Source organism: Lissotriton vulgaris, chromosome 4_1, assembly GCF_964263255.1.
Source record: "Lissotriton vulgaris chromosome 4_1, aLisVul1.2, whole genome shotgun sequence".
In the NCBI taxonomy this organism is placed as follows: domain Eukaryota; kingdom Metazoa; phylum Chordata; class Amphibia; order Caudata; family Salamandridae; genus Lissotriton; species Lissotriton vulgaris.
In genome coordinates, this window is record NC_141691.1 from 806605607 (window position 1) to 806893964 (window position 288358).

The following is a 288358-nucleotide window of genomic DNA, read 5'->3' on the forward strand; positions in this document are numbered from 1 at the left end:
GGCGGACTCGGTACTGTGACCTTCCCTAAACCCATGTTGTGCTTTGTTCAAGCCCTGCGTAGATCCCAGAAATGCACATAGCTGAGAGTTCTTGGCCTTCTCTATGAGCTTGGCTGGCAGCGGTAGTCTGGCAATGGGCCGATAACTATTAGGATCGGCAATGTCCAGTGTGGGTTTCTGTAACAAAGGGGCAATTGAGGCCCGTTTCCAGCATGTTCGAAAATCCCCTGCTTCGAACGTCTGGTTGAAGAGATTGGCAAGGGTGCCCGCCATCGGGGCTGCCGCCAGCTTCGCCACTGACGCCGGGCCGTGGGGAGAGCCTGATTTTGTGGCATACAGCTGTTTTTTAATTTCTTCAGAGCTCACCGGGCCAAACACTGAAAGTTTTGCCTCCTGTGAGTTGGCTGCCCCATTCCTACGAGTGCCATCTAGTAGACTCTGCCTGACCTGGGGCTCAAGTGTGGTAAAAATATATTCCACCTTACTTGAGAAGAACTTGGCTAAGTTCTCGCGGAGTTCCTCACTGGGTGGAAGGATCACTGGCTTGGGAATGGCCAGGCTAAAGACCGTATTGAAGAGTTCCTTGGATGAGTTCCTAGCCCCCTCAATGCGGTCAGTGAAGGATGTACATTTGGCCTTTCATATCATGTCTTTATATACCATCTGGCTGGATTTGAGTTTTTGTCTATCGATCTCATAGTAGTTTTTACGCCAGATCCGTTCAAGTTTCTTGCATACCAGCTTGGCTTCCCTTAACTCGTCAGAGAACCAGGGAGCTGAAGGAGCGGCGCGGGTGGGGCGACAGTTTTTTGGCGGGGCTAGTGTGGTACACGCCCGATCAATCCAGTTGTTATATGCGGCCGCTGCTTTGTTCACGTCTGCTGGCAAAGTAATCATAGAGGCCACCAAAAGGTCCTCCAGCGCACTTCCATCAACCTTATTCCAGGTTCTGCAAGTCCTAGCTGTTTTCCTATCCTGCCTGCTCCTGTGCAGCGAGGTGCCCAAGATGTTAAACATCACTGCAGCATGATCAGTCCAGGCGATAGGATCAATCTTAACAAACTTCAGATCAGAATTGTTTGTGAAAAGGCTTCCTATAAAATACTACCTGCTGTTTCCAGAAACTGGGCCTTATTTCCCGGGGGTCTGTAAAGAAGGCAGCCCTTAAGGGACTGATGGTCAGACAAAATAAGCTTGAACCCCAAAGCTTCGCACGTCTCGGATGACTACCGGTTGGAAGGCCCCTTTAATGGAAGCATGGTAAATAACTGCCAGACCCCCTCCCCTTTTGTGGGGTCTGCCAAGGACGTAGCTGAGGTAATCTGGTGGGGTGGCTTTCACTATATCTGGCCCCGAAGCTACATCTATGCAGGTCTTAGTAATAAAGGCAATTTTTTTCTCTTTATCCTGGATCACCTCAGCACACTCCAGGCTGTGCTTTACCAGAGATCTTGCATTGATCAGGAGACAACTTATGTTGCACGTCGTGCCCTCCCTCTTAGACTTGTAAGTGCTGGTAACCGCCCAAACTGGTCTACTAAGGATAGCTGGGAGACTAGCATGACATGCAGGGCAGCGCGGAATCCCTGCCTGAATGCCCTCTTCCAGCCTCAAATTAACACAACTCCCATTCCTGCCACCAGCATCCATGCTCAGTAGAAAATCCCGCCCATATACCAGACTTTGCAGGGTTTCTGTTGGTTGTCGACCAGGGGTTCTGGTGCGAGGCGCGGGACCGGCGCGGACGGGTGCAGACGGGCTTGCCTTTGGCGCGCCAGCCCTGCTTTTGAAGTGCTGGGTCTGCGAAAGCCCACATGTACTAATATTTCCGTTTGTGATTTCCTAATAGCGAATTTTACCAATTCGCTATTAGGAAATCACAAACAGCTATGTACAATAGTGTCTTTTACACTGCTTGAGAATCCAACTTGGTGGAAATTGACCTACCTCATTAATATTCATGAGGTGGGTCGCAAAAACACAGGGATGGTGGCCTGCTGGGGCAGCAGAGCACCATGTCTGTGTCTGCTTTTACATAAAGCAATGTTTTATTTTTTTTGGAAATGCAGGCTTTTTTCCTTGAAGGAAAATGGGATAAAACTAAAACAAAAATTTTAAGTTTTCTTTTTATTTTTTAAGAGTAGGCAGTGGTCCGTTGAACCACTGCCTGCTCTTAAAATGTTCTTTTGCGTACATTCACAAAAATGAAGGGGTCCCGTTTGCGAATGGGTTACCCACATATTGGATTTGGAGGAAAAAAGTGAATGTTTTGCAACTGTATTTCTGTCACAAAGCAATCATACATACCACTGTGGGTCGCTTTTAGGAGTGACACCCTTAACACGCCCCTTCCAAACACCAAGGGCCAGATATACGACCCTTTTTTGCAGCTGCAAACGGGAGATCCTTCCATTTGCAACTGCAAAAAGGGGTAATGGCATGTACAAATACTATTTTGCGAGTGACTGACTTGCAAAATAGCATTTGCGACTCTCACTATTAGGAAGGGGCATCTCTTCCTAATAGCAGTCACCATGACATGTACTTTGGTTTTGCGACCGCATTTGCACCGCAAAACGCTCGCAGTTTACCACCTACTTCAAGTAGGCAGTAAACCACTCTCAAATGGGAAGGGGTCCCCAGGGGACACTTCCCCTTTGTGAGTATGTGTGAAAATATGTTTTAAGAGCAGGCAGTGGGCCCAGGGACCACTGCCTACCCTTAAAAAAATGAAACAGAAAAGTTTCATTTTACTTTTGTAAATGCATCCCGTTTTCCTTTAAGGGAAACGGGCTGCATTCAAAAAAAGAAAAAAATGCGCTATTAAAAAAGCAGTCCCAGACATGGTGGTCTGCTGACTCCAGCAGGCCACCATTCCTGAGAGTGTTAGCCATTCCAAATGGGGTCACAAATTGCGACAGCCTCATTAATATTCATGAGGCAAGCAATTTGCGACCCCATTAGGAATCGCTAACAGTGTCTGAGACACTGGTATACATCCCAATTTGCGAGTTGCAATTTGCAAGTCGCGAATGCGTTGAAATTTGCGAGTCTCAAATTGGTGGGTTGTACATCTGCCCCCAAATCTCTAACCTATTTTGCGATTCTCTGTAATAGGGTACTGAATCGCAAATTAGGGTTTGGTACATAGAAATAGCTTTTTCAGGCCGTTTGCAACCAAGAAAAAACTACATACATGTAGGCCCAGATGTGTCAATAGTTGGCTTCTATGCTATGTAGAGCAAGAGAAGAAACAAAAGTGACGGTGCACTTCATTCGAAAAATAGGTTGTTTGCTGGACTACAAGTCTGTCTCACATGAAACTGTGCCTGTGGCTGTACACTGTATGACACTATTCATGGAAAAATGAGTCAGAGCATGCGGCCTAACGTCCATAGCTACCGACTTTGACATAGGGGAGCCAAGATAGAGTCCCATCGTGAGCTCAACATCCTATGATTCGGAGCAAATCACTCAAATAAAAACCTAAAAACAATCTATGTGCAATGTAACCAGGTGTTCGCGGAAAAGATCTCCAGTTCCTTTGGGCCAAGATTGCGCTCTTAAAAATACTGATTAGTATTCCAGCTCACTCAAATTATGAACTTGTGAGTGATTATTTCAAAATTGGGAAACGCACATAAGAATCACCCGATAAGACAGACAAAATTCACAGTTTAGATGCGCCTAATAAAGGAAGTGTTTGGGCTTTTTTCTTTTAACTTTAATTTCAAATAAAAAGAAAGCAGATATATTCATTTTTAATATATGTTATGGGAGACTTCATATTTCTAAAACCTGGATGCGGGTGTCAGTATAGTAGATGAGAGAGTTAAAGTAAGTATACAGCCGGAGGGTCACAATTTAACCTTTTTCACAGAACAATTGATAACAAATAGGCTGAGACGGAAAAAAGCAAAACCGCTTCTGATAAGTCCATGCCTGCATGTATTTGGGTCTTGGATATGGAAGAGGATATGTTTGTTATGAACAAACACTGCGGGCACACTATAAGAATATTCATGTTCTCTTCCTATGAAATGCCACTATCTGTCTAGAAAGAAAGGAAAAGGACTGACAGGAACCTTTAGAGGAGAAAAGTGAAAAGGTTTGTCCTCTTACAAAGTACTACAACGTAAACAATTGCCGGCCGCAGCGGTTCTGGAATGTCCTTTATTTAATGTCCTCTTATATCCTCATTCACTAGATGAAGCTTTTAGTCAGACTTCTAGGATGCCTCCACTTTTCACATAAAGGTTTACTGGAATTAGAAAGTTGTAGACGCGCAGGGATATTAGTGGTGGGGATGGGTGCATAGAGTTGTCAGATGCAGGCTGCTGAGCACTTTTTAGCAGGTTAGTGGTACAGCGTGGGATATTATCTGGCTAGGACTCCATCAGATGGATATTGTTTGCCTTCTGACCTCTGTAGTTGTTAGATTTCGGGGTCTCTGGTTGGCACAGGTAGGTACTTGTGACAAATAGGGACCCTCTCCTCTAGTCAGGACAAGGGGATTACACACCTAAAATAACCCCTGCTCACCCTCTAGGTTGCGTGGCACGAGCAGTCAACTCTTATTTCAGAGGCGTTGAAAGTTAAGCAGTTGTGACCACATACAGTAACCCAGTGACAACACCACAAATGGACACTAAACAGGTTTTATATAAAAAATAAGTAGACTTCATATAGAGTTACCACAAGACCATAAACGACAAAAATACCCACTATGATTACTTTAAGATGGTAAATTTAAGCTTAGTTTAGTTCAGTTCTTAGATGCGACACTCTGCGTCAATGTACCTTAAGTTCTGTTGAGCTTCCACGACAAGCAATGTCGCAGCGATGGGAAATACGGCAAAGTCAGGTGCAAAGAAATAAAGACGTGAAGGTCTTGCATATGTGGCACGCTTCTCAGGAATGCGAGAAGTCCTCGGTTTGATGTGTGGACTACAGCGGTGACACCCTTATGATGCGACGGCAACAGCTCCAGCGCCGATGCTCTTCTCCACGATGTATGAAGCTTCCGCTCGATGCGACAACTACAGCGCCGACATCCAAGATGCGACGGCAGCAGCTCCGACGGCGGCGCACTTCTCGGGGATGCGAGGTGCTCTTGGTCGATGCGGTGCAATGCGACAGCTCCAGCGGCGACACCCTCCTGCTTCGGAGTTGCGACGGCAGGCACAGCGATGGCGACACGCTCCGACCTTATTGCGAGATTCTTCTCCTGATGGGGTGCAGTGCAACAACTACAGCGGCGACACCCTCCTTCTTCGGAGTTGCGACAGCAGCAGCAGCGACAGCGACATGCTTCGTCTTCGTTGCGGCACGCTTCTCTCTGATGCGGTGCAGTGCGACAGTTCCAGCGGCGACACCCTCCTTTCTCCGGAGTTGCGACTGCAGGCACAGCGACGGTGACACGCTTCTTCTTGTTGAGTCGCGCTTCCAGCTCCTTGCAACACGCAGTTCCTCAGAAGGCCCAAAACAGCAGCAGGCACTTATAAAACAACTCTGGGGAGCTGAGGGGTGAAGTTTGTTGTCCCTGAGACTTCAGCAGGAGGCAAGCTCTTTTCCAAACTTTTGGAGATCCTTCACAAGTTGAAAGCAAAGTACACAAAGTTCCTTTCTCCTTCCTTTGGCAATAAGGCAACCACTGCAGGCCAATCCCCCAAGCAGCACTTCAGCTTGGGAATAGTCTCTCCTCAGTTTCTTCAGGTTCCTCTCCTCAGTAAAGGTTTCTTCTTGTAGTCCAAAAGTGATCTAATTTCTTGGGAGGAGGGTCCCAATATTTATACCCCAAATCCTTTGTTCTCTGAGGGGAGAGGGGCCTTTGCCCAGTCCAAACCAGTTCTGAAGCACTCTGCTTAACAGACCTCTCCTTTCCTTTCAAAGTGCACAGCAGAAACATCAGACGCCCCACAGGAGGTGGAGCCAGCATTGTGGAAGGCAGTACAGTCCTGGAGCACTTTGTTGACAGGACTCCTTCTCTTCTTTCAGTGTGCAGGGCAGAGACATCAGCCGCTCCCCAGGGGGTGGAGCGAGCATTGTGGAAGGCAGGCACAGCCCTATTCAGAGTTCAGGTGCACTACTCCCTCCCATCTAGATGCAGATCTCTCTATTGCCCACTGGGTGACTCAGCGTGTCTCCTGGAATTCCCCAACCCTGTCACCCACAGAAACCAGACATAGGAATACACATCCTAGCAGAGGCAGGATTGAATGGTTAGACAAACAAATACATACTTTCTAAAAGTGGTATTTGCAAACACAGAATATTAAAATAAACTTTACTAAAAGATGTATTTTATTATTCTGAGTCCAGGCATGCTAAACTTGAATTTCCACCATATTCTCTGAGCCTGTTAGGATTATAAAATGTAACAATTCTACTGCCCATTCTGACCTATGGAGAACAGGTAGCCTTGCAATAGTGAAAAACGAAAATGGCTGTAATTCACTATTAGGACATGCCACACACACCAGGGCTTGTCCTACCTTATACTTCCAATGCACCCTGCCATAGGGCCGACTGATATGAAGAAAAGGGAAGGTTTAGGGACTGGGAAGTGGGTGCACTTGCCCAGTCAGCATTACAGTACCAGACTGTATGCAGGCTTTGCAATGGCAGACCTTAGACACATTTTACAAGGCTGCTTCTGTGGGTGGCACACCCAGTGCTGCAGGCTCACCAGCAGCATTTGGATTGCATGCCCTGGCACAATTAGTGCACAAGACTAGGGTCTGACAAGTAAAACAAAATAGCCAAACATGGAATCACTAATCCATACATCAATTTACAATAGGGAGCACTTGCACTGTGGCACTGAATAGCAGTGGCAAAAATGGAAGGGAGAGCCACGCCAATGGTGCCAGGTCTAACAGTAGCCAACTCCATCCGTATGAGTAGAACCTTGGATACAAAGGACCATATTTATGGCCAAGTCAAGCAGTGCGTAACAGGAAAAGGGCAGGACCACGCTGAATTAAAGTTATTATGGCATATTCCTGCCTTTTTGTCCTGTGCTGGCACGCTTTTGGCCATTAAAATAATGGGGTAACCCTATGTCCCTTTGAACCTGGGTATGAATAATACAGTCTACAATGAGTTCTGTTGGCTTTACAATTGCTTGCTTAGTCTAAAATTCAATCGACGTCAATGAATGTGTAGCGCAACCGTAGTTGGTCAATCTTTTTCTGAGCCATCAATGCAGATCCGAGCACACCACAGAGATGACACAAACAATATGCAATTCAAGTATATTACAATTAAATTGCTTTTACTGTAAATGGCTGTTACACAAATAACTCACAAGACAATCAAAAAGACTTGTTTAAGTGACTGGTGTGACAAAGTGCAGAAATGTACTATATACACTTACAAACAAACACAATTTCAATATAAAATAGACAGCGCAGGCAGCTAGAAATACGCCCTTTTTGTGTATATGGAGTTCCACAATCAACCTTTTTCAACAGTTAACATTGATTAAAGGTAAAGTGACTCAGGATGTAGATATTATAAAGCGTCAACGTTTCGACCCCAAGAGGTGTGTGTTAATGAATGAACATTACGTTGGGTCTTTCTCAGGACAGGTCTAAACAGTGTGGACAGCCTATGTAAAAAATAATTAAATGTAGAGTAAGTATGGTGTGCTTGGATAAACAGTTTCAACTCGTTCAAAACTTGTGGAGGGCCATATAGGCAACGAACCAGCAGAGTGATTGAAAGGAACTCCTCCGTGCCTGGATGAAGTCCACAAGTACATATGAGTCAGAGCCGGGAATGTATCAACATTTTCTTTGATCTATAAGTTAAGATACTTGCTGCCACAGAATTGATTGGCAAGCTTAATTACCAGAAGTGAACTAAGAAGGATCCATAAAGGGACTCACCCGTAGACTGTAGTTGAAAAAGCTGATGCTTTTTCAGAAGTGGACATTAATCCAATGTCCATCCTTCAAGTGAAAGTCTAAAATACCCAAAAGCACACACAAACATCATTTCTTGGAATGGGCATTTCTAAATATAAATTGCAAGAGATCCAATAGGGATAAGCAACTCACCCTTGACCCTCGAGCCGATGAATTCTTTTTTTTTTTTTAGGGCAACAAGTCCAATTTTTTAAAATATCTTTTACACTGCAACGAGTCCAATGTTAACCCTTTAATTTATTTTCTTTTAGGGCAACAAGTCCAATATCTTTGAATATATTTTATAGGGCAATGTGTCCACAGGAAAGCCTCAGATTATTCTACAACAAGGGAGGCAGAACTAAATGGAAAAAGCAATGCACGCACACATAAGCAGTGGAGTCAAGAAAAGCTTGCCATCGCGGAGTGCAGCACTGAATGTCAAGAAAACGCCGGACTAACAAGGATGAGCGCTGCTGGGAAACCGGCATATGAATATGGCGGCTGCTGCTGAAGCTTGCACGTCAGGATGGGAATCCTCTGTATGCCAAGACGAGACGTCAGCATTGAGACAGCCCACATGCGTGACCGAAGCCCTGCATTGCATGGATGTAGCTAGTTTCACCAGTATGATTCTGATGGGAGCCGGCATAGCCAGCCCCAGGTTGGAGCGTTACAGCCCCTCATTCTTAGGAGCTCAATACAACCACTTGGGTGCATTCAACGTGGGCTGAGTGTACATATAATATAATACAATGGTACATATTTGTTCATTCAAGATGGTGGAGAATCCTAATTATTAGGCTCAAAAGTACCTCTTCAAGTGTTAGAGGAAAAGAGTCAACATTATGATAGAGGTCCACATTTCATCTATAAGAATTAAGATAGTCATTATGCAACCGGACCAATGTTGGGAAGTGCAGTAAATAATCAATCCATTATTAAACAATAACACAATCCACAGTTAAGCATGTCAATATCAATAGAGCACCATTGTTGTCATTTGGCAGCAATTAGGTTAAGCATTAGCAGAAGACATTCTGTATTTAGAGACTATCTTGTCCGTTTTGTGGAATCCATTTTGTATTTCTGTCAGCCATTTTGTTTGCCATGTGCTCTGTCCTACCTTTCTGTTAACTGCTCTTGAAATCTGCCTAGAGACGAGATATATTTAGCATCTTCCACCTTCGCACATGCTCAGTTGAGCTTGCAGCTGCTGTAGTCTGTAACTGTCAGGATGTGTCCACCAGAATTAGCAAACTGTTAGCCACTCCCACTTGTTGCCTGTACACTTTGTGTATGACCTTCTATGTACCTAAAACCAGCATTTTGTACTTGTACCGCCTTCATTTGAGCCTCTGTTTGGGTATAAAAGGACCAAGCTCCTTCCATTCAGTGTGCTACTTCATACATACTGAAGGGTGCTGTGTGAATGTAGTTCCACCTCATGAAGTTTAATAAACTTTGTACTTTCTATTCCAGTGTCTGTGCCAACTTCTTTTCTATGGTCTGAGGACTCTGTGCAGGAAGGGAGAACCCCTAGCACTGGTAGGCCTTGCTGAGGCCCACCACCACACCATGGTATGTCATTTCAGAGCAGCATATCAAAGCAACACATTAATATGCAAGGAAATGGCAATATTGCTGGTTCCCAAATGAAACAAAGGCGGGCGCAAAGACTCATATCATGCTACATGTGTGAGCAAACCATCTTTAGGTATGACTCAACAGGCCGGTTTGTCTGTTGATCTCCTCAAACTTTTTTAATCCCTGTGCCACTATATCAAATGTAAGTATCCATTTACAAAACCTGATGTTTAATCTGGCTACGATATCCCCGCACCTAGGGTTGTGGGTTATCTTTTCCATATCCACAGTTTCAGGCTTTCGGCCCACTGTCCTGCGTTCTGGAAGTATTCAACTAGCAGGCCCCAAGTGTCTTACATCTAATCCTACTGCAATGTTGCAGGATTCTCGCTTTTGACATGTTAGGCCTACATAGATTTTCTTATATGGGCACCAAATGGCATAAATCACTTCAGAAGTGTTGCATTAAGTGTGCTGTTGTAATGTGTGCACCCAGCCTCGGTGTTTAAATTCCTTTCCTTTTATTGTGAGATCACAATCTTTACAGCAGCCACATTTAAAGTGGCCTAAAAGTGGTGGCAAATTCAATTGGGATCTGATGTCAGGAGTATGAGTACTCTTCAAAAAGGAACTCACCACAGTGTCCCTCACATTTTAGCCTCTTTTGAAGGCAAATAGTGGCTTACCAAGCATGTCAATCTCTGTGGCCACGAGGTTGAGATACTTATTAATTAACCTCTTAATGTTGTTTCTCCTGGTGTTGAATGTGGTTACACAACCGAATCTGTTCATGGTATCCTCCCTTAATTTAACCTCTGGGAGTGTCTCACAGTGGGCAATACCACTCTCTTTTCCTGTCCCTGTGAAGTAGGCCCCTGGGGTACTCATGTTCTTTAGTCGGTTCATTAGTACATCTGTTTCCTGAAAGAATTCCACTCTATGTGTACAATTCCATATCAACCTTAAGAATTGCCTGTAGGGGAGTTTGTCTCTAAGATTTCTAGGGTGGTGGGAATTGTATCTCAGGAATGTGTTGAGTGGTGTATATCTTAGCATCTTCTATTTTGAGAGACAGATCAAGGAACCTAATGGTCTCTCTGTCATGTGACAAGGTAAACTTTATTTCTGGGATCTACCATTGACCCAAAAGGTAAAGTCAATCAGACCCAGTTCATTGCCAGACCACATCATTAGTACATCATCAATGTAGTGCCAACGTAGGTACCCTTGCACCATTGAGCAAGGGTGCCTGCTTTGTAAAGAGGATTGTTTTTGTGCAGGAAGGGGCACCTTCCTGCACAAAAAACAATCCCTTGATGTGTTTCCCTCTTTTTATGTGTGCTGCAGAATGCAGCACACATAGAAAGAGGAAAAACTGAGGAGAAAGAAATATATTTCTCCTCGTTACACCTCCCCTGGTGAGGTGTAGGTTTTTGGTGCATTTCCACTTCACTTCAAATATGCTTTATTCGAGTTTTTCTCATAAAATATAAAAACATCGGTAAAAAGCACCACTACATTTAGAAGACATTAGTTCATAAGTAAAAATTGTGAATAAAATATGCAGGTAAAATAAAATATAGACAATCCCTGAGTACAATACAAACAATCAGCTGCTTAAAACCCTCTGTCTGATAGTCCATGCCCATCCAAGATATTTGGCTGTAGCTATAACTAGGGGCAAAAAAGTGCTAGTGCAAATAATTCTTAAAGCTACATCGCTAATGGTGGCGCCTAGGTTTTTGCACACTGGTGTTAACCAAATGCGCCTGGGTTCTGCATAGGTTCTACAAGCAAATAAGAAGTGACCAATTGTTTCCTTGTGTGCTCCACAGGCTGGACAGTTGCTATTGGATAAACCCCCCCCACCTGCCTCTTAGAGACCTAAGGGGGAGAGCACCAGCTCTAATTTGAAAAAGGAGCTTCCTATCCCTAGGCGAGGTAATAGCATCCCAATAGAGTTCTAAGCTGGGATACAGTTTAGCTTCTGAAAAGCCTCCAGCCATAGAACCAGCCTTGGTGTCTCTCCAATTCCGGATTGCCACATGTTCCCAATAAATTTCCTTCAGAGCTTTTTTGCTTGGGAATGGGGCACCTATCGGATCACCCCAGATCAGTTGGAGACCAAGATCACCCAGCAGAGTTCTAAGGACATTTAGCCAGCCTATTTTATGGAACACATCCGCTTTGATTATAGCGAGAAATCCCTCGGCATAATGGTCAAGCTCGGGAGTGGTCCAGAGCCTCCTCCAGTATAGAATCGGACGGAGCCTCGCTAGATCTACTACAGTCTTCCTGCCCAGATCGTACCTAAGTGGGAGCAAAGGAGTACTTTTGGGAAGACCGGTGATTGCCCTGAGAAACTTATTTTCTGATGTTTGTAATGACTCAAGCTTCTCAAAGCCCCACAACTCTGCACCATATACTGCAGAGCTGAGGGCCTTAGCCTCGTAGACCCACAGTGCTGGCTTAATCGGTTTAGTCCTAGATTTTCTATGCTCCGAACCAAGAGCACCAGCCAATTGTCTATGCCTTAGGACTGCAATATCTTTATGCTGGGACCATCTAAGATCATCTGTTACATAAATACCCAGATACATAAAAGCTTTGACTATCTCTAGAGGGCGATCATTCATACTCAGCTTGGATCTAAAACTTCGATGGGGGTTAAAGGCCATTAGCTTAGTTTTAGCCACATTGACTTCTAAGCCATGCTCCCCACAGAAATTGTCAAAGATAAGTAATGCTCGCTGTAGGCCGCTCGGAGTCTTAGATAAAATCAGGGTATCATCTGGCCATTGAACATCCTTGCTGGACTCCCCGCTCCACCGGGAAGTCTACGGTGACAACTCCTTGCCCCTCCCCCCCCACTGAATGTTGGCAAAATTCGCTTCATGCAGCCGCATTATCATTGTCAGTAATTCTTCTGGTAGACCCAGGTTCCTCAGTACCGACCACAGCTTAGTCCTTGGTACCAGGTCGAAGGCAGCCCGCAAATCGACAAAGGCTGTGTACAGGCTGCCCTCGCCCAGCAACACAGTTCACCACTGCAGTAAGGTAAATCGGAATACCTGGTCCATCGTACTGGTGGACTTCAGAAACCCAGCTTGGAATGGAGACAGGGCGTTGTTCTCCTCCACCCAGATCAGAGGCTTGTTGACAACCATCCTCCCCACCACCTTTTGGATGGTGTCAATTAAACGTATAGGTCTATAGTTCCCGGGTTTGGATCGATCTCCCTTCTTGAATACAGGTATTATAATTGCACCATGCCAGGATGTCGGTATAGGAGCACCCTGTTCCACTGCATTAACGAGAAGAAAAATATATTTACACCACAACTCTTTATCATTAATAAAGAGATCCGCCGGGACCCCGTCTAAGCCTGGGGCTCTACCGCTAGTCACTGAGCTGAGGGCCATCATTACTTCATTATTACTAAAGGAGTTATCTTTAAAGTAAACTGGCCTAAACCCAGCCATCTCTCTACCAAGTTGCATTTCGGCATACTGAGGCTTAAAGTAGTTAACCCAGTCCTCCTCCGATACGTTATTATCAGGAGAATCAGGAACACCACCCCTGCCCCATTTTACAATGTTCCAAAAGAGCCTGGAGTCTTTTTTCCCACTCGCATCCTTTAGCTCATTCCAATGGAGTTCATCCCACATTTTCTTGGCTGTGAATATACTATCCTTATAGGCCTTTCTAGCAATGCGAATGGCAGTCAGTTCTCTCCTCTTGTTTGCGGAGCCTAAAGCTAAGCGGGCGTTCCTACACTGTGTATTATACCACTTTGCTGGCTTAATAGTTACCCTACTGGTCCTCTTTATTGGTTTCAGAAAATGGTTCCTGATAATAGAAAAAAGATTATCGTGGATTTCTGTTAATGTGTTTGGGAATGATATGGTTGGATTGACCTGCTCCATGGCCGTTATCGCTTTAACCGCCTCAGCCTTAATGATATCCATAGACCATTGGTTGGACAAAACATGTGGCCATTTTAACCTACGCATATCATTTGTAGGAACAATCGAGGGGACACTACCCCTCCCTGAAGTCAGGGTCTCATTGTAGGGTGTCCACCATTTGTGCTCGACGCACAACGGGTTATGATCGCTTTCGATCCTCCATTTAACTGCCATGTCGCAGACTAATTTCCAGAGTTTCAAGCTATACAAAACATAGTCTATTCTACTCCTATATCGCCCATTGTCAAAGATGCATGCCCCCGCCTTGTCACTCTTGGTCCTCCCGCTTAGTGCCCTTAAGCCCCTTTCGAGGCAAATAGCATTTAAACAGACAATGGGCCAGATGTAGGTAAATGTCATTTACCGATTCTTAAATACCGAATTTTACCAATTCTGTATCCAAGAATCGGAAAATGAGATGTAGTGAAAAAATCGGTATTAATTACCGATTCGGTAAAAATCGGTATCGGACTTTCGGAATTTACTGAATCGGTATTTACCGAATCGGTAATTACCGAATCGGTAATTCCCATTCATCCCTATGGGCCAAAAGGCCCATAGGAATGCATTGGAAATACCGAATCGGTAAATACCGAATCGGTAAATACAGAATCGGTAAATTCCGAATCGGAAAGCAAGCAAAAGTGAAACTAATGAAAACTGCCAATCAGGTGCTACCACCCTCCCCCTCCCTACCAGGAAGTGGCTACCCAGGCAGCGGCAACTCATTAGAAGGTTCTGGAGAGGCAGTCAGAGCTGAGCAGAGACACAGAGCAACAGGGAGAGTTTTTGGGAGTTTTCAACTTGAAAAATGGCAAGCAGCAGTGAGAGCCAGAAGGCAGAGAGGAAAAGAAAAATTAAGTTCAGCAGCATGGAGCTGCAGGTACTGGTGGAGGAAGTTGTGAGAGTCCACAAGCAACTGTTTGGCAGACACTCCCTCACTGTACCTGAGTCTGCAAAAAGAAAAATGTGGCTTGCAATTGGAGAAAAGGTCAATGCAGTGGGAGTCACAAGCAGGAACATTGAGAACCTGAAGAAACGCTTCTATGACATCAGGAGCCTGACAAAAAAGAAGATGTCAGAAATACAGAAGCAGGCTGGTGTCACCGGTGGAGGCAGGAACCCAGCGCCCCCCCTGACTGACCTGGAGGAGTTGGTGGCCTCAACCATCGAGCCAGACAGTGTTGTGCGACTTGGAGATGTGGACAGCTCAGCCAGAGCTTCAAGAAAAGGTAAGACGCATGCGCAGCATGACACCCCATGCCAACCTGCTTCCCTTTAGCCCTTGTGTACAGGCCAACCCCAGTCCAGTACTGCTAGCACTATACAGGAGCAATGTATTATGGGAAATGTAATCAGCTAATGTAGGACCATGTGTAAGTGCACAGACATCAGCAAGGCACTGAAAGTAATTCAGATAAATGAAAGTTAAATGTGCAAATCATTTATTGTAGTGACTGTGACACAGTAGCACTCAGTTGACATACTCTTATTTATACCTAGGGGCAACATCAGGCAGTTGAGCCACAGCAACTGAATGGACTGCACCAGCAAGGGATGAGAGTCAGGATGCAGGGCCAAGCCATGTACAAGCCTCGCAGGATAAAGAAGACACGCCTGCCATCTCCAATGAAGATGACACAGTACACCCCCCCCCCCCCCCCGTTTTTCCGCACTCCCCACACCTTTCACAATCCCCTCCATTGGTTTTCTCACCAGAGAACTCCCCATCACGGTCCCTGTCTGCACCTGCAACCTCACCAGCCAGAAGGAGAGTTGTGACCCCAATGCCAGTATTGGAGGCAGCAGAGGGTGAGGCTCAAGCCACTGTACATGTGAGACCTGCTGCACTGCAATCCACCAATGAGTCTAACACCTCGTGCAGACGCCAACGCAGACCCAGCAGTGCAGGTGGACCTGGAGATGGCACTGTGTTCCGTGGGCTGGAGGGGAGCATGGTGCGCATACAACGTATGCAGGGTAAATCCATACAGGCCTGCCACCGCCAATTTAGAGTCCTAAATGCACAAATAGGAGACATGGGGAATGTCATCAGAGACATTGTAGATACTAATAGGGAGCTTGCAAAAACAAATGCAGACATGGCAGCAGGAATGCAGCAAATTAGCAACTCCATCACCCAGCTGTGCTCAAAACTGGACAGCCTGGAACACACAAGGCGCAGAGATACCTGAGTTCAAAATAGGGCCATGAATCGTCTGGCCACTGCCACATCTCAGCTATGCCGTAGAGGCATTAATATGCAGGAGAGCCTCACACAGAACATGGCAGAGGTCACCAGGGGCATGGACAGGATCACTAGTGCCCTAGAGGCTCTGATAATATCACACACTGCACTGAATCCTGCCCTGGATGTGGCAGAGGCAGATGACAGCAGTAGCCGCAGCAGCTTGGCAAGCGCTGTAGTTGAGCCACGTAGGAGTAGCAGGCGCCCAGCTGAGGCTGCAGGCCATGCGGAAAGCAGCGACCAACATCCCAGTGGCTCAGGGAAGCGCAGGCGAAAGTGACATTGCCGGTGTGGGTGAGGAAACCCGGGTCATACAGTCCCCACGTTTATTGAGTTTGTGTTGTTGCACTTCAGTGCATGAACGTTGTTGCAACATTAAATTATGTTCTTCTCATTCACAACCTGTCTGTGTCTCATTACTCACTCAGAAATAGTTGTGTGTTATCTCCTCACGTCTGTATCTGCCATCACTTAGTGTTGACACTCCAGCAGGTTGTGTTTCAGGCACTGCAATGTCGTCGTCATGATCCTCGTAGTCTGACAACTCCACCTCAGTACCCTTTACGCTGGAATCTGGGGATCACGGTTCGATCCCCGGCGCCGGCTGCAGATTAGTCCAGCACCATGTGACTCTGGGCAATAGCTTGCCTAATCTTCCCGACGGCCCCCAGCGCCTAGAGACCCTTACGGGTGATTGTTTGCGCTTTACAAATGTGGATTATTATTCTTCACCGCAAGGTTGTGCAACATGGCACAGGCAGCAATGATCTTATAGCAGGTGATGGGGGTATACTGCCTTGCACCTCCACTCTTGTGCAAGCATCTGAATCTGCTTTTCCATATGCCAAAGGTCCGTTCGACAACATTCTGTGTGCTTTTGTGGGCCCGGTTATACCTCCTTTGGCTGGGTGTTGAGGGGTTGAGGTATGGGGTGAGTATAAATGAGCGGAGGGCATATGCACTGTCTCCTACAAGGAAAAGGGAATACTTTACTCACATGCATACATGTACTTCTTACTGCAATAGGTATTATGGGGGTCAGACACTGTCTTACCTAGGAGGTATCCTTCACCAAATTCCCCTGCAGTCAGCCGTGCATAGATGCCGCTGTTTTGAAAAATATAGGAGTCGTGGGTACTTCCTGGGAATTTGGCCACAATGTCAGTGATGGCGCACTTTGCATTGCAAATCACCTGCACATTGATGGTGTGGGTGGACTTCCTATTTCTGTAGATATATTCTGTGGCAGCAGGAGGACAAATGGGAATGTGCGTCCCATCTATGCAGCCAATTATATTTGGAAATCTAGCCATCTGGTAAAAGTCAGATTTTGTTTGGACCAGTTCAGCATGGGTAGCAGGAAAAGATATGTAATGGTCCATCCTCTGTAACATGGCGTCAAGGAATTTGTGGAAAAACCTTGAGAGGCTGCTCTGGGTCACCCCACCCACCGCAGCAACCACGCTCTGGTAGCTCCCAGACGCAGAGCAGGTGGAGGCTGCACAGCACCTGCACATGGGGTGGAATAGCATGTGCCCTTGGGGTAGTGTACTGCAACAGTGGTTGGAGGTCCCTGATGAGCTCCAAGATGGTGTCTGGGGCCAACCTGTACCTCTGCAGTATCTCTGCCTCTGTGAGCATGAACAAGGTAACCCTCTGCCTGTAGACCTGCTCCTGTCTCTACCATTCCCTCTCTCCTTCCTCCTGTAGCCGTAGCCGTTTTGCAATGACATAAAATGCCACCATTGTGCAAACAGAATTGCATTTTGGGTCCATTTTTATAGGCTGCACCTGGTTACCACCTGATTTGAATCCATGGTAAATACCGACTCTTAAATACCGAATTTGAAGCAAATTCGGTATTTAAGAGCTTACCTACATCTCAATCTTCAGTTTTACTACTTCTTAATTACCGATTCGGTTTTTACCGAATCGGTAAAGTTAACGATTTGGTAACTTTACCGATTCGGTATATTTTCCGATTCGGTAAATTTACCGATTCTGAAACTTTTCCGATTCGGTAAATTTACTGATTCAGTATATTTTCCGATTTGGTAACTCTACCGATTCGGTAATTTTTCCGATTCGGTAAATATACCGATTTAACCAATTTTCAGTCACCTACATCCCGATTGCTCAATACCGGTCGGTAACGGCCGAAAATACCGATTTTCGGCCGTTACCGACCGGTAAAGGGCTACCTACATCTGGCACAATGTCTTACGACCATCGAGTGAAAGGATTCAGTTCTAATTTGGGGACCCCCCATTGCCTATCCTCTTCCTCCCCAGCAAAGTCGTCACAAATGGCCAAAGGTTCAAAAGTGCGGTTCAAGTCACCGGCTATGATAATGTTATTGTCCGGCGAATGGGTTTCAAGGAGGGAGGCCAAAGCCGCTAAAAATTCTGACCTCCCACCCTTATTGCCCCTGGCATAGACATTATAAATGTCAAGCCATCCTAGAGGACCCAAATCCTCTTTAATGTATTGGATATCTTTACTTCCAACTTCTACCACCTTGACAGTTAGCAACATGCTTTGCCGGACCCAGAAAGTCAGGCCACCCATAGGACGGCCCTTAGGACCTTTAGTTGCTGGAACCGAATAATTCAAATACCCCAGGGCAAAAGAGGATTCACACAGCCACGTCTCCTGAAAAATGCACACGTCGAAGCTGTTAACAAAGTTTAGCCAATCCTGTGATTCCTGTTTAAGGCGCATGCCAGCTATATTCCATGAAACTAGCTTTCCCACACCATCCCTCTCACCATAAGAAAGTCCTGGGGGGATGCCTACTGGGGGAGTAGAAGGGACAGTAGCGTTGCAGATGACTGCAACAGGATCAGTGTTTCCATTTATCATATCACCTCGACATAAAGGATAAACAGGAAGAGGGTTAGAGTCTTCCTGCAAGTGACATCTAGCTCGGTTACTACACAGTCAGTCACAGTCATTGAGGCCCGAAAGGACGTTAAATCTATTTGTAACCTCAACATCTGTTATATATCCTGGGTCTCCTCTGTGCTAAGCTCTATTTGTTTTCGTAGGTATTATAATCCACCCTCCTGTTCCCATTGGAAATCGAAAGTTATTTGCGGGCGTCTTATTCATGGGATTCCGGCGACTAAATTTGCCCTGAATACCTGGTCTGTAAAAAAAAACCTTAGGCAGTATTTCAATGCCCTGTCCATTTGTACTTTGCTCTGACTCCCTGAGGTTCCTAGCTACTGGTATCGGGCTATTAAAATTTATGACTATACAATCGCCCTCTCTATTTTTCCTAGAGCTTCCCAACCATGCAACTCGGCGGGCCATAATTATATTGTGACCTACCATATGCCCGCCTTCAATATTTTGTGAAAACCAGTGAGTAACCTTGTTCTTTAATTGAAAATAGTCCTCTCTTTCCCCTTGGCGGAGAGGAGGGACTTTGGCCAAAACCACCACTAAAGGAGTGCTTTGGGGGGTAAATCTAGGGTAGATCGGTTGCCTATACCTTGGACCGGCTTATTAGGATAGATAGGGCCCTTGGCCGGTTTAGATGGCTGAGCACCGACTTCCTGATGTAACTGCAGACCCCCTGTGAGGCACTGGCTTGCCTCAATGCCCAGATCTCTACCCTTCGGGTCAGTTACTCTATTGTCATTGTTTATCGCACGCCCTTTTGCTGTTTGGGATGCAAGTTTGCATGGAGATATTAATTGGGAATCGTTGTTAACTTCCCGTTTGCCTACTTGTGTAGAGTCAGCTCCCACCTTCTTGTTAGCGGATAAAGAGTGTGACATTTTAGAATTGTTGATAGTAACTTGTTCCAACTTGCCTGAATTAGCAGTGATTATTTTCAATCTCTCTATTAGGGTATCAGAGATCTAATTGTGTGTTCTAACTGCCCCAACAGAGCCCCATCTCCTTGTACAGCGGCTATTGGCTTAAACATTGGGTGAGGTTGTACTGAAGTAACAGGCAGAATATGCTTCAAAGTGCCCAGAGATTTGGCCCCTTTACACACTAACTTTGGGATTTTTGCTCTTTTACCTTTCTGTCCACCTCCCCCTCGCTTTCTTTGCCTGTAGGTAAATTACATGAAGATGGAGAATCAACTATATGGCAAACAGGGATGATCGGGGGAGGAGTTACACAGGGGACAGTTAACACCTGGATGGCGCTACCTATCTGTGAGTTCTGTGAGCTATTCCCCAAGGAGATATTACTGAGCGAATCTAACTCTATGCTAGTCTGTGGCAATCCCAAGTCACTTAAACGTTGGCTTATACGTTTCTCTGGAGTGGTGCAGTGCTGAATTAATCCCAAAGAGGACCGTTTGGAGAATAATGAAGTCGACAATCTTTTTTCAGCGTCAACTATTTCTTGATCCAGGGCGGCTGCAACCCGAGTAATATAGTTGTCTAGAGTTCCCATTAGACTTCCACTGGTCGCTTTAAGACTAGTCTTACCTCCTTTATCCGACTGAGCGGCCATGTTAAAGGAACAAGACTCCGGTGGATAGGTTGACTTATAGCCAAATAATATACACAAAACAAATTAGCCCTTGATAGTTATCAAAACGAGTAAGAGTAGTAACAGTATGTTAACCAGAATTTTTGTGGGGTGGCCAGCCCGGCCTTGTCCGGCCCCAGATGGCCCGCCCTTTGCCCGGGCTTAGCCCGGCGCCCGCCCGCGCGCGTCCCACGTGCGCGTGCAAAGTGATGGTTTAGTAATAGGAGGTTGGGGCGGGAAGAGGACCAGCTGCGGCAAATCAGCGCCGCTGTGCACGCTGGTCCTCGCAGTCCCGCGGACGATCTGGGGGTCGGTCTATCAGTTTGATGGCAGATACCTTCCTCATGCTCCACAGTGCGAGCAGCTCCCTCGCAGCGGGGGCTGCGAGAAGTTGTTTTTTCTCACAAGGAAGATCCGCAATATCCAGGTGTTCCCAGCAGCAACACCAGCTCTCCCTCCACAAATCAAAGGACAGGCAACACCAGGTAGGCACTCTCCACAGCAAAATTTAACCAGACAGGAGGTGGGGGTGGGAAGAGGACTAGCTGCGGAAAATCAGCGCCGCTGTGCACGCTGGTCCTCGCAGTCCCGCGGACGATCTGGGGGTCAGTCTCTCAGTTTGATGGCAGATACCTTCTTCACACTCCACAGTGCGAGCGGCTCCCGCGCAGCGGGGGACGCGAGAAGTTGTTTTTTCTCACAAGGAAGGTCCGGGATATCCAGGAGTTCCCAGCAGCAACACCAGCTCTCCCTCCACAAATCAAAGGGCAGGCAACAGATGCATTTCCAGTTCCATCACTTCTGGTAAATCTGGCAATGCATCAAAATCCATTAATTTTGTAAGGAAACGCCCATACAACACCCATGGAAATACCTCCCTGACAGACTAATGCAACACAGCAATTTGTGCTGCCCTATAATACTCAAGATTTATATAGGCACTCAGAGCCATGGAAACTGTCATTGCGTGGCTTCATAAATCACACTTTCAGTACTTAGGGCTAGATGTAGGAGCCCTAATACCGGTCGGTGACAGCCGAATTCGGCCGTTACCAACCGGTATTAGGGTTTTCAAATGTAGGGGGCCTCATTTTTACCGATTCGGTAAATTTACCGAATCAGTAAATGTAACGATTCGGTAAAATACCGAATCGGTATATTTACTGATTCGGTAAATCCAGATGTAGCTGGCACTTCAAAGAGTGTCACAGTCCCTTTAGGATTCGGTATCTACCACCCAAACCTATTGGGTGGTAAAATACCGAATTCCAGTGTACATGCACATCTGTGCATGTACACCTATGCCATGTGACACACAGACATGCCCTTAGGGCATGTATGTGTGCCACATGGCACACAAGCCTGCAATTGGGGTGCTACAGGGTGTCAAAGTGACACCCTGTTCCCCCTGCCAGGATTCGGTATTTACAGATTCGGTAAATACCGATTCGGTATTTCCCATTGATTCCTATAGGCTTCAAGGCCCATAGGAATCAATGGTAAATACTGATTCAGTATTTACCGAATCGGTAAATACCGATTCTTACAGAATCGGTAATTGTAAAAGAAAAATTACCTACATCTGCCTACTTCCAATTTACCTACTCTTAAATACCGAATCGGTATGATTCGGTATTTAAGAGTAGGTAAATCGGAATTATCTACATCGGGCCCTTAATTTGTAAAATATGAAGTCCAGGTGCTCAAATGTTTTTCCGAGGCCACACCCTCTTTCCCCGGCTCCACCACTTTCTCTATTGGCTCTACCCACATCCTCAACTGGCACTGCTGAATGCCAGATGTAATACCCAGTCTCAATTTAAACAAGGGAGCCTTTCTCAAGTAAGGTTTTGATAGGAGCTTCCTCCACCCTTTGAAAAGTTTGAAAAAGATTAAATCATAAATGCACGTAAAGCACAATTTAGGAATGCATTTTCTAAAACAACTAGTGCATCGTAAATGGTCACGTAAAATATTCCAGGGTTTTATGTGCCGATTTTGGGAAAGGACAATACTGGGGTATGTGCAAAGGTGCTTTGTGCTGTCATATACACACATATCCCTAATGCACCATAGGCGCCCCATATTTAAATATTACCTCTGGTATGCAAGGACCAGAATTTGACTTATGTGCCCCTATACTATGGGTGCCCTGTCCTATGCCAAAAAATACCTAAAATATGTCAAACCAACATTTTGCCAAGAGTTCCCCCAGCTATCAAAAGTATATATCCAATATGCCAGGATGAGTACCATATGTCAAGGGCGCGCTTGCCCATTAGCCAAGAATTATCTCCAGTATGCCAGGGCCAGAAATACAATTCCAAGCATAAAACTCCAACCCTGCTATACTCACATGAACACACACACATTCTGTGCACATACATTCACATATGCTCCACGTCTCATACACTCTCACATGCTCTCTCACTCTCAGATTGTCACAAACTCTCCCACTCTCATGCACATTCCCACTGGCGCTTCTCTTTTTTCAATCTGCGTGTGTTTTAAAAATACTTGCCCCTGCTGGAGCCCCTGCCATATCAATTCGTGAAGCTTGGTAAAAACTTTCTTCTATACACTAATCAAAACAAATGGCTTATTTGCTGGTTTTCATGCATGAAGAGAGTTGAATATTACACTTCCATCAAATACGTGAACCAGATTTTTATTTGGTTGTATATGGGGATCAAGAAGTAACAATGTGAATGGCCTAGACCATTTACTACATCACAAACACAGCTTTCAATTAATCTTATGTCAAGTGTGACTCCTTCAGACAGTGATTTTTAGCCAGCAAAATATTTTATTTTGAGATTAACAGTCGCTATGTACAAGGTTTAAAAAATCTACAACTCCCAGTGCATATCTCTTAGGTGCCTGAAAAGCCATGACTGGACTTAATGTGTCACACAAGACAATGGACGTGTCAACGAGTTTTAAAAAAATCAAGGGGGTGTGGCCAACATGGCGAGGGGGTAGGACGTGCTCTTCCCGTCTCCTCGCTCCCGATCGCCGAGTTCAGCCCAAAATAGAGGAATTGTCACTTCAAGAAGCACAGAAGGAGGGGGCAGCGGTGTCCTGTAGCAAGCAACACTGGTGGAAAGAGGAGGGGTAGCTCCAGGCTCCGTTTTAAGGAGGCGAATGAGTCCTGGGACGGAGCAACTCCGGTAAGGGAAATGGCGGCTGGGCCTGGTGAACACGAATAAGGCCGAGGCTGAGACACCGCACACTGGGGGCTACCTAGGGACCTGGCGAGGCTATATGAGGACCCCCCTGGGCATCAATGAAAGAACGGCGGGGGAGCAGACGAGGAGGGGTTGAAACTGCTGGCAGGGGAATGAGATCCAGGTGAGAGACAAGCAGTTACGGACTCCCTCTCCAAAGAGACGACACCAAGATACGAGGACTGAGGTCTTAAGGGACAGATAAGTGGGAATAGAGGGCTAGATGGGCGGCGGGACTTTCCGTAGGGAGCGGGGAGACCGACTTAAGTGTTTCTTTCCTCTTTGGCCACACAATGCCCCTGACACATTGGGCTACCAGGGACAAGCAATCTCGACCTCCGGGTCCCGGACACTATCGGGACTTGTTTAGAGCACAATTGGGGATAGGGAGGGAAGGGGGGAAACTGGTACTCACAAGGAATGGTATACAGGGATTTATGGAGTCTACTGGGAGCGCAAACATCCTAGGGTGAACATACCTCTGAGGGGAGGCTGATCCTTGGGGACATGGCAGGCTAATGCAACAACCACTCTTAAATCGTGATGCATGACACACTGAAGATCATTACACTAAATGTGAAGGGCCTCAATAATCCAGTAAAAAGAAAAGCTATCCTCTCCTACTTGGAGAACTCGGGCGCAGAAGTGTGCCTACGGAAAATCCTCTGCTTTGAAGGATAAAAATCTGATTTCCTCGTGCTTATGTATAAAATATAATATGCCCCTACTGTCGATATATATTGTATTAGCATGATGTATCAATAAGTATTTGCCTCTGAATTAACAGACTGTATCTCGCATTTATTCGTTCTTAAAGAAGTGTATCGATTGTTCTTGTACATAGGCTAGGCCCTCGCAAGACCAGAGCCATATTGATATGTTGTTGCTTAAGCTTCAGTGGTGATCACGTGTTATTCCTTGTACGAATATAATGAGTTATAGTGGACAGCTGAATGTGAGGTGTTCTCCTTTCTGTCCTGGGAACCAAGATCGCATCTGGCTGCTAGTGCGATAAGCGCATTCCTGAAGGTGCCATTCTTGCCCTCCCTAGCACCAAGACGAAAGAGAGTCACCCCTACTGACCTACACCCACAATAGCCGTGTCTAATAATGAAACCAATTATGTGTGCCATATATGGTCTTTCCTTGGAGCTTGAGGGCCAGCTGGTACTTTCCCTATGATAGTGTTTCATGTGTGTGATGAAAAGGTATATATGCCCTGCTTTTAATGTAAGCCAGCAGTCTTCTCTGCGGACCTCGAGGTGGATGTCGTGGGGAGGCTCCTCTGCGTAGAGTATTTTGCTAATAAACAATTTAACTTTCCTCACTGCCAAGTGTCTGATTATTGGTAATTGGTACAGGGGCTATTGGTAATTATAGCTCTATAGGTATATTTTATTTACATACAGCAGTTGGCGACTCCGAAGGGACTCCGTGCAGGGGTCGTCTTTCCGTAAACGGATTTGAAGAGGACGTTGAGGGGGTAGTCTTGTTCGCGGGGGTGGACCGACCAGAGACTTTTTGGGTTGCTCTGCTCCTGTGACCAGAGGGCCCCCAGCTGCTATTGGCCCCTCACCGGAGTCCTACGGGTGTAACCCGGGAAGGTGACCGTGTATGGGTCACAGGAGTTGGCAGTGCGGAAATCTGCAATCAGACATGCGTGCACCAGGTGAGTGGATTTGTTTGTTGATTTAGGATGGTACCTTTAAAAAAACTTTTGGAAACAGGTAACTGTATTTGTAATTAGCTGTCCGGAGGACCACAGAGAACTTGGAGATCCGACGGGCTGCAGAGTGGCTGCACAAGTGGATGCTCCACAATCTATTGGTGAATTGTTGAAACTTGCTCGGACGACTAGGTGTAGCACTTGTGGTGTACACCCGGCCGGACTGTCCTCGGAAAAGCCGGCGGATGAACCTGGGTAGCCTTCCTAGCACATATGAAGCGACGCTAAGGCAACGTGATCAGTCAGAATTGCTTTGAGGGTGAACCAGGAAGGTTGGAGGATGGTCCGTAGGCCGGTCTGTGCCTAAAAACCTGTCTGACGGTTTCTGGATAGTTTCTGAACTGCCTGTCTTGAGTATATTTTTGGCTTGGAATTTGCTTTGGTCAGTTCTCCATAACAAGAGTCGACTGGTTCCGTTTATTTGGAAAAACATGTCGATTTGATTTGATGAATGGATGTATGTTGTTATGTAATGATAAAAAGGGAATTTAGTAGTGAACGTATGATTATGTGAGACATGGCCATGTCGGTCTGATTGTTGTGTGATTAAAATAGAATCTTTGATATGGGAAAGATGCAGTGTTTTAGTAAATTATGTTTTGGATGTGGATGTCGACGAAAAGAAGAACGGTTGAGCGAAAGTCAACCAGCCCCACCGGAGGGCAGCCCAAGTCACGATATGTATGTAAAGCATGGTATTTCCCCTATTTTGTTTAATACTTTATGGCACCGATATACCAGAGAAAATGTGGAATTACAGTGGCCCCTAACTGGGTCCTTTGATGAGAAGAAAATCCATGTTCGATTCTTTAGGAATGTGGCAAAGAGAAGCGAAGCAAAGACGGCTGTCGCCCATGACAGAGAGCAGTTAGAGAAAGGCATTGGGGCTTCGAATAGACAGTTTAGATTGCAGGTAGATAAGAGTTATGCCACTCGTACAGAGCCTGAGGATGAAATAGAGGAGCTTTTGGATATATGCCCGCCACCTCCTTATGCACCGCAACGCGTATATCCTGCTGTCCCTGTGGCACCTCCGGCTGCCGTCGCAGCCCCTGTTGTCCCCGCTGTTGCAGCTGCCCCTCCTCGGGTGGCGGCTACTTTTAGATTACGTCCACCAGTAACGGAATTACGCACCTTGTTACCCACAACAACTATGGTGCCAGGATCAAACCCGATAATAATGCCTCCACAAGCTAGTACTTGGACTCCACGGCCATTGACAGCAGCCTCCACACCAAAAGGTGCCACCCCTATTTTGGAAGCCGGAAATGTAGAGCCCCGGAGATTGTTTACTAGATCATCGCCAGGGCAGGAAGAACGGGTAAGAATTGTGGACCAGGCATCCAAATGGATGCTGAATCCTATCTACACCATTCCTGATGTGTGGAGCACTCTTAATAATTATGAACCAATCATGCAACAGTTAGCGGTGGAACACATGGCAACTTGCCTAATTTCCCGGTGGGAATCTAGCTTCCCTGATGGGCATGCACCCCAGGTAATGTTTGACATCTTAGATAGTGTGTATAGGTATGATATGGGATTTAGAAGATGTATATAAAAAGGTGACCACTTTGATAAAATATTGAGACCAATTACACTTAAAATCCCCGTTGTTCGACTCCCAACATCCTATGAGAGAAGTGCACCCTATTTATCACCCTAAAGTCCCCGGAGGTGAGGGACGGTAATAATCAGGTGATCAGGGCTCGGGTGGAGTCCCGGTTCCAGGAGCAATGGGTATACACCCCATGGAATTGAAGTGAGGTTCTTTCTTCAAAAACACATCTTCCTGACCCCCGAAAGAATCCGACTGCATATTACAAAGAGCTCACTGAGGCTGCAGGATCAGCCGTAATGACTTTAGCAGATATCGAGTTAATCCTTGGATTATTAGTCCCTGTTGATGTGTGGCGTCAAGTGCATGACACTAATCATGTCGCTGAGTTAGGGGGAACTTGGGACCAGTTCAAAGATTGGACAAGGAATGGAAACCTGGAGACAAGCCTGGGGCAGAAGTCCTGGCTGTACCAGGACGAATAATTACTTATATGCACTCTTTAATCCCACCCGAAAGGTAGATTGGGATAAATTACCAGCATGCAAACAGAAGAAAAAGATGAAAGGGTTTCAGACTTTTTTACCAGGTTTGAGGGTGTATTTATTGATTTCAGTGGACAGGATTTGTCAGTAGAAAGTGGAGTAAGATTATTTGTGATTTGCTTTGTTACGAACCTGCTTCCGGAGGTCTCGGCTTGCTTACAAACAGCTGAGAGCACTTGGACCACTTCCACTCCCTCGATTATATTAAGTATGGCTCAGTATTATGAAGATAGGGAAAATTAGAGTAAGGATAGAGCAGAGAAAAAGACTAAAGATCTCCAAACACGAGTGTTGTTGCAGCAAGTTATTGTGGACGTGGAGCTGGGAGCGGCGGTAGAGGATCGTTCCAAAGAGGGGTGGGTCCGAGTAGAGGAGGATGCCCATTCGCCGTCCTAGGAATAAACCAGTGTTCTTATTGCAAACAGGAGGGGCATTGGCATGCTCAGTATCCTTTATTATTAGCCCGTAATGGGACAGAGAGGGGGAAGAGGACGAGGTTGAGGAGGTACGGGTCGAAGTAGCATGTATCGTGAGGACACTGCCCAGGGTGGGACGGGTAAGAACTACTTTGACAATCCGCAATGCAGACAGTACTCTAATGAGAGTTGTTTGTTCGAAGATGATGGTGGGCATGGATATGCATAGGACAGCCAAAGACAGAGAAGGGGCCAGGTGTTAGTACCCATTGATCAGCAAGGATCTTATGTGAAAGGGCGATTGATGGGAACTTCTGAGAATTTTCTAGTGGATACGGGTGCGATGAATAGTTCCATTGCTCATTCACTGGCCCCTGGGGCTACTCTGTCTGGCCATAATAACGTTTCAGTGGGATTCTCTGGAATCCCTGTGGTAAGCCCCATCTCTTCTCCTCTCCCAATAACCATAGGCCCTGTGACTGTGGATTCTCCATTTTTATTGACATCAAACTGTGGGGAAAATTTGTTGGGTTTGGATTTGTTAAAAAAGTTAAATGCTAAAATTCATTGTTCTCCAGATGGTGTGTATTTGACGATTCAATCTCCCGAAAATTGTACTAAACAATGTTTCACTAAAAATGACCCCCTTCCTCCCGAATTGGCAAGTATCCCTCCCACTTTGTGGGCTATAGGGGACACCGATGTAGGACTGTTGAAAATCAAGCCAGTGTCTATCACATTAAAACCTAACGTTCGTTTGCCCTGTATTCTGCAGTATAAAATTTCGCCAGCTGGCGAACAGGCTTTACTGGGCATTATACAGGATCTCATAGACAAGGGAGTGGTCGAAGAAACAGCAGCAAATATTTGTAACAGCCCCATATTGCCGATTTTGAAGAAGACCCTCTCAATAGTGATATTGATCACTTTAATGCCTATCGATTTGTGATTGATTTACGAGAGATCAATAAGATTGTGATCCCTCAGTACCCGGTGGTTTCAGATATTACCACCATTTTGACAATGATTCCCCCCACCGCAAAATATTTTTCGGTTATTGATTTGAAGAATGCTTTCTTTAGCATTCCAATACACCCCAAAAGCAGACATATTTTCGGCTTCTCGTTATCTGGACCCAGCTTCAGATTTTGTCGTGCTCCCCAAGGGTACACCGAAAGCCCACGTACATATAGTCAAGCTCTTAAAGCTATCTTGGATGAATTGACTCTCCCTGCTGGTAATGTACTTCTTCAATATGTAAATGATTTATTGGTGGCCTCAGATACTGAAGAAGGTTGCAAGGAGGCTACCGTAAAATTACTATCTCATTTGGCTGCAAATGGTAATAAGGTATCACTTTCGAAATCTCAATATTGTCGACAGGAGGGGGCTTATCTTGGTCATCTACTGTTGAAAGAGGGGAGGAGACTAACCCCTGAACGAGTGGCTACTATAGCTAATATGTCTGTACCTCGTACTCAACGTGATATTCGTGCATTTCTTGGCATAACCTCTTATTGTCGCCAATGGATCCTTAATTTTTCTTTGCTTACTGAACCTCTCCTATATTGAATCACTAAGGAGGTGCATGAACCTTTACCCTGGACGAATGAATGCCAGACCTCTTTTGATGCTTTGAAATCTGCGCTTTGTTCTGCACCCGTCTTGGGTGCAAACCTTTTGTACTTTATGTGCATGAGGTGGACGGTTGTTCGCTTTCTGTGTTGAGACAAGGATTTGATGGTAAGCAAAGGCCTTGTGCATATTTGTCAACAGTATTGGATAATGTCGCCAGAGCCCTCCTAAGCTGTCTGTGAGCAATGGCTGCTGTAGCGGTCGCCATCCGGCAGTCGGAAGGGCTCGTTTTGAATACTGATCTCACAGTTATGGTAGCGCATGCTGTGGACACATTCTTAAACAAAACCAAAACACAGCACCTGACGAGTGCACGATTAACTAATAAAGGATGTGCTACCTTGAATCCAGCCACGTTACTACCCCTCCCTTCGAATGCAACAAATATTGATGTACATGATTGTATATTTCAGACAGAAGAGGAAACGAACGGACGGATAGTCCTCACAGATTCTCCTCTATCTGACCCTGAAGGAGAATTGTATGTGGATGGCTCATGTTTCAAGTTACCAGATGGCACCACAACAGCTGCATATGCGATCACTACCCTCCGTAGTATAGTTGAAACTGCACGAGTGCCCTATTTATCAGCACAAGGAGCTGAGTTAATAGCGCTGCTTCGAGCTTGTGAACTAAGTGTAGGATTGGAAGTAAATATTTACACAGATAGTCAATGCGCCTTCAGCGTTGCGCATAGTTTTGGCCGCCTATGGGCAGAGAGAGGATTCCTCACATCCCATGGTCAGAGAATACAGCATGGTGCCTTAATTTTACGTTTACTAACAGCCCTAAACTGGCCCAAAAGGGTTGCAGTAATTAAATGTAGTGCGCACAAAGCAGTGGTGGATGAAGTAGGTGAAGGAAATGCGTTTGCAGATCAGGTTGAGAAGAAAAACTGCGACATCCAAAATGTCCTCTATGTTTGTGACAGCATCAGCTAGATGGGTAACAGAAACAGAAATGTTCGATAATAGGATGGAGAGTGTTCGGGTAATACAAAAGGAAGCAACTCCTGCAGAATTAGACCATTGAGAGAAAGAGATAGGGAGATTGAATGAGAATAATTGCTGGGTTGATTTGACAGGCAAACAGAGATGGTTATTACCAAATGCATTAGTTTATGCTGTAGTCACCATGGCCCATGGGACGGCTCACATTTGGGCGAAAGGAGTTTGTGCTTTGTTAGATCCTGTGTGGAATAATCCCAATATTACAAAAACAGTAGCCCATTTGGTTAAATATTGTATGGTTTGTTTGCAACACAATTCAGGAGGGAGGGAACCTGTGCTCACTGGAAGCTTTGCACCACCCTCCTTACCCTTCGAGGTGCTCCAAATGGATTACATTCAGTTGGAGCGAGTTAACAATCTGAAGTATGTTCTGGTACTAGTGTGTGCTTTTAGCAAATGGGTGGAGGCTTACCCCACCAAGGAGAATACTGCCCTGGCCACAGCAAAAGCCTTGATCAAAGAGTATTTCCCTAGATATGGAATTCCTCAAGTGATTTGGTCAGATAACGGAAAACATTTTAATGCAGAATTAGTGAAACATGTGTGTAATGGATTACATATCACACAGAAATTTCATGCAGCCCGAGACCCCCAGTCAGCAGGATTAGTTTAGAAATACAACGGAATTTTGAAAATGAAAATGACCAAAATACAAGAGGAAACTCGGTTAAAATGGCCAGATGCACTCCCCTTAACATTAATGTCTATACGAGTTACCCCACACTCTCGAGCTGGATTGTCCCCCTATGAAGTTATTTTTGGACAGCCAGCTAATGTATGGGGTGTCCCATGACCAAAATCTTTTCGCGATATTGAGTACCCTATGATGACAGATTATTTGTATACTTTGACTAAAGATTTGCGTTCCATTCATCAACAGGTGTCAGCAGTATTGCAGCCGCCTCCAGAGGGTCCTGGACATCGTTTGGACCTGGCGACTGGGTCTTAATCTGGAATTACCCGCGAAAGTCTAGTCTGAAGCCTCGCTGGACTAAACCTTATCAAGTCCTCCAGGCAACCCGAACAGCAGTAAAGGTGGACGGAAAGCGACATTGGAAGCATGTTTCGCACACAAAGAGGTTGCCTCTCCCGCTTCCGTATGATCAGCAGAGAAGTGGAGATATCCTGACCCAGGAAGGAGAGCGGGCAATAGGCTTTGTTCCTTTCTCTGACGCCCTTCAAATTGGCAAGGGGCAAGAGGAGGGAGTTGTGGAAACTTTGAGAGCTCCGATAACCGCACCAGCAGAGTTGAGTGCTGAAGCAGAAGCCCGTCCTAATCCTGTTGTAGGGAACGCTCCATTGCCTGTTTTGTTCTCTGATCAGGAGGAACCTGGTCATTTGCGGTACAACCTATGGCCCAGAAAACAACGTGATACCTCAGGTGAAGATGTTAGGAGATAGGAAAGAGTGTGAGTTATAGGATTTATCATAAGCTATCTGAGGTATTGAGCGAGACACTGGACTGAACTCGATGAGAGCTTGGAACATTTGATTTTGCTCGGTTCAGAAAGAAATACAATATTACATCATTAAGGCCCGGGTTGTAAATTCTTCAAGGGTTATATTGCTAAATTAACTGCAATGCCAGGATTGCTTTGAAATTCTTTTGATGAACGATAGGAGCCTGCCTGTGAGTCTCTAGATGGACACAGGGAAGAAGAACCCTCTGGCAGGCCGGACTGCGCAGCCCAATATTAGTATTGGACTTTTAGCTAGCATGTATCCCTTTGCTCATTTCGTTCTCGAGGAGGAACGCCCTTTTGTACCCCGTCGTCAACTTGATTATATACCTATCTTTTCCAGTTGGACGTCACGTGTAAAAATATGCTTTGTCGTCAGCATTACTGTTTTATTGATTATTTTAATGAGTGTATTTGTATACTTAGAATTTCAATATCCAGCATATAAGCTTATAGGGACTACCACCCCACCACCTAGGCATATGTTTTACACGATGGCCCCACATAAAGAGAGACATCGTCAGACTTATAGTAAAAATGTTTTCATTGAAATGTTACACCAAACTCATAATACTACCAACACTAGTAATTGTTGGGTTTGTGGTCTTTTACCTTCTGTTATGCATCGGCAGGATCAGTTTATTTCTCTACCTATCATATTTGGGAAGTTGCGAATCTTAGTTTAAATCGTGTTCTGTAATGTACATGCACTATGTGGTAGATCCGAAGCCATATTCTGAAAAGGATTGTAATATGATCCTTGCGTGTATAGAAGTTCATCAAGGATTTGACCCAAAGGGGAATGGAGGTCAGGGGTCCCTGGACCCCGAAGCTTGCATGAACATGTATACAGAGTAAGCAAATTCTACCTGGCTAAAAAATGAATTATTGGATTTTGAGGAATCCAACCATACCCAGTATTTTCGGCAGTTTAGGGAGCGGAACGTCACCAATGATGAAGCACTCCCAATACCTATATTAAATCACACCTCACCTTTTTGTGTTCAAGGAACTGGTCATATCCGGTAGGGAGGAGCTTATGCAATTACACTTATCGGATGTCAACTTATAGTTGCCTCCCCTTGCTCACTCCTCCCAATGTATATTTTGTGTGTGGGGAATCTGCGTATACTTGGCTCCCTCGAGGATGGCCTGGGGGTTGTTATCTATCTTTCTTGTACCCCCCAGTATATATAACCCTGTCTGATTATCAAATTGGAAAAACGGAGTTCATCCTTGCATAGGTCACCAAGAATGATAGACACTACTGACACTGATCAAACCGATACCCCTGAACAACATTTTGTTGACATTGTAAAAGGGGTATTCGGGGACCCATTATAACCAGTAAAGAAGTATGACGCCTATCAAGAGTAGTAGAGAGGGTGATCAATATTACAGCAGGTATATTGACTAATATAACGGTTGAGCTTCAAGCCACAAGGCTCGTTTCGCTCCAAAATTGGATGGTTTTGGACGTTATCCTAGACGATTGAGAGGGAGCATGCCGCGTGATCGGCAGCTCCTGCGGTGTATATATACCTGACTCCGCCCCTTCCGTTCACTTAGCTATTCAGAAACTATCCTGTTTGGTGTCAGAAGTTCATGCAGATACGGAACTTGGTCACTATCTGGCTGGTTTTGGAACCTCTTTTCCACTTGGGGATGGAAAATCCTGATGATTCTAGCAGGGATAGCTGCAGTCTTGTTTACCTGTTGTCTTTGCATACAGTGCGGACCAGCCTGTTGTTCATGCCTTGCTTCTAGACTTGCTTCCACCATAAAAACCCTTCGCCCTCAAAACACAAGGCCCAATTAGCTCAGCAGGAAATAAATTACCTAATGCCGATCGATGAAGGAATTTTCGAAGAATGAGGTGACTGTACTTATTAGATACACCAGGCTAAAAAGGGTGGACCTGAAGGATAAACATCTGATTTCCTTGTGCTTATGTATAAAATATAATAGGCCCGTACTGTTGATATATATTGTATTAGCATGATGTATCAATAAGTATTTGCCTCTGAATTAACAGACTGTATCTTGCATTTTTTCGTTCTTAAAGAAGTGTATCGATTGTTCTTGTACATAGGCTAGGCCCTCGCAAGACCAGCGCCATGTTGATATGTTGTTGCTTAATCTTCAGTGGTGATCACGTGTTATTCCTTGTACGAATATAATGAGTTATAGTGGACAGCTGAATGTGGGGTGTTTCTGTCCTGGGAACCAAGGCCGCATCTGGCTGCTAGTGCGATAAGCGCATTCCTGAAGGCGCCGTTCTTGCCCTCCCTAGCACCAAGACGAAAGGGAGTCACCCCTACTGACCTACACCCACAATAGTCATGTCTAATAATGAAACCAATTATGTGTGCCATATATGGTCTTTCCTTGGACCTCGAGGGTCGGCTGGTACTTTCCCTATTATAGTGTTTCACATGTGTGATGAAAAGGTATATATGCCCTGCTTTGAATGTAAGCCAGCAGTTTTCTCTGCGGTCCTCGAGGTGGAGGTCGTGGGGAGGCTCCTCTGCTTAGAGTACTTTGCTAATAAACGATTGAAGTTTCCTCACTGCCACCTGTCTGATTATTGGTAATTGGACAGGGGCTATCGGTAAGTATAGCTCCATAGGTATATTTTATTTACATACAACAGCTTTCAAAGGATTGGCATTGGCTAAAGTTGCGTGCATTTCCCCAACAGTTCTTCTCTTCCTCTTTGGCTAAAAACATGAGGTGGCAATCTTGATAGCTAGGCGCTTTCGGGGAGGTGAAGGATAAAATTGCTGAAATTAAAGGGCCTCTCCTGGCTTACACACTGCACATTGGCGGGCACACGTGGGTTCGGTGTACGCTCCTAAATCAGGACAAGAACGCTTTTTACGAGCAGCCCTCTCCGAGATCATGAACAGAGAAGAACACCTGACACTGGTGGGTGGAGATCTTAACACAGTGATGGATGTCACCAAAGACAGGTCAGGGAGCTAATATACCCAAGTGGGTGGATTGCTGCAAGAGGGGATCAGTTGGTTTCAAGTCATGGGGCTAGTGGATTGCTTGCAGGACAAGCATCCCCACACCTTGCAATACACATTTTATTCTCATGCCGCAGGATCTACAGGTGGATCCCCACTGAAACAAGAAGAACGGTCACCCAGGACCTCGTCAGCAGCAGGATGGACTACGGAAACGCCCTCTACGCAGGAGTCTCGGCCAAACTCCTGAAACGACTACAACATATTCAGAACGCCTCTGCACGCCTGGTCCTCGACATCCCCCGTCGCAGCCACATCACACCCCACCTGAAAGACCTGCACTGGCTCCCCGTCAACAAGAGGATCACCTTTAAGCTCCTCACCTATGCACACAAGGCACTCCACGACACCGGACCAGCATACCTCAACAGGCGTCTCACCTTCTACACCCCTAACCACCAGCACTGCTCTGCCGACCTCTCCCTCGCCACCGTCCCCCGCATCCAAAGAGTGACCTCCGATGGCAGATCATTCTCCCACCTCACCGCCAAGACCTGGAACACCCTCCCCACCCTCCTACAGCAGACCCAGGACCTGCTAACCTTCAGTAGACTACTCAAGACCTGGCTATTCGAGCAGTAGCAGCATTCCCCCCCAGCGCCTTGAGACCCGCACAGGTGAGTAGTGCGCTTTACAAATGTTCTGATTGATTGATTGATTGATGCTCGCGGCGCATACGCTCGGCTCAATCACTTAGTAGGTACAGTGGAAGTTAACAAACTGGTGGACGCCGTTATATTACCGACAAAGTGGGGACAACACTAACTGGACCCTACATTTAATAGATAAAGCCCACCGCATGAGCATGGATGCTCTACTCTTAACGGTGGACGCCAAAAAGGCGTTCGACCATGTCGATTGGGGATTCCTGGAATGGACATTGCTCCGATTTGGGGTGGGAAATCGATTCCGATCTTGGTTGGCTGGGTGTTACAGCTCCCCCACGGCTACAAACTGGGTTAACGGGGTCTCTTCACGCCCCTTTGCTGTTCAAAGGGGCACCAGGCAGGGGTGCCCATTGTCAACCCCCCTGATCGTCCTATATATAGAGCCGCTGGCCCAAAAAGTAAGAGACAACCCCGAAATCAAAGGTGTTCCATTTGGAGCAACATTTCATAAGCCTCTACGCTGATGACATCCTAGCTTTCCTGCACTCCCCCAAGAAATCGTTCCCAGCATTTTTTCAGGAATTGGACTGTTTCAGATGGGTTTCGGGTTTCAAAGTTAATGTGGGGAAATCCCAGATTCTTCCCTTGGCAGGGACAGTACTGGATCCGGAACGGGGGCATGGGGCTTCAATGATTCAGGTAGTGGAGTCTATTCCATGTCTGGGTCTCTTATTGGCTCTGATGGTGCCACAAACAGTTAACTTCAACTACGTGAAACTCTCCCAGCAAATCAAGAAAGACTTGAGCAGTTGTAGACATCACCACCTATCATTGCTAGGCAGGGTGGCGGCTGTCAAGATGTCAGTTCTGCCTAAAGCTTTATATTTATTTCAAACAATACCGTTTGCACCGCCTAAAGGCATCCTCGCTCAATTGCAGATGGACAATCATCCAGTTCGTCTAGACAGGAGCATGCCCCTGCATGCATGGAGAATTGGGATGCATGAAACTCAAAGAGGGAGGACTAGGGATCCAGACTCTCCTAGGTTACTATCGGGCAGCCCAGCTGAGATTCCTCGTAGAGTGGAGCCGGGGAGAGTCCGAAAAGCCATGGCTATTTCAAGATAGAGCACTAGCAGGGCAAGCATTACGGAAGATCCCATTTTTATGAAAGCAGATAGGCCGCAGAGTCTTTGGAGGTCACCCGTTATGAAGTCAGTTATGGAGGTGTGGGACAAAGGGGCTATTAAAACAAACCTCACAACGTTTCCTTTTCCGATGACTCCAATACTAGATAATAAGGAATTTACTCCAGGATTGGATAGTAAGGCTTTTGCAGAATGGCATAAAACACCTTGCCAAGCAGTGGGACACCGATTCGACCTAGATGGGATAATACCATTTACACAGTTGAGACTCGATTACGCAGTGCCCGAGACAGAGCGTTTTCGATATACACAGATAAGACATTGGGCACTCCAGCCTGATATTCACCCACACGTTAGCCGGAATTTAACAGGTTCAAAAAATGGCTGGTTACTAAAAGGGATGATAAGAAGCTAATTTCGGAACTCTACAAACATGATACGCCAACCCTTGCCCCCCCCCCATCACCCACTCAGGGCCAGGCATGCCAGGCAAAAGAATTGCGAGGGACTTTGTCGGAAAAAGGATTGGGGAGAAATCTACTATAGGTCTAAACACATGGCAAGAAACACAGCTAGTAAGGAAACGGCTATAAAGTAGCCACATATTGGTATCACACCCTGGTATGCCTTAACAAAGGGAATCCGAATCGCAGTCCCACTTGTTGGTGTGGATGTGGGGAGGAGGGCACCTTTGTACATCTGTTTTGAGATTGCCCCCTTTTAAAATCATGTTGGCCATCAATATTGGATGAGGTGGGCTTAAGATTTGACACACAGTTCCCGCGTTTCCCGTCCTATGTTATCCTGGGATTGCCTAATGCCTTAAAGTTCCCACTGAAATCTAGAAAGGGGAAACAGATGGGTCTGGCCCTTGGAGCACCGGTCCAGAATATCCTAACTTACTGGGGGATACAAAATATACCCACATTTCATGGTTGGCTCCACAGGCAGTGGTACATCATGGGGATGGAACGAATCCATGCATCCCTCACAAACTACGAAGACACATTCAAAGATGTGTGAAAACCGTTTATCGAGCTGTTGTCAGCGGAATTCCATGAAATTACGTGTCCGAAATACCTTTGCTTTCTCAGGCTGACAAACCCTTGAGAAATCTCTGAGACAGACCCAGTGCAGAATGAGTAGGCTGAAACCATGAGAACTGATTATACAATTAATGCTGTAAGAAGAGTACAAGTGGGGGGAAAGGGAGAGGGGAAGGGGCAGGGGCATGGTTTGAATGTTAAGCTTTGTTATACTCCTGTCTTGAGAAAAAGGTTGCGATATGATGCGATGGACATTACAATGCTTTAAGTTGCAGACGAAGTAGCCTATACCCACAGAACTATAGAACAATGCGATTTGTCAAATGTTGAATGTTGCAAATACTAGCATGGTTAACAAATAAAGAACATAGTTAAACTCAATAGAGGGGGGATGGGAGGGGGAGGGGGTTACTGTTTTATGTTTTGGGGTTACTGCTTACTGGGGTTGATCCTTGATATATGCGAGCCCTCCGGACGGGGAGTATAGTAGCAACTACAAAATGATGTCCAATTCTGTATGTTCTGTGCTTCTTGAAAATCAATAAAAACATTTAAACTTAAATAAATCAAGTTTCCGTTTGTGATTGTTTTTGAAGCAATCATAGATTAATCAACCGAGCAGTGAAATGTCAATGCCTGCATTTCATGCGCAGATGTTCAAATTCCAGAGTTAATCGGTAGACATTCACAGTTCCACAAAACAATAGAGCATTGTTAGACCTGGCATAGCTTGGCGTGATTACCCCTGACATTTTGCCTTTGCCTCATGTGAAGTTAGGTGCTGCAGGTACTTGCCACTGCTGATCAGTGTGCAAGTACAGATGTTCCCTGTATAAATTGTAGTGGTGTTTGGTTGTCTCTGATTGGTATGTTTGCCTTACTAGCAAAATCCCTAAGTGATGTGCACTGTGTGTGCCAGAGCTAGTACTAAAGAAAGGAGCAGAGAGGAAACACAGGTCTTCAGTGTAGGGCCTGCTCGCATTATGTTAAATTAGCATGTTGTCCTGACAAGTGCTACCACTTGTCAGGCCTCACTTTCCCTTTTACATACACATGGGGCACCTCTGTAGGACGTCATGAGTAACCCCTAGACAGGGTGCAGTGTAGGTAAAAGGCAGGTCCTGTGCCAGTGTGGGTGCTAGGCCCTGACAGTGGAAAATACTCCATTTAATTTCCTCTGGTGAAAGGCCATCCTGCCCATAGGACAGAATGGGGGAGGCTGGGTGTAGTATTGTTAGCCTAGTTTCACAAGAATTGGAAGTGGAACAGTGAAGTTTGGTATTACTGAACTCACAGCGTCCTAACGCACCTTTTTAGGTAGATGGTTTTGTCGCTGTGTGTCGAGAAACCGCTGTTTGAGAAAAGGACTGAGTTTGTGCTTTAGACCTTTTTTGTGTGTCTCAGCAGAATGTGAATTGCCTGCCTGGATGTGGGAGAGGTGAGAAAGGCTGAGGAAGGACGTGCCCCAGGGGAGGGGTGGAGACTGCACCAGGCTGCCCTGCACCTGGAGCGGGGAGAAAGATATGCTTTGCGAGGTGAAGAGGCCTGGTTCAGAGCCATAAAACAATAGACCCATCTTCCTCTGAGTGATTAAAGATCCAGGCCCCAGTACCAAAGAGGGAAGGGAGATATGCAAGACTGATTTAAGGAGGGGTTGGGAACCCCTGAGCACAAGGAACCTTCAAAGACAATGAGCGGTATAACTGGAAGAACTGTAACCCCAAGACTTTGGTTATGTTGATGATGTCGTCGAGAACGGTCTCGTTATCGTTCAGAGAAGTGCTGGGAGTGCTTTGAAAACGCCGTGGACTGGTCGAGTCTCTGGCAGCTTTGACCGGTCCACCGGGAAGAAAACCTCTGCCTCTGGAAGAGTTGCTGAATAGGCTGCGGAAGACAATTGACCCTTGCTTCGTGATCTGGGGCTTGTGGGCAGTTTGTAGCTCTTGACCGAGGAGAGACTGAGGGGGCACTGCAGTAGGTTGTGTCCCCCCTTCTTCCTGAGCAGGACTTTGCTGTGTGCTGCGTCCTGTACCCCAAGGGCCCGAGGTGAGCTAGCTCCCTGTTCGGAAACACAGGAACATAAACGTTTCCAGGAAGTCTCAAGTGGTGCAGTGTTGGGACAGTGTTGTGGCAGCCTGAGACCTCCGAAGGGGTGCCTAAGGTGATCGTAGGCAACCGGAGCGAATCAAGACTCTTACGTGCAGGGTGCATGTCTTGCTTTGGCTACAGGTGTTGGAGCGCCTGTGGATTGTGGGCATTGTGGAATAGAGACGAGATTCGGGACGCGTGTCGCAGTGCAGTCCAGGCACTAGTGAAGAGTGCCAGGACATCGTGGGCACTAAGAAAGAGTGAGTCTCCTACACGCTGGTCGGCGTGTGGAGATGCAGCCAGGGCGGTAATGGAGAGCATCTGGTACCTCGTGTGCACCAGGAGGAGAGGTGAGACTCAGACGCACATTGTGCGTGTCATGGTGCGACCCAGGCGTAAGTGGAGATCACTTGAAGACTGGGTGCACCAGGAGACGGAGAGAGTCTCGGAGGCACCGAGGGTGCGTGTCGAAGGTGCCACTGGAGGTGCTGGTGAGGAGTACCGGGGAGCGGTGAGCACCAGGGAGTGAAGAAGTCCTAACAGCGCTGGAGAGGAGGGCCAAGTGATCAGGCCCTTGAAGGCAACGTGAGGTAGCACCAGCGTCATGTGGAAGGCTTTGTGGAAGGAGTTTATGCTGAAAGTTGGCGGCCCGGACCGGCAGCCTCGCAGGAGATAAACTACCAGCCCGAGCGCGCCTTGCCAGTGGTGACAAGGTTCTGGAGTGAGGCCAAGCCGCTGCAGCAGGATAGGAGAGTGGGGTCATGCCCCCAAGGTAAAGTAGATCATCGCCTGGGGCGGGGTGCAGGCCCAGAGGGACACTCTCTCGTCCTCTAGCTGCTGGCAGCTGTGTGCGCCTGTTGCTTGGGCCCAGTTCTCGGACTGTGCTGGTCCCAGACGGAGCAGTACAGGGGCCAGGGACCGGAGTGGAACTTGGGTGTCATCTTTGATTCATGTTTGGGGCAACCGGTCGCACAACTTCTAAAAACAGTTGTATAACACTTTGCATATTTGCTGTTAACAAACTATCGAACTATTGGAGAAAGTCTTACACTAGAGCGGCTTAACAAACTCTGGGGTTAGTGCGCTACCCACAATGTTATGTTTCTCTTGCAGGTTACAGGATCATAGCATAGCACACTGCATTGGTTGTTTACTGCACTGTACTGAATTGCACTGTGACGCATAACCTCATTCCTTCCTTGCACAGGGCATGCTGGTGGTGATACTCATTGCACTGATTTCCTATCACACTTTACGTAATTGCAGCGTGACGCATTGCTATATTCCTTCCTGGAGCAGGGCATGCTGGTAGCGAACGGAGTTCCATTATCTTGTGTTGACTCAGTACTTGATCTTGATGTTACGCATTGCATTGTTTCACTGTGTCACTGTACAAGAACCCATCGTTAAGTAGTGCAGTATTCCTTGTATTTTGCAACGTGTGGGAATCTAGTGATACGACGTACCTAACCAGTTGAGAGCGGTTAAAAGTCAGCGTAACTGTTGGTTAGAGGCGGTGGTAGGGGATTAGGACTGCCCAACCCACAGGAAACAATATTACCCAGTGTATATATGTGGGAGTTGTATCGTGTGGTCATTTTGTATATCTTTTTAAAGAAAGTATACTCGATTTATACAAACTCGTGTGGAGTCCATTTGTGATGACATCATTGGGATTGCTGTGGGTGTGGTTGCACACACTGAACACTTGTGCCTTGGAGATGAAGCCTTTATAATCAATGGGGTAACCCTGTAGAGTTTAAGGACCTGGGTGTCGATTGGTATAGAAAACAGTGGTCCTAGACAATGGAATTCAAATCTATAACATTCAATGAGTATAGACGTAATATTAGGCACACAAAGAACAATATTGGCCACTTCAAAAGGACTTGTATTACTGTTCGTCAATTTATTCAGTCATGCTTAAAGTATTAAGACATGTCAACAGCTTCAAAGGCAAAAATATACAATTCGTAATGTCCAAACGGTTATCATCAACAGGAAAAAGGTGTGGAAATGAGTGCTCAAGTGAAAAATAGAAAGAAAAGAAAATGAGTTGTCATCAAGAGGATAATTCAAAATAGTTAATGTATAAGGGATCCAACTTAGAATCAGAAACACGGTCTCTCTTCAAAATTCCGGCCTACCCCTGTACACGGGGCGGTGAAGAGGCAAGTCCTACTGGAGCGAACCACCTTCGGAACAGTTGTGTTCTTAGGGTTTCTCCCTGCCCTCCGCCATTTCGAGTTCGCAAAATTGATAAACTCGTATTTGTATCATGTGTAAGGGGAACTGCCTCCACGCGCTTGTATCTCTTTAGGCTTTGAACCCCGGCAATTGACCAGACTAAGGTAATGGGGATAGCTTAACTCGGAGTGGTAGAAGTCCTGAGGAAGACCGACGTGACCCTCTATTGTGGGCATATCAACAGGGTCGAAACATGTTGACATTGGCAGTTTAAGGAGGGGTGTTGTGAGTACCTAGTCACCTCTATAACACGCCCATCCTTCACTATTTTAATCCTGGTCGGGGGGCCCTGGAATAAAGGTGAACTATAGGTTACCCACGAGCCAGTTTTAACCACTATCTTCACTGCACTTGTTCTATCACTGTTCCCAGTCGCTGGTTGTAGCACATATATACACCATTTTGATTTATTTTTATGTTGTTTGTCTTTCCCCCTGCCTATGCTCCATCCTGTGCGTGGCTACGCCAGGGTGTTTTGTAAGCAGACCCGATGATGAAGCATGTCACACACATTTGTGTGTTAGTGAGGGCAGTTTTCAATAACACAACTTGTGCCACTGCACATAAATCACTTCTGTTTCCTCTCTACTCCTCTTGGTGTTAGTATGTTGAATGAGGGGGTTTGGGGTAGATGAGCAGCTGACCCTCGCCCCTTTTTTGTGTAAAGTATGGATGTATTATTGGCTAAGCACTCTTCACCTGGGAGAGTGGAGACAGAATGCACTGTCATTATATTTTTGTGACATACGCTGTGCTGTCGTCGATGTGAGCTGGCATCTAGGTCTAGACCCAGCCCTGGTAAATAAATGCTGGTGCTAAGCATTGGAAACCACCAGCACAAATTAAGCACTGTTTTTAAGTTGCATCGCCCTTGCACCCTGTTCCATGGTGCAGGAGTGACTCAAAGAGGCTTGTAAATATGCCTCAAACTGTAGGAAATCTGTCTTCTCTGCATGGTCACTCGAGATTTGCTGTCTTTTGCTTGACCCTTTATGTCTGCTGGCTTTAGAACTCTGTGCACTTTACCCCTGCTAACCAGTTGTAAATTGCTTGTTCTCTCCCTTTAATCATTCTTAAATTTGCGTATTCCTAAATAACACATTTAACTTGCATGCATGTCCCTAGAATGTGATGTAAAAAGTCCACCCAGTGCCTAGAAGTTAACTGCCTCTTATGAACTGCAGTGCCTATTGTGCAATCCAAAACAGTGGTGACAGTTGCAGTGTAAGCCTGCAGTGCAAACTGCTAAAATAACCCTTTTTGACAGGTAAAAGCCTCCCCTGTAAATATAAGTATGTTACCCCTATGTAAACCTTTTAGCCCTCTAGGTAGGGTTAATGATATTTAAAAGTCGGACATGTATAAAATTCATGTTGCAATGTCTCCACAGTGACATGGCCCAAAAAGCTAATTCTACTGTGGCAGGCCTAGCTGTCCTTTGTAGAAAGCTAAAGGAAAAATTAAAATATTAATACTCTATCCCGAAAATGAGACTAGCTAGAAAAATACTTAAACAACTATTTTAATAGGTATTAAAATTCAATTAAATCATGATGCTTAATTAAAAAACCTCTGACACCTCTTAACATGTGCTTAGGCTCGATTAGGTTTGGGAAATGCCTCTCAGGAGCTACCAATAAGCTGACTTGAACAGGCAGAGATGAGTCCTCTGAACTCCGCAGAATATTTAGAAAGGGCCTGTGGGCATCTTGTGACACCACGCTGTCAACAGGTCTGTTGAGCCACATGTAACAATGGACACCCTTGCAAGTGATGGAATAGGATGCCAAGTCAATTGTTGTGTAATTCTTGTCTGGTTGCTAAAGAACCCTCCTTTTATCCTACCAGACCTTAGTCTGGGTTTGTTGTGGATATAGTGCCTGCTTCAAACTGGACTGTAGTGTTAGATGTGGGAGACCAGTGATTTCCCTATGACAATCGCGCACACACATCTCAGTCCTCACAGCCCATGTTTAGTGTGGCCGAAGACTTTCACCATCTTGTAAATTCCCTGACACATGGGATTTTGTTCCTGTTTGCAGTCAGGCAAAGAGGGACTACTAAAAGAAAAGAGGGTAGGTTTAGCCAGGGAACATTTACTCCATTGATTAAGGCATGCCCAGGAGTCACCCTCAATCACTATGTGTTGCCAAGCATAAATGTTTGACCCCCAGGTACCCACTTCAGAAAACTTTCTGGACCTGCAGAAGATCAGAAAAGGACTGGACCTGCTGTCTGTAACCCAAGAGGTGCCCTGAAGGACTGGACATGCTCCATCTTGTATCCAGGACAAAGAAGTGGGCTCCAAGAGTCAGTTGGCTGACCTCCTGTGTGGCTACAAGGAGAAAACCTGCTACAAGATGCCTTTTCCTGGAAGTACCCAGCTGATCAGTGGTAACAGAACCTGGACTGTACCCTGCTGTTGGCATCTGCCTGAAATCCTGTGAGTTTCTAAGTGCCCCCCATGAGGTCCTGGGGGCCTTAGAATATTACTACTGTGGTTGGTTGGGTCAGAAGGTAAGATCGTTTACCAGGACCAACCTGGTTGGTGTGTCCGACCCACACTCCATTGTGCTCAGCCAAAAATTGTACCTATGTCCCAGTCTACCTCAGTCAGTGACTATCATAGGCTGACTACCATAGGCACTTTATTGTTTTTGACACTATTTCTATTTAAAACTTTAAATATTAATATCTCTGGTTCCTCTTATTGGAATTGTATCATTTTCATTACACATTGTTTATTAATTTTTACTCTGTTTTTCTAATTTGGCTTTTTAATGTATTGGATTTTTCCTTATTATTGTTTTGGTACTGCATGAATAATTTACACATTGTCCTAAGGTAAGCCTGTCTGCTGTATGCCATAGCCACCAAGGGATTGATTTTAGATAAATCTTAAGACTTTGAGGATTCACTCTGACAATGGTTTGTGATTATCCCTTGATTTGGGTAGTCACTTACCCTAAATAATAATCCTATTTCTTACATAAACCTTGCTCTGAACCAATATATTTCTGCCACTTTCATCCTTTCAAGTTTGTTTATAATTGTAAGTGCCTTTCAAGAATGTCTTACTTTACTTTCTTGTCTCTTCACTTTGCCTTATAACTTTCTCCATCTTAGTCCGTCTTTGATTATCTGTATCACTGCTACCTCCCACCTTCTTCCTCGATTAACCATGTTGCTCACTGCAAATCACCTACCCTACACCATCTCTTTGCCCGCAGTTCTCTTCTATCCCCTTAACTCCTTTTGCGTCCTTTAGCCCAACCTACTTGTTCTTCACCTAATAATTTCACTAGCTTTGAAAAAATATTCTCCGACACACTATCTTTGTATTCCTTTCCCCTTTGCTTGCCCATGACATGGTCCCTCTCCCACACCTTTTCTGCTTCTTTGTCACTGGCACTTCGTTTGGTCTTACCCTTCAAACACACCTTTCCTGCCCCTTTAAACATCCCTGTCTTCTCATGAATATCACAGGAGAACAATCTGTTACAAGCCTCACACAGTTCACAAAGTCCTTTCTTATTTGTTCACCATTCCTTCTTCACTGCGCTCTTCAACTTAAACCCCTCTTGAGATAATATTTCAACGATTATACAAGTAAGGAACCCATTGGGTAATAAATATACTCACATATCTAACCTAGGAGAAGGGTGGACACATCCATGGGACTGTAATTATTAAAAGCTTAATATTAAGGATGTCTATTTTAGTCTGAGAATAAAAAATAAGATTTTATGAAAATGTTGTGAAATTAATTGAAATAAACCCCAAAGTCCTTCAAAGATAGTATCCTGTGCTGATGCAGACCAATTTCAAACAATATGCATGTGCCAAAACAAACATCATTGATTTATCTACATTTTTTTTATTATAAATTGTTATGAATTGTGAATTCATCAAACTTGACCCATTGTCATCATTTGAAATTTGCTCTATATCATCAGAGCTTTTCATTTCATGTCCAAGCTTTGTTCCATTTTCCTCTCACCTACTTTTGTTTAAGTTGAATACGTGTTTATTAAATGGTTCTTTGTAGCCCTTATAGGCAATATTTATTTGCTTATCAAAATGATTTGTATAGATGAAACACAGTAACTCAATATCTTTATACGTATTTGACTTATATTGTGGGAAAACGTACAAAAAATATTTTAAAATGGATCTTTGTGCTGTTATTTTTCATATATAACTGTAGTCCTAATTGCCACAAACGGGGATACGTTTAGACTACCTACTAAATTGTTATCAAATCAGTGTATTGCTCCCTCCTTTCTTTAAGGGGCTAGTCTAGAAAGCAGCATTTATGTATGTATGTATATTTGTTTGTTTGTAGCATTTCTGTAGGGCAAACATAGCCAATGGGGATTTGGGGGGGTGGCCGACCAGCGGGAGGCTCTCCCCCCCGGGGAAGTTTGGGGCACCAGGGGAGGGGGGGAGGAAGTTTGGCACTCGGGGCTATCCGTAGCTGGGGCTGCTTGGGCTGGTTGGGCTGGTTGGGCTGGTTGGGCTACTTGGGCTTGTCCCCTATTTATACGGCCATTTTGTGTCACTGCACACTGTTTGTGGTGCAGTGACACAGCAGCCAGGGGTCTGTAGGCAGTTTTGTGGTCGGACTTGTGGCGAGGCGGATTGTCGCTGTGGGCGTGCTGTCAGCGTGGTTGTGCGCATTTTTTTGGTGCCCAGGCGGTGGTTGCTTGTGCGGGATGGCGGCGTGTTCGGATCCACGGGTGGCCGAGGCTTTGCGGCTGTTGGGCGAGGCAGGCCGCATGGACGTCGTGCGGCCTGACCTCCAAGTAAGGCCGAGCGGTGCGCTGCCAATGGCGCCGCTCGGGCTGTGGTGGCGTGTGAGCCACCCCGGTCACGGCCGCGGCCGGCTCAGCGGGGCGGGGGGGGGCGGAGGAGCGAGGGCCGTGGGACAGCGCAAGGAGGCAGAGCCGCGTGTGAAGGCGAAGGGAGGTGCCAAGAGGGCCGGGCAGAGGGGAAAGAAGCGTGCGCTCTAGTTCGTTGAGGAGGTGGGGGGAGGGGGGAGGTGCCGGGGGCGGGGGGAGGGGCAGCCGGCGAGGCAGTGGCTGAGCTGTGAGGGCAGGGGGGGCTGGGGGTTGATGCGGGGGCTCAGGTGGTGGTGCCGGTGGAGGGTGGGGGTAGTGGGGTGGGGGGCCGGGGGGCTGAGGGTGGTGATGGGACCGTTGTGGAGGGGGGACGCGGTGTGGGAGGGGGAGCGGGGCAGAGGCCCGAAGAGCAAGGTGGGCGGCTGGGGGGAGGGGATGGGGGTGCGGGGGGGCTGTTTCCCTGCTATTGATTGAAGAGACTGATGTGGACGGGGGGAGAGGGGGGGCGGACACAGAGCTGGTTTGGAGTTCGTCTTCATCGGAGGAGGGAGGGGGCATGGGAGGCCCGAGTAGGCGGGTGTCGCCGGGGTGGCCGGGGGGGGTTGGGGGAGGGGGCCAGGCGGAACGGTGTGGAAGGCCAGAGGGGCTTGGGGGGGTGCGCGGAGGCGGAGGAGCAGCGGGCGGGAGGGGTGGGCCGGGGCTGGGGGGCCAGGGGGGAGTTACGGTGATGGGGAGGGGAGCGGGGGTGCAGCAGGGGAGGCCAGGGGACTGGGGCGTGGGGGGGTGCGGGCCGAGTTGGGGTTTCGGGGGGTGGGGAGGGCCAGGGCGCTGGGATTGGGAGGGGGTGGCGGGGCGATCCCAGCGTGGTGCAGAGGTCACTCGGCAGGATGGGGGCGGGGGCGGCACTGGGTTGGGGGAGCGGGGGAGGGGCGGCGCGTGGGGGGAGAAGGGGGGTGTTTTCACCCTGGCATGCTGGACTCCACCTTTTTTCCTTGGCAGGAGCTGTTTGCGAGGCGCTCGGGTGACCAGCATGCGGCTCCAACCCACCGAGAGGATGGGCCGGCTCTGTCTGGTGCGGGCGGCTGAGCTCCAGCGAGGGACCTGGCTCATGACCGCGGCAAATGGAGGCAGGATTCATCTCCGCCGGTCCCTCCCCGAAGGGTCGGTACGGCCGCCGGGGATAGGGGAGTGAGGTTGGATGCGCATACTTCTGATTGGACTGCAAGTGTGGCGGATGGGAGTGGAAGTGTGGACCTGGTGGATTTGATGCGGGTGTGTCGTGAGAGAGCGGGTTTGAGCCGGCTGGAACCCCAAGTGGGGGGCCGGGTTGGTGTGGAGCCGGCTGATGGAGAGTCAGAGGAGGAAGGAGAGATTCGAGAGGACGGGGGGTCTTGTAATGTTGTTAGCAGTGTATTACAGGTGCCAGCAAGGCGAGAAGTGCCCAGAGTGACGGCTCCCTCAGCTCCACTGGTTAGGCAGCGGGATCGGACAAGGACGCCGACCTTGACGCCAGGTAAGACGGGAGACAGAGCGGGGAGTGGCAAGCGGAGCTGTGTGCATGTTTCGGTGGGGACTGGGGGCGACGGGGAAGATGGATGGCGGCTGGTGCGAGTACGGTACGTGCAGGACGCTGGAGTGGTGACGGGTCAAGCGCGGGCGGCGGGTCGGCGGCGGTTGGTGAGAAGGAGCAGGCGGGCGGGGGGAAGGAGAATTGTGTGGTGCCGGTGCGTCAGTTACCGTACATGGGACTGACCAAGCCGCTGGGGGCGCACCTTTCGGCGGCGACAAAGGAAAAGATCTGGAAAGGGGAGTACACTGACATTTTGAAGCTTCTCCACAGGGAGTTGACGTCCAAGGAGGAGTCGAAGGAGGAAGAGCAGGAGAAAGTTAGGCGCCCAAAGGTGCCCCTGACTCTGGACAACTGGTCAGCGTCTTTCCTCATATACGCGAGCGTGTATTTTGCTAGAAGTTTCGGACCGGTCCGTCGCGCTTTTCAAATACATGGATGTGGTGCGGAGGGCGCAGGTGACTTACGGCAGGTTTGCGTGGTCACACTACGATGAGGAATTCTGGGCGCGCATGGCGGCGGACCCGGAAGCGCAATGGGGGGAGCTGGATTCGGATCTGTACCAGCAGACGATGGATGGGGCCAAGTTTGGCCGCACCATTTACACCGCAAGCGGTTTGCCGCTGGTGCCGCCCCCCTTTGCAGCCCGCCCCACCCATGGGGCCTGCTGGGACTTCAATAGAGGAGCCTGCGGGTGGGCGGCATGCCGTTTCCACAAGTGCTCGACATGCGGACGACGGCACCCAGTGCTGCGTTGTTGGGGGCTCGGGGGCCCACCGGGGCAGCAGCCCGCGCAGGGAGGTGATCCAGCCAGAGGGGGACAGGGTGGTGAGAGGGGGGGAGGCAGAGGGGGGGAGCCGGAGCTCTAGGCAAAGGCTCATACGCTGGTTAGGATCGAGCGGATGGGGCCCTGGCTGGCAGCGTATCCGCGGGCGGAGGATGCTGCGGTGCTGCGTTGTGGGTTCCGGGAGGGGTTTCGGCTGGGCTATGAGGGCCCTCAGATTGCTCGCTGGGCGGACAATCTGAAGTCAGTGAACGTGCATAAGGGCATTGTGAACGAGAAACTGTTCAAAGAGGTCAGAGAAGGTCGGGTGGCGGGCCCTTTCACAAAACCGCCGTTGCCGGGCTTGATCATCTCCCCCATCGGGGTGGTGCCCAAGAAGGAGGAGGGGCAGTTCCGACTGATACAGTCTTGGCCGGAAGGGGAGTCGGTCAATGCCTACATTTTGGCGGACTTGGCGTCGGTGACTTACTCGTCGGTGGACGTGGCCCGGAGGCTCGTCTCGGCAGCGGGAAGGGGCGCGCTGATGGCAAAATGCGATGTCAAGTCGGCGTTCCGACTCCTTCCGGTGCACCCGGCGGATCACCAGTTGTTGGGGATCCAGTTCCAGGGACTCATATTTGTGGACAAGGCGCTGCCGATGGGGTGCTCCATTTCGTGCGCGCTATTTGAGCGTTTCAGTTTATTCCTGCAGTGGGTTTTTTCCAGGCGCACAGGCTCGGAGTCAGTGACACACTATCTGGATGATTTCTTCCTGGTGGGGCGGCCCGGAGCGGCGGACTGTCAGCGGCAGCTGGATGGTTTGGCCAGATTGATGGGGGAATTTGGGGTTCCCCTGGCACCAGATAAGACGTGCGGTCCCAGTACGGTGTGTCCTTTCTCGGTATCGAGCTTGACTCGGCCTACCGGAAGACAAGAGGTCAGCGATGCTGGTTCTGGTGGATGGGATGTTGGCAAAGAGGAAGGTGACGGTGAGAGAGGTGCAGGTGCTGTTGGGGCATTTGAATTTAGCGTGGTGCGGGCGGGCCGAACGTTTTGCCGGCGTTTGGGTTTGGCGTTGTCCGGTTTGACCTTGCCTCATCACCATGTGCGCCTCTCGGCGGGAATGAAGGAGGATCTGCGCATGTGGCGGGCGTTCTTGGAACGGTTCAATGGAGTACCCATGGTGCCGGTGGAGGACTGGGAGTGGGACGTCACCATGTACTCGGATGCGGCGGGTGGCGGCGGTTTCGGTCTGTATTGGGAGGGGAAATGGTGTGCGGAGCAGTGGCGGGAGCACTGGCAGGCAGGAGGGAGGAGCATTGCGTTTTTGGAGTTGTTCCCGTTGGTGGTGGCGGTCATGGTGTGGTCGGGGGCGCTGGCGAACAAGTGCGTGCTGTTTCGAGTGGACAACATGGCCATCGTGCAGGTGGTGAACAGGCAGTCGGCATGGGACCCGCAGGTGCTGAAATTGATGAGGGTGTTTGTTTGGCGTTGCTTAGAGAATGACATCCTGTTTCAGGCGCGCCACGTTCCAGGAGTGGACAATGACATTGCGGATGCTTAGTCTCGTTCACAGTGGGAGAGGTTCCATGGGCTAGCCACGGCGGCGGTGGAAGTCAGGACGCCGATGCCAGAGGACCTGTGGTCGGTGGGCGAGGCTGGGTCTTTCAGTTGGTGAAGGCGTCGGCAGCGGTGTCAACGTGGAAGGCATACGAGCAAGCGTGGGAGGAGTTCATGCAGTCAGGTGCGGTGAGGCGAGAGGACCGGTGGCGGCACGAGGAACAGGTGGTAAGGTTCATGCTGGCGCTCATGGATAGAGGGCTGTCGTGGGTGTCGATTGCGGGCAAGTTGTCGGCAGTGGCGTTCATGTGAAAGTTGTGGTGGGGTTACCCTCCGTCGGCAGGGGAATTGGAGACCCGGCTGCTGGAGGGGTGGGCAAGAGAGAGGGGTGCGAAGGTGCGGCTGCGACGTCCCATCACGGTGGAATTGCTGGAAAGAGTCATTGGCGCGCTCCCGGCGGTGTGCAGGGATGAGGGCGAGGCGGTGCGTTTTTCTACCCTGATGTCCTGGCTGTTCTTTGGAGCGTTTCGGGTGTCGGAGTTGCTGGGCGCAAAGGGGAGGCGGGGGTGTTGTGGGAGGATGTAGAGTTGTGAGCACAGGAGGTGGCGATGTGTTTGCGTCACTCGAAGATGGACCAGCGGGGGGTCGGGACTTGGGTGGTACTGGGCCAAGGCGGCAGGGAGGGGGTGTGCCCGGCGGTGTGGGGGAGGAGGTTGATGGCAGGCCGCGGCGAGAAGGAGGCGGAGGTTTTTGGTCGAGGTGGGGGTGACGGAGTGACAGCAGCTCAGGCTTTGTGGGTTCTGCGGCGCACCCTGCGGGACATGGGTGAGGACCCGCTGGCTTGCGGGACGCATTCCTTCCGGATCGGGGAGGCAACGGAGGCGGCACGGAGGGGTTGGGGTAAGGAGGAGATACAGAGGCTGGGCCGGTGGAAGTCGGATTGTTACTGGACGTATGTGCGGTTGAGGGAGGCGGATGGGGTGTTGTAACAGTGAATCCCGATTTTGATATGTGTGTCTTTACAGGTGCTGTGGCGGGGCCGGAGGTGGCTGTTTTGAATGTATATATTGTGGGACACTCATTCGTCAAGAGGGCAGAACAGGCGGAGTGGGACAGGCATCGGACACCCAATTTGGGAATGGATGCAGGGCTGTACCGTTATCATTGGAGGGGGAAAGGGGGTAGGCGTTGGCATGAGTTGTTGCCCTTGTTGAACACGGTGGTGAGAGGGGGGGTGTGCCCGGATGTGGTGGTGATTCATCTCGGCGAAAACGATTTGGTGCAGTGCAAGGGGCTGGCGTTGCTCAAGCAAATGAAGAGGGACCTGAGGGAAATTAAGAAGCAATGGGTGGGCTGTCATGTTATCTGATTTATTCCCAGGCGCGGTTTGGAGGGGAGCGGAGCACCCAGGAGCCATAGACAGGGCACAGAGGAAGATTAATCGGGAGATGAGGGAATTTTGTGCCAAGGAGGGGGTGGGGAGGATGGAGCACCCAGAGTTGCGCTACGGCGCGGTCTATTTTTTCAGGTAGGATGGGTCGAAAGTCGTAAGCAATTTTCGAGTGGCGCTTTCCTAAGGAGATAGGGTGGATTTACTGGAGGCCTGGGACTGTATGGTAGGTGGGGGTGAGGTCATGGAGGTCACTGTGGCATTCAGTCGGGGGATAGGTTGCTGAGCGGATGTGTTGTATTTTCAGTTGCAATGTTGGGGTTAACTTTAGGGGTGGGGGGCTGTCAGGCAGTTGTTATTTAGTGAGCAGTAGTTTTGTTCGGCACAGGCCAGGTGGGACATTGTTGTAGGTGCACCTGATTCCAATAAAGCGGCCTTTATCACACTATTTTGGTGTCTGTGTCAGTGCTTCCCCCCCTCACCTACTGGTGTGCCCCAATGGGGATTTGGGGGGGTGGCCGACCAGCGGGAGTCTCTCCCCCCCGGGCAAGTTTGGGGCACCAGGGGAGGGGGGGAGGAAGTTTGGCACTCGGGGCTATCCGTAGCTGGGGCTGGTTGGGCTGGTTGGGCTACTTGGGCTTGTTTTGGGCTTGTCCCCTATTTATACGGCCATTTTGTGTCACTGCACACTGTTTGTGATGCAGTGACACAGCAGGCAGGGGTCCGTAGGCAGTTTTGTTGTCCCTCCCTCCCTCCCTGTAATTTTTCCTCTGGGTTTGTGTGGCAGGATGGGTCCTGGTTTTGAGGGGTTTTGTTGGTCGATGGTGCACTGGTTAGGGTGTTTAAAGTTGTGGTGTTGCTGGAACAGGTGCGGTTACTGGGGGCGCTTTCCTAAGGAGATAGGGTGGATTTGCTGGAGGCCTGGGACTGTATCGTAGGCGGGGGTGAGGTCATGGAGGTCACTGTGGCATTCAGTCGGGGGGTAGGTTGCTGAGCGGATGTGTTGTATTTTCAGTTGCAATGTTGGGGTTAACTTTAGGGGTGGGGGTGGGGGGCTGTCAGTCAGTTGTTATTTAGTGAGCAGTAGTTTTGTTCGGCACAGGCCAAGTGGGACATTGTTGTAGGTGCACCTGATTCCAATAAAGCGGCCTTTATCACACTATTTTGGTGTCTGTGTCAGTGCTTCCCCCTCCTCACTTACTGGTGTGCCCCAAAGGGTCGCGGAGCACTGTACAGGGTAAAAGGGAAGCATCAAATCAACGAGTGATAGGAGAGGTAGCTTGTTTGTGCATTGTGAAGTAACTTCTTTTAAGAGGAATATCTTCAACTCTTTACTAAATTGGTGTAGCATTGCAGCGGTTATGATGAATAAGAAGATGTTTCAGATCCTAGGTATATAGATAGATATGGCTTGCTGCCTTGTTTTTTTTTCTTTTTTACACTTCTTAGTTTGCAAGCTGACGGGGTCCTGGCACTGCATCTGCCGAGAACAATCAGAGAGGATGAGCTTATCTACAAGATAAATGGGTTGCAGGCCGTGAAGGCTTTGTAAATTATTCAAATGGTTTTAAAGATGGTGCGGACCGACCAAGGGGGCCAATGAAGTTTCATCAGGAAGTAGGTGATGTGATAATATTTCTTTACGCCTTGAAAGAGACGTGCTGTGCATGTAGGTTACACTTATGGGGTGACAGTGTGCATACCTGCCAACTTGAAGAACAAGTTCAACATGTAAGGAGGGGGTGGGGCCTTGAAGGGGGTGGGGCCTCGTGCCAAAAAGTATCTACCCTGCACTTTTGAATTCCTCCTGCCCCCAAGCCCCCCCCCCAAAAAAAAACCTTGTTGAGGCTGGTGCCGTGGTCCTGGGGTGTTTTCACACCCCGCAATGAATGTCAGCATTCAAAGCCTCGGAAAACAAATTGGAAAACCACTGTTTACAGTGGTTTTCAGCTCATTTTCCCTGCCACTATGTGATATCGGCTCCTCACTGGGAGACTCTGTAATGGGAGCCGATATTGTGTGTCTCACAGTGGCACCGTGTGAGTTGGCAGGTATAAGTGTGGAGTCTGCGACGCCAGGAAGCAGGGCTTTACCACCATCCAGTTGCACGAGTAGGACAGCATGAATAGAAGTTCTGAAGTTGCTTTCATGAAGAAATGGTTTCACTTTCTTTAGGGCAGAGGATGTGGTTTGCCGGCTAGATTGCCGACTTTGGTGCTGGAAGCCAAGGTTCGAGCCTCGGGGTCGCGTCCACATCCTGTGATTCTGGGCAAATCACTTAATGTAAATGTAAATGTAGTAGTATTTGTATTGCGCACCAAATCGACCCCCGAAGTGGTATCTCACTGGCGCTTGTACGCATACCACTGTGGAACCCTTCCTAGCTATTCCCTGTGAAGTGCCCACTCTTGGGCACCCCAAGGTGAAGCCAGGCATCCTAGCATTGTTGGGGCCGTTGTGGAGATTAAGTAAGCTATTGCCCAGGGTTGCAGAGTGGGACCCATGATCAAAATAGGCACCGAGGCGAGAATTATCAAGTTCGCGGAAATTGAGTCCAAGACCCGCCGAGGCGGGAATTGAACCCTGGTCCCAGGCTAGACCTCTGCATCAGGGTCTGCCGCTCTAACCATTGAGCCACACTTCCAACACTAATCTCCCCGTGCCTGAATTTGTAACGTGACCGGTGCTCATGTAAAGAGCACCAACACCTTCGGGTCCAGTTCGCGCTATATAAATCTGTTTTAAAAAAAGAAGAGAGAGCTGGTAGCCCTGGAAAGTGGCTCAAATATGTCCTTGGTGTTGTAGCAAGTGCAAGGCTGCAGCAAAGCATAGTTGACTACATTCCAAGAAAATATAAGAAAAGTCTTCCTTGCATCTAGAATTCCTGCATTCTATGCTTGCACGTTTTGCCCGATGGAATGAAACTTGTGAAATATTGAAGAGATACATTCTGAGCTGAAGTGCTGATTCAATATGTGCATGGAGTCACTTGCTCGCTACCTTTGTGAACCAGGACCTATTAGCATGAATTACACAGTCAGCTGCTCTTAAACTAAGAACTGGAGAAGGAAGGAAAATAGACTGGCTACATTTTGAAAACCAAATACTGAGACATTTTGAATAAATAGAACTAAAATGTTACATCAACCATGGGGCACGGGGGCGTGGCTAGCAGCCAACAGTAATGGCCGCCTTCTAACGCGGCTCGGAAGCCCAATCTGATTATCCTGTCTTAATCCGGCCAACATCCTGTCCCCCAATCTGAGAAAAAGTGGGATCCCGGCCCCAAAGCCCAGGGGAACGATGTGAGGCGAAAATCATGAACTGCAGTCGACCAACCTGCGGTAAACGGCTGCCGCCGCAAGAGCTCTATGGCACAGCATGGCAGTGCTCCCTCGCGCCGAGGCCTCCAGATGTATTAAATAGCGGGGCTCTCGTCGCCCAGGTGCTGCGGGAGGCAGATATAATCAACGGAGTACCTGGTGAGGAGGCGACTGACCTGTAAGCGCACCCAAATAAAACCGCGGCATCCCGAGAGGTAGGCGCGGAGAGTGCGGTACTCCACTGCTGGATGGGAGAGCTGCGAGCCAGCCCCTTGTAACAATAGAGGCCCTGGCTCAACAGGCCCTGGGGATCATTGGCGGTCCACAACGCCGCATGTAATAGAGGCGCCCCAGCAGTGAGTAAGTGTCCCTGCCCTCCAGTGCGCCCCTGCAGAAATAACACCGGCTGACGGCGGTATCGCGCATCGACCCCCTGTGTGCTGGAAACACTGGGCCTGAATAGTGTGCAAGGCTGGGCTCTCTGAGGTGGAACTTGCACCTTCGGTGCCCCGGGGAGATCAGACCTGGGTTCACAGTGGAATACCTACTGGCAATAGCGGCATCCTGGAGGGGCCTTGGATGCTTTCTCTGCGCTCCTGGGGGTCCGGAAGAACCTAGCTGCCGCCGTAGCTCATCTGCGGCTGGTGCAGAGAAGTGCAGGCTGGTGGCAAAGCCATGTGGCGTCCGCTGCATATTGTGTATGGAACTTTGCAGAGCGGGGTGCTGAGAAGTTGCAGGAGCCCTCCTACATCCCAAACTGAACTGTCAGCTACGGAGTACAGTACTTCATGTACCGGGGGAGCTGTCTGGGCCAATTTTTGCCTTGTGTGTCGTCTGAACTCTGTGGAACCCTGGACGGCTGTGAATAAGGAGATGCCATCCTACAACTGTCCGGACGGCCCATAGGGGCGAAGAAGGCTCTGCATATCTGACTCTGCGCCTGACTTCCCCCGCCACTTCTCCTCCAGGAGCTGCAGGGTCAGTGACCTGGGAAACCCGACAGGTTGGCAGGGAGTTCATCCTCCCTGAGCAGGCAGCGGCGAGTACTGGGGCTGCCCCTAAGTCTTTTCCCATATAAACTACACTAAACCATCACAATGGCAAGTGGAAAGGGATCCAAGACACCTGCACAAAACAAACTTGCTAGATTTGCCTGGCCTAACTCAAAGGACAGTAAAGACGCCGCCTCTCAAGAGGGTGCAGACAGCCAATAGTGCCCACCACAGCAGCAGGAACTGACGCTTCAGGATATTATGGCGGCCATTGCAGGAGTACGGACCTTCCTGGAGACTCACATAGACACCGTGAATATTGAGGTGTCCCTCATCAGAGCTGACCTCAGGAAAATGGATTCTAGGGTGAAGGAAATTGAGGAGGTCAAGACTGGACTAGGTAAAGACACTGCCCTGCTTAAGACACAAGTGAGCCAACTGCAGGAACGACAGATTAAAATGGAGGTGCTACTCGATGATTACGAAGGGAGGGCCCGAAGAAACAAAATACGAATCCTGGAAGTCCCAGAGGGAGTGGAGGGTCCTGCAGCTGAACTGTTTGTCGAAAACCTGCTTCTAAAGCAATTGCAACCCACACAACTCTCGAACTACTTTTCCATTGACTGTGCGCACCGAGTCCCCGGGGAAGGCCCAAAACAGCCCCCCCCTGAGGCCGATTATATCGCAAGTCTTCAATTTCCGAGATCAGGACCAGACGTCGCGCTCCAATCCGCCGCTTAAACTGGATGACAGTGTGATCTCCTTTTTTCCGGATTTTACCACAAAGGTTCAAGCTCAACGTCATAGCTTCATGGCGGTCAAACGGGTACTGAGAGAAAAAGAGATAAAATATGCTATGTCCTTCCCAGAAAAACTCCGTATTGAATCAGAGGGCAAGGCCTGGTTCTTCTCTTCCCCTGAAGATGCGAGGGGCTGGCTAGAGAGATGGCACCGGGTAGAGAAGCCACAAAAGGACTGCAGCGGAGGGCCTCGCTCTTCCCGGCTGGACAGCAGCGCCGCGCAGTGAGGGGACCTAGTTCGAAAATAAATGGTCCCAACAATGAGTGACTAAACAAACGGCATCTGTCGGGCTGGAACAGGCAATAGTGCTATAAACTGGGTCTACCAGGCCAGGTACTTGAACATACTGGGCCATATCCCCTGGACTACAACAAATGATTAATCCATCGCCACAAAATTAAGGTTTCTTGGGATATTCCTAATCAGCAGCCTTGGAATGGTGCTGGCGATGTGTCCGGAGACATCCCCCGTTATTTATTGAAATATGATTCCATCCTCATATGGGGTGGGTGGGTATGGCCGCAACCAAGCTCCTCTTTAATGAAGGGTGGGGCGACAGGTACTCTGCCTTGTTGGGGAGTGGGTAGTTTTAAATCCACTGGCAGGGGGGTCAGGGAGGAGGAGAGTTGGGGTGGGGGAAGAGTTTCTATGTTTTGCGTTTGGTTTTTAATCACAAAGTACCGACAGACAGGTCTAATTACCTCTGCATTCATTGCAATTGCACAGTATGCATTCATGTAGTTCTCTTGCCAAAGTGTACTTGATTGCCCTTGTGTGTCTCTCCACCTAGCAGTGGAGGTGTCAGAAGAGATGGTCGCCCCACCTTCTGTGCTCACAGGAGCTCACATTTTTTTATGCAGGGTTTATGGCTGGGACTATGGTAGAAACGTCACTGTCTATTCTGACGTGGAACGTGAACAGGTTGGGGGACAAAATAAAATGCGGGGCTGTTTTGCAATATCTAAAGAGCCCCAGATTTGGTCTTATTGCAAGAAACTCACTAGGTGAGTAATAAATGTAAGGCCCTCACACGGTGGGGATACAAGCTGATGGTTCATGCGGGGTTCACCTCGGGGTCGAGAGGTACTGGTATTCTAGTCCGGAAGAACATCTCACTTATTCCCACCCTCACATGGGCAGACCCACAGGGGAGGTTTGCAGTTCTAGAAGCCGGGTGGGAGGGAAAACCGCTTAATGTAGTCTTGGTGTATCTTCCCCCAGCATTGGGCAGGGAGGCACTCGCTTACTTAGGGAAAGTTTGGATAGATCTCCCCATAGGCACATTTATACTAGGGGGAGACTTTAATATGGCTATGGACAATCATAAGGACAGATATCCCCAGCGTCCCTTGGCACGGCCTAACACCCAAATGAAAGACTTTGCGCAGGCCATGGGCCTAGTAGAAATATGGCGCACCTTGCTCCTGGACTTGATTCACTACACCCACTACTCCAACACCGACAGGAGCATGTCCCGCATTGTCTATTTCCACACCCATGTAGCAGATATCGGACATTTTAGAAACCCACGTCGTCTGCCGTGGGGCATTTCAGAACACTCTCCAGTGTGGATTGAGCTTACTTATTACAATATAAGACACCGAAACATGATTGTCCTTTATCCCTGGCTGCTTAAAATTCCAGACATCAAAGAGACCCTGACTGCACAGACAGACCTTTACTTTAAGGAGAATGTCGGGTCCATAGATTTGGCTCAGGTAATCTGGGAAGCCTATAAGGCGGTGCTTAAAGGGCAAGTCTAAGCACTGAAAATGGGTTATGTCAGGCAGCAAAACCAGCAGCTCTCTCAGCTGGAGAATGAACTCCAGCGATTAAAGGCACAAACTGCTTCCCTAACCAATGAGGATACGGTGCATCAATTACTTGTTAAACAGCTAAAATACAAAGCCTTGGCGAGGGAGACGGCAGGGGCCCGATAACTCCAGTCGCAACATAGGGTGTATGAAGTGGGAGATAGAGCAGGACTCAGGGCGAGCGATGGGTTCCCAACTGACTGTCGGAGGGGCGGGACAAGTCTCAGACCCGCAAGATATTGCAGAAGCATTCGCGGACCACTTGGAGAAGGTTTATACCCTCTCAACTCGGTATACAGCTGAGGACTCCAGGCAACTGCGGGTTGACTTGCGCTTACCCACCCTATCGGAGGTAGATCGGGACTTCATGGACGAAGATCTGACTGATGATGAAATTTGCAAGGCCATACATAATATCGAAAAAACAACAGTTGATGGACAGAATGCAGAACAATGTCATACATTTACACCAGTACAGAGATCTGGTCCTAAATCCAGCGTTTTTTTGCTCACCATGCCATTCCAGTTTGAACCCAGCCATATGCAAATCAGTCTTGACCCTGTGCCTCATGGGAACAGTACAGCCCGAACTGCAAAGCCAGGTCCTCCCTGGACTGAAACCAAGCATCCTAGGACCGGTATTGGGGTTTCACCCCTCTTCAGCCAGGATAGCTTGATTCCAGTGGCATGGAGAGCATGGGACCCACATCTGGGCATACCCGTCCCACTCGGGATGGCGAATGCAAAAACAACAGTTGATGGACAGAATGCAGAACAATGTCATACATTCACCCCATTACAGAGATCTGGTCCTAAATCCATCGTTTTTTTGCTCACCATGCCATTCCAGTTTGAACCCAGCCATATGCAAATCAGTCTTGACCCTGTGCCCCATTGGAACAGTCCAGCCCGAACTGACAAGTCTCGGACCCGCAAGATATTGCAGAAGCATTCGCCGACCACTTGGAGAAGGTTTATACCCCCTCAACTCGGTATACAGCTGAGAACTCCTGGGAACTGCTGGTTGACTTGCGCTTCGGAGGTAGATCGGGACTTTATGAACCAAGATCTGACTGATGACGAAATTTGCAAGGCCATATATAGTATCCAGTCAGGGAAGGCAAAGTCCGTGGCCCAACGGGTCGCGCCCCATCTGAAAAACATTTATAACGAGAGCCTTGTGAAAGGGATTCTGCCTGAGGACCAGTGTCTGGCCTCTATTGTTGTCATTCAGAAACAGGGAAAGCCCACTGATAGCTGCAGATCCTATCAATCAATTTTGTTAATCAATGTTGAGGCAAAAGTACTGGCAAAACTCCTGGCTTCTCGCCAGGTGTCAATAATCCCTTCGTTGGTCCATATGTACCAATCAGGGTTTATGCCGGAGAGGAACACAGCTCTCAACATTCGCCGCGTTAACACCGTCCAAAGGCGCCAGACCTTTATCGAGGATGATACAGTGATACTCTCTTTGGATGCCTCCATGGGTTTTGACTCTATAGAATGGCACTATATTTTTGAGGTGCTACAGCGCCTGGGGTTTGGCCCAAGATTTCTGTGGTGGATCAAACTTCTCTATACGGACTTAAAAGGCCAGGTGAAAGTCAATATTCGCACGTCTAGGGTGTTCCCATTGGGTAGAGGTATCAGGCAGAGCTGCCCCCTTTTTCCCCCTGATCTTTTCCTTGGTTCTTGAGCCACTGGCAACCTGGATGAGAGGAGACGTCTCAATTAGAGGGCTGAAATGGGCAGAGGGACACGAAGATAGAATTCGTTGTATGCAGATGACATCCTGGCCTATCTCGCGTCCCCCTATACCTCAATATATGCACTGTTGAACATTTTCATCAACTTTGGCAAATATTCAGGATATGCCATTAATTGAACCAAATCAGGGGCTCTTTGTTCTTCAGGGCTCTGTCCCAGGGCTCCCTCGGGGATGTGAGATTGAAATAGCTCAAGAAGGATTCCGATACTTAGGGGTTTATATTTCACCGGACCCCCAACTCTTCTATGATAAGAATCTGGCCGTCTCCCTAGAAAGGTTATGAAGTGATGTCAAATACTTGAGAGCCTTGCCGCTCTCTCTGCTGGGCAGAGCTGCTCTGTTTAAAATGCTGGCTCTTCCGCGATTCCTCTATATTCTTCAAAATTGCCCCTAGAAAGTCCCTGACTCATATTTCAAAAGTACTGAGGGTGAGGTTCGATTGCTGCTATGGGGCGGGGGAGTGGCCTGTATAGCGCTTCACAAATTGACTTGGGCCTCGCAGCTAGTGGCCGTAAACTATTGGCTATACCGCTCTCCGGTAGACCCTGCGTATATGCTGATTAGATATCAAATGGGAAGGGAAGGGTGTCTAGGAGCTCTATATACCAAGGTCCGGAGAGGAAGATATGTGGGCCCTACCCTGCAGACAGCCGCCATCTGACATCAGGCAAATAAACGCCTAGGTTGGACCGGAGTGTTGACCAAGGCCACGCCCTTATGGTCTACTCAGAAACTCGGTCTCCTGTGCTTTCAACCGGGCTTTGATAAATGGGACATAATTGGTATATCTAACATTGGCCATCTAGTGAAGAAGGGCAAAATCCTCACATTTAACCCTTTCGATGCTCATGACGAGCTCAGCTCGTCATGATGCACAGTTGAGCTGTGCTGATGACGAGCTGAGCTCGTCATGAATGATGTACTAAAGCATTTTCCAGCACAGGGGGGGAAAACGCCTAGCAGCCAAGGTGTTAATGAACTACAACAGAAATATAAAATGGCCCAAGGGGGAATTTTCCGCTACCTACACATTCGCCATGCATCCATGACAGCACTTCCGGACCATAAACACCTTAATAGAATCGTCCCCGATGGAGGACCGGCTGCTATCTGACCCCATGCCAAACAAAGCTGTATCACTAACAAATCGAAAACTTTGCAACAATCTCCCGGATCCCTTTCAGGCTTTGTGAGACAGGTGGCAGGGAGTGAGGTTCCGTGATTCTGAACTCGTTCAATAAAGGTCGTCGTATCGTGACGATTTTGGTATCAGCAGACCGCAAATGACGAGTGCGGTATGTACGAGTGTTTTCGTCATGTTCGACTGATGGATTCACTGTGTATTCAGGGATTTCGTTCCGAACCTTCGGGTTCCATTTTGTGTACGGCAGCCATTTTGTGGTTGCCCTCACATGGGCCTATGACTATGGCCAAACGAGTCTTTGGGACACGTACACCTTTAGCTGACTTCTGTGTGACCTGAGCTAACTGACTCCATTGCCCGAAGCTAACCTTGCTGAAACAGTTCCTTGTTCGGCAGCTGGTCAAGATAGAGTTCAAAGAGCAGGACATTGCTGAGTTTATGGTACACGCACACACCCTTCTATCTTGCTTCTCATCTGTTTCTGTTCCTTCTTTTATGGCCTATTTATGGTTTGGGTTGAGGTCTTTTTATTATGGGTTTGTCCGGCCTGTCCGAGCAAGAATGTTGAGTTTTCCCTTGTAATTGATGATGGGCTGGACAACTGAAAAGTGGGCTTGTCGTTATGTGATACCTTCTGAAATGTCACTTTGTGATTGAACAGTTTGTAAGTAATTGATGCTAGTCAGGAATGTGATTTTTGGCATAAAAGATGATGTCTCGCAATACTAAAATTGTGCAGTCTCTGATGAACCACCCGTGTCGTGCTTCGTAGACTTCTGTTCCTGGTTGCAGCCAATACATTTGATCTTTGACGTCACCGAGAAGTATCCCGTGTCTCTGTATTCTAAGACAGGTGAACCCGAAGACATTGGGCGTGCCCCTGGCGCCGCTGGGTTCTAAAACCTGGTTCTTTAGTTGGCGCCCAACGTGGGGCGACTTCAGTGGTACCAGTCCAAGCCTGAAGATCGTGAGGAGCTTCGTGTGAAAATTCTGGAGGAAGGCCTGCCACTTCATCGACCCCTGTATGTCGTCGTGGTCTGAAAGTTTTTGCTGCGAGGTTCCCCGCTTTCCGACGGCTACGAAGGACTGCTGCCCTGACTGTCGCCCTGTCTTGGAGCCCTTTGATGATTTGTAGAGCGAGACGATAGACGGGTCTTCTGGCGACGTCATCGATACTTCAGTTAAGTATGAGTGGAGCGTCTCCCAGTCCTTAGTTTTTGGGTATCCCCTTGGGATCTTTGATTTGGAACTTGCAAGATCCAAAGCCAAGGGACTCATGTATTCGTGAGACTATCGTGTTCAATATTCCCTTGAAGTTTGAAGCTTGACTAGTGAGCGAAGATGCCTGGTCTTAGCAGACTTGGAAAGATATTTTGTTGTGGTTGTAATAGGGATTCCCGATTGGAGGATTCGTGTCCGGTGCCTCCGATTGGAACTCCAACATATGAGCTCTATTTGAAACATGGCGTGGGCCCCATCAAGTATAATGAAGTATAGATTAGATATACTAGGAAGGATGGTGTCCTAAAGTGGCCCCAATATGGTAGTTATGACACGGAGATTTTAGATAACCTAGAAGTTAAACTCTTTAAGAAGAAAGCTCGGCCGGCGATGTTTGACTCTTTCCACCTTTGGCGAAAGGAAGCCAAACAGAAAGAAATTAAATTAGCGAAGAAAAATAAAAGAGAGAAGGGTATCTCGATAATGCAGGCTGCTATACAGTTTAAAGATAACGAAGAAGAACAAGCGAGTGAGCAGTTGCATAGGCAATGTAAAATGGCGATTGATAAATGTTATCCAGCTTTGCCACCTCATCAGCAAGGTGCAACGAAGGACCTTGAGAAAGATCCTTTGATGTCACATTTGTTGAATTCGCCACCCCCTTATGTGCAGAGTGCTACAGCACCTCCGCAACCTTTAGTTGCGCAACATCCAGTTGTTTTTCCTCCTGCTATTGTACAACCGCCAGCTCCTCTTCAGTTGGCTCCTATTCCTCTGGTGCAGCCTTCTCAAGGGCCGCCGACTTTGCTACCTATTCCGTCTCCGATTCTTACGACTTTGTCTCCTGTATTGTCTACTTCTTCCGATACTCCTTCTGATACTACTTCTACGTATACTTTGTCTCATCCTGTTTTTCCTCCTGTTCTTATGTCAACTTCTCCTTATGTTCGACAGCGAATGACTGACACTGTTACTGGTCTTTTATCTCCTCTCTTAGGGTCATTGAGTATGACCCCTGTTTCAGCGCGTAAACAGTTGCGTAGCCAAATACCTGATCCCGATGAGCAGAAAGTATTGGATCATTTAGCTCGTAAATGGGTTACTCATCCTTTAAGATATAATTTAGAGTCTATTATGGATGTCTTCCGTCAATGGGAAGCACCGAAGCAGAGGTATGTTTTTGATATGATGTGTACTTTCCTTCGTGAAGAATGGGAAGAGGGTGATTTGGGACAGACTCCGTCTGAGTTGTTCCGTGTACAGTCCGAGTTTGCGAAGGGAACTATAGTGGGTTTCAACGTTGAAAGAGCAGTTGCGACATTGTTGTCTTTTAGGAGTGAGTCTCCTTCTCAGTCGTTGTTTGAGTCTGATCCTTCAGTTAGGAGAAAAGTGTGACAATATCCAATGAGAGAGGTTCCTCCAGTGTGGAAAGATGCAGTTCAGGGTGATGCCATTGCAGGTATTGTAGCTGTACCGGCTCACTTTCAGCGTGTTTGGGTACATGTTCCATGGAAGCGAGCTGAAGTTTTGGCCCTTAAGCAGACTTTGCCTGATCCACGTAAAAATCCTGCAGGGTACTATAAGGAATTATCACAGACTGCGGACTCATGTGTTATGAATCTAGCCGATATAGACATGTTGTTTGGAAATGTAGTTCCACAGCCTTTATGGGGATTGATTCGTCATACGGAGTGCGTTATGTACGAGTGTTTTCGTCATGTTTGACTGATGGATTCACTGTGTATTCAGGGATTTCGTTCCGAACCTTCGGGTTCCATTTTGTGTACGGCCGCCATTTTGTGGTTGCCCTCACATAGGCCTATGGCTATGGCCAAACGAGTCTTTGGGACACGTACACCTTTAGCTGACTTCTGTGTGACCTGAGCGAACTGACTCCATTGCCCGAAGCTAACCTTGCTGAGCCAGTTCCTTGTTCGGCAGCTGGTCAAGATAGAGATCAAAGAGCAGGACATTGCTGAGTTTATGGGACACGCACACACCCTTCTATCTTGCTTCTCATCTGTTTCTGTTCCTTCTTTTATGGCCTATTTATGGTTTGGGTTGAGTTTTTTTTATTATGGGTTTGTCCGGCCTGTCTGAGCAAGAATGTTGGGTTTTCCCTTGTAATTGATGATGGGCTGGACAACTGAAAAGTGGGCTTGTCGTTATGCGATACCTTCTGAAATGTCACTTTGTGATTGGACAGTTTGTAAGTAATTGATGCTAGTCAGGAATGTGATTTTTGGCATAAAAGATGACGTCTCGCAATACTAAAACTGTGCAGTCTCTGACGAACCACCCGTGTCGTGCTTCGTAGACTTCTGTTCCTGGTTGCAGCCAATAAATTTGATCTTTGACGTCACCGAGAAGTATCTTGTGTCTCTGTATTCTAAGACAGGTGAACCCGAAGACATTGGGCGTGCCCCTGGCGCCGCTGGGTTCTAAAACCCGGTTCTTCAGGAGACGTAGGCCATCTTGAAGATGAGGAATGTCAGACAGCACTGATGTTACCAAGGGAAGCAGCTATCACTCTCCGGTTTTGCTTGATCCAGCTAAAAGTCCTCCATAGAACTTACCTCATGGGAGGGTTCCTAGTAAAAATGGGAACCAGATAGAATGCTCTCTGCTTACGTGGCTGTAATCAAGAGGCAACCTTTTCTCACACTATATGGGATTTTCCCCTCCTGCGTCACATATGGAAACGGGCGACAACACAATTGCAAGACGCCACAGGGAAACAAATTGCACTCACACCATCACTGGGGTTTCTTAATATCTGGGATGCTACTGACCTTACAGAAATAGAACAGCAATTAGCCACGCTACAATACACACTGGTCAAAAGAGCGATAGCAATGAAGTGGGGGGCAGCGGTGCGACCGTCGATTGGGCACTGGGCAGCGGAAATTAACAAATGTATGGTTGCCGAAAAAGATGTGTATAAATCTAGAGGGTGCCCTAAAAAGTGGGACAAAAAATGGGAAGGGTGGAACACACACACAGGCGGTTTATGTGTATCTCCAATGGTCGAAATGGACATGTCAAGGCATACTAATCAGATATTCGGATTGTTAAACCAACCGACTGTAAAATGTTTTTTATAATGAAACCATGATATTGTGCTAAGTATGTCACTTGTGCAGACAAATGCTTTCTAATGTTTGAAATTAATAAAAATAATTATTTAAAAAAAAACATGGCGCACAGATTGTCGGTGCTCATCATCACAGAAAAGCAGACAACGAGGCAATGATGGTATACATTAAATGCAACTTTTAAGCCCAGAATCGCATGTTAGTTAAATTGGTCTCTGATTGGAGCTGCTAACAAGTTCTGCCTTGGAACATATACAAACGTGAACATTCGCTGCCTCCCTGTTTTCAGTTGAACTTCCGTGACAATCGAGATATGAGCTAAATTCACCGAAATCTCCCGGGGGCACCTGGTAAAACCGGGACCTTCCCGGCAAATCCGGACGCCTGGTCAGCCATGTAGAAGCACCACAAACTCTGCTTCGGCACCTGCGATCTGTTTTTCTCCAGACATGGAATAAATGTAGGTGCAGAAAAAGCGTCTGCCTGACTTTCTGCCACACTCACTCTTTAGCCCAGTCCGTAGGGTGAATAGTCTGTTGCTTAAGAATAATTTCCCTGTTAGAGCTCATTCTAACACTAGCAATCTGCTAACAATTGTCTATGCTACATTTTCTCAAGGCGAAGTTGAAGGCATTTTTCGGTGGAAGAGACACACATTCCATAAAAAACATAATTAAGAAGCTATCAAATTGTATAGCTTTTCAGAGGAAGTAAACGTGTGTACGTGTACGGCAGTGCATACCAGCGTGCGCGTGTGTGCGTGTTTTGTTCCCACACAGTCTATATAACATTTAAAAAATTGCAGCCCGTGAACTCGGACTTTGAGAGGTCAAGTGGTCAAGTGAAGGCCAAACAGAGGAAAAGGCACACAACTTAAACTTCTCATGCCTAACCCAATGGCCGCGTTTTGACCCATGACCTTGGGCTGAGAGAACTTGGACCCCTCCCACAAAAAGGGATGCTTTTGAGGGGATGCCTTTGTCTCCTTAAAAACAATGATTTTCAGATTCCTGAAGAAAATTCATGCATTAAAGTGGAAAAGAAGCGACCCTCTGTGTGCCAAGCAGTACTGCTTCTGTACGAGCATTCAAAAAGGAAACAATTTTCACAAAATTGGAGCTATAATTTATCAAATGAACGGCACAGCTGAACGTTTGACGTGATTGCCCTCGAGACACCTTGTTGTACACTGAAAAATGAGCGTCTTCACACCACTGCAATTTTAATATGTGCAACTTTGTTTTGATCTCCTTTTGTTAAAAAATAAATAAAAAAAATGTTGATGTACTGTAACACGAAAGCTGTGGTCATTTATTGTGATTAACTCACAATCCATGCAATCTACACAGTGCAGTGGTGTCGCAAGGGTGTAGTGGGCCATGGTGTAAGCAAGGCAATATCCCTGCTTACCCGAGGTGGCTAGTAAAAGACAGCCGTAATTCACATGTAGTAGAACCATCACACCCATGGGACCTTGTGCCACTGCACTTGCTGTACTAATCATCTCTTCTACCCTGAATTCACAGATAGTGTTCAAATCACTTCTGAATCAGCCAAGGCTGCTTAACAGAGCCCAGCGTTAATATGTACATTGTTGTGTCCTATGCAAGGCTGCTTTCATCTTGCATACACTTTTCAAGCTTGTTGTGGTGTATATTATTTTCACTTTCACAGGCACTTCTAAAAGAACTTTGGGTGGCCAGGAAGAGTCAGTTTAACCAGTGCAACTTTCAGGCTATTATCCATTATCCGAAGAAGTTTTTTGAGGTCGTGAGGAATTTTTTAACTCTGGTGAGAAAGTGTTTGTCAGTGTGTCCTCCCACCCTTCTTTGTGGTGGGTGGGCCCACTCCTCTGTACTAGTTAATTACTTACTCATGCAGTGGCTGTTTTTGCATGTGGAATTACAATGGTAAACAAAAGTCCAACGTGGTCCTCACCAAGGGTGCAACCGGCCCTTCAGTCACTTTATTCTCCAGCTGATGAATCCCTTCTTGGAAATCTAATATTTCGTCATGTTCCTCCCTTCTTCCCGTTTTTTATACCTCCCCTTTCACCTTACCAAGCCCCTCTCTTCTCCTTTGATGCTGGTGTAAAAGAGTTGACTATGGAGATACAGGTAAAGTGGCAGAAGGGCATAGAGACAGAACCTGACCTGTGTACACAAAATGACCGTCCAATAAAAACTCCAGCAGCAGGGAGGCAGACAGGGCAGGCAAGAGTGATCATTATGGAACTAGGCAAACAGAAAAGGTTGTGGGGAGTGAAGGACTGGGTTTTTCTAAGACCCAGCGGTGCCAGGGATAACACCTAAAACCTTCGTGGGTAACCTGTTCCGGCGTACAAATGACAGAGACACGGGACACTTCCTTCGGCGTCAAAGATTCGAGGTTTATTACTGCAGGGAACACAGAAGTCACAAGAAGTACAACACGTGTAGGTTCGAGGAGACTGCTTCGAATTGTATCTGTGGATCGCTCTTTTTATGCAGTTCTCCGTCATAAGATAACATGATGGACAAAAGATTACAACCCGGTTCCCACAGTAAATGTCATAGGGGGTCGCTTTCATGTATTCAGGGCCCGGAATATAATTACAGTAGCATTGGGCAGTTCCCAACTGTAAAAGTACATCTTCCCACCATTAGTACATTCCGTTCGGCTGTAAACGAATCAAGGAAGAGACAGAAACAGGTGCAGAGGAAGACAAGGATATCGAACAGATCGAAAAGGGTGTAAAAGGGGTGGTATCAGGAAACACGATTTGCAGGGATCAAAGGAGACGTGCCTAATGAATGCACAACTAAGACAATAGACCGGCACGGCAAGATGAGCCTTGAGCGGGGCCATCTGCCTTACAGTATCATTCCCCTCATCATAAAGACACCCTCAAAGGAACACGTGTCTTCCGCAAGAGTTTGGGAATCCCAGGGTCGCGAAGCGGACAGCGTCCGTTCGCTGGCTACTTGAGGGCAAGAAACAAAATGGATGCCGTATCTAAAATGGAACCCGTGGGGTCAGATGAAGAAACCCACGAAACAAATGAACGGTTTAGGCTAGCACAGCGAAAACGCGTACACCCACTGAACTCGTCATTTGCGGTTCATAGATACCAGACTCGACCATATTCGGGCAAGTCGAAAAACACCACTTACGATTGTCACAGAACCTCAGACGCTCCTTTTGCCCTCATGTAGGCAAGCACTAGTCGGAATCAGAATCGATTTCGATATTCATCAGACCATCCAGATGCTGTTGCAACATAATTCTATCCATCAGCGTTCCTTTGGTAACAGGCGGCCGCCTTATACACGTCGTAGCACAGAGGCCACATAAGGCAGGACCACACTGCACACAAAGACAACACATGAACAGGAATGCTACAACAACCCCAATGATCATCAGAATCTTCCAACCCCAAGTCGACATTAGGCCCCAAAACCACCCTAGTAGCGTCCAATCCCCTACGTCCACGTGTATGGACTCGCAGATCTTATGCAACTTCGAGATGGCTTGATAGACAGTCGGAGCGTTGTCAGGAATGAAAATGCAACAGCTCGAATGGATCACCTTACATACTCCACCTCGATCTGCTAAGACGACGTCTAAAACCATACGATTTTGTAACGTCATAAGCCTGTCCGCCTGAAGCTCTGCTGTGATGTTGCCAAGGGCACTTGCAGTGATATTAGCGGTCGATTCCACCACTCGAGTCAACTGTCTCAGGTTCCTACTATTGATCATAGGTCCCCAAAACGGCAAGAAACCCTTGAAAAAGTCTCCTGCTTCTTGACTGGCAGTGTCCTCTTTGCTAATCACGCCTCTCACAACTCTGGTCTTGTGATAATCTGAGGCAACTGTAAAGGTCGGTGGCAACAGGTTCGCAATATAACATGTGCCTGAGAAGTCACGAGGCAGCCATGTATATGCGCGGTCGTAACAAACAAAGTACGTACCCTTGGCAGTCAAAAGAACAGGGGAAGAGGCAGACGGCAAAACATACGTTTCGGTACAGGCACTCCTCCCGAGCTGAGCTCGTGGGCTTCGGCCTAGGCCTTTCAGACAGAAATTACCGAGATGGGGTATGATCCAGATCGGAGACGAGCTCTTAAGCTGCCGATCACCCACTGACATGCTATACTCAGCCTCACTCAGATCTCGGTATGCTCGCACCTCCTCCTCTGGGATAAGCGATGCGTCGAAGATATCCCTATCTAAATCGGCAGTTGCTCTTGCCAAAGGCTTATGGTACGGGCCAGGACCATGATCTGCAGTGCGTGGCTCTCGATGGGGGTAAGAATCTAGTGCGCTACGAAACATTGTTTGGAATGCTCGAGCTGAACCCTGGGAACTGTAAGGAAGGACCAAGTACGGAATTCCCTTATCGGTGGTATGTGGCATTAACCCACACACCCAACAATTGGTAGTGTTCATCACCAACTGATGCTGATGAAGGAGCTGAATGAAGGAATTGTTCATGAATTCCGCACGTCTAACCTGCTCGTGTTGGGGTAAGATGTGGAAGGAATGAGGAGAAACAGTGGAGGTAGGTTTAGGTTCAGAAGAAGGGGTAGGTGAGGCAGAAGGCAACAATGACTGTATCATGTAATACACCCCACCCACCAATAACGAAGAAACAGTTAGGAATAGAAGGAACACCTGAAACATGAAGCATTTAGTACGTGCAATTCTATGCAGTTCGAATCTTTGCGCTTGAGCCTTTTCCAATTCCGACAGCTTCGAGAAAGCCATCCTCTAAAACCGTCCGCAACGTTCTTGACGCACTTCGTTCTGTGTAGCAATAGTCAATCCCCAGGAGTTCCTAGGAATCGACGGTCTCCGACCTAGTGTCAGGACCTACTAACCAGAAGGAAGTACCCGCGCGGCCCTACTGTCTACCCGGATGTAAGGTACTTTAATCAGACAGTATATACAAAATCTCCTAGCTGTGGAAACAAAGACACATATGCAGAAAAAGACTCAAAATTTACAAAATCACAGTTATTCAAGAATGTTCAAAGTGGTAATGGGGTAACGTGAATGTCAGGGGAGAAAGCAAAAATATTTTTTATTTGTCTCTAGTGTTGGAACGGAGGAAATATCTGCTCCTCCCAGGACGTGTCTGATCTTCAAACAGTTGGTCCGATGATAAAACAGAATCCTGTCGACCAGACAATTGTTCAGATCTTGAGTTCTGTGATGACAAATGTTCAACAATATCGTCCGGCTGCACTGAGGTATCTCCGACAGGCTCAGCGTCGCTGAATGGGACAAAGTTCGGTACAACCTCAGCTTCAGACGAGGCGATGCCCTTCCTCACCCAAGAGTCCGCTGGCAAAGGTATAGGTACCTTCTTGGTGTGGGTGGCATGCACCCAGTGCTTGCGCCCCTCCAAACGAACAGCAGTCCTCGTGGCAAGGAGCACCTGATAGGGTCCGGTGAATCTTGGCTCAAGATTTCATTTTCGGCCAAAATTCCTCGTCACCACCCAGTCTCCGGGCTGGAGCTGGTGGCCTGGACCCTCCGTCTGCGTCGGTAGTGCTTCAAAGACCTGTTGGTGAATTAACCTCAGTTTAGCAGTCAGATCATGAAGATAATCGATCAACATTGGGTACTCAAGATCAGAAAACACACTGGGTCTAGGGACCCCCCAAACATTGGCAGGACGGCCGAATACAATCTCATATGGGCTGAGCCCTACTCGAGAGTGTACAGTCGCCCTGGTTGACAGAAGAGCTAAGGGCAAAGCGTCAGGCCACGAGAGACCAGTCGTAGCCTGAATCTTCGCGAGTTTTAATTTGAGAGTGCCATTGTACCCCTCAACCAAACCTGCTGACTGGGGATGATTGGCATTGTGGAATGTTTGTGTAATTCCAAGGCCCTTACACACACTCTTCATCACACTCCCCACAAACTCACTTCCGTTATCAGACCATACAATCCGTGGCATTCCATACCGAGGAAAGTATTCCTTCAGCAGGACTTTTGCAGTGGACAAGGCAGTATTGTCTTTAAGAGGGTAAGCTTCGATCCATCGTGAGAATGCGCAAACCACAACTAAAACGTATTTTAGGTTATTGCATCGCTCCATATGGATGAAGTCTAACTGGATCACCTCAAAGGGACATGAAGGGGGAGCAAAATGGCCAGGGGGTGTAGGAGTTCCCTTACCAGGATTGTACATCATACATATCATACAGTTCTTGACCAATCTCTCAGCACACTTAGCGATACCATCATTCTTCCATACAGGGGACAACAACTTACAGATACCTTTCGCACTAATATGTGACAAGCCGTGTGCCATCGTCACAACAGCTAGCACATACGCATCCGGCAACATCCACCTCTTATTCTCCGACAAATCAATCCAACAGCCATTCGCATCCAGCTTTCCCGTACTCTCTTTCCACTTGGTCTTTTCAGTCTCGGTGGCCTCATTCTAAATCGCTTTCACACTCTCGATAGTGTCTTCACACATACCAGTTTCTGCAGGCCACCTTACCGAACTCGTCACATACATTCTAGTTGTAAGATTCCTTGCAGTCTCCTTAGCAATCTCATCAGCGAACGCATTGCCACGACCAACATCATCCGTCACCTTAAGGTGTGCACTACATTTAATAATCGCCACCTGCTTGGGCAATGTAAGTGCATCCAAAAGATCATTCACAAGCTGTCCATGCTGAATCTTTGTACCATGCGATGTCATAAAACCTCTCTCTCTCCACAATCGTCCAAAACTGTGCGCAACACCAAACGCATACTGACTGTCTGTAAACACATTCACCCGTTTCCCTTTTGACAAAACACACGCTCTAGTCAAGGCAATCAGCTCTGCCGCCTGTGCAGAATTCTGATTTAATCTCGCAGTCTCCACAACCGTACTCAACGTCACCACAGCATACGCAGTCGTCACATCACCATTCAGCAACTTAAAACACGAACCATCCACATACAAGGTACCATCGGGATCTTCCAATGGAGTGTTTTTCAGGTCAACACGACCTTTTGTTTCCTCCTCAGTTCGTAAGTAGCAATCATGGGGTGCTACCTCATCTGATTCCATATTGATTGGCAACAAAGTCGCCGGGTTTAGGACATTACAGCGCTTTATTTGAATGTGACTTGCCAGAAGCGTCAACTCATACCCAGACAACCTTGCACTCGTCAGATGTTGGGTTTTCGTACGATTCAAGAGAGTGTCAACTGCATGCGGAACCATCACCGTAAGCATATTATTCATGACCAATCCTGCAGATTGTCGGATGGACACCGCAGCTGCCGCCATTGCTCTCAAACAACTCGGCAATGCTCTAGCTACTGGGTCCAAGGTCGAGGAAAAATATGCACATGGACGCTGCTTACCACCGAATTGTTGCATCAAGACACTCAACGCACAACCTTCCCTCTCGTGAACGTATAGTGTAAACGGCTTACTGTAGTCAGGAGTACCTAACACAGGGGCCGAACACAACGCATCACGCAGTTCAGAAAAACTTTTCTGACATTCTTCCGTCCATGGTAAAGGAGTTGGAACATCCTTACACGTAAGAGCCACCAATGGTTTTGCTAGCAATGAAAAATTTGGGATCCATTGCCTGCAGTATGACGTGATACCTAAAAAGGCACGCACATCTCTCTGAGTTGTTGGCACAGTCATTCTAGCAATCGCTGCAATTCTCTCTGGGGTCAACCTTCTTCCCTCCTTTGACAATAAGTGACCTAGATAGGTTACTTCTTGGCAACAATGTTGCAGTTTAGAAGGTGACACCTTGTGATGTAAGTCAAGGAGATGTTGCAACAACGATACCGTAGCAATTTTGCAAATGTCCTGAGTGTCCGCAGCCACCAATAAGTCGTCGACATATTGGATCAAGGCCGCACCGGCCGGCAACACAAACACGTCAAGTTGGCTCTTCAAGGCTTGGCTGTATATCGATGGGCTCTCACAGTAGCCCTGAGGAGCGCGTTTAAACCTAAAGCTGCGGCCACCTAGAGAGAAACCGAAAAGGTCCCTACTCTCCTCAGCAATCGGAATGCTAAAGAAAGCATTCTTCAGATCGATCACTGAGAACCAGGATGCAGAGGCTGGAATCAGAGTCAGTAAAGCCGTAATTTCGGGCACCACAGGGAACTGAGGAATCACAATTTTATTCACCTCCCGTAAGTCGATGACAAAACGATAAACAGGAGGCTTAGATGGATCAGTGCGTTTCAGAATGGGCAGCACAGGGCTATTACACACGTTTCCCCGAGTCTCCTCAATAACATCTTTTTCGATCAAATCGTAGATGATCGCTAACAGCGCTCGCTCACCATCAAGGGAGATACGATACTGGGGAATACGTGGTAAACGCACATTAGATTTCAAGTGAACAACATAAGGGGAGATGTCAAGCAGGCCCACGTCATTGGGACCTGTTGCCCACAAAGATGCAGGAAGAGAACTCAATTCCGGTGGAAGCTTATCAATGGACAAGTACATAGGAGAGATGACTCTCTCACCCAATGTAAGCTTTACTCCCGCAGGAGAACAATACAAAGTCGCATACAGACGTTTCAGCAAATCCAGACCCAAAAGATTTTCACCACAACCAGTAGTCAAAAACAAAGGAGCTTGCAGCTCACGAGGCCCAATTGTAAGGGGCAATGGGCGTGAAACCGGATTGCTAACAGGGGCGCCAGAGAATCCAACGGAAACATTTGTTAAGCCAGACAAAGGTGCGCCAGGGAGTTTCGAATGCATGATGGAACTTTTCGCTGCACCAGTGTCCAACAGAAAAGGCTCAACTACGCCCGAGGTGGCAACTGCGACGTAAGGACCTCTCTGATCAACCGGAACTGATACTACTCCCTCTCCTTGTCTATGGCTGTCCTAGTAATTACCGTCGTCAGTACCCTGATCGACGTAATAATCGTCCACATTGTACTGTGCGGATCTGCCTTGCGACGATCCATGCTGATCGAAACAATTATTAGAATCAGAAGAATTGTTAGAACAATCATTTTGAACACCACGACCTCTACCTCGTGAGGCCTGTTGAGGACCACTACGGCCTCCTCTAGATGAATTACCACTATTCCGATCAAGCAAAACTGGACAATCGAATTTCAAATGACCCTCACCCCTACAATAGGCACACTGATTGTATCCCAACATAGATCTCTGCGAAGAGGAGTCATTCCGTGATTGTGACCTATTGGACTGAGACTGCGATCGATTCCGCTGCTGCGAATCATTCTGATTCGAACGCGGAGGATACGCTTGCTGCAGCAGCACTTTCGTTTTGAGCTCTTTCGTCTTTTTGTCCGCACGATCACTTTCCTCTTTCTCTCTATTCTCATAATATTGGGCCGTAGCCCACGCACTCTCTGAATTCTTTAATTTGTTGCTTAGGTCCGGCAACAAATTCGACACAAATTTGTCCACAAACAATCTCTGACCTCCCTCAGTGCCCATATCTTGACCACTGTGATCGATGAATGCCTCCTCAAATCTCGTAAAGAAATCGGAGACACTCTCATCCTTCTTCTGCTTGCAAGCGGACAATTTGTCCCAATTAACCTTCATAGCTGGCATAAGCGTTTTCATAAGAGTAATTATTCTCTGAGGCAGATTGGCAATCAACTGTTCAGGCTTAGCCCCACCAACTTGCAAGGCATCCGCGGCACTAAGTGCAGCCCAGTCACCACCTAATTCTGCTGCATGATCTTCCTGACAAATCTTTGCCCATACCGGTTGTGGTACGACGTTGCCGAACAGCATATCGATGTCGGCAAGATTCATTATCGTAGCATCCACTAGCTGCGACAATTCTTTATAGTACCCTGCAGGATTTTTGCGAGGGTCAGGCAAAGATTGCTTCACCTGCAAGACTTCCGATCGTTTCCACGGAAGATGTATTCACACTCCCTGGAAGTGTGGCAGGACCGCAGGATTACCACCAGGATTACCTGGCATACATATTGGTGGAACTTCGCGCATGGGAAACTGACCAGGCGCTGCTGTCAGTTCCTCAATTTCGTCTTTAAACAATGCTCGAGGCATTATAGCAGGACGAAAAGATAGCAACTGCTCGACCGCACGTCGAACATTGCTACCCACCATTATTCCGCTCGCAAACTGAAGCTGAAGGTCAGTTAGAGCAGCCAATACATCATCAGCCGCATCAACTGATATCTGATCACGTAAGAGTTTGCACATTTCTTCAAACAAAAATCTTTGTGTCGGCTCATTGAATTGAGAAAACGTATCGACAACCACACGTGGAGGATTCCTAAGGGGATATCTAATCCAATTTGTCGCCATATTATATAGCGTGTCACGTTCCCTACCACCAGGAAGCTGACTTCGTCTTTGGGGAGCATCAGAACCAGCGGACCCAAGAATCGGTCCAAGAGAAGTGAAGAAGTTAGCAGCAACAGAAGGGACACGACGTCGAGCAGACGGGGTAGAAGAGTAGAGCAAAGGGGTAACAAGAGAAGCGTCAGAAACAGAAGGGACAGCAGGAGTAACCACAACAGTAGAAGTAGCGGGAACAGGAGTATGAGAAGGTATAGATGGAGGAGCAGTAGGAACAGGAGCAGGTAGAGGAACAGGAGCAGGTTGTGGAACAGGAACAGGCTGAGGAACAGGAGGAACCACAGGAACGGTGGTATCCTGTGCATACGGAGGTGGCGACTTCAATAGATAGGACAACAAAGGGTCCTCTACTGCTTCCTCTCCCTTCTTATCCGTACCCGTCGGTAAAGCGGGGTAACACTTATCGACTGTCATGCGCTGCAATCTATCGAAAACTTCCTTTTCCTTCTCCTCCTTATCTCGCTGAAATTGCTCTGCATTTCTCATCGTTGCAACGATCCCTTCTCTCTTATTACGTTTAAGCTGCTTGATTTCTTTCTGCTTGGCTTCTTTACGCCACAACCGAAAGGAATCAAACATGGCCGGCCTTGCTTTTCTTTGGAACAATTTAGCTTCAAGATTATCCAAAATCGGGGCCTCAAAACTACCATGAGGTGGCCAACTAAGGACACCGTCTTTTTTGGTGTAGCGAACCCAACACTCATTGAATGTAATTGGCCCAAACCATGTCGACTATATAATTCGTAAGTTAGAGTTCCAACCGGAGGTATCGGACACGAGTCCTCCAGCCGGGAATCCGCACCACAACCTCTGAAGCAACTGAACAAAGTACTACGGCCAGGCATCGTGCACACTAACCGAGTTTCACAAACGTCAAGGGTTATAGGATTACAATGTCCCTGCAAAAGTGCAAAAACCCTCGGTTTTTGGCGACTGCAGACGTCAAATAGCACACCAAAGAACAAAATACCAAGAACCACAAATGCAATGGAACCATGCAACAACTAAGCACCCACAACAACAAAGGACTCTGGGAGCGACCCACAAATACTTAACTCAAAGATCAGTGGCGTCACCAGGAAGGCCCGTCAATCGTCTCGCTATACCAAGGTCTACGCCAGGCGCCAAAACAGGTCTACAGTCAGGGCAGCAGTCCGTCGCAGCCGTCAGGAGGCGGGGATCTTCGTGGGAAAAGTCGTTGGGCCACTTGTTTCGACAACAGGATCGATGAAGCGGGGTGCACCTTCCCTCGGAGATTTCACACAAAGTTCCTCACGATCGTCGGGCTTTGGACCGGTACCGCTGATGCAGCCCCACGTTTGGGCGCCAACTGAAGGACTGGGTTTTTCTAAGACCCAGCGGTGCCAGGGATAACACCTAAAACCTTCGTGGGTAACCTGTTCCGGCGTACAAATGACAGAGACACGGGACACTTCCTTCGGCGTCAAAGATTCGAGGTTTATTGCTGCAGGGAACACAGAAGTCACAAGAAGTACAACACGTGTAGGTTCGAGGAGACTGCTTCGAATTGTATCTGTGGATCGCTCTTTTTATGCAGTTCTCCGTCATAAGATAACATGATGGACAAAAGATTACAACCCGGTTCCCACAGTAAATGTCATAGGGGGTCGCTTTCATGTATTCAGGGCCCGGAACATAATTACAGTAGCATTTGGCAGTTCCCAACTGTAAAAGTACATCTTCCCACCATTAGTACATTCCGTTCGGCTGTAAACGAATCAAGGAAGAGACAGAAACAGGTGCAGAGGAAGAGAAGGATAGCGAACAGATCGAAAAGGGTGTAAAAGGGGTGGTATCAGGAAACACGATTTGCAGGGATCAAAGGAGACGTGCCTAATGAATGCACAACTAAGACAATAGACCGGCACGGCAAGATGAGCCTCGAGCGGGGCCATCTGCCTTACAGTATCATTCCCCTCATCATAAAGACACCCTCAAAGGAACACGTGTCTCCCGCAAGAGTTTGGGAATCCCAGGGTCGCGAAGCGGACAGCGTCCGTTCGCTGGCTACTTGAGGGCAAGAAACAAAATGGATGCCGTATCTAAAATGGAACCCGTGGGGTCAGATGAAGAAACCCACGAAACAAACGAACGGTTTAGGCTAGCACAGCGAAAACGCGTACACCCACTAAACTCGTCATTTGCGGTTCATAGATACCAGACTCGACCATATTCGGGCAAGTCGAAAAACACCACTTACGATTGTCACGGAACCTCAGGAGCAGAGAACTCCCTACCTCCATTCAACAACTTTACATCTCCACCACTAAAAATTAGAGGCACAGACAGGGTCAGCAGGGGGGGTGTGGCCTAGGCCCAGTGTGAGGTCACAGATCCAATGCCACTGCAGACAGGTACTGATTTGCGTTATATGCTTGTCTTTCCATTCCGGAAGTTGCAGTGTTGCTTTTCTTCATTGTAAATACAGGACAACAGGTACCATGCAATGCTTACATATGGAAAAAGCGAAGCCCTGTAGCAGCAGAATAAGCATGATGAACCCGTACAAGGGCTCAATGAGTTCAATGCTTGCTAGAAATCACGTTAAGGTCACTAGTTCAAATCCTTGCAAAGCAGACTAAGGGGCATATTATCAAGGGATTTATCTCTGCTTTTTTGGCTTTAAAAGCCAAGAAAGCGGAGATAAAATTATCTCCCTATCAGCAACAGGGTGCTAACACACAAATTTGCATGTTAGCACCCTTTTTTCTCTACGCTTTCCCTTGCATCTCTAATGAGATGCAAAGGGGGCGTTCCAGAGAAAATAATAGGAGAAATGTTGTTAAGCGTCATTTCTCCTATTATCAAGGATATCGCTAACCCTGTTAGTGATAAAAATAAGCAGCGCTAACCATGGTTAGCGCTGCTTTTTTTACACCTGGTATTTTCCTGACTTAGCCATGATATCCTGTGGAAGGTGGATATCATGGCTAAGTTTGTGAGCCCCTATCATCAAGCTAACGCCAAACTTCGAGAGATTATCGTTGGTTTTCCAGCGATAATTTCTCATTTGGCAGCTAGCGCGAGGATTTTTATCACTTCTGAGATAAGCGTTGCTAATAGCATGCTATCTCAGTGATAAAAATCCACGCTACCCAGCGATAAGTATCCTAGCGCTAAGTGCGCTTAGCGATAATTATCGCTGGGGCTTGATAATATGGCCCTAAGTCCTTCAGCCTACTTAGGTCAGTAAGTTTTTTTTTGTTGTATATAAAGCGAGCTCGACACGAAGGTATCAGGGAGCTGTACATGAGCGTCAGTTGCGTTACGAAAGGACACATTCATTTAGTTAGGAGCGAGAGAATAAGTGATTTACCCAGGATCACAGGATGTTAAGCGTCGCTGCCGAGACTCGAACCGGTTCTCCAGCTTCAAGGTCGACCGTTCTAGACCACGTGTATGTTAACATCTGTGTTGACAGTGCTTAGAAACAGCGGGAATGCAGTGTGAAGCGCTATAAAAAAACAGTTATAATCACAACTGTAGAAGCATCAAGAGTGCATTCAGGGCCGGCGTTAGGGCAGTGTGACTGGTGCGGCCGCATAGGGCGCTGACCTGTGAGGGGGGTGCTGTGACCTCAGGGGCGCCCTGTGTTTAGCAATATCTTATGATAAGAAAGATGAGGGGTACTTTTTGCAGGTGGTAGTGGGAGAATCCAAGGAGGGGGGTCAGGGGACGTGAGGGCGCTAAAAGTGATAGTCGCACCGGCTCCACCAGCGCTAAAGCCAGCCCTGAGTGCATTCTTTCTCTCATACAGAACACACAGCAAAGACAGCAACAGTGTAGTTTCTCTTATAGTCAAGAAAGTACAACCAAGACAGCAGCAGTGCAGCAGTGCAGCAGTCACAGACCCAGATGACACAGCACAGGTAGCAGCTGTGTAATCATCCCTCACACGTAGGCCAGGCACAGCAATGGCAGGAATGTGCATGTTTTTTCTCATACACAGAACACACACTGGGCACAACATGCCACCGTGCAGGCTTCCCTCTGCCTCAGACTGCAATGGAACTCTATGGGTGGCTACATGCCAATCGCACACATGGAGTCTAGGATTTATAATGTAATGGTACAGTGATGTAGTGCCTCTTCTTCATGTGAATATGCACTCAATGCCTCAATGTAGTGAAAGTCTGCCAAAGAGGTGTACGTACAATGTGCGTTTCACAAGTCCTGCTCCTAACAGATTAGAAAAAGGACTTATAAATGCCCACTCCAAAGACCTGTGTGCACCCTACAGGCCACACAATAGCATTGTAATCCCGTCAGATAGTTTAGTGGTTTATTCTCCTACTGCAGAGGTCGATCTGTGTATAAATCTACATTTTTAATGCTCCTGGGGTCGAATCAGTCTCTTATCAATACAAGGCTGACACCAAAGACATTTAACAGTATACAAAAACGTGATGGATGTAATGCTTGAAGTAATCTTAGCCACTGGTACTAACTCATGGACGTATCCCAATCCATCATTATTTTGCACACCATGCCACCTCAGTTTGGATCCAGCCATATTCAAACCAGTCTCGACCTTGTTTCAATAGGAACAGTTTAGCCTGATCTGCCAGGCCAGGTCCTCCAGGAACTGGAATACAAGCAACCTAGGACCAGTTTCACCCTAGTTAGGGCTCTTCAGCCAGATATAGCTTGATTCCAATAACACACTGTACATGGGCCATGCCCGTCCCATTTGGGGCGACACACTAAAGTATACAAAAAAGTGATGGGTGAAATGCTTGAATTAATCTCAGCCACTGGCACTTACTTGGGGGCCGCATCCCAATCCATTGTTATTTTGCACTTCATAACACCTCAGTTGGACCCAGCAATATGTTACTAAGTCTTGATTGACCCGGCTCCAATAGGTGTCAAAAGATGTAAGGAGTGCTACATTTGTTTTTCCTGGGGCGCTGGCTGGGCAAATGCCGTAAAGTGAAATAGTGTAAAATTATCATTCCGCACTTGTCCTGGTGATAGGCAGGATAAGAAACACTGCCATCCTCTGCATTTGTGTGTCTGTGTGTTTGTGATTGAGTGAGAGTGAAAGTGCATATGAGAAACAGGAAAAGAGAAAAAGAACCGGCATGAAAAAGAGATTGTAGTGTGTTAGGAGCTGCCTCCTCGCCACAAAGGAAATCTAGCACTGAAACTGTCGCCAGCGAGAAAAGGGAATACTGATTTAATGCTGTAGCTATTTAGTGAGGAAGAGGAGGTTGTGCTATGACAAAGGGAAGGTTGTACTGCTGCTGCCTAATTTAGGGCTGTTCTGTGAGGTGACGAGTGTCGTGCTGCTGCCAAGCTACATATGGAGGGAATATTGAACTTTGTTGCATCTATAGAGAGTGGAAGCCTGTGCTGCTACTGCTTAATGTGAATCTGTTTGGTCAGGGATAGAAGCTTGTTCCAATGACTCCTACCTCTGGTGTGTGGGGGATAAGCTTGAACAGTTGGTAACTTGTTTATTTTGTGTGGGTTTGTGACTGCAGTATCGCTCCTATTGCATTGTGAATGCATGAGAAGAGAGATTCTCACAAAACACATATACAAGTTTGTTATGCATCAGTCACAGTTTAAAAAATGAAATACAACATTTAGAACAATGTGAAAACTGTGAAGCTGCTGTTAAACCTGACAGACTTAGGGTGGTCTACCCTCAAACCTTTTGCCCTCTCCCCTTCTGTTTTACTGAAATTCATTGTTGGCTTTAGGACGCTGTGCACTTTACCACTGCTACCCGGGCTAAAGTGCTTGTGCTCACTTCTTTAAGCATGTTAAAATTGGCTTACACCCAATTGCCATATTTAATTTATTTACAAGTCTCTAGTAAAGTGGTACAACATGTGCCCAGAGCCTGTTAATTAAAATGCTAATAGAGGGTCGGTCTACAGCACATATTGTGCCACCCACTTAAGTAGACCTTTCAAGGCACGCCCCAGGCCTGCAAGTGCAGCCTGTGTGCAGTTTTTTACTGCAATTTAGACCTAGTAAAATACACCTTTTGCCAGGTCTAAACCTTCCTTTATAATACATTTGTCACCCCTAGATTAGACCTTAAACAGCCCTTTTAGAAGGTGCAGTGTAATTAAAAAGTTGGACATGTAGTTTTAAGCTTTACATATCCTGCCAGGGAAAACCTCTTAAATTAATTTTTCAGTACTGCAAGACATAGCCTACCTCTCCTTTAGGATAACATTGGGTTACCCGATTATTTTTACTAAGTGATAACTTTTGTTTGAGAACAGGTTGAATTGTCAGCGACCACTGTGCCTGTGCCCAGGCCTGGTCGTCCCCACGCTCCTCCTGCTGCTTGCTCCCCTGAGCCTCCTCGCTGATTGCCGCTTCATTGCTGTCCTGCCCGGGCGACCCAGCCGCCGCTGAGCCGCCCGCCCGCACCAGACTTTCCCGCCGCTGCCTCCCTGTGGCACCACACCCCGCCAGCCCATTCGCCGCCCCGTCGCTGACCCTCCCTCCCGGCTCCCTACTTAAGGGAGCTGCGTCCACCATTTCGGGAGCAACCACTGTGCCTGTGCCAAGGCCTGGTCGCCCCCACGCTCCTCCTGCTGCTTGCTCCCCTGAGCCTCCCCGCTGATTGCTGCTTCATTGCTGTCCTGCCCGGGCGACCCAGCCGCCGCTGAGCTGCCCGCCCGCACCAGACTTTCCCGCCGCTGCCTCCCTGCGGCCCGCCCCCCGTCAGCCCATTCGCCGCCCTGTCGCTGACCATCCCTCCCGGCTCCCTACTTAAGGGAGCCGCGTCCACCATTTCGGGAGCGACCACTGTGCCTGTGCCCAGGCCTGGTCGCCCCCATGCTCCTCCTGCTGCTTCCTCCCCTGAGCCTCCTCGCTGATTGCCACTTCATTGCTGTCCTGCCGGGGCGACCCATCCCTCGCTGAGCCGCCCGGCCGCACCAGACTTTCCCGCCGCTGCCTCCCTGCGGCCCCACCCCCGCCAGCCCATTCGCCGCCCCGTCGCTGACCCTCCCTCCCGGCTCCCTACTTAAGGGAGCCACGTCAACCATTTCGGGAGCGACCACTGTGCCTGTGCCCAGGCCTGGTCGCCCCCACGCTCCTCCTGCTGCTTGCTCCCCTGAGCCTCCTCGCTGATTGCCGCTTCATTGCTGTCCTGCCCCGGCGACCCAGCCGCCGCTGAGCCGCCCGCCCGCACCAGACTTTCCCGCCGCTGCCTCCCTGGGGCCCCACCCCCCGCCAGCCCATTCGCCGCCCCGTCGCTGACCCTCCCTCGCGGCTCCCTACTTAAGGGAGCCACGTCCACCATTTCGGGAGCGACCACTGTGCCTGTGCCCAGGCCTGGTCGCCCCCACGCTCCTCCTGCTGCTTGCTCCCCTGAGCCTCCTCGCTGATTGGTGCTTCATTGCTGTCCTGCCCGGGCGACCGAGCCGCCGCTGAGCCGCCCGCACCAGACTTTCCCGCCGCTGCCTCCCTGCGGCCCCGCCCCCCACCAGCCCATTCGCCGCCCCGTCGCTGACCCTCCCTCCCGGCTCCCTACTTAAGGGAGCCACGTCCACCATTTCGGGAGCGACCGCTGTGCCTGTGCCCAGGCCTGGTCGCCCCCACGCTCCTCCTGCTGCTTGCTCCCCTGAGCCTCCTCGCTGATTGCCGCTTCATTGCTGTCCTGCCCGGGCGACCCAGCCGCCGCTGAGCCGCCAGCCCGCACCAGACTTTCCCGCCGCTGCCTCCCTGCGGCCCCGCCCCCGCCAGCCCATTCGCCGCCCGTCGCTGACCCTCCCTCCCGGCTCCCTACTTATGAAGCCCCCGCACAGTGTTCACGCACAGCGGATGCGCCGATTGTGCGCCGAAGGCACGCCAAAGGCAAGCCCATCTGCGCCCGTCCGCGCCTGGACCGCGCCCAGTGCCAGAACCCCTGGCCCCCGCAGACGCCAGCCCACCCGCCGGACATACGACGCCGCCACACTCAACGCACTCAACACCGGCCGGATCCCCGGATGCTACCGTGCCACCCCGAGATGCACCCACGGACCCTTCACCTGCCATTCCTGCAAGTTCTCCTGCATCCGGACCTGCACCGCACCCGCCAAGCCGAGCACCAGCAGCAACCACCTGAAGTGCATCCTGCTCAACACCCGCTCTGTCCACAGACAGGCCGTGGAACTCTGGAACCTGCTCGACATCACATCTCCAGACATCACCTTCCTCACAGAAACCTGGATGAACGCCTCCTCAGCGCCCGCCATCGCCATCCCGGACGAATACAAGATCACCCGGAGGGACCGCGTTAACCAGACAGGAGGAGGCATCGCCATCGTCCACAAGAACACCATCTGCATCACGACCAACTCCGACGACACCCTCACAGCCACCGAACATCTTCACTTCTAGATACACACCGACCCCAAGACCACCCTCAGAGGCACCCTCATCTACAGACCCCAAGGACCTCGCACACAATTCAGCGAAGACATTGCAGACTTCATCAGCCCGCATGCCCTCTCCGCCACTGACTACATCCTCCTAGGGGACCTCAACTTCCACCTGGAGAACAACAATGACAGCAACACCACCACATTGCTGAACAACCTCGCCAACCTCGGACTCAAGCAACTGGTGAACACCCCCACCCACTACGCCAGACACACGCTTGACCCCGTCTTCTCCTCCAGCAAGGAAATCGCCTTCAGCCACTCCACCGGACTCCACTGGACAGACCACAGCTGCGTCCACATCAGCTTCAGAAGGACCACGACACACCGCCACCCGCAACAGGTTCCCCGTAGGAACTGGAACAAGATCACCTCCGACCAGCTCTCCACATCCCTGAACCTGAATCCTCCCGCCAGATCAACGGACCCCAACCAAGCAGCCGACAGCCTCAACCAGTGGATCACCAACTGCGCTGACGACTTCGCACCCCTGAAAAACCATCCCAGCAGGCCCGGCAGCAAGAAGGCTTCCTGGTTCAACGACGATCTCAAGAACTCCAAGAAGAACTGCCGCACCCTCGAGAAAGCCTGGCGCAAAGACCCGACTACAGACAACATGACTGCCCTCAAGCACGCCACCCGCAAACACCACCAGCTGATCCACACCACCAAGAAGACAGCATTCAAGGAACGACTAGACAACAACTCACACAACAGCAAGGAACTCTTCAGCATCGTCAAAGAGCTCTCCAACCCCAGCGCAGGAACCAACGACATCACCCCCTCCCAAGAACTCTGCGACTCACTCGCCTCGTTCTTCCACAGCAAGATCACAGACATACACAACAGCTTCAGCGCACAGACCACGCACACAACCACAGAACCAATGCCCCCCACCACCACCCTCCGTGCCTGGACCCCGGTCAACACCGAAGACACCATCCACACAATGAACACCATCCACTCCGGATCACCAACCGACCCATGCCCCCACCACGTCTTCAACAAGGCCACCCCCGTCATCGCACCCCAACTCCGAGACGTCATCAACTGCTCCTTCAACACCGCCACCTTCCCGGAGAGCTGAAAGCATGCCGAACTCAGTGCCCTCCTGAAGAAACCATAAGCAGACCCCACCGACCTCAAGAACTACTGCCCCATCTCGCTCCTCCCTTTTCCTGCCAAAGTCATCGAGAAGACCGTCAACCGACAGCTTGCCGCCTTCCTCGAGACGAACGGATCCCTCGACCCCTCGCAGTCCGGCTTCCGAGCCAACCACAGCACCGAGACCGCACTCATCGCAGCCACTGACGACATCCGAGCCCTGCTCGACAACGGGGAAACAACGGCCCTCATCCTCCTGGACCTCTCCGCAGCGTTCAACACTGTCTGCCACTGCACCCTAGTACAACGCCTCAGCAACGTCGGAATCCAAGAGAAGGCTCTGGAGTGGATCATCTCGTTCCTCGCCGGAAGAACCCAGAAAGTCCGCCTCCCCCCGTTCAGATCCGAGGCCACCAAAGTCATCTGCCGCGTACCACAAGGATCTTCGCTCAGTCCCACCCTCTTCAACATCTACATGAGCCCCCTCGTGGCCATCGCACGCCAACACAACCTCAACATCATCTCCTACGCCGACGACACTCAGCTGATCCTCTCCCTCACCAACAACCCAGCCACTGCCAGAACCAACCTACACGAAGGGATGAAAGACGTTGCCGAGTGGATAACGAACAGTCGCCTGAAACTCAACTCAGACAAGACGGAAGTCCTTATCCTGGGACCATCTCCCTCCGCCTTGGACGACTCCTGATGGCCCCCTGCCCTGGGCAGCGCACCCAAACCAATGGACCACGCATGCAACCTGGGCTTCATCCTGGACTCCTCCCTCTCGATGACCAAACAAGTCAACGCCGTCTCATCTTCATGCTTCAACCTCCTACGCATGCTCCGTAAGATCTTCTGATGGATCCCCAACGATACCAGGAAGACGGTCACCCAGGCACTCGTCACCAGCCAACTGGACTACGGAAACACCCTCTACACCGGAACCACAGCCAAACTACAGAAAAGACTCCAACGCATCCAGAACGCCTCCGCACAACTCATCCTGGACATCCCCCGTCACAGCCACATCTCCGGACACCTGAGAGACCTGCACTGGCTCCCCGTCAACAAGAGAATCACGTTCCGACTCCTCACCCACGCACACAAGGCTCTCCCCGACCTGGGCCCCAGGTACCTCAACAACCGCCTGACCCTCTACACCCCCACCCGCCAGCTTCGATCGACCAGCCACGCCCTCGCCGCCGTTCCACGCATCCGAAGAGCCACCATGGGAGGAAGATCCTTCTCCTACCTGGCAGCCAAGACATGGAACTCCCTCCGCATCCACCTCCGCCAGACCCAAGACCACCTCTCCTTCAGGAAGCAATTCAAGACCTGGCTGTTCGAGCAGTAGCAGACCCTCTTCCCCAAGCACCTTGAGACCCTCCGGGTGAGTAGCGCGCTATATAAATTTCTTGATTGATGGATTGGTCATGTAATATTAGAAAGAAAGGGGCCCCTGCCTAATAGGATAAACCCTGTCAAGGAAACAATAATTGGGGTAAAAGAGAGCAAAATTGCACCGGGTTTTGTGCCTGTTGGACTAGAGAGAATGAAAACTTAACGCTAATGACTAAACTGACACTAATATTTTACTGATATATTCTAATATTTTATTGTTTTTTATATCAACTTTTTTATAGAAAATGTTTTTATCTTATTATAACTTAGTGCAAACAAAAATCCATTACATATAACACAATATATGTGAATAATGACAAACAATTCAATTAATTATTAAAATACAGAAGTGCATTCCCATTTCAACGCGTTTCGGCGTAAGCCTTCTTCAGGAAGTCTGTATTCATACACAATTATGTTAACTTCAATTGGGTGAGCAGGGTAGACGACTGCAATCCTTAATTTTCTCAATGATGGAAGTTATCAGGACTGTGGTGCATATAGCTTTAGGTTCACTGGTAAAAGGCCTGTCTTATTCCTGTAGATAACGAACACTGGAAGAAGAGAGTTGTGATAAAGAACAGTGGCGACGCCCACACCCGTTTGCTTAATAAGACATGATGTCTCAACCGAGCTGGAGGTTCTGGTATGGTTGAAGGTGACTTTGTTACGTCAATACTGCCAAATATGCTCCATTGTAGGGCAGATAGGTGGATACATGGAGCTGGCGTCTGTCTGCAAATCCCTCCAGGAGAGGAGGGAGGCGAGCGCGATTCACTCGCGGGAGCGATAATTGCTGCCAGATGATGGCGCGCACTTTCGCAAGTGAATCTCCTAACCTTCATGCGTTGCCATTGAAGGCAATGGAACGCGTGCACGTGCTTGGCTGAAAAGCCAAAGCGACGGCAAAAGGTAATTTGCCTTTGTAGCGCATGGGCGCTATGAAGAAAGGGCTAAAAAGGTATCAATTTGTGTATACCACTATAACCCAACAGAGTCAAGCAGTCTGTTGCTGTGCAACACACAAAAACATGTAACGTTTGTCAGTAGACTCATGACACAGTCTACTGCACAATAACTCGAATCTGGTTTGTCAGAACGAAGAAGTGAGATGCAGTTGTCACTTGGACACTGCAACAGGGACTTTCTATATCCATTGTGCAGCAATAGGATTTCCCTCCCTCAGTGATGTGAAGTGTATATATACTTCTAGGTCTTTTGTTGCCATAGGTTCATCTTGAGACAGGATTACCATAGTTTAGAGCTTCACCATAAAGGAAGCCTCTCCTCAAAGTTCAGCTTGCAATTAGAGACCTTTTGAGGACAAGGCTGGAAAGCGGTGCTTTCCTAGTAGAGGTTAGAGCTGTGGCACGCAGGCCATGCCTCTTTCCTCTTTCATTTTGTTTTTAAATCCCATTTAATGCTCATTACTAGCAAAAGGTTTTCTTGCCAGCCCATGAATCATTTTGATTTCGCCCTTCCGTAGGGACGCATTAAACCAGAACGAGGCAGGGGCGTAGCTTCAACAGAGCTTAATCTGTGCCGGGGCTTCCCGGTGCTTAGCACCGGCACTTATTTATAAGGGCTGTGTCTACACCATGCGTCTGCACGTCACATATCATTGTGGAAAAGCCAGTGATATAGTTACCTCACTCACTGATTTACCACTGCAGGCAGTGCTGTTTGTCTTCTGAGTCCCCGGCAGTCATGAAGAGAGACTGTGAGCTCCAATTATAAAAAGAAAGGATCAGTCATTCCAACCATTTATCCAAATTTGCCTCAGGCTGGTGGCGCATAGCGGCCGGGGCTCTTAGTTCAGTGTTGTCAGCGGGTGAGTCACTGATTGCGCTGGCCACTGGACTTGATTCTGTGGGGTAGGAGCTGTGCTGCGGCAGCGTGCATACTACGAAGATTGTTTTCAAAAATCCACTCCCCGGCACTACTGCACCCCACGAGTCATCCCCAGCAGTTGGAAGCAGTTGAGTCGCAGGCAGGTAGCAGCAGGCCTATTAATAAAGGCAGTGCCACCCGGCGCCCACTACCACCACGGCAGTAACCGTAAGTAGTCCAATCCAAGCTGCTTTTTCCTTCAGCGTGCCGTGGTGACGGCGGGTCACAGTGATAGTTGGCTATAATGACAGCTTTATAAGTTAATGGACCAACCGAGTGACGAGTTGGAGGCCTCAGGCCTGCCATGAGGCTGAGCAATCATGCCTCCTCCAGTGCTGGGCACCGTGTGAAAGGTTGCAAGCAAGTACAGTGAATGCCATGACATTTATACAGTGCAATGTTCGCACCAGCACGTCCTTGAAGTACGCAGCTTTGTCCACATTTTGTATAGTGGAGTAAGGCCTCAGGAAGGTTAGCCCCTACCTTTAACCCCTTCACTGCGGCGGCTATTCCGCCGCAGTGCTAAGGGGGTGGGGCAGAAATGCGGCGGGCGCATGCTGGTGACGGAACCGCTCCGTCACCAGTGTCGGTTGCGCTGTGCTTATGACGGAGCGGTTCCATCATGGCCCCGCCCGCTCAATAGAACGCTCAGCGCAGGCACGGAATTCTCGCCGCGCAGGAGCGTCAGGCGGGCCATGGTGGACCCGCTCCGTCATCAGCACAGCGCCACCGCAGCTGATGACAGAGCGGTTCCGTAATCAGCAGGGGAGGGGTTAAACTGCTTGCTAGTAAGGGTAACTATACCCTCCCCACACACACACATACACACAGCCGCTTACGTAGCAGCCTTGTGATAGTGACAAATAGTCCCCTTAATATGAGTTTTTTCTGCTCTAAGAATCGCTGCTTGAGAGTTCAAGAGAAATTCTTGTGGCAGTTTTAAAGAGGGGCTCTGGACTGCAGGCCCTGCACCCCCTTCCCACCCTGCACTAGCCAAGAGGAAGGGACCTGGCTCCCTTCCAGCAGGAACCCACCCTAGCAAGGGGGTGGGAGAGCTGGACTCTTGCAGGACTGAACACTAGCCAAGGAAAAGGGAGACCCTGTCCCCCCCACTCCCCATTAATCCACACCACCGGTGAGAAGAGAGACACCTCTCCCTGACAGGACCCCAAAATAGGCAGGAAAAGGGAGACCCTCGCTCCCTCCCAGAATTCCAGGCCACTGTAGGTGAGTGCAGATCCCCCTCCCAAGAGCCTACACTGCCCCCTCTTGTGAAAGAGCCCTCTTTCGATGCCTGGCGTGCAGAAGCAGAGCCCATGCTTGTGGACCAGAGAGCCGCCCCCCCATACCCCCTTGCGATTCAGCTCTCTTTAGAAGCTCTGCATGAACAAGCAGACCGGAGAGGTGCCCACTCTCGTGTTACAACCTAAGAGGAAGCTTACCATTCCCAGTGCCTAAGAAAGTGAAAGGGTTTGCAGTGCTCAGCTTCCACTGCCTTACAAGAAGTAGGTGTGTGTCTGGCCTGTCAGGCAGTTTAAGCACTCTCTCTGCAGAGTCCGCACCCACTCACCTCTTCTCAGCAGTGCCCGGCTAGCTCTTGTCCAGGAAAGCAGAGTCTGTCTGGAAGCTGCTTCACAGTTCTCTGCCACTTAGTGACAATCACAGAAGCATCTCTTACACTAAAGTGAGTGGCATGAATGCTTCTAGCAGGAGATTTCACTTTTCCGGTTTGAATGTGGTTACCTTGCGCTCTTATGTTTTCGTTAAGGGGTTGTTCAGAAGGATCCATCTTTTTAGCCCTAAGAAAGGCAGCCTGAGGTACTACATCAAGCCTCAAATCCAGGTACCCTTCACTCTTGTCCTCTGAGTGTGCTCTGGCTTAAATCCCACTACTACAAGTCACTGCACGTCTGCACCTCACATGGGCACTACCTGGACCCACGTCAAAGGCCCTACAACCCTAGACCCCTACATGTACTATGTGTTACATCACAGTGGTACAACCTGACACCGTGGCAAGACACTACATCAACCCATGTCAGAGGCCCTACAACCCTAGACCCCTACATGGACGCTGTGTTACATCCCAGTGCATTCTGCGAATTCACAACATTGTTTACTGCCTGGACAGCCTGCATGGGCATTACCTGCATTTAATTCATGCTAGGAGGTTGCCCCAGTGAATATTGATGCCTTGGAAATATGTTCACGTTGCTCAATGATGTATTTATAAATAACTAAAAACGATGTTTATTCACTCTCAGAATAGTTTGCATTTCTAAGAAGCTGTGCATGCTGTAAATCAAACAATTTAGTCTGATGTGGATTCCCTAATCTTAGGCGTGAGGGGTGATGGCCCAATTCATGGAATAATGTTGTGAAATACCCCTTGAAACTGTGCGCTGCCAGTTCCTAAGATCACTGACTGTATCACAATGAGTTACGCCTGCTAAGCCCTGAATCCAGCAACTCGTTTCTTGTGTTCGAAATGTCTAAAGTTCATTTCATACACATGTAACTCGTCTCGATATTTGCTCACTTGTTTACAGCTTGAGCAGAGTTAGTAGAGTGTGGCATTAATGTGGCGACCAGATACTTGATGTCGGCCTTTGAAAATCGTGGAGAAGTGGAGATAAAGGGGGTTGTCAGAGATAACAAAGCAGAAAGGAGCACAACGTACAGCACAATAAGCTCTTTCTTAAAGTGTCAAACAGAATTTCTTCCCAGAATTCATGTTGTAGATCACTGCAACTTACTGGGAGACTCAATCTGTAAGAGCAGTAAGGAATCAGGGCCTAGATTCACAAAATGTCATTCAGAGATGGGCTGCATCATAAAAAGTTGTACTGCACTATGCAACTTTTTTGCCTCATGGTCAGGCAGCGGCGCCTGTATGTGAGTGCAAGCGCGCCTGCTTTTACATGCTGCGCAGCGCACCCAAGCATAGTGGTGTGTGGAGCAGGCCAGAAATACCAGTGTGTGGTTCCCTAGGGTCGTCAATCTTGTAGCGCAGGGCATGCTTTTAGCCAGTCCCCGAGCGGTGCTTTATGCAGCAGCCAGTGAAGGTGAAAACGTCTCGCACGTCGCACCACCCTCTCAATCGGCGTGCGGGGGACGGACTGTTTGCGTCGGATGCTCAATAAAATAACCATGTCAGGTAATTTCATTTGTTTTTAAGCAATGCAAACAGGAGGCTAATAGCACGCCACTCCTAAAAAATATATGGTGCCAAGAGGCTTATTTTTTCCATCACATCAATCTGAAATTCGTTATTTGTTTTTTCACCCCAAAATACAGGTTCCGGTCTAAGTATGGTCTGGAAATAGTGAAAAAAAGACGAATAGCCATAATTTATTTTCTAACCTGCAATAAAAACAAGTTCACATTGTGCTCTGCCTCTTGCGCTTTAGCTTCTGGGGTTGTTTGTCACGATTTATGCGGCAAGACATATCAGCGGCGGCTAGATATGAAGCGTGTGATGCTTGACCGGTGTGAATAAAATCATACATATAGCGAGACTCTCCAATCCACCTGGTTCTAGAGTCAGTTTGGAAGCTCTATATGATTTTCAACTCCAATGTACCCAGGCTACTATTGTACCGCGCTGTGATGTTCTACAGCTACATTTGCACTCTATACGCCCACTTACAAAACATGCATCGCTAATTAAATTGTGCCTCGGTTCTTAGATAATAGGTCAATATTATTCAATGCAAAGGCACTCCTTTTTAACCTGGAAAGATAAAAGGCTGAGTAGACTGTGCAAATATTTCAATTTGTGACCAGCTAACACTGCAGATCTCTGCAGCAAGCGGTTAATCTACTCAGCTGTTTTGCCATGTGCTCTTTGATTGTCGGTGTTATTTATACGCAGAGCCACTTGAAAATAAGCCGAAGGGGGAACCAAATTATGCGGAGAGTTGGGTGAATTATGCGTCAAAAAATGCAAATTATGCGGCATACCGAGGCACATTTTGTGATCTAATGCATTCATTCTTCTAGTCTGGATGACAGGGGGAGAGAGTGATGGTAGTAAAAGGGAGGGGGCGGCATTTGTCACTTCTTGCCTAGGGCGGCAAAACACCTAGAAACGGCCCTGATGCCGGCAGTGCTATGGGCCTTCGGGGGGTGGTCGCAAGAGTTGGCAATGTGCATATTGTGCAGAAAGACATGCAATATCAATACCCTAAAAGGACATAAAGCCTGTAACTAGTTTGGTAGCCTGGTAAATGGATACCGTACCATTTTCATTAAGGCTCAAGCTCCCACCTCCAGATATTTGTTTTTCACATGTTTTTATAATTATTTTATCCACGTGCAGGTGGGTCTCTTTGGAAATCACCCAGTGGCACAATCTGGGAAGTTGTAGGCATAGTAAGGCAGGAAACGGGATGTGACATATTACTGACACGTCTCATGTCAGGAAGGTGGGAAAATGGCTGAACCTTCTGGTGACCATGCGTTCATGAAAGAAGATTACAGTGACTGTGACCAGGACATGGGTCAGCAGCTGCAGATCCAAAGTAATGAAGGAGGAGGGAGAAGGATAGGGGTTGCAGGTTTTCCACTTAATTTGGCTAAGAATCCATGCAGTGCTATCCAAACAGATCAATAGTTTTACCTCTAACTTACCGTACAGTTATCAGAAGGCGTAGGCTATTACATCTGACTTTTAGCAGTGCCAGTTGAGGATGTGGATGGAGTCAATAAAGTGGGTGGAGCCAGTGGAAGAAGTGGGTGGAGTCTGTGAAAAGTAGGTGTGGCGTCTGACAAACATTTGAGCACCTGGAATTCATATTTTACAAATGTATTATTTATTAAATAGTCGGGTACAGGAGCTTTCAGTCCGGTATATAAGATGCCTGTTCGATTTCACCTGGGATTCTTATATATCCACTCAGACAAATACAAACACATGCAGGTGTCTCTGTTTTGAGGGTCTTAAAACATGGTTATTTTACAAAATACTGTGTTTAAGTACCCCTCACAACGCGCACACCTTTTCCTTTCCACTGGCCCTTAAGCCCCTCTAATGCGCTGCTTCCCAAATGCCAGCATGTTTGTCGAAAAATCCTAAATTTATAGTCTTACTGACCAAGCTACGCCCATGGAAGAGGAGATATTTGCAAAATGGCAAGATATGTATCACATGGACTGTAATGAATACATATTTACTGGTGTGTGGGGTCCATTTTGACCCTGAAAAAAACAAATAATTGAACCAGGGATGCCAGCTCTCAGTAACTGTTTTCTCTCTCCCAATACACCTCTTTTCCAATTTAAGGCCTGACTCACTTAAATATTGCTTTTCATTTTGGAAGCCATTAATAGTAAAAGGAAAGAATAGCCCGCATAAGGCAACTGTGAATGAAACCAGGATGACAGTGACTGCAAGTGCGTCATCTCTGTTAAGGTCAAAATAGCCCACACTTCATCAAATAACATGACGTGCATTGATAGGCAAGTACTGATGAAAGCCCTACTCTACAAAGAGATTCCATTTATTGATTGGTATTGGTATTACAGTATACGGAAGTCTCCAATCTCGGTATTACGCTTTGTGTCTAGTTTTCCTATTACACGGTAGTTGTGACATCATCAGTCATTTGTAATGAGAAAAATACGTTACTACTCTACTGTAATACTTGCTGTCGAATGTACAATTTAAAGACACAGGGGATGTGATGGAAGAACGTCATTCTGAGGTGTCACCCACCCGATAAAACTCCATCACTCCCTATTGCCTCCTACTCTTTGTAACTGTATACGTAATACTATTGACCTGAATTAAACTAAAGGCTACCCACAGTGCTTTACAAAGCTCCTGAATAAATAAATCCCTGCTATTCAAATGTGAGATAAAAATGGCTCAGCCAGAACAATCTGGAAATGAGAAAAGCAGCTGTCTCAGCAGAACAAATACCTGCCACTAAACAAGTGAAGAAACACTAGTTTTTCAGACTCATTGCTTCCAAACCTTCAGTTCTGAACCAGCAAAATACAGCTGTTAATAGGGTCCAATGGGCCCTTCCGAGTTCAGGGCTCTGGTGTCGCTACACGAGCTGCACCAATGGTAGCTACTCCTCTGTCCAAAACATCCACTGTGATTAGCTGTAATCAGATATTTATTTAAGGCACTGCTAAGGTTTAGTGCAGAGGAGAAAGCTTCTAGCTGCATGTATCTACACATTAATGTATAGACGCAGGACTGATGCTGGCTTTCATTAAAGTGTTTTAAATGGTGGTTTTTAAAGCAATGATAGGATTAAATTGGCGTATTTATTTTTATACTTCATATTTCACATTAACCATACATTATCTGCACCCGGAAGATCTCTATGTTTAGAAAGAGTAAGAGACCAAGAGCGGATTATTTTGGTTGGTGCAGAAGAATAATGTCGTGATCATGTATTATATGCAATAAAATACCCACTGCTGTGTGTACTCTTGCTAATGCAATTCACCTCAGGCATCAGCGCCCTTATAAAGGAGCTGAGCCTTCGGCCTCATTCCCTTATTTGGACACAGAACTCCTCAGTGGCTTGTAATATCCTTCCATCATGTGACAGGGGGTGCATTATCCCATATTTTATGAAACAGCACAGGGCACAACAATAGGATTTTCAGTAATTAACACCTGGAAGCGAACCCAGGCGGGGAATCATGAGGCCTGCCACTCTTCGGTACCTGTCCCCGGGGCCTGAGCTTCACCACATACAAAAGGAGTCTGTCACCCAGTCAGCTCGGCATTGTAAATCAAACCTTTAGCAACCGCTGCTGTTTTCTCATTATTCAGCTGTGACCTGGAACTAAATCTCTGTCAACGTGCATCACTGAATCATTCACCCGCGGAAACCCCGACACTGAGTTATGAGCAGCCCATTTGCAGGAGCTGCAGTGCAAGGTGCGCAGTTTCACTGGAGAGGCGCGCGGCCGCCTTCGCACGTGACGCCATTAGCTGCAGCCTGCTTCTTAAAGTGCGCTTAGTCGATATTTCACCGGAAACAGAATATCATTTCCAGATAACGTCCGTGGAATGCATGTGATGTAATTTCCCGCCACTGTTAGATATATATATATTATATTTAATGGCTAGATGCTAGTAGAGAGAGAGAGAGAGAAAGAAGGGGTGGTGGGTGGAGGGATGTAGGTTGGGGGTGGGGGGATGAGGAGGCGAGCCTGAAATGGAGGGACTTAGTTCACATTTGATTGGGAATAGTGATGAGTGTGCGGGGGGGGGGGGGGGGGGAAGGTGGAAGCAGGCTGCACTTAATTTCATCTCTCAAAACAAAGCCTGGGGCGCCACATGAATATTGAATTTAATAATGGAAGCCCCGGCCCTGGTTTAGGGATGGTCAGTATAGGGGAAAAATAGTGTTTGCAGCATAATAAGCAGATGTCTGTGCATCGAACATGATTTTGCAGTTTATTTTATGACGTAATATCGCATAGAAAATTTGGTAAGATTGTGCTTATTTTGCACTGTTAAATACGGAAATAATATGTGGAAAAATTATTTCTACGTAGTATTCCCCAATTAGCGTGTCCCCAATGAATGGGCCAGTTATCAGTCTGGTGTTCACCCCCATGCCTAGACTATAGATATTGCAGGCATCTGTAATTCTTGGGGGACGGCAGATTACCTCTGGTTACAACTACAAGTCACTGGAAAATAACATGTGAGAATGACTGTTTTCTCAGCTTTCCCTGCATGTTTTCCTCTATTTGGGTCACTGTGTCACGCTGACGTTTTACCTGCTTATAGCAGGTAAAGTGTTCAGGTGAAACGCTCCTGGCCCACAGTGTTCCTATAACGAATCTTGCAATCCTGATGTGGCTGGAAACTGCCATTACCGACATTATTCAAAATGAGGCTTCATTCTAAACTTTCAGTAATATTACAGTTAACCTCTGCATTAATACAATCACTAAATCATGATGTTACTGCTGATATATAGACCCCCACCAAATGTAGGTCTCTTTATACTTTTTGATATACTTTCCCTGCATGATGTCTTAAAACACGTCTGCATATTTACTATGGAAGTTATGCATCAAAAAGTCAAAATCAGCCTGCCAGAATCACAGGGGTGGCCCAGGCAACCCTCTTCCGGGCTCTGACGGGCCTGCTCTTCACCCGGGCACGCGCCGTTTGTTTCCCGCTCTCCGGGAGAAGTCCAGCGTGTGTAAGTGCAATGTAGCCCAGCCTGTGCTCAAAGAAACGCTGGGGGAAGATGTCCAACCCGAGCTGTGAGACGCATCTGTACTCAGCAGCACTCCTCTGTAAGACTTGCTACATACCGAATGACCCTCTCCCCTCTTTTCCTGATTTGTTCTCCTGTTTCCCTAAGCGCCCTGTGTATCAACATTGTACACAGCGTTTTGCTGGCCATTTGGAACTTGGGGAGACTGTAATGTAAAATTGATACTTGCATAGCGCACTACTCACCCGCAAGGGTCTCAAGGCGCTTGTAGAAATAACGCTGCGGAACCCGTCCTGGCTTTCCCTGTGAGGCGTCCACTCCTGGGCACCCCCAAGGTGGAGGCCAGGCATCCTTAGCGTTGTGGGGGCCGTTGTGTAGATTAAGCAAGCTATTGCCCAGAGTTGCAGAGTGGGACTCCATGATTGAAATAGGCACGAGGCGAGAATTATCAGGTCTGTGGAATTCTTGAGCCCAAGACCCGCGGAAGGAAGGGAATTGAACCCTGGTTCCAGGCTAGACCTCTGCATCAGGGTCTGCCGCTCTTATCATTGAGCCACACTTCTCCACTTGCAGGTCGAGAACTGGTTCTGGTCTGTGTAACTCCTTGATGGGCTCTTGAAAGAGATGTAGGCAGTGCTTTAAATGGGCCGGTAGTGTTCGGTACTGAGTACCAGCACTTTTTTATTTTGAGAAGGAGAGTACCTACACTTCTCAAGATAAACGTAATACTTTTAATTAGAGAGTACCGGCACTTCTTAGAAACAAGAAGGTACTCTGGTACAGAGTACCTGCACTTCTATTTTTCCATTTCAACTACTGGGTGTAGGTCACAAAGTTTCCCAATGAGAAAACATATTGTCCCCACGGAGGAAAAAAGGAAAACAGAGAAAGGAAAACAGAGAAATTGCACGAAGTATTAAAGGCAAACTTGACAGCCAGTCCAATCCATCAGGCTTTCCCATTTACCTCAATGCCAATGCTGTAGACCATTGCACTCGCATTCGTTTCCAATTCTGTGTTTTGGTCTTACGTTATTTTGTTTTAGTAATGGTATAATCTGTTTATGTAAGATCATGGGCAGTGGGTCCTTCTAGTGTGCTCATTCTCCTGCCTGCAGCACGACAATTTACCCTACTTGGTGTGCATTGCAACCAGTGCTAGACCACAACAAGGAAGGATAACATGAGAACATTTAAACATTTTAAATTAGCATTTTGGTAATACACTGTTGTATACAGCACTTACTGACACAACGTTGCAGCTTCATGTCAATATCAATTGCATATGATAAACATAATTTGAACACAATTATCAAGTTTGGACAATACAACACAAAATGCAAACAAGGGTTTGATAATTCGGCAAAATGTACATATCTGTGATGTAGCTTCTTGTTATGCCTTTAAGGCATCTTGTTTGCATATGTTCTAGTTCCATGTTCTGTCCTTGGCTTCCCTGAGCGTGAATTCCACTTTTGACGGCTGCCCCTGCAAGCTCCGAATAAAGACAGTCTGTCATCAACAGATACGCGTACATTTTTTGAAAAACATTCTACAGACCATAAGCGCAAAAATGTCCTTTTACCTATGCACCAGCAGCCCATTTTTACCTGTTTCTCAATCAGATTAAGAGAAATAGGTTTTCAACATTTTCAACAAAAGAGTCAATGTTGGGTTTTAACAAAGATTATGCATTATTCCAAGTTACTTGATAATTGTTTCAATATATGTTGGTACATACAAAACCAAAATATAGACAAATACAAGACTAAACAAATTCTATCCTTTAAGTCTGATGCCTAATTATGATGACTTATACATCTTGTATGAAGACCCTCCATTATGCTTCATGGTGGATTGATTAAAAGTTCAGCCAACACCTGTTTTACCCCTTGAGGGCTCACAGGCCTAGGGCGTTTTCAAGGCACGTAGAGATTAGTTATGAAAATCTCAGAAAAGTAGTAATGTCACTATTCTCCCAGTATAATGATACCACGGAAACAAATATGTAATTTGGAACGATCTCATGTTGGATTTAAGCCACAAGGTTTTTGAAATATATATTTTAAAGTCTGCTGTAATTTTTGAAAGGATTTGGGGCAGGGTTGCACGAGAGTCATGGATGCTAGTCATAAGCTGTTGTCTGGATGCTGGGTCAAGTAGCATGGATATAGATACAATCCTGGCAGCACCATTCCCTTGTAGTTTTTTACGCTGTAGTAGTTTTGCTGATACTTTCAGCCTAGCCCCCCTTCCTTACAAAGTGGTATATAGATTGTTGTAATACCTCAAAATGTTGATTCCATATTCAGCAGGATCAACTGAAAGAGACATAAGACCCTTATAGGTATATTCATTTTATTTGCAGCATTCCTGCCTATCCAGTAGGCAAATGGTGAGGACATTCTTCAGGTCTCCATGGATTTCAGTAAGTTTAAGAGGACAATTAGCCTAACAAAGAGCAGAGATATTGGGCATTATCTCAGTACTTATATATAATCAAAATATTGTGTAGACCATTGGACGTGGAAAGTGTCTCTTGAGCAGAAAACAGTTTTATCAGGGAATATGAAATTCAGAATCTAAGGGTTTCCCCATGTTGATTTTCTAACCTGCGAATTTAGATTCTGGAAGATCTGTAAGTGATTAACGAGGGCTGCTAGGCATCTGTCAAGGTTGGTCAAAGTTAAATGGGTGTCATCACCAAAGAGAATCTGCTTGTGCTTATCTAGACCAAAAGGAATGCCCTGGATGTTTTCTGTCTGCATTTATAAAAGGCGAGGAGCTTACTGCTGGAAGGCAGAAAGAAGTGGGACGCAGGAGATTCCAGTCCGGTTCCTCCTGCACCTTAGCATTATTATAGCACTAGGGGTGCTATAATTGGTCATTTTGTTTTTTGTGAATCCATGCCCCAGGGCAGTCTCCTTCAGGACATGCCACAAAATCATGAGTGCATCCTTTTGAAGGTTTGCTCAGCATCTAACAGCACCAGAATTACTGGTACCTTCTTTGTGGACCTTCTCAATCAGGTGGAGTATGCATTTAACAATGCAATTGATCTAGTTGTCCTTGACAAATCGCAACTGATCTGACTGGATCAGATTTGGTATTAACTGTTCAAGTCTGGATGCAAACACATTTTTATAAATGTTTATATCAATGTTAAGGAGAGCGTCAGGCCGGGGGTGCGTGGCCTGCTGAGCAGCGGAATGGCCGCACTTTAAGCGTGCTCCGCCGGTCGAAACTAAATCCTGCTAAAATCCTGCACTGGGAGAGACCTTGCGAACCCTAAAACATCTGTGGAGGGGGCGGAAAGGGCCGAGACTGCCTGAGTTGATTCTCCAGTCCCAGAGAGTGGCAGATCCTGTACCGGAGGCGGGCAACTGCCGAGCCGAGCTTCGGGAGGACGAGAGTGGAGCTCCCGGCCCGGCTGCCCGAGAAAATTGAGCCCGCGGCTTTGTGGGCCTCGTTTTGCTTCCGCAGCGCGGCCGCGGACCAGGTATGACAGACGGAAGATCGGCCTCCCTCAGAAACACACGCTGAGCTTGCTGAGTGAACCTGGGCATCGGCCCCGACTAGGGTAGACACTGGAGCTGCGGGGAGATGCCCGAGAACACTGCTGGCCGCAACCGGAGAGTTGGCGGTGGGGGACCACTCCTTGGGGGCATCTAAGTGGTACCCGCCTGCTGCCATCGCTGAAGACACTCGCCATTGGACTGGGGGAGAGCTCGATATCGAGATCAGGTGAGGAGGCGCAGTCACATATCGGCACAGAGGGCCCCGAGCACCGCCATTTTGTGCAGCCCTGCCCTGAGCCTGGTATTGAGACGCACAGAGCTGGCGGCTAGGACAGACAAGGTACACTGACGTCGCAGCGGAGAAGTGACATTCGCGAACGTGTCCAGGACGCAATAACACGGGATGACCACACTCCAGACCCGGAGGGGTCCTCTGCAACCAACTACATTGAGCTGCCCGAGGGTGCCAAAGAGTGGCAGCCATTTTGTCAACTAGGGATCGGAGGCGCTAAACCCGGTTCCCTATGGCGCATAAATTGAACATTGCTCTGACACGTCTGTCCAATTGCACTCAACAAGGAAACTGATAGGATTGAGTGGAGGTCTGCCTAGGAAGCTCTGCTATCAACGGATGCATGAAGCAGTGAACCCCGGGCAAGACCAGGGCCCACAATTCGCTGATTAACACCGCATTGTCAATTGCGCACTTGCAGATCTGCCTACTATTGGGGTGGTGGATAGTAGGGCGACTCCCCCGGCCTGAAGTGCAGGTCTACGGTCAGTATGGGGCGAAACGATGCTTGTCAACCAAAAATCACGTTTGAAAACAAATGCGCCCCTAAGCCTGGCGAAGCAGACTCTGAGCTGCAGAGGGATGGGGCTGTACACCAAGAAATGGAAGACCAAAGCCCTGACCTCCAAACACTTATGCTGGATATGCGTTCCAGTCTGCGCAATATTGACGCCAAACTCGACAATCTAACGTCACAATTGGACACGGTGAAAGCACAAGTATCAGCCCACGAGACGCGATTAGACACCCTATAAAATCGCCACACGGAGTGCCACTGATTTCAAGTTGAGACCAAGGAGCAGCTGCTCCATATGGACAGGCTGCTTGGCATTATACGTGCCAAGAACGAGGATTTGGAAGAGTGGTCGAGGCGCAACAACTTGCGCGTCACAGGAATACCAGAAACAACGGCAATCGACAAGATGGAGAAGTACATCACGGACCTCCTACACAAGCTGTTCGACCCACGTCTTTCTGCTGTATTCGCGGTTGAGAGAGCGCACAGATCACTTGGCCCGAAACCTCCGGGGCCCATAATCTCCAAGATCCTGAACTATCAAGACCAGGACATTATATTACGGCTGGCAAGAGAAAAGGGCAAGATCATGCACAAAGGTAACAACTTTTCTTTCTATCCGGATTTTACAACAGCAGTACAGGCGGCGCGGAGAGAGTTCCTTCCTGGGAAGCGCATTTTGCAACAGGCACAGATACCATACTCTACTATATCCCGCAAAGTTGAAGGTATCGGTGGACGGGCAGCCACACTTCTTCACGAATGCCAAATCGGCCCTCAAATTCGCAAAACACTTGGGAGGGAAACAATCCAACAAGAAGCAGCTGGGAGCGGAAGCGGCAGGAGGTGCCTTAAGCGGCAATGACTGAACTGGTATTGTATGTTCTCTGTGTGATATGTATTGCTTTCCTTTTGTTTTTTTTGTTTTTTCTCTTACACCCTGAGGACATTGATGAAGTGTCTGAACTGTCTGGACTGACCCGAAGTCACTGACACACAATTTATTTGGTAATTGTTCTGTGTAGTCCTGCTGCGGGGGACGCTGAGGTCTCCCTCTAATTCCAACCACCTTGCATGATGCAAGGTAGTTAGCTGGAACTGCCACGCCTCCGAGGGAAAGTTCTCATTATTTGATGTTCTTTGCATTGCGGGGTGACCTGCGGAATACAGGGTGGGTTAAACTACAACCTGATTGGGGGGTTGGAGTGGGTGGTGGGAGGTGGGGGAGGGTTGTTTGGTTATGCATTGCCAGTCAATTAACGTTGAAGTGCGAGTTTCCTACATGTATTGCTCAAGTTGCGCCTGTCGTTGGGAATGCAGGTGGAGGTTCTGTTGTATTGATATATGGCTGCGTCCAATAAGATAAACTGTCTCACTTGGAATGTCCGCGGCCTTATTGATGGTAGAAAGGCCCGGCTGGTGCATACATATCTGAACAGGCACAACATAGATTTATGTATATTGCAGGAAACACATCTGAAAATTATGCCATCGCGCAGGTTGAGCAATAATAGATGGGGCAATGTCTACTCTGCGATCTACTCTAATTATGCTAGGGGGTGGCGGTACTGCTGCGCCGTGGCCTGGACTGGCGGGAGGGCATGATACAGACAGACCCGGAAGGACGCTATGTCTTGGTGCAGGGACTTCTCTGTGATACGGAAGTCCTTATTGTGAATGTCTATGGTCCGAACACGGACTCACCAGAATTCTTTCTTTCAATTTGGTCAAAAATTAAAGCCACTGGGTGTGACACTATAATTTTGGGCGGAGACTTTAATGCTATTCTTGATGACCAGTTAGACAGGCTGGGCACTGCTCGCCCTCTACACCCACTTGCAAGCGACGCCCTGAGGGAAATGATAGAAGAGGGCAACTTGGTGGACATTTGGAGACATAGACACACTGGGGTACGAGAAGGCACTTGCATCACAGATCATCGCAATGCCTGGTCTAGGATCGATTTCTGGCTGGTGTCCCGAGATGTGGAGGCATACACAGTAGATGTTAAACACCTTGCCCGCTCCCTGTCCGACCACGCCCCCCGTGCCTGCTGCAGCTGGCACTGCCCAAGATGCATAGCTGAGCCTTCACTTGGAAGCTACTGCCACACGACTTACTTGATGAGGCGTTTAAGACAGAGATTGGTAATGATATAGAGGATTACTTCCAAAACAATGACAGATCAGTTGATACAGAGGGAGGGCTGTGGGAGGCCTTTAAGGTGGTCATCCGGGGGCAGTGCATCGCCAGGCAGGTGGGGGTGCTTAAAGCAATTAGAGGCTCCCTGGCCTCCCTGGAGGCTGAAATAAAGGCGCTGGAGTCACAGTGTTACGACACCCAGACCCAGGAGACAGCAGGGCAACTTAAAGCTATACTGTTAGACTTTGCAGAGGAGGCGCAACGCGAGGTCAAATTCCTGGGAAAATACGCAGAGGCGAGGAGGTACGGGGAGGGAGACAGGCCAGGGGGTACTCTGGCGAACATGGTAAGGCCTTCTAGATCAGCGATTCACATACATGAGATGAAAGGCATGGAGGGGAAAGTAGTAAGAGGACAAGACGAGATATTGAAAACATTCTCTGACTTCTACACCTCCTTGTATACTGCCACCACTGCTGGCTGCCCGGAGGGACTAGGGTCCTTTCTGGAATCTATTAAGTTGGCCTGGTTCAATGACACATATCGAAAGTATATGGACCTCCCGATAACTGCGAAAGATATAGCAAGGTAATAAAGGGCATGACCCCGCACAAAGCACCAGGTCCCGATGGACTGACGACTGCCTTTTATAAAACCTACGTAGATGTGCTCGCTCCCAGGTTACTGGCAGTCTTCGAAGAGGTGTTGGAGGTAGGTAGACTGCCGGACTCAATGAGAGAGGCCTTGATCGTTACGTTACTGAAACCAGGTAAACCGGAGGACGAGCTCGACTCTTATAGACCCCTTTCGTTGATCAACGTCGACGCCAAAATCTTTGCCAAGTTATTGGCTGATCGCATGCAGCCCCTGATGCCCCTCATTGCCCGTCCCGGTCAATCGGGATTTATTCCTGGCCGAGCTACGTCACATAATTTGCGCACCATTTTCTCCACACTCCACTACTTACACCCAAGTGTGCATGCAGCGGTGGTGTTTCTAGATGCTACTAAAGCATTCGACACCTTGGAATGGCCGTATCTGTTCTCAATCCTGACTAACATGGGATTTAGTGCTTTATTTATTAGTAAAATTCGCCTGCTGTACACGGCCCCTTGTGCCAGGATCCAGGTCAACGGGGTGATATCGGAACCCGTCTCAATAACACGGGGCACGCGACAGGGCTGCCCCCTATCCCCACTGTTATTCGTCATAGCAATGGAGCCTTTGGCGGCCAGAGTAAGACAGCACCACACAGCGGGGGGGATTGGTTTCACCTCCCGCAGCTTGCTAATCTCCTTATACGCGGACGACGTGACGCTGTATTTGGTGGACCCTGGGGTCAACCTAGATCCGGTGCTGTGAGAATTTATCCGATTCGGCGGGCTGGCAGGTGTAGGCATAAATTGGTCAAAGTCGGTAATATTCCCTCTAACGGATGGCACTCCAGAGGTAAACTCTGAATTTCCTTTGCGGTGGGAGGATGAAGAGGTGAAGTACCTCGGTATCTGCATCAGTCGAAACCTCCAGGAGATATGGAATTTGAATTATGGACGAGCCATGATGTGGCTTGAGGGGAAGGTGAAATTGTGGGCGAAACTGCCACTGTCCCTTACTGGTCGGATCGCCCTGGTCAAGATGATACTGCTGCCGAAATTGTTGTACCTTCTTGTTAATATCCCAATCCCTCTGACGGCTCATTTCTTTGCCACACTAAAATCCCACCTCACCTCCCTGGTGTGGGCGGGAGGACAGGCAAGAGCAGCCTGGTACGTGCTGTCGCTGTCCGTGCAACAGGGCGGACTGGCAGCCCCAGACATGCGACTGTATGCACTATGCGCTAAGCCCAATTCTTACATTTTTGGGTGCACCCAACCCTGTTTAAACCGCATGTGGCCGTGGAGCGAGATAGCATGGCACCTACCCCACTAGAAGTGGCCATATGTGCAAAGACAAAACGACCTAGAGGAGAAATAGGCACTGCTGAGACGCTGAAGTGGGCCTTGGAGGAGTTGCGGAGGAAGGCAGGTGTTCCACTCCTGTATGCGCCGTCATTGTCCTTAGCCCAAAATCCCCTATTGCCTTGCATCGAAGGTGGACTTGGCAAGGAAGTACAGCAAAGGCTGACTCTCCATACGCTTGCAGACCTGTTTCCCAACGACAAGTTAATTGCCCCCCCTGTTGCTGAGGAGGGAACCGCGGTCCCCTTCTCAGACATGTTCTTGTATCATAGACTGAAGTCGGCCTGCCGGGCACTGTGCAGTGAGTTTTCACGAGCCCCCCCCCCGGTGTTTCATGTGCTGGAAGCGGTGGTAGGCTCCCCTTCTCCGCGCAAATTTATCACCAGGATATACCGGCAGATGCAGACAGCGGCGCCTCTGGTGCAGCTCACAACCTTGGAAAAATGGAATGCCGAGCTTGATCCCCGCTCACGGAGGAACAGTGGTCCTTCTGCTGCGGGCAACTAAATGAACTGTCCCCCAACTACAGGTTGCGATTGATCCATTTTAAATACCTGCATCAGTTCTATAGGACTCCGATCGGCTTGCATAGGATGGGGCTCCATGAGGAGGACCGTTGTTGGAGATGTAGATCCCTCCCAGCTTCATTTTTACACATGGCATGGTCATGTGAGCGGTTAGCCTATTATTGGTCATCGGTGTTTGACACCATTAACAGCGTGCTGGGTCGTGCTGATACTCCGTCCCCTGAATTAGCAATACTGGGCTATGTACAACAAACCCCGCCCAAGTGCCGAAAATTGCACGCTATGCTGCTGCTATACACCAAACGACAGGTGGCAGTAAACTGGGGAAGAAGGAGGGTGCCCTCAATCAAAAATTGGCTTGCTGATGTCACATATGGACACACACAACTGGGCACCTTTTGGGAGTTGATTCCTGCGGCCTCCAGACCACGAGACATATGGGAACCATTCCTACAGTGGCAGAGAGACAGTGTAGGGGAAGCCGACAATGCTAGTGAGATGGGCGAATAGTTGGGCGATCCTCAGACATGAGATACTGCTTAATATGTGATGTGCCGGGAGGGATTCCAGGAGGGTGGGCGTTGCTGGGTGGGCCCATGGGATTGTTGTGTAATTATATCGATTTTTCACCATGTATTAGCTACGGTCCTACTCCTATAACTTACAGGTAATCTGAGGAGCGGACTGTCAATCTCTACAACCATTGGAGGACGTAGGATATCTTTCCTGTTGACGGCGAAACACTCTGATGTAACTATTGTTTTACACTGTGGAATGTAACTGCACACTTTTTTGCCTTATTGCTAATATTTCTGTACTGGCAATTTAAGTTATTTTGTTTTGTTGTTATGTATGATTTTAAATGCCAATACATTTTTTTTTAAAAGGAGAGCGTCAGGCCTATATAAAGAGAATAGACGGGCCGATTCCCTTGTTTAAGGATACCCATTGTATTACCTTCACACATGGAAAGACTCATCTTCTCAGTTTCTATCACATGGTTGTACAGTGCTGTCAGTTTAGAGATCAATTGGGCCACATAGTTATTTATAAAAGTTCTCCTTATAGCCACTCGAACCTTGGACTTTGTTCCTTGGACTTTGTTCATATTTAGAGCTTGTAAACTGCAAATACTTCTTTAGCAGATACGGGGAATTTAATAATTCGACAAGAGTTTTTGAGTGTAGGAATCTTCACATGAGCAATGTATTTTCTATGGGCATTTGCCGGAAACATTTACTCTCCACAAAGGGTCATAAAAGTTCAAACTAATTCTAGTTTCATTTCTTCTCTTTTCAAACTTTTGCTGGAGTTTGTTAACATTTCCCTGACATAAGCCTTTTCTACCTCTTAACCGGCCATTTGGGAGTCCTCCTTTTTAGGTCTCGCCTGTCGATGCGCATGCGCATCGAGCAAGGCGAGAGTATTGCGAGTTATCCACTCTTTATCCACACTGCAAGGAATCGTGGCGATTCCTTGCAGTGCCCGTGACTTTTAAGGTCAATGCGCATGCGCATTAAGCTTATGCGCATGCGCATTGACCTTAAAAGTCACGGGCGCGTGCATGTCCGTCTTTGTTTACCCGCTCCGCCCCCTCCCGCCGTGTCGCCTTGCCTACTCTCTTCCACAGCCTCCCCCCAGCTCCGCCCCCTCACTACTTGATTGCACGGCCGCTAGGCCGTGCCTCCCCTACTCTCCTCCCCCCTCCTCCTCTCCTCCCCTGCCTGCCTGCCGTGTCGCACCTCTCCCCTCTCCGCCCCCGTTCCGCCCCCTCCCCTTCCCGCCGTGTCGCATTTCTCCTCCCCCCTCCCCTCTCTTCCCTCCGGCTTCTTTTTTTGTTTATTTTACCCGCCGTGTCTCCGATCCTTTCGCTTGTTTTTTTTAGATTGCATTCTTGATTGGTGCCAGCAGAGAGGTGTAATCTAATCTGGGCAACGTCCGGCTGTGGCACCGGCGTATTATCTCTGGCCTCACTTCCTAGCGTCCGTGTGTGCTCACTGTTCAGCTCTGGTATACGGGGGCCCGAGCAGCGGCCCGCACCACGTCCTCTGCTGTGCTCTGTTAGTAAGGGGATCCTCCCCAAAGTGTGTACTCGCTGCCTCTGCCCCTCCCCAAGTGTCGAGGCTGCTGAGTCCAGTCCAAAGGCGCCACGATTTCTCTCCGGCCTGTAAGCTCCCTCATGCAACTCAGGTGAGCCATGACCTTCGGTCATCTAGCCCGGTGGCCTCACATGCTGCCATTCGCTCCAAGATAGCAGAACGGGGATTAGACAGAGGCGGAGGTGCAACACAATAGGACTGCACTGCACCAGGCTACCATCCTGGGAGAGCCAGCCTGAAGCAGGACGTCGCCGCCAGTGCGCTCCTTCGTTGGATATGGCCACCGCTGGGTCTGCTCAGGCTGTTTTGCCGCTGCATAGAGTTTTCTCGCCAGATGCCAGCAGTCAGTCCCTCACCCTCAACCCCTCACCCTCAACCCCTCACCCTCAACCCCTCAACCCCAACCCCTCACCCTCAACCCCTCACCCTCAACCCCTCACCCTCAACCCCTCACCCTCAACCCCTCACCCTCAACCCCTCACCCTCAACCCCTCACCCTCAACCCCTCACCCTCAACCCCTCACCCCCTCAACCCCTCACCCTCAACCCCTCACCCTCAACCCCTCACCCTCAACCCCTCACCCCCTCACCCTCACCCTCACTCACCCTCACTCACCCTCACTCACCCTCACTCACCCTCAACCCCTCACCCTCACTCACCCTCACTCACCCTCACTCACCCTCACTCACCCTCAACCCCTCACCCTCACTCACCCTCAACCCCTCACCTCACTCACCCTCACTCACCCTCACTCACCCTCACTCACCCTCACTCACCCTCAGTCACCCTCAGTCACCCTCAGTCACCCTCACTCACCCTCACTCACCCTCACTCACCCTCACTCACCCTCACTCACCCTCACTCACCCTCACTCACCCCCACTCACCCTCACTCACCCTCACTCACCCCCACTCACCCACACTCACCCCCACTCACCCTCACTCACACTCACTCACCCACCCTCACTCACCCTCACTCACCCTCACTCACCCTCACTCACCCTCACTCACCCACCCTCACTCACCCTCACTCACCCCCACTCACCCTCACTCACCCACCCACCCTCACCCACCCTCACTCACCCTCACTCACCCTCACTCACCCTCAACCCCTCACTCACTCACCCTCAACCCCTCACTCACTCACCCTCACTCACCCTCACTCACCCTCACTCACCCTCAACCCCTCACTCACCCTCACTCACCCTCACTCACCCTCACTCACCCTCACTCACCCTCACTCACCCTCAACCCCTCACCTCACTCACCCTCACTCACCCTCACTCACCCTCACTCACCCTCAACCCCTCACCTCACTCACCCTCACTCACCCTCACTCACCTTCACTCACCCTCACTCACCCTCAACCCCTCACCTCACTCACCCTCACTCACCCTCACTCACCCTCACTCACCCTCACTCACCCTCACTCACCCTCAACCCCTCACCCTCACTCACCCTCACTCACCCTCACCCTCACTCACCCTCAACCCCTCACCTCACTCACCCTCAACCCCTCACCCACCCTCAACCCCTCACCCACCCTCAACCCCTCACCCTCACTCACCCTCAACCCCTCACCCTCACTCACCCTCAACCCCTCACCCTAACTCACCCTCACCCTCACTCACCCTCAACCCCTCACTCACCCTCTCACCCTCAACCCCTCAACATCAACCCCTCACCCTCACTCACCCTCACCCTCACTCACCCTCACTCACCCTCACCCTCACCCACCCTCACTCACCCTCACTCACCCTCACCCTCACTCACCCTCACCCACCCTCACCCTCACCCTCACTCACCCTCACTCACCCTCACCCTCACTCACCCTCACTCACTCTCACCCTCACTCACCCTCACTCTCACTCACCCTCACTCACCCTCACTCACCCTCACTCTCACTCACCCTCAACCCCTCACCCTCACTCACCCTCAACCCCTCACTCACCCTCACTCACCCTCACCCACCCTCACCCTCACTCACCCTCACTCACCCTCAACCCCTCACCCTCACACAGTGCAATAGGTCTCGGAGCATTTGAGTTAGAGCTTTTAGAAATGTTTATGGCTTTTTTTTTTAATTCTTTAGCATTGGCTACAGGAAACAAAAATGCTAAAGATTTACAAAAAAACCCATAAACAATTCTAAAAGCACTAACTCTAATGCTGCGAGACCTATTGCATTTCCAATGCTTGTTTTTCTTGCTTCACATATGTATCTTTTGTGGTGAACCAGCGCTGTTTCCACTCTATTGATATCTAAAGTTAGAGTTTGCCAGACATGGTCCTCCAGTTAAAAATAAGACAAAGTACTTGTCCTCCTCACTGAAGATCTGCTAGCCCAAAGGTCAGAAGAGCCTCCACCTTTTCTTTGACAAGCCCCTACTGGCTCTGTGCATGGGAAGCTTCCTCTGACAGCCTAACAGAGTAGGGGCCAACAGAAGAGGGCATTACACTGCCTGCTTTATTTAGGGTGGCTATAGTGAAATACAAATGTTTCTCTTTATGACCATAAGGTAAATCCTGGTGACGAGGGGAAGAAACAAAAAATAAAGACCATGTCCCCCCAAACCTGGGAAAAATCTTCCTAAGATTAACCAACTCCTACTTTGGGAGTTTGTATTTGAAAGACAAAAACTTTGCACATTTTTGGTGAGCTGCTGTCAAAACCAACAGCAGCCATCCACCAAACCTTTTGTACCTGGACAGGACCTGCCATTACAGCAGTTCCTATCAAGGTACATAGATCAGTGGTGGACTAGCGGTGATCTCTACATTTGGCAGATGGTAGCCCTTCAGGGTAGCAGAAGAAATGTCCCCAGCTACTCAACGGACTGATTACCAACCGCCAAACTTTACATCTGTCCCTATTGCTTTTTAAAGGCCTTTGACCACAGACATCTTGTGCAACACCCTGCATTGAGCCATAATCTTGCTCAATGCAGTTCAGTATCCATTCTATTTTTTGTGCCTGTATTGAGGGTGATCAATAGAGTCTCACCATCATGGCTATAATTGTCCCATAATGCAGCTTTAAAGGTATTCCATACCCTTTGTAGGGGCACTCACACCTCTCGTTCAGTACAAAGTATTCTCTTATGTTTGACTTAATTTCCTTTCTGAAGATTGTGCCTCTGAACAGTACTCCTCCTCATCTACCACGATCCTATATCTGGCTCTACTATCACAGGAGTATGATCAGACATTGCTTTTATGTGTGCTGGTTACTCCAGGGTTAAGAGGAAAGGGGTCCCAGTTACGGAGGAGAGTACAATATCAAAAACAATTAATTAAATCAAATGAACAAAAATGCATCTATAATGTTTTATTCACATTATAGGATAAACCAACAATTATAATTTCAAACATTGTGGTTGTATTAGTGCCCCAGGGGGTTAAGGAGGACGTGAAGTTGTGAAGGTGGTGTAGGTAGGGAATAGTGACAATAAAATCGCGTATATATCACACGTTTGTACAAATTCAATAGTAAATATATAACAAAACGGTCATAGTTCACATCAGTAATTTATAATACACATGCCCCTTTCCAGGATATACAAGAGTAATGGGTAAGGAGAGGCTGTGTCTTAAACCGGGGATTGTGTCGACGTTTCAACCCCAAGTAAGGCAGGAATCATTGTATAATTCATCCAGCGTCTCTATCATTCACCTCGAGGATTCCATAGAGACCCTGGATGAATTATACATCGGTTACGCATCCTGATTAAAGCGGACGTATACCATTAATACGGGGACAATTTGAAAATCTCCACGCTATTCGATATGTTGAGTGGTCTCCTATGCCCAAGTGTCCGGATCCATCTTTCTAAATAGATCGGGAACCTGATTTTATTCCATAAGAATTACCACTTCTTCTGTCGACTCATCCCGACCCATGTCCAGTAAGCACTGACCTATTCAGGTTGTCAGCCCCACCACCCTTCCTTCGTCCTGATGAAGACCCTCATGCAAGGACCTCAATGATTCCTGCCTTACTTGGGGTCGAAACGTCGACACAATCCCCGGTTTAAGACACAGCCTCTCCTTACCCATTACTCTTGTATATCCTGGAAAGGGGCATGTGTATTATAAATTACTGATGTGAACTATGACCGTTTTGTTATATATTTACTATTGAATTTGTACAAACGTGTGATATATACGCGATTTTATTGTCACTATTCCCTACCTACACCACCTTCACAACTTCACGTCCTCCTTACCCCCTGGGGCACTAATACAACCGCAATGTTTGAAATTATAATTGTTGGTTTATCCTATAATGTGAATAAAACATTATAGATGCATTTTTGTTCATTTGATTTAATTAATTGTTTTTGATATTGTACTCTCCTCCGTAACTGGGACCCCTTTCCTCTTAATGCTGATACTACCCAGGTCCCAGTGACTTTATTGGGTCAACCCCTCGTTTTGATACTATAGGTTACTCCAGGGAGCGCAGAAAGTTATTAATAAAAAATGTAGTCTAGCCTTTAAACTGAAAAAATGTAGTCTCTTGCCTGTTTGCTCTGTTCTCATCACATGGCTTAGGTATAGGGAACTTTAGTTTCTTAGGGAATTAATTATTAGTTATTTTCCCTGTCCCTGATGTATCTAGAGTATAATGACACACTAAGGTAAAGACATCTGTAAGAAGTATTTCACCTTCTGCAAAGTCTGTTAGTTGTGGAAGAAATTCAGTAAGGAAAACGTCCTGGTCCCATTTGTGGGATAGTCTGTTGCCAACACCACACAAGTGTTCTGCAGGGCAACCTTTATCAACAAGAATCCTCTATCATTATCTTTTTTACTGTTTAGGATGGAAAAATCAAGGCTTCTTTGAAGAAAGATATCATCCACAGTGACTTTGGAATCAGCAGAGGAACAAAAAACACCTGCGTAATGTCTACGTTTTCTCTTCAGTTGGTAGGTGTAAGAAATGGGGTTGCCAAATCCACAGGGGGGGTAGCATGGAGCAGAGCGGGCAGGCCAAAATTCGGAGGACATGGGAAGCATCCACGCAGTACCCACATATGACTCACCAGGCACACCACAAAAGAGCCACAACACCAGCTTGAGTTGGAAAAATAATAAGTTCTCTATTGTCTCCAACCTGCAAAGGTAAAGCACGTTAACAGGGGTAATCACCACAGGGCCCCAGCTGGCGCCAGAGCTAAGTATATCAAGGGGGATTATTTACAAGGAGATTGGGAACAAGGCTGAAACGGTAAATAAGTCCATAGTGTCCGGCTGAAATGTAAGAATGTTAGCACTTGGCTTGTAACATCAGCGACATCCATATGAGGGAAGAAAACACTAGGCGTGGGAGCCCATTATGCATAAATCAAACATTAGGGGAAATAACCCAAAATGGATGGCATTGGCGCCTCCTGCAAGAATATGAATCACCCTGCATTAACATCAGAGAGGAACACCTGTAATAAAACAGCAAGGCGTGCTCATCAGCATGGGGCTTAGGGGCCTGGAGTAACACGTCAGGCCAGCATAGGGGCCCACCAGGCCCAAACCTGTAAGAAAAGGCACAATCACCTGCACAGTGGGCACGGAAGCATACAATCAACCATCAGGTGTAAAACAACAGTATACCTTGGCATCAGTAACATTAGCCTCAGGACACCCAATCATGGGCAGGGGGCGCAGTAACCTAGGCCCCCAGCATTAACACAGGGCTTGGCCCTAACTCCTGGGGTATCAATAATTCCTTGGAGGACCCAGGGGCAGGTAACCGGTCAGGGCGAAAGTCAGGACCCTTCGTTGTAGGTGCCCGCTGCCACCGGGGCACCTGAAGAGTAACACTGTTCCTGGTACATGGACGATATTGGCCGCTAAAAAACCCTGGACAAGCTGGAGTCCTCTCTGGGCACCTCGAAATCCCTACTGCCCCCAAACATCGTAACACTGCAGGGCAATCGATACGGCAGGGACTCTTAGCTCCTGCGGGGGTCAATCTAAGAGGGGCGACCCTACTATCACAGGGCTATCTCTACTTATGCAAAACCGGCCTCCACTTCTCACTGTGGGCCCTTGCCGAGTCCGGGGGCTCCGGTGTACAATTAGGGCCAACAAGCTCGATTACAATGTCTCCCACGGGGCTCCCCCTACGCTCCCAGGGTGCCCCGCTCTTCCTTAAGGCAGTGCCCAATCCCGGCTTCCAAAAGAAGGGGAGGGGGCGAGCACCGAACCTGTGCCCCGACTCCAGCCCACAACCACCACACAGTTGAGCTCCCACTCATCAGGCTCCTTGGGATGTCTCCTCGTCTCCTGCAGAGGTTGCTGGGCTCTCCCCGGGCTGCTTCCTCGGGCACCGGCACTCTTCCTGCTTCACCTGAGCCCCTCCTCTCTCACGGGGACCCGGGATTCTAGAATGGCTGCAGGGCTCACTCACCACCAGGAGCCCTGCAGACGTCGGGCAGCTCTCTCCTCAGCGTCAGCAGCCGCCACTACCCGCGCGGGGCTCTCCCCTCCTCTCTCACGGCGACCTCCTCACTGCGGGGCGGGGGCACTCACCGGCAGTGTGGGCACCCGCTCCGGCTCACCAGCACCATCGGGGCTCCCTCTTCACCACGGGCGCCCCGCAACACCGCCGGCTGGCTTCTTCCGGCCCGACGGCAGGGCTCCCTCTCCACACGGAGCCCTGTAGATAGCACGCCGCTCCTCTCGCGGGGGCACAGACTGGCGGGGTGGGCTCCCGGTCCGGTCGCTCTCCACGGGGCTCCCTCTAGACCACAGGGGGGCCCGCAGCGGCGCCTCTCACCCTCGGCTTCACCGGGTTCCCTCTCCCTCACCGGGACCCGGGGCTTAGGGTCGGCTTCTCTTCCTCTGGCTACTCGGCCGGCAGCCAATCCTTGCGCGGCGGCTGGGGGCGTGGTTGGTGATGTCACCGGCGCCACAGCCACATGACGCTGGTACTCTTGGCTTCAGGGCCTGGCGCGGCCCACTCCTCACTCCGGCGGCCCTCTTTTGGTACCGGGGACTGCCGCAACAGCGATGGCAGCAGCAGGGGGCTCCTCCTTATCGCGCCGCAGTCTTCACGGCGCCCGGGCCGTGATGGTGATGATGATGGCAGCCACGAGGGGTAGGCTCCCTTTTATTAATTATTTACTTTGCCAACAGCGCTCCAAAACGAGGGGTAGGCTCCCGTGGCGCTATTCACTTCATAGTTCCATTTGGGGCCACACAATCCTCCCTCTCCAGCGCTCGGGGAAACAATAGTGCGTCACCACCAGCTCCTCACAGCACATCGCTTACAGTTACAGGGGGACGCTTGGCGATTTATAGTGCTCAGGGCCTCTCAGCACTTCGGGGCTCAGCACTACAAGTGGGCAGACAGGTCATCCAGGTACATTTCAGGAAGCCCTTCTTCCCAGCGCACAGCGCTTAGACCTCAGCTCCTCTTCTCTGGTGCTTCTTCCCTAGCCCTTTAATTATAGCGCTCCTCACCTCCTTCTTGGCGCAGTACTTGCGTAGGTGGGGTCCTCCTTTTCAGGGGCCCCGGGGACAGAGCAGTCGCACTACTGGGCCAGGTCAGCAGGCGTTGGGGGCATCATCAAAGCAGGGTGGTAGGCTTGCACCATCCCCCCTGCAGCGTGGCCCTCCTCCCACACAGCAGCCTTGAACTCCTGAAGTGGGGCTTACAAGCCCTGGGGGACAGTAGAGGGGGGGGATGGATGGGTGCAGGGCCAAGCACACAGGCCCAAGTGGCGGTAACACCCTGCAACAGGTCCCCTCGCGTTCCTGTCCCAGCTCTGTCTCTCCCTCTGGCGGCACATCCCCCTTACTTATACCCTCCTCCCAGTCAGTGCCAGAACCTTCTAGAATGTTCAGGGAAAACTGGCTCAAACCGGTTCAGGGGGAGGAGTGGAGCACCCGAGGTGCCAGGCTTTCCCTCCAAAAACAGGGATGGCTGGGTAATAATATCTAGACCGCTGACCTACGGCAATCAGGTGGCAAAACCCATGGCCATGGCATCCATTTTAAATACAGAACATTTCAGTCAGGTGCATTTCTAAAATGAGGGAATATTTACTGCACACCATTTCGTGACATTACATTTTAAAACAGGGTAACTCCTACCTCACATGGCCTATACCCTAATCTGCGCCATGGGGGAGACATCTCAAATTAGGGGGGCAAAAAGCGAAATATTTTGGGGGAAAGGGCCAAGTCCAACAGTAGGAGTTTCTCCTGAAGGCCTATAATATCCAGCTGAAGTCCAACCTGGGACTTCCAAAGAGGTAATCTTTTAGCTAGGGTCCTGAGACACCTCATATCCAAGGAGGCAATGTTAATCACGTTTTGTTAAAGAAAAGGGTTTAACAAGTCATTGTGCCTGTTGCAAGGGCTTTCTCCCCCGACTCCCTCAGATGAAAATGATTGTGTACAGATTTCTCTCTAATGTCTTGAAAGTACCTCAGAGCTAACGAAATCTTCTCCCTCCCTTCCCAACAAATTCTCGAAAACAACATTAAAGCCGTAACAGAAAAAAATGTATAGCCAAACCACTGGAACATTTTAACACCCCCTAAAGTAGAAAGGTACTCTATCTAATGCAAGACGATTAAATACCTTGATCTGGTTCTGCCTCTGTGGGATTCCTGAGATGGGTAGTTAAGCCAAATAGCTTAACCACCCATTAAATAAATAAAGTATAGGAGTGATTTAAGCTGGTATATATGCTTGTAAACAAAGAATCACTTTCACTGCCAAATGTTCCACTCAAAGCAGTTTTGCACCCCAAATCGTGACGGAAGATGCCTATTTCTTGAGTCCCATGGTTTCACAATATCAAGTTAAGTATATAATAGGCTTGAAACAAGGGACGCCCAGGTGCACTGCACAGGCCCAGGTTATAAAGATGGTTCTAAACTCAGCGGGAAAGATTTATGTATCCTCTCACTCACCCCCCTCCTTTTTCAGGAGCCCATGTGTCTGTCTTTCTCAGTAAAGGCAGGCCCCTATGCCACTCCTTCAATCAGACCATTTTCCTGTGCAGTGCCCAACTCATGTCCGGTTAAGAACACATCTCCACAGGCTAAGGTTTAGCTCAGGTTTATTGCCTAATATTGGCAAGAAAAGGGGCCCATTATTAATTCTGCACTGACCAGCACTGTTGGTTAACTCCTCTCAGTGTCTTTGTCGTTAGGATGTAGCTCCGGGTGCCATCTTGGATCAATGCAGCTGATGTGGGGGAGGGTAGGGGTGTGTGGGTTTTACTCCTGTTATTCCTCCTGGATATTTCTTCTGATCTCATCACCTCCTGTCTCAGTGTGACTTCCCACCACAGCTAAGATGATTTACTGCGGCCAACCCCGGCAAGAGACAGCGTGATATTGCACAAACTACAAGGCAGGAGGAGAGTACATACAACAGGCATCTTGCAGTTTCAGAGCCACTCCGCACCCCTATTGAATATTCCATCAAACAACTCGGTAGTACTTGATAAATTGATCTGAGGTTGATTACAATTGCAGGCAGCTTCTCCAGTACTCAAACTTGCAGTTTTCATGCCATTCTATGCAACAAAAAGACTAGACCCAACCCCTCTTCTTGGATCCATGCAAAAAAAACGAATTTCTTCTCCATACTATGTGTCAGAGTGCATTCATATTTATCTTCTCCCAAAAATAATAGATATTCATCCTTGAGATCAGTACATTTATCGGTTACCATCCAAAAAGAGATTATCACTGCCTGCAAGGTGCACACAATCTCTCCAATGGCACCTACACCTTTAAAAAGAGGGACAATGGATGGATGGCGGTACGAGGATTCAAAGTCTACTTTAAAGCCAGACTGATGCTCCCCAGCATCCATTTGTCTTTAGTCGCAGAGCCTTATAAAACAGAAGATTGTCAGTAATGTTTTTAATTTCCAAAATGTAAAGTTTCAATCTAATGGCTTATGGTGAAGGTGCTGCTTCTAACAGTGACTCTGTTGGTGTTGTGATTGATGTGAGTGACACGAATAATGATCCTTACCACCAGCATCTTCAGATGCTGGATCGATGGGTGAGAGGTTCCCCATTTCATTCTGTCTCCTTGGAGACAATCATTTGAAAGCCATTTTATTCTCCTTCCCATCTGTAATCTGTTGTGACATTTCAGCAAAAGGTTTGGCTAAGTAACTAAGTGATCCAGGTGTTAGTGGTGGGTTGTGCCAAAGAATGGTAAAGATTCAAGCAACGATCCAAATCAAAATCATCCAAGTTCTTCAAATGTAATTTAATCTTTGTAAGACAAGTGTACAGTGTTCCAACTGCATCTCAGGCCTTTCATGAAAGAAGAGCACCCAGCAAATGCAATATGATGCTTTTTAGGGCCTATTACAGATGTGTGTGAGTTCCACTTCAGTACTCCTGCATCCTGAAGTGGTGATACCAGACGTTTATGTACTTCTGGAATGAGGGGACACCATCCTATTAGGAATTGTTTATAAATGTGCAATAATAAAGGTAATCAGTATTTCTGTGATAATTCCTGCTTTTTTTTCACCTTACCAGGCCTATTTATACCTGTACTTTCTGCCTGCATAGAGTAGATGTCGGCCCATATTTGAAAACTTTTGCATCAGGTTTGCATTACTTTTTTAATGCAGACCCGACTCAAAAGCTTTTTAGTGATTTACAAATCAATGTACACTGGTATTTGCGTTAGTTTGTAAAAAAAAGTAACACAAACCAGCACGAAGCACTGCTTTGCATTACAATGTATCAAGGGGATGTTCCTTAGATGATACATTGATTTTACTGTTCTTTCACCCATAATATTTGACGCAAACCCTATCCATTACCAATAGCAGACAGGGTTTGCACCAAAAATTAACGCCACTTCAAATAGGCATCAAAAAGAGAAATGTTTTTATTTCTCCTTTCTTTCCTGACTTTCTATGTGTGCTGTGCTGCACAGCACACATACGAAGTAGGACAAGTTTAAGATTTTGTCTAAGCATAGTATTTTGTACTGGAAGTGTATCCTTAAAGTACAAAACCTTTGCTATACTCACAAAGATACCTTTGGGTTATGGCACAAAGGTGTGTGCCAGGCAAACTTCTGCACCTGCGCTAGGGTGAGAGCATCATGTCATGCAATGCAGCGCAGCAACTTTAAGTACTGCATTGCGTTGTCGGACAGGTACCTAGAACAAAATTGAAGTCATGGTTTTCACTCAGATTTGGCAATTCCAGATTTGAGCTGCAAAGGTTCTCACTGGCTGCTGCGTTTTGGCAAAATGATGACAAAATTGTCCCACCTAGGGTGAAAGCTTTGCCCTTTGATGATGATGATGATGATGATGATAATAATAGACAATGCATGAAAAATCCCATAGCAGGCGTGGTTGTATGCTTTCTGTCATGAGATATTCCACTATGCAGAATCTCCTCCACTCTAGAAAGCGGTGTAGTTGTTTCAAAGCTAAAGATAGGCTATCTGAGTCTTCCCCTGTGAAATACCTAGGAAGATCAATCAGCAGTATCCCAAGGTCTCTAGGAATTAACATATACCGCTGTTCTCTAGGCAAAAACACCCAGGCCAGTCAGGCCCATGCATTATGCCACTGAGTAACCAATGGGCAGATGTTATGTTATGTTGTTATGTTAATAACACTTTTATAGCGCACTGCTGCCCCAGCAAAGGGACGTCCCGGCACTTCTGGAAGGGAATCCAGACACAACAAAACAGAAAGATGGAGGGAGCACACTAAACAGAATTCTAAGGGGGATGGGGAAACAGAAGCGTTTTAATGGCTTTCCTGAATTTCAACAGCTCATCAATTTCGTGGATGTGGGACGGTAAAGAATTCCCCAGCTTTGCAGCCAGGACTCGAAAGGAATGTCCTTCCGCTCTACATATTCTAAATCGCGGAACCACAGCCAAGTTTTGGCCCATGGATCTCAGAGGGCGCAGGGGAACATAAGGCTTCAAGAGATTGTCAAGAATCGGGGGGAAGCCATCTTGAGAATCTTAAATGACAAGCATAGTGCCTTAAAATGAATCCTCTGTGCATGTTTTGTAACTCAAAATAGAGGCTATCTGGCTGCCATTGAGAAATGGAGCAGTATCATATAAAGCAAGCATTGAAAGTGCAAAGACAAGTATCTCCCACAGTTTTGGACTTACTTGTGTCTTATACAAAGAGCTCTAGCAACAGTATTTAACCACCTTAGACACTGTTGAATGGTTGATTGTTACTAGAACGTTAAAATAGTGTGATCATATTCACTCAAAATGTATCAACATTTACTAACATCTCTAAAGCTAAAATCAGAATACAAAAGAATAAAATAGTACAAAGAAAAATAGCAACACAACTAAAATATAAGAGGACACAACACAACAAAACAGCCAACACAACAACAATAATGCAACACAAAAACACCAACAGCCTAAAAAACACAACAAAACACATCCCTACCACAACATAATGCAGTACAACACGTACACACACTTATCCATACATCCACAAACTATTGTTCATGATATAGTGGTAAAGCTGCTTTCACCAAGCACCATCTTCTTACTACCAATTCCATGTAACAGGATCAGTCAAAATGTTTTGATGCACTTTCTATCTGTCTAATCCTTTTGCATCTCTGCTTTTCTAAATCAGTATATTGTTGCATTTTTTTAGTTTGATGATTTAATTAACCTTCTTTCTTCAAGGGTTAGGCATACGATGATCCATTATCCAAGCCAGGACATGTCACTTCAGCCACCCAGCTGACTAGACAAAATCTTTTTTTTTTCTCGTCTGTACCTATACCTTAAGCACCAATCCCGTCCCAGCGTGGCTTAATCTGCCACCAGAAACCTTCCAGCTACGAATTTAAATATATACAAACATTTTACCTTGAATCACAACCTTTCTGACCCCTTCTAGTCAGTTCACAGAACCATCAACGCAGGTGACCACCTGGACCTGCTCCAGCACGGTCGCTCCCTGACCCCAGCTCCTGCTCACGTTGTGGCTCGCTGGTGAGACCGAGACTGCTGCTTTGCATCTGATTGTTGCGTATTCATTTAATTTGAGTCGCGCTGTGTACTACTTATTCATCCAGACTCCCGCTGTGTATTTATTATTTAATTTGAGTCGCGCTGTGTACTAATTAGTCATCTAGACTCGCGCTGGGTATTATTATTTAACTTGAGTCACGCTGGCATTTATTTCTTTACCTGTACATCACGCTGGTAACTGATTAGCGCCCCCGGTGCCGTGGTGCATTTGCTGCCCCTGCCTTCGTCTCCCCTTGACCCTCCATCTTGTTGACTCGCTCCCTGACCCGCCCCTCCTCCCTGCTACCGCCTCCCAACTGCTGCCCCTCCCACGCTCCGCCCCCTCCACCTTCCATTTATGGCCAATGTCTCCACGCGCAGCGTCCACGCGCTACGTACACGCCGAAGGTGCGCCTAAGGTAAGCCCGTCCGCGCCTGGACCGCGCCCAGCGCCATTCCCCCTGCCCCTCGCGCTGCCCTGCTCCCCCGCGTTACCTACGATGCCGCCACCCTCCTAGCCCTTAACCCCGGTCGCGCCCCCAACTGCGTCCAAGCCGCTCCTGGACGCACCCATGGACCGTTCTCCTGTTTCTCCTGCAAATTTAGCGGCACCGACAACATCTCCGCTACGACCACAACACAGATTCCCGACCCCAACCAACTAGAATGCATCCTCCTCAACACCCGCTCGGTCCACAGGCACGCCATTGACCTTTGGAACCTACTAGACACCATCTCTCCGGACGTCGCCTTCCTAACGGAAACATGGATGAACGCTTCCTCCGCCCCTGACATCGCCATCGCTATCCCTGATGACTATAAGATCACACGCAAGGACCGCACCGACCATACAGGAGGTGGAATCGCTATCGTCCATAAGAAATCAATCCGCATCTCAACCTGCTCTGACGCCAACCTCGCTAACTCCGAAAACCTTCACTTCCAGATCCACATCGACCCCAAGACCACACTCAGAGGCACCCTCCTCTACAGACCACCAGGACCACGCGCAAAATTCAGTGAAGACATCACGGACTTCATCACCCCACACGCGCTCCCCTCCAAAGACTACATCCTTCTGGGAGACCTCAACTTCCACCTTGAAAAGATCAACGACCGCAACACCGCCACCCTAGTGGACAACCTCGCCAACCTCGGACTTAAACAACTGGTCACTTCCCCCACCCACATCGCAGGTCACACTCTCAACCCCATCTTCACCTCCAGCAACCATGTCTCCTTCAGCCACACTACGGATCTCTTCTGGACTGACCACAGCTGCGTTCACTTCACCTACAACAAGCCGAAACCCATCATCCACCTCCATCCAACTCTACAAAGAAACTGGAACAAAATCACCACAGAGCAGATCTCCACATCGCTCCTCCAAACCTCCCCAGCCCTCTCTTCTAACGCCAACGAAGCCGCCTCCAACCTCACCCTTTGGTTATCCAACACCGCCGACACCTTAGCACCACTGAAAAAACGTCAACACAAACTTGGCATCAAGAAGGCCTCATGGTTCAACGATGACCTCAAGAAGCCCAAGAAACTGTGCCGCTCCCTTGAAAAGGCCTGGAAAAAAGACCCATCCACCAGCAACAAGGACGCCTTCAAAAGCGCCATCCGTACCCACCACCAACTGATCCGAAAAGCCAAGAAAACAGCATTCAAGGATCGACTTGACAACAACGCCCACAACAGCAAGGAACTTTTCAACATCGTCAAGGAATTTTCCAACCCCTCGGCCAACTCCAACGACATCACCCCCTCCCAAACCCTCTGCGATTCCCTAGCCTCTTTTTTCCACAACAAGATTGCTGACATCCACAACAGCTATGACAACCAACCCGGAAGCCAACCCACCCTACCACCAGCTGACCATCTTCCCCCCGTTAACACCCTTAACGCCTGGAACCCAATCTCCACTGAGGACACCATCCGCCTGATGAACTCCATCCACTCAGGATCCCCCACAGACCCATGCCCTCACCACATCTTCAACAAAGCAGACTCCGTCATAGCTCCGCACCTCCGAGACGTCATCAACTGCTCCTTCAACTCCGCTACCTTCCCAGAAGACTGGAAACACGCTGAACTCACCGCCCTTCTGAAAAAACCAACAGCAGACCCCACCGAACTCAAAAACTACCGCCCCATCTCGCTTCTTCCATTCCCGGCCAAAGTCATCGAGAAAGCTGTCAACAACCAGCTCGCCGCCTTCCTCGAAGCCAACAAATCACTCGACTCCTCACAATCTGGCTTCCGAGCCAAACACAGCACTGAGACCGCCCTCATCGCAGCAACAGACGACATTCGAACTTTACTAGACAATGGAGACACAGTCGCCCTCATCCTCCTCGACCTCTCTGCAGCCTTCGACACAGTCTGCCACAGCACCCTTTTACAACGCCTCAGAAACATCGGAATCCAAGGAAAGGCACTGGAATGGATCACCTCGTTCCTAACCGGAAGAACCCAGAGAGTCCGCCTCCCACCATTCAAGTCCGAGGCCTCTGAAATCATCTGCGGCGTACCACAAGGATCCTCACTCAGTCCCACCCTCTTCAACGTATACATGAGCCCCCTCGTGGCCATCGCCCGCCAACACAACCTCAACATCATCTCTTACACGGACGACACTCAACTGATCCTATCTCTCACCAAGGACCCCAGCACCGCCAAAACTAACCTACACGAAGGAATGAAAGAAGTCGCCGAATGGATGAAACAAAGCCGTCTGAAACTTAACTCAGACAAAACAGAAGTCCTCATCTTAGGTAAATCCCCCTCTGCATGGGACGACTCCTGGTGGCCGGAAGCCTTCGGAAATGCACCCATCCCGACAGACCACGCACGGAACCTTGGCGTCATCCTGGATTCTTCACTCTCAATGAACAAACAAGTCAGCGCCGTATCCTCTTCCTGCTTTAACATTCTTCGCATGCTCAGAAAAACTTTTCGCTGGATCCCCTCCGAAACAAGGAAAACAGTCACCCACGCTCTGGTCACAAGCCGACTGGACTACGGAAACACCCTCTACACAGGTACCACCGCTAAACTCCAGAAGAAACTACAACGAATCCAAAACGCCTCAGCCAGGCTCATATTAGACATCCCACGCAACGAACACATCTCTGGTCACCTTAAAGACCTCCACTGGCTACCCGTCAATAAGAGGATTACTTTCCGACTGCTTACCCACGCACACAAATCACTCTACGACATCGGACCAGATTGCCTCAACTCTCGACTGTCCTTCTACACCCCCTCCCGCCAACTTCGCTCTTCCAGCCAAGCCTTCGCCACTGTACCTCGCATCAACAAGACCACCATGGGAGGCAGATCCTTCTCATACCTGGCTGCCAAAACATGGAACTCACTCCCCGCTTACCTTCGCCTCACCCAGAATCACCTAGCGTTCAGAAAGCAGCTTAAAACGTGGATATTTGACAAATAATCTTCCTCCCCTTCCTAAGCGCCTTGAAACCCTCTGGGTATGTAGTGCGCTATATAAATTTTATGACTTGACTTGACTTGACTGTTGTTAAAAGTCTAACTTATGCCTTCAAAGTTACCTTTACCGTGCGAAATTATAAACAGAAGCAGAGTTGAATAATGCAACGATTTTTTTAAACCACTAGGGGGCCTATAATTATGAAAAAGTCATGCAGTGCAGTGCAGCAAGTCACCTTACTGCGCTGCACTGCATGACAGTAAAAGGGCAGGAATGCACTGTGTTTAAGGCAATAATATATGTGCCTCCCTTTTCACCGGCGCTGGCACCCTTTTAACAGCCTAGCGCCAATGCAGGCACTGCAAGGGTACCTGCGTTGCATGCAGGATTGTTTTTGTGCAGGAAGGAGCATATTCCTCTTTCTATGTGTGCTGCAGAATGCAGCACACATTGAAAGAGGAATTATCAAGGAGAAATAAAGATAATTCATCTTGTTACACCTCTCCTAGGAAGGCGTATCTTTTTGGCGCATTCCCCTGTCTAATAGTTATGGTAAATAGAGGACTGCGTCAAAAACCATGGGAGTTGCGTGATAACACCCACACAATGCCGATGGGAAGCCTTCCCGGGGCAGAGTAAGGCAACACAGCGATTTGAACTGCATTGCCATACTCCATATTTATGGAGCCACTCAGGGCCACGCAAAGGGCCTTGTGTGGCTTTATAAATCTTATTTAAGGTTTGCATCGTGCATGTACCACATTCCGTGGTGCAAACGCGACGCAAACCATCTCATAACTAGACCCAATGAAAGCAAAAAATGAAGTGTCAAGAACGACTAATGTGTGAAATCACCTTGTCGTAACTTTCATGAATTCAAAACCCACAACTCCAACACTTCCCAAAGGCTTACAGATAATCAGCTTTTCAAAATCGAAATTGCACCACATTCATAGTGCCATCCAACCTTTTATAAAAAAAACATGTAATACCAGAAAACTCTACATAAACATGCTCTTAAGCCTACAATTACAGCCGGGATTTTTCTTTACCTAGTTCAACAAATCAAAACAGAATTACTCAATAAATTATGCCCCTTGTGCAAACTGCCTCAGGCCCAAAACCAGATCTTTTGACTGGGTGTGAGTGTTTGATTGGTTCAGATGCTCCGTCCATTACCACCCCCTTTTGTACCAAAACCATATACAGGCCATGTATTTCAAGCAAGCCGGGCTGAAGACGGCTGGAATGCCAGAAACCCGTCCTCGGAAGCTTGTTTCCGGTCCAGGGAAGGCATGGCTTGGCAGTTTGGGCTGGACTGTTCCCATGAGGCACAGGGTCAGACTGATTTGCATATAGCCATGTCTGAACTGGGGTGGCAGAATGGGGGGTGATGGATTAAACCCAGATCTTTTGACTGGGTGTGAATGTTTGATTGTTTCAGATGCTCCATCCATTACCACCCCCTTTTGTACCAAAACCATACACAGGCCATGTATTTTAAATTTTATGTTGTACTATATTAACTAGCTTTGCTATAAATCATGCAATATTATTTATAATATGTGCTCTAGACATACCAATCGTCTTACCTCTTTTAGGCAGGTAATAGTTCTAAAACTGTCATGCTGTACTTTATGCTGCATAATGTGCTCTTTCCTTGGTGGATGAAGTTTCTCTCTTCATGAAGTCCACCTTAACATCAGTCACAGTTGCACATGCACCGATCCACACATCAGTGTAGCCCAAAACACACCACACACCTTCATGATCAGTACAATGTAAGCAGTCTTTAGTTATTACAGAAAACATGTGTAGCCCCAATCAGTGCAGCCGGTGCAGGTGAGATCAGTGGGCGGGGTGGGGGGAGTCGACAGATGACGATGAGGGAAAATAAAAGACAATAAAGAATACCACTTACCTTGCTCTTGCCACATTGCTGAGGCGTTGATGCAGCGAACGTAAGGTAAGTATTTTTCTTTTTTTAAATTTTATTTTCTCTAGTCGTCTGTTGATATCCCCCGCACTCCGCCCCACCGCCCTACCGCTCTTACCTGCACCGGCCGTCACTGGGTTCAATATCCCATAAACAGGACTGCATCCAATTTCCAAAAGCACACAACATGTGACAAGTTCACAAGCACCATCATTTAAGAAACACCTTGAAATGGCTATCCTCGGTTATTACGCGTTAGACAGAACCCTTAGACAAAGAGCAGTGTCATACACCCCACTAACATACACCGGAATACTGCTCAGATCTATCAAGTATCATTATACCACACTCTCGCAAACACATTCCAACATAATGACCTACCTGGATTGTGAGGCATACTGAACACTTTACTCTGGCTGTGAAATGGATAACGGACCACCCAATCTAGAAAAAAATGTGTTACTCCTTTGGAATACCCACATGACTCTACAAAGACCTCTCAAGAACAAACAAAATGCATTCTCACACTAACCTACACAAACAACTTCTAAACTAAACATTAGCTATACTCTGGACTAATCTTGCACAATCAAAAGCCAAAACCCGTTAGACACAATCAAATAACAACATTCCTGTTTCTGCACAAAAAGGGGTGCCTATATTGAGAACCCACAATTATTCCATTGAAGTAGCCAATGTTCCAATTTTGTGTTACCTAAACTTAGACAACTACGATTTAACTTGGTTTTTGCCACCGTTCAAATCCAAGTCCCGATTGCTCTTGCACCCCCTGACAACCTTCACTGACGCCCTTCTTCCTGGTTCCTGATCCTTGACCCTAAGTGAACCTTCCCTGTACTTCTCCGACTCCCTGTGCGTTCTTTTCTGATCCCGGAGCAGGGCTGATCCACAGCCGGCGGACTGACTGCTTGATTTTTTTATTGCGTTCAGATAAATGGCTTCCCTCTTTATCCCCCACTCAGAAGCCACTTGAAATCTGCTATGCTCTAGGGATACATAACAGCGCCAGTGCGGGTTGCCTGAAAGTGATTAACAAGTCTAATTAGCACTTCATTAACATGCAATGATATGCTAATTTGCACGTTGCTCAAAAACAACAATAAATTCAAAGTCGTTCATTTGTGCAAATTGGGTACAAGCAAACAGTACAGATAAACACAAACTGACTTGATACAGCTAGGCATGAAGGCGGGAAACGCTGTGTGTGGCGAATTGCGTTTATTGTGCCTCCTGTAATACATAGGAGCCTGTAATCACAGTACAAAAGCCTGCCTCAAATTGACTTGTGACAATCGAGTCGTGACATCTCTAGTCACCTGTATTAAGAAAATGGTGTAGCTGGTCAACTGTAACAACTTATTTCAGCTGAGCTGTGTCATCAAAATGCCTCCTGTCAGAGCCATGAACCAAGGTAAAAGGCAGATCGCGGTGCATGATTGCAGCTGCAGTTCAAACAAAGAAAACAAGAGATGGCTTTTCTTTCTTCTGTTCTGTTTTTATAAAAAGAACAGTGATCAGCAAGAAAGAAAGATTTATAGCAAAGTGCTTATTTTTTGCATCTTTATGGGAACGAAAGTGTCTCTCTACATGGTACTACTCATTCTGTACCACATTCATCTTTAAATCTGATTTACATTAAACAAACTGATTATAATACGTTTCGCAGCAAATTACTGACTGCTTTTGTGCATTTCATGTTGCACTACACATTCTGATTTTATTACTAATCTCTACAACCAGACTAGGTCTTTCATATGAAAGAGCAGGACATCAAGGATTTTACCTATGTGTGTAAAAGGGGATGGTGTGAACTTATATTATGAGGAATGAAATACCCTCTGCCATACATTAAAATTACATTGTTGCTTCGGAGTTCTATGACCTTATAAAGGAACTTGGGCTTTGGTCTTATTCCTTTGTAAGTAGGGCGCCCAGTTTTAAGGTATTTATATTTTTCACATTTCCATCTTTGTTTATCCATATTTATTTTTTGTATCTCCTCATCAGTTTTAATCCAAATTTATTTTACGTCAGGCTTAAAAATAAAGTTCATACCAGTACGTGTCCATTATTGTTTCAATGATACATGTACGTTCACAATTAGATGCCTCCGGACCTTTAGTGACATAAGTTGCCGTGCGTTTCAGGCCCCAATATGCTTGCTTCCGGTTCAGGGAAGACCTGGCTTGGCAGTTTGGGCTCGACTGTTCCCATGAGGCACAGGGTCAAGACTAATTTTCATATAGCCGGGTCTGAATTGAGGTGGCGAAGTGAGCTAAAGAACTATGATGGATTCACCCCAGATCTGTGACTGGGGTGAGTGTCTGAAAAGTTTCAGCGCTCCGTCCATCATCTCTTTGTGTTTGCTTTGTTCACCCTAAGTTGGCAGGGAATGCCCAGATGTGGGTCCCTTGCTCACTTTGCCACTGGATTCAAGATAGCTAACATAGCTGATGAGGGCTGTTAGCTTGAAACCGGTCCTAGGATGCTTGTTTCCGGTTCAGGGATGACCTGGCTTGGCAGTTCGGGCTGGACTGTTCCCTTGAGGCACAATGTCAAGACTGATTTGCATATAGCTGGGTCTGAACTGAGGTGGTGAAGTGAACTAAAGATGGATGATGATTCAACCCATATCCGTGACTGGGGGTGAGTGTCTGAAAAGTTCCAGCGCTCCGTCCATCCTCTTCTTGTGTTTGCTTTGTTCACCCTAAGTTGGCAGGGTATGTCCATCATCCCCTTGTGTTTGCTTTGTTCGCCCTAAGTTGGTAGGGTAAGCCAGGACGTGGGTCCCTTACTCACCTTGCCACTGGATTCAAGCTAGCCTGGCTGATGGTGCTGTTAGCCTGAAACCAGTCCCAAGATGCTTGTTTCCGGTTCAGGGAAGACTTGGCTTGGCAGTTCAGGCTGGACTGTTCCCAAGAGGCACAGGTTCAAGACTGATTTGCATATAGCGGAGTCTGAACTGAGGTGGTGAAGTGAGCTAAAGAACGATGATGGATTCAACCCAGATCTGTGACTGGCCGCCGGCAAACGATCTGGGCTCCGCCTGATTCCGCCGTGATGCCGCCTCTGGGAGTCGGGGTCCCACAGGGCTCTATCTTGAGCCCGACCCTCTTCAACATCATTATGACCCCGTTGGCGGCGTTGGTGGAGTCGCATGGCGCCCAGATCGTATCCTACGCGGATGACACCCAGCTCCTCTTCTCTTGTAAGAGAGGAGGTGACTTTGATGGGGAGAGTATTCGGGATTGCCTTGGGGCTGTTTTTCAATGGTTCCATCTGAACAGCCTCAAGTGCAATTCCAATAAGTTCGAGGTACTTTTCTTTGGGTGTGACACAGAGCCAGACTGGCAGGCCTGGTGGCCAATGAATATGTTCCCTCCATCTTGTTCCTCCCAGGTTGCCAAGAATCTGGGGGTCAAGATGGATAATAGGCTAACCTTGAAATCCCAGATCCTGGGGGTGTCGGGCACTTGCTTCGGCATCCTTAGGATGCTGCGGAGGTTTCTTCCCCTGCTTTCCGAGGAACACAGGACACTGACAGTCCAGGCTCTGATTGGGTCCAGGTTGGATTATTCCAACATTCTTTACCTGGGCCTCCCAGAGTACTTGCTGCAGCGGCTTCAAGTGGTGCAGAACGCCGCTGCAAGGGCAATTTATGGTCTTAATAGGCGTTCCAGTGCCTCGGGCCTGTTGAAAACTTTGCACTGGCTTCCCATCCGCAAGCGGATCGCCTTTAAGGCTCTGACTCTGGCCTATAAAGCTCTTCACAAGGGGGGAGCTAAGTACCTCCAAAAGAGACTGGTCTTTTATCAACCGACCAGGTCTCTGAGGTCGGAATCCCTGTACTTGGCAGTTGTTCCACGTGTAAAGAAAGCGCGCCTCGGAGGCCGCTCTTTTGGATTGCTGGCACCACAGTTGTGGAACTCTTTGCCGCTTGCTCTGCGGGGAGCCACTAGCCTGCTGGCTTTTAGAAAAGGCCTTAAAACTTGGCTGTTTACTCAGTAGCCTGTTTACTGTGAGTTTTTGTCTGGCACTCCTTTTATTCTTTTATCTGGTGTTATGTTATTCTGTCGCAGTTTTTCCTTTCTCCAATAAAGCGCCGGGACACTCTTTTTGAGTAGCCGAGCGCTATATAAAAGAATAAATAACATAACATAACATAACATAACTGGGAGTGAGTGTCTGAAAAGTTTCGAGCTCCGTTCATCATCTCCTTGTGTTTGCCATGCATTTCAGGAAACAATGTGTTTGGAAGTTATAGTTGGTTCACTAATCTGTAACTGGCGCATTTCATGTTTTTAATTTTTAATGTCAGCTTATGTCTCAGTCCAACACCTAAATATAACATCACTATAACCATTGTTGTTTTCAGTGAATGTATATGTCAATAGTGCAGCCAAGGGATTCAGTGCTTTTTTGGTGATAAAAGTAATGTTTGATTCTCTACCTATCTGGCAGAAATTATAATGTTGGGGGGCAGTATTAATCTGATTTCCAAAATGTACTTCCTATGGACTAATTCAGGAAAAGATGATAATGAGTCAATATCTTTTTTCCAAACTGCTTGAAAGACACATTTACACTGCCCTTACTCCCTTCACCGAAGAGAACTCCCTCCTCCACCCATCACAGCCCGGCTTCAGAGCAGGGTTCTCTACTGAAACAGCTCTACTAGGAGTAACCGAAAACATCAGAAAACTCCTAGATAAGGGCCAGACAGTCGCACTCATTTTGTTAGATTTGAGTGCGGCCTTTGATACCATCTCCCATTCCAAACTTCTGATCACTTTAAAGAGAAACGGCATTCGTGGTGACGCACTCAAATGGATTGAATCTTTTTTGTCACATAGAACATTCCAAATTACATCCTCAATAGCCTGTTCAGAGTCAGTCAACGCCCCTCACGGAGTACCACAGGGCTCGATTTTGAGCCCATTATTTTTCAATCTCTACCTCAGACCTCTGTCTGATTTAGCTGACAAATCAGGACTCACTCTTATGACATACGCCGATGACTCCCAAATCATCTTCTCCCTGTCCGAGTCAAGCCCTATGGTTCCATCTTGTCTCAAACAAGGTCTCCAAAACATCTTCAACTGGATGTCAATTAACCAACTAAAGTTAAACGGTGATAAGACCAAGGTCCTTCTCCTGGGGAATAACAAAGACCTCTGGAACTCAACTCACTGGCCTCCCGAACTTGGTAACATCCCCAACCCGGCTGCGCAGGTGAGAAATCTGGGAGTTACCATTGACAACACCCTCTCAATGAAGCAACAGGCAAATAAAGTGGTCGGCCTTTGATTCACTATCATGAAATGGTTGAGAAAGATCCTATGGATGCTCCCCCTCACCACTCAAAAGACCGTAGTCAATGCACTTATTACATCTCGGCTTGACTACGGTAACATCCTTTATCTGGGCTCCAACCAAGCTGTTATCAAACGCCTACAATTAGCCCAGAATGCGGCTGCAAGACTACTGTGCAACATTCCTAAAAAATCCAGTGTGTCTAAACATCTTAATAACCTACATTGGCTCAGGGTGGAAAACCGCATCAGGTTCAAAGCCTCTCTCTTCGCTTTTGGGCTGAGTGGTCGCTCCCCAGTGTCTCTGGCGACATCTGGTATCGTTGTGCTGCGCTTTCACCTTCAACTGCCTTGTATTTAATTGCCTGCAGTGCCGCTTCGCTTTGTTTGCACTTTACATTGCCACTGTTACTTTCACTGTTAATGCGCGATTTCCCCCGGCGCTCTGCTTTGCTCTCCCCTCCGCTGCCATTTTGTTTGTTGTTGTCGTCCTTTTAAGCCCGCCCCGCCTCCCAGCTGAGCTGCCCTCCCACAGACTACATACAGCGCTCCCATACCTGGAAGCGCTGTGACTCTCTCTTCGCTTTTGGGCTGAGTGGTCGCTCCCCAGTGTCTCTGGCGACATCTGGTATCGTTGTGCTGCGCTTTCACCTTCAACTGCCTTGTATTTAATTGCCTGCAGTGCCGCTTCGCTTTGTTTGCACTTTACATTGCCACTGTTACTTTCACTGTTAATGCGCGATTTCCCCCGGCGCTCTGCTTTGCTCTCCCCTCCGCTGCCATTTTGTTTGTTGTTGTCGTCCTTTTAAGCCCGCCCCGCCTCCCAGCTGAGCCGCCCTCCCACAGACTACATACAGCGCTCCCATACCTGGAAGCGCTGTGACTCTCTCTTCGCTTTTGGGCTGAGTGGTCGCTCCCCAGTGTCTCTGGCGACATCTGGTATCGTTGTGCTGCGCTTTCACCTTCAACTGCCTTGTATTTAATTGCCTTCAGTGCCGCTTCGCTTTGTTTGCACTTTACATTGCCACTGTTACTTTCACTGTTAATGCGCGATTTCCCCCGGCGCTCTGCTTTGCTCTCCCCTCCGCTGCCATTTTGTTTGTTGTTGTCATCCTTTTAAGCCCGCCCGCCTCCCAGCTGAGCCGCCCTCGCCCCTCCCCCTCCACTATCCATATATGACAGATGCTCCTTCGTGCAGCGTTCACGCGCAGCGTCCGCGCCCCAGTCGCGCCGAAGGTGCGCCAAAGGTAAGCCCGTCTACGCCCGTCCGCGCCTGGACCGCGCCCAGCGCCAGACCCCCTGGTCCTCGTATTACCCTCCCTCCCCGCATTACCTACGATGCCACCACCCTCCTAGCCCTTAACCCCGGCCGTTCCCCCAACTGCGTCCAAGCCGCTCCTGGACACACCCACGGACCCTTCTCATGCAACTCCTGCAAATTCAACGGCAACAACAACAACGCCTCATCTACGATCACACAACAGACATCCGACCCCAACCACCTACAATGCATCTTGCTCAACACCCGATCGGTCCACAGGCACGCCATTGACCTCTGGAATCTACTAGACACCATCTCTCCGGACGTCGCCTTCCTGACAGAAACATGGATGAACGCCACCTCAGCCCCAGACATCACCATTGCCATCCCGGAAGACTATAAGATCATACGCAAGGACCGTACCGGCCACACAGGAGGAGGTATCGCTATCGTCCATAAGAAATCCATCCGCATCTCAACCAGCTCAGACGTCAATCTCGCCAACTCTGAACACCTTCACTTCCAGATCCCCATCGACCCCAAGACCACACTCAGAGGCACCCTCCTTTACAGGCCACCAGGACCCCGCGCAAAGTTTAGTGAAGACATCACGGACTTCATCACTCCACACGCGCTCCCCTCCGAGGATTACATCCTTTTGGGCGACCTCAACTTTCACCTTGAAAAGAACAACGACCGCAACACCACCACCCTGTTGGACAACCTCGCCAACCTCGGACTTAAACAACTTGTCACCACCTCCACCCACATCGCAGGTCACACACTCGACCCTATCTTCACCTCCAGCAAACATGTCTCCTTCAGTCACACCACAGCTCTCCTTTGGACTGACCACAGCTGCGTTCACTTCACCTACAACAAGCCCACCCCCAACAACCACCCCCAACCCACTCTGCAAAGAAACTGGAACAAAATCACCATCGACCAGATCTCCTCATCACTTCTTCTAAACCCCCCAGCCCACTCTTCAAACCCAGACCAAGCAGCCACCAACCTCACCCAATGGTTATCCAACAGCGCCGACATCCTAGCACCACTGAAAAAGCAACAAATCAAACTAAGCAGCAAGAAGGCCTCCTGGTTCAACGATGATCTTAAGAAATCCAAAAAACTCTGCCGCTCCCTTGAGAAGGCCTGGAAAAAAGACCCAACCACCAGCACCAAGGACGCCTTCAAAAACGCCACCCGCATACACCACCAACTGATCCGGACTGCCAAAAAAGCTGATTTCAAGGACAGACTAGATAACAACGCCCACAACAGCAAGGAATTATTCAACATCGTCAAGGAATTCACCAACCCCCCGGCCAACTCCAACGACATCACCCCCTCTCAAGCCCTCTGCGACTCCCTAGCCTCATTCTTCCACAACAAAATTGCAGACATCCACAACAGCTTCGACAACCGACCCGAAGACCAACCCTCCCAACCCCCTCCAGGACCCCCACCCCCCCTGAACATCCTCAACGACTGGAAGCCTATCTCCACTGAGAACACCATCCGTTTGATGAACTCTATCCACTCAGGATCCCCCACAGACCCATGCCCTCACCACATCGTTAACAAAGCAGACTCCATTATAGCACCGCACCTCCGAGACGTCATCAACTGCTCCCTCAACTCCGCAACCTTCCCGGAAAGCTGGAAACATGCCGAACTTAGCGCCCTTCTGAAGAAACCCACAGCTGACCCCACCGAGCTCAAAAACTACCGCCCTATCTCACTCCTTCCATTCCCTGCCAAAGTCATCGAGAAAGCTGTCAACAATCAACTCGCCGCCTTCCTCGAAACCAACAAATCCCTCGACTCCTCACAGTCCGGCTTCCGAGCCAAACACAGCACTGAGACCGCTCTCATCGCTGCAACTGACGACATTCGATCTCTACTGGACAACGGAGACACAGTCGCTTTCATCCTCCTCGACCTCTCCGCAGCCTTCGACACAGTCTGTCATAGCACCCTTCTACAGCGCCTCAGAAACGTCGGAATCCAAGGAAAAGCACTGGATTGGATCACTTCGTTCCTCACCGGAAGAACCCAGAGAGTCCGCCTCCCACCATTCAAGTCAGAGGCCACTGAAGTCATTTGTGGCGTGCCACACGGATCTTCTCTCAGCCCCACCCTCTTCAACATATACATGAGCCCCCTTGCGACCATCGTTCGCCAACACAACCTCAACATCATCTCCTACGCTGACGACACTCAACTGATCCTCTCACTCACCAAAGACCCCAACACCGCCAAAACCAACTTACACGAAGGAATGAAAGACGTAGCTGAGTGGATTAACCTCAGCCGTCTGAAACTGAACTCCGACAAAACAGAAGTCCTCATCTTAGGCACCTTCCCCTCCGCCTGGGACGACTCTTGGTGGCCAGAGGCCCTTGGAAAAGCACCCATCCCGACAGACCACGCACGGAACCTGGGCGTCATACTAGACTCCTCACTCTCGATGACCAAACAAGTCAACGCCGTTTCATCATCTTGCTTCAACATTCTTCGCATGCTCAAAAAAACATTTCGCTGGATCCCCACCGAAACTCGTAAAACAGTCACCCATGCACTGGTCACTAGCCGTCTGGACTACGGAAACACCCTCTACGCCGGTACCACCGCAAAACTCCAGAAAAAACTCCAACGCATCCAGAACGCCTCTGCCAGGCTCATACTCGACATCCCGCGTAAAGAACACATCTCTGGTCATCTGAAAACCCTCCACTGGCTCCCCGTAAATAAGAGGATTACTTTCCGCCTCCTTACCCACGCACACAAAGCACTCTACGAACTTGGACCTGAATGCCTCAACACACGACTGTCCTTCTACTCCCCCTCCCGTCAGCTACGATCCTCCAACCAAGCTCTTGCCACTGTACCTCGCATCAACAAATCCACCATGGGAGGCAGATCCTTCTCCTACCTGGCAGCCAAAACTTGGAACTCCCTTCCTACACACCTTCGCCTTACTCAGAACCACCTAGCATTCAGAAAGCAACTTAAAACTTGGATATTCGACAAGTAACTCCTCACCCCTCCGCAAGCGCCTTGAGACCCTATGGGTATGTAGCGCGCTATACAAATCTTTTTGACTTGACTTGACTTGACTGAGCTATATGTTTAGGATCAAAGCGGGCACCGCACCCAAGTACCTACAATCTCTTGCAACTCCCTACCTTCCATCTAGAGAACTTCGTTCTCAGACCTCCGCACTATTTACAATCCCGAGGTTCAAACTCGCGAGAATGGGCGGGAGATCATTCTCTGTACTAGGGCCCACTCTTTGGAACAAACTCCCTCTTCACATCCGCAAGGAAGTCAATTACGCCAGTTTCAGAAAGAATCTGAAAACCTGGCTGTTCCAGAAATAAGGCCCCTTTCTTTTGTCACATTTCCTCCTAGTTGTTCGACCCGTCATCCACGCCGGGAAACCCTTTTTGGGTAGCTGTGCGCCATACAAATGCAAAAAATAAATAAATAAATATCTCACAGAGATGGGAATACATTCAATAATGTAAAATTGCTTTCCATTAAAGCTAGCTCATTCTGCCCTAAAGGACACAAATCTGAGTTGCACACAGAATTGTTGTATGCATTGTTAAAATTATTCACTCAGTGCTTAACTAATAAAAAATATATATAAGCTCCAGTGCCACTGAACATTCCCACCACTTATGTGGCCAGTGGCCTGCTTAATCAATGCTGTGGGCCACCCTTACCTGCACCTTATGAAGCCATTAACACCAGTATGCACATTAGCACACACAAGGACAAAATGCTAAACATTTTGATCTTTTTGAGACAGTCTTCTTCCAAACTCTCTGGTTTATATTCCAAAACATTAATTATTTCCTTTCGGCCTCACAAATATACCAACTTACCATAACGGTGAGGTGGATATTTCCAAGTCGCCCTGAGAAAGTCGGAGGGTATTAGGTAAGAGTTATTGCAGGTGTGAACCCCCCCCCCCTCTTCCTTCAAAGCTTCTTGTTTCCATGAGTCCAGCTCTCCGTTGTCTTAACATGTAATTTTCTGCTACTCCTGAAAATGGGAATGACATTTTTGGCAAGAGAAACAGACAGGCTGTGAAAGTCAGTTTTCAGTTTGAGCCATGGTTTGTCGGTGAGGACCACCGGCACTTATATTTGGGGACCAGCATTTTTTTTCCCGCAACAGATATTTACTGAGCCCAAGAAAGGAAAAATGCACACATGGTAACACGGAAGAAAAGAAAGTTATAAAATCATCACAAAGGGAGAAAGCAGGACGCTGCAAGCAAGAAATAAAGAGGAAAAGGGTGTCTGGTAGTAGATTAAAGAGGGATAAGGTGGATTCAGCATTAGCAGCCTCAATATTTGGCGCACCAGTGTTTTATTGCACTAGTTGCAGCCTTGGGAGCAGACCTTTGGGCACCAGCACTCTTTCTTTCACAAATTAAGCCCTATTTATTGTTCCATTAAATCACTGCCAGAAGTGGTATTGAAATAGAAGCCATTTTGATTACTAAAAATCCCTACCTCCATCAAAGAGACTGCTGAAGTGCCTGCCTTGAAGTCAGCCAACCAAGACTCAATTCTGACCTGCACTACACCCGGCTAGTCTAGTGGTGGATGTGCTCACAGAACTGACCACATCAAATCTGCAACTACTACCCAATCACTTTCACCAGTACTGAGCCTTGAAACCAAATGGATTTTCCTTTTGTGCACAGAACATCCAATAACATAGTGGGTTACATTTTCAATTACCTGCATGAAGCTAGCATCTCCAGTGTCTGTTCTGGGACAGACCGTTCAAAAAACAGCCTCCCTGCAGGATGTAACTGATGTAAGTAAGCCGTATCTCCCACAGAGTAGAGGCTGCAACGCACACCAGTCCTGTGGAATAAAGAGAGATCTCTCTCCGTTCCGTTCAATGCCCTTACAGCATTAGCAACCCGCTCTACCATGGAAATGACAAATAAAACACGCAGAGACACACTTACAGAGAGAGATGTGCCCAAAAACATAGATGGGGTGATACAGGCCAAAACAAAAGCACAGACAGGGCCCACAGGCCCAAAACACATACATACACAGCTGCGCACAGAAACACAGTTATGCACATGTACTTGCAACACCCATTACCAGTTGCAACAATTGTATTGGTATTAGATATGGATAATTTATTTGTTCACCAGACATGCCTGGACTCAAAATGGCGGCCAGTGATCAACCGGCCCGCAACAGTGTCCCTAACGTGCAGTCTATGCACAAATAGTCATTCAGCCCATCTTGTTGCCTCTACAAGAGTGGGGAAATTTTGGTCGCCTCTTTTACTTTGGGCACTGATTACTGACGCTTTACGATCCTCTCACTTTGTGCTCTCCTAGTGCACATATAAATGCCTGGACCTAATATAGCGGCCAAAGATTGCCCCTTGTAACTGTGATACTGACAGGCGTACTCTGAACAATTATCCACCTTAAACTTCTTTTTGCCATTATATATACAGGACAATTCGAGTTACTTTACCCTGATAACCCTGCCGTTTCTCGATCCCCCTCCAACTTGGTGCCTACCTCACTTGCCCGATTCAGTCTGAACACAAAATGTCGACATGAATTTACACCTACTGTGACCCTGTCCACTGATCGTAATACTGACCCTGTCCCCCGATCGCAGTACTTAGGGCCAAATATCCCACCTTGATGCTGCACTAAGTCTTTGGATGTACCAGATACTTCTACCCTGATAACCCTGACACTTCAGGACCTTAAAATAATCGTAAAATTCACTCGACCATCGGAATATGTGCCTTCTCCTTCTAGTACTTCTATTCGCTGTTGCTACCCTGGTGGCGCCTTCCTCGTTCCCCCACCATCCTCCCCCTCCTCATTCTCCAACTATGGCAACCAATCGAGTTATGACTGGAGTTAACTGTTTTAAGATTATTTATCCCCCTAATTTGTCCAAAGCTTCAGCAAAACAGTTCAAACATTACACCCTTGAGCAATTTCCTGATTCCTTCTTTGTTGACCAATTCCACAGTGGTCGCTATGGGAGGTTAAAAACGGACTTCATTTTCTTCATTCACAACCTCCCTTCCTAGTCCACCAGCTTCTATAACTCCTTTAACGTCACCTCCTCCTCCTCCACCTCCTCCTCCTCTATCCCACATGGGCAACAGCTAAAAATCTCCCCCTCTACTTGTTTTAATGGCTCACTCACTATTTCACTCTATAACAAAGGTACTGTCTTGATTCAAGCAAAATACACTTGTCTCTCTCTTTTCCACTACCTCTTCCCTTCCCTTCTCCCCACCCCTGCTACTGTGATCTCCCTTGATTCTTCATCTAACTCCTTCCTTTACTCCCTATCTCCTTCACTGACCCTCCTAAACTCCAATAGGCCCCATCCCGGGAAGCACAGGCCTCCCCTAGCCGACCCTTTGCCCCCCTCACCTGCTCCCTCTTTTCCCATTCTTCCACCTTCCAAATGGGACGTTACCTTCAACACATCACCCTTACCTATGGCTAACACTCTCCTTTTTCCCTCTGCTCCATCCTGGAATTGCGAAGCAACCTCCTCTCCCTTAACCCTGCCAGCCACACCCTTATTTAATCCATCTTTCCAACAGTCTGATCTCCCAGTTATCTCTGCACACTTTCCCCCTTATTCCCTCCCTTTTCTTCTACCCTACCCGCTCTCATCCTCTCCTTGTATCCTGAATTCTGCACAAACCCCTTTCATGTCTCTTCATCCTCCCATATCTCCAGTAATGCTGCTCAACCCTTTATCCCCTCCGGGCAATCTCTTCCTTTTCCCTCCCCCGGGCCTAGCAGAACCATACTCTCTCTTCTACTACCCTCTAGGTCAATCCTTCCCACTCTACTTAGAAACAATCCCCATACACTCACCTTGCTTAGCCCACAGGACCTTTCCAGCTCCCTCTCCTCTATTCTCCCCTAACCTCCTGCCATTCCATGACTCCCCTCTTTCCCCTCCCCGCATTCCACCCTCCCTCCACATTCCTCACTCGTCTTCTCCTAAATTTGAACTCAATTCTTCACCTCTGTTCAAATTCTGCAAAGATAACTCTCTTTCTTCCTGAGATACACTGGCAACATCTATCAACCACCTTCTACCTCAATCTTTTACTCCATCACCCCATTACTCCCTCCTCACCCCCACCTCTCCCTGTCCTTCCTTGCCAAATGCACTCACTCCGGAACCCATAGAGCCATCCATCATTCCGTGCTCAGCCCTACTCTCGTTAGGATTTCTCATCTCCTCTATCTCCAAACTTGAATCCACCATCTCATTCCTTAGTACTAAAATATCCACCTTTCCCAACAACCCAATTCCCATGGCAAGCAGTCACTTCCTCAAACTCCTGAGGAGTAACCTGCTCCTGCGCCCCCAAAAAGCCACACACAATCTGTATTCTGCAGGCATCGCTAATTTACTGGCTAGTTACAAGACTTCTAACGCCACCCCCCTTCCCCTTGCCTCTCCAATTAAGTCTACTCTGTGAACTATTCCGACCATCTCCTCTGCCAGAACTAAACATCAGCCTTACTCTACCCTGGCATCCTCATACAGGAACATTATCCCTATCACCCCTATAAGCCCCCACGCCACCTTCCCCAAACCAGTCTTGTCAGAGTTGCGCTGTCTGCTCCACAATTGCAGATCTGCAAATAAACACAAACTGGAAATTTCTGACACCATCATTCTTCGCAACCTTTACATTCTTTTCCTCACTGAGACATGGTTCAACAACACCTCTCATACTATTTTTTAATTTCTGCTTCCCACCAACTATTCCATATTTAGAAATGACAGAACCGACAATGTTGAGGGAGGTGTGGCAATCATCTTCAGAAATTCAATTCAAGGTTTTTCCTAACAGCTCCTTTCGTACATTCAAATGCCTTTCTCTGGAGCTTCTAGTGCAACATTTCTCCCCTCTCAGATTTCATGCCATTTATCACCCATCTGGTGACTGCTCCTTTTTCTTGGAGGAACTCACCGACTTCGCCAGCGACCATTACTCTCAAAGTGACAGACAGATTTTTCTGGGAGACTTTAATCTTCACTGGGGCTCTTCGGAAGACTCAGCTGCCAATAGGCTTGCCACTTTTCTCTCAGTTAATGATCTTATCCAACACTGCACAGAACCAACACACTCTAAGGGCTCAATTCTTGACCTTGTTATATCCAAGGCAGATATGCTAACTATTGCTGTCCCTATTCAAGTAGACTGGTCCGAACACTTCCTCATCCCCTTTTCTCTTAACCTATCTCACTCTGTAACTCTTGGCCAACCTAAAAGTAGTATTACCTGGTTTCGTAACACCAAAAACATTGACCTTGACATTCTTAGCGATTCCGCAATGCTATCTCTTCCAATGTTAGACCCTAATTTGGATGCCCATGATCTTACCTCCCAATGCCTCTCCAGCCTTGCAGTCAAAATTGATAATGTTGCTCCACTTCAAAGCAAAAGACAAAACCTATTCCTTCTGCACCATGGTTCAATAAATCTCTTTATGATGAAAGGAAGATCCTGAGATTCCTGGAGAAACAATGGAGACAAGCTCCATCCACCACTAATCTCTCTATTCTGCGCTCAGCAAGATCAAAATACCACAAACACATCTTCCATGAAAAAGCGTCACACTTCAGAAACCTCCTCGACTCAGCCAAAAACAGACCCAAAAATCTTTTTGACCTCATCAAAAATACAAACTTCTCTCCCTCAACCTTCAAGCCTGATGATCCTCCATAGAAAGCAGCAGAATTTGCTATATTCTTTGATAAAAAAGTGAAATCGCTGGTGGATCAGGTCATTCACCCTACCCCCCCCCCCCCCCCCCCCCCCACTAGAGGAGCACAAATCCTTAGTTATTTGGCAGAACTTTGACATCATCTCTGCAGATGCCCTCCTCAAATTCATTCTCTAAACAAAACCCTCAAACCATTCTTTTGACCCCATCCCGAGTGATATCGCCACTGACATCTACACCCACACTCTTTCCTATTGGACCAGTCTGGTGAACCTCTTCCTCAGCCAAGGCTCCCTTCCTGTTGCCCTTAAAGCAGAACAGGTTACCCCACTTCTGAAAAAACCCTCTGCTGATGTGAATGACCTCAACAACTTCCGCCCCATCACCAACCTCCCTTTTCTGGCGAAAATCAGACGAAAGATGTGTAGCGAAACTAATTTCCCTTCATATTAAGGATAACAATCTTCTCGATGAATTTCAATCTGGTTTCACGCAAGACTGCAGCATTGAAACAGCCCTGCTGCAAGTGATCGACGATGCCCTGCGTGTACCTGACTTGGGGGAGTCTCGTCCTCTGATTCTTCTAGACCTTTCTGCAGCCTTTCACACTGTTAATCACAACACTCTCCTAAACACTTCAAAACCGAGAATGGGCTTGGAAGGCACAGTGCTTAAATGGTTTGCTTCACTCCTCCCTTACAGATCTCAACTGATTAAAATAGCGAACAGCCTTTCGTCTTCAATGGCGGTAGGTCAAGGCGTGCCTCAAGGATCTATTCTCGCACCCACTTTGTTCAATCTTTATTTGGAACCATTTGGAAATCTAAGTAAATCTGGGATCATTTATCACTACTATGCTCATGACACCCAAATCTACCTTAAGGTGTCTTTCGCACACAACATCTCAATCCTCAACACTACTCTCAACTCTATTCAAAACTGGATGTTAGCTCATCAACTCATTCTGAATCCTTCCAAAACTGAATTCCTCCTTCTCTCTACCTCACTCTCTCCTCCTGTTCAATCGTGGATGGATGAACCAAATTTACTTAACAACAAACCTATTGTTGTTGACAGTGCTAAATCCCTTGTTGTCATACTTGACAAAAGGCTCAATCTACACTCCCACATCAATTCCATTGCAAATAATGTTACCAGCTGCGCCTTCTCTGGGGAATTCGACGTTTCTTTCCGTAGCAAGACCTAAAAACATTGGTCCAATCTCTGGTTCTCTCTAGATTGGACTATTGCAGTTCTCTTCTTGCCGACCTCCCCAAATCCCACCTTTCCCCTCTCAAATCCGTACTTCATTCTGCGGCTCGTTTTGTTTTTGGGGCCAAAAGAAGTGACCACATCACACCCATACTCTTTTCTCTTTGATGGCTTCCGATCGAAGCAAGGTCAATCTTCAAGATTGCCTGTATCACCCACAAACCCTTGCACACTTCCTCACCTCAATACCTGGTGAATAAACTTAAAATCTCTGGAGGCTCTAGACCTTCATGTAATGTGGAAAATGTACTGCTTGAGCACCCCATGCTTCAAAAGAGAAAGATCAATGGCTCAATCCTTCTTAGGCAATGCGGTTAGAATTTGGAACTTGCTTCCTCCACTACTCCATACCACCTCCTCTACCCAGACTTTTAAAACTGACCTCAAATCTCTTTTCTTCCAAAGACACTTCCAGAACTAATACAACCCATTTCATGTCCCTCAAGGAAGTTCTTACAATGTTGTAAATATGTAATCTATGCCTGTACGATCCTACTACTAATGTGTTTTTGATTTTTGTGTGACTGCCACCGATTGTTTTATTTTACTTTTTCATCTATCTCATTTGTATCTGTAGCGTGTAAGTATGTAAATTTCCACATGTAATGTACTTGGCTCTATTGTAAAGCCCTCTGACACCTTTGGGGAATGTCTGCGCTATATAAAAATGCATTAAATAAATAAATGCATTAAATAGATTAGTCGTACATGTGAAAGGTCTCACTTATAAAGTTAGAATTATAACAGCACATACACAGTGAAGTCATAAGAGCACACAAACACTCATTCATACATGCAGATGGAAGTGATATTACTACTTTTAAAGATGTATAAAATCTTAGCTACATAAACAACATGGCATCCGTGTTGATTCATGAATCGGAGATACAATAACAAATGTTCACTTAGAAAATACAATATTAATTATGAGAATATAAGAAATTACAACAGAGACCCTATTAGACTTGTATAAATAAACATATTTCATGCTTCATATTAGTGCTCAGGTGATCACACAGTGAGAGAAGATTTGAAAAAATGAAAATTGTGTGTTACAAATAGTACAGGAACAGTTTTGGTACTGGTAAAGGTACAATATTTGGGTCATGAAGGCTCAGACACCATCAGTTGTGTTATACTTTACCTGGTAGGTAAATTCATGAGAACACAGTGTGTCACATCATTTAATATGTCATGTTATAATATTTTGTGCATAAAAAGCATAGAATGATGACACGGGAATAAAATGTGTTTGGGTGCTCAACTAACAGGTAAGGAAATCAGATTGATATAACAGAGTTACATTCCTCCATGGTATTTAATCCGTTAGTGATACTGTTAATGACACCGTTACATTTTTGGATCTATCAACATTCAGGCTTGGTTAGTAAAAGTTTACCTCACATTAATTCCAAATCTGTAGGTTTCTTTCTAAGACCAGCGTGTACCAAATGGCAAGATTTTTCCTCTCTTAAAGGAGAACATAGGGGGTTCTAGCGGGAGTCCTACTGATTGTATTAGAGGCCTGTTTTTCCTTATCATTTTGGCCAGAGTGTTGATTTGTATACAAAATGTGGTGACAAAAGCAATAGGTGCAGTCAGTTTTTTTTATGTCAGGGGACACTCATGAGGTGAGTACCATGCTCTCTTGAGAAACCCATTCATGATGTTGTGGTTATAGCTCCTACCCTGAGGTTTTTGACTCAGTACTTCAGCTTCGTGAAAATAATCCTGCATCCATTTGCAGATTCTGCGAATCTGCAGAATCTGACCAAACAGTAGGCCATCCTTTGGTGCCTTTGGGTGGTTACTGGAGTGCTGTAACAATGTGTTACATTCAGTTGGTCTGCAATAGGGTGTTGTTCCTAGATGGCCATAAAGAGGAATTATGGTTAGATCCAGAAAGGCACTACATAAGGTCAGTGGATAAGGAATTAATCATTCCAGAAATTTAAGAGGAACAACACTTTATTACAAACCAACTTTTTGTTTCATGCTGTGGCCTTCAATGTCCTTGCTCATGCACTGGTCATTGTCTTAACCTCTTTAATATACTGTGTTCAACTCTTCTGGCCTCTGTTGGTCTCACTGCAGGTCTTTCTTCATCCTGACGTGTCTCTTCCTTTCCTTTGTTTGTATGTCAAAATAGCAAGGACAGTTGTCTCGACCAACATGTATATTGACTCTAAAACATTGAGTACCAACTTGTCATCAAAGTAGGCATATATAGAGAAGCACAGATTTACTGTTCTTACCACCACATCTACTTACCTTGCTGATATATTGGTAGTCAATATTGCAGAATCGATATCAGTAAAGAGCTTGGGGCAGGATGCACAACTATCATATTCGCAAAAAGTGGTCCCAATTTGCGGACCAATCTTTAGCAATTCCAATGATTTTTTGCAAACTGACGTATGTACTAATAGGTCATGTTGCATAATGCTGAATTGTAGTAGGTCGCAATGCGATCATCCTCATGCATATAATCACGAAGGTCACAAAATGAAACCCACTACAACTTGCTGCCATCACAGGGATGAAGGCCTCCTGGGGTCAGCAGGCGATCACATCTGTGATTGCTTTTAAATAAATCAATACATTTTTTTTAATGCAGCCTGTTTTTCTTAAAGGGAAAATGGGTGCATTAAAAAAAGTGGTATAACTTTTTTTAAGACTAGTAAGTGGTCCTTCAAACTGCTGCAAACTCCTAAAAAAAATTGTCAACATTCACAAAGGGGAAGGGGTCCCATGGGGCTCCCATCCTGTTTGCAAATGGGTTGTCACTACCTTTATGTAGTCGGTAAAATATTAATGTTTTGCTTCTGAATTTCTGTGAAAAACATTAATATATCTCATTGGAAATCACTGTTTGCAATCAACACCCTAAGCACGCCTCTTCCAAACAGCGATTTGCAGTGGCGGCTGGCACAGGTAAGCGCAGTGGGCCGGGGCAGGGAGTGGCAAGGGGGAAGCCGACAGACGATGGAATAGGTATTATTTATTTATTTAATTCTACCTATTAGTCATCTGTCGACTTCCCCGCCTCCCACCTCGCCCCCAGCCCACTGCATTTACCTGCGCCGGCCGCCGCTGGCCATTTGGTATGTACTTGCAAACTGAACTGAGATTCGGTAATAAATTACTGAATCACAATTTGGGTTTTGTGCATCCCAAAAAGTCATTTTGCTGATGCGAAGGCTCCTAATTGGCAAACCAGAGCCTTTGCGACTGCAAAATCCTTTTACACATGTGGCCCTTGATGTTTTCGCAAAACATGCTGTGCCTCACATTTCCTCTATCGAGTCCTCCTCATTCGCCAAAACCTAATTGTGCTACTTTAAGTATCTCACCTACATCGCATTATACAGCGTTTCATTGTTGATGACCCTATATATGAGAACCTAGTGAGACACTATTTTTCCATTTCCACCATTCCTTTGGATAAACTAGTAGCAGAGATTAAAGAATTAACAGTAACACACGAGATATTTAACTTTTGAGTGTACGTCTTCTTTAAACTCTAAGAATAGGAACAAACACCAGTAGAGAACCCAGTAGCTAGTGCAGTAGCTAAAGTTACCTCATTAAGTGCAAAATGTTAGCCTTGACTTATCTCTCTAGTGTATTAGATCGAAGCCCCCAGTGCACTGTGCGTCTGAGAGCAAATATTGCACATTTTACGGTGTGCGAGGCTTGGGCCCAGAGCTGCACTGGCGGATGTATTCCTGGTTTCGCAATAACGAGCGTGTCCTACTTTGATCTTTCAGGAAGACGGAGTTTTACCAAATCCCTGGAGAGACGAGAGTGCTGAAGAAAGGATCTTTTAACTGATGGGCCCCTCAGGACAAGTGGGACTTCTTTTTTTAAAGGGCCCTTTGTTTTCTAACTTGGCGCCTGTCGACTAAAATAGAAAATAAGAAATCTGGTGACAAAGCCAGGCTTAGCATGGAGTGCACTTTATCATCACAGGCCATATTTACGGTACTTATCATGGAGTTTGACATCTTTTGTCGAGAATGGCTATTTTAAAACATGGCGTCGTTGTTGTTCTGGGGGCGAACAACATGCCATCTGTATACAAATAATCCACCAAGGAAAAGTACAAACGGACATTTACTGATGGCGAATTGCTTGTGATGAATGCGTGACCCCGCAGAACTGAAGTTTCTTTTCAATATAAATGGAAAATGAGCTGTCTCCATGGTCCCCGCTAATCTAGTGCCTTGACTTATTATGGATTGTCCGTTGAACCACACTGCTAAAAATATTTGAATCCAAACGTTGCACGTGCACCAGGTGCGTGTTGTGCACACCGCCCCACTCATATAGCGCCGCACCTGCCCAAACATCATGGCCCTACCGTTAGTATGTATCCAGGCCTTATCACTCACTGGGACTATTTTAGTTCAGCGGACCTGCACAGTGCAGGAAAGAAGAAGTCCTAGTCTCCATGGGGACTTTCTGAGTGAACGTGCTTGACGTCAACACGCACAGATAAATTATGGAATGGATCATTAGCGTTCACTTGTTACTATCCAAGGATAGACATTTAATTCAAATTCAAGTATCAAACGGCTTAGACAGACTAAGGTTAGAATGCCACGGTTTCATAAAGCAATATTGAGGTCAACCGTTCTATGAGAATGCAACGAAAATCATTACTTGAGAAACTGGTTCTGCCAAATCTGTATTAGCTAACCCTTTTTCACTAGAATGGCTGGCACCCGGTTCTGGAGAAAAATGGTTCTCTTCATGCTGGCCTTTATGTTTTATCCCTCTCCTTTTGTGGTTTCTTCTCTTTTTGTGGCAAGTTTCCCCCTCAGCACACCCCTGCTTTCTTAATCGATCTAACGAATATGTCTCACTTTAACACCTCCATCTTGCCTACTCATTCCAATTTCCAATTTAAAACATTTATAGAGCGCAGCGTGCACCGTACGGTTTCTTGGCGCTAGTAGAGGGTTCGGCAACAGAGGCAAAATAAAACCTGTCGTAGAGAAGAGGGGGAAGTTACACAGAGAAGGCCTGTTTGAAAAGGAACGTTTTTAGGTCTTTACGGAAAGAAAGATAATGAGTGGCAGAACGAAGGTGGTCGGGGAGGGAGTTCCAGAAAGTGGGAGCCAAGGTAGAAAAGTTGGTCCCACCCCACTTTTTGCGTTTGAAGTGTGGGATTTGAAGGAGAGACTTGGAGGAAGAGCGAAGCTCTCTGGTGGGGACGTATTCTTTTATAAGCGAGGAGATGAAGGCGGGGGCAGTGCCTTGGCGGGCCTGGAAAACCATGCAGCCGGTCTTAAAAAGGGAACGTTCCTTGACAGGAAGCCAGTGAAGCTCCCTGAGGAGGGGTGTAGAGTGGTGATAACGTGAGAGACCATAGACCAACCGGGCCGCCTGGTTCTGGACCATCTGGAGCCTCCGCAGGCTGTATGCTGGGATGCCGTTGTAAAGGGCATTGGCATAGTCCAGCCGCGATATCACCAGTGCGGCCATGATCAACTTGAGTGCCTGGGGGGAAAAAAACGGGAGACAGTGCGGATGGTTCGGAGGGTGAGGAAGCAGGAGGAAACTACCGAGCTGATTTGTGAATGGAGGGTGAGCTGGTTGTTCATTTTAACACCCAGTGTTTTGACCGTGGTTGAAGGAGTGGGGGCAGGACCAAGGGAGGAGGGCCAGAAGAGAGAGTTCCAGGGACTGGAAGAACCACCGGTGAGAACCAACTCGGTTTTATCCGGGTTCAACTTAAGATGGTTGTGGTTCATCCAGTCCCTGATGAATGTCATAGTAGACTGGAAATTAGAGACAGAGAGGGGAGAGGAGGATAGGTCAAAGATGAGCTGGAGGTCATCCGCATAATTGTACACGGTGACCTCCAGCTGCTGAAGAGCGAAAATAAGAGGAAAGATATAAAGGTTGAACAGTAAGGGGGAAAGAGAGGAGCCCTGGGGAACACCACAGGTGACGGGGAGTGGGGTGGTCGTGAAGTCTCCTAGCCGGACCGCCTGGGTGCGGTCCCTCAGGAAGGAGGAAAGCCAGACCAGGGCTGATCCCTCAATTCCAGCCGCCTTGACACGGGACAGTAAGATGGTGTGGTCCACCGTGTCAAAGGCGGCGGAGAGATCGAGGAGAACCAGCGCCTGGTGTTTGTTACAATCCATGCCCTTCCTGAGGTTGTCCAGGACCGAGACCACAACTGATTCCGTCGAGTGCCTGGGGCGGAAGCCGGCCTGGCGGAGGGCCAGACCCCCATTAACCTCTACATGGGCGCTGAGTACCGTGGTGACATGGCGTTCCAGCACCTTGCCCAAGTAGGGCAGCAGGGAAATGGGGCGGTAATTGGCTGAGATGGACGGGTCAGCGCCAGGCTTCTTTAAAATGGGCACTATGGTGGCTGATTTGAGCGCAGGGGTCACTACTCCCTGCGCAAGGGAGCTGTTGAGGAAAGTAATGGGGGGTTCAGGGCAAGAGGAATAGATTTGTTGCAGGATTCGTGCCGGACAGATGTCTGCCGGAGAACCCGACTTTACTTTGGGGAGTATCTCCAGGAATATTTCCTCTGTAAGGGGGGGAATGGAGGTAAGATGACATTGATGTCACTTCTCTAATATGTTACATCCAAATCATAGCACTCATTTTATTGGACTCACCTGCTCACCACACCCAACTAAATAGTGCTGTTCTTTTTCATTCTATACTAATAAGCACCCAGTGAACAACACTATTTACATGATGCAACACCATTAGAGTGGGCATATTTTGAAAGCCAAAATCTGGAACATTTAGCAAGCATAGAAGAAGGACTACACTTTTACATCAGCAGAGGGGTGCAAAATGTCATTAATGACAGTGCACATCAACATAGAAACACACAGAACGAGGCACGATGGAACTACATTTAAAGCAACTTTTTTTAACCCAGCTTCTTGGGTGTTAATTATATTGCATTCTGATAAGAGATGCTGACTCGTTCTGCCCTTGAGCACATGAAAACCTGCTTCCTTCTGTTCCCTGTCTATCCTCTCTAAAAACTGGGACATGAGCTACATTTGTAATAATCTGCCAGGACAGCTGGTGAAAAAATAGAACTGTCCTGGCAAATCTGGGTAGCCTGGTGACTGTAAACACCATGGCTTGCGAGCACCCCTTCTGAATATAATCGATCCCCCTAGCTGCTAACACAATATGAAAGTTTACAATCTCACTGTTATCTGACTGATACAGCTGTTGTCCTTGTATCCTTCTCTCTATTATCTCACCTCTCATCACTTACATTCCACTGATAGTTCTCCACCTCATTCCAATCCTACTGATAATTCTTTCCCTCTCACTCATGGCCCATTGATATATCTTCCCTCCTCACTACTGTCCCACCAATACCTCTCTCACCATCTCTCCTTTCTGCTGATATATCCCTCCTCCTCTATCATATTCCAATTATATTTTTTTCTGTTCTCTCTCTTTCCACTGCTATATCTTCCACTTCCCTTCTTTATGCTGATATGTCTCTGCTCGTCCACCTCACTTCTGGCCCACTTATACCTCAACCCTCTTCACTTGTTCCCCACTGTTATCTCTCCCTGTTTCATGTTTGTCCCAGTAATACCACTCCTCTCTTACACTTACCCACTGATATGTCTTCCATTCTTTCTCCTTTCTACTTATATTTATCCTTACATCACTCCTTTCCCACTTATATTTGTCTATCCTTCCCCCTGATATCTTCCTCACCCTATCTTCTTTTAATTGTAATCTCTTCTTGTTTCTCACCACTCCTGTTCCTCTTACACATCTCTTTGCCTATTTCTCGTCTGGCTAAAATAGCTCCCCTTACACTCCTGTGCCACTGAAATTTCTTCCATCCGCTCCCCTTCTCGTCAGTATTCCACCTCCCCCCGCCTCCCCTCCCCTACCATCCCCTGTGCTTTCCTCTCCTCTCCTGTCCTCTCCTGTCCTCTCCCCACACTTCTTCTCTTCTCTCCTCTTCTCTCCTCACTCCTGTAACACAGATATTCCTTCCATCCTTTCGCTTCTCTACTGATATCTCTTAACCCCGATGACGGCCGGGGCCGTCATGAACCCGCCCACTCAATAAAAGTGCTGCACAGGCGCAGAATCGCGGCAGCTCCCAAGGGGTTAATTTCACCTTTGGCCATGAAGGCTGTTTTTTAACCTAGAGTTATTCTTGGCTCAAACATCCACAATATACGCAAAGTTAATAAACAGTTATGTTAAAACAGTTGTACCAAAACATCATGGCCCCTTATTTTCTTAATTTTACAGTTGTTGTCTTTGACCCTTGTTATAAACTCGCACCTCGTCTCATCTCCTAAACACAATTCACACTCAGTTAGGTGAAACGCACAACCCGAATGCCAGGTTGCTGTACCATTTAGCAGTAAAGCTAATGTGATTCACCCACACCACTACCACCCCCACACCACTCTAAATTATTATGTGAGTCGGGGATTCTATGCACTGTGTAAAATACATAAATATAATTAAAGAACTCATTGGACATGTATACTGTTGAAGGGTACTTGTTCCCTTTTGTCAATGTACTCTGGAACCCTTGGTCAATGGACCGTTTGTACCTGCTTGGAAGCGTACAGGGGAGAAATAACTCATTACTTCAGACTCACAAGTTAAAAAATTATGACTCCAAAGAATCACAGACTCCAGGTTCCAGGTCAGTGGGTGTATTACAAAGCCAAAGAAAACTGGACATACAGGCCCCTCAAGACAAGGTTGTAGTTTATCTTTGGTTAATTACCCTATATAACTTTCTATACTGTAAGTTCTATTCTTTTATATTTTACTGCATTGATACCTCTCCTTTATTAATCTTCATTTTCTTTCTACCCACATTTCCTGTCTTTCTTTAACTTACTTTTTATTTCACCATAAGTCATTAGAGTTTTTGGATCAAATAGCTTATTGTTTTATTCGCAACTGAATTCTTTTATCCTCATTTCATCTTTTTATTGCATTACTTGTATTAAAATAAGATACAGCCTTCATCCTTATGAATTCATATATATTTAACTTTATGCATTACTTCCAATGTAATTTATGTTATCATATTGCACATTTCTGTATTTTACTACTTGTATTGTCTTATGTTTAATAAATGCTAATAAACAATTTCAACACAAAAAAAGGCAAGGTTGTAGAAATGAATATGACTCATTACAATGCGTTTTAATACCACGCGTGCCATTACACCGCAGGTATTACTACACGTTGCAATTACAACAACATGCATACTTTTACCATGCATATGCTTTTACCTCGCATACCATTACAATGGAAAGGCATGCAAGGTAAAGCTATACCCATGGTAGAAGTATGCAATGTAAGTGACACTACCCTGCCCTAAACCCTAATTTAGTATCCCTGTACGACCCTTCCTGACCCCTAGTACTCTCCCTACATTAAGACTACCAAGCACGTCCCCTGACACTACCCTAAACCCAACAACAGTACCCTGCACTACACGAACACAACGGCACTACCCTAAACCCTAAAAACACTACCTCCAGCACGATCCTCCCCTGACCCCCTGTCTGTTCCCTACACTTCAACACTACCCTGCACAACCCCTGACACTACCCTGAACCCTAAAATACTACCCTGCACTAAACACACACAACTGCCCTACCCTAAACCGTAAAACACTACCACCAGCACAACCCACCCCCAACCACCATTACGCTCACTACCTTAAACGCTACCCTGCACGACCACCCGACACTACCCTAAACTCTAAAACACTACCCTGCACTACACACACACCACAGAACTACCCTAAACCCTAAAACACCACCTCCAGCACAACCCTCCTCCGACCCCCAGTTCACTCCCTACACTTAAACACTACCCTGCACAACCCCCCAACACTACCCTAAACCCTAAAACACTCCCTGCACTACACACACACCACAGCACTACCCTAAACCCTAAAACACCACCACCAGCACAACCCTCCCCGACTCCCAGTCCGCTCCCTACATTTAAACACTACACTGCATGACCCCGACACTTCCCTAAACCCTAAAACACTACCCTGCACTACACACACACCACAGCACTACCCTAAATCCTAAAACACTACCTCCAGCACAACCCTCCCCTGACCCCAGTTCACTCCCTACACTTAAACACTAACCTGCACAACCCCAGACACTACCCTGAACCCTAAAAAACTACCCTGCACTACACACACACATCACAACACTACCCTAAACCCTAAAACACTGCCTCCAGCACGACCCACCCCGACCCCCTCTCCACTCCCTACACTTAAACACTACCCTGCACAACCCACAACACTACCCTAAACCCTAAAACACTACCTTGCACTACACACACACCACAGCACCACCCTAAACCCTAAAACACTACCTCCAGCACGACCCTCCTCTGACTTGTAGTCCGGTCCCTACACTTAATACTATCCCGCAGGACCCTCCAACCCTACCCTAAACCCTAAAACACTACCTTGCACTACACACACACCAAAGCACTACCCTAAACCCTAAAACACTACCTCCAACATGACCCTCCTCCAACCCCAGTCCAGTTTCTACACACAAACACTGCCCTGCACGACCCCCAACACTACGCTAAAACCTAAAACACTACCCTACAATACACAAACACCACAACACTACCCCAAACTCTAAAACACTACCCCCACCCCAGGCCGAAAGCCCCTAACCTCGCTCTCCTGTGGTTTCTCTACCTGGTTCCTGCTTTGCTTCACGTCGGCTGAGGGGCGGTGCAAAATGCACGTCGTTGGGAGGAAACGGAAGCACCTCAGTTTCCTCACAAGGAGGTGGATCGCCATTACATTGCATTCGTTGTAAAAGCACATGCGATGTAATAACATGCATAGTAATGGCTACGTGTTGTTACATCGCATGCATTGTAATGCTTGCGATGTAATTGTATGCGGTCTACAAGCCATGTTGTAATGGCTGTTTACCTGTAGAAATATATCGTAACTAATACAAAGCCAAATTTGTGTGCTATGGTCACTCTTTGGAACATAAAAAGAATGACTAATTCCAAAAACAGAACACAGGCAATAAGTGCCCCCACATCAAGGTCAGTCTTCATTTGAAGACTAATGTGATATCCCTACTAAGCATTTTCCCAGGCAAGTTCAGGAAAAGATTTTAGCGTGTGAAGACTTCCTAAGAAGTGTACTCACTTTGTATGGGTCAAGTAGCATAAAGCTACAGAGCTTGTTCTATGATGCTCCTTCTCTCTCCATCGATCTCCTCTCCTAACTCAACCCCCGGGGCACTGTTCCTAATTCAAACATCAAAATCATAAACACGCCCATTTCACATCATCCGATCGCGCCATGCTGCTGGACACCTCCTAATAGAGGATTTTCCATTTGGTTTCGATACTCCCAGCTCCTGGCTTGATGACCTTGATTCCCAGGCCTTCTCCAGTGAGAAAGAACACCGTCTCACATTATTAGCTCTCCTTGTAAAAACATATCCTCTCCTCCCTAAGCCTAACTCCTAAAACAAAAGCATTATTCTAACTAACAAAGATGATTTCTCCACCTGCAACAGAAACATGAGAAAGGAAGAATTCAACATGCACATGAAATTCAACTACCAAGCCTAATATGAGAGCTTCCACAGAAAATCCACAGGCATTTCAGGCCTGCAGAAAACGACCAGCATAAGGAAATAACACGTAGGCCTTATGAAGCCACATATGAATAACCATTTTACAAATCATTTCTAAATCACATTACATGAACACATCAATTACAAGAATAATTGTAGACGACCTACACAAATTCTACACGTAAATTTTCAGTTAACACGCCTATATTCTAAAGCCAATATGCTGCACATTTAAATCATTGCATTACATTTCGATAATTGAACTTCATTAGTCAGTTATAGTCACAACTGCTATATTACTTTCTTTACATTACACAAAATATTTATATAATTTCATCTTTACATGTTATTACATTTTTCATTTTAAGGATCAAATGTTAACACAACAAAAGGATAAATGCAGGTGCAAAATACTCGAGATTATGGCGCACCGCTTCAAATGAAAGAGCACAATTGCGCTCTATCAGTCCCTCCTCTGAAGACAAGTGTCATCACAATCAATCACAATTCCCTCTAGAAAGAACCGACCTAAACAGAAGTCGTAGCCAGTTTCCCCTGACAGAACTTTCTAGGGTTTTGAGATGCTCATAATGACTGTCCTGCAGACTCTCTAACTTCCTCTCCTGCTCTCTAAGAAATCTCTCAGCCTGTCCTGACTTGTTCCATTTGTAAGTCCTTACCATTCCAATAAAGAGAATCACACAAACCGTTACTATTATGATGGGCTTCAAAATGTAACCAAGAATTCGCTTAAGAAGGTTGGCAAACCAACTCCGAATCTATCCAAAACCTTTCCTAACCTTGTCCCAAACTCCTTATGTTGCCAAGTCATGCACTTCATGGTGAATCTCAGTGATGTGACTTATATACTTCCTCAGATCCTTGCTATGGTCTGGGATATAAGTACAGCACTGTTGGACCCTCAACATTGTTCAGGCTCCGCCCCCTTTTGCTAGTAATATGTCTAACTCAAGGCGGTTCTGCATCACCATGGCTCCAATTGACACGATCTCTCAATCTACAAGAAACAAAGAGTGAGCTGTATTCGTTGACAACTTAACTGTAAAGATTCGAGGCCTCCTGCTACTAATGAGAAGTTCACCTAGGCAGGAAAATACATACTGTAAAGTTCCTAGGGCAACTTCAATACATGTTTTAAAAATACATAATGATATTCTAATCAAGGGAAGAGACCATCACTCAATGTTAGACAAATACAAAATTGTGTTTTATTTCAATATTTTCTTCAATGATTATGTAATATTATGATATTTATAACAGAGAAACCAACATTCCAGTCTACAAACATACCGCATTCATCCATTTATCCATACATACAAATCACATACATGTTAAGCTTATTTTACATGCTCTGTACATCTACTATGCAATGATTGTAAACAGAGCACAATACAATATCAATATAAAAACACAATTGCATTATTTATAAATCCAAACGGGAGATGCACTAATCAGAGGTGTGGCAAAATTCATCCATGCGCATTTCGGCAGAGAGCTGCCTTCTTCAGGAAAGCCACTTCCTAAATTGTTTCTCAAATAGTGCTGGTCACACAAAGTAAAGAGGAGTATCCTCCATATAAAGCAATCGCCAGATAACGAGAGTTCCTATGTTTTGGTAAAAATGGGGTCCCAACTATAGGTATCCACGGAGCAGAAGCATGGCTCCTGGTGCGTGATATAGCGTGTAAAGATTTTTATGTAGGTGAGTCCTCCGACAACTGAAAAGTCTATGTTTTACCGAAAAGCATCGAGCTGGGTGTCCATTTTCTAAAGATTGCGCTCTACACTGAGGATGATGAATCTCCAAGTGAAGATCACTGCAATCTCAGCTCGTGCTGCTGTGTGGTCCCCGGGAATCCAAAAATATGGTACAAATGTCAACAACTTATCCACAATAGTTGCCAACCTTCTAATCTTTATATCGTTCAGAACCACTTCCAAACTCGGTATCATTGCTCCAAATACATCTTCCACAATCTCCCCTGCACTCGCACCTCACTTCTCCCTATGGTGTAGTCCACCTTCCAAGGGTCCCAGATCTTCAACATGATAAATCTTAGGAAACATGACAGCTACATAACATGTACCATACCAATTCAATGGCTATTGCAAATACGCATTTTTCCCACACACAAAATGAACATTTGGTACTACTTGAACCGCTTCCTGCTAAAATTTCTTTGCAGTGGCCTCAATTGTGAAAATGTGATCACACACACTCTGGCCAACAAAGATCTTATCATAATAGGTCTGTACATGTCTAACGCAAATCTTTCTTCACTGTTCAAAATCTAAAGCTATTGGACTATAGCTCCCTTTCGCCTTGTGTGCTAACTCCTCCTTGGTCCATTCAAATTTTCCTTCTCTACTATTAAGTGTTACTGCCAACTGTCTTTGTCTATCTTCTACTTGATCTATGAACTTCTTTTCTATGTTAGTTAACATGTAGGTTAAGTTGTGATGATGAGCATAAGCTGTATATAATGTAACAAAAGGTATGAAATACTTCCCTATCCTCTCTTCCTGCTTGTCATAATCATACTTATTCGGGTGCTTACAAGCTGCAACCTCTGAAAGCACCATGTAGTAGGAGAATTAGTATTATAGTGATCCATAAAATATACTAAGCAATAGACTACATGTAATACGATACGTCAATGGGAGGTGGTGATAACGGATCCCCTCCTCCACCGTCGCAGACAACTGCATACACACATAATAATCTCTCACATCCATCGTATTTACATACTCATACAGTAACTTTGCATACGCATTAAATGTATAATCACCCTTAGACAAATCTACATGCAACATGCGACTAGTTTGATCTAGCATAGCTTTGTCTGCTCCTACAATACCCTCTTTTGTGCTAGAAGTAACAGGTGTGTAACTCCCTTGCACTCCCACCCATCCAACTTCTGTTTCATGTAAAGATGTTACCAATACAATAATAACTACTGCTATCATGATTATAACTCCAACTATGAGTGCACCAATCACAAACTTTGCTCAACGGTTCAGATTTTCAGACTCCATTTTTAATTGAGTTCCGTTCAGCACAGCAAGAGGATCAACACAAAGTCTCTTTCTCTGCCTCAGATTGCTGTTCAATAAATTCACACACAGTTCAATGGAGTCCTGGAATAAAATTCACAGTTTGTCTCACACGTATTTACACAGTTCTCAAAGAAGTCCTTAGCACTCTTTCTTCTTCTAAGGACAGTCCCTAATTGTATTCTTCTTCTTTAAGCCAAGGATTTTATATACAGTTCACAGCTTAATTCACAGTCTCTTATAAGCGCAGAGCCAATTTCATTAATGACACGCTGTAGGATCTCAAAACGAACTGCTGCAATCTCCTGGGCCGGTGGCTGGTATCAAAAAGTTGGAAAAGACAAATCTCGCAGAATCAAAACCTGCACCCTGCTCAATATCGGAGGTCTCAATACAGTCACTGTCAACACTCCATCTGCTTCTATTCCAAGACCAACAGTTCAATTTCAATGTTCAGTTCTGGAACTCAATGGCTACTCGCAAAGACCTCAGTATCCCTGTCCTCACTGTTCCTGGCATCTGTGATCAGATAGGTCCACTCTGAGGCATTGTACCCCTGACAGGGCACCCTTGCTCTCCCAACCTCCATGGGCCCTCTTGCGCTTGCTCGGCTTCACTTAGCTCTGATTCAGATGTTTCAGACACAGGGGTACGATCTCTTTCAGATGCCAGTCTCAAGTTTTGACTCTTCTGTCTCACAGGACACTATTCCCTTATGAAATCTGCTCTCCTTCTCTGCATCCGATCACCTTACAAACCAATTCCTCCAGCTGAGTATTACTTTATACCACTTGCAACATTACTGTCTCCTTCAGAGTCAGTATCTGGGCCTTGTGTAGCATGACCCCCCACAGCTTGGCTTGTCCTCTCGAGTGGCCTCATAGCCACAGCTGGATTTCCTTCTGGGAGAGGAGCTGTTTCTTCCAAAGGTCCTGAAACTCTGTGGGTGTGTTAGGCTTGGATTCAGTTCGACAAGCTTCCACACTTCACAGCTGTATTCATCACCAATTTCACTCGGTATGGACCTCTACAGTGAGCATCAAGACAGTTCTTCCTCACATGCTTCCTCACAGTATCCAGTTATCTGGACACAGGTCATGGCCAAGGTCCTTCGAGGTCGGGCAGTCGTGACTTAAATCTGGTGAGGCACAGAACAAACCACGTTAGCCAATCCTTTGCGATAATCAAGCAGCAAATCATCGGTAATGTTTATGAACGCTGTGGGGGCACTGCTGGCAAATGCATCGCCCTCCCCTTCAGGATCTCATGAGGTGAGAGTCCTGTCCTTCTATTGGAAATACTACACAAACTCATCAACACCAGGGGCAATGCATCCGGCCATTTCAGAGACGTTGACGAACAAACCTTTGCCATTCGCATCTTGAGAGTTCCATTAACATGCTCCACAAGACTAGATGCCCCTGGTCTGTAGCTACAATGCAGTCTCTGATCAACTTGTAAGGCAGTAAAAGCAGCTTCATAATCTCGCTATGAAAGTGCGTTCCTCTATCCAACTCCAACTAAGTTGGAAGTCCGAAATGTGAAATCAGCTCTCTAGGTAACAACTTTGTCACTGTGAGACTATTACACCTTCTCATTGGATTTGCTTCTTCCCACCATGAGAAAACACATACCAACACTAGAATGTACCTCAATTCATGGCACCTATGCATCTCAATGAAATCAAGCTAGATCCAATTGAAGGGAGCCCCATATCTTCCTATGTGACTCAATGCAACCACAGTTTTCTTTCCAGCATTCATCTGTTGATATGTAACACATCTATGACACATTGCTTCAGCAAATGCATGAAACTGTGGATTAAACCATGTCTGTCTGAACCCTCGCACCATGGCATCTCTTCCAATGTGAACTTCTCCATGAATCCATGAATCTGCCTCACCATAGGGCTCGATAAATCATCTGGAAACACTGATCGACCATCAGTTGAAACCCATATGTCATCCGCTCTCTTCTCACAACCTTCTTTAATCCATCCAGCATCTTCCTGACTTGACACTTCTCCCTGCAGATGCATGACCTCATCCCAAGAGTCCAATATGGCCAACATCATGCTGAGCTTGGTACTGTCTGTGCTCTCTCCAGTATACTCCCCATTGAAAATGCACCCTTGTTCAGCACAGATATGTGCAACTTCGTCGGCCATGTTGCCCAGCGTCACAAAGTCCTCCCCCCTCCCATGGGCCATGCATTCTACCACAGTATCTCCCTTCCAACAATTGTCTCACATTCCCCATTCCAGTTGGGAGATCCTGATGACGTTAGGAAGCCCCTCTCTGACTATAGGTGTCCGAAGTCATGAACCACACCGAACCCAAACTGGCAATCGGTGTAGATGGTGACTCGGATTTGATCAGAGACCAGACATGCATGTGTCAAAGCAATGATTTCAGCTACCTGAGCAGAGTGTACTCCCTGTAAACAGTCAGCTTCCACAACTCCAGAAATAGTGCAAACAGGAAACGCTGCTCTAAAATAACCCGCATTTCCCTTCAGCATGAACCATCTACAAAAAGGATTTCCTCTGATTCAGGCAGAGGCAGTGGCGGCTGGTGGATTTTCAAAGTGGTGGGGCGAAAAGTTCTGTACTATTCAGTGGCGGCTGGTAGATTTTCAAAGTGGTGACATGCTCCTATCACTCGAGAGTACTGCTCTGCTTCCGGAGATGTGTACCTGCCCCATAGAATAATACTGTGCGTGCCCCATGAGACGTGCACTGCCTGCCCCCCAGAGACTTCTACTGGCTCTCTCTCGGCCCCAGAGGTTTTTTTTTGCTCTGCTCCTACCCATGAGGTCACCATACCCTTTAGGGGGCTCCGCGCCAGTCACCAAAGCTCCTCACATCCAGAGAAACCCAGCTGCACGTGAAATGCTGCTTTACTCGTTGCCTGATTAATCGTAACAAATGGATATGCCCTAATACTCTTTTTGTGAATCGTACATTTCTCCCTGCTTCTTCAGTGAGAAAACTCAAGGTCAAAGAGGACAGGGGAATGAATACATGGCGATGATTCTGCCAGACGCAGTCGCGTGCAGACAGTATCCCCAGGGTTTCGTATACATTTATGGGCAATAAATTGGAGACAGCAGGGTCACAAGCTTATATTTCAAAAGGACCAAAGTGCATGGCGCATCGACTCATTACCGCGTTGCACAAATAACAGCTTGTTTGCATTCTGCTGGACAGAGATATATAATTTAGTTCCAGGACCATTACAGATGCGAACCCCAGGCTATATAGTTTACAAAGTTCGACCATTTTCTGTTACATAACACTCATTTGATCGCGACATCTGCTTTAGTTTGAGTGCGTACCTCGAGGACATATACATGTTTTTGAAGACTGTCCCATCACTTCTAAGACACCAACCACAATAGATCAGTCACGGCTCGCTCACAGGGGGGTGGGGATAAATAAAATAAAAAACTTACCTTGTCTTCACTTGACCGGGTCCGCACCATCTCTGCTCTGGGGTCCCGTTGGCGCCTAGACTGATGGCTGCCAACTTGCCGATGACGAGGGACAGTAGTAGCCAATCCTGATGCTGCTCTCTTTAGAGGAGAGCTGCTCTCTAAAGAAAGTAGCATCAGGATTGGGCTGAGCATTAAAAAAACGTCGTTCGTTTTTTGAGCAATGGGGTACGTTGCATTAGGCAGGCAAACCCCTAATCGGTGGTTTTTTTTAAAACCACATAGTTATCTAGTTAAAGAAGCCCTGCCGGGCAAACACCACATGCGCAGTGAGTGCGCACTGTGCCGGCACAGAGTCAGTCCAGCGCCACCCAGTGTCAGACAGTGCATACTGTCCAAGTCCATGACACACACCACGGCCGCAGGGCAATAATTATCGGGCAATTTATTCGAGCGGCGCGTTAATTTATAAAACTTTTACTAACGCGCCGCTCGAATAAATTGCCTGATAATTATAGGTGGGGCAACGCCCAAACGCCCTAATGGTAAAACCGCCACTGGGCAGAGGTTAATCGACAATATCAGGTCTCGGTTTGGTGCAAAGTTCAGTCACATCGAGGCAGTCATTGTCTTCACAATCTTCATCTTCAGCATTTGGAATAGGCATCAAAGTAGCAGAATTCAATACAGAATATCTTTTCAGAGTCCCATTCTCTGAGGCAAGTATAACTTGCTCATAGCATGTGAGCCTGTTATTTGTCAAATGCTCTGTCTTGGTTCTGGTCATCAGAAGTTCAACTGAATGTCAAACATATACAGTAAGAGAATGACCCATCACAATACGTTAACACACCTTTCAATACTGACACCTGTTGCAGCAACATATTTGAGACATCCGAGCAATGCTGAAGCCACCAGATCTAGGGTAGCTGAAAAGTAGGCAACTGGTCTACTTGACATCTCCATGAGTGTGTGTGAGTACTGATAGTGCGCAACCCTCACACTTGCAAGAAAATAGCGAGAATGACTTATTGTAATCAGGCATTCCATGAGCAGGAGCGCGACACAGGCTTTCTTTCAGCTCTAGAAAGGCAACCAATCAGTCATTATCCATGGTACCGGATCACTCACATCCTTGTGTGTCAACCTCTACAGAGAGTTTGCCTTCAATGATAAGTTGGGAAGCCACTGACGACAGTACCCAACCATTCCCAAAAACATCCTGACTTCCTTTTGTGTGGTAGGCGCATTAATTTTCATGATCGCCTCAATGCGGTATGGTGACACCTTCCTCTTGCCTTTCTCAATGCGATGACCCAAATACTGAACTTTGGGCAAATAATGTAGGAGTTTGCCCGGGGACACCTTGTGTCCATTCTCTGCCAGGTGATTTAGTAGTGCAGCAATATCAACCCTACAAGCCTCTTCAGTTTTGGACGCAATCAAGAGGTCATATACAGCATGAGAACTGAACTTTCCAGCAGTACCAGACTCTCAAGATTCTTCTTCAAAATATGATTAAAATCTATTGACTCTCATTATATCCTTGTGGGATACAACACCACGTTAACACACAATTTTCCAGGCAGAAAGCAAACAAAAAATGGCTTTCCTCGAGTAAGGGTATCTAGAAGAATTCCTGACATAGATCGATCAATGAAAACCATTCAGCTTCACAGGAGATTTGAAACAAAATCACTGATGGATTCGGTACCACAGGACAACGTGGAACTACAATTGTGTTGAGATTTCGCAGGTCTTACATGATTCTGAACTTCCCTCTCAGCTTCTGCAGTCCGATAATAGGGGAATTGCATGTGCTCCCCCTTATTTCCTTTAGCATACCCTGTTCAATTATGGACTCAATTACAGGCTTGATTCCTGTTACCGTTTAAGACATCAGGTTGTACTGGGGCGTTCTTGGGAACTAAGTATTTTGCTTGATCTTATCTTAACTGGCTCAACCCCTCAGATCAGTCCTATTTCTTCTCCGGTGAAATCCCATACCTCTAGAGAGACTGAATCTCTCAGGTCGTATGGCTGGTCTTCAGTTGTCAACATGGGAAACATCTCTATGCAGAGACTCTGAATTGCCAGTGTGAATACAATGTCTTCATCATTAGTCTGCAACTCCACTTCCTTGGGTGTGCAATAGATGGTGCAATTTAATTTACACAGAAGGTCACGTCCTAATAAGCAGACTGGACTCGAATCGCACACCACAAATTTGTGACGATCCTGAAAAGTTCCTATTCTCACAGGTATCTCATCTGTCAATGTATTGGTCATTTTCATATTTGCAACTCCTACAACTTGGATTGATTCTCCCAAGAGGGGTAGGTTTGGGACTACTGTGGACCTCACAGATAACGGGTAGCACCAGTATCAATCAGAAATGTGATGGGACGACCGTCAATATCTGCCTCTACATACAATCCTCTCTGGTCTACCTCTAGGACTACTCCAAGGGTACAGACTTCCTCCCCCCTCAGGCACCGTCATTGTAGCGGATCTGGATCGAATTAATCAAAAGCTTAAATAAAGGACATCTGCTGGTACACTCTATTTCCCTGTGGAATTCTCGGAGGTTGGGAAACCTGCACTTGTGGACTTCGACCCCCTCCGTATAGGGACCATGGCCTCATCACAGTACTTCCTCCCCTTAGATCTAATTTGTTGGAATTAACTGACACTCATGTTTCCAATGCCCAGTTTTGTGACAAAATTGACATGCAGTTGTTCTTTTTAGGGTACCAACGTATATCCCCTCTTCCCTGACCCGATGCATTCTAGGCTCCTCCATGATTGTTTCCCTGCTTCCGTCCCAATGTTCCTCTACTTGACTACACTTGGATTACCCTGTCTGCATTCCTCATCTGAACTAACATCAGCTTGTCTTTTAGTTTTCTATGTTTTGAGTCTACCTCATCACTACAATATCTGGCATACTTATCTTAACCAGTACCCTCATGACAACTAGGATCACCTTAGTGGCAATCTACGGCCCAAATGTGGATGACCCACAACTCTTCCTCAATTAAAAAAGAAATAAAATCCATACTTTTGAAGAAATTCTCATGAATCTTGGTACATCTGAATCTACGCAACTGAGATCCGTATGTCAAGTCTTGTATACTTGTAGCTACGCAACTGAGATCTGTATCTCAATTTTTTTAATTATGTATTCATACATTCCTTTTGTTCCTAATTTAAACCTATGTCAAGTCTTGTACATTTGCATCCACGCATCTAAGACCTGTATTTAAATTCGTACCTATGTTTTCATATGTTCCTTTTGTTCCCTACGCACGACTCTTGTAAAGCGTTCTGATACCTACAAGGGTCAAGTTTGCACTATATAAAACCTTCAAAATAAAATAAATAAAAATATATACCATAGAATCTCATCCGCGGATTTGTTCTGCCAACAGATCAGATGCTGCTGAATCATGAAGCTAATTTCTGGCCTCAATCCTAGAACGAATTTGGAAATGAACTGTACACATCCATTGAATCTAGAGTATCCAATCCACTTTACTGCTTGAAGGCTTGTAAGAGCCTTTCATCAAAAGCATGTACGGATTTCTTGGGCTCTTGGGTGGTTTGATCTATTTTAACCCAATCAATATCTTGGGGTGAAATATTGGACTGCAGCCATGTAATTACCTGCTCACATGTTTATGTAACCAAAGGTGAAGGACCATGCATTATGGCGTCTCAGTCTGGTTCAGTAGTTGGCCATTCAACTTCACTTTTACAAGCTGACCACAAATCACTCAGGACCACAATGTCAAACAAAGTATTCAAATCAATCCACTGGACTTTGGAAATCTTGACAAAGCGATCAATTTGCTTATACCATTCGACAGGTTTCTCCGTCAGTCAAGGAAAATCATTTGGAAACACTGCCAAATCACCCCTGCTCCAAGGTACATACACATACCCTCTGCTTGGTACCTATAGCAATGGGTACACTTCTACTCCTTCTATCCCCCCCCATGAGGTGGTGTATCTCCTATCCCTTTCTAGACACTCATTTTCTTGGACCCCCTTTCCTCCCACTTGAAAAAGCATGCTTCATGCGCATATCCCTACAATCAATTCTCGAATATGAGTCTTCAATCCTATGACTCTTTTTTTCCTCCAATTCTTGATCACTGTAATTTAACCTATGACCTCCTTGTAACATTTTGGTTTTAGACAAATCCACATCATAGTTTTGTGCTACTTCCGTCAGCTTCTCATGTGCTTTCCTTGCCTTACGAGTAATGTCCTTTGCCACAAACAACAATTCATCTTGCTCATACATTTATATCCTTTACAGGGGCAAATTTCCTCTTATTATCTCATTCACTTCTACCTTCAACCTTACTACATCAAGCACCTTAGACTTCACTGCAGCCTTAAACATTCCCTGACTTCATGCACTACTCAGCTCTCCACTTTCACTGCTCTGATTTCTGTGGGGACTTCCCTCAGCTATGTTCCGTGCGACAAACTGACTTCCAGAAGCTCCCTGATCAACTCCCCCTTGGGTTATCCTCCAATGGATCCCTAACTGGAGTTTCCCATATCCTCAAGTTCGAATGCAAATTTGCCAATTACACTGATCTTACCGCACTAGATCCAATACACCCTCTGGAAGAGTGTGCAGAGGCTGGCAACAGAGTAATGGCTTCTACAGGCACCAAAAATGGACCAGTCTCACTCACAGTACCATTTCCTCCAGCATTACTCCCTTCTCCTACTGCTGACTGTGGTTGACTACTGTTTTCTCCTTGACCTGGATCATACACTAATACTATGGGTCCAATGGTGACCGGTAACCTAAGGGCCTCCAGTAACCATGTAGCAGCATTAACTCTGTTCATCTCAGTACCTTCCATCCCCGTTGAAATCTTTCCTACTACTCACACACGAGGGCTTGTCTGCATTTCCCCTGTTTTCTCCATAAGTGCTCGGCTTCCCTAATCTGACTCTGGGTTGTATGGCGGCAGACGCTCTGCTAGCAACCTATCTAACAAGCTTTCATCAGTGTCACTATCATCCGCTTCCTTCCTCTTCGGAGTGTCTCTTGTTTGAACTAACAATGGAAATAGCCTCTCCCCCTCGATGATGTCTACCCTCCACTTCTTCAACTGTGCGTCCCCTCACACATCCTGGGATGCCTTCATCGCTCTTTTCATCCTTTCCTGACTTTTCTCTCTACTCTTTGCCTGTGCTGCACTTTTCAATGCATCTAATGCCTCAAACTGTGTTGGTCTAGGTGGAGGTCGTAATGAAGCCATCACTTTCCCTCAACTGGTATAGCACCTCTAATCTGAATGAACCGTAATGTGAAAAAGCCACATCTCCTTTTTTTCAGTAATATGACGCCATTTTTGGTGCCAACCTATGGCATGAAGTCGTACATTTGTGACCATAGAATGTGCTCGGGATACTCGGTGGTGCTTCCTCACCCACTCGAGTCACCACTCCTATATCTCCCCTACAAAGATTTCATAACACCCTAAAGCATCGCATGATTGAATCAAATTCTTTTACCCACAAGATGTTTTCGTTTCCACTTCCTGATGACAATCCACCATTTTCAGAGTGGCTTTACACCAACCGACCTATCGTAGCGCGGCACTCTCCAATGTCACTCCTCCTCCTCACACAGCAGTTCGCTCTCCTTCACAATCTCACAATCTCACTTTACACATTCATGCACTTCACTCATAGAATCTAGTAACTGCCTATCCACAAAACGACCGGACTGTCTTGAGTAATTGTCTGCCTCTCCTCTGGCAACTGTCTGCCCATGAAACGACTGGACAGTTACACCTCCGAGTGTCTGTCCGCAAAACGACCAGAGAGTCATGTAAATAAAACCATTAGGATCGAATCTCTAAAGATCATTCACACACCATGACTCACGACCTACGTTGCCCACCCGAATCGCTGTGGTCCACCCTTATGTACTAACTTCCTACACAACTCTATAAAGCTCACTCACACATGTTCCCTATCTCCACAGGGGCGTCAATAGCTCTTCACGACTTCCGCAATCACTGGTCAGACAATTACATCACACTGTGTCTTCTACACCTCAAATCTATCCCAGGATCTTAGATTGCTCCTTGAGCCTGACATCAAAATCATCAAAACGTATCACATGGACCGCACGCGTTCGGCCCAAAACCACATTCACCCAACTCTCATCCCAGCTCCACAAGACATCACACAATTAAATCATCACCGCAATCTAACACATGCATTCCTATATATACTCACTCCACTGTGAACCGCTGTTCCCTCTGCCCCATCACTCTTCGTCGGTGTCCGCCAAATCCCGTTGTTGTCTGCTCTCAATCCTTTGGGCTCTCATCCTTTGGGCTATTTGCAGCTTTATGGCTAAACTTTCCCTAATTTTCCTAGATTCTCCCCTCACTCCAGAGGTAACCATCCGACAGTGCTACTAACTGAAGGAGCTGGGTTCCCTTTTGTCAATGTACTCTAGAACCCTCTGTCAATGGACTGTTTGTACCTGCTTGGAAGTGTAGAGAGAAGACATAACTCATTAGGTCAGTGGGTTTATTACTAAGCAAAAAATAACTGGAGATACAGACTCCTCAAGACAAGGTGGTGGAAATACATCAGAACAAATACAAAGTGGAATCTGCGTGCTATGTTCACTCTTTGGAACATAAAAAGAATGAAATAAACAGAACACAGGCAATAAGTGCCCCCACATAACGGTCAGTCTTCATTTGAGGTTTGTAAGTAAAAAGTATTAGTCTGTCCCTACACTTCTACCAACGTGACATCCCTACTTAGCATTTCCCCAGGCAAGTTCAGGAAAAGGTGTCAGCGCGATAATACTTCCTAAGAAGTGCACTCACGTTGTATGGGTTAAGTAGCATAAAGCTACAGAGCTCGTTCTATGATGCTCCTTCTCTCTCCTTCGGTCTCCTTTCCTCTCCTAACTCAACCCCCAAGACACTGTCCCTAATTCGAACACCAAAATCATAAACACACCCATTTCACATCATCTGATCACCGCATGCTGCTGGACACCTCTTCATAGGTGATTTTCCATTTGGATCTGATACTCACAGCTCCTGGCTTGATGACCTTGATTCCAAGGTCTCCTCCAGTGAGAAAGAACACTGTCTCACTGTAGTGTAGTTCCTTTATTCCAAATAGGCTCTGCGCATTGGAATAACATAAACAGCAGTGTAGACGTAGGACTGAGGTCATCTAGGTCTCTACTGACTATGTTAGACTTAATTATTTTTGCCAGCTAGCTCAGAGGTCACTAGAAATGTTCTCGAATGTTCAGGAAAGGGTTAACCGTCCTGATTTAGACAAGAAGGGATTAGTTTCTGACAACCGCATAAACATGACAACTTTGCTCCCTCAGAATAAAGAGTGTATCTCTAGAGTAGTGTGAAAGGAATAGACAGCTATTTCACTCAGTCAGTCGTGCATGCTTAGTTCCACCACAATGCAGAAAAATAGAGAGACGGGCGTTTTCAATAAAAAGGTGTTATTTTTATTGAGCAGTCTTTTTTCTCATGCAAGAGAAATGAATTGCAACAATTGCAACACTTATCATAAAGTAAAGTGCGTACAGTAAAAGTAGTATTATAAAATAATACTGTAAAAGCATTGATATGGTTTCTTAGCCACATGATACTTTAAAATGGATAAAATATATACATACATAAAAACATTGACTAACAGACTCAACTGATGCTTGTAAGATACGCCTACCCCAGTGTACCTGACCTAAGCCTAATACGTGGGAAGGAGTAAGTAAGTAGCAGTTTTAAGTTAAGATAGGTTTTTCCCAAGGATCGGAATCAAGAATTCTCTCTAAGGTTTTAATCAGCTCCGTACCTTAGTTATAGAATGAAGGGGGTCTTGTATCTCGCTTCTCAGGACTCAATCTCCCAGCAACCCGCGAGGGTGACTTGGGAACACCGGAGCTGGTTTTCTGGGCGTGAGAAAAGGCAGCTTCTCCAGCGGGTCAAAAAGGGAGGGGTGGCTTCCTTCGGCTCTGGCAACAGCTGGGCTCTCGGACAAGTAGAACATCGCTCTGCTCCCCATCACCGTGTGTTTGCTTAAGGCAAAGTTGGTATATTTATACCTGAAAGGTGCCGGGTTTGACGTAAGATTGGACATAAGATGTCACTAAGAACTAACAGTTCTTTCTGGACTCCAGGAGTTCTTGTGAAAATCAAAACAAAAGCAGGGGGTTTTCCCGGGCTGCTGGAGGCTTGGTTTGTTTAAAGAACGCGTTGTGCTTTCTAGGAGTCTATGGGAGTAGCCTTGCCGTGCTTGGACTGCATGGGCTATTACTAAATATGGATATGATTCTTATGCCTTTATAAGGATACTATTTATTATAATCACACAAGGGCATGAATTGGGAATATCGAATTAGGGTCCTAGATAGAAATACAGCATCACATTATCAGCACTCCCTGTACAAATATATTGTCTCCTCCCTAAGCCTAACTCCTAAAACAAAAGCATTATTCTAACTAACAAAGATGGCGTTATCTACCTGCAACAGAAACCTTAGAAAGGAAGAATTCAACATGCACACGAAGTTCAACTACCAAGCCTAATATGAGAGCTTCCATGAAAAATGCAGTTCAGGCCTGCAGAAAACAGCCAACATAAGGAAATAACATGTTGGCCTTGTGAAGCCACATATGAATAACCATTTTACTAAGCATTTCTAAATCACCACATTATGGGAACGCATCAATTACATGAATAATTGTAGACGACCTACACAAATTCTACACATAAAGTTTCAGTTAGTTCGCCTATATGCAGAGGTCAATATGGTGCATGTTTAAATCAATGCATTACATTTCCATAATTGAATTTCATTACTCAGTTATAGACACAACGGATATATTAATTTCTTTACAATACACACAATATTTCTATCATTTCACCTTTACATGTTATTATATTTCACATTCTAAGGAACAAGATAAATGCAGGTACAAACTACTCATGACGCACCCTTACAAATGAAAGAGCACAATCACGCTGTATCATTCAGAATTTTCACAATGATAACTCCACAAACAGGAGTTGTTTATATGATGTGCTCACTTTAAACACTTAGAAGACTCCCTTACTGCTATCGTGGGTAGGGGTTTCGAATGAAAATCACATCTTTACAGCATGCATGTGTGAATCACATGTAGAGAGCTGAAACACCAATAAACACGCAAATTTATTGGCAATTGCAAGGCGTGAAACATGCCAGCAAAGGGTGGAACTTTTTAAAAAAAAATATTTTTATTGATTTAAGAACAAAAAAGAAAAAACATAAACAATTGGCATCCACATTGTCTGAGAATAACATACATGATTGGAATGGCAACGTCATAAGGTTACAGGAGTACATCTGGAATGTCACACGTTTACTGTTACATATTCATAGAGACTCCCTTACTGCTATCGTGGGTAGGGGTTTCGAATGAAAATCACATCTTTACAGCATGCATGTGTGAATCACATGTAGAGAGCTGAAACACTAATAAACACGCAAATTTATTGGCAATTGCAAGGCGTGAAACATGCCAGCAAAGGGTGGAACTTTTTTAAAAAAAATCTTTTTATTGATTTAAGAACAAAAAAGAAAAAACATAAACAATTGGCATCTACATTGTCTGAGAATAACATACATGATTGGAATGGCAACGTCATAAGGTTACAGGAGTACATCTGGAATGTCACACGTTTACTGTTACATATTCATAGAGACGGTGGATCATCTTCATCAAGAGCAGTGGGCGCTATACATATATCCCCCCTATAAGAGTTCCACTTAGCCCATACCCGGGACCACTTGCGGGGGCAAACTCGTGCCACATACACCGTCTTCTCCCGGAACATGCACCAATCCATGTTTCACTTCCACAATGTGACAGTAGGAGGTGTTGGTGCCCCCCATAGTTGGGCGATGTCTCTTTCAGCCACCATGGCCCCAAGCGTGACCCATAACTTTTTGGCTGCAATCAGATCAGTGGGCTCCCACACATTAAGCAGATACCTTTTTATCTCTGGACTGATTGATTTGTGTAGGATCTCACACATGACCTTATGGATCTGTTTCCAGTAGGTCTGAATGTACTCACACTCCCAAAGAATTCCGCATTGTCGCCTACATTTCACATTGTCACCCCGCCCCATGTGAGCCAGCTGCGGCCCTGTAATATAGACCCTATGAAGGATTTTCAGTTGTACCAGGGGTAGACGTGCTCAAATCGCTACCTTCCTTAGTGAGGCCAAAGCATTAGTCCAATCCTCATCATCAAGTAAGAGGCCATCTGCCTCCCATGTCTCACGCAGTTTAAGTAGGGATCTGGTGTGTTGGTAATGAGTTTTTTGTATTTTAAAGATATAGCTCTTTGTGGGAGGAGCCCATCCAGTAGCCTATCCTCCAGTGGGGAGGAGTCAGAAGGAGTGGAACCCTCTTCAATGGTGGTGGTTAGAGCCTGACGGATCTGTAAGTCGCAGAAGAACTCCGAGTCCGCAAGCTCATATTGCTGCTTGAGCTGGTCAAAGCTAAGGACTCGGCCCTTCACCCAAAGTTCACCCACTCGATAAATGCCGATCAGGTCCCACTTGTCAAAGCCTTTGGGGGAATGAAGACCCCCAACTAAGCCGTGTCCCAAAGGGGGGTAGCGAGTGTCAACTTGTGCTCCCATCCCAGACTCCTGTTAGCTGCATGCCACACCTGGACCGAGTGAGATGTTGGTCCGGTTAAAGGCAGAGTATTAGGATTCGAGTAGAGGGCCCAATTGTACGAGCTGCCAGGTAGCAACCATCTGTCCATGGTATACCCCGGATCCCCCTGTGCCTGGTACGTACCCTGGTTAATGCAGTGAGATGTACCGCCCAATAAAAAATGTTAATGTCAGGGAGGCTAATCCCACCTTCGTACCAGTTAAGGGTTAACTTGTGGAGCGCATTCCTAGGCCTCCCCTACCACAGCAGCTGCCTCTGTAATCCCTCTAGCTCCCTGAAATAATGCGCCGGGACTGGATCTGGGTAGTTCTGAAGGGCATAGAGAAAGCGGGGCAGGGTCATCATCTTAAAAAGAGCAGCGCGTCTGAGCAGCAAGAGTGGTAGGGACTTCCAGACTGCGATATTCTGTCGCAGACGTTGCATGGGCGGGAGCAGGTTTCTCTCATACCGGAATTTGGCATTGGTCGTCACATAGATCCAGAGATAGCGGAAACCAACGTTAACCACTTGTATTGGACAGACTCTAGAAAGCGACGGGGCTCCACCGGATAGGACATAAAGGAGAGACTTCCCCCAATTAATAGAGTAGCCCGATGATCTGCCGAAGGACGTAAAAATGTCCAAGACACATATGAGTGATTTACAAGGGGAGGTCAGATAGGGCAGAATGTCGTCCGTGTAGAGGGAGATGCGGTCCTCCCAGTCCGACGACCACCGCATACCTCTGATGGACAAATCTTGCCGAATCCTGGCGGCCAAGGGTTCCAAGGACAGGGTGAAGAGCAGGGGCGATAACAGGCATCCCTGCCTGCTGCCCCGACCTGGAAGGAAGGGCTCAGAACGCTTGTTGTTCACCACCACTTACGCAAGCGAAGCGGAGTAAAGGAGCCTGACCCAGGAGACGAACTGCAGCCCAAACCCGAATTTAGATAGTACTGCAAATAAGTAAGGCCATTCAATAATGTCAAAAGCCATTGACGCATCGAGGGATAAGATGACGGCGTCTTCCTGTATCGTGCCAGCTCAAGCCATCACCCCATGGACCCGTCTCAAATTTAAAGCAGTGCTGCAGTGAGGCATAAATCCAGACTAGTCAGGGTGCACAGGCGGATGGCTAGAAGCTTAGCGAGTATTTTCGGTTCGGCATTAATCAAGGAGATGCGTCAATAAGAAGTGCACCTGTCTTTCGACTTTCCGTCCTTCGGGATAACAACTATGGAGGCCAACCGTTGGTCGGACGGCGGCTCTCCCATCGCTCTGCTGTCCTTGAACATAGCCCGCAGGTGGGGGGCCAGCTTGCCAGGCACATTTTGTAAAGCTCAATGGGGAGTCCGCCTTACCCGATTTGAGGGCCCTGATTGCTTGTGCAATCTCGTCGTTAGTTAAAGCACTATCTAAGCAGTCCCGGTCATCCTCCGATAGGGACGGAAGATCAATATCGGTGAGGAGATCCACCGAGATCCACCGAATCTGCCTCCCCGAGGGGAGAGCATGATGTGTACACCGCTGAGTAATGTGCCGCAAATTCACCTGTTATAAGGGCCAGGTCCCGGACCTTATCACCCAGATCGGTCGTAAGGCACCAGTCGACTGGTATGTTCCCTCTTGTCCAGCCATGCAAGAAGTTTCCCGGCCTTGTCTCCCCATTCATACACTCTACCATCCCTTTCTCTACCCCAGGTCTTGGCACGCTCAGTGACAAGAGCCTTGTATTCATCCATTTTTAGACGCAAAAGGTGCTCCGCGTCTAGGGATCCCCCCCCTTAACTTCTGCCTCAAGGCGTATTACGTCCCTTTCAATCGCATCAATAACCTAATAGTCTCCTTCCGGATCCCCACCACTAAAGAAAGCTCAGCCCCTCGCACGACGGACTTGAAGGACTTGAAGGATTCCCCTCAGACCCAAAGCGTCTGAGGGGAATCCACCGACCCGAGGTTCTCACCGAAGTAATGGTCTACCTCCTTCAACAGGTCCTTACGGAGAGATGGGTTTCGGAGGAACCATGGATTGACAGGCGCCACCATGTCTACCCGGCCTTCCCCCAGCGTCAGTCTGGCCCACACCGGCGAGTGGTCCGAAATGCCCCTCGCCAGGTGGTGGACCTCTTGCAGGTGAAACAGTTGGGAGGCTGGCAAGAGTAAGTGATCAATACGGGAGACGCTGTGGTGGGCCCTGGAAAAGAATGTGTATTGTGTGTCCCCAGGATGGAGGGCCTCCAAGCATCAGATAGCCCCAATGCCTCAATGAAATCAGGAAGCCAACGGTTGGAGGGTCCCAAGGCGCGTGAGGGCCGACGGTCCAACTTCCCAGATAACACTGCATTAAAGTACCCACCCACCATAAGAAGGTCATCCGGCAAGGAAAGAAGCAGAGTGCCCAGATCAGTGAATGACTGGGCCTGGAGGCCTGGGGGAACATATAACGACAACAGGGTCAGTGTACTCCCCTCCCATCGCCCCGAAAGCGCAATATACCTCCCCGGATCATCCACATGCGTAGACTGAAGCGAGAAAAGAAAATAATTTTTGACCATGATCCCCACTTTCCGGGACCCACTAGTAAATCTCGATTGTACCCCCACCTATTCAGAGCCCTACACGTGTTACCGACCAGGTGTGTCTCCTGGAGGAGGACTACTTCCGGCGAGTGCCATTTAATGTACTGCAGGACTACCGTACGTTTCACCTTGTCCCTCAGACCGTTGACATTCCAGCTAAGTAGAGTGACATTTTTATCCCGGTGCGAACCCATAATGAAGAGTCAGTGTACGCTCCAATCTTAGGGTCCCCAGGAAGGGTGCCACCATATCCAAAACCATGTGCATCATTGAAGCCAACCAAACAACAAAGAACAAACCCCCCCAGCCCCCAACCCCAGTCCCAACTCCCTCCTCCCTGCATCTCGGGCCTACAACTAGCCCACCAACCAACTACAAAGAGTGTCTGTCGCCCCAGAACAAGAGCACAAGTGAAATGCAGGGATGAAGGACCCCATCCACCCAAACCCCCCCTAAAAGAAAAGAAGCGCACCGTACATTAGTCGTAATCGTGGAGACCGCTCCCAGGCAGCAGGGAAGGATACATAACCAGTGGCGTCAGCACATACAGATCAAGTGTGGTCAAGTCCTCTGACAGTTGCTGCAGGCCAAGAGTTGGTGCTGCTAACACCAAAAGAAAGAAGTCACGTCTTGTTCAATGGACACGCATCTCAATGGGACAGCACAACTGCAGAAGAAGCCTTGCAATGTCATCCAGACCTGTCACATTGGAATTGTTGATGCTGTTGCTGAAAAGATGTTGCCAACTGCAACCATCATATAATCCGATCAGTGAGACAACTGCATAGGGACCAGGAGGCTTCACCTGTGACCGGAGCAAACGACGAAGATGCACTCCAAAGAAATTGAGCTCAGAGGGCTTTAGACTTTCTGCTCAAAATAGGTCCCTGGGGTAAAAACTATTGAACTCAGTTAAACATCTAAACCCCCCTGGGGGGTGACAGTGACATAATCTTTGCCTGAGTCGAATTCATTCCACTGAATTCTGAGGATATTGCAGCTATCCGGGTCTCCAGGGTAGACAGCTATCCGGGTCTCCAGGGTAGAGAGAGAATACTGGTGAGGGCGTTTACTGAGACATGAATTAGGGCTATAACGCTGTACTTGCTAATCTTATTCAATTGAGTAGTATTTAGTTCTACTGCGTGTTTACAATAACTGCTTTCGCAAAAAAACAAGCACTACGCTTTGCATTACACCATTGTATCTGCTGGTTTGCTGTTGAGTTCTGAGCTCTTGCCCCCCAACACTACCTCACTGTGAACCCTGTGACCTCTCACCCTTTCTATTTTGAGAGTCAGTTGAAGAAAGGGGTCTACTTGGCCCAGTTTGCAGAGCCATGGGAGGATGGGAACCAGGACAGAAGTGGCAAATTATCTCAGCCACCATAATTGGAACCCGTAGCCTATGACTGCAACTTTCCCTTTGACTTTGCTGGGTTGGCAATGTATTCATTGCAATTCACCATGGCAACTGATAATTAGAACACACATGTGTGTATTGTGAATTGATACTTTTCGTTCATAAAGTACGAACCACTGGCTTTGCAAATGCAAATGTTATATTGAGAATCTGGTCCTAAATTCGACAAGGACTGTAGCAGACCCTTGACAAGTGGGAAAATACACTTTTTTAAAGTAGAATTTACTGATGTTAGGAACATAAAAGTCTGGGAAGAACAGTACTTTATAGTTAGCTTACAAAAAGGCCGCCTCTTACCAGTCAAAATTTATAAAATGATATTATTCTATATAACTGGGTGACTGGTTTTTATATACAAAGGTTTTTTTTCCAAGATACATTGTCAACAATTGATCACATAGCATTCCAATGCATTTATTTAATTGACTAGAAACATTTTCAAAATGTTGGTCTTGAGGGAGCAGCGCAGTATTTTATTATAAATACTGATGAATAACGATGCGCCAACTATGCTGCCATTTCCACACTATATGCTGACCTATGATAATGATAGAAGTTTATTTAATGTTTAATACTTAACTGCAAGAGGGATGCTAGAGAGTTTGTGCTTCATTAGCAGGGAATAAGAAGTGCTGGCAGAATATATTGAGCACACATCTTGGCAGGCTAACTTTTATAATGTTTGGCCACCCACTTACAACTGTTTAAGCAAAGTCCCTTGTACATCAATCTTGTCTACTGGTGTCTACAAATTTCACCACAGTTCAGTGCCTGGTAATTTATTTCTCAAACTACTGCCAGTATAACAGCTTGTGTTCTGAAAGCTGTTAACAAAAAACAGGCTCTCCGAGGGGTAAGGCCAATGTTTAAAACAAAACTCAATTTATTATATGTTGGCATTGACTGGAAAGTTAATGTAGTAAGTGAAGCCTTTTCCGTTAAATATGCTGTAAAATGTTGAGTTTTTGGTTAAAGATCGCCATGATGGCGTTCTTGAAATAGCCTCATGAAAACCATGGCGCCCAGAGCTGCTCTTGGTGGTAAATATTTACTCAACAATATTCACGGCCTTCTTTGAAGTGATTGGTGCAACTGTGCAGCACAGAGGAGTATTCCTAGTTTTTTGACCTGAGCTGGTGGACTTGATGTTGCACTTTCAGTTTTTCACGTATGCTTTCGTGTGCAATCATTCGCTCTAAAATGTGTACCAGCAGATCCCTCTGTCGCTAAGTGTCCTGCCTTCTGGTGTGCTTTATGCATGTGCTGTTCAAGGTATTCATCTCATATCTGAGAAGGGCAGTCAGGGTATGACACATAAGGATTATTCTCAAGCGAGGCCAGAGGTTGGATTTATATCAAGGGCACATGTGACGTCTCATTTCTATGTCAATAAAGCAAAAATACTCTGGAAATGTCTTCAACATTTCCTATCCTTTAACTGTGCCTCCATATTAACTTCTCAATGATGTGGTGTGTGCAGTGCTTAATTTGTAAACAATTATGTGCCAGGGCTCTCGCTAGGAGTCCACTGCAGCTTGCACCACCCATTACCACAGCCAGGACTGTCAATGACCATACCAACACCACTACTAACCACCACAGTCCTATAAGTGTGACAATTCATACTATTCCAGGTGCCCAACACTCTAAGGATGGTTTGGGCAGCAGGTATTAGGTATTTTTAATGTATATTGAATTAATAAACAATTGTTGTATTGTTTGTTTCCCAATTAGACAGACATCGCCACAATGTGGCAGACTGTCTTAAGTGCTGGTGTTGACAATAAAGTGTCGGTGCCAAGCACTGGAAACCACCAGCTCAAATTAAGCACTAGGTCTGTGTGACTGAGTTAAAAGTAAACAGAGTTACCTGTAGATAAGCTTGGTACATTTTGTGTGCATCTCATTTACAGTGCTCATAACTTTCAATTCACACCCAGTTTTTTTGGATAACAGAGTGGTTCCCTCTGTGTAATTAACTCTTCCCCCACCAGTTGTATATCATCATTTTGGATATTGCTTTGGGTTGACATATTCATTTTCAATTTATGAATTTTAATCTGAGTGGAAATGGTGCATTCTCTTCTGTTTTTTTAAACGTGTGTTTTTCATTAGGTTGAGTAAGTGCCTAATGGATAGCCGCTGGAAGGGAGCTCCGAAGATCGAGCTCCAAGAATCAAGGAACAATTCACCGCCGCTAAAGAGCACTGCCCTCTGCCCTCCATCCCTTCCGTGGCATGAAGCCGGATTACTCACAAACATCCAGAGCCTCCAGAACAGGACAAGCCTGAATCGAGCCTGGCCGCCAACTACTGCCTCCATGTAGAACGGCACCTCCCTGTCCTCCTTCAATCAAAGGCCACCTCGCCCGGAACTGCTGGAGCTTCCGAGCCGACACCGGACACAGGCGACAACTTACCCAGACCCACCGACGGAACTGCAACGAGACCGCGGAGTGAGGAAATCGTAGAATGCAATTGAATCCTGCATCGCCTGACCCTAACATGGCGGCCCAGTCAGGACAGTTCGGCGGTTTCCCACGACCGTAAGCACACCTGGGCCACACAGAAGCTCTCCAGACTGTTACGTGCCTGCCCACAATCCAGGGGACTGGTTCCCTACCCTGTCCTCTTGCTGGAGCGAATCCTTTCTGCTTTCACCCCCTCTCCCCACGCCGCTTGGCTCAGCAACGGTGGTCTAAACATCACGGCCGACCGGCAATGCTATGCCCCGAAGCACTCGGGGGCTACCCTAAGTGAGCATGGGGGTGGAAATCGACCTGGCTCGAACCCGGGCTCTGCCTCTCGCCTTCGACCTCACTCAAATAGCCAAGACCGAAAACTCGGAGCGCCTGCCCAGATGCCCCTATCCCACCTGACTTCAAAATGGCGATCCACACATCACCGCTTTGGAAACTTCTCAACATATAAACTCGGGGACAGCGTGATCTGAGTGATCGTGGGGGGGAGCAACGCCCCAACACCAACCCGGGCTCTCTCTCCCGCCTTCTGGGCCCCTACTTGAAAGGTCACAATTCTAAACAGGAGCCCCTGCCCGGATCATCCAGTACTGCCTGACCTCAAAATGGCGGAAAGCTAGAGACAACTAGACGAGTCACTCTGTTCCGAATGATCAAGAGAGGCACTCTGAACATTAGCTCATGGGAGCTTCGCCTAGAACAAGAACCCAGACGTCCTCCTACCCCAGACATCTCTGCAAATATCATACTGGCAGTCTCTGAGCACCCTGCTCAATCCCCCCCTGTTGCTCCTGATCTCATAATGGCGGTCAACCGTGACAACTCCCCATGAAACTCTAGGGGACTAGCACTCGGTGCGCACCCTGAAACCTACGCAAGGGAGCTTCGGCTGCTGAACTGAATGAGGCGCAGGTGACTCACTCCCTGGGTAAAATCTGGGTGACAAACTCTTGCCCCTGGCTCCCTCTACTAGATGCTATCAGAGTAATCCGGACCTCCTCCCTTCGCTAAGACCCTCTCCTCCTGTCCTGAACTGGTCTCATAAAGAGCACCACCCTCAGTGACTATGCATCATCTTCGGAGAGACCGCATCCCCGCGTCATAGCTCCCTTCTGACTCTGCTCCTCCCTCCAACTCACTACTGTTACTAACAGATCGGCACACTAGGTTAGTAGTAGAACCCCCCATAAAGTTATCATCCTCACTTACATCTAACCATCTAACCATAATGCCTCCACTCACGTCATCCCCCCTCAACCTCCTCTCCTCACCCTACATTAGGCGACATGTTCCAAACTCCTCGTTGTCTCTCCGTTCTAACCGTGCACCTAAATCAAAAATATCCCTTAAACATAAACTGATCAGGCAATTCCTAGAATCCCTCTTTGCCAAAATCTATCACTCTGTCGTGAAAGGTCAAATGAAAATGGACCTCATCTTTCATACAGCCAGACCTGGCTTTTGGATCTCAAACCTGAGAGCAAAACGCCAAATCATCAAAACCACCAACATGTTCCACAGCGTTAACTCTCATTCTACCCCCCTATTCACCTGCCACGCCACGGAACCACTTCGGTGACCATATACTCCAACGGCACCGTCTTGATCCAAGCCAACAACGATAATCTTGAAGCCTTTGATCTCCTCTTCCCCTCTCTTCATTCCAACCCCACCCATGCATCAGCCCCCTCCGCCATGCCCCTCAAACCATCCCCCCATGCCCGGTTCACCCCAGCATCCTCAGTCACCTACACCCAACCCCAAACTCTCCCCTCTCCCTGCAGCTCCAATTCACCCCCGCATCCGCAGCCTCCGACGCTTTACCCCAAACGCTACCCACCCCCTGCAGCTCCAAGGTCTTAGCTACACCCCCTAGTTTAGACCTTCCATCAGCTCTTCCCCCTAGGCTTAACATCCCCTGATCCCAATACTTCCCCCGAGGCACCCAACCCTCAGCCTCGACCCTTCTTCAAGACCAAACGACCACCACACCTGGTTCCTCCACACCCTACACAGCCTAACACGCCCCTGCCTAACCCAGACGAGCGCAATACTTTGGTCATGGCTCCCAACCTCAGTCTCAACCCGTCTCCAACTACAAACGACCTCCGCACCCAGACCCTCCACACTATACGACCCACTCTAGAACCCTATCTGGTAACACAATAAACACCAAAAGACAACACTTCTCCACCAACTCGACAACAAGCTGCAAGACCCCATCCAGAAGCAACCACGCCCCACCCAAAGTGTGATGGACTGTCATCTCGTCCGTATCGAAAATCAAGTCGCCTTTATAATACAGGGACTGAATCTCATCCTATCCAACCTCTTGACGCTTCAAAAACCCCCGCCTAAACTCCCACCCCTCTCCCACCATTTTTCAATCCACTCACCCTAGCCACACAAAACCCCCACCCCCTAGCCAGACACCCTGCCCTCCCCGCACCAGGCCACGAGAACAAGCAGAACCGCTGAAGCCATGTCCTCAGAGGAAGCACTCGAGCTGGCCTCCTCATACACCACCCCTAGCGCCGAACAATCTACAATCCAGGTAATCACAGGCTTCAGAAGTGATCAACTCCTCCCGAAACCCCCTAGACACCTCCCCTGTACACCACCCCTAGCGACGAACATTCTACAATCCAGGTAATCACCGGCTTCAGAAACGACCAAACCCTCCCGAAACCCCCCAGACCACCACCCTTCCTCATTAACATCCCCATTGAACCTAATATAGGAAGGACCAGCACGAACTGCATGCTCATCAATTCCAGATCCACTGCGAAACATGCCACAGAGCTTGCCGAAAACCTTCTCAGCCATGACATAGACATAGCCTTCATCACCGAAACCTGGCTAAACGACTGTTCGACCCCCATTCTGGATTTGCTCATACCCCCAGGCTACTCTATCATCAACAAGGATAGGAAGGAACAAATAGGCGGAGGCGTGGCAATTATCCACAACAACAACATATCGATCTCTGAAATAGAGTCCATTAACCACAACTCCTTTGAATGTCTAACCGCCAACATCAGTACCGCCAAAAACACTGTACTACACTGTAACCTCCTGTACCATCCACCAGGCAACACCACCTCGTTCACGGAGCACCTGTCAGACCTGATAGCCCACTGCTCCCTCCGAAGCACTAACAACATAATTTTAGGTGACCTCAATCTCCACTGGAATGTTGAGATTAGTTTTCTAGTACAAACACTGAATGAACTATTACACTCCAAACAAGCTTACCCAACACTGCTCAAACGAAACCCACAGCAAAGGTGCAATCCTGGACGCCATCATCGCCCAACAGGACGCAGTCACTATAGACCACATTCTTCCGGTCTACTGGTCCGATCATCACCTAATCCTTTTCCACCTATCGCAACCGATCATGTATCAGACCTCCACCAGAGACTCCCCTAAGTGGTCTAGGAACCTATCGCAGATCAGCACTGCTGACCTAGAAGAAAAAACATCCTCCCTCCTTCCTATTTCCCCGGATGACCTCTCTACTGCAGAACTCACAGCACAGTACAACGCAATATTGTCCTCCAATTTAGACCAACTCGCCCCGTGAAACTGAAAAAAACAGGAACATCCCCTCAAGAACATGGTTTAACAAGGACATCAACGAGGAAAGAAGGCAACTCAGAGCCTCAGAACGGCTCTGGAGAAAGAACCCCTCCTACAGCCACCTCGAAAAGCTCAAATCAGCAAGAAGAAAGTACAAAAACCATATCATTAAAGAAAAAAACAACTTCTTCTGTACTGCGCTTGATAAGGCAAAAACAGACCAAGAGAATTATTTGACATAATTAAAAAACAAACCTCCAAACCATCGAATTCCCTCGTCCAGCCATCTAAAGCCTTATGCGATAACTTTGTCAACTTTTTTAACGACAAAATCGACAAGATCGAACTTTCCCTTGACATTAACCCACATCCTCCAAGCAACAACCTCACAACAATCGAATCCACCTCGAGCAGGCGACCCGCACTTACCTGGTGCGCCTTCGACCCCGTCACGGAAACTGAGATTCTTAACTTAATTGCCACGTCGAAACCCTCATCCCATAACTTGGACCCTTTACCATCCCAATTGGCCAAAGATCTGAAATTCGCCCTCTCTCCACTCTGGTGCAAAATCATAAACAGCTCCCTAAAAACGGGTTTCATACCTGACTGCCTCAATGTCGGACAAGTAACTCCTCTCTTGAAAAAATCAGGCCTTGACTCTAACGACCTGAATAACTTCATACCGGTCTCCAATCTTCCCTTCTTGGCCAAAATTCTGTAAAAATGCGGGCTCCGCCAACTGAACAAACATGTTGGCACTATCAACCTGCTAGATCAGCATCATTCAGGTTTTAGAAAAGGCTATAGCACCGAAACTGCAATCCTTAACATTGTTGATGAATCCGTCCCTCCCTTGACTCAGACCATTGCTATCTACTCATCCTCCTTGACCTGTCAGCAGCATTCGACACAGTTGATCATAGTCTTCTCATCAAAACTCTCATAGAGAGAGTTGGTGCAGAAGAACAGGTTCAGCAATGGTTCTCGTCCTTCTTTCAGAATCGCTCCCAGAGAGTCAAAATCAAATCATTCACTTCTGACCTTCTCCACGTGAACAGAGGCATCCCCCAAGGTTCCGTTCTCTCCTCGCAACTGTTCAACATTTACATGCTACCCCTCACTTCCATTCTGAATAAAGCCAACATTCTCTTCCATTGATAGACAGATGATACCAAGATATACCTGGTATCCTCTTCCCTCAACAACATTCTAAGACTCAATAATACTCTCAAAGAAGTCCAAGAGTGGTTATCATCGAACCACCAGAAACTCAATCAAGGTAAAACAGAAATCCTCCTCATCTCCAACAAGGAAGAAAACCCGCAATTGACGGAGTGGCTGAAAGCCATTGATACTCTCAACGCGAATCCCACTCTGACTAACTCTGTAAAATCACTGGGAATCACCCTGAACCACAAATTATCCATGACGAACGACATCAAAAACTCTGCTAAGAGCGCCTTCTTCAATCTGAAGCTACTCAACAAAGTCAAACCCTACATACCATCTGCAGATCTCAAACAAGTCACCCAATCTTTTGTGTTATCCAGACTGGACTACGGGAACGCGATCCTCTCTGGTACCCCTCTCTCCCACTAGTACCTCTAAAAACCACCCTCAATGCAGCGGCCAGAATGGTCTCAGGAGTAAAAACATTTGACCACATTTCTACCGCACTCAGAGATCTAAAATAGCTCCCAGTGGAAATGCGGGCCAGCTTCAGAATGGACTGCCTGACACACAAAGCCTTGCACACAGAGAAACCAGAATACCTAGCCTCAAAACTCAAGAATGCTGGTCAATCTAGAAGTCTCAGAAGTACAAACTCCCTCCTTTTCATCCCCCTAAAAACACGCAAACAGAAAACGGCAAATCGCGCCTTTGCAGGGAATGCTCCAAAAATCTGGAACACCATCCCTGTGGACATCAGAACTATTCCCTCCTTTCTAAAGTTTAAATGCCACCTAAAAGACCTTTACCTCAACCGTGCCTTCCCGAAACCAATTACGTAACTTTCAAGCTCTAACTTGTCAGACTTCAGACCGAAGGCACCTGCAACCGACCTCTCCCCCTCCTTCCTCCCCATCACATGGGGTTGGCACCGCTACGTGAAGCTCTCCGGATAATACTTCGCCCTCATCGCCTCTGGTCTATCTGAGCGCTTATTTTGATGCGTATTCTATCTGTGGACTTGCTGAATGCTTATCTTTGTGTGAATTGTACTCGTTATCTGACTTATACATATCCAGTTGTGAAGCGCTCCGATACCCTTGGGTCTGGCCAGAGCTGTAGAAAACTCCTAAAATTAAAAACAAATTAATTCACATTGTTACCATCTTTGCTAAACAAAGCCGTCTGCAAACACTGACAAAAAAAACACTTTATAGAAACCAACTCACAAGCACAGAACTGGGCTCACTTCAATGTAACAGAGTATGACACCATTCAGAATCTCCAGGAGGGGCAAAGGGACAGTGGATTTATGAAATATCATTGAACAGGCTCCACAGTAACTCCAATACCCTCGTAATTGCATAAGGCAGCTCCATTGGGCCCAGGACTTCACTAGTAACATTAGCCACATGGCGACCTGCCGCAACAAACGTAAAAGCAGTGGAAAGAGATCCAAGCAAACTTTGACTGCACATTTATATTGTAGATGTGCCTTTTGCCCTGAGAGACTCCAAATACTTGGAGGCCACCTTCACTTACTGAAACTTGGGTGGGCATTTGTAGCACACAAACTCACCCTTAGTTGATTGGGTATAATACACTGGCCCAAGATGCTCGAAGAAGGAAGTTTTTCCTGATTCTTTCCAAATCTCTCCTTTTAGTACCAGAGGTGAGGCTAGTATCAGGGAAAAATAACAGTCTGGGCACGGCCACAATTTCTTCCCCTTCCTGACTGTTAATATCGAGGTCTGTTCCCGCTGGGTTTCTTCATTAAAGTCAAAGGTGTTGATTTCTGCAGGAGAAAGTCAATAAAATATGTTAATAAAAAAAAGTCAGAAAGAAGTATTGTTCCCCGACTGCCAATGTATGCCCTTATGCCTCACAGAGGAAGTCATGGGTACCGTAATAGACTGAAGATAATCAACAGGACCCAAATAATTCCAAAGACACTTGGTGCCAGCCCTACTGATTATAGTAATGGAAGACTTTCTACCACACCACACAAGAGATTGTAAAATATATCTTAAAGCACTTTCTACTATTGTCCCCCAACCTCCATTTTGAAGTGTAATTCTCCCTATTGGTTCTCCTGTTTTTTTTTTGTTTTGTTATACCCCTTACTCTTTTTCATATAATACACTCTGTTCTGTTGGGAAACATCCTCAACCTCTGAAACTACTTTGTTGCAATTAACTCACAACCACTTGACTTTTTTCACATACAAACATAGGCCCGCGGCATTGAGGTTGAGCCGCCATGCATTCATCTATTCAGCCATCTAGTCACCGTCATACACATCCATTCATCAGCCTATACATCCTTATAATCATGTTCATCCTTTTAACATCATATTCAGTGTTTTTTTGTCATTGAGAATCACTCTTTGTGAATGACGTTAAGCATCCTTTTCCTGGATGACCAATGGTTTCTGTACTGCTTGACGCCCATTGCCATTAAGAATAAAAGTTGTCATATTTGCAGTCCACTTCCAAAATATAAAAATTCCTGCTAGTATCACTTCGACACTGGCGGAAGAGGCCTGTGCTAGCAAAGGCACGCTGGGAGTAGGGGTTCAGGAGGCGCAGCAGCATCCCCAAGAACGTCTTGTAGGAGCTCAGAAGAGGAATGAGCAATAACAAGACCTACATTCTGTTTTCATCTTGTCTCAGATGCTGTGAGTTGGAAACCATACGTTAAGTGTCAAGCAATGAATTCCGACAAACTGCTGCTTATTTCACCCCTAGGTCGGTGGTTAAGGGTTCCTTACCTTGAAAGTAAAGTGATGGGGCTTTTCATTGTGAACCAAGATACAGTTTTACTGGGGTACAGGAAGTATGGAAAGAAAGGTTGCAGAATGTCTGATTTTTTCTAAGACGAAACATCTTTGAAAAAAATATTATAATGAACTTTACACATATTTCAAAGTATATCAGCAAAAGAAAAGACCAGTTGGTTTTTTTGGTGTAATTTTGAAGCCTGATTGGAACAAAACAAATATTTGCATCAATACAAACCAAGGCACGATACTTGTGTGATGTGCAAATGGTAAATATGCGAAGAAATCCAATCTGCACATTTTATTATATGTCCACCCCATAGGTTTAGGAGTAAAGCTGAAAGACTGATGCAAATTTAGTGGCCATTTTAAGAGGACATTTCAATGGAAATGTGCGCCCTGTAAGGGCAGTAACATAGCACACCATGCTTCCGTCATCTACTTGGGACTTGTTTCAATATCTACCGCTGGACGCACTTCTAGTTGTCCTGCTGAATAAGCGTGGCTAATTTTGTACACTTTGTGTAACAATTTTTCACAACCTCTGTGGCATAACTGACGTCATATTGATGGCAGCACCAGCACCCACACTGAAATTTGTTCCAGCACCACTGGCTAAGCAGCTCCTAATATTTCACATCACTTGGATTATTGCGGGTGATGCAGTATATGACATTTTGTACTGGCAAAGAACTGAGAAGCTAAAGTGGCAATAGCAATGTATGGAGCACAGGGGGTGCCGATACCGGCTTTATTAATCTACTATGCTATTATTCTAGAAGCGACGACAAAATGGAGAAAAATTAGCCACTTTGCTTTTGTGAGTCCTTAATGCTGCTGTTGCTCTCAGCAGGCTTTGCTTGTTAAAAGGCTCGGGCCGTCAAATTCCTGTCATAAATATCAGCGCGGTTCATTTGCATGGAGCTAATAGCTGCCATTGCACGTCACCATAATTACTGACGCAGCCTCTTTGTGAACGACCTTGCTGCCTAGAGCGCGCCTTCCTCTTGTCGCGAGATACAGCCTGGTGGTACGTATTCAACTAAATATCAGCCTGCCAATGCGATGGGGTCATACACCCTAATAAAAGCATTTCTGAGGAAGCATAGCGAGATATGAGACCGACAATTCCTAAAATGTGATTCTAAAAAGAAAAAAAACAAAAGAACAAAATCTACGATTATGATCAATATATTGTAGAGCTCGCAATTTGTGGGCACATGGTACCCCGCAATTTAGATACCCCCAGATTTACCGAAACAGTATGCCCACAATTTCAATGAATCTGAGACTGTGTTAAACGTCAATTTCATGAGGCAATGTGTCCCTGAGTTAAGGCACCTCCTGGTACAGAAAAATGATCAGAAATACAGTTAATAAGATACAACAGTCCCTCAATAACTGAGATATAGGTCAGTGGAATAGTTAAAGACGTTATAATAAAATTCAAAGGTAAGGCAATATATAGTCAATGACTTAAGACTCAGTAAATAGGGCAAAATAGAGGAATGAAAAATCAAAAATGTGTCTAAGTCCTAAGTGAGTAGCAAAATCGGGAAAAAAATGTTCAGCATCCACTATTTTTGCAAATTAAATTAATTGAAGTGCAGAATCACTGTGGTTTGAACAAATGTATAATTTTATTAGCGAATCAGAGCGCAGTCTCTTAAAGCCGCATTTTGCCTTAGTAGCTAAGCACTATCCCACTACATGTATAACTGTTCTGTTCCTTCTTTGTTTATATCATCTGCATACGGTAGAACAAACTATACACAAAAACAACAGGGTGTTCTATGAATGAATTGAGCACTGTGACCTAATGGAAAGACCTTGAAGGAATAGTTGCAGTTTTGTGACTGAGCTGAGGAAAGTTAATCGAAAACAGAACGAGCAATGGCAATGTAAAGAAACATATAATATTCTACTTCATTATGTGCTGCAGAAATGGTAAGCAGTGAAACGTGTAGCGGGGAGACAAGGGTGACATCTATTTTTAAAATCTTATGGGCCTCATGTATGAGAAATGACGCATCGCTGCGTGCAAGAAGCGGTGCGTCACTTCTCAGTGCGCACTCCTTGCGACATACCTGATGCGTCATATTTAATGTATGATTTATCATGTCGCAAGGAGTTACAGATACGTCAGTATTTCTGACGTATCTGTAAGCGCAAAAGTGACGCATTAATGGAGTGTGTCACAAAAGTGACGCAACTCCAGCAATGCGTCCTTTCACATGGGGCAAGCACCATGTGAAAGGGTCTGCGTCAGTCTTACGCCTGCTGTGAGGCAGGCGCAAGATTTTGACGCAACAGCGTACTAGAAGTGACGCAGTGAAATCTCATTTATTTCACTGCGTCACTTCTACGAAGCTTTTTGTTGGGGAACGCCTCCTGCATACATTATACCTGACGCAGGTATAATGTAGCGCAGGGGTTTACAAAGTGACGCATCTGCTTAGATGCATCACTTTGTAAATAGTGCGCAACAGGAGGCATGTTTTACGCCGCCAATGCGTCACACAAAGTGACCCATTGGAAGCGCAAAACTGGTGCAAGGCCTCATAAATGAGGCCCATAGTGTCTAGGCCTAAATTGAGTCCTAGTTAACAAGGGTAAAAAGAATGCGCTTCTACATATCATAGAGAAATTGCTTAAAATACAATAGTACTATATGAATCTGTACATGTGTAATCTAGTATTAAAACACATCCTGCACATTGTGAATGTTGCATAAAAAAATAAATGCAGAAAATCTTTAAGACAATCACCCAGAAAGAGGGAGTCCTGGCTCTCGTGGGTGAACAGGTAGTACCTGACCAAACCAAAGGCTTAATAAAAACAGAGGGGGGCATATTATCAAGCCCCAGCGATAATTATCGCTTAGCGCGCTTTTTATTATTACCAGTTATCACTAGAATACATTGCCAAGCTAGCGCTGTATTATCAACGCTTAGCGCTATGGCGATAAATATTCCAGCGATAGTGGGAAAAGGGCCAGACATCGCTGAAAAAACAGCGATGTCCCTTTTAAAACAGCAATAATCTTGTTGATAAGGCCCTGTGGCCTTAACCTCATAATCCACCTCCCATGTTAGGTATTCCTTAATCAGGAATTTAGCAGATGTTAAATTCCTACGTTAAGGCAAAGCTTGAGTGATTATGATTAATGCTATGCCTCTTTGTTAATATCACGAAGCTGCCTTTGCGATATTTTCCCATATTGTTTTGACAGCCACGCCTACTTTGCATCTCATTATCGATGCGATGCGAGTCTGGACAAAAACGGGAGCTAAATCAAGGAAACAAGCGCTAGCGTGTCCTTGTTAATAATGCGATAAAATTAGCTACGCTTTTTGCCCGAAAACGGACGCTAAAGCGGCAATAATTCTATCGCCAGCCCTTGATACTATGCCCTCGGGCCTCATTTTTGAGGTTTTGACGCAGGGCAGTGCAGTAGACCTTCTTTCTGCCCTGCCATATGGCAAAAGAAAAGGGCAGGAATGCGCCGGATCTATAAGTTACGGCACATTCCTGTCCCTTTCCCCTCCGCCTTCGCACAATGGGCTGCCGTGCGCCAATGCAGGCACCTTTCACCATGGTGTAAGGGTGCCTGCATTGCGGGGATGATTATTTTTGTACAGGAAGGGAAACCTTTCTGTACAAAAATAATCACAAGAGGCTTTTTCCTCTTTCTATGTGTGCTGCAAAAAGGAAAAACAAGGCGAAATAAAGATATTTCTCCTCGTTGTGCCTCCCTTACTCCTCCCCTGGGACGGCGTAAACTTTTGGCGATGTGAAGTAATCAGAAAGAAGCTAGAACTGTAGATTCTTAAGTTACTTTATTAAGTTATGATGTTAAGTTATAAGTTATAACGACAACCCCATCAGGAGCAGCTGTCCTGCTGCTCAGCCCTCACCCAACTGACATTCACAGCACATCAACATTCCAATCATCTAACATTCCACAAGTCATACATACAAGCTGAGCAGCAGGAAGATATAAGATACAACATTATCTCCCTTCGTTGGGAAATTTAAAGAAAACAAATAAAACATTGACAACATGTCAAATACAATATCAATAGACTCAATAAATTTAAACAAAGCACCAGTAAGATGAAATGTGCAAAATAAATCAATAAACAATAGGTACCCACATACCACACTTCACAACCAATGACAGTACCCACATACCACACTACATAACCAATGACACAAAAACAAACTGACGCAAGAAGACACATCCTACCCCTTTCCAAACAGACCCACGCGCACAACAGTCTGAACAGGTACCTCAGATTTACGATTTCTCGTAAATCTTGGGCAGTGTCAAAAGGCCATGGATGTTGCTGGGAACGCCCCCAGCAACACCTATTGCACGCACCTTTAACGTAGAAAACTGCTTTAAAGGGACTGATATTTATCAGGTAGCATTAAGCCAAAAAAAGTGACTTAGTGCTGCCTGATAAATATCACAGGCCTCTGCGCGACGGAACGTCACAAAAAGTGTTGTTCCGGAAGCGCAAGGAGTCTCATAAATGAGGCCCCAAATAGATAATGAAAATAAGAAGTGTACTGCTTAAATATCCGACAGTATAAGCGATAGTGAGTGAGGGGGCTTGCACCTACAGACCCGGGACTAAGAGTTGAAATAGGAAATAGTTGCATATGAATCAAGAGGTCTATCCTCTAAAACAAAAGTAAACCTGTATTTAAAACACTCATAAAGATGGAGACAATGTGTACGGACTGAACGAGATTCAAACAAGCATTCCTACTGGCACCATTTAAGTAGATCTTTTCTGAGAGCAGTGCCTGAGTCAAAGATTCTGCTAGAATGGTTCAACACTTTTTAGTGACTCTTAGAAAAGAAGCAATCAGAGTCTAACTGGACCTGTGACTTGTTCAACAAAACGGTAAAGCCCAAGTGAAGATTTAGGGCTTAATAGGTTGAGTGCCACCCGTTAACCGACAAAAGCCCACGGTATGTAAACTAGCAGGGTTACAGTTTGCTCCCAATTATGAGTTGGGCACCTCTAAATGGGGAATAACAAAATAACAGTACATGTTATTTTCCATTCCTTGTTATGCAAACAGCATGTGTGTGCCATTTGTTCTCACTGTTTGTCAAGATACCTGCAGTTCGTTCTCAAAAGGCAATTCTGTTAAGGGTACAATCAGGAGCTTGCATTAAAGCAGTATTCCCCCTCCTCTTGGAATTAGTACCTTAGAAGCACGTGCCAACCCTAATGTTAGCCGACTTCTGTCAGTTCTGCAGAGGCGGAAAAAGGTAGTTTAAGGTGGGATACGTTTGTTTTTAAACCATTACATAAAGCACATTTCCCTATTTGTTGATTATTCTAGACTCTAGAAGTTAACGTTTTGCATTGCATGTGCTTTTATCTAGCTTACAATGTTGTTTTTTTGCTTTGTATATTCTAATTTATATGTAATAAACATTATGATGATTGTTATCACGTTCTTTATAGATGATTCTCTCTTTTTGTTCCTTAAAATGGACCACAGTAACATTCGATGCAGGATTGAGCTAGTTCTCAATCCCTGGCTCTGGTATAATTGCATTTTCTCTGAGATTAGATCTGGTTCAGTGTTTCATTCGTGTGACACGGAAGTAAAGTGAATTGCCAGAGCCGTAATAAATGTGTGTCTAGCATACGCTTCTGCCTGAGTAATATTTAACACAGCGGAAATGAGACAGCAAGAAAAAGTAACCTTTCAGTGTATCGCTGTAATTCGTCTCAGCTGAGTGTATATATACTCCAGACTTAAGGACGAGGAAAACTTGTGAATTGATGGTGGGTTAGTTAAAATGTAGAAAGGAAAAGTGGCATGTTTACTATTCCTTTTTTCAAAAAGAAGAAGTCAACGATTTTAACATACTACGCATTCAATGGTGCAGTTCCCCACAGGGGGTAACAGCGTCACTCACGCAATGACTTAATTCAAAATGTGGGCCCACCTGAAAAGTACGATGAGGGACCTCTGATATCACAGATAACCATTGACCGTTAGCTGATTGGGGCCCCCTTGAAGGACTGGAGGGCCACCTGAAGGGTTGGTGGACACCTGCACTGCAGACGCCTGAGAAACATCCCTGCCCTAACACAGTGCACCGCAGTGGCTAATGGTATTAATGGCGCTGTGCCGCACATGGTATAACGCCATCACTGAGGTAGTACTTCCATGGGATCATGCTGTCACGAGCATAATGCCTCACATGGGTTAACAGTGTCAATGATGCGAGGGGCGTGGCCAGCAGCATGGCTGAGTAGGTCGCAAACGTCCGCAACTCCGGAGAGCCGTAATGATCCAACGCACTTAAATTCATCCACAGAATGATTACGGTACAACACCATCACCTAGACGGTAGCGCAACAGGGGAGGAGTGTCCGGAGCGGAGGTCGAAGCACTGAAAGGGGCTAAAACTTGAGAAAGACCGGCGAGCGTTTGGGAAGCGGAGGCACAAACAAGATGGCGGCGCCCTATCCTGTACTGGCATAGAAGCGAGAAAGAAAGAGAAGGTCCGGCGGACGACGTGGGAGGCTCGGTGTGGCAAGGCGACACAGTGGGAGGCCGGTGTGAGGCTAGGGGACCGGCAGGTAACCAAATACGGCGATCGTGGAAGTCACCAGGCCATAAGGCGGCATAGCGCAGATCCGGACACGGACTGAGGCTGAGACCGCAGGAGAGGTGATGCGGTCGGGGACAGGCGAGCTCATACTCCCCCCCCCCCTAGGGAGTCAGTGCGCCGCCCGCTAACCCCGGAGGGTTGAGAGAAGCGAGACCGGACTGAGGGGGGCAGAGAACCAGCAAAGTAAGTTGACGAGACTGGGGAACCCCCTTCCTCCTTGCAGGGCCGCAACACCCCACTGAACCCAGGGGAGCACCGGGATTTAATATTGAGGGTGGAAAACGCAGTAGTGCACAGAGGTGAAGTCCTGAGGACTTGAGCAGATGCTCCAGGGGGCCCTTGCTACAGCGCAACTGGCTCGCGCCAGCCGCCGTAATCCAGTGGAAGCTGGGCCACGCTGAACAACGAGCTGAGAGGCCCACACACCAAGGGCGTCTCAGGGGACAGTGCAACTAGGAGGAGGGCAGGGAGGGACAGAGTGGCCCGAAAGGACTTCCTACAGAGGAGCAGCGATACTGAAAAAGGATAAACAGCCTGTCACCCGAAACCATCGCATGGGGGTTAACATCCACTGCCACAAACAAAGACAAGCAAGTTGGCAGGCCCAAGAGGAGAGGGCGACATAAACTGGGCACCCGGGACCGCGACCACAACAGTACCAAAGCCCATAGGAACGGTCGTGGACGGCCTGGGAAACCGGACAGGGCCGGCCGCGTGGCTGAAAACAAGGGAAGACACAGTTCTGGCATCGCGCAGCGGAAAACGAGACCCTGCTGGTGAGGCCAACTTCTGCCCTTAGGGGACTGGTGTGACATGGGCAAAAAGGATGCGATCCCCAAGGCCCCAAGGCAAGGCACAATATACAGGTTCGCGACGGCGCCGCAGGAAGCGATGGGCAATGGAGCACCCTCAGACACGGCCCTCCTGATGGAGGCGATACAAGCGTCCAGGGAAGACATCAGAGCCTCACGCGCGGCCCTGGAGGTCAAGATAGGGGAGGTGGGCACGAAAGTTACGCTACTACGCCAAGATTTCCGCAACCACACAGAGAGGGTGACCACAGCAGAAACGAGACTGAGTGAAGCGGAGGATGCCATACACTCTCTCCAGAAAGATGTGAATGAGCTCAAAGACTCGCACAAGTAGCTTGAATGGAAGGTGGACAATGCAGAAAACAGGGCGAGACGCAATAACCTGCGCTTTGTTGGATTTAGAGAAGGTATCAAAGGGTCCAATATGGTGGAGTTTCTTCACACATGGATACCGAAGACGTTGAGTCAGGCGTTATTCTCCAACTGCTTTATCATGGAAAGAGCACATAGGGCACTCCTTGCAAAACCTCCGGTGGGGGCAAGACCCAGACCGATTATCGCACGGTTCCTGAACTTTGCAGACCGGGACACTATTCTGCGCGAAGCAAAGGAAACTGGGGGAGATCAGGGTGGAAAACGCACAGATTATGATATTCCCCGACTATAGCCAAAAGGTGCAGAGGATGAGACGCTCCTTCGACGAGGTAAAGGCAAGGTTGAGGGACCTAAATATCCAATACATGCTGCTCTTCCCTGCCAAACTCAAAGTCATGTATAAAGAAAAAATGTACTTCTTCACACAGCCCGAAGACGCCTGGCAATGGCTGGAAGAGCGCCCACCTATTAGGAGACGAGAGGGAGGTCGAACGGGACATGGTGGCAGCGGGCTCCATGAAAAAGAATCAGTGGGAGACGGCGAAACCACGCAGGGTAAGCAGAACAAGAGGGAACAGGGTGGACAGACAATGCCCTACCCGACGCAGAGATCGACTGCTGGGAGACAACAGAACCTCGGCACCCCTCAACGTGGCGGTGGACCAGGGGGATCTAGGTTCCGTAACCTGGCGAGACAGGAACGCTCAGAAGGCGATGATGAAACGGGGGGTCTCACGTCTGAGAGTGACGAGGTGGAGGAACAATCACTGCACCCCTTGGTAGTGGCAATTACTGAGATGGAGCAGGACATGACCTAAGAAGGGACACCTGAACAGGGGGATGGTAGAGATTCTAATGCCTGATCCGGGACTGAGATGGATGGACGTGATATCGGCTCATTGACTAGGAGCACACAAGTTGTTTCACACCCCTTACACGCTAAGTGTATAGTACTTCCTCCTTTCCCTAATCTACTGAACAGTAATGTGGAAATTGTGAGAGCAGTTTTAGTTTAAAAGTTTCTTCTTGACAGACAGTTTGGGGTAGGTTTGTAGGAGGGGGAACCTGGGGTGGGCGACAGACCTTTTCCTACCGGTAGGTCCTCTCTCCTGTTTGGGTAGAGGATGGGACTGAAGGGGGAGGAAGGTAGGGTGGGGAGAATGGGGAGGAGCTGGAGTTGTTCAAGAGGCAGGTTTCTGCGGGGTTGTAGTAAGTTTTGGAAGGGAGTCGGGGGGGATGAGGAGTTGGGGAGGTGAGGGAGGGGGGGCTCATGTCACCGAGGTCATGCACGCCGGTGTCTCGACCACCATACCCACACTGAGACTCAGCAACAAAACTAGGGACTCAGGACTGGATGTCAGGTGATCAGGCGAGAGAGGAGCGGGAACACGAGAGGTTTAGTATACTATCTTGGAATGTAAACGGACTTGGGAATAAAATTAAGAGAGGGCTAGTAACTGCATACATAAAACGTTGGAGCCCGGAAATAATCCTGCTGCAGGAAACTCGCCTTATGGGAACCCAATGTGCCTTCCTGGCTAGAGGCCAACACAGAGTCCTTGCACATGCAGGGTTTACTACAGGGTCTAGGGGGGTGGCCATACTCATAAAGAAGAACCCACCGTTTCGCATAGCTAAGATATGGACAGATCCTCAGGGGACATTTGTGGGAGTGAGGGGGACGTGGAGACGACGGGAATACACAATAGTTTCCGTGTATGCCCCCCCGAAGCTACAAGCTGCCACCCTCAGGGGGGTGGTGGATATATTGCTTGATACAGCAGATACCACACAAATTCTCTTGGGAGATTTTAATGATGTGATGGAACCATTACTGGACAGGACAGGGGCTGGATTGAGGGACCGGACCCAGACCTTACTCTCCAAAACGATGACTAATATGGGACTGACAGATGTCCGGAGGTGGCTGTGTCCCAGATTGAAGGCTTACTCCTTCTTCTCGGGTGCCCATAGGGTCTACTCGAGACCGGACAACATCTTCCTAGCTAGACAAGAACTGGCGATACACGACGTAGCCGAATACAAAGCGAGAGGGATATCAGACCACTCCCCGCGCCTGGCACGATTAGGAGGAAGGGGGGTGAGAGAAGGGGATCCTAGAGGTTGACGGTATGGGACCTACAAAATACAACCGTTTTGAAGGGTATACGTGCAGACATTAACACCATCGCTGCTGATGGTATCCTTCTCCTGTGCTGGGCCCTAATGTAAATGGGTGTGGTCATGACGAGCTCAGCTCGTCATGAGCACACAAGAGGTAAACCTCATGACGAGCTGATCTCGTCATGAGCATTGAAGGGGTTAAGGTGTATATAGCAGAAAACAAAGGCACAGTTAGATCTAAGACTATCTTCTGGGAGGCCTTTAAGGCGGTTCTTAGGGACAGGGTACAGAACAGACTAGCCGAGGAGAGACAGAAGCTACAAAATGAAATTGGGGCACTGGAAGCACAAATACTGGAGTTAGAGAGGCTGTATCAGGCCACAAGAGAGCCAGAGACACTTAGAAAGTTGACAGACATACAGCACCAGTACCGAGAAGTAGTCATGGGAGAAGCTAAAACTCAAGTGCTGGCGACACTCCAATGCCTCTACAATGTGGGAGACAAATCTAGAAAGTTATTGGCATGGCTAAGCAGGAGGGAGCGTGCTGCTAGGTGGGTAGAGCATGTTAGAGACTCCCAGGGTACATTGGTAGGATCGGACGCCCAGATTGCGGATGCATTTGCTACCCACTACGAGCAGTTTTATGGTGCGAGAGACCTAGGGACGCAGAAGGAAGCCCTGCATTACATGTCAGCTATCGAATTACCGGCCCTAACCCCAGACGCTCAGCGAGACCCTGAGGCTGACATTATGCAGGACGAAATTAAAATAGCACTGGCTAAGTTACAGGCGGGGAAATCACCGGGCCTGAATGGGTTTCCGGCAGAATTTTTCAAACGAACGGCCGACCTCCTGGTGCGTCATCTCCTGGGACTCTTCGAGGAGGTTGTTCAGGAGGGAGGCTCCCACCAGACCTCTGTATGGCAACAATAATTCCCTTACATAAGGAGGGGAAATCAGCGGACGATTGCGCATTGTACCGCCTCATCTCTCTTTTGAACATAGAAATGAAATTATTGGCGACTATCCTGACACTACGCCTGCGGACGGTAATACCTGAATTAGTCCACCTAGACCAAACAGGCTTCCTTCCGGAGAGGGCTACCAGATTAAACCTCAGACGCACTCAGAACTGGCTGTAAGAGGTGGTCAAGAGTGGGGAGCCACACTGGCTCCTGTCATTGGATGCCGAGAAGGCCTTCAATGCCGTCCATTGGCCGTTCCTTGAGGGTGTTTTGAAGCGGTTTAGTTTTGGCCCCAAATTCCAAAAATGGATACACCTGCTATATACAGAGCCTAGAGCCAAAGTTAGGGTTAACGGGATCATATACCGTGACTTCCCAGTAAGACGCGGAACGAGACAGGGGTGTCCGCTGTCCCCCCTCCTTTCGCGCTCACAATAGAGGTGCTGGCAAGCGCGGTTTGCCAAAATGAGAGCATTAAAGGGTTCCCGTTGGGTTCGACGGGCTCCGTGGAAGAAAAAATATCACTCTATGTGGACGATGTCCTCCTATACATTACGTAACCCGAAGTCACGATTACGGCGCTGTTTGCCGAACTGGAACAGTATGGGGCTTACGCTGGGTATCAAATAAACTGGCACAAGTCGGTCCTTTATGATCCCAGGGGACTAGGACTCTGGACGAATCTGCCCGACAGGTTGCAGACGACAATTGAGGGGTTTAGGTATCTCGGAGTCTACGTAACGCTGGATAAACGCAAGTCATACGAACAAAATATAGAAAGGATCATACAAAATTTCATAGAAGATGCGAATCGGTGGTGGCAGCTCCCTCTGACCATATTAGGGCGAGCAGCCATGTTTAAAATGATAACGCTACCAAGATTCCTATTTGCACTGCAAAACGAATACTATTCCTTGCCACGAAGAGTGTTCGGGAGAATAAATGCAGAGCTTCGAACCTTTCTTTGGCTGGGTAAACAACAGAGAATTGCGCTGTGCACCCTCCAACGCCATCAATATAGCGGGGGGATATCGCTCCAGAATCTAGAGGCCTACTATTGGGCAGAACATCTAGCCTCGATCAACAAATGGCTCCAAGCCCCCGCGGACCACCCAACGTATGCACTAGAACAACACAATATGGCCGCCCTGCCCGGTATATATTACTTATACGGGGGAAAAGGGGGTGAGGCTCCTCCCGGCCACTAGGCTTACCCTGGTGCTATGGGGCAGAGCAACTAAATGCACCGGGTGGGAGAAGAAGCCTTCCCGCCAGACACCTCTTTGCCAATGTACGTGGCTGACAGAATTGCATGAACTGACGGGGTTCCAAAGATGGGATGACATAGGGATTTCAACACTAGGAGACGTAATAGCGGGGGTGTACTGAAGCCCTTTCAGGCATTAAAGAAAGAATTTGAGCTGAATCACGCACAATATTTTAAGTATGCCCAGCTACGCCATGCGTGGAGAGCGGAAAAGATCCAGCAGGAAGCACTCCCAGAATATGCTCCGCTTGAAGGCAGGTTTCTACAGGAACAGATCCCGGAGAAGGCAATATCACTCACAAATAGAACGCTAATGAATAATATATGGGTAGCCTCAGGAGGAAGTTGGAGAGTGAAGTAGAGAAAATGGACAGCGTAGACTGGGACAGGGTATTAATGCACCCTAGGGAGGCAGCTATCAAGTCAAGGCTGCGACTCATCCAATATAATGTTCTGCATAGGACATATTATGAGAGGGTGCGGTAGCATAAAATGGGTAGGATTGGGGATACACGATGTCTGAGATGTGGCTGTACCAGAGGGGACTTCTACAATATCAACCGGTCCTGTCCTACGATCCAGAGCTATTGGGAGGAGGTGCTGGGTGAACTAGGAGAGGTGCTAGAGACCCCATGCAGCGAGATCCTAAGTTAATCCTTCTGGGTTTGACAAATGATGTGGATCTCAACCATCTCCTATTGGTCTTTCTGGTTTTGGCCCTGGTTGTAGCGAAGAGAGATGTAGCCAGGTATTGGGGAGCGGAAACCCCGCCAAAGCTGGAGGAATGGAGAAGAGGGCTGGACACCTATATTGCAGCTGAAAGGGTAACTTATAAGGCGAGGGGCTGCCCCAAAAAGTTTGGCAGAGTATGCGGCAAATGGAGAAGATTTCATGGGCTGGATGGGGGACTCTGAGACGGGACACAATAGAAAGAGAGAAATGAGAGAACGAGGACACCACTTGAGGAAATATAAGAGATAGGAGGGATTGAATTGTCACAAAATTGTACAGGCACTTTATGGGCTGCTTGAAATACGTGGTATCCGTGCTGTGATGCTGGGTGGGTGGGGGGGTGGAGGGGATGGGAGTGGTGACCGACAATGACAGGATCGCAATGTTGGATTATAATAAAATGCAAATAAAAATACTTTTTAAAAAAACTGTGTCAATGATACAGTGTTCCACTTCGGATAATGGTATCACTGACGAGAAAAAACAAATACCGTGACCGTCGAACAATGCGTTGCCTTTGCAATGCGGGTGGAACAACAAATGCATTAGAACTACACATTCCACTTACAACCCAATTTGTTACAACGACATGCGTAAGGTAAAGCAATGTTGGACTTTAAAGTCTAACACTTTCCCTACTGTTGCAGGGACAGGCATTGGAATAGTAAATTATACTATTCCAAAGTCCAGCGCCCCCCTAAGGTAAGTCATTGTAACGACTTGCGCTGTAAATGGAATGCATGGTTCAGGCGCATTCGTTGTTTAGCCCATGTTGTTAAGGTATGTGTGGTAAAGGAAAGCGTGGTTGTCTCATACAACCCTCACTGACACAGTGCATTGCATGGTATAGTGACATAAAGGATGCAGTGTCCCGCATGGAATTACAGCATCACTGACCCATTTCCACACATGGGATAATGGTATTAATGACGTAGAGCCCAGCATGGAATAGTTTAAGTGCTCTTTAAATACTGGGATGTCTAATGCAATTATGTTGCAAGTTTTGATATGAGTCCGCTACAGATTCTTTAGGATGTGGGACTGCATCTTAATCCCCTTTAACGGCCATTAGTTACTGCCTCCATGCTTCTGTATCTGTTTTGATGCACGCCGACCTTAAGCTGCTGCACATAGGCGTGCACGTCTTGCTTGACAGACGTCTGGATCAGCCGCTACTGGCGTTACGTGCATCCCTGCACTATGCCCGGTGTCAAATCCCAGAGCAATGGACCGCATTCATTGCCGATCTTGATCGAAGGTAAGGCACGCACCCTCGAGCAGCCTGTACTTTTTGTTTATTTACTGGTTTGTTTCCCAGTGTCTGAATCGCTCCAAATCATTCGTTACTAGATTCCAAACAGTTGTAGAACTCCTTTAAATTAATTCAAACGCTCGTCTCGAGTCCCAAGTTTGCCTTCCTTGAAATAGCACAAGAAAGGTAGGTTGCAGTGCACGCTACAAATGTTGAGTGTGATTTTTAAGTTAGCTTTCGCATTGAAGGATTCATAGTAGTTATTTACTCTTCATACCTTTGATTCCAGATTCCAACCGCATGGTTGATTCCAGAACTAAAATCATATTCTCCACGCTCTCCACTCTACTTGAGTGAAGGTAGGCCATGTGCTCTAGAAGCTGCATGTTTTCCTTAAGCGCTTAATTCCACAAGCCTCTAAATCTTATCATACATTATCTTTGTTCCAGATTCCAACCGGATGGTGGATTCTGTATATATATTTGTTATTATTGATGATTGACGCTACCCTTGTCTTTTACTACTACAAGCCTTGTTCTGTGGTGTCCTTGTGAGTCTAAATTCTCTTCAGCCACCATATATAAATACTTCCCTTTTTGAAACACACCAGATTCATGTTGAAATACTTTCGCCCCATATAGGCTGTCCGCTCCTGTGTTTTCAGTCCTGAGGAAGACCCGCTGTGACGCTTGTTGACTTGCGCATACCTCTGGGTCGAAACTTCGATGCATTTTATCAAGCCTATCTCCTGCAGTTTCCTCACCCCCCAGCCAGAAAGAAGATTATTTTGGGGGTTACTGTGAAAACCTGTATTACATTTTACTAGGTGGCAATTATTAACTCATAAGTTTTATATATGTGTGTTATTTATATGTTTTATATATATCACTCACAACATCACCTTGTCACTCTATTTCACTTCACCCACATAAGTCACTCTACTCATGTCCTTTGTTAATGAAGTTGTGTATGTGACAGCCATATACTGAAAAAGTAAAAATTACATTTAACTAAGGAATAGTTTTCTTTGGTGTGTTTCATTGAATGGCTAAAAAGTTTATATGGTAGACTGTATACCAGCAAATAATTCCTCCCCTATTTTTCCCGCACCTTATTTATTATTGAATGATAAGCAATTGGTTTTATCCAACAGAACCAACTGCAGATTGTTTCACTAATAGCCAGGTTCTGAGGGACACAGGGTTACCCCATTACCACTAATGGTCCACATGGGATAATGGCATCAAAGGCCCCCTGCCGCATGAGGGAAAACTGCATCACTGACGCAGAGCCCTGGACCAGAAGATGGCATCAATGATACTGTGCCCTACATGGGATAATGTTGTCAATGACGCAGTGCTTCATATGAGATAATGCAAAACACAATTTGCCTAAACCACACTTACTTTAAACAGAAAACATTTCTTTGGGGGTTAGAAAAATATTTATTACATCTCGCCCCGGCAACCTTATTCAATGCCAATTATTTTATAATTTTTAGATTTTTCTTTCACATACATTAGCAGAAAAAAAGAGACAAACTGTACATTCAAATATTGACACTATTATACATAGTTCTAGCACACATGAAAACAAACAATGATACATCAAACATCCTACAAAGAAATCAATACATTACAAAGAAACAATATCACATACATAAAAAATCAATAAATGAGAAGAATCAAAGAAATGGGGAATATAAGTCCTACTTTCTTATAAATAATACCCTATTCCACCAAAAACCGCCAACGCGTTTCGAGGCCAGGACTAGTGTCCCTGGTCTCTCATCAGGGCTTTTATTAAAATGATTGAGACCACGACGATCCCAGTTGCTGTTGGAGCACGTTGAGAGAAGGACCGCGAATGTCGGAGAAACACTGTATCTAAGAAACACGAAGTCACTGGCAAGGAACACCATTGATGGTTACACCTCACGATTAATCACGTCGGTAGACGGCACACGAAAGGTCAGCGAGACTTGACTGCCTGGCCATAACACCGAATGATCTCCTTGGTGCCCTGGATTTATACAACAAGATCCACACTCCTTCTCCTCCCCTCCAAAAGAGCCTGACACAAAGAATAAAAGCCCTGATAAGAGACCAGGGACACTAGTCCTGGCCTCGAAACGCGTTGGCAGTCTTTGATTCTGATATTGTTTCTTTGTAATGTATTGATTTCTTTGTAGGATGTTTGATGTATGATTGTTTGTTTTCATGTGTGCTAGAACTATGTATAATAGTGTAAATATTTAAATGTACAGTTCGCCTCTTTTTTCTGCTAATGTATGTGAAAGAAAAATCAAAAAATTATAAAATAATTGGCATTGAATAAGGTTGCCGGGGCGAGATGTAATAAATATTTTTCTAACCCCCAAAGAAATGTTTTCTGTTTAAAGTAAGTGTGGTTTAGGCAAATTGTGTTTTGCATATTCAAAAAAGGTCTAGCCTTAATCACATTCTTATGGACCTATCCACTTAGGGTTTCATATGAGATAATAGGATCAAAGTTGCAGTGCTGCCTATGGGACATCATTGTCACTGATGCAGTGCCACACTCACTGAGACTCAGGGCCAGATTTACTAACCTTTTACTCAATGCAGTGCAGCACGGTAAGTTGCTGTGCTGGATTGCCTGAAAGGGAGAGAGCAGAAATGTGCCATATCTACTAAAATATGGCACACTTCTGCTCTCATATCTCTGGCGCACTTCAGGCAGTTTAGCACCAATGCAGGCAACCTTGACTACAAGGAGCCAATCCCTCAAGGCTTTTTCCATTTTCTATGTGAGCTGCTAAAAGTAGCACACATAGAAAGAAGAAATAGCAAGGAGATTTTTTTTCTTGTTATGTCATCCTGTGGGATGGGTTACAATTTAATGCCATCCATTTACAAACTTTTCTAAATCTGGAATTGCATGATATCCATGGGTGGGTGCACAGGAACTCCCAAGCTCCACGCTGGAAGGCCTCCCAGAATAAAATGTAACGCAATGCAGCACTAGCTGCCGCATTGCATTACATTTCTTTACAAAGCCAAGCAAGGCAGCGCAAGTCACCCCTTGCGTAGCATTTTAAATATCTACTAGCATTTTGCATCATGGCAGTGCCACTAAAGTGGTGCAACCATGATGCAAAATGTTAGTAAATATGGCCCTGAGATTCAAGGGGAGGCAGAGAGATTGGTGGCACCATTACCATTAGTCAGGTAGAGTGAAGAAGAGTCGAGTTGCTGAAACTGGCAGAGGGCTCTCAGGTGTAATCAATCAAGGATGGGAAGAGACTGTCCGGGAAAGGATTTTAAATCTACAAGGAAAGCAGGGGGTATAGCTCCAAGCATGGACGGAGAAAAATTAGCGATAACAGGACTGGATGATTTGGTTCACATACTTTTATCTCCACTTACACCTATGTAATAGTGTGCTGTGGTGTTGCCCAGCTTTATATAACAACGGGCCTGACTCTAATCAGTAAGGCTGAGTCAACTAAACCAATCAACAACCAAAATGCCAATTCTGATAAGGATTTCAACAATTAAATTAAAATGTGCAAGGATATCAAAACCGGGCAACCTTAAGCTCATTAGTAGCCTTTTATTTATAATAGTTCATATTTTTTCAATAGACATACATATACAGGGAACATATTTATACAAAAAATTGTCTATACAAATATTTACAAACACCATGAAATGAATACATTCAACACATAACAATTCTCAATCACTCGCCATCCTATTTCAAAACACACTATCACATCCAATCTATCCACAGTCAAGCCATCCACATACATAAGACTCAACAAAGTCCTTTGGGCCTATTAAAAAAGTTTTTCCTTTTGAAAACTAGGCCCTTACACCTACCAAACAGAGTGTTAATTTCTGCCTATTCAGCTACATGCATAGTATCATGACTTTTAACCAGCAAAACATTCTACTGTATTTAGCATGCTTCAATAAGATACAAATGTTTGGTGGTGTAAATCAGAAGGGTCTACGCGTTTCAAACCCCAACCAGTAAAGGGATTCTCATCAGGACCAAGCCACACAAATACTTCAAGACAAGCCACAGCTGTGTACTTCCTATGTTTTTAACTTGCTGTTTCAACTTTTCATGGCCAAGATGCACATTAGATGGTATTTAGTTGCCGTTTGATCAACCGTTCCCTGCACTCAAGACGCGTGGGCACCTAAATGATGCGGCGCCTGCATTTGGGCTTACTCCTCAATGCTGCTTTCCTTTTGTTGTTTCTGTTTTATCTCGTGCACGTGATGTTGATTTAGTCCACCATTAGTCCGCATCCACGTCGTCCGCTGCGAATACGCTGTTCCGCACAGTATTCGCTGCATACTTTGCCTTTTCCTGCTTCATAAGTCAACCTTGCCACATAATTCGGTAAATGGTACTCCTCTGCCACGTAATTCCAGTGGCCCTGTTGTTAAGCTCAATAACTAGTGGAGTTATATGTTTAAGATGATTTGATTTAGAGGAGAGGGTTATGGAATGAAACCCCCAAAATGTGTGTTGTGAGTCATAGTTCATCTGGTCTTTGGGAAATGTCTTCTGAATTTTTCACGTGTGCAAAGTGTTCTGCAAAGTGGTAATGGACAGCTGGCCATCCTACGACGGAGCAGTACCAGTTAAGAATGGTATGGCTCTCTAAAGATTAGCAAAAGATCGGGCCAGTTGTAATCTGCTTTAAATCCACTATACTGTGTTACATCCATGTTAGATTTGGGGGTCTCTAGTTGGCATAGGTAGATACCTGTGACAAATAGGACCCTTACGTCTAGTCAGAGTAAGGGGGTACACTCCAAAAATAACCCCTGCTCACCCCCTTGGTAGCTTGGCATGAGAAGACAGGCTTATCTCAGAGGCAGTGTGTAAAGCATTACACATACAGTAACCCAGTGACAACACTACAGATGGACACCACACAGTTGTATATTATATTAAAAATAAGTATTCTTTATATAGATTTACCACAAAACCACAAACGACAAAAATCCACAATACTGTACTTAAAAATGGTAGAATTGGCTTAGTTCTCTTTAAATCTTAAAATGCAACACTTTGAGTCAATGTACCTTAAGATGCAACACGGAGGGCAACGAAAGTGTTGCAGGAAAGGTGATGCAGTAGTCCCTGGCACGCATTGCCAGGGACGGTGATGCATTGAATATCGGGTGCAAAGAAACAAAGATGGCGTCTTCTTCTTGATGTGACACGCTCCTCCGATATTGCGAGATGTCTCGACTCGATGCATCAGCTGCAGCGGCGACACCCTTGTTCAGAGATGCGACAACAGCGGCTTTGGTGGCGACACTCTTCTCCCCTTATGCGAGACGCTTCCGCTTGATGCGACAGCTGCAGCGGTGACACCCTTGTTCAGAGATGCAACGACAGCGGCCCAGACTGCAGCACGCCTCTCTGTGGTTGCGAGGCGCTTCTGCAGTGCAGCGTCAGCTACAACGGCGACACCCTTGTTCAGAGATGCAGCGGCAGCGACGACGACACGCTTCTTCGATGTTGCAAGACGTTTCTTGTGATGCAGTGCAATGCGTCAGCTACAACGACGACACCCTTCTTCAGAGATGCAGCGGCTGCGACAGCGACACGCTTCCTCTTCGTGAGTCGCGCTTCCAGCTCCTTGCGACACCTAGTCCCTCAGAAGGCCCAAAACAGCAGCAGGCACTTCCAAAGAACTCTTGGGGAGCTGGTTGAAGTCTGTTGTCCCTGAGACTTCAGCAGGAGGCAAGCTCTTCTCTCAGGCCCTTGGAGATCCTTACAAGTTGATGAAATTACACAAAGTCCCTTTCTCCTTTCTTTGGCAGTCAGGCAACCACTGCAGGCCAATCCCCCAAGCAGCACTTCAGCTTAGGGATAGTCTCTCCTCAGTTTCTTCTGGTTCCACTCATCAACAAAGGTTTCTTCTTGTTGTCCAAAAGTGATCTAATTTTCTGGGGTTTGGGTCCCCTCTTTTATACACAGTTTCTCTTTGTTTTCTGAAGGCAGAGAGGCCTTTGCCTAGTCCAAACCAATTCTGGTCAGTCCTTGAGCACTCTGTTGACATGACTCCTTCTTTCCTTTCACAGTACAGGGCAGAGACATCAGACGCACCACAGGAGGTGGAGCCAGCATTGTGGAGGGAAGGCACAGCCCTATTCAGGTCCCAGGTGCAACTCCTCCCGCCCATCTAGATGCAGATCTCTATTCAGTACTGGGCTGACTCACCCTGTCTCCTGGAATCCCCCAGCCCCTGTCACTCAAACTCCAGACAAGGAATATACAACCTCGCAGAGGCAGGCTTGGACAGTTAGACAAGAAAATACCTACTTTCTAAAAGTGGTATTTTCCAACACAGAATGTTAAAATCAACTTCACTAACAGATGTATTTCATCATTCTGAGTTCAGGCATACTAAACTCGAATTTCTACCTAGTTCCCTGAGTCAGTTAGGATTATAAGATGTAATAATCAAACTGCCCATTCTGGCCTATGGGGAATAGGTAGCCTTGCAATAGTGAAAAACGAAAATGGCTGTAATTCACTATTAGGACATGCCACACACATCAGGGCTTGTCCAACCTTATACTTACAATGCACCATGCCCTTGGGCCTACCATAGGGATGTCTGATATGAAGAAAAGGGAAGGTTTAGGGACTGGCAAGTGGGTGCTCGTGCCTAGTCAACATAGCAGTACCAGACTGCACAAAGGCTCTACGATGGCAGACCTGAGACACACTTTTAAAGGCTGCTTCTGTGGGTGGCACAACCAGTGCTGCAAGCCCACCAGCAGCATTTGATTCACAAGCTCTGGGCACACGCAGTGCACTGTACTAGGGTCTGACAAGTAAACCCAAACCGCCAATCATGGAGTCAGTAATCCATACATCAATTTACAATAGGGAGAGCATATGCACTTTAGAATTGATCAGCACTGGTAAAGTGCCCAGAGTCATAAAACCAACAAAAACAGGTCAGACAAAGTACAGGAGGAAGGCAAACAGTTCAAGGATGACCCTCCAGAAAGGGCAAGATCCAACAATGTTTAAAACACAGTCTCTCCTCCTTTTGGATTGTTCTTCCTCTGTCTCCATCCCTAACTCATCCTGATAACATTTTCCTGTTTGCCTTTTTAGGTCTGTTTTGCTAGTATAGCTGTTTGCAAGACATATTATTTTCAATCCCTAACATTTCTAAAAATTGGGCTTCAGCTGCCACCAGAAGAATCTAACAGCTCATGGTTTTGACTATTTATTGTATCATTCCACATTCCATAAAGGGCTTCAATTGGAATGCAGAAGGGACGTTTTTACATATGAAAAGTACACAGAGTCAACATGCTGTTTAACTTATTTAATTATGTATCTTCTATATGTTCTCTATACAGAAAGCAATCAATTAAAGCCAGATTATAAGCTTTGCCACTGCTTGTCTTTTTATTATGCTACTCACGTACCTACAGTAAAAAACGTACTGGAATGACAGCTCAGTGTTGGCCAGTCACCTGGAGACAGGGTACATTGATTCACTTTTGAAGAATTGATGCCATGTCATTTGTCTAGTCTCCCTTGCTTTTTGTCAGCTTCACCACATGAGGGTTTGATGTCACTGTCAGATGAGCTAGATAAACTCAATACCTCTACAAAAAAGCTCGGAAGTGAAGTCAATCAAACGTGACTGGGACCCGACAGGCCTTTCTTTGAAGAAGGCAGTGATCTGGCTTCAACCCACAGCGCAAACTAGTGAATGGTGAGATTTCAGACTAAAGAAAAAGGCTCAACACCATCAATCCAAATATTCCCTTTCTATTCACAGCTATGCTTTGAACAAAAGAAAAAACTCCAAAAAGTGGTATTCAACAAGAATTTGGTTGCTTTTCATCAGCACCAGCTGCTTTTTTCATAGCATGATCCACTGTGGCACTTGTGTCTACATGGTTTGTCGCAATAAGGCATCTCTGAGCATTAAATATTCAAAGCCTTGACATAGGTGCATTTTTGAATTTGAATTTAAAACATTTGTAGAGCGCAGCGTTCACCGTACGGTTTCTTGGCGCTAGTGGAGGGTCCAGCAACTGAGGGCGAAGTGAACCTGTCGCAGAGCAGGGAGGGACCTAGTTACACAGGGAAGGCCTGTTTGAACAGGAAAGTTTTTAGGTCTTTGCGGAAAGAGACATATTGAGTGGCAGAACGAAGGTGGTCGGGGAGAGAGTTCCAGAATGTGGGAGCCAAGGTAGAGAAATTGGCTCCACCCCACTTTTTAAGTTTGAAACGTGGGATTTGCGGGAGAGACTTAGAAGAGGAGCGAAGCTCTCTGATCGGAACGTATTCATTGATCAGAGAGGAAATGAAGGCGGGGGCAGTGCCCTGGCGGGCCTGAAAAACCATACAGCCGGTTTTAAAGAGGGAGCGTTCCTTGACAGGAAGCCAGTGGAGCTCCTTGAGGAGGGGTGTGGAGTGGTGGAAACGTGGGAGACCATAGACCAACCCGGCCGCCTGGTTCTGGACCATCTGGAGCTTCCGCAGGCTGTATGCCGGTATGCCGTTGTACAGGGCATTGGCATAATCCAGCCGCGAGATCACCAGCGCGGCCATGATCAACTTAAGTGCCTGGGGGGAGAAGAAACGGGAGACGGTGCGGATGGTTCGAAGGGTGAGGAAGCAGGAGGAGACTACAGAGCTAATTTGTGAGTGGAGGGTGAGTTGGTTGTTCATTTTGACACCCAGTGTTTTAACTGTGGTGGAAGGAGTGGGGGAGGGACCAAAAGAGGAGGGCCAGAAGAGAGAGTTCCAGGGACTGGAAGAACCACCGGTGAGAACCAACTCGGTTTTATCCGGGTTCAGCTTGAGATGGTTGTGGTTCATCCAGTCCCTGATGAAAATCATAATAGACTGGAAGTTTGAGGCAGAAAGGGGAGAAGAGGAAAGGTCAAAGATCCATACTTAGGTGTTGTTCCACTTATACTAACCAGACTCTGAAATCATTGTTTTTGGAAACTGTGCATGCCATTTAATCCCTTAGCTTCTAAGCCTTTTCCCCCCTAGAATACTAAGCCCTTTTTGGCTATTTGAGGTGTTTCGTACTTAGGCCTCAATAATGTTTTTTTCACATAAGGTATCCACATCAAATATGCTAGATTTCTTTCCAACATCCTTGGGATTCTAAAGGTAACCAGGATTTGTGGATTCTCCAGAGTGGAAATGAAAAAATAGCAAAAATATAGCTGCAGTTTGGGATTTTGAGAAAAAGAAGAAAAAAGTGCTCTGCAAATAATTTGATTTTTTTTGCTAAAACTAGGATACAAAAAAAGATTGCTGTACTACTGTCACCATCTTCCCAGTTTTAAGGAACACGTAGAGCAAAATTTTTGCATTTTTCAACAAGGTAGCCCCTTTCCCCTAGTTTTTGTGCTTTCAAACTATTTCCAGTTTGCGGTTTAGACAGGTTATATCACAGCTTCTTAAATGGTGCAACAATGAGAACAAGATAAATACGAGTGCGAAAGAGTAAACCTGAGGGACAACAAAGCGGAGCATTCTGCTTCAACTGAGTGGCAAGTAACGAGGTACACGCAGTGACTGAGATTCAAAGAAAAACGGCTGGCGATAATGTTCGCGCACTAAGGAGTTCCCTGTTTCTCCCGGGCCTGCCCTAACTACCCTGCAATCCTACCCTTCATGTAAGGCAAAGCTGACAAAGGTGTAGCACTAAACAAGATGTAATTGAAAGCCCTGATGAGAGTCCAGTGAAAGAGATATCTGAATTCGAAACGCGTCGGCATATTTCTAGAGGCATACTCCTAGGAAACTTCCAGGATTTGCGATTTTGTATTGTGGCTCCTGAAGAAGGCGTTCTTGTTAAAACGCCGAAACGCGCGTCGAAGACTATATTTGTCCGCCACTGTTTTATGAAGACTATATTTGTCCGTCACTATTTTATGAATTTGTAATTAATCGTGTTATTAATAATTTTACTTTGTATGACACTGATTGTTCTTTGAAATTAGAATAGGTTATGTGTATGAATTGGTTATGTGTCTGAATCTAAATGTTTTTAGCCTGAGTATATATACTTAATAAAAAACACAATTTTGTACTTTTTATTTGATTGCTGTGCCTTCTATATGTCGTTTTGCTCCCTGGTGATATCATTTTTGGTGCCTTTTTCCACATTGTCTAATTTCCCTGTATAACATATTCTGTTACACAAACAGGGGGTCCTTGTTACTTACGTCAGCGGCAGGTTATGCCAGGGTTCCACATTGCGCCGAAACCGCTCAAGGGGGGCATCAGATTTTTCGGGACAAATTTTTCCGACCTGGGTTTCACCCAAATACCCAAATATTTAAAGGAGTCTCCCGTGATTTTGAGTGGGCAGTCCGCTGGGAGCAGTGGGGGCGGGCTTCACAGGATAAATAAAATCGATATGGACCAATTGATGGTGTATCCTGACGCTCGACCGAAGATTTCACAAATGTTCAAAAGTACTAAAATAGAGCATATAGGGGAAGTCAGGTATAGTAGCACATCATCCGCATACAAAGAGATGTGGTCTTCCCAGGTCAATATCCATTTAATTCCCCGAATCATAGGGTCCCATCGAATCCATGCTGCCAATGGCTCCAGCGCCAGGGCAAACAGCAATGGAGACAGCGGACAGCCCTGGAGTGTGCCTTGTCTGAGTGGGAAGTCTCTGGAAATATGCCCATTCGCCACAACATGCACCAGAGGGTGCGAGTACAACAATTGCATCCATGCACAAAATGTGGGGCTGAAGCCTAGATGGCGGAGGACTGAAAATAAATAAGGCCATTCCACGATGTTAAATGCCATCCTAGCATCAAGAGAGAGGATAGTTGCAGGTTCCTGAAGATATGGCATGTGCACTAGCACTGCCTGTAACCTTCTGAGATTAAGTGCAGTGTTCCTGTTGGGCATAAACCCGGACTGGTGAACTAGGGTCTCAAGGTGCAGGGTTAGGCTTCTGGCAATCAGTTTGGCAAGAATCTTAGCTTCAGCGCTGAGTAAAGATATTGGTCGGTATGAGGAATAGTCATCAGGGGGTTTACCAGGCTTCGGGACCATTATTATGGTAGCCATTCGTTGATCGTGTGGTAGCTCCCCTGCTTTCAAACTTTCCAAGAACATTTTTAAGAGATGCGGGCAGTTAGATCAGATGTTCGTTTATAAAGTTCAATAGGTCTTCCATTGGGCCCTACAGCCTTCCCAGACTGCAGGGAGTGGATAGCAGTTTGTAGATCCTCAATCGCGAGTTCGGCCTCCAGCGAGAGAGCCGCCTCTGCTGACAGAGCTGGCATTTTGATATCTTTGATGTAGGTCTGAGCCTCATCTGTCGTCATGCGTGAGCCTGAAGTATATACCTGCTTAAAGTAAAGTACCCGGCCAGTGTATCCTATATGTCCTGTGGAGTGGTCACTATATCACCAGATGGAGTATGCAGCTGTGCTATCATTCTCTGTGCTCTTTCCTTCCTGTCCAGCCATGCTAAAAGCTTGCCTGCCTTATCCCCTACTTCGTATACCTTGTGACAGGTAGCCTGCAGCTGCATCCTAACGAGTTCACGTTGGTGTTCCCTAAGCTCGCTTTATTTAAGGTGTAAGGCTTGTGCTGTCGCTGGAGAGCGATTTTCAGCATGTCGAGCATTAACCTCGGCAGGTCACTTTCCAAGGTATCTAACTCACCCTGCGCTGCACTTCCATGGCCTTCTATGGAGGCAATAGCCTGCCCCCTCACCACAGTTTTGTACGCTTCCCACAAAATACTGGGGGATTGCACCGGGGACACATTCTCTTGGAAGTAATGTTTTGTAACTGCAACAATATCTTTACGTATCCTGCGGACTTGTAAATATCCCGGATACATGAAGAAAATGCACTTCCGCCCCTTAGTGTGTATCGCGTAGGTCAGAGAGACAGGTGAGTGGTCTGAAATGCCACAGGGACGAATCTCAGTTTCCGTCAAAGTGGGCAGGCTGTCAGCGGAAAGTAGGAAGTAGTCTATACGGGAGAGGCTGTTGTGCAGCCCTGATTGGAAAGTGTAGTGCCGTGTGGTGGGATGTCTATACCTCCATGCATCCATGAGACCCAGGGCATCAAGAAATCCCTTCATACAGGAACTGCCGTTACATCTGTCTTGGGGGGATAGCGGTCCCTAGTGCCATCCAAAACTGTATTAAAATCGACCCCAGGAGCAGCTCTCCCTCTGGCAGACTCAGTATAAATGCGCTAAGCGCCGGGAAGGCCACAGCCTGGAGGGCGGGGGAATGTACACGATACAATATTAAAGCATCTCCTTTCCCACTGACATGATATGGCTGCAAACTGCCCCTGGGCATCCGTCCAGGTGTGTTGTACAATCAGTGGGAATTGCTTACGCACTAAAATGCCCACACCCCTAGAGTCTGATAAAAACTCAGAGTGTACTGCCATTTTGTATCTCCAGTGATCCATGGCCCTGCACACTGAACCCACCAAGTGTGTCTCCTGCAACAGGGCCACCGCTGGCACATTTGCCTCGAATATTGCAACACCAAGCCCCTTTTTATCTTATCGCCCAGACCACGCACATTCCAGGTGAGTAATGACAAGGGAGTCACCGGGGACGTCGGGGGGTCACCAGAACCAACCTCAGAGTGCGTTGACATTGTCCCCAATGCCATGAATAGTGTAGTATGTAAAACCATCCCCAATGCAGTATGCCCAAAAAACTGTATCAGGTATACATTTCAATATTCATTGCCCTATTTATAGAAACAGCGAACCATAAAACAACTCTCAGTAACCTCCTCACCCTCCGACCCCACTCCTTGCCTCCCTGCTCAACGGATTTTCAACTTCCCGCCACCCCAACAAAGCAGAGTGGTTAATACCCTTTCCCAGTTCTCAAACGAAGGGGGTAAGAGAAAACGACCTCCGCCCCCCGGAGTCCCCCACCCCAAGAGCGTCATAGACCCATTGTCCCTCTCAAGTTGTGTCCAATATAGCCAAAGGAAGATATCCGTCTAAAGCGCCCATTAGTATCATCATGGCGGGCTACACCCACATTTTATATCCAAAAGTACCTGATCAGGGGCAGACTAGAATGTCAGCACTTTGTGCATCTTCTCAATAAACAGTTCAAAGATACCAGAAATGAAAGTGTCCTGAGGAAGTGAAGCAGTGACATCTTCATGGTACTTCAGATCCTTCCATCACCCAACATTTTGCACCCTATCGAAGACTTGCGCTCAGTCTTGTTCCATGTCCGCCTGTTGGTCATTGCGTCGTGCGTCACGGTGTCCTGTGCGGCCAGTTCGTGTGGCCTTCTGCCAGCCATTCAGCCAGTCCTGCACCTCTTCAGGTGTTGAGAAGAACCACGCCTTACCCTCGGCTTCCACTCACAATTTGGCGGGAAACAGCATTGAGTACTTTATTTCACGTTCCCGGAGAGCCTTCTTAATGTCAAGAAATCCTCTGCGTTGTTTCGTGACTGCTGTAGTATAGTCTGGAAAAATTGTGATAGAGGCATTGTCTATCCAGATCGGAGGGGCTTTACGGGCGTTCTGCAGGATTGCATCTCTGTCCCTGAAAATAAAGATGCGGGCCAGGATAGGCCTCGGAGGAGCCCCCGGCTTCGGTCTACCACCCGGGACCCAATGTGCCCGCTCAATGGAGAAGAACTTGGACAGACCTTGTGGCTGGAGGTGAGTCATAATTAAATCCTCCACAAAGAGATCTAGGGCTGGACCCCCTGTCGTCTCCGGCAGGCCAATAAGGCGGATGTTGTTCCACCTCGATCGCCCCTCCTGATCCTCGAGTCTTGCCATCAGAGCTTGTTGTCTGCCTCCAGTTGTTGGACCTGTTTTTTAAGGGTGGAAGTGTCAGATGGCAGGGCTGCCATCATAGTCTCGACCTCCGATACCTTGGTGGACATTTTGTTAAAGTATGGCTCACTGGTTAGAGGAGGCAGACCCTGAAGCAGAGGTCAGACCCGGGACCAGGGTTCGATTCCCGACGCGGCAGGGTCTTGAGCCCAAATGTCCATTGACTCGATAATTCTCGCTTCGGTGCCTACTTGAATCACGGGTTCACACTCTGCAACTCTGGGCATTAGCTTGCTTAATCTCCACTACGGCCCCCCGTGGCGGGATGCCTGGCTTTCACCTTGGGGATGCCCAGTACGGGTTATCTCACGGGGGAAAAAGCCAGGACGGGTTCCCAAAGCAAGCGCCGAGATGCCTCACGGTGATTAGAGCGCTATAAAAGAAAACATAACATAACATAACAGCGCGGATCAGGTCAAGATCAACTGTGAGAGTCCCAATGCGTGAGTCCACCTTATTCAGGGTGGTCATGATGTCCTGTATTGTCACCTCTTGCATGACTCCACCATTTGCACCAGCAGACAACGGACCATCTTTGTCTCGTGGGTCTCCCTGCGATTTTGTAAATGTGAATTTGTCCAGATTTGCCTGGTTAGTACCCTTTGTGTTCCTGTTGCTCATGGGGGCAGTACAGATGATGGTCCCACATGGATCAGGGCTGTTGATCGTCGCCGCCTGCTGGAAAGAACACCACGCCGCCACGGCCTGCCGGGTAACCCAGACCCCCAATACTCAGGGCCGCCGAATGACTTTCAGAATCCGTGTTTCACCAAATGTGCGCCACTGCGTGATGGGAATGAGAGCAGAGGGGCCATCTCCCCCGCCGATCCCCACCACTCCGCAGGATAGTATGGGTGGGCCCGTTTTGACTGTAGTCAGGATAGCTCCTGCGCAGAAAACAGGTCTAGATTCCAGATGCGCCACAGTAACTCATGCCCCCACTGGCAGATAGTGTGCAGGACCTTTTTTTACCGATTGGCACAAACTGGTGGGGTAACCCTAGGAGCAGATGTCTTCAGCAGCGTCTGAGGCAGCCTGCAATAGGTAAGCCATCTATTGTCTAGGAGCGAGAGGTAACCCACTAACGGAGCCTGGTATGTTCCAGTACTGTCCTCGTTGGATGTTATGCTCCTTCACAGAGAATGGCAGCATGCACTCCAAAAATGGCGGCGGGAGACCCCCGTCTGCCCCCTGCCCGGCTGACATGGGGAACACACTAGGGCCGTGCTAAAAGGATATCGCCGAACCTTACATCCAGCCGCAGGGCCGTGTGGTCAGGCGCTGCTGCCCACTGTACCTCGGAGGTGGGGAGCGCTCCACAAACTGCAACTTCTGCTCCTCCCCGATCCGAACTCCAGGCCGCCGCCGGGTATCCCCCAAACTTTAGGTCCTGGCTGCTGTCTTTGTAGTAGGCCTCAAATTGCCGCACTCCGTCTGCGTCCCAGGGAGCGTCACACCGCAGCGGGACTGCTGTCGCTTGATACCGGGCACTTTCCACCGCCTCTTCTTACTTTTGCAGGCAAAACGGGTCAGGGATAAATAATCGGATAGACTGGGCCCACTGTCGGGAGCACGGAGCCTCTCTAGGTTGCGGCCATATTCTTTTTCTGCTAGCCATGCCCCGCAGAAATAAATTCTAATAAGATAATTGACATTTCTGAATACTAAATCAGTGACTCACTGCTCGTGAGTTGTAAAACCACTACAAGGCACCAATTGCTTTACAGGCCCTCCACGCTCCTTTGATACATCACACACAAAAAGCCACTCACACCACCAGTCGCAGGGTCAACACATTACAACACTCTCATCAACAATCCGCGCCATTGAAGGGTCCATCACTTCCATGCTCCCACAGGACTGACACACTAATCACACCACCTGGCTGCTTGTGGAGTATGTGGACTGGTGTTTGGCCCACACTGTGTGTAGTAACCAGCAGCAAGTCACTTTACACAGTTAATCACCACTACACAAGCCAAAAGCCAGTCTACACACATTACCAAACGCCTGTCCACACACACTGTCAGCCACACAGCACTCAGTCATCACCATGAAGCTCCACACCATTTCTAAAACACTCTTGGAATGAAAGATTACACACACAAAAAGCATGTGCAGGAAAAAATAAAACATCCAACTAAAATGGCACATTATTTTCATTTTTTTTTCAAATTTAAAATAACCCCCCCTATTGGTAGAAGATGAAAAACCCTCCATGCTTGCATGCACAACAGGTGTAACTAAACACATAAAACTATTGTCAACCTTGTGTCTAAACAGGAAATTTATAGCAATGCAGTCCATAATCAGATGCTTTTATTCTCATGGTTGCTCCCAATATTTGCGTTACATATGGCACAGTTTAAAACGTGGGCACACATAGGCCTGAATTAAAAGGGCACTCAAGGGTACCATACAACTCTCCTTACGTAATCCTCTTCATACACAGACTTTACATCTCCAACAAGGAAAGTGCTTTTTGGATGTTTAAAGAACATATTCAGGAACGTTGATATCTTTCAATCTAGCCACATCCTCAAACACTCCAATTCTAGTAATACTTGCTTGCTCTACTGCAACAAGACTAACTATTAAAGACGAATGAAACTGTAAAAAACGAATCTTTAAAAACAACATAAGCATTGAAGGATGCTAAATGAAATAAATGAAAGGCCAACTTCTTGTGCCATATGTATGACTTCTTAGTGGCATTATAAGGCTCCTAAGTTTAATCTACTCCATTTACACCTTCTATGTGCTTGTTGTAGTCTAGAATGCACAATGGTTGGCACACTTCTGCTACCTGACAGTTCTAACAGTCACAGGCTCTTTCATCATGAATAGCTGTGAGCAAGTGGGCATCTCTTCTGTCTGAAAATTCAACGCAAGTAGTTCATTACTATTCAAGGCAATTCTCCGCCCTCTCTGAAGTTTCTTACACACACTTTAGTTCACCTTTACAGTAAGAGCTGATTGTGCCACATGCCACAGTGTCCACACTTAACAATACTTTAAGAAATTGGACAATTGTGTAGAAATCGTCCACATATAAATGTTGATTTTTGTGAAAACATGCTCTGGCAAGGTCCAACACCATTTTTTCACTGACTTCAAAAGTGGAAGGACAACCAGGGGGTAATTGAAAAATCCCTACCTCTGTACACCTTCAAAATATATGCACATATCAAGTGGCACTTTCACACAATATATACAGCTCAGTACAATAACATGCTCTCTTGCTGGGTGTATACTGTCTGAAAACCAAACAGCCCTTCAACAGGACAAGAGACTCGTATACAGATATGTATTGATCTGGGACATAGATCTCTGAGAAATGAGCATCTAAATGTTGAATCTTGAAAAGGCAGTCACAATTTGGGTGACCTTGTGGTAATGCTGCAGCCTGATGCACAACATACATCATTCGCTAATGAAGCAAAAACCGATCTTGACTCAAGGTTGCTGGACATATAGCATTTGCCATCAAAGGACTAATAGACCAATACAGAGGCAATGATGACTTCCTCACCAATACCATCAAAAATGTTACACTCCAGAACTGCTTCATTTAATGGAGATTTGTAGGAGTCCACCAGGTAGCTCTAGAGGGGGTCTTAAGTGTGACACTGTTGTAGCAAATACTGTTTTGAAGATACATTTATCTGATCAACAATATTACCCAAAAGCACATCATCAATACAAAGTTGAAAGAAATTGACAGGCATAAATTCTCTATATGAACTCTACACCCTGCAACACCACTAAAGGAAGACAAAATTGGCTGCACCATGTTAGGGGCAAGTCACGGTCAACACTTCAATCCAGCTTGCTCATGCTGCTCCATATGCACATCAATGTCCTCCTCTGAGTCACTTCATCAGTGCTAAAAGTGATTAGATGATTCCTCTTGGACAGAAAATTCACTGTCAGAATCATCTACTTGGACCTCAGTCTCGAAGCTATGCCCGGAGACAGAAGAAAAAAGCGAACCAACAATCTGCTGGGTAGTCAGTCTGCGAGCAGCCGTAATGCCTACTGTTAGACCTGACATTCTTGGTGTGACCTTCCCCCAAACTTTTTGCCTTCAACTCTGCTGTTTTTTAATTCGTTTTTGTTGGCATTAGGGCTTGGTGAACTTTACCACTGGTAACCAGTACTAAGGAACGTGGCTCTCTCCCATAAACATGGTAAAATTGCCCTACACCTGATTAGCACATGTAATTTAATCGTTAGTCACTAATAAAGTGGTACATTATGTGCACAGGGCATGTAAATTAAATGCTGCTAGAGGGCCTGCAGCACTCATTGTGCCAACCACTAAAGTAGCACTTTAAAACATGCCTCAGGCCTGCCATTGCAGCCTGCAGGTAGTTTTGGACTGTCGTTTCAACATGTCAAAATAAACCTTTTGCCATGCCTAAACCTTAATTTTCAATACATATACCTCACCCCTAAAGTAGGCCCTAAATGCTCATAGGGAAGGGTGTATTGTATTTAAAAAGCAGGACATTTGGGTTTAGGTTTTATATGTCCTGGTAGTGAAAAACTCTTACATTTGTTTTATACTACTCTCCAATTTGATAATATTAGGTTACCTTATTACATTGAATAAATGCTAACTTTTGACTTGTTCGTGTATTTATAGCACTCAAGACATTTCAAAGGTCCACATTACATCTCTTGGTCCTTTGTCTATCTCTACCCAGCAGCGTGAATTTGGACAATCTCTATTCTTTAATATGAATCAAGAACCCTTCGCAAAAACTATTTGAATGGGTTCACCATTTACCCTTAGTGGTAAATAAATATTTAAGCAATTGCGGCGGTCTAATAATAATAATAATATATTGGCCCTGTTTTTCAAAAAAGATCCTTGAATTACAGACATCGACGTTTTTTAACACGAGGCGATTTAGCAGCTCGCGCAGCCAAATATAACGCTTTATCCATACATTAATTATATCTTTCAATCAGGTGAAAAACGTAGCAATATACTTTAAGCGCACCAAATATCAGTCCTCTTTCTATGCAGACTGTGGGATGCAGTCTAGGTATTTACCAACGCGGAAGGACAATCGCGTTTACCGACGGCATCCTGTAGCACTGTGAGGCTCGGATGTAGACGATTTTTTCGTACGGAAGAGCGGGTAGGGGGAGACCACTTTGAAACTATTGATCGACCTATGCACCACCACGCTTTCGTCCCGAATGATACCTGAACTAAGTCCTGTGTGTGTCTCTCTACACAGCTTCCCAAAATCGAGTAGGAGTATCCCTGACACTAGCTTGCTTGGACATCCGGAAGCACCGTGAGGCTCGGATGGATACGATGATATCATCAAAATAGCGGGTAGGTGTGGACCCTCTTAAAAACGTTTGGTCACTTTACACACTACCACGCCAGTACCCCGAGCGAGACCTGAATTCAATGATTTTTGTGTCTCCCTCAACACAGCTCCTTTCAAAAATTGAGTAGGAGTATCTCTGCCACTGCTTACCTGAAAAACAGTACTTTTTAATCCAGGTAAGCTTTTCAAGTTTTTTAAGTTTCTCGATTTTTGTACTTTAATGAATCTTGTAAAACCCAACATAGTGGTACTAGTGGCATATAATGAATGACGATTCATTGTCATTTCTATAGCGTTTTTGAATCCCGGAGTGGAAGTTCGCAAATTACCGACTTGGGGTCATTGATTGAGTTCACAGCAATAAGGTAATTGACACCGCCCCGTATGGAAATACATTGGTACCTATTAGTTAGTTTGTACATGGTATACTGATGTCATTTTAATTAATTCTAGGTACCCCTCTACCATGTCATATATGAAGTAGCGTCCCCCTGACATGGACAAAAGATTGAATTCAAGGTAATATGATGACTCTGCCATAGTAGTAATCATTGGCGAATTGCACACTAGTTGATCTAGATACAATCTGGATTTCAATTTGTCTCTACAGGACACCTGTTGAGATGTGGTAAACTCGGATCTCCCTACATCGCTTGCTCTATTACGAAGGGTAAGAGAAACTGCCATACCCCATGTGGGGGATAGGCTCCAACCTTCACCACGGATAGTAATTTCCTCAATTCCTCTCTTTTTTAGGGTTATTCAATATCCCCTGGTTGCCTCGTTTGCTCTTAGTCCTGATGAAGACTCGCAATCCCCAGGTCCAACTCACCGGTTGGGAATAAGTTGAGTCGAAACGTCGACACCTCCTATACATATACCTTGGACAAATTGTTCGTCAGCATTGTATACAGTGCAAAACTGAGGATATTTAGGCTTATGTACTACAATGTTTTTGATCACAACAATATAAACTACGTTGTTGGCCAGGTGTTCAATACGGCGAATTTTATGTGCAGTATTGATTGTAAAACAATGTAAACTATCTCTTAATCACTACTGTGTATTTTCCTTTCTCCCTTCACTTGTTTTCATTTTCTGGATCACATCTTTCCTTTGCACGCTCCTGTCTTGGGGCAACCTATGTGTTTTTATTGACATAAAAAATATTGTAAAAACATGAATACAGAGAAAAATTAAATAGGAATATATTTTCTTTAACCGTGGTGTAAGGTTTCTTTCAAAGATAACATAGTCTTTGAGTTACATATAGCAGACTGATCATTGTTGCTCTTTACTCAAATATTGATTCATCTTTGATTTGATCAAATATTGTAATTTATAGGTTCAGGACCACTGTTTTTTTATAATTAACTTTTGATTTGGAGCAGGTATACATCTCATGTTTAGTCTCAAATTAATTGTAATTTAAAATCCTCTTTAATGGTAAAGTCGAGTTTTAAGTCACGATTCTGAAAATGTCACTTTTAGAAAGCTTGCATTTTCCTGCCCTAAGCATTTTTTGCCTCTGTCGGTGTACTGGGTCACATGGCCGTGAATGTCTCTGCTGTTATCGTTTGTGTATTCCTGCCAGACAGTGAACCAAAGGGAACTTAGAATCAGAAATATGGGCCATCCTGCTTAAATTGCTAGGGGTGGAGCTGTTCACTGCCCCACTTGCAGTTTGAAGGGTTTGCCCCTGCATATAAAAGGGAACCTGACACCAGTCTTTTGTCACCCCAGTCTTCTTGGAACCTTGGCAGTGCAAGGGAAGAAGGTTCCAGAACCACAGATGGGGTATCCCAGGATGTCTCTCCACTTCGAAGGAAGGCACCAGGTATAAATATTGAACCCTCAGAACTCCACTTCAGTACATCTTGGACCAGTGGAAGTCTTTAGAAGGACCGGCTAAACCCGCAAAGGACTTCATTGCTGCTTAAAGACCGCCTGGCTGCTTGAAGGAGATCTGGTACATTTTCTTCATGCCAGGACCACAAGAAGTGACTCCAAGGGTTGGTTGGTTGTTCTCCTCAGTGAGCTAAAGGGACATAAAAAGCTCCAGAGAAATCATAACTTGTACCTGGCCTCTTCTGGAGTGAGTCCTAAAAGTGGTGCCCTGCCCCCCCCTTCTGTAGAAAATTAGAAATATTGATGTACATAAGCAACGTTCATTTCCCTTTTCCCACTCCTCTCCCTGCATGCACCATGAATACCGTAAAGCATTGACTGCATCACTCTGCCAGCAAAGGCCTGTACCCATGCGTACATGACAGCCATTCTAAGCACCCTGGCCCCCTTTTTCCTGCTCATTACAATCACCGGCTTCCCTTCTGCGCGTATCTGAACCCCCCTCTCTCTCTCTCACATGCATGGATTAATGAAACCCTCTCCCTCTGTGCGATCCTGCCCTGAAAGGCAGCCCTTCTGCTTGACCCACGCAAACCCCCCATTCACTCTTGAAGAGGTCACCTTCGCCCCAGCTGACATAGCCCTCCCCAGCTGCACCTGACTACCACCGCTCTCTCATGCATGAGTCATAAGATCTCTCTCTCTCTGTGTGCGACTCTGTCCCTGTGCACACCCTGGCTCCCCCTTCCCCTTCTCCCTCACACGGGCAAGTCATAAACCTCCTTCTGCAAGATCCTGTCCTTGGTAGTCACGGCCGCGCCTGACCAACACCTCCTTTCCTTCCATGAATGCCCCTCTGTTGACAAGCCCTCCCTCCGCACTCGATTGTCCACGCGGCATGAATACCACTCCTTTGATGACCCCTTCCCCCGAGTCCGACTGACCACACATGTCCGAGGCCATCGCCTAAGCCAGGAGATACCATTTACTGCCCTTTTGGTATGAAGTCACTCCTCTTCAAAGGACCCACTATTGATCCTGGCCACCCCACCCCCTGGGCTATGATCAGGCGCACACATTCTAAACAGTTGACGGAACACTCAGCTGCGTGATTGCCCTCCCCTCTTATCAGCAAGTCAAGGGTCCCTATTGTGAACACATGTGGGGTAGGATTGACACGAGGATTATGGGGATGTCTTTTCTTTGTTTCACAATGCTGTGATTGTAATGCCAAGTGTTTTGTAAGGTATAAAAGACGGAGTCTCAGCTCACTTGTTAGAGCACCTTCCGATGACACCTTGTTTCGTGTCTGAAATGACAGGCTCTCCTCATGAGAAATAAACTCTGTTCTTGTGATTCCTGCTCCCAGCGCCCGTCTCTTTATTTTGGTAACTATTCAGAATGGGAACTAATAGGCGACTTGCGCCAGCCATCCGGGCATCGATACTAGTATGGAAACGCACATGTCGCTCTCTTTTTCTACAATTGGCGTCCCAACGCGGGGTCCATCAGTGACATAAGGTCCAATGAGAGAGATCCAGACGATGAGGTCAACATCTAAATGATCGGAGTATACCTGCCTTGAGAGGGCCCTCGTCCGGCTGCCGATTGAATGAACTTCACCAATTCCGAACGGACCTCTCTCGAGTGACCTACTGTCCTGACTGGAATCCCACAGGATTGCCGCGGTAAAATCATGGAGTAAGAGAACGATCGGGCGCTGGAAGGAGGAAGGCGAAGAACTGCCCACACGGTCCGGGTAAGGTCGCGTAAATGCGACAAATTGTGAATTAATTGTTTGGTTTGGATAATACTAGTATTACTCTTTTGTTGGTACCTCTGGAGATTCACCGTCTGCAAACGTAAAAACAACAGGCTCTCCCTTTGCAAGCAGTGAAGGATAGGTAACGCAGACTTTTGTCCCCATTGTAATCCGTCGTGCCTATCTTCCTCCCCCACTGTTTCCCGAACTGCCGTTCGTGGATTATTGTCTGGAGATTCTTTGTCTGCAAACAGGGAAGAACAAGGTCTCTCTTTGCAGGTAGAGAAAGAGTGGGTAACGCAAACTTTTTGTACCCACTTATTCTCCCCACTGATTGTTTGATTGACCGTACATTAAGTGTTCGGTATTGGTTCTTTTGAGGTATTCACCGCCTGCAAACAACGGAGAATAGAAATATTCTGTCTAGTCTTTGCCCGCCGTGATAAGATAGGTAGTGCAGACTTTTGTCCCCGTTGTAATCCGTCATGCCTATCTTCTCCCCACTGGTTGGTAGCCTGTTTTAGCCCGGACCGCTTATTAGAGTTGAACCATCCAGCTCCACTGGAGGGCACACCTAATAAGGACCTGTTCATTAAGTGTGGACTAGTCGCTATAGCTTATAATAGGCTATGGCATAAAAATACAAGAAAAGGAGTTGAGCGAAATCAGTAGGCCACTGAGGAGTTATCAACTTCGCTAAAAAAAAAAAAAAAAAAAAAAAAAAAGAAACATTAGAAATAACCCGTAATAAGAAACATAAAAATGGCGAGGGAAGACAAGCTTGACACCAAGGCAAGCCACGAGGTAACTAGGTTCCGTTGCCTATTCCTGCCCTAAACATGTCTGCCTCATTGCCCACCACGCCCAAATAACGGTCACATGAAATAGATACAAATCAACAGGTACCTACCCCCATTCCGGAAACTCCCGAAGTGCCACAGGTCCGCGGTTACGCCCATCCGGTAGGCGAGGCCTCGAGGCATGCGGGACTCGCCTGGCCGCAGTCGGAAGGGGAGGCTGTGGGGCGGACGGCCCAGAAAACCGTGATGGCCTCTCCTTCTCTCCTCTTCTGCTGCCCTGCAGGCCACGGGGGGGGGCTGTCTTGCCTCAGCCACCGACCACCCCCCCCTCTGTCTCTCGCCTGGACCGGCCCGCGAAGAAGGCCGAAGCCAAAACAAGAACGGCGGCGCTTACATGTAGTCCCGCCACATGTCAACGCCTGGACAAGCGCAGGTAGTCCCGCCACATGCCGACGCCTGGATAGTTACAGGTAGTCCCGCCACATGTCAAATTCCTGGAGAGTTGGAGGTAGTCCTGCCACATGTCAAAAAGGGGGGGGGCTGTCTTGCCTCAGCCACCGACCCCCCCCATCTTCAATAGCCGGCACGGCCAATATCGAAACGGCGGAGCCGAGGATCGGCGAGGGGTCGCTGGAAGGGGGAGGTGGCGCGAACGAGCCTCCCCCACCTCCCTCCAGGTGGAGGCTTCCAGCGACACCCCAACGCTCTTACTTAAAGAGGGTCCACATCGAAAAGCGGTCTTTTTGCCCGGGGCGGGCACACGCCCCATGCCATCTCTCCTCAACCTTGAAGATTCTATGAGAGCCGGGGGGCCCCCGACCCCTCTGCATGGGTGCCCCCATCCCCCTCACTGGGACCCGCGACATCGACACACTCCTGCCGGCGCCAGCCTCAGTTTGGAAATGGCTAAAACACAGCCAAGGTACAGACTTGTTCAGTTCCGGTGGAACACCAGAATGACCCGGTAGGAAAATTGTTGTTGCCCTCCCCACTCTTTGACTGATGGTCCATTTGTTAGACTGTTACCACATTGCGAAAAAAAAATTTTGAACTGCCAACGGAAGGTTCTGGTCCGACCATGAGTCATTGGAGACATTCTGACTATACCGGAACCTGCCTGACCTCGCCCAAAATGGCGCCGATACACGAAAAGAAAAATTTCGAACTCCCTGTTCACCTGGATTGCTCGAATAGTGATGCTCTGAGATATGTATGCATTTTTGGACAATGAAAGTCGATAAGATGGATAGTGATTATGTGCTTAGAGAAGAAAGAAATACAGATATTGATCATGTGTTTTGACAATGAACTGATTTAGGGTGGGTACTTATTATGAATGGGAACAATGAATTGGTGTAATTTAGACAGTGAACGAGCACATGGATAATGAATTAATTTAATATGACTGAATCCTTGACATGCATCATGCTTGCTCTGTAGTAAAGTTTTATACGATTTTATTGCACTGCCGCACTTTGTGCAATGAACTGCCACCAACTTCGTTCTTCTTATGTACAGTTCCAATCTGCTCCGTGGCCGGTCCACTGGGTTGTAGGCCTGTATTTATACACCAGCACTTTTTATTAAAGGTATTTTTGAAAAAGAAAGACTAGTTGTAGCGGTTGCATTAATGAGTTTTGAATGTATTACTACTGTGAGCAACGAGAAAGTATGATGAAGGCTGAAGGTTACAAAGGACCCGATATTTAGCAGCTACATTATGTGTCACAGGCAGCCGGAAAAGTGTTTTAGAAGCCTTAAAGCGACACCACAGAAATGCCACCCGACCGCCACCCTTGCACCCAACCAAAAGGGGTTACGACCAAGCAACTCATGTAGATACGCAGATCGTCAGTGATTATCTATCTGACATTTCTGGTCCCTCTAGGCTTAAACGCTGAGATGGCAAAGAAATGCACTACGTGGAGATAGGTCGAGTATGTGGTAGGTAAAAACATTTCCGGATTACTGCATGCTGATGTGGTTTGAATGCTGCCCCCCACCCCCTTCTTTCTCCTCCCTTCTGCAGGTTACGTCGGAACCTCGGCTGAAGTATGGGAGGACGATGACTGAACCACCGACGAGAAAGGGAAGAAGGGAATATGAGCATGGTCCTTATGACAATAAGTTTTTAAAAAAGACGTAGACTTGACATGACTGTACCTCCTCAGAACATAGCGACTGGGAGGATGGACTGACATAGAGACTTGACGGGTACTGTATGACGAAAAAATTGGCTCGAAATAACACGTTAGAGAATGTAACTAGACGTTTGACTAGGTAGGGAAAGGACAAAAGAAAAGTGCACGGGTGAGGGTTACCAAGACTGCACCCATCTGGGAAGTTAGAAATGTTGCTGATGTTCAAAATGTACTGCCCCCCTTCTCACACTCTTATAGATCTAGCCAAGCTGTCCGACTGTTCTCCCGATCAATACTTGCCGTTGCCTCAGCCGGAAGAACTTCCGACCAAAGGAAGAAACTGGAGAATTGTTTAAAATCCAACCATGGGTAAATAGCGCGACCAGGTTCATTCCTGATCGACTAACCAAGGTGTAAGTATTGGCAATTGAGAACGCTCGAAAAGATAACAGGCGAGAGGGAAAAGGGAGGGAAAGGTAGAAAGAGCTAAGCACGTAGGTAAATAGGATAGTAAAAAGATAAATAGGATATAAAAAAAAAAATAAAAAACATATATAGATCTTGTTGGCCAACTATTGCTTTCTGTTTTTGTTGTGAATGTCTTATACATGTAATACATGTACTGTCTTCCTTCGTCTGAGTTTGTGTGTGTGTGTACTGTAGGGGTTTGTGTTCTTTCTTTGTTTACGTCTCTCCGTTACCTGACCCCCTACTGTTCTGTGTTATGAACGCACTAAATGACCTATTTTTGTACACGTCTCTCTCTCTCTCTCTTTCTCTACATGTCATGCGTGTACCAAATGGCTCGTTTAGATTGCGGACGACTCTCACTCTATGAGAGTCTCCTTATTTCATCTTCCTTTTTATGGTAAAATAGTGCCTCGCAGGCACCAGTCTGATTGGGTAATTATTGAACGCGAAGGCGTTCAGCGAAATTGACCGAAAACTAAAATGATTGTATATCGCCATATTACTACCTCTCCTTTCTGCAAAATGAATGAACTCGAATTGGCTGAGAAAGAAAGGACAGGTAAGACGACTAAGGTCCCCCAATCTGGCCTTTATAGGGGAACTGTATGTCAATGGCACCTTATTTTTCTGTTCATCAGAGACGAACGCCAATGTTCAGCTTGACCCCCAACGCCCAGATTACCTCCCCTTCTTTTTGCACCCAAGCACGAGCGCCCGAAGCATCCCCGCCCCATTTGATAGACCCCAGCTGCTGTCCCGGGTATAAACATGATGACCATGAGTAACTGTCGTCCCTCGAGAAAAACTTGTTTTACGTGACTCTCGATGATAGCGCCCCCGCCTTGTTTGGAAAGGTTAGCCAGCCCTGAAGGGAAATGTTAGACTGATAAAGGCTTGGGTTTGAAAGGCAAGTCTACACTGGAATTTCCGAAATGTTGAAATTGATGAAATGCGCAGTTGATGGGAATATTATTTCTATAAATTTATGTCATGAATAGACGATGAATACCCTTGGCATGAACACAGTAGAAATGTTGACATATGCATTGCTTGGTAATAGACCTCTGACTGTGGTCGATGAGCGTATCTCCCAAGTGCGCAGGAATGAGGGAGGAATTCACCTGCATAAATGACTTCTTCTGTCAGTTCTCTAAAACTTGTTTTGTACCTATTCAAAGATTTGCGATCACCGGAGGAGAAGGGTCGGACGTGCCTGGCTGCAGATCTTGAGATACATGCGACCTCGACCGAAGGCGGAGCTGCAGAGCGACAAGATACGGGACGAGACTGCAATTTCAAACGTGGAAAATGGAAAATGACGGGCTGCCCTGAAGCCCTCCGTCTGCTAAACCCACGTGTGCCTGGAGTCTCCGTCCCCCTTCTTTGGGCCCGATTGATGGGCCTGCTTGCTTGTTATCCTTTGCTCCCCTGGTCCCTTTTGTGTATCCCAGGAACTCGGACCCAACTCCACTCTCTCTCCTATCGACTATTTGAACGACACACACCCTCTTTTCCCCGTGACTTGTTGCCAAAAGGAAGAACTGCATTCAAATGGGAATAGGGTGTTGCCACAGAAATATAGGTGCCGAGCATAAGGCGCCGCCAAACGGATTGTTTAGGAAACAGGACTGTGGTCTAACAGCAGAGGACTGACCGCACCCTGCGACTTGTAAGGATAAATCCGAGCTGGACCCATAGCTCCACCATAGCTCCACCGCCGGTGCTCAACAGCGCCAACAAAAGGACACGGACTAGAGCCTACCAGTGATGGCTCACTACTAAAAAGACACTGTGACGAAGAGATCTTGTGTATTGAACTGAATTCCGCCTTCAACTACTTGGTCAAAATGCTCATTGGCCACATTTTTAGTCAGAAACATTTATGCTATGTAATGCTTTGAAATAACAGGAACTCGACAAATGCAATCTCCTATGTGCTGCATTCTGCCAAACACATCAACTGTCCATGATTATATGCCATATGTTAGTATTGACAAATGCTAATTGTTTGACGGCACCTGTTTATATGTACCTTCATCGATTACGAAAATGAACATTGCTATGTAAAAAGGGGCGACTGTAGAAAATTAGAAATATTGATGTACATAAGCAACGTTCATTTCCCTTTTCCCACTCCTCTCCCTGCATGCACCATGAATACCGTAAAGCATTGACTGCATTACTCTGCCAGCAAAGGCCTGTACCCATGCGTACATGACAGCCATTCTAAGCACCCTGGCCCCCTTTTTCCTGCTCATTACAATCACCGGCTTCCCTTCTGCGCGTATCTGAACCCCCCTCTCTCTCTCTCACATGCATGGATTAATGAAACCCTCTCCCTCTGTGCGATCCTGCCCTGAAAGGCAGCCCTTCTGCTTGACCCACGCAAACCCCCCATTCACTCTTGAAGAGGTCACCTTCGCCCCAGCTGACATAGCCCTCCCCAGCTGCACCTGACTACCACCGCTCTCTCATGCATGAGTCATAAGATCTCTCTCTCTCTGTGTGCGACTCTGTCCCTGTGCACACCCTGGCTCCCCCTTCCCCTTCTCCCTCACACGGGCAAGTCATAAACCTCCTTCTGCAAGATCCTGTCCTTGGTAGTCACGGCCGCGCCTGACCAACACCTCCTTTCCTTCCATGAATGCCCCTCTGTTGACAAGCCCTCCCTCCGCACTCGATTGTCCACGCGGCATGAATACCACTCCTTTGATGACCCCTTCCCCCGAGTCCGACTGACCACACATGTCCGAGGCCATTGCCTAAGCCAGGAGATACCATTTACTGCCCTTTTGGTATGAAGTCACTCCTCTTCAAAGGACCCACTATTGATCCTGGCCACCCCACCCCCTGGGCTATGATCAGGCGCACACATTCTAAACAGTTGACGGAACACTCAGCTGCGTGATTGCCCTCCCCTCTTATCAGCAAGTCAAGGGTCCCTATTGTGAACACATGTGGGGTAGGATTGACACGAGGATTATGGGGATGTCTTTTCTTTGTTTCACAATGCTGTGATTGTAATGCCAAGTGTTTTGTAAGGTATAAAAGACGGAGTCTCAGCTCACTTGTTAGAGCACCTCCCGATGACACCTTGTTTCGTGTCTGAAATGACAGGCTCTCCTCATGAGAAATAAAGTCTGTTCTTGTGATTCCTGCTCCCAGCGCCCGTCTCTTTATTTTGGTAACTATTCAGAATGGGAACTAATAGGCGACTTGCGCCAGCCATCCGGGCATCGATACTAGTATGGAAACGCACATGTCGCTCTCTTTTTCTACACTTCCCCAGGTCCTGGGCCTTTGGAGGTGGTGTTAGAGGTGCTGCTCCTGCCTAAACCTAAACCTCGGGAGGTAGAATATTTTTCACCAAAATGTGCCTTGAGAACTGACAGAAGACCGGGACCCACCAACCAGCCAATCTAGCCAAGGTGCATCATCGGTCAGCTTTACTTTGCAGTTGCTCCTGCTACGTTCTTTTATGCAGCAACAAATCCTGTTCAGCTGGATATCTTGGTGAAGGTATTCGGCCTCTAGGAGTCCTTGTCAGCTGCAGCTTGCTTCTTTGTCCCGCTAGAGATTTTTGACCTCCCAAAAATTATTTCATCCAAAGGTAATATCTTCACTGTGACTTTGTTCTGTGGCTCCCCGACAAGGATACCTCCTCTGCCTTGCCCGCTGAACTCTACATTCTCAGGTACCTTTCATTGTAATTTTATCTAAGTCCGAAGGTAAGCTGAGACCCGACCCAATCCTCCTCATGTCTCCGACCCTCACTCTATTGCGGTCAGCCTTATCTTTTGACATTGCCACAGTCTCGAATGACCAGATTTCAGCAGTTGGTGCTTTGATTTTTTCAAGTGCTGTTTTGCACTAAAATCTTTGAAATTCATTATGCTGGTTCTACTGATTGGATTTAATTTGTTTTGCTGTCATTTTATTAGTTAACATTTTCTCTATTTTTCTAAATTGGCTTGGGATTTTCTAATATGTGTTTTCTTTCACTTTATTACTGTTTGAGTGCTGCAAAAATACTTTACACATTGCCTCGAAGTTAAACCTGGCTTCTTTTTTGCCAAGCTACCAGAGGAATCAGAACAGATTAGTTTAGTGACTTTTGTGGTAGACCTTGGTAAGGTTTGTGGTTATTGCATGAGTGTGGTTTGTGCCTCTACCAATAACCCAATTTCTTACACTTACTAATAAAATTGTCACAAAAACAGACACTGAAAACAACACTGCATTAAATTAGACCTCAATAAACTGTGTCTCTATCAACAAACAAATACAACTATTGAAATATATAACGAACTGTAAAACAACCCACACAAGGAACTGTCTACTACAAAAAGATACCTAGATACCTTGTGCTTGTCACGTACAGCTAGACTGAGGATCAACTGCATGTTAACTGCACAGACACAGCAAGTACCAAAGATTTCCCACCAGAAAGGGAAAACAAATAAAAATTACACACAAGACAATACATTATGGATGTTGCACAAATCCAAGTATGAATTTAAAACACAATAAAACATGAGATAAATATGCTACAAACGTTGTACCACAGTTTAAAAAACATTGAAGTAGTATACTCATTTCAAGCACAAATTAAAATCAAGTTTCCTTATGAAGCATTTGTTACTATACAAACTGCAGATCTACCAAAGCCAACACTGCAAGGAGGCATTCACCATTTAAGATATCAAAATGTTTGCACTCCAATAAAAAGCACCAATAAACATTAGGTTCACAAATGCAAGTGATGATAAGAAATAAAATAGTTAACATTCTAAAACACAATGTGGTTTGGGCCTGGGGCACAGAAGCATCAAAACACCCTATCTGCCCCAAGTGGGGAAGGGGGGTGGGAAGGGGGGGGGGCGGTCACAAAGCAAAAGCAAACATTTAAAAAAATAATTGCCACTTAGAGGGGAGTGACCATTATCTAGCTGTAGCTCCACCCATATATAGAAACGTATTCCCTGGTGTCTAGTAGTTTAGCACCTCAAACACCACGCCCCTACTCCCCCCCCCCCCCGCCCCCCCCCCCCCCCGGCGGATCGGCTCAAAAAATGGGTTGTCTGCCCCCAGTGGGGACAGAAAACAAAGGCCATGTTTGGGCTATTACGGGGGCACCCTTGACAAAGGTGCCACTCCCCAACATAAGTAGAAAGTCACTGGTGTCAATCTGCCCCCTGGCAGGCAGAAAACAACGAAGATGTGTGAGTCATATGGGGAGCAACCCTTGCCTAAGCCTTGCCTAAGGGGTTGCTTCCCACATACAGTGTCTAACGTCCCTGGTGTCTAGTGGTGTTCTGAACACCCAGGGTGTAGATTATCCGAATAAATGGCTGATCTGCCACCAGGGGAAGTGAAAACAGAGGAGTAGTTAAAGTCAATTTGGATAAAGATCCTTGCCCACGGGGCGCACTCCAACATACACAGTGCCCAAAAACCCTGGTGTCTAAAGATTTTCCTCCCCGGGGACAGATTGGCCTAAATGATTGCGGAGCTTTCCCCAGTAGGGGAAAAACAAAGGAGATGTGTGAGTCAATATGGGGAAACAGTCCCCAACAAATAAGGTCCATTATATATGATGCTTAGTGGTTTTCCACTCTAAAAAATGGCTGATCGGCCCTTGGAGAGGGAGGAGAAAAAAGGACATTAGTTTCTCAACATGGAGAACAGTCTTTGCCCAAGGCCCCACTCTCTAACCAACAAAATAATTCTGTTGGTCTAGAGGTGTGCATTGCTGCTGTGTGATTGCCGTTCCACTTGCGATCCTGCAGCAAGAATGCACTCAAGAGAAGCACCAGGGAAAAGGAAAATGCTTTCCTTTCCCCCGGCGTAACCTCTGCCCACCTGATGCCCACCCCGAGCACAGGACTTACCCAAAAGGTAGTCTTTTCGCTGGTTGCACTAGAAGGCGTGTCTCTGGCTCCTTAAGATGATGGTGCGTCATACGCGCACTGATATCATCATTGCACCAGGGAAGGGTGCAGTGGTGGCAGTGGATGCACTTTCGTTGCCATACCTGATGGGGACTTGTAGCAAGGGGGACTGAAAGGGCAGTGCTTCCCCCTGGGATGGGTGCTACGATGTTCTGGACCAAAGCTCTGTTGCTAAGGATGTGTCCAGCACATCCTTAGCCCCCAAGGGTTTATTTTAAAAAATTCTCATTTAAGACATGGTAAAAAAATATGATATTTCTAGGTAGGGCTGTTATTGAGGACAGGAGAGCTACCTCTTCCACTCTAGCTAAGTCTCACTCAATGGACATACCAAGTGGTGAATGGCTGACTTTGCTCAATACCTTCTTTATTAATTTTAAATTCTGCTGATTGCTTCTGTGACCTTTCACGCCTTGAAGGGGACGACATCTTACAAGTCTATGCTGATCATGTCCCCAGGGTTAATTGACCAGAACCTGATAAGAATGCCTCCCTTGCATTTGTCATACTTTACCATTTTCATAAAAAAAAAAGTCTTCAATAACCATCTTTCTGATTAATTTGACGTTTGCACTACTGCTGGTAAGCTGCACCTGTTATGCAAAGGAAGGGAGCCCAGTGCTTATGATGCAGACCAATCTGTACCTGCTCCTTGAGAAGGAAGAGTGCACTGTGTTATGTTTATTAAGCTTTGCTTTGGTCTAATGTATACACGCGCGCTATGTTCCCTGCACGCGCTACCTGCCGGTGAGTTGTGACGTCAGGGTGTTCTACCTGACCACCGGCAGGTTGACAGTTAGAATGACAGTTACTCGTTAGTGGCGATTGCAAGCAGATGTACTTTGGTGTCAGGTGTTTACTTGAATAAAGACTTTACCACTTACCTGCATCCTGGTCATCTTTACACACTGCATCTGGAAAAGCTGTACCTTCTTTCTCAAGGAAGGATGGGGAGAAACAGGCACAACTTCTGCTCTGATGTACCTTTTAAATAAGGAGACGAGCATTGCACCATTTTCAACCTAATGGAATGTGAACTGAGCCCTCTCCCAACTCCTCCCCACCCCAGCCCCTCCACTTCACCCCATGTAACCTTCCACTACCATCTGAGCTTCCCCCCACCCCCAGACACTTTCATTCTCCCTCGGACTCTGTGGTACTCTGCATGGATCTAGACCTGCTCCTTCCCGGACTCAGCACCAATACCTCGTCTCTGAGCTTCGTGCTGCTCCCCGTCCCTTGACTATATGCTGCCCCTCCTCGACCTTGTGCTGCACCTTGACCCTTGCAGTGGTTCTTGCCCCTACTTCTTCCATTGCTTCCCCTACTCTTCACAACCCTTGAGCTAGTTTCTCCTCTCCCTATTGGGATTATTCTGCTCCCCACCTCCGCTTAGAATCTACACAGAGCTTTTGCCTCTGCATTACTCTGTCCACGAACCCATTGGGCACTGGGCTACTTACCCAGATCTGATCTCCCACTACTCTTCTAACCCAAGATACTACCAATCATTTTGGCTTTCGTACAGTGAAAAGATGTTCACCTACTTATACGTGTACAAAGAAAGGGGGAGAAGGAGGTACTTAAGAACAGGTCATCCTCCTAAAGAGATTAATGTAGCAAAAAAGAGCCCAATATCTGGGTTCAGGGACCTGTCTTGTGTGGTGGCTAACTTCCAGATACTATCTTAAGTGTAGCCCAACAAGAAAGAAAAAATGTCTTTCTTATAGTCCCCTCACTCACCGGAGTTTCCTCACGGTGACATGCTTCATCATCGGGGTCCTCCCAGTTCTCTACGAAAAGGGGCGTGCTACGACTTGCGAGCTACGTAGGAGCACTGAGTAGTGAAGGACTATGTGTGGTGTAAGGAATGTGAAGTGGAGTGGATGGGTGTGTGTGTGTTTAAAAATACTGTGCTAGTGGGCCTCAATGTTTTATTCTGCTCCTAGACCAGTATGTTAAAAATGGGGTTATACTGTGTACCAACCAATAATGTAGTTGGGTTCAGTATTTGGTCAACATGTTTCACGCTACCCCCAGCGTTTCTTCAGGACCATACAGGGACCAGCCCTGTATTGTACCACTCCTAAAAAACCTAAAGTTAGGAATTTATTAGTGCAACATATATTTACAGTGATTAACGTTGTCCCTATTCGGTACACACGTGGTTCTACATACATACGCTTGACTTTTAAGGCGAATGTATAGTTCAATGGTGAACCTGTAAAAGAATGAATAAAGAACAATTAAAAAACACCTCGCCCCTATCTCTGCCGAGATCGGGGACTTTTTTTCGTCCTTCACAAACATGCACGTTTTTGATACATGCACATATATGCATACAGACTATATGGTGTGGTTTCACCATATTGGTGCGTGCATACTTTCAGATCCGGTGTCTGTTCGCCAGATGCCCAACAAGTGAACTTAACGTGGAAAAAGACAAACGGAAGTGACTATACATAAAACAGTGGACACACATTTAACACACAACCAAAGGAAACGTTTGAATATTTACTTTTGTTGGCGCTTAATAGCACATCATGGTCTCTTAGGGGGGCGGTATTGCCTCGGTGGAAAACAATGCTAGAAGGATTTTTAGGGTTGTAGAAGACGTGGTTAGTGATCGAGCGTCTTTTACATATATCATTTAGTTAGAGGTCTAGTACTCGCTACACTCTCTTGGCGGTTAGGTCAGATACACTTACTTCCTAATCAGCAACCCGCGCCGTGTTACCTATCAGCTTCCCCTCGGACCGCATCTTGCAATGTGGTCCGCGGGTTTGGTTTTTGTTTGTTTCGATTTCCGGGTTGGAACTAGACCGTCGCGCTCAGGCGGCCATCTTAGATGGATGCAAAAGAGCGTCACATGCGTCTTTCTTCCATGCCGTTTGTTACTCGCCCTTATTATCGAACCGGCTTTTTAGAAAACACAATGTTTGGGGTAATGTTATAATAAAAACAAAGAATAAAAATGAAACAATGGGCATTCTTCACAAATAGGGATTGAAGAAAACGTGGACAAAAAAGTTACCACAGGATTAGTTGATATGGTTTATGATATATAACAAATAAACCAAGGATGGAGTGAAAAAATGGAGTTTGAGAAGTATTGTTTTAATCATCTTTTTCTATAATGGTTTTAGGGGCATTATAGTTCTAGGATGTTATTTTTCATGAAAGTTATTTTTCAGCTCTAGGATTCAGGTACATTAGTTTCAGGATGTTATATTTCAACGATTGAAGACACCCCAAGGTATGTCGTCATTCAACCCACTTATATCTGTCTGTAATCTGAAAACCCAGCGTTGCTCTCGTTCGTGAAGAGTTTTTTCAATGTTGTCTTTATTTACCACACACTCAAGGACTACCCATCTCATGTCATTTGGTGTGTGATTCTTCTCAATAAAGTGGTTAGTCATGCGTGTGGTGGATTTCTTACAACGTATGTTGCTTCTATGCTCAACAATTCGAGTGCTGACCTTTCTTGTGGTCATGCCCACATAATGTAAATTGCACGTGCAAGTGATCAGATATACCACCCCACTTGTATTGCAATTGGAAAAGTGTTTTAATTGCCATGTGGTGTTGTTGTTAAAAGTAACTGACTTTGTCACTGCAGTTAGATGGCAAACACTGCAGTTGTTACACGGGTAATGGCCATTCGGTAGAGGTTGTAGTCTGTTAGTATTGATCACTGGTTTAGGTCGAGTATGTACCAGATAGTCTTTCAGGTTCATTCCTCTACGATGGCTGAACATGGGTTTTGGGATATTTAGATCACCACTGTTTAGTATGCTCCAGTGTTTTTTCACAATCTTGCTGACCTGGTTGGAGACTTTGTCGAAAGTTGTGATGCAGATGGGTCTTTCGTTGGTTGAGGGTTTTTGTACCTTTGGTTCCAGGAGGGCATCCCTATTATTATTGCTCGCTCTTTTACAGGCTACTTTTATTACTTTCTTTGGGTAATTTCGTTGTTGTAATTTTTTACTTAGTTCTTCTGCTTGTACTAAGTAGTCTGATTTGTCTGAACAGTTTCTTCTCAACCGTAGGAATTGTCCAAACGGGAGGTTTTCTTTTAGATGTCTGGGGTGGAAACTGTTGTAGCTTAAAAGGCAATTCCTTGAAGTCGGTTTATGGTGAGTGGTAGTTGATAGGGTTCCATCATTTGCCCTGATGTTTAGATCCAGAAACACCAAATGGTTCCTGCTCATGGTGTTTGTGAATTTAAGAAAAGGATCTTGTTCGTTTAGCCAGGAGCAAAAACTCATGGCCTCCTCTTCCTCGCCTTTCCAAATCAACAGAATGTCGTCTATATAACGCTTCCACATTATTATGTGGTTAGTATATGGATTGTTGATGGTCAGAATTTTCTTTTTCTCAAGCTGATGGACATACAATCCCGCTACGCTCGGCGCAAAGGTGCTGCCCATGCTGGTCCCATGTTGTTGGCGGTACAAAGTTTCCTCAAAACGGAAAAAATTCTCTGTGAGGGCTAGACGGCAACACTCAAGCACTATATGTCTTGGTGTATGATATTTCCAGTCTTCTTCAAATAGCACCTCTTCCAGGATTTCCAAAGTTTCCTTGTGCGGTAAACTAGTGTAAAGACTCTCCACATCTAGGCTTATTAAAATACTAGATGTGGGGTCAAAATTGATCTCCTTCAATAGACATAGTACATCCTTGGTATCTTTGAGATACGTGTCTGTTTTTTGAACTATTGGGCGAAGGAAGGCATCAGCATACTTAGACAGGGGCTCTAGAATGGAGCCTATTCCGGACACTATCGGTCTCCCGGGTGGTTGCTCCATATCTTTATGGATCTTTGGGATCGTGTAGAAGTATGGGATTGTAGGTTTTGAATTTACTAAGAAATCAGCTTCTTTTTTGTCCATCCAGTCATTTACTGTGCTCTCCTCAATGAGGTGTGCAATGCAGATCCGTAGTCTTTCAGTCGGGTCTTCCTTGATCACAATATAGTTCCTTGTGTCTGCAAGTAGACGTAGGCATTCTTGTCTATACTTTACAGAGTCCTGTAGGACAATTGCTCCTCCCTTGTCCGCCGGTTTTATTGTGATTGTCTTGTTATTTGATAGTTCATGGATTGCTTCAAATTCCAATTTAGTAGTGTTTTTGAACACCTTGATGGTATTGGGGTCAAGGTCTTTTACATCTTTCATTACAGCTTTCTCAAAAGCTAGCAATTCGACTGGTAAATTGTGAGACGGCGGGACAAAAGTTGAACTTTTCTTCAAACCTGTGTCCGTTTCTCTGGTAATTGTCTTATCTTTGTCTTTGAAAAAGACCTGGAGTTTCAATTTCCTCATGAATTCCTTTAGTTCACAGCATAGTTTAAATTTATCAGTTACTGGAGTTGGGACAAAACCTAATCCTTTATTTAATATTCCAATCTGGACTTCTGTCAGAGATATAGAGGATAGGTTGACCACTAGATCTAGTGGTTGCTCGTCGTGGGTTCCGGTGGCCCCTTGCTGCGTGTGTGTCGTCCCGTTGTTTCCACGGGTTGGGCCCATTGTACCTGCTGAGCTGTTTTCGTTTTTGTTCTCTGGGTCGTCTGGCCTCTCCCTAAAAAAGGGCGGTTTGAATTGCCATGGTGGGAGTTCCAATTTTGGAAAGGTTGTTGTGGATACATTGGTGGAAACTGTTGCGGCCCATAAAAGAAAGGAGGCGGGGGGCCGAAAGGTGGCTGGTAAGATGGCCACATCTGTGGTTGGTTTCCTCGATTTCTACCTGAGTTTCCTCTACCCCTTCTTTGTTTTCTATTCGTTGGGTAGTTGTAATATTTAGGAGAATTGGAATTCTCAGATCCACTGTCAGATCCATCGCTGTCTGTATTATATCCAGGATTCCTGTTACTAGGTTTATAGTCCTCTCGTATGTATGGATAGACTTTTTCATGAGAAAAACTTTTTTTGTCTTTATCCAATTTGATGTACTTGGTATCCTTGAGACTAATCTCAAAGTCTGTCATGCTTTTGTTTAGTTCATCAAGTCTTTTTTTAAGATCAGCAGGTGACTGGAAAGATTTAAGGCGTATTTCTAGGGCCTGTATCTCTTCTTTTAATGTTTCAGATAAACGCGCTGCCGTCTTTATTATCAAGACCAGCCAGTCCCTGGTACAATGCCATGAAATCAATGACCAATCTTTTTTAAATTGTTTATCATTTTGAAAAATGAAGGGTTCATTTCTGACAATTAGACCTCTTGGTGCAGCACTGATTTTGAGATATTCCGCCATCATAACTCCATGGATTAATGTCTTTATCTGTGTTCTTTTTAGTTCCGTTATTTCATCCCAGCATTGATTGGAATCCCCATTGTCTCTGTTGTCTCTATTTGGTGCCCCCGTGTGTGGTAGTATGGACGCCATTACTCTCTCAATTTCTTCCTCTGAGAATGAGAGGCCTGTAATCTCCGCCATTGTTCTTAGTTTCTCAAGGTTGGGTCAGTGGTGTGTGTTACTGTTCTCATAGGACAGGTGTTTGAAAAACTGTCCAAGAGTAATATTATTCCCGCAACCAACAGGTTGCCATTAACATGTACAAAGAAAGGGGGAGAAGGAGGTACTTAAGAACAGGTCATCCTCCTAAAGAGATTAATGTAGCAAAAAAGAGCCCAATATCTGGGTTCAGGGACCTGTCTTGTGTGGTGGCTAACTTCCAGATACTATCTTAAGTGTAGCCCAACAAGAAAGAAAAAATGTCTTTCTTATAGTCCCCTCACTCACCGGAGTTTCCTCACGGTGACATGCTTCATCATCGGGGTCCTCCCAGTTCTCTACGAAAAGGGGCGTGCTACGACTTGCGAGCTACGTAGGAGCACTGAGTAGTGAAGGACTATGTGTGGTGTAAGGAATGTGAAGTGGAGTGGATGGGTGTGTGTGTGTTTAAAAATACTGTGCTAGTGGGCCTCAATGTTTTATTCTGCTCCTAGACCAGTATGTTAAAAATGGGGTTATACTGTGTACCAACCAATAATGTAGTTGGGTTCAGTATTTGGTCAACATGTTTCACGCTACCCCCAGCGTTTCTTCAGGACCATACAGGGACCAGCCCTGTATTGTACCACTCCTAAAAAACCTAAAGTTAGGAATTTATTAGTGCAACATATATTTACAGTGATTAACGTTGTCCCTATTCGGTACACACGTGGTTCTACATACATACGCTTGACTTTTAAGGCGAATGTATAGTTCAATGGTGAACCTGTAAAAGAATGAATAAAGAACAATTAAAAAACACCTCGCCCCTATCTCTGCCGAGATCGGGGACTTTTTTTCGTCCTTCACAAACATGCACGTTTTTGATACATGCACATATATGCATACAGACTATATGGTGTGGTTTCACCATATTGGTGCGTGCATACTTTCAGATCCGGTGTCTGTTCGCCAGATGCCCAACAAGTGAACTTAACGTGGAAAAAGACAAACGGAAGTGACTATACATAAAACAGTGGACACACATTTAACACACAACCAAAGGAAACGTTTGAATATTTACTTTTGTTGGCGCTTAATAGCACATCATGGTCTCTTAGGGGGGCGGTATTGCCTCGGTGGAAAACAATGCTAGAAGGATTTTTAGGGTTGTAGAAGACGTGGTTAGTGATCGAGCGTCTTTTACATATATCATTTAGTTAGAGGTCTAGTACTCGCTACCCTCTCTTGGCGGTTAGGTCAGATACACTTACTTCCTAATCAGCAACCCGCGCCGTGTTACCTATCAGCTTCCCCTCGGACCGCATCTTGCAATGTGGTCCGCGGGTTTGGTTTTTGTTTGTTTCGATTTCCGGGTTGGAACTAGACCGTCGCGCTCAGGCGGCCATCTTAGATGGATGCAAAAGAGCGTCACATGCGTCTTTCTTCCATGCCGTTTGTTACTCGCCCTTATTATCGAACCGGCTTTTTAGAAAACACAATGTTTGGGGTAATGTTATAATAAAAACAAAGAATAAAAATGAAACAATGGGCATTCTTCACAAATAGGGATTGAAGAAAACGTGGACAAAAAAGTTACCACAGGATTAGTTGATATGGTTTATGATATATAACAAATAAACCAAGGATGGAGTGAAAAAATGGAGTTTGAGAAGTATTGTTTTAATCATCTTTTTCTATAATGGTTTTAGGGGCATTATAGTTCTAGGATGTTATTTTTCATGAAAGTTATTTTTCAGCTCTAGGATTCAGGTACATTAGTTTCAGGATGTTATATTTCAACGATTGAAGACACCCCAAGGTATGTCGTCATTCAACCCACTTATATCTGTCTGTAATCTGAAAACCCAGCGTTGCTCTCGTTCGTGAAGAGTTTTTTCAATGTTGTCTTTATTTACCACACACTCAAGGACTACCCATCTCATGTCATTTGGTGTGTGATTCTTCTCAATAAAGTGGTTAGTCATGCGTGTGGTGGATTTCTTACAACGTATGTTGCTTCTATGCTCAACAATTCGAGTGCTGACCTTTCTTGTGGTCATGCCCACATAATGTAAATTGCACGTGCAAGTGATCAGATATACCACCCCACTTGTATTGCAATTGGAAAAGTGTTTTAATTGCCATGTGGTGTTGTTGTTAAAAGTAACTGACTTTGTCACTGCAGTTAGATGGCAAACACTGCAGTTGTTACACGGGTAATGGCCATTCGGTAGAGGTTGTAGTCTGTTAGTATTGATCACTGGTTTAGGTCGAGTATGTACCAGATAGTCTTTCAGGTTCATTCCTCTACGATGGCTGAACATGGGTTTTGGGATATTTAGATCACCACTGTTTAGTATGCTCCAGTGTTTTTTCACAATCTTGCTGACCTGGTTGGAGACTTTGTCGAAAGTTGTGATGCAGATGGGTCTTTCGTTGGTTGAGGGTTTTTGTACCTTTGGTTCCAGGAGGGCATCCCTATTATTATTGCTCGCTCTTTTACAGGCTACTTTTATTACTTTCTTTGGGTAATTTCGTTGTTGTAATTTTTTACTTAGTTCTTCTGCTTGTACTAAGTAGTCTGATTTGTCTGAACAGTTTCTTCTCAACCGTAGGAATTGTCCAAACGGGAGGTTTTCTTTTAGATGTCTGGGGTGGAAACTGTTGTAGCTTAAAAGGCAATTCCTTGAAGTCGGTTTATGGTGAGTGGTAGTTGATAGGGTTCCATCATTTGCCCTGATGTTTAGATCCAGAAACACCAAATGGTTCCTGCTCATGGTGTTTGTGAATTTAAGAAAAGGATCTTGTTCGTTTAGCCAGGAGCAAAAACTCATGGCCTCCTCTTCCTCGCCTTTCCAAATCAACAGAATGTCGTCTATATAACGCTTCCACATTATTATGTGGTTAGTATATGGATTGTTGATGGTCAGAATTTTCTTTTTCTCAAGCTGATGGACATACAATCCCGCTACGCTCGGCGCAAAGGTGCTGCCCATGCTGGTCCCATGTTGTTGGCGGTACAAAGTTTCCTCAAAACGGAAAAAATTCTCTGTGAGGGCTAGACGGCAACACTCAAGCACTATATGTCTTGGTGTATGATATTTCCAGTCTTCTTCAAATAGCACCTCTTCCAGGATTTCCAAAGTTTCCTTGTGCGGTAAACTAGTGTAAAGACTCTCCACATCTAGGCTTATTAAAATACTAGATGTGGGGTCAAAATTGATCTCCTTCAATAGACATAGTACATCCTTGGTATCTTTGAGATACGTGTCTGTTTTTTGAACTATTGGGCGAAGGAAGGCATCAGCATACTTAGACAGGGGCTCTAGAATGGAGCCTATTCCGGACACTATCGGTCTCCCGGGTGGTTGCTCCATATCTTTATGGATCTTTGGGATCGTGTAGAAGTATGGGATTGTAGGTTTTGAATTTACTAAGAAATCAGCTTCTTTTTTGTCCATCCAGTCATTTACTGTGCTCTCCTCAATGAGGTGTGCAATGCAGATCCGTAGTCTTTCAGTCGGGTCTTCCTTGATCACAATATAGTTCCTTGTGTCTGCAAGTAGACGTAGGCATTCTTGTCTATACTTTACAGAGTCCTGTAGGACAATTGCTCCTCCCTTGTCCGCCGGTTTTATTGTGATTGTCTTGTTATTTGATAGTTCATGGATTGCTTCAAATTCCAATTTAGTAGTGTTTTTGAACACCTTGATGGTATTGGGGTCAAGGTCTTTTACATCTTTCATTACAGCTTTCTCAAAAGCTAGCAATTCGACTGGTAAATTGTGAGACGGCGGGACAAAAGTTGAACTTTTCTTCAAACCTGTGTCCGTTTCTCTGGTAATTGTCTTATCTTTGTCTTTGAAAAAGACCTGGAGTTTCAATTTCCTCATGAATTCCTTTAGTTCACAGCATAGTTTAAATTTATCAGTTACTGGAGTTGGGACAAAACCTAATCCTTTATTTAATATTCCAATCTGGACTTCTGTCAGAGATATAGAGGATAGGTTGACCACTAGATCTAGTGGTTGCTCGTCGTGGGTTCCGGTGGCCCCTTGCTGCGTGTGTGTCGTCCCGTTGTTTCCACGGGTTGGGCCCATTGTACCTGCTGAGCTGTTTTCGTTTTTGTTCTCTGGGTCGTCTGGCCTCTCCCTAAAAAAGGGCGGTTTGAATTGCCATGGTGGGAGTTCCAATTTTGGAAAGGTTGTTGTGGATACATTGGTGGAAACTGTTGCGGCCCATAAAAGAAAGGAGGCGGGGGGCCGAAAGGTGGCTGGTAAGATGGCCACATCTGTGGTTGGTTTCCTCGATTTCTACCTGAGTTTCCTCTACCCCTTCTTTGTTTTCTATTCGTTGGGTAGTTGTAATATTTAGGAGAATTGGAATTCTCAGATCCACTGTCAGATCCATCGCTGTCTGTATTATATCCAGGATTCCTGTTACTAGGTTTATAGTCCTCTCGTATGTATGGATAGACTTTTTCATGAGAAAAACTTTTTTTGTCTTTATCCAATTTGATGTACTTGGTATCCTTGAGACTAATCTCAAAGTCTGTCATGCTTTTGTTTAGTTCATCAAGTCTTTTTTTAAGATCAGCAGGTGACTGGAAAGATTTAAGGCGTATTTCTAGGGCCTGTATCTCTTCTTTTAATGTTTCAGATAAACGCGCTGCCGTCTTTATTATCAAGACCAGCCAGTCCCTGGTACAATGCCATGAAATCAATGACCAATCTTTTTTAAATTGTTTATCATTTTGAAAAATGAAGGGTTCATTTCTGACAATTAGACCTCTTGGTGCAGCACTGATTTTGAGATATTCCGCCATCATAACTCCATGGATTAATGTCTTTATCTGTGTTCTTTTTAGTTCCGTTATTTCATCCCAGCATTGATTGGAATCCCCATTGTCTCTGTTGTCTCTATTTGGTGCCCCCGTGTGTGGTAGTATGGACGCCATTACTCTCTCAATTTCTTCCTCTGAGAATGAGAGGCCTGTAATCTCCGCCATTGTTCTTAGTTTCTCAAGGTTGGGTCAGTGGTGTGTGTTACTGTTCTCATAGGACAGGTGTTTGAAAAACTGTCCAAGAGTAATATTATTCCCGCAACCAACAGGTTGCCATTAACATGTACAAAGAAAGGGGGAGAAGGAGGTACTTAAGAACAGGTCATCCTCCTAAAGAGATTAATGTAGCAAAAAAGAGCCCAATATCTGGGTTCAGGGACCTGTCTGACAGGTCCCTGAACCCAGATATTGGGCTCTTTTTTGCTACATTAATCTCTTTAGGAGGATGACCTGTTCTTAAGTACCTCCTTCTCCCCCTTTCTTTGTACATGTTAATGGCAACCTGTTGGTTGCGGGAATAATATTACTCTTGGACAGTTTTTCAAACACCTGTCCTATGAGAACAGTAACACACACCACTGACCCAACCTTGAGAAACTAAGAACAATGGCGGAGATTACAGGCCTCTCATTCTCAGAGGAAGAAATTGAGAGAGTAATGGCGTCCATACTACCACACACGGGGGCACCAAATAGAGACAACAGAGACAATGGGGATTCCAATCAATGCTGGGATGAAATAACGGAACTAAAAAGAACACAGATAAAGACATTAATCCATGGAGTTATGATGGCGGAATATCTCAAAATCAGTGCTGCACCAAGAGGTCTAATTGTCAGAAATGAACCCTTCATTTTTCAAAATGATAAACAATTTAAAAAAGATTGGTCATTGATTTCATGGCATTGTACCAGGGACTGGCTGGTCTTGATAATAAAGACGGCAGCGCGTTTATCTGAAACATTAAAAGAAGAGATACAGGCCCTAGAAATACGCCTTAAATCTTTCCAGTCACCTGCTGATCTTAAAAAAAGACTTGATGAACTAAACAAAAGCATGACAGACTTTGAGATTAGTCTCAAGGATACCAAGTACATCAAATTGGATAAAGACAAAAAAAGTTTTTCTCATGAAAAAGTCTATCCATACATACGAGAGGACTATAAACCTAGTAACAGGAATCCTGGATATAATACAGACAGCGATGGATCTGACAGTGGATCTGAGAATTCCAATTCTCCTAAATATTACAACTACCCAACGAATAGAAAACAAAGAAGGGGTAGAGGAAACTCAGGTAGAAATCGAGGAAACCAACCACAGATGTGGCCATCTTACCAGCCACCTTTCGGCCCCCCGCCTCCTTTCTTTTATGGGCCGCAACAGTTTCCACCAATGTATCCACAACAACCTTTCCAAAATTGGAACTCCCACCATGGCAATTCAAACCGCCCTTTTTTAGGGAGAGGCCAGACGACCCAGAGAACAAAAACGAAAACAGCTCAGCAGGTACAATGGGCCCAACCCGTGGAAACAACGGGACGACACACACGCAGCAAGGGGCCACCGGAACCCACGACGAGCAACCACTAGATCTAGTGGTCAACCTATCCTCTATATCTCTGACAGAAGTCCAGATTGGAATATTAAATAAAGGATTAGGTTTTGTCCCAATCTCCAGTAACTGATAAATTTAAACTATGCTGTGAACTAAAGGAATTCATGAGGAAATTGAAACTCCAGGTCTTTTTCAAAGACAAAGATAAGACAATTACCAGAGAAACGGACACAGGTTTGAAGAAAAGTTCAACTTTTGTCCCGCCGTCTCACAATTTACCAGTCGAATTGCTAGCTTTTGAGAAAGCTGTAATGAAAGATGTAAAAGACCTTGACCCCAATACCATCAAGGTGTTCAAAAACACTACTAAATTGGAATTTGAAGCAATCCATGAACTATCAAATAACAAGACAATCACAATAAAACCGGCGGACAAGGGAGGAGCAATTGTCCTACAGGACTCTGTAAAGTATAGACAAGAATGCCTACGTCTACTTGCAGACACAAGGAACTATATTGTGATCAAGGAAGACCCGACTGAAAGACTACGGATCTGCATTGCACACCTCATTGAGGAGAGCACAGTAAATGACTGGATGGACAAAAAAGAAGCTGATTTCTTAGTAAATTCAAAACCTACAATCCCATACTTCTACACGATCCCAAAGATCCATAAAGATATGGAGCAACCACCCGGGAGACCGATAGTGTCCGGAATAGGCTCCATTCTAGAGCCCCTGTCTAAGTATGCTGATGCCTTCCTTCGCCCAATAGTTCAAAAAACAGACACGTATCTCAAAGATACCAAGGATGTACTATGTCTATTGAAGGAGATCAATTTTGACCCCACATCTAGTATTTTAATAAGCCTAGATGTGGAGAGTCTTTACACTAGTTTACCGCACAAGGAAACTTTGGAAATCCTGGAAGAGGTGCTATTTGAAGAAGACTGGAAATATCATACACCAAGACATATAGTGCTTGAGTGTTGCCGTCTAGCCCTCACAGAGAATTTTTTCCGTTTTGAGGAAACTTTGTACCGCCAACAACATGGGACCAGCATGGGCAGCACCTTTGCGCCGAGCGTAGCGGGATTGTATGTCCATCAGCTTGAGAAAAAGAAAATTCTGACCATCAACAATCCATATACTAACCACATAATAATGTGGAAGCGTTATATAGACGACATTCTGTTGATTTGGAAAGGCGAGGAAGAGGAGGCCATGAGTTTTTGCTCCTGGCTAAACGAACAAGATCCTTTTCTTAAATTCACAAACACCATGAGCAGGAACCATTTGGTGTTTCTGGATCTAAACATCAGGGCAAATGATGGAACCCTATCAACTACCACTCACCATAAACCGACTTCAAGGAATTGCCTTTTAAGCTACAACAGTTTCCACCCCAGACATCTAAAAGAAAACCTCCCGTTTGGACAATTCCTACGGTTGAGAAGAAACTGTTCAGACAAATCAGACTACTTAGTACAAGCAGAAGAACTAAGTAAAAAATTACAACAACGAAATTACCCAAAGAAAGTAATAAAAGTAGCCTGTAAAAGAGCGAGCAATAATAATAGGGATGCCCTCCTGGAACCAAAGGTACAAAAACCCTCAACCAACGAAAGACCCATCTGCATCACAACTTTCGACAAAGTCTCCAACCAGGTCAGCAAGATTGTGAAAAAACACTGGAGCATACTAAACAGTGGTGATCTAAATATCCCAAAACCCATGTTCAGCCATCGTAGAGGAATGAACCTGAAAGACTATCTGGTACATACTCGACCTAAACCAGTGATCAATACTAACAGACTACAACCTCTACCGAATGGCCATTACCCGTGTAACAACTGCAGTGTTTGCCATCTAACTGCAGTGACAAAGTCAGTTACTTTTAACAACAACACCACATGGCAATTAAAACACTTTTCCAATTGCAATACAAGTGGGGTGGTATATCTGATCACTTGCACGTGCAATTTACATTATGTGGGCATGACCACAAGAAAGGTCAGCACTCGAATTGTTGAGCATAGAAGCAACATACGTTGTAAGAAATCCACCACACGCATGACTAACCACTTTATTGAGAAGAATCACACACCAAATGACATGAGATGGGTAGTCCTTGAGTGTGTGGTAAATAAAGACAACATTGAAAAAACTCTTCACGAACGAGAGCAACGCTGGGTTTTCAGATTACAGACAGATATAAGTGGGTTGAATGACGACATACCTTGGGGTGTCTTCAATCGTTGAAATATAACATCCTGAAACTAATGTACCTGAATCCTAGAGCTGAAAAATAACTTTCATGAAAAATAACATCCTAGAACTATAATGCCCCTAAAACCATTATAGAAAAAGATGATTAAAACAATACTTCTCAAACTCCATTTTTTCACTCCATCCTTGGTTTATTTGTTATATATCATAAACCATATCAACTAATCCTGTGGTAACTTTTTTGTCCACGTTTTCTTCAATCCCTATTTGTGAAGAATGCCCATTGTTTCATTTTTATTCTTTGTTTTTATTATAACATTACCCCAAACATTGTGTTTTCTAAAAAGCCGGTTCGATAATAAGGGCGAGTAACAAACGGCATGGAAGAAAGACGCATGTGACGCTCTTTTGCATCCATCTAAGATGGCCGCCTGAGCGCGACGGTCTAGTTCCAACCCGGAAATCGAAACAAACAAAAACCAAACCCGCGGACCACATTGCAAGATGCGGTCCGAGGGGAAGCTGATAGGTAACACGGCGCGGGTTGCTGATTAGGAAGTAAGTGTATCTGACCTAACCGCCAAGAGAGGGTAGCGAGTACTAGACCTCTAACTAAATGATATATGTAAAAGACGCTCGATCACTAACCACGTCTTCTACAACCCTAAAAATCCTTCTAGCATTGTTTTCCACCGAGGCAATACCGCCCCCCTAAGAGACCATGATGTGCTATTAAGCGCCAACAAAAGTAAATATTCAAACGTTTCCTTTGGTTGTGTGTTAAATGTGTGTCCACTGTTTTATGTATAGTCACTTCCGTTTGTCTTTTTCCACGTTAAGTTCACTTGTTGGGCATCTGGCGAACAGACACCGGATCTGAAAGTATGCACGCACCAATATGGTGAAACCACACCATATAGTCTGTATGCATATATGTGCATGTATCAAAAACGTGCATGTTTGTGAAGGACGAAAAAAAGTCCCCGATCTCGGCAGAGATAGGGGCGAGGTGTTTTTTAATTGTTCTTTATTCATTCTTTTACAGGTTCACCATTGAACTATACATTCGCCTTAAAAGTCAAGCGTATGTATGTAGAACCACGTGTGTACCGAATAGGGACAACGTTAATCACTGTAAATATATGTTGCACTAATAAATTCCTAACTTTAGGTTTTTTAGGAGTGGTACAATACAGGGCTGGTCCCTGTATGGTCCTGAAGAAACGCTGGGGGTAGCGTGAAACATGTTGACCAAATACTGAACCCAACTACATTATTGGTTGGTACACAGTATAACCCCATTTTTAACATACTGGTCTAGGAGCAGAATAAAACATTGAGGCCCACTAGCACAGTATTTTTAAACACACACACACCCATCCACTCCACTTCACATTCCTTACACCACACATAGTCCTTCACTACTCAGTGCTCCTACGTAGCTCGCAAGTCGTAGCACGCCCCTTTTCGTAGAGAACTGGGAGGACCCCGATGATGAAGCATGTCACCGTGAGGAAACTCCGGTGAGTGAGGGGACTATAAGAAAGACATTTTTTCTTTCTTGTTGGGCTACACTTAAGATAGTATCTGGAAGTTAGCCACCACACAAGACAGGTCCCTGAACCCAGATATTGGGCTCTTTTTTGCTACATTAATCTCTTTAGGAGGATGACCTGTTCTTAAGTACCTCCTTCTCCCCCTTTCTTTGTACATGTTAATGGCAACCTGTTGGTTGCGGGAATAATATTACTCTTGGACAGTTTTTCAAACACCTGTCCTATGAGAACAGTAACACACACCACTGACCCAACCTTGAGAAACTAAGAACAATGGCGGAGATTACAGGCCTCTCATTCTCAGAGGAAGAAATTGAGAGAGTAATGGCGTCCATACTACCACACACGGGGGCACCAAATAGAGACAACAGAGACAATGGGGATTCCAATCAATGCTGGGATGAAATAACGGAACTAAAAAGAACACAGATAAAGACATTAATCCATGGAGTTATGATGGCGGAATATCTCAAAATCAGTGCTGCACCAAGAGGTCTAATTGTCAGAAATGAACCCTTCATTTTTCAAAATGATAAACAATTTAAAAAAGATTGGTCATTGATTTCATGGCATTGTACCAGGGACTGGCTGGTCTTGATAATAAAGACGGCAGCGCGTTTATCTGAAACATTAAAAGAAGAGATACAGGCCCTAGAAATACGCCTTAAATCTTTCCAGTCACCTGCTGATCTTAAAAAAAGACTTGATGAACTAAACAAAAGCATGACAGACTTTGAGATTAGTCTCAAGGATACCAAGTACATCAAATTGGATAAAGACAAAAAAAGTTTTTCTCATGAAAAAGTCTATCCATACATACGAGAGGACTATAAACCTAGTAACAGGAATCCTGGATATAATACAGACAGCGATGGATCTGACAGTGGATCTGAGAATTCCAATTCTCCTAAATATTACAACTACCCAACGAATAGAAAACAAAGAAGGGGTAGAGGAAACTCAGGTAGAAATCGAGGAAACCAACCACAGATGTGGCCATCTTACCAGCCACCTTTCGGCCCCCCGCCTCCTTTCTTTTATGGGCCGCAACAGTTTCCACCAATGTATCCACAACAACCTTTCCAAAATTGGAACTCCCACCATGGCAATTCAAACCGCCCTTTTTTAGGGAGAGGCCAGACGACCCAGAGAACAAAAACGAAAACAGCTCAGCAGGTACAATGGGCCCAACCCGTGGAAACAACGGGACGACACACACGCAGCAAGGGGCCACCGGAACCCACGACGAGCAACCACTAGATCTAGTGGTCAACCTATCCTCTATATCTCTGACAGAAGTCCAGATTGGAATATTAAATAAAGGATTAGGTTTTGTCCCAACTCCAGTAACTGATAAATTTAAACTATGCTGTGAACTAAAGGAATTCATGAGGAAATTGAAACTCCAGGTCTTTTTCAAAGACAAAGATAAGACAATTACCAGAGAAACGGACACAGGTTTGAAGAAAAGTTCAACTTTTGTCCCGCCGTCTCACAATTTACCAGTCGAATTGCTAGCTTTTGAGAAAGCTGTAATGAAAGATGTAAAAGACCTTGACCCCAATACCATCAAGGTGTTCAAAAACACTACTAAATTGGAATTTGAAGCAATCCATGAACTATCAAATAACAAGACAATCACAATAAAACCGGCGGACAAGGGAGGAGCAATTGTCCTACAGGACTCTGTAAAGTATAGACAAGAATGCCTACGTCTACTTGCAGACACAAGGAACTATATTGTGATCAAGGAAGACCCGACTGAAAGACTACGGATCTGCATTGCACACCTCATTGAGGAGAGCACAGTAAATGACTGGATGGACAAAAAAGAAGCTGATTTCTTAGTAAATTCAAAACCTACAATCCCATACTTCTACACGATCCCAAAGATCCATAAAGATATGGAGCAACCACCCGGGAGACCGATAGTGTCCGGAATAGGCTCCATTCTAGAGCCCCTGTCTAAGTATGCTGATGCCTTCCTTCGCCCAATAGTTCAAAAAACAGACACGTATCTCAAAGATACCAAGGATGTACTATGTCTATTGAAGGAGATCAATTTTGACCCCACATCTAGTATTTTAATAAGCCTAGATGTGGAGAGTCTTTACACTAGTTTACCGCACAAGGAAACTTTGGAAATCCTGGAAGAGGTGCTATTTGAAGAAGACTGGAAATATCATACACCAAGACATATAGTGCTTGAGTGTTGCCGTCTAGCCCTCACAGAGAATTTTTTCCGTTTTGAGGAAACTTTGTACCGCCAACAACATGGGACCAGCATGGGCAGCACCTTTGCGCCGAGCGTAGCGGGATTGTATGTCCATCAGCTTGAGAAAAAGAAAATTCTGACCATCAACAATCCATATACTAACCACATAATAATGTGGAAGCGTTATATAGACGACATTCTGTTGATTTGGAAAGGCGAGGAAGAGGAGGCCATGAGTTTTTGCTCCTGGCTAAACGAACAAGATCCTTTTCTTAAATTCACAAACACCATGAGCAGGAACCATTTGGTGTTTCTGGATCTAAACATCAGGGCAAATGATGGAACCCTATCAACTACCACTCACCATAAACCGACTTCAAGGAATTGCCTTTTAAGCTACAACAGTTTCCACCCCAGACATCTAAAAGAAAACCTCCCGTTTGGACAATTCCTACGGTTGAGAAGAAACTGTTCAGACAAATCAGACTACTTAGTACAAGCAGAAGAACTAAGTAAAAAATTACAACAACGAAATTACCCAAAGAAAGTAATAAAAGTAGCCTGTAAAAGAGCGAGCAATAATAATAGGGATGCCCTCCTGGAACCAAAGGTACAAAAACCCTCAACCAACGAAAGACCCATCTGCATCACAACTTTCGACAAAGTCTCCAACCAGGTCAGCAAGATTGTGAAAAAACACTGGAGCATACTAAACAGTGGTGATCTAAATATCCCAAAACCCATGTTCAGCCATCGTAGAGGAATGAACCTGAAAGACTATCTGGTACATACTCGACCTAAACCAGTGATCAATACTAACAGACTACAACCTCTACCGAATGGCCATTACCCGTGTAACAACTGCAGTGTTTGCCATCTAACTGCAGTGACAAAGTCAGTTACTTTTAACAACAACACCACATGGCAATTAAAACACTTTTCCAATTGCAATACAAGTGGGGTGGTATATCTGATCACTTGCACGTGCAATTTACATTATGTGGGCATGACCACAAGAAAGGTCAGCACTCGAATTGTTGAGCATAGAAGCAACATACGTTGTAAGAAATCCACCACACGCATGACTAACCACTTTATTGAGAAGAATCACACACCAAATGACATGAGATGGGTAGTCCTTGAGTGTGTGGTAAATAAAGACAACATTGAAAAAACTCTTCACGAACGAGAGCAACGCTGGGTTTTCAGATTACAGACAGATATAAGTGGGTTGAATGACGACATACCTTGGGGTGTCTTCAATCGTTGAAATATAACATCCTGAAACTAATGTACCTGAATCCTAGAGCTGAAAAATAACTTTCATGAAAAATAACATCCTAGAACTATAATGCCCCTAAAACCATTATAGAAAAAGATGATTAAAACAATACTTCTCAAACTCCATTTTTTCACTCCATCCTTGGTTTATTTGTTATATATCATAAACCATATCAACTAATCCTGTGGTAACTTTTTTGTCCACGTTTTCTTCAATCCCTATTTGTGAAGAATGCCCATTGTTTCATTTTTATTCTTTGTTTTTATTATAACATTACCCCAAACATTGTGTTTTCTAAAAAGCCGGTTCGATAATAAGGGCGAGTAACAAACGGCATGGAAGAAAGACGCATGTGACGCTCTTTTGCATCCATCTAAGATGGCCGCCTGAGCGCGACGGTCTAGTTCCAACCCGGAAATCGAAACAAACAAAAACCAAACCCGCGGACCACATTGCAAGATGCGGTCCGAGGGGAAGCTGATAGGTAACACGGCGCGGGTTGCTGATTAGGAAGTAAGTGTATCTGACCTAACCGCCAAGAGAGGGTAGCGAGTACTAGACCTCTAACTAAATGATATATGTAAAAGACGCTCGATCACTAACCACGTCTTCTACAACCCTAAAAATCCTTCTAGCATTGTTTTCCACCGAGGCAATACCGCCCCCCTAAGAGACCATGATGTGCTATTAAGCGCCAACAAAAGTAAATATTCAAACGTTTCCTTTGGTTGTGTGTTAAATGTGTGTCCACTGTTTTATGTATAGTCACTTCCGTTTGTCTTTTTCCACGTTAAGTTCACTTGTTGGGCATCTGGCGAACAGACACCGGATCTGAAAGTATGCACGCACCAATATGGTGAAACCACACCATATAGTCTGTATGCATATATGTGCATGTATCAAAAACGTGCATGTTTGTGAAGGACGAAAAAAAGTCCCCGATCTCGGCAGAGATAGGGGCGAGGTGTTTTTTAATTGTTCTTTATTCATTCTTTTACAGGTTCACCATTGAACTATACATTCGCCTTAAAAGTCAAGCGTATGTATGTAGAACCACGTGTGTACCGAATAGGGACAACGTTAATCACTGTAAATATATGTTGCACTAATAAATTCCTAACTTTAGGTTTTTTAGGAGTGGTACAATACAGGGCTGGTCCCTGTATGGTCCTGAAGAAACGCTGGGGGTAGCGTGAAACATGTTGACCAAATACTGAACCCAACTACATTATTGGTTGGTACACAGTATAACCCCATTTTTAACATACTGGTCTAGGAGCAGAATAAAACATTGAGGCCCACTAGCACAGTATTTTTAAACACACACACACCCATCCACTCCACTTCACATTCCTTACACCACACATAGTCCTTCACTACTCAGTGCTCCTACGTAGCTCGCAAGTCGTAGCACGCCCCTTTTCGTAGAGAACTGGGAGGACCCCGATGATGAAGCATGTCACCGTGAGGAAACTCCGGTGAGTGAGGGGACTATAAGAAAGACATTTTTTCTTTCTTGTTGGGCTACACTTAAGATAGTATCTGGAAGTTAGCCACCACACAAGACAGGTCCCTGAACCCAGATATTGGGCTCTTTTTTGCTACACCTACTTATACGAGCATATAATATGAGTCCAAGATTCCCTGTGGAGGGCTTATTTACAAGCCTCTTGCGCCGCCAGTACACCGCCTTTTCCATATTTAAATTGTCAGACCAGTGGTGCAAGGGGCTTGTAAATAAGCCCCTCATTCTGTTGTCCGCATGCTACCTCTTCTGTCTCAAACTTTCAAAAATTTTTAAATGCGCAAAATCTAAAGGAGCTGGCATTGCATGAGTGTCCTCTCAAGGGTGCCTCAACTCCTAATGGAAGCAGGGAAAATGGGCCATTCTATCCTCGGTTTGGTAGTAAAGGGCAGCCATAACTGGCATGCTGTGAGCCCCTCACACTAGTCAGCCCTGTTGACACGACACCTGCTTTACAAATGGTAGCTTCAAACTGCATTGTGAGTACTTACTTGCTTTCTGCAGATCCCTTTATGTCCCAAATCACTAATATCCCGTTGTTTTTTTATTTAGATATTACTTTTTTATATAGCGCTGTGCTTCCATACATGAGTGTTAGTGCGCTTTGCAGAATAGCAATCATGGAGAAAAGTCCCCTACACAAGGATTGGCAGTTTCTCTTAACAGTAGTTTGTATAGGTGCAATGGCCTTCAGTATGAGTTCATAAATGCCTAAGGAGAGAGTAATGGAGGTTCTACCTCAAGTATGTCCTCCAGAAGGATGCAACACAAGAATTATACTCGAGGGTATTATTATGTCAGCAATATCCTATTTGGTTTACTGACTACTCACTTAGAGGTGGGTCATCAAAACATTTTTTAGAATTCGTCTCACCATCAACCTATCAAGGCATGGTTCATCATTTGACGACCTCTCACAACGGGGTAGTAGCAGTACCACCCTCGCGGACTCAACTAGGGAAAGCTAGTTTATCTCTAGGAGTTCTTATATATGTCAGATCAGGACAATGCAGTGGGTCCTGTTTTTTTAGGGGGACAAGAGTGAATATAAAATATACCTAGAGGTATACTGAAAATCTTATTTATTCAATGGCTATCTCTGGTATGTTTAAAAACCTTAAAAAGTAACAGTTGTTAGATGTATAAGTAAAATTAACATAACATAACATAACATGAAATACAATCGATCACCTGACCTAGTATTTATGTGTTACCAACATGTTTCGACTTCTGTTTTAAGGTTAGAACAACTATAGGGCAATGGTGTGCATTCAAACCATGTGAGACTGAAACTTTTTCACCCTACCGGTCCCTCTCATGGTTCAGAGAATACCTGAAAGGAAAAAGAGAACAAGCATTTACAATGCAATAGGTCTCGCAGCATTAAAGTTTGAGCTACTGGCATTGTATATGACAATGTGTTGCATTAATTTGTTAGCATACTCTGAATTGGTGTATAAAGATGATTTGCAAACTGTCAAATGTTGCTGAATAGTAAGCAACGTTGTGAATAATATTGTTTGCTAGTCATCCTTGGGTACCAGAGTACTTCACTTGAGGCAGGGTTATTATCTTTAGACTACGGGTGCTGGTGCGTGTTTTGCCACTAGTGTCCTTCCATGTCTGGTGCTCTGCAGCAGTTTCAAGAAGTTATTGGAGTTTCTTGTTGCTCAAATGTCTGTATTTTCTGATATTTATAAGTATCCCTAGTCTTCATTGCATGATTTTCGCTCACAAGAAAGTGATGTGCTTTCTGGAAACACTGTATTTTTTAACTGTAACGGTCTTTCACCTGTGACACCAACAGAACAATCTACCTCAATTTCTGAATGTCATCATCATCATGGATTTCAAATAAAGAACCCACAGAAAAGAGATTTTTGATGATCCTCTTGATGAAAGTTTGAAATCCTAGTCCATATGTTCCTTGTAACATACATACACCAACTACAAGAGGCACTTTTAAAAAATCATACATACACCAACTACAAGAGCCACTTTTAAAAAATCTACTTTAAATAAGTGTCAGACTTGCAAAGATAACTTTGGAGGCGGGAGGTAAGCTTCTTCCGAGGAATTACCATAGTAGAGCAAATATTAAATCGGCCGAGAAGCACACCCATTATTAGTAACATGTTCGATACGATAAGCGCATTTCTTTCCTGGCTTTTTCATTGTTTCCACTTTGGTGATGTTGGTTACTAAAGTAGGTTCGCATAGAAATCTATATCATACACTCACTCCCCTCACTGAGCATTTAAATAGCATTTCCTTAGTCCACTTGAAAGAAAAGTGCAAGCATCTCATTCAGTCGCTTTCATGATGCATGTAAATGACTTTGCAGTAAAAAACTGTTTCCGGAGAAGCAAGGAAATGTATACTAACACGCAAACACCGTTACAGTCTTAAATACTTTTTTGTAATTTAAGCGCACACGGTGTATGTTAAAAACGTCCTATCTATACATGCTAACATTTTCACGAGTTCTATATTACAACAAACACATGGTTCTTATTTTTTGCGTGGACAGAGCAACCATTGTCCAAACACTGGAGAAGTGTAAGCTAAACTAGAAGACAGAGAAGAACAGTTTGGATTCTTCCATTCGGCTAAATGAAAGACATGCAACGGTCCGCATTTCACAATGAAAGGTAAAGTAGTAATTAGCAGCGTTTTAGGGACCACCATACCTTGCCCAGCATTAAAAGCAAACATGCCAACACTCACAAAGTACGGGGGTTTCCCGACCTTCTACCAACCCACCCATCGGGGGACTTACTTCCTGTCTGGCGATGAACTGTCTTTAGAAATGCGATTTCTGTACCTTACTTCAGTTTCCAAATACCATCGGAAGACGTGAAAGAAACCGAAACCTGCCGTGGGGCGGGACTTCCGTCTTCAGAATGGCCAGAGAAGCAGTGCTGGTGACGCGGGGCTCCCATGCCCGAGGGAGAGCCCCACGGAGGCTGCAGAAGTCCGGAGTGGCGGTAAGTGGGGCTTAGTTGTAGGGGGGAGGAAGGGTGCGCTTGTGTGTGTGTGCGCACCTGTGTGTTTATGTGTGCGGCGGCGCGGGGGCGGGGGTCTCTGTATGTGTGTGTGCGCGCGTGTGTGTAGGTGCACTCGTGTGTGTGTCTCTGTGTGTGCGCATGCGTGCAGGGGGAGGTGTGGCTGTGTGTTACGGCTTTCCAGGAGACAGGAGCTGGCCACAGCGAGCATGTTCTCGTGCACGTGGCCCGCACAAATCGCCTTCTGGAAGAGGAAATGCACGCGGCCCTGTGCTGTCTCCTGGAAAGCTGTGTCGCTGACTATAGGTCACTGGCGAGACCGCGCTTACGCGCGGTTAACGCCACAAGACCTAAAAAAGGGAGAGGGACAAGGTGAGATATAAATCGACGAGACTCACTTTTTTTGGGGGGGGGGGCACGCATAACTATGTGCCAAAGGAGTTTTTTCATTGCAAAATATCAATACTGCACATACTTTTCTCAAGACACCTTAATAATTAAAAACTGCCTTTAGGTTCATATAATAGACAACATGATAGCCATGGTTCTCACCATCCATGGTGGGAAACATTCAATTATGTACCAATGCTATCTGTAGCATTTTGTAAGGAAATAGGGTGGTGTAGGGTTGTGGGGGAGAGCGAATTGAACAAACAGATTGCGGGGAAAAAAGGTTAATCAGTGTCTAATACATGATGTACAGTGCACCACCTGAAGCTTAGTTATTGCGCATGTGGCTTGGCGCTTTTACTCACCCCAGCCATATGAAACTGCGGGCTCCATAGCTAAGTGTGGCCACGCCTCCTTTACAGTCACACATTAGTGGTACAAAATGGGTGTTAGAAAGAACCAGAACATGTATAGCGTCATGCCAATCCTATCGTAGCATTCCTTATTTTTGTGATTTGGTGGTACTGTATTAACATTATTTAATCAAAGCTCCTTGTTTTGCAGTAAATTTGCATACATTTATTGTCATTTATAGACATAAAATGTTGGTGTAGGCCACCGTGTACTTGCTGAGACCACTATTCATCATGCTTAGAAGGATACCAAAAAACAAATACAAGAAAATAATACATGCTGTGGAATGCTGTTGGAATTCGCATTTTTTGGAGGGTCGTCCCAGAACTTTTTGCCTTCCACCGGTATTTTTTTCTGACCTGTTGTTGGTGGTTTTAGGACTCTGGGCACTTTATCACTGCTGTTTGGTGTTAAAATGCATGTGCTCTCTATGGTAAACTTGGTAAGACTGGTCTACACCTGTTTGGAGTATTTAATGTACCTATCCGTCCCATGTAAAGTGGTATCTCATATACCCAGAGCCGGTAAATTAAATGCTGCTGGTGGGCTTGCGGCGCTGCTTGCGCCACCCACCAAAGTATCCTTTCAAACCTGTCTCAGACCTCTGCCATTGCAGGGCCTGCACACACAGTTTACTGCCGCTGTGACGTGACACATAAAGTGGTTGCCACGTCTGTGACTCCCCTTTTACTACATATCAGTCACCCCTAAAGTAGCCCGTAGCTAGCCCTATGGGTACGGTGCGGTGTAGGTAAAAGGTAGGACATGTGCCTAAACTGTGTGGCATGTCCTGGTAGTGACAAACAGCCTATTTGGTTTCTCACTACTGTGAGGCTACCCTTTCATAGGAATGCATTGGGGGTTTCCTGATGTTTCAGTGGTAAATTCTGACATGAGAGGAGCAGCGTGATCAAGTTTGATATGTCTGGAATAGTGGCGATAAATGTTGCGTAATGGTGTTCGCAGATTTATTATCACTATTTTAGAAATGCCACATTTAGAAGTGGGCATTTCTGTGTGCTATGTGTCGTTGTGCCTGCCTGTTGTGTATTGCATGTCTGGATCTGGATGATAGGGCTGGGGAGGTGCAGTGGCTCCAGAGGGCCTGTGTGAGTCGGCGCTAGGCTGAATAGGCCTGTTCTGCATTTGGAGTAGTGAGAGGAGTCGCACCTGATCCTGAATAGGACTGTGCCTGTCTTCCACAATGCTGGCTCCGCCCCCCTGTGGTGTGTCTGGGGTCAGAGCCTACACTAACAATGGAGACTGTTGTGCACTTTTCAAGGGACCCCCAGAACTGGTTTAGACAAGGTCAAGGGCCCTATGCCAGGGCAGAACAAAGACTTTATGTGGTATAAATATTGGGGCTGTGACCCCATGTTTGGTGTGCTTACTGAACTCGTGCTTGCTGGAGGACTGCTGGGCGCCAGCCGGAACCGCCACAAAGGGCTTCCTCTCTGCTGGAGGGCCCTGTGAGCTGGCCTGCCTGGGCCCAGCCCTGCCCTTTGCCAAGTTCGTGAGAGGGGCGCTGTCTGCCCCTGGTGGTGTCTTGCGTGGGAGACACTAAGTGTGAAGAGCCTCCCCTACTGACAAGGCAAGCGCAGGGTGAGCACTCTACTTGTCTTTGTACCTGGGACCCACAGCATGTGGTGAAGCGCTCTGGACGCTGGTGGGACGCTCCACTTTTGAATATTGCTCCCAATGATATCCTGATGGATCTTGTGGAGCACTTCGTTGTTTTCTTTGCACTCATGAGCACTGTGCCTTGCAAGAAGGTACGACAGCCGCAGAACTGGAAGCCAGGCAGCTGTTGCCTGGTTGTGGGCGGAGCTCTCTACAAGGAGTAAATCAAGCTTCGCAGCCTCCCCTCAGTTGGGGGCCGCTAAAGGTTTGCACAAGAAGTGCGTGATGGGTGCTTTTTGCTTATATTTGCAGAGGCCAAGAAGGGACTCAGACATTACTCGTGACAAGCGTTCTGATTACGAGCAGGGCCAAGGCCATGAGCAGACACACCCAGGAACGACATCCGGAAGTCAGGCAGAGTCGGAAATCTGACCGCGGGCGGGGCTCCCTTGTCAAAGGAGGAGACCGACGAGGCCACACGGCGAGGAGGCACGCGTGGGGAAAGAAGGATCCCTCCTGGGATCGGAAGAGAAGAAGTGCAGGCTTGGCTGGCATCTGTGCCACACAGGCATGGGCAGCTGCGTTTTTATTATATGCAGCACTGGGACATTCTGGTAATCAAAAGAAGAGTGACCATAAAGATAAAGCATATGAAAGAGGTGGGTGTCGCACGTGAAGTCTGAGGCCAGTTGTAAGTGGTCCGATGGTAAGACCAAATTTCAAGAAAAAATACACTGTTTTTTCAGGAAACCCTCACTCACCCTAGTGGTGACATGCTTCATCATCGGGTCCACCGGGAGAGATCGAATACCTCCCCGGTGTGCTGCGACGCCAGGAGACTGCGGAGCAGGTTTTTGTGTGAAGATGAAGTGTGAAAAAATACTGAGGTTTAAAAATGTCAAAGGTTGTACCAAAAAAACTTTATTCACTGGTCAACCTGACATATTAAAAATAAGATATGTGAAGGGAAACTAGCCAATTACTTTATACTGGTGTTTACCCTGTAAAGAAGGTCAACATGTTTCTGCCCGTTTTTATGTGTTACTTTACTGGGCTTTCATCAGGACCGGTAAGCGAGTGTGCCAATGACAGGAGGGGCGCGCTAAGGCCCGCCCTGCCAATGGTCGTGAAAGTTAAAAATAGCACTATGTGTAAAAATGGTGCAAAAAGAAAGAGAAACAAACTCATAAGTAGTGGGGTTTTACCTCTTTTGCGAGGAACCTAGGAGTCTGTAGGAAGAAAAAATTGACAAACAGACAAATACAAACATAAACACAAAGATATCGAGTCATTGGTTTGTGCATATGTACAGTGGCCATAAAGAGTGACTTTGTGGCTTGACACGTGCTAGCATACCTATCAAGGGCCGTGGCCGGTATGCCTGGGTTGCGTAGTTGAATTCATGCCAAAATCCGAAGTGGAGGGGCCTCAACTAACGCTGATTAAATCTGTTCAGCGCGAACTGTTGCATATGTGTGGTATAGCAACAGTGGCTAAACAGGCAGACTAGACATGTCTAAGTCTATTTGTGAGGAAGTACAAGAAATATCTTGCTACCTATGGTGGGGTGTCAGGGAATGAACCCCGAAGGAGAAAATGCGTTAAAGCAGCGTCCCGGTGCGAAGCGCCGTGACACTGCTGGCCGTGGTATATACATTACCCAAGCACACAACACTAAGTACAAGGTATAGGATAAATGTCCCCACTTGTAAAGAAATAGATCCACGCCCCATGGAACACAGGAGGGGGGTGGGAGCGACAATGGCACACCCTGTAATTGAGGGAGAGAGGGAAACAAATACACACAAAGGAGGATTTTAGAACTGGCAGGATTCCATTCATACAACTTATCTGGTTAGAATGATGTCTCCAAAGTAAGGTCTCTTACGCCCGCAACGCTCAGCACCCGCTCGGCACCTAGCTTCACCCTCGCTGGATCTCGTGGATCCATTGCGACGGGCTAGCGAGGCGTTTCAAGGGCGGTGGCTGCGTGCGGACCAATCAGGCGCCTTCAGATGAAAGCGAGGCTTGAAGCTCAAAGCCGTTAAGCCAATGGGTGACGAGGAAGGTGCTCGCGTAATCTCGCGTGAGGACCTGGAAGCGAGGCTTGCATTGGAACGCAAGCCTCGATCTAAGGATGGGCGAGGTCCGCCCTTGTTTCAGAGAGATGTTGTCTAAGCGCTCACGAGATCACGTGAGATATTGACTAGAATCACAAAGAGGCTTGTAACTCAAGCTAAAATGGAACACAAGCTTGGAAATTTGCGTGGCTGGTGTTAGTAATAAGCGGAATGCGTAATGTCCAGCATATGTTACCCAGTGTTGGTAAAGACTTAAATAAGCAGCATAAGTCTGGTCAGGTTAGCTGAATCAAGTTATTAACATGGGAATATGTTCATGGATGAATCTAAATAGCGCTAGTGTGAATAAACCACTCAACAAGTGTGGTTATGGTATTTGCATTCAAGAAGGGAGGGAATCAGAGAACTCGGGATAGTTTTTAGTTTTTTAGGACACTGGTCCACGGAATTTGGTCATTAAGCCCATTTACATGGGTGTTGAGTCGATAGACCCAGCGCTGCTCTTTTTCGAACAAAATGTTTTCTCTGTTTTTTACACAGTTGACCTGTTCGATCACTGTCCAGGTCATGTCATTCGGAGTATGGTTGGTTTGCAGGAAGTGCTCGCTGAGTTTCGTGGTGATTTTTTTGCATCGAATGTTGCTACGGTGTTCCCCGATGCGTGTCTTAACTTTCCTGGTGGTCATCCCCACGTAGCGTTTCGCGCAGGGACAGGTGATCAAGTAAATCACATTTGTCGAATTACAATTTGTGTGGGATTTTTGTGTCCACACTTTTCCTGGTTCCAAATTGAGTTGTTTCGAATGAGTGGTCAGATGACAGACACTGCAGTCCGTGCATGGAAAATGACCCGTAACAGGGGGTAGGTGCCAAGCATCTGTAATAGACCTGGTTGCTGTGTTTGCACTGGGGGCTGTTAATGGTCTTGTATGCACCAAAGCATCTTTAATGCTCCTGCCTTTTTTAAAAGAAAAAAGTGGTTTTTCCCAGTTGCTGAAATTGCTGCTGATAGTTCTCCAATTTTTATTGATGGATTTTTTCACTGTGTCTGAGAGGGTGCTGTAGGTGGTTACACACGTAAGTGGTGTTTCCGTGGTTGTCCTTACGTTGTCCTCTAGTAGTCCCTCTCGAGGTTGATTTCGTGCTCTGGTTTGGCCTTTTTTCAATACTCCTTTGGGATACCCTCTTTGTGTTAGTTTGTCTGTTAGTTCCTTGGCCTGTTCCTTGTAGTCGTTGATATTACTACAATTTCTTCTCAGCCGTAGGAATTGGCCGTAGGGCAAGTTTTCCCTTAAAGGTCTTGGATGGAAACTCCTGAAGTCGAGGAGATTGTTTTTCGCCGTTGGTTTGTGGTGAGTCACAGTTGTGAAAGAGGTGCCCTCTATTTTGATTACCACATCAAGGAAAACGATCGATTCCCTGCTGAAGTTATTAGTGAACTTCAAGAAAGGATCCAGAGTGTTTACCCATTCTAGGAACTGCAGGAGACTGGCTTCCGTCCCTGTCCATAGTAAGAGAATATCATCAATATACCTCCTCCATAATCCTATGGAGGAGGCAAAGGGGTTGGTAGGTGGTAGGATATGCTTTGTTTCGTAATCATAAACATACAACCCCGCTACGCTAGGAGCGAAAGTACTCCCCATAGAAGTCCCTGTGCATTGTAAATATAATTGGCCTTTGTACTCAAAGTAATTTTCTTTGAGTGCCATTCGTGCACATTTCAGGATGAATTCTTTGGGGGTGGTGTATTCCCAAGTTTCTTTGTCTAATGCTTCCCCTAGTACCCGTAGTGTGTCTTCCTGTGGGATACTAGTGTACAGACTCTCTATGTCCATTGTTACCAATATTACTGAGCTTTCAGGTAGAGTGGTATCGTTCAGTAATTTGAGTAAGCTTTTGGTATCTTTTAAATAGGTGCTGGAGTTCTGTACTAGCGGTTTCAAGTAATGGTCACAAAAGGTGGATAAGGGTTCCAGAACTGACCCGATCCCTGATACTATTGGTCTACCTGGAGGTGGGTCCATATTTTTATGCGTTTTAGGCAGGGTGTAAAATTAGGGTATGGTTTTCCCCCTGCCATAAGGAATGCTGCTTCATGCGGGGAGACGTGACCTTCAGTCTCTGCTTCCTGTACTAGGGCTCGAATGCGTTCCTTCATTTCTGTGGTAGGGTCTGTGTCGAGGAGCAAGTAATTTGTTCTGTTGTTCAGAAGTGTCATGCAGGCCTTATCATAGTCAGTGGTGTCCTGGATCACTATCCCTCCGCCTTTGTCGGCGGGTTTTATGGTTATTTCTTTGCTGTTTCTCAGGTTGTCCAAGGCCTTGTGTTCTGCAGCGGAAAAATTGTGGAATCTTTTGGGGTCTTCACAATTTTCCAGGTCTTTTATAACCGCCTGTTCAAAGGCAGTAATTGCCGCAGGGATCGTATGCGGAGGTGGCATAAACGTAGATTTTAGTCTGAAATTTGTGTCAAACTCCTGTTCTTCTGTCGGTGGCTGGTCCTTAGATTCAAAGAAGGCTTTTAATTTTAATTTCCGAAAAAACTGTGAAAGTTCACAGTGTAGGAGGAATTTGTCAGGACGACCGGTAGGGACAAATCCCAAGCCTTTTTCCAAGACTTCTGTTTCTTCTGGAGTTAAGACTTTTTTAGAAAGGTTGGTGACCAGGCTTACACTGCGCTGGTGCTGGCTGTCGCTGTTCTGCTGCGGGTGTGTTTCCCCACTGCATCCTCGTCTTCCCAGGTCACTTGTGTGTTGCCTCTGTTGCCTCTGTTCCGTCCACGTCCTCTCCCCCAAAAGACCCCAAAAGATTCCACAATTTTTCCGCTGCAGAACACAAGGCCTTGGACAACCTGAGAAACAGCAAAGAAATAACCATAAAACCCGCCAACAAAGGCGGAGGGATAGTGATCCAGGACACCACTGACTATGATAAGGCCTGCATGACACTTCTGAACAACAGAACAAATTACTTGCTCCTCGACACAGACCCTACCACAGAAATGAAGGAACGCATTCGAGCCCTAGTACAGGAAGCAGAGACTGAAGGTCACGTCTCCCCGCATGAAGCAGCATTCCTTATGGCAGGGGGAAAAACATACCCTACTTTTACACCCTGCCTAAAACGCATAAAAATATGGACCCACCTCCAGGTAGACCAATAGTATCAGGGATCGGGTCAGTTCTGGAACCCTTATCCACCTTTTGTGACCATTACTTGAAACCGCTAGTACAGAACTCCAGCACCTATTTAAAAGATACCAAAAGCTTACTCAAATTACTGAACGATACCACTCTACCTGAAAGCTCAGTAATATTGGTAACAATGGACATAGAGAGTCTGTACACTAGTATCCCACAGGAAGACACACTACGGGTACTAGGGGAAGCATTAGACAAAGAAACTTGGGAATACACCACCCCCAAAGAATTCATCCTGAAATGTGCACAAATGGCACTCAAAGAAAATTACTTTGAGTACAAAGGCCAATTGTATTTACAATGCACAGGGACTTCTATGGGGAGTACTTTCGCTCCTAGCGTAGCGGGGTTGTATGTTTATGATTACGAAACAAAGCATATCCTACCACCTACCAACCCCTTTGCCTCCTCCATAGGATTATGGAGGAGGTATATTGATGATATTCTCTTACTATGGACAGGGACGGAAGCCAGTCTCCTGCAGTTCCTAGAATGGGTAAACACTCTGGATCCTTTCTTGAAGTTCACTAATAACTTCAGCAGGGAATCGATCGTTTTCCTTGATGTGGTAATCAAAATAGAGGGCACCTCTTTCACAACTGTGACTCACCACAAACCAACGGCGAAAAACAATCTCCTCGACTTCAGGAGTTTCCATCCAAGACCTTTAAGGGAAAACTTGCCCTACGGCCAATTCCTACGGCTGAGAAGAAATTGTAGTAATATCAACGACTACAAGGAACAGGCCAAGGAACTAACAGACAAACTAACACAAAGAGGGTATCCCAAAGGAGTATTGAAAAAAGGCCAAACCAGAGCACGAAATCAACCTCGAGAGGCACTACTAGAGGACAACGTAAGGACAACCACGGAAACACCACTTACGTGTGTAACCACCTACAGCACCCTCTCAGACACAGTGAAAAAATCCATCAATAAAAATTGGAGAACTATCAGCAGCAATTTCAGCAACTGGGAAAAACCACTTTTTTCTTTTAAAAAAGGCAGGAGCATTAAAGATGCTTTGGTGCATACAAGACCATTAACAGCCCCCAGTGCAAACACAGCAACCAGGTCTATTACAGATGCTTGGCACCTACCCCCTGTTACGGGTCATTTTCCATGCACGGACTGCAGTGTCTGTCATCTGACCACTCATTCGAAACAACTCAATTTGGAACCAGGAAAAGTGTGGACACAAAAATCCCACACAAATTGTAATTCGACAAATGTGATTTACTTGATCACCTGTCCCTGCGCGAAACGCTACGTGGGGATGACCACCAGGAAAGTTAAGACACGCATCGGGGAACACCGTAGCAACATTCGATGCAAAAAAATCACCACGAAACTCAGCGAGCACTTCCTGCAAACCAACCATACTCCGAATGACATGACCTGGACAGTGATCGAACAGGTCAACTGTGTAAAAAACAGAGAAAACATTTTGTTCGAAAAAGAGCAGCGCTGGGTCTATCGACTCAACACCCATGTAAATGGGCTTAATGACCAAATTCCGTGGACCAGTGTCCTAAAAAACTAAAAACTATCCCGAGTTCTCTGATTCCCTCCCTTCTTGAATGCAAGTACCATAACCACACTTGTTGAGTGGTTTATTCACACTAGCGCTATTTAGATTCATCCATGAACATATTCCCATGTTAATAACTTGATTCAGCTAACCTGACCAGACTTATGCTGCTTATTTAAGTCTTTACCAACACTGGGTAACATATGCTGGACATTACGCATTCCGCTTATTACTAACACCAGCCACGCAAATTTCCAAGCTTGCGTTCCATTTTAGCTTGAGTTACAAGCCTCTTTGTGATTCTAGTCAATATCTCACGTGATCTCGTGAGCGCTTAGACAACATCTCTCTGAAACAAGGGCGGACCTCGCCCATCCTTAGATCGAGGCTTGCGTTCCAATGCAAGCCTCGCTTCCAGGTCCTCACGCGAGATTACGCGAGCACCTTCCTCGTCACCCATTGGCTTAACGGCTTTGAGCTTCAAGCCTCGCTTTCATCTGAAGGCGCCTGATTGGTCCGCACGCAGCCACCGCCCTTGAAACGCCTCGCTAGCCAGTCGCAATGGATCCACGAGATCCAGCGAGGGTGAAGCTAGGTGCCGAGCGGGTGCTGAGCGTTGCGGGCGTAAGAGACCTTACTTTGGAGACATCATTCTAACCAGATAAGTTGTATGAATGGAATCCTGCCAGTTCTAAAATCCTCCTTTGTGTGTATTTGTTTCCCTCTCTCCCTCAATTACAGGGTGTGCCATTGTCGCTCCCACCCCCCTCCTGTGTTCCATGGGGCGTGGATCTATTTCTTTACAAGTGAGGACATTTATCCTATACCTTGTACTTAGTGTTGTGTGCTTGGGTAATGTATATACCACGGCCAGCAGTGTCACGGCGCTTCGCACCGGGACGCTGCTTTAACGCATTTTCTCCTTCGGGGTTTATTCCCTGACACCCCACCATAGGTAGCAAGATATTTCTTGTACTTCCTCACAAATAGACTTAGACATGTCTAGTCTGCCTGTTTAGCCACTGTTGCTATACCACACATATGCAACAGTTCGCGCTGAACAGATTTAATCAGCGTTAGTTGAGGCCCCTCCACTTCGGATTTTGGCATGAATTCAACTACGCAACCCAGGCATACCGGCCACGGCCCTTGATAGGTATGCTAGCACGTGTCAAGCCACAAAGTCACTCTTTATGGCCACTGTACATATGCACAAACCAATGACTCGATATCTTTGTGTTTATGTTTGTATTTGTCTGTTTGTCAATTTTTTCTTCCTACAGACTCCTAGGTTCCTCGCAAAAGAGGTAAAACCCCACTACTTATGAGTTTGTTTCTCTTTCTTTTTGCACCATTTTTACACATAGTGCTATTTTTAACTTTCACGACCATTGGCAGGGCGGGCCTTAGCGCGCCCCTCCTGTCATTGGCACACTCGCTTACCGGTCCTGATGAAAGCCCAGTAAAGTAACACATAAAAACGGGCAGAAACATGTTGACCTTCTTTACAGGGTAAACACCAGTATAAAGTAATTGGCTAGTTTCCCTTCACATATCTTATTTTTAATATGTCAGGTTGACCAGTGAATAAAGTTTTTTTGGTACAACCTTTGACATTTTTAAACCTCAGTATTTTTTCACACTTCATCTTCACACAAAAACCTGCTCCGCAGTCTCCTGGCGTCGCAGCACACCGGGGAGGTATTCGATCTCTCCCGGTGGACCCGATGATGAAGCATGTCACCACTAGGGTGAGTGAGGGTTTCCTGAAAAAACAGTGTATTTTTTCTTGAAATTTGGTCTTACCACCGGACCACTTACAACTGGCCTCAGACTTCACGTGCGACACCCACCTCTTTCATATGCTTTATCTTTATGGTCACTCTTCTTTTGATTACCAGTATATTGCTTGGGGACTAAGAGTGCCCTAAAACCCTCTCTCTCCTTTTGTTGAGATGCACTGGGACATTCTCCATAGATGGAGACAGGGTGAGTTGCACCCCGCCCCCCTTGTTCACGGTGTAGAGTGCAAAGCCAGGTGAGGAACCGAGTCGGCATCACCATACGTGACCACAGTGGCAGCTGTCCCGGGTGGTAGTGGGCAGCTGCTAGAGTGACCCTTGGCCCCACAGCCCTATTTTTGAGGCAAATGCCTTGTGGTGTTTTGGGCAATTTGGGGTAACCTCCACAGAGGCCCCCCACTCCCTACTAGCGAGGAGGAGCACTAGTAGTCCCCAGGAACTACTCTGGACTACCAAGCAGTCCAAGTAGTGAGCACAGAGGCGCTGGGACTACCAATTGGGTGAGCCAGTGGGCTCTCAGGGATATGGTGGCAAGTGTGATGCTGTGGTGTACTATTACTGAATCTGGGTAGGCATAAGGGGCTATGCTAAGTACCACTATATGCTGTATGTGTAATATTTGGAACACATGCCATACTGTGAGGTTTTATGCCTAAGGTGTTGTGCTAAGTGCACCCTTATCAGTAGTTACTGGTTGTCTTTGCTAACAGTGAGTTGTGATGTAATGACAGTGGCCCAATTGGCTGGGTAGTATATATAATCCCTGTAAAGTCATACCAAGTGCAGGTGGCACAGTGTATATATGTGATTACGTTCTAATGTGTTTTTATGGATAATACAAAGGCTATTTTTACATACCCTTGTGTGGAGTTTCTTTTGTGGTCAGCCTAGTGTGTCACTGCTGTGTGAGTGTGTTGTGCAACTGCTTTACACAAAAGCCTGACTACACTTACAGGCTCCCAAGTGGGTGAGCAGGGGTTATCTTCAACATGTAACTCCCTTGCCCTGACTAGAGTGGTGGTTTCTGCCTGGCTTAAGCGCATGCCCTAGCCAACCAGAAATCCCATTCCTAACAAATGTGCCATTCAGCTGTCATCACAGTAAGCCTATATTCATTATTGGCTCTTCCAAAAGAACCTTTATATATCCAGTCGAGGTGAAACCTCTACTTGATTGCAGGGCCGGACTGGGAACCAAAACCGGCCCTGGCAAAGTGCTCACCGCCCCCCCGCACCTCCCCGGGGGTTGGGGGTGCGGCCGAGCTCTTTGCCAGGGCCGGTTTTTGGCCTATTTTGTTACAGGGACGATTTTGCAGCTATGCTGTAAAAACGGCCCTGTAACAAAAACGGCGCCCCGGGGCCCAAAACCAGCCTCCACCCGGGCGGCGCACCGGGCAATTGCCAGTTCCCGCTACGGCCAGTCCGGCCCTGCTTGATTGGTTGCCTGGAGCGGTATCCCCTGGCGGAGATACCGCTCCTGGTGTCTTCGGCACCAGAATTATCAGGCCCTTGAACTCCAGACCAGTTAATTTCATCCCCGGAGACCCCAGACTCGGAGACCTTTATGAAGCTGTGGGGGCTTTAAGCAGCTGCTGCGCCTGACTCCTTGCCCTCATACTTTAGCTCAGGGAGGAGAGAAAGCCCCCCTCACCCTCCGCCCCCAAGCTAAAGTGAAAGTGTCTCTGCCCTTCCGCTTCCTCTGCCCCGGACAGATAAGAAAAAAGTCCTGTAACATTTAATACCTGTTCCAATCAGGTGGTAAATTTGTGTGGGTTTGAGTCCCCTTATTCGATCTGTAAGGGGGAGTAAAATTTCCCATTTCATGGGGTAAACTGGCCATCCCTGTGATCTCGTGAGGAGATACCGCTGTTATTGTTACATTCGGCCCTGGTACCATTCCGCCTAGATAACAAGGCCAATGTTAGGGTGACCAGAAGTCCCAGATTTGCCCGGACAGTCCCAGTTTTTCACCGGCTGTCCCAGCAGATTTCACTAACTTTGGATCATGTCCCTGTTTTTAGAGGGGGTCGCCTAAAAACATTGAGTGTCACTTTTTTGGGTGTTATAAAGCTGTGCTAGTGAGCAGCTTTTATAAGTAAGCAGTTTAATTAATATGTATGATGTTGGTTGTAGAAATTACATTTTATTTTTTTTCTTAATGCCTTTTCTGTGATCTTATGTTGATAAAAACTGTCATTCTGCACCATTCTGTTGATGAAAAATTGTAGTTCTATTTTCCTAAAATGTCCCGGTTTTTTGTTCTCAAGATCTAGCCACTCTAGCAAATGTGCCTTGTTTATTTGACGTTTCCCTTTTCAAAATCCCACTTGAAATATCACCGACTTAATTTTTTTTCCGCTCGTATTTTTCCAACTTAAAACTGTTGTTTTGAGAGTGACAGGGTAACTCGTGATCTGTCTTAAAGCGACAGAGCAACCTCCTTCAGCTATGAAAGGCGGATGCGTTGTCCCGTCAGCGTCGCTGCACGAGGCTGAATGATGCACGAGGCTGAATGTAGCAGTCAGCTGAGCCAGATGAATACAATGCTGTGAACATACCGGAGTCAATTCAGTCAAACATCTGACTGCCGCAAGACAGAAGGCCGTTCTCTTTAACAAAACAGGACGACGGGGTTTCCCGGCCAACACGAGTTGACAGTAAAATGCACGTTTAAATTGATTTTTTTATTTTGTTACAGTTATGTTTCAAACAGATGCAAATAGTCAGTTCTCAATAGTCTCGGGCGACTTTTGATAAGGAGTGTGGCCTCTTTCTATAATTATTTAGTTGTGCCTTGATGTCAAACACGATTTTTTAAATTGAGGTTTCATATTATGGAGAAGGTATTCTCACCCGCAATGAAAGAGCAGTCGAGGTTTGCTTATTCTGCGTGTTTCCTCTAGAAATTTTGGTTAAAATTAGTTATGTATATTGATGTGGACAGAGTTCATTTGCTAACTGAAAACATTGGGTGTTAAAGTTGGAGCAAGCCATGTACCTGTACATGAGCGCTAAAGGCAAAGGAAATGGAAACTATTATTTATCGAGTTATATCATTATTTTAGCTACATTCTACAAAGCGGAATTAAACTACTGCACAACCTTATATTGTGTTACAAAAAAGACCCATTAATGGCAATGTGAAGGTTGTGCAAATAATGCTTATCAGAACTTCAAAAATATGTAGCATATAGGTAAACTAGGTTTTTTAAAGTATGTATTGGTAGCCATGCCTCAACTGTTTAGGATTCCAGTGTGTTTCGTTATCCTGTGCCCTTAGGTGGGGATTAAAAATAGGCCAGGGCACCCTAAAAATAAGTGGCCCACATTTGCGGATTGCGCATTTTCGCAAAACACTGCTTCAGTGTTTTAAGTATTATGAATACAAGGAGGGATTCCCTAAAAAAGGAGTGTTTTCTTAACTTCACTGAGTTAAAAAAAATGCATATGTTGCCAGGACTCTTTGTGCATGGATTAGTTCACAATAGTGAACCACACCTGAATATAAGTGCGGCCACTTCTGCTCAGGCCCCCTGCCCAATCTCCATTCATTAATGGGCAGGCCCAGCAAGAGACTGGAAACTACACCACCACCCTGTTGGTAATATGTAGGTAATTAGAGGCCTACCTGCCTCCAGAAAGGCTGCTCAGCCTGGCAGCATCTGAACAGTAGAGACACAGTCCAAATCGGCCACCACGCTGGCCAAAAGGGTGTCCCACATCTACAGCTCGGATGCCGGCCCATTGCCCGAGTGCCCGCCTTACCAATTCGACCCTGGCAAAAGCTCATATCTGGCAGTGTAGCTTCAGGGGAGTTTTTGGGGAGAGACAACCCTCAACTAAATGAATTCTTGGCTTGGCAGTTGAGTCTGAGGGCCCACAGTCGAGTCTGCTAAGGCTGTGTGATTTTTTCTCGTGCATCAAGAATAAATAAAAACAGACAGTGACCTTTGATCATGTAAAATAGGAGAGAGAGAGAGAGAGAGGGTTATACACCTGGTGGCTGCATTTAAAAATGTGAAACGAGATTACATGGATTCAATACTAGATTCCCTGTTTCTCCCAATATTGTGATACTAGGCAAACATTTTATTTCACAGAACCCCCTTTTCTTTATCATCGCATATAGTAGCACTTTTAATTATATAAGTTCAAGATATGCGCTGTACAGGCACCTCTTATGATTGATTTATTAGACTAAAATGTAGCACCATCTATAAATAGAATCCAGGTCATGTTTAGGGTTAAGATGATACTGAGTCGCCTCTTAGTTCACTAATGGCATTGAAGTGGGGGGGCGGGGTGCGAGCCAATAATACTTCTTAATTCATGTTTGTTGAGGGCCAATGCATGCAGTGAAAATATATTTAAAATAATTGATCCCAGGGCAGGGATCACAAGAGGTTTTTAGCTACCTCTCTTTATCAATTGGTCTGTTGTTGTGTCGTTCACATTTTGCATCCACCCATTACAGCATATAGGGGCCACTTCCGATCTCGGTCGGAAGGGCTCCGAATCGGGTTCGGGATTAGCGGGTCGGATTCGGAGGCTGAATTTCCGTCCGGTTCGTACACGGGTACGGACGACGAAGTACGATGCGAACAAGCGTGCAATCTCCGTCCGAATCGTTTCCGGGTCCGAACCGCTCTGTACGACCCGGCCGTAAGCTAACTGTGGCGCGCAATGGAGGCGAATTCCGACCGAGCTAGTACGATGCTCGATTCGGACAGCCGGATCGAGTCGGAACTTCCGGCTCGCAATAGCTCCCGGAGCTGGACTTTGGGGGTCCGCATCGGACCCACTGTCACCCGCAGCCTTACGGCTCGGACACAGGGGGAGACCCATGGGTATCCCCAACACAGGCATGTACAGTGCGGATGGCACTGACGCGTACACACTGTAGGGGGGCGCACTTGTCCGGAACGTACCCATTCAGCCAATGGGAACCCATGTACGCGTTGTACGACCGGCTCCCTTTGACTTCAATGGGAGTCCGACCGAAACAAGTCCGCCAGCATACGGCCGCATCGTACTCGCTCGGTCGGACTGCAGGAATCCAGGTCGGTCGGAAAACACTCCTGATCCGGCTCGGCAAGATCGAAATCGGCCCCATAGTGTGAGGCAGTGCGCCAGCCTACTTAAGCTACTGGTGAACTTCAATTTGAGTAACAACATTTTTCTCTCTCAGAAGGAACACAGCCATACTCAAGCTAGTTCCCTTCAGTGCCAGTGTTTTTGTTTTTACTTTATAATTACTTTAGTGTTGAGTTTGTGTTTAAAGCCTACTGTGTTAGCAGGATGCTTCTGATGCACATTCTGTCTTGCTTAGATCCTATCTCCTCAAATGCTGTTGTAAATTCCTTTCGGAGTGTTTTGCTTTTCTGACTGCTGCTATTTCACAGCATACCGGATTGTGTTAATTTGACACTGTTTTGTATTAAATTATCCTGTTTACTTTTTGCTTTCTCTTCTACTTTCCTTTTCCTTTCTTTCATAATTTATTTTCTGCCTTTTTACTTTCTTCCTTCCTTTTGTTTTTCTCTTTCTCTTTCTTTTTCTTTCCTTTCATTCATGCCTTCTTTCATTCTTTTTTACTTATCTCCGCTCATTCCTTCTCTTTTTTGCTCTTTCTTTTTTTGATTATTCTTTTTCTTATCCTCTCTTTTTTCTTTCCTTCTTTCATACTCACTGTGCTGCTCTCTTTCATTCTATAATTCTTCTTTCTCTCTTTCTTTTACTTTCCTTCATTTTTCCTGTCCCTTTTTGTTTCATTCTCTTGCCTTCTTTCATTCCTTCTTTCTTTCCCTCCTTCTTGCCCTCTTTTTCCATCTCTTATTCTTTCCTTCTCTTTCCTTTTTTATTTCTTTACTCTTTATTTTTTTTCTTTCTTTCATTACTCTCTTTCCTTCTTTCTTACTTTCTTTTTCTTTTTTCTTTGTTTGTTTGTTTGTTTGTTTGTTTGTTTGTTTGTTTGTTTGTTTCTTTTTTTCTTTCTTTCTTTCTTTCTTACTTTCTTTCCTTTCGTTCTTTCCTTTCTTCCCTTTCTTCCTTCCCTGTCTTCTTTATTAGTACGTTTTTCTTTCTTCCCTTCTTTCTTTACTTCTTTCTTGCCTTCTTTATGCCTTCTTTCTTTCTTTCTTTCTTTCTAGCAAGAGGCTTCTGGCCAATGCCAGACGGATTGAACGTTTGTGGTCTGTGGTTACCAAGACCTTTTGATTTTACCAAAACATATGTGCATAGGGTTTCAGTCAGTCTTCATCCATTAGTCGATGGTTGGTGTTATTCACCATGGCTGACTTCACGCCCTTTCACAAGGAACACAGCCATGCACAAAGTAGTTCCCTTCAGTACCAGGGAGCACTATGTAATGTGTGGTTTTATTGGTACCCTAAAAACTTTTTTGCCTGTTGCAAATTATATGTATTAGATTGATGAGGGCCAATGCATGCAGTGAAAATATATTTAAAATAATTTATCCCAGGGCAGGGATCACTTATTTTTGTGGCCATTGTGTTTTAGATGACTGTAGTCAAGATTTTTCAGACAGAACTAGCATGTCCAGGTGAGATGGATGGGGGTGTACGTTTGGTGTGTTACACCTGCTAAATGCATTCTTTGCTTGGATTTGGGTCTAAGGGTCATGAGGTGGGTTTGCTATGTCTGTGTTGGTTTTTCCAGTTGTTCTCATTTCCCTAAGAGCTTTTAACTTGTTAATTTTTGGGAGCGAAAACTTATATGTGTATAATGATTGCATCAAAAGAAGTACTCCTTGCATGCATGCAAATTCTCGACTTTTGGGAATTCACAAACATTGGCACAAGTATGATTGGAAAGTTGCACCAGTATCAGACTTTCAGGCATACTACTAGCAATCAAATACCTACAAGTTAATTGGATGAATGCTTGCTAATAGTGTAACCAATGGCAATCGCTCAGGGTAGTATTTCAACCCATCAATTTTTGTGCACCGTGCCAGTCTAGACGGAGGCCCACCTAATGCAAATCAATACTCACCCTTCTACTCATGGAAACAGTCTATACCGAATCTTGGTCACCTCAACTCTCCTCCCTATAGCCCACTGCTTTTTAGTTGGGAGATTTGAGGTTCACCCCTCCCCCACCTCCGAATCTAACTGACTAAGCTATGCTCCTGCTCATGTCTGGACGATCCACAATCAGAACAAGCCATGCCTATACACCCATGTAGCACCCACCTAACCTCCTAAACCAATCCAATCAGTATTAAGAGGAATGCAACTGATGTAAGTAGAGATCTGCCTTCCTTGACAACAAACGGTACTAAAAAGCACCATGAAATCTGTCTGCTTCCAAGTTGTGGAACGTGCTCCCTCACTCCATCTCCAGTCTACAATGCCATATTCCATTTTGTAAGCCCCATAAAACTTGGCATTACACTCTTTATGGATAGGTAGTAGGTTTAATCTGGTTTTACCTTTCTTCTTCTTCATAATCTTCCTAGACTAACTGCTGTTAGCGCCTTCACCCCTTTGGGCACTTGCTGAGTTTTAAAAATCTTTATCATTCATTCATTCTCTACATGAATGATGTCTATCATGGATGCCTCTAATGCAATCCATCCTTGGGAGCTCTCTCATGCCTCTACCATTTGCTTCAAGATTATTCAAACGCTCTATCTTGACAGCTGTTTCCAGCACAAGACTTCAACAAGGGTCTTCAGAGTTAGTCACAGCAAGTGATTACCATAAACTGTTCTCTCTAACTCTCATTGATTCTTCCTTAATTCACAGTCTTAAGGGCTGCAACCCAAAAGAGGATACGAGCACCACTCTGGTTACTCACCCACAACAAAAAAACACTTTCCACAAAGACCAGACTACAGTAGAACACCATTCAAACCAAGCACTACACTACAAGGTCACATAATGCGCATCTGATCTGGGGTTGAAAACACTATAAAAATACAATTACAATTACAATTACTATGCACTTGCAATGCATGGGAATGCGCAGAAGTCTATGGGCCTATGCTGACATGCTACTTAAACTCATTTTCTAAAAAGAAAAACAAAACATTTGCATGGGTAATGTAACTAGCTTGTTTTTTTTTTACTTTATCTGGGTTACCCCAACAAAACAAAATCAAATCTTTACTATTGACTAGTCAATTGAAAAAGAACTGTGTGTTTCAGTGAACTGAATCTAAAGTATGCAGCCATTTGTTACCCATCTGCTGTGTTGAAGAAGGTGCATTTGTATTTATGATTCTGCATTAAATCATGAAGCATCTTATGATGTGTAAGTGCAATCGTTAGACGTTCATCAATTTCATTAATCCTTAACTGTAGCAGTATGTACCAAGAGGTTTCTAATGATTTTAATGACTATATTAGTATTTTCCCAAAAATGTACAGAAAATTAATCAGTCATGACTGTGCAAAATCACAAAAGCATTTATGAGTACATGAAGTAGTGCCGGAAAAGTGCTCTTTTACATTCTCTTTCAGGCCTTTGTAAACTGGCATCGAAACATCCAACTCCACATTAGTAAAAGTGCAAAGAGGTTCTAGCATGGTCGGATTGGCCGTAGTGGGCATCAGGTGTTTTCTCGAGAGGGCTGGGAGGGTGGGGGTCGGTTTTGCAGCTGTGGGGCCGGTTTTGCTACTTGGGGCCGGTTTTGCAGTAGAGCTGAATATCGGCCCCCAGTAGCAAAAGCAGCAGTGCACCCTCTTCTCCACCCCTTCAGTCCACAGGTGAGGGGGTATGGTCCGACAAAATTGCCAGGGCTGCTTTGGGTTCCCAGTCTGGCCCAGTGTCATAGACCTCTCTGTTTGTGCTAATTGTCTATGACTGTTTCTTAAATATTTACATTTGAGATGCTTTGGGGCCATTCTATGTTCACTTCAAAGTACAAAAAAGGGAAGGGAATTTGAGGATGGGGGACAATGTTGCCACCCTAATACTATCTCAAAGTTCTTAGTGGGAGCAGGAAAGGTGGTATAAAGGTTATCTGAAAAAAATCCATAAAAATGCTCAGAGGACAAATGTGGTGGAAAGTGTAAGTTAAGTACAGTCCTCCAAAATGCAAGAAAGGTAAAGTAATGAAATGTGCCGCACCAGGACATTCCAAAGTGTTGGCTGGGGGCAGTATTGCCACACTAAGGGTCCGATTACGATGGCGGGCGGATTTGAGTCCGCCAGCCATCGTAGCAGAAACGGGACCGCCCGCCTGTAATTTATCGCACTCCAAATCAAGATGCCACAAATCATTAATCAATTATTTTTAAATTACTTCCCAACATTTACTATTATAAACCCCCACAACTCACACATCTAAATGATTGCACAATTGGCATATTTAAATATTAATTAATTATTTAGCATTAAATAACAAATATTTAATTAATTATAAATACATTACCTCCCACCATATTCCCCTATAAATGCCACCACCAATTTCGTAAAACATGGGACAATTAACATATGTAATTAACAAATAATTATTTAATAACAAACAAGCAAATTATAAATAATTATTAAAAAAATAATTTGCACAATTTACACTATAAAATAAACGTAATTAAATATGTTATTAAAAACATTAATAAATGTATTAAAATTAAATTACTTCCTACCCTACTCCCCTATCAACCCACAACCCTCTCCTAAAAAAAATAACACAATTAACATACATAATTTCCAATTAATTAATAATAATTAACAACCAATTAATAAATAATTAATAATAAATTAATTTCCACAATAAACAATATAAGATATAAAATAACTAGTTATTAATTAATAAAATATATGCATACAATAATTATAATTAAATTAATTCCCACCCTGCTCCCTTATCAACCCACAGCCTGCTCCTAAAAAATGACACAATAAACATAATTACCAATTAAATAATAATAACTAACATCCAAATAATAAATAATTCATAATACATTATTTCCAATAAACAATATAACATATAAAATAACTAAATAATAATTAATAACATATATTAATACATTAATTATAATTACATTACTTCCCACCCTACTCCCCTATCAACCCACAACCAACTCCTAAACAAATGACACAATTAACAAAACTACCAATTAATTAATAATAATTAACAACCAATTATACCATCAGTAATAATACATTAATTACTGCAATTAACAATATAAAATAAAAAAGATAGAAATATTAATGACTAAAAATGTATATTCAATTCATTATAATTAAATTACTTCCCACCCAACTCATAGTTGTGTTTGTCCCTCTGTGTGTGATGCTTGCATCTAAATGGGTGGCTTAAGGATGTGCTTGTTTGTGCATCCCAGAGTTCTTGTGGCTGTATTTTTATGTGCTTTTCTGAGTACATATGCCTGCACTGTCTTCTTCTAAGGCCTAGACTATTTTTTTAGCATTGGCGCAAAATCCGTTCCGCTCGCGGATTTTGCGAATTTTCGGCAAATTCGCCATCCACAAACTCCCGCGAATTTGCCAAAAATCCGCAAATCCGCGGGTGGAACGGATCCGGGGGGCAAAAGTTCAAGCTTTAAGCTTGTAACTATTTTAGAATGGCGCCGGCAAGCTGCCAGCGCCATTCTAAAATAGTTCCTAAGTTAGCTTCAACAGGAAGCACTAGTTGAAGCAGGTGCTCGAGTTTAACTGAATTCGAGCACCTGCTTTATTTTATCTATTAGTGCTTCCTGATGAAGCTAACTTAGTATTTATTTTAGAATGGCGCTGGCAGCTTGCCGGTGTCATTCTAAAATAAAACAGGAGAGGGGCAGAGGGCAGAAGAGCACAACGACGAGTGGGGCAGAGGGCAGAAGGGCACAAAAACGAGTGGGGCAGATGGCAGAATGTCACAAAAACGAGTGGGACAGAGGGCAGAAGGGCACAACTACGAGCGGTCTCGCAAAAAAAAGCCCCGCAAACACGCAAAGCGCCCCGCGAACACGCAAAGTGCCCCGCGAACACGCAAATCGCCCCGCGAACACGCCAAAAAAGAAAAATTCGCAAATTTTGCGGATTGCGAATTCACAAATCCGCAAATTTTCGAATTGCGAATTCGCAAAATTCACCCATGCTTACTATTTTTATTTGCTTGCTTTGGCATATTATGGGCGAAGCTCTGACAAATACTGCATTGCCTGCCTTTCTTCCATCCAAGAGGATAAATCAGCTATCAATAGTCATTTCTTTTTCAAACATCCTGCAGGCATGCAATGTGGAATGGCTTTGGCTGCTAATAGGATATTGGCAACGCGCAACTACCCATTCTGTGCATAGTAAACAGATCTTACCACGCAATCTCACGAAAACACCTACAATATGTTCTAAACTACTTTTAATAAGCAGACAATGGTGGTTTCTACCCAACAATACCCACTGAAAAACATCTCTCAAATTACACCTATAATTTACCTTTTCCAAACAGAATCTCTTGGCTAGAACCTTCTCACACTTGTTTGCACTACACAGCCAACTCAGCTTCATAGAACTTCAGCTAAAAGTTAGTTTAAACATGGGACCAGTCCTGTGCACATCATCACTTTATAACTATCCTCATAGTTCAGTTAAAAATGACGAAGTCCTTCTACATCTCATCTTATTCTGGACAAGATTGAGTGAGAGAATTAAAGGGTGTGACCTGTTATGGCAATCCCTGAGAGGGTGGAGAGTGTTGTGTTCTAGGGTACCAACTCTCTTGTTTCTCTGGAAAGGTTAGGAGGGCAAGTGAGGCACTATGGCTAGTTGGACTCGGTTCATAAATACTGAGGTGGTATGGTGACTCTGGGCCATATGTATCAAGATACCAATTAGCGATTCTGTATTAGCGATTTTTTAAAAATCGCTAATTGGTATGTATCAAGAAAATCGCAATTTTTTAGCGATTTCTTGATATTCCTTAATTGCAAATTCGCAAATTGCGAATTCGCAATTAAGGAATACTTTCCCATTCATTTCTCTGGGACTCCTGGTCCATAGGAAGGAATGGGAAATTATTCTCAATTTGCGATTCGCAATTTGCTAATCGCAAATTGAGAATAATTTCAAGGCTGCAGGGGTGTTTAGAGGACACCCTGTTGCACCCCTGAAATATGCATGGGTGCACATGTGGCGCACATACATGCCCTAAGGGCATGTGTGTGCGTCACATGGTACTTTGAAAAATGCTGAAATGTGCATTTTTCAAGGAAATCGCAACTTACCACCAACTAGAAGTTGGTGGTCATTTTTGATTCCTTAAGGGCATTTTGGAATTTTTTTTGCTTAATACATTAAATTTAAGGAATCGCAAAATTTGTGATTCCTTAAATGCAATTGCAAAATAAGGAATCGCAAATTTTGCGATTCCTTATTGTGCACCCAAATTCTTTCTTACATACCATTTTGCGAAAATGAGTTCGCAAACGCCGAAATTCTGCGAATTTCGGCGTTTGCGAACCCATTTGGCCTTCATACATATGGCCCTCTGTCCCTAAATGCTGATGATCTATGGTCCCAAGCATAGTTATGTTTCTGAGCAGAATCCCTGCAACACCTGAGCTTTGGGTTTGCACCGGTCCCTTGTGACCTGAAGGAACCTTTTTAGTGCACCGTCTTCTAAGCGTTTTATTGTATTTATTTCTTCAACTTTCAATATCTCGAATTCTACTTGATCGATTTTGATCATTTTGAACTTGTTTTACTCAGATAAATATTCTCTATGTTTCTAAACTGTTGTGGAGTCTTGTTTGGTGGTGTATTTACTGTGTTGTTGTATGAATTATTGCACAAATACTTTACACATTGCCTTCTGAGTTAGGCCTGCCTGCTCTGTGCCAAGCTACTAGGGAGTAAGCACAGGATAATTTGGGATTGTGTTGTGATTTATCCTTACTAGGATTGTGTTCCCTGCTTGGACAGGGTGCATACCTTTGCCTACCAGAGACCCGATTTCGAACGGAATGGAAAAATCCCAGTTCCATACAGCAAGGTCACTCAGTTCAAGCAAGAGCTACAGTTCCATACTAATGGTAGAAAGCTCTATGAACATGTAGAAAACATTATATAAAAACACTTAATTAAAGTGAATTAAGTAAATTTGAAGGCAGAGGTTTCTTAACTTCATTACACTGGAAAACGTAGGTTTGGCAGGCGAAGTATATTAAACTTTATGAAAATGAAAGACTTTAGCAGGTGCAGTTTATTAGACACCACTAAAATGACAGGTGAAGTGTACAAAACTTAATTAAAATGAAATAGATAGCTTTGACTAATGAAATGTAATGGGTTTTGTGAAAGTGAAATAAGTACCTTAGACATGCTAGGTTATTACAAGTCCCAGAGTAGTTCCATGACCATATAGAGGAGCAAAGACTGAAGACCAAGCTCCTTTATAAGTTTATGGAACCCTGAGGTGACTTGCAATATCCTTATCATGTACAAGAGGGGATACTTTATCCCATATAATATGATGTAGTGGAAATAAGGAGAACTAGTGTTATGTTTCACACCGGCGAATGCCTGGGAATCAAGGTCAACATGTTACCCTTCAGGAACATTGCGGTCTTGTTAAATGTTCCTATAAGATAGTGGTCAGAGTAGATGGCGTGACCCGCAAGGACTCTTGGGAAGATACCTGTAATATTGAACGTTGCCTTTAGAGATAGAGCATCTCAGATGAACAAGCTCTGTCTCAATAGCTTTATACTATTCGGCCCATCGATAGTGGAGAGACTTCTTAGGAAGACTCCACATGCTGACACCTTTCATTTCTTTCCCCGAGGCAGCCTAAGTAGGGATGTCAATTTAGCACTAGTGTAGGGATAGATTGATTCTTTATGTTCATCAACCCTCAATGCAGGGAAATTTGGACTCATGTTTTCTGATCTTCTGCATCCTATCTCTTGAGTTAATCTTTTTGTGCATGTTGCACTGACTCAAATGTATTTACAGGTTTGGCTTTATGCTGATTCCAATGTATTTTTACACCTTTATCTTGAGGTGTCTTTATGTCCAGTTATTTTTGGCTTTGTAATACATTAACTAACCTTACATAGTTGTCTGTGGTTACTATATGTCCAGAGAAATACCTGGGGAAATTGGCGTTATTAACTATTTTCTCACCTCTACGCTTACATTCTGCTAAAAAAAACATTGGATTGTGATTCTAGAACAGTTCCAGAACTTATCTGCCCGGCCCTTTCAGTTGGCAGCAGAGTAGGATGGTTGGCACATGAAGCGAGGGGAGAATCCTGAATTAGTCTAGATAAGAGGAAACCTAGAACCATAAAGCCCCAAAATAGAGCCCATTGAGTTGAATGGAGAACGACGTAATTCAGTGGAGATGGACGTAGTTTGATGGTGCAGCGAGATCAGCGGCTAATGGAGGAGTGTGTATCAATAGGGTGTGGTATGTGTTATATTGCGGTATTGAATTGAATGTGAGATGTCTGGTGTAGTTGGTGTGAGAGTCGATTGAATGAGGTTTTGGGCCAGGCATGGTCCAAGAATTTGAGTTTCAGGTCCCAAAGTGGCCTAGGATCCCGGGATATACTAAATGGTTTAGAAGACACAGAGGTCATTGTGATTGCCTGACCGAAGAATTGAGGAGTGCTCATGAGATGCCATTGAAGGTTCCACCTAAGAAAGGTAAATTGCATGAATGGGATGTACGGAAATCGTTTAGTGGACCTTGTTTACAGAGGTGAGCTATAATGATTCATGTAACCTGCTCAGGTCATGTGTTGTCTTGTGTGAATGTTCTTGGATAACTAATCCTATTGATCCTTTTAGATGGCAGACATTTACAGAATTTAAGATGATTATGTGAGTGAATGTGTATGGCGAAATTGTGAAGGAGGGTGAGCTGCTGCGAGAAGTGAAGGTGATGTCAGAGTGTGCCGTGCTGTGATAGGTCTGTTGGTGTAATGGTACACTGGGATTGGTTGGTAGTCATTAGGAAGTTGTGACTGGGAAAATATTGTTTAGTCGTAAAATTTGGATAACCTGTAATTGAATCATGCAATGTTTTAGGGTGTTGATGGATCTTTTCAGGGGTGATCAGGGGGTTGCTACTTGAGTGGGCAAAGAAGCGCCACAGAGGATACTCCAGCACACTATATGGCAACAAAAGTAGCATTCCATTCTATAAGTTGGCTTCAAAATTGGCACAAAGTCACTGAAAAAGAGGGGGAATTCTAATTTCCATGATTTGGTTCATTTCGGTTGGACTTGTTGCACCAGTTGAGAGGAGTGATGTTTGCGCTGCGACCTTTACCTAGACCAACACACTTTGAGGCGTTAGATGCATGGATATGGGCAGCATATGCAAAGAAAAGGAAAATGTGCCAAGGGAAGATGAGAAAAGCTTTGAGGACATGTAAGATACTATTGAAGGAGAAAGTTGCACCCAATGCTGGTAGGAGAGGGAGCTTCTCTGAATCGGAATGGAAGGGAAAATGAAAATAGCACTAGTGATACTGACAACAGTTTGTTGGATGGGTTGTTATCGGAGTGTCCTCCACCTTACAATCCACACTCAGAGGACGGAAGGCGAGAGCTGGCAAATACAGGGAATGCGGAAAGTTTGCCAGCATCTCAAACAGGTCCTAATGCAGGAGTTGTGGGAAGGATATCCGCAGGAGGAGGGGGGACAGGAGTGTCTTCCTTCAGAAGGATGGAACAAAATGTAGTCAGTGCTGCCTCACGGTTACCGGAAGCTCCTACAGTACCAGTCACCATTGGTCCCATTGTTCCTATGTATGCCCAGAGCTCAGTGGGAAACCTTAGTCAGCAACAGTCCGTTCAGGCAGAAGGAACTGGATTGGGAAGGTCAGGGAACAAGAATGGGAGCCTTCTATCTCTAGTGCCAAAGGAATCTAGTACCCCTTTACCAGCCACTGCTGATCCTTTGGGAATATGAATTGGTTCTATTACTATACCCATGGAAAGCTTCAGCTCAGTCTTTTGAATTTGGGATACACCTGTAAGGGGACCTGTGGATGCGATTCAGAAACAAGTGCAAGTCAGGAGGCTGCCAGAAATCAACATATTTTGAATGCTACAGACTTAGATGCTTGGTTGAGAGATCACAATAACAGTAAGGAAGGTCAGAACAGTACATCGAGTCAGAGACCCATCAAGGCTGCAGTAAAGGCGAAATTATTGGATGTGGTGAGGTTTAAGGCTGAGGTTGACAAGATTATCAGTGGGAATCTCCCTTTGGATAGAATAGAGACCTATTATTCAGACGACCTGTTGTTTATAGCGAAAGATGTCACCCGTAAGGCAAGACTGGCACCCAAGAAGTTGTCAAAACTAGCCCACAGCTAAAAAGTAGACTTATCTCTAACATAAATGCTACAGGGAAATCATACGCTTAATTATAGTGACCAGGAGCTGGAGGAAAAGAGAGTGACAGAATTGAAAACACACATCCTAGAGACCTAGCTGCATCCACAAATTATTTTTCTATGTTTAGGGAGAAACCTGCTGAGTGGTACAAGCATGTCTATTGCTTGGTTAAAATCTTCAAAGTGTTGTTGATTGACTTAAATACTTTGTTTGAAATTGTGATCCCTAGTGATCCATGGTCTGCATGTAAAATCGTTATTGATTGGTCTGCTGCTGAGCCAGAGAGGCATCCTGTAACTCATGGTTCTTCGCCTTTGGTTATGAAAAGTACAATCAGGTGATTACATGGTTGCAATCAAAAATAGCCCCACAAGACTTTGATTTGGTTAAATAGATCTAATGACCCAGGAGCCTAAAGAGTCCTTGTATGCCTATTATGAGAGGCTCTTGCAAGCTTTCAAGCAGTACAGTGGGTTAGTTACACTCAACCCCAAAGACATGGGACAATTTGTCTCAAAATTTGTGACAGGATTGAGGCTGGAAATCAGCCTCATGATCCAGCAACATTTGATCTGCTGGCAAAATAAGTCTGTGGACGAAATTTCACGGTGTACCAGATGTTGCAGTGATGAGTTGGATCCAAGCATAGGAGGATAAAGGAAAAGCTAATGCCTGTCCAAATTCAAAATGCACAAAAGGGAGAGCAGGTGCAGGCAACAGTAGGGACAGTAGGTCATAATCAAGGGAATGTTCAAGGAGGGGTTCAGGGCACACAAGGTTCAGCTGGACAAGGAAAGGGGAGAGGTGTCCTCATAGATCCCAAAATGAGCGTAGATGTTGCTGAAAAGGACAACTGCCTGTCATTTTTGTCTCAAGATCGGGCATTGGAAGAACGAGTGTCACCTAAATGCAGTGAATCAGGTGCAGGAGGGAGAACTTGTGCAAGTGGCAGATGCGGTAAATCAGTTATCGATGGGGATAAGGCCAAGATCCATATATGCAGGAGGGAATCAGAATCAGTTAGTGCAAGTGCTGCAACCTTCTAGAAACTCACATGGCAATTGAGTGTACCATCATATGCCCTTAGTGAAAGCGCTAGATGGATTTGATCAGGACCGGCCCAATGACAGTGCCTGAGGGTGGAGTAAGACTGTACTCTTGGAGCAATCTTAGAGGTAGACCACAATGGACCATATGTAGAAGCAGATGTAGATGGTCATCGCATTACATTTTTGATTGATACTGGTGCTACCCATTCTACTGTGAGATCTGCAGTAGTCCCAAACCTACCCCTCTTTGAAAATCAATCCCAGTTGTAGGAGTTGGCAACAAAAGAATTACAAACCCTTTGATGGAGGAGGTGCCGGTGAAGATCGGAACCTTCCAGGACCATCACCAGTTCATGGTGTGTGATTCAAGGGCATGATCTCTAATGTAAACTGAAGTGTACCATTGATTATACACCAAAGAGAATTGAGGTGCAGACTAATGATGATGACATTGCTTTCAAACTAGTAAATCAACATCATTGCGTAGACATGTTTCCTTTACTGACAGTGGAGAACATGCCGTGGATCTTGAGGGACACTGTCTCTTTGGTGGTATGGGACTTCATAGTGGAGGAAATCGGACTGCTCCAGGGAGTCAAACCCGTCTGCAAACAGATCAAGCCTGATGCAGTATTTCTGAGAATACCTCAGACCAACCTGACCCCGGAAATAGTGACAAGGATTACACCTGTGAATGAGTCCATGTTTGCACAGGGCATACTGAAGGAGATCATATTAAGTCCATGCAATTTGCCCATCATGGGATTGCAGAAACCGAGCAGAAAGTACTGCATAGTTCAGGACCTTAAAAAGGTAAATAAAATTGTGATTCCATGTTGTCCTGTGGTACCAAATACATCTGTGATCCTATTTTATATACCTTGTGAAGCTATCTGGTCCAGTGTGATCAACCCTTGTCATCATTTTTCTCCTTTTTATTGCATGAGGAAAGCCATTTTTTATTTGCTTTCCACCTGGAAAATCGTGTCTTAACATGGTGTTGTATCCCTCAAGGGTATACTGAAAGTTCATCCATATTCAATCAGGTCTTGAGGAAGAACCTCTGGAGCTTGATTTTGCCCCAAAACTCAGTGTTAGTTCAGTATATGGATGACCTCCTCATTGTATCTGAAACAGGTGGCTTTGAGGGACGAATTTATTACCATACTGAATCACTTGGCTTTGATGGGCATAAGGAGTAACGCTGGGCGAGTTTGTGGAGTTCAGCTACGTGGAACTCTGCCAAGCTACGCAGAGTTTCGTGTGCGGCCGAGGGGTTTACCTTGCGCCGTCCACACTGGTTTTTAGTACCAGGTGTTTATCCTGAGCTGTAAAATCAGCACAAATTGCATCTCGCACAATGCAAGAGGGCGCTGCTTCTTTCTGCAGCTTGAGTTGAAGTTCTACTTGAGCGACAGCTTCCTCAATGCGAGTGGTAGTGACCGTCTGTGACCGCCCGCATTGAGAAATCTCACTGGGAAGTGGTCTAGTGTTAGATTTTCCAGGCTCGATAACTTAGCGTTAGCGATCTGCTCAGAATCATTCAGAAGTTCGTGGAGCCTGGAGTGTGAAAAACTCTGCAAACTCCGTGAACGGAGCGTTGTTCACCATCCAGGCTTAATAAGGTGCCTGTGAGCAAACTTCAGTACTGTCTGACTGAAGTTCATACTTAGGTCATATAATTAAGAAAGGCAAGAGGAAGGTGTCCCCTGAGCGAGTGGAGGTGATAATGAAAATTAATCTTCCGGCTACCCAGAAGAGTTGACAATGTTTTTGGGAATGGTTGGCTACTGCGGTTGGCTAGTACCGACAATGGATCCAAATTTCTCTTTGATGGCAAAGCCTTTACAGATGCTGACCCACAAGGATGTGAGTAATCCGGTACCTTGGGACAATGATTGCCTACTTGCCTTATTGGAGCTGAGAGAGTGCCTTTGTCACTCTCCAGCTTTAGGAATGCCTGATTACAACAAAGCATTTTGGCTGTTCTGCCATGAAAATGAAGGTTGTGCTCTTTCTGTACTCACCCAGACACACTGAGTTGCCTATAGACCAGTGGCCTATTCATCAGCTACATTATATCCTGTAGCTTCAGCGTTGGCCAGGTGTCTCAAATCCATTGATGCAACAGGTGTCAGTATTGAACGATGTGAAAGCATTGTGATGGGTCATCCACTTACTGTATGTGTACCATACTCAGTTGAACTGCTGATGAGGACCAAAACACAGCATTTGACTGATAACAGGCTGGCAAGATAT